The 286,957-nt window shown below is 53.6% G+C and overlaps 1 protein-coding gene and 1 pseudogene across 11 annotated transcripts; one reads left to right on the top strand and one right to left on the bottom strand.

Moving 5' to 3' along the window:
* Positions 1–23,326: 23,326 nt before the first annotated feature.
* On the top strand, positions 23,327–25,981 carry LOC109449341 (small ribosomal subunit protein eS6 pseudogene; annotated as a pseudogene).
* An 89,117-nt stretch (positions 25,982–115,098) lies between these two features.
* SEPTIN9 (septin 9) lies at positions 115,099–271,747 on the bottom strand. 11 transcript variants are annotated; one of them, XM_019735492.3, is made up of 12 exons: positions 271,687–271,747; positions 251,383–251,439; positions 187,884–188,525; positions 127,275–127,466; positions 124,727–124,858; positions 124,227–124,308; positions 123,676–123,813; positions 123,243–123,360; positions 122,210–122,305; positions 121,871–121,967; positions 118,087–118,138; positions 115,099–117,069 (listed from the first exon to the last, which is right to left on the bottom strand). In XM_019735492.3, exons 1-12 carry the CDS (start codon positions 271,730–271,732, stop codon positions 116,934–116,936), a joined length of 1,788 nt encoding a protein of 595 aa, XP_019591051.3. In that variant the 5' UTR covers positions 271,733–271,747; the 3' UTR covers positions 115,099–116,933. The 11 variants fall into 11 exon arrangements, with proteins under 11 accessions (XP_019591051.3, XP_019591052.3, XP_019591056.3 ...); XM_019735493.3 differs by lacking the exon at positions 271,687–271,747 and adding an exon at positions 266,919–267,236; XM_019735497.3 differs by lacking the exon at positions 271,687–271,747 and adding an exon at positions 261,616–261,771.
* Between the last annotated feature and the right edge of the window lie 15,210 nt (positions 271,748–286,957).

The raw sequence follows: 286,957 nt of genomic DNA, 5'->3' as shown, positions 1-286,957 counted from the left end.
CTACTGTGTACAGCGGTCTGCAAAGACAATTTCCCTGGCTCACTGCGCCAGCGTTTTTCTCACAAGAAGGTGGCGGCAGTATCGTGAATCACCTGTGGGCATCTGCATTTCAGAATGTAGGTCTGGCTGGATATGGGATCAAGCCAGGAAACAGCTGCACTAAACGGTTGCAGAATCGCTCCTAACACCTCCACCTCCGGTCGTGGCTTCAGAATCTGAAACCATTTTTCTCTTTGCTTCCCTGCAGTGGGGCCACTGAGAGCAACAAATAAGGGGCCTGGACAGGCTTGGGAGATGGGGAGGCTGGAGTCAAGTGACCCGCAATCCATTTCAAGCAGTTGGTAAAGGCCCAGTTGGGGAAAGGCTGGGAGGACAGACAGGCAGGCGGGAGGCTCCACCCTTCTCTGCAGCCGCTGAGCCCCTGGCCCAGGGCAGTGGGCAGAGCGTTTGACCAAGGTAGCCCCTGGCACCAATGCTGGGCTGCAGAGCTAGGTTCCTGGGCTTGAAATCAGAGACTAGGGCCCTGTGCTGTGGGTCCACGTGGCCACTCTGGTTCTAGGGCGTCTGTAAAGCCAGAGTGAGCGTCTCCTGGCTCATCAGAGCCCATGGGTGTGGGCAGCTGCACAGACTCAGGTCAGTTAGACCTGGGATTCCTCTTCCTGGAGTGGGGCTTGGCAAGTTTATATAACCTGGCTGAGCCTCAGCTTCCTCATCTGTGAAATGGGACAGCAGCACTTCCTTGCTTGTGAGGTTAAAATATATACACTCTCAACAAAGAGTGACAAATACCGCAACAGTCAGTCATGCACTGAAAGTTCTCAAGGCCTTTTCCCGACAGGTGTGTGTAGCCAAGTGCCCTCTGGGGAAGGACATCGGCCACCGGTGGCAGAGGCAAGATGGGAGTGACCTACAAGACCACATGGCACATACTTGCTTGCATGCTGGGATCCCAGCACACACACCAACACACCCGCTATGCTCGCCTGGCCTGAGCTCCCTCCCTTCCCCTGGCCCTCTCTGCCTGGCAGGTACTGAGCCCCCTCCAACTCCTCCCCAGGCCTCCAGCTTCCCCAGCAGACCCTGGCTCCTGCGCACCCTGCATGCCTGCCGCCCTGTGCCATCTGGGTTTATTTCCACGGTTGCTCCCAGCTGCCCACAGCTTGTTCTGTGCAGCGGCTCCTTCTAATCCATCCCTGGCTTGGTGTTGAGCCCGGTACCTGCCTGGCCCCCAGCAGATGCTCAGCCAGTATTTAGGGAAATGAGCACACACGCATTTCTGGAAGCCACTAACCAGGAGTAAACAGAGACAGGCACAGAAGCATGGAGACCCGAGAGGCCTGGCTGACAGTGTCAGGAAATGTGACGGAGGTGCTGTGTGCAGCAGGATCTGTCAGTGCTCTCGGCCACAATTAGCCACTGCTCCCCTCTCCCAAGGAGGCCTCTGAGGACTGGCCCAGCTTTGCTGCCAAGCGCCCGCCACCCCTGCCCTGCTCCCATGACGACCCACAGCCTGGCCACCTGGACTCGGCAGCAGAGACGAGCCTTTGGAGCAGGGCTGTTTGTGGTTTATCTTGTGGATCACCAATTATTGCCACTTCTGAAGCCCAGGGACCCTCAGTTCTGGGGAAGGCAAGGCCCCTGAGACGTCCCAGAAGTGTCCTGTGACGGAGTGGCACGAGGGGCAGTTCCTTAGGGCGGGAGTGGGGACATTGTGCCCTCCTTGGGGCTGCTCTGCCACACTGTGACTGGCTTTTTCCCAGGTGGCAGCAGCCTCTGAGTTCTGTGTGTTACCTGAGAGCCGGGTCTCTAAGATGGGGCATGGTTACCTCAGAGAGGCCGCTCCGAGGTTCCATTTCTCTCTCTCTCTCTCTCTCTCTCTCTCTCTCTCTCTCTCTCTCTCTCTCTCTCACACACACACACACACACAAATGCACACCTGGGGTGGACAGAGAGGCAGGCTGACCCTGGGGGGACAATGGCAGCCAGCCACCTTCCCTTGGTGACAGAATGCTCTGCCCTATTCCGTGAGCTGCGGGGCTGCAGATGTGGCCACTTCAATTACATGGAAGGGGGCCCGGGCTCGCCATCTCCTCGGCCCCCAGGGAGCCCAGCGGTGTTTGCAGTGAGGTGTGGAGAATGGAGAGGGCTCGGCAGTGTTAATGACAGCAGCCCGCACCCCCACTCCAGCAGCAGCGTGAGCGAACTCGATCGCTCTTTAATTATCTGGAATTAGAGTGCCTTCCTCACCCTCCATGTCCTGGTGGAGGAAATCGGGCCATCCATTAATTACCTGATCCATATGCAAAGTGTCACGCATAATTTTTCCAAAGCCAAAGGGTTATTGCTCCTAGACCTGCATCGTCTCTTAATAATGACGTGGAGTGAAGGAAAAGAGGACCCTGGGCTCGGGAAAGACCCCTGAGCCTGGATCCTGCCAAGGCCAGGTGACGGCCGAGCTGAGGGCCTCACCAGGCTCCCTGAGCTGCAACCCCGATGAGTTGGGGTCCCTCTGTCTGCAGCAGAAAAGGAGAAAAAGGGTTCAGACAGAATTAAGAGATTAATACAATCGGACCACTTTCTGTTGATCAGAGTCTGTTAAGTAGAGAAATGAATGAGAATTAAAAGCAGGATAAGAAATAAGTTTAAACTACAGCATGAAGGACGTAAGTTAGATGAGAAGGATTTTCCAATAGGAGGGAAAACTGTAGACATGCTTAACTCTCCCTACAGCAGGGTGTTTCACAACTGGGCTGGGGAGGGAATGTCTGTCCCAGGGAACAGAAAATCGCCAAGACAGCAGCTAAAGGACCAAATAATAGTGAGATCACAGCCTCACCAATAGCTTTAGAAACATGTCCTGGGGGCATTGGGGGCGGGGAGAGGGTGAGAAGGACAGAGAGAGAGAGAGAGAGAGAGAGAGAGAGAGAGAGAGAGAGAGAGAGAGAGAGAGAGAGAAATCAGGGGCTTATTTTAGGCTACACTGTCAGTTTTGTCAACTGAAAACTAGGCAGTCTTCCCTCTGGTTAAGCCCCTCCCCCCAACTCCAGCCAGCTTTCCTTCTGGCAGACAGAGGGGGCTGTTCCTGTGAGGATTCTGGAGATGACATAGGTGATGGAGGCAGTCACAGGGTGGTGACAAGACTGCTGTAGCCTGCAGGGCCCTCTCCCACACATCACCTCATGCCATTCTGACAGTTACCCCGGGGGTAGGTCCCCTTACCCCCATTTTACAGATGAGAAGACTGAGGCCTATGGCTATGCCTCAAGTAGGTGGCAGGGCTGGCCCAGGTGACCTGACTCCAGCCTGGTCCTTCTGACACGGCCCTGTGGCCACCCCCTAAAGCCCTGGCATCCTTCGTGACATGGAGGGGCACCCTGCTGGATCATCTACGTTGCCCTCATGTCCCCATTTGCCTGTGTCCTGGTCTCCTGGTCTCCTGGAGGCTTTCAGTGTCCCACAGTTGGAGTGCCAGCCCACTTAAAGACAAATTTCCTGCACTGTGGGGGCCCACATGTTCCCCTCCTGTCTGCTGACCTGGGGTTCAGTCCCTGGTGAGTGGAGGAGAAAGGCAAACAGCTGTGTCTTCCCTCCTGAGTCTTGCCAGCCCCTCCTGCTGCTGGGAGATGAGACCAGAGCAGGGGCAGTGGCCTGGGGCCCCGGCCCCCAGAGCCCACACTCTGGAGTGGAGCAAAGTGCCTGCCAGTACAGGGCCCCCAGGGTCCAACCTTGGCCTGGTGCTGGGCTGGGGACATCAGTCTCCCAGACACCTGTTAAAAGACACACATCCCCCCCCCCCCCCCATCCAGGGTTTATCTCCGCAGGTCCAGGGTGGGCCCAGTATCTGCCCACAGGCTTCCCGAGTGCAGCCACGTTTGGGGCTCTCTGTCTGTTTCCTTCTCCTCTCATTTCTAGATCTCAGGGTGTGAGTCGGCCTGTGGCCTGAGCAGCTAGTGTGAAATGAGGAAAATCTTTCTAGTGAAACATGCTCTGGATGGCTGCACCCCGAGGCAGGAAATGGGGGTCCTTGTCTGGCCTGCTGCCAGGACAGAGCTGCTGCTGCTGCCCTGTCCTCACACCCCCACCTGGCTCTGAAGCTCCCCTGAGCCCCTCAGCTGCCAAGCTTCTGGCACATTCCAGGAAGAACCAGTCATTTTGCCTCACTCGGGTCCTGGCAACCACCCAGTTGACACCGTCTCAGTTGGACCTGAAACCTAGACAATTGGGAGAGGGGCACTTTAAGAAAAAGAGTGCAAAATTACAAGTGGCAATAAGGGGATGAGTCTTGAGAAAGTGAAGGGCCTGGGCTTCTGGGTCATCAGCAGGGGTGCCCGGCTGTGGCTCCGGGAAGCCATGGACACCTGGTACAGGCCTGGCACACAGATGAGACTGACCTCAGACCGACTCTGCTCTCAGCTGCGTGGGCAGCGAGGTGGCCCACCTTCACCTGTGCCTGCAGTCCCCTAGTGCCAAAGCTCAGGGCTGGCACTTCCAGGGCTCAGAAACCTGTATGAGGGGACACCGTCCACTTCTCAGGATTCTAATGAAAGAACCCCACAGCTGTTTGCCTCCCACCAGCCTGTTTCCCAGAGCCTGGCCCTCACTGACCCCAAGGTTCGCGCGCGCGCGCGCGCGCGCGCGCGCACACACACACACACACACACACCCTTCCCCTGTGCCAAGCTTCCTTGAGTGGGATGCCCAGGTATTCTGGCAGCCTTGGACCCCAGCCTGGAAAAACTGATAGCCCTGCCATCCCCTGACTCCCCAGGCACCGACAGTTCAGTGTCCCCTCCCCTGATCACTTTCCCCAAAGCCCCTGCCCCTTTCAGCCCAGCCCCTGTCTGACACCCACCTACTCTTTAAGGCTGAGGCTGAACCTTCAGGGAGGGGCGGGGGAGGGAGCGAGGGGAGGCGGAGGGATGCGTTTGTTGTTTATCGCCCGCGGCCTCTCACTGACTCACTCACTCACTCTCCTGCCATCCCCTTCATCTCAGAAATCGCTCCAGCCTCTCGCTCTGCCTCCCCCCTGAGTTTTCCCCTCCATTACATCTTCCTTACATCTTCTGGAATAAAAACAATTCTCTTGTGCCACCTAATTCCCCCTCCCAACAGTTTAAGACCATTATATTAAATAATGATAATCACAAGCGGCCGCCTGTTCCATCTTCAACAGCCGCCTGTTCTCTTGAAAGCGCTCAAGCCCAAGGTCACAGGCCCCTCCACTTGGCTTAGATAAATCTCTCCCATCGCTGAATTCTGACAAATCCCTGCATCCGCAGGCCCTTTGTTGTATATTCTTTGTTTGAAACACGGCATGCCGCAGCAGACGCCTGCCTGGTGCCAGCCTCTCCACCTTTGCATATTAAATCATGGCCGTGGCCATGATTCCCAGGAAGGGAAGGAAGAGGAAAGCCCAGCCTCCTTCCAGCATGGCTGTGGCAGGAGAAGCCCCCAGCCCCCCCATGACACCCCCAGCTCAGCCAACCCTGGCAGCTCCCACGGTGGCGCATAGTCCTTTGTTCTCTGCTGCCTGGTGGCACTGAGCACCTTCCCGAAGAGCATTTGTCTCTGCTCCCGAATCATCTATTCTTAATAACTCGATTACATTCCAAGGTGTCACCATGATCTCCCCAAGCAGGGGTGAATGGGTAAATGGGGATGGCAGAAGGCTCCAGAAGGGGGCACTCAGCCAGCTGTGCTAGGGGAGAGGGGGTGGCACTCAGACAGCTGTGCTAGGGGAGTGTGTCCTTGTATGAGACAGAGAAGGAGAAAACACAGAGACACAGAGAAGAGGTGGACAGTGGACAACGCGGCCACAAGCCAAGGAATGCCAGGGGTTGCCTGCTACCAGCAGAGACTAGGAGACCTGCAACAGACTCTCCCTCAGGGCCTCCATGAGGAACCAACCTCTCAGGCACCTTGATTCCGGCTTCACCTTACAGAACTGGGAGAGCATACATTTGTGTGGTTTGAAGCTGGACAATGCATAGTACTCTGTTTTGGCAGCCCCAGGACACTAGCACAGCCCCCTCCCTTGCTCCAGGCAGGCTGCCTACATGTGTCTGCAGACCAGACCAGGAGGGGGCAACTCAGGTGTGAGCTGTGGGGTTGTCAGCACAAAAGGGCTCAGGTCCAGGCTCTGTGGCCTCCCACCCCCCATATTACGAGGCAGAGAAAAAACACAGGCTGCTAGAGCAGGAGCAGCCTTCTTTCCCCTCCCCTCCTCAGTGGGCGAGGGGCCAGGACCAAGGTGGCTGCCTCTCCTGGGGTGCCTGCCTGCTATGCTCTCTGCCCGTCCCCGATCTGGGACATGCCCTGACCTGGGTCATCACTGGCCATCCCTGCTCTGTGATGCTCTGGTCGCCCCCATGTGTCCCTGTGTGCGGCTGTGCACGGCCCCTTCCTGTTTCCTGGCCACCTTGCATTGCAGCCCTGAGCCTAGGCCCAACCTTCTACTGTGGAAGCAGCTCAGAGGCCCTGCCCCTCCCCCAGGCCGAAGGGCAACAATCCCATAGACCTGCTGCTTCACCCCGTCACCCCCTGCATCCCCGGCCCCTCTCCTGAGCTCCTGCTGGGCACTTCCACAGGGTTGTTCCACCAACATTTGCTAAGGGCTGGCTCCTGGGCAGTCACTGGTACTACTCACGTCCCAGGCCCCTGTACTCAAACCCTGCAGTCTTAGGGACTCTTCCCTTACGCTCCCCAGGATTCGCCCCCAGTCAGCCCCAGGCACCACTTCCATTGCCACCGTCCCCTCGCACTGGGGCATCCCTCTGTTCCACGTCTCCTGGTGTCACTCTGATCAACGTCCTCCTCTCTCACACTGAGACTTCCAACTGACCTATCCCCCCTTCTCTGCTCTCTCCAGCCCAAAGAGGGACAATAGGCATAAATATAGGTACAAATGTGCACATATAATACATATAATTCGTAATAAGCCTTAGTAATATTAATCTCCAAATGTTTCTCTGGAATATGAATGCACGGCCAACCCTGATTATAAATACATAGCAGGAGAATGGGTGCCAAGACCTCTGGGATTCAGCCCTGGGCCAATCCAACTGTGTGCCCTTGGGCAGGTCATAGCCCCTCTGGGTCTCAATTTCCCCCGAGACGATAGATAGAAGGGGAGACTGGGGGCTTTGGCGGCTCCTTCCAGTTTGAATTCCCCACCTCTATGCCTGAGGTGTCTGATGATCCTGGTTCCACATAGGGGCGTCTCCTGCCTGCTTCTGAGGGCGGATCTGGAACAGGAAGAAAGAAGAAGGGGGGCTGCCCCCTCCTCACTCCTCATAAGCTGCAACAGGCAACATTAGCCTTCAGGGAGAGGGGACACCTGCCCAGCAGGGACGTGGGTCCCAGGAAAGCCGTGTGAACCATGCATTCCAGAAGTCTCTGACTCCCTCCCAGGGAGAAAAAGCCCCTCAACCACCCCGCCCCCCCCCCATGGCCACCCTTGAACCCTTGGCTCATGAGCAGGGGCTTTCCTGGCTGTGTTCTCCCCTTTGGGGATGAATTCTGTCCCTTCCTTTGAGCACACAGACAGGATTTGTGTGGTCATCAGGGAGGGGCCACCAACGAGGCTCAGGGTCTCTAAGCAGTAACTCCTAATTCAGAGATTCATGCTCAGGAGCAAAGACAAGGGCACCCCCCACCGCACCCCCCAGACCTGCTGCCCACAGAGCAGCCCAGGGCCACTTTGCACACACCTAATGATAGCTTGGGTTCCCCACACGGAAATGGACTAAACCCATTAAATCTATTTTTTCCCCGTGGTGGGAGTGAGTATGGATTTCTTAAAGATAGAGATTTTAAATTAAGCTTTCAAACTGTGACTGAACAAGATTTAATACTGACAATTAGCCTGGTCAGTTCATCGCACTGGTGGGGTAATTTACACAAGCTCCATGCAACCAGGAGGTGGGGGGCACTTTGCACTGCAAAGCAGTGCAATGGAAGAGGCTGTACCCATCTCCAAATCTGCCGCCTGGTGAGTCTGGGCCACCTTGGGCTTCCCCTTGCAGTGCCCTGATATGGTGGGAGCAGGGGTGGGGCTGTCTCATGTCATGGCAGACAGCCACCCAGCCACCCGGACCCCTGGGCATGGCTGGGTGGAGCTATGGTGACAGACACAGCAGTCAGTTCTCAGAAAAGAAAAGTCTTGCTTCCTCCCTCTGAGGGGACATGATATAGTAAATAGAGCCCAGTGTTTCTAGAGGGTTTAAAGGCTGCATTGTCCCTGGGGAACTGTGTGGCCTTGGCTATGACTCATCTACTGTGCCTCAGTTTCCTCACCTGTAGAATGGGGGTACATGCCTTGGGTGGTGCGGGGGGATGCGGAGGGGTACAGGGCAAGCATGTCTCTCGGTTCCTGGCCCGTGTCAGGGCCCGAGGGATGGCCACTGCTCATCACCCTGCCCCTACTAAACTGAGCACGCCTTGTGCGCTCAGCACCCCTGTGCCTGACACTTGACAGTGCCACAAGTGGGGGTGAGCTGACCGACTCCGGTTTTCACACCCGCCCATTTTCTCCCAGACTGTAGCAGCCTTCCCTACCTGAAACAGATGTGCTCACCTGTGGTGACGCAGCACTGACTTTTGAAAATACCACATCAGCAAGATTTTCCAAGACAAGATCTCTGGCTCCTTGTCATGGGCCAGGGTCCCAGTCACAACCATTTTTGTCTCACGCCACCCGACACTGAGAACCAGAGTAACTGCTCTCCCCCTCCTGAGAACACACGCATTTTTGTCCTTGTCACATAGTTTCCTGGAGCCCTTCTTTCCCTACGCACGTGGCCACTTTCCCCAGGAGTCCAGCGCAATGATTTCTTCACTGGTAAAGTGGAGGGACTTGGTCTATGTCCCCCAGGGCTGAGGAGGGCGAATGGGTAGGCACCTGCCCTATTCCTGCCTCCATTTGTTGGTGCCAGGTTCCCAGGTAGGGAGCAGAGGGGACGGCTGGGGAGGCCATTATTTCCTTCGCCAGGGGCTGCTGGAGAATTGATGAGCTGAGTGGCAATGTGGGTGCTGGGCAGGCTGGATCGCCTCTGCAGTGGGGGGGGGCCCGCTCCTTCCTCCCTGTCTCCTTCCTCCTGGATTCCCTGTAAGCTCTCCGGTACAACCTGTGAGCCTGACGGATGCACTAGCGATAACACCAAACCCACACCTGCCCTCAAGAAGCCTTCATTCCAACAGAGAGATCAGACAAGAAAACAAAGACTCAGTCCCGTTAAAAAAAGATGACAGGTATTCACAGTAGCCCAAAGCAGAAACCACCCAAATGGTGAGTGGAAAAACAAGATGCGGTGGGGCCACGCAACGGCTATGACTCGGCCCCAAAAAGGAGCGAAGCGCTGACACCTGCTACAACGTGGATGAACCCTGAAAACATGCTGAACGGAGCCAGACGCAAAAGGACAAGTATTGCATGATTCCGTTTATCTGAAATGTCCAGAATAGGCAAGTCCACAGAAACAGAAAGTCAGTTAGTGGTTTCTGGGAGCTGGAGGGAGGAAGTAGGGGGGAGTGACTGCTCACAGGGATGGGGTTTCTTTTTAGGGTGATGACAGTGTTTTGGAAGTTGATGGTGACGATGGTTACACAACATTGAGAATTATTAAATGCCCCTGAATCGTTCACTTTAAAATGGCTGACGGTATATGAATTTTACCTCAATGTAAAAAAACAATTCCCAATTGTCAGGATTCCGTGAGAGAAGAGAAGCAGGGCTGACAGCGAGGACCCCTCTCCCACCCACCGCAGGTCCTCTGATCGCAGAGCTTGGGGCAGTGAGTGGAGGGACCTCCTGCCCTCCACACCCAGAGGAGCAGTGAGAGCCACCGGCCTGAGCTGCATGTGCCAACAGGGCAGATACAGGGGCCCCGGAGACAGCCTCTGTCCTGCTGGGCCGGCACTACCGGGGTTCCACTAACTTTCTTTCAGGGGCTTCTGAGATGGGCAACCTGAAGTTCCACCACCAAACACCACCCAAGAGGTGGGTCAAGGGTGGGAAAGGGTGCCTGGGAGGGTCTAGGGGTCCAGAGAAGAAGCTTAAAGTGGATTCAGCCAGCACAAGCGCCCCCACATGGAATTAGCCCCACCTGCATCCTGCCCACGTGACCACCCCACATGGGTTCTGCCCACATGACCACCAGCTGCGCCCCACCTGGATTCTGCCCACGTGACCACCCCACATGGGTTCTGCCCACATGACCACCAGCTGCGCCCCACCTGGATTCTGCCCACGTGACCACCAGCTACACCCCATGTGGGTTCTGCCCAAGTGACTGCCCGAAGTGCTCCCGCCTACCCATGGGAACCATTGCTGGGTCATGACAACACCTCAGTGGGCTGCAGGCAGAGTTTTGAAACATGAAATAGAAAATATCAGTGTCTGATAAGCCTCCGAGTTGTAACTTCCAGGAACAGGCTGCCTTACAGTCTGAGACCTTTACACAGAGAAATACTTTGCATGTGTGAGAGAGGAAGGTGGTTTTTAGGTACCTTACAGGCGTGCTTTAAACCATTTAATTTACACTCCAAAGTAACAGTAATTTAATGTTGGCAGTACAGCAAATTATGATGAATAACTTTAATTGTATATTTAAAAGTCATGTTCACAAGCTTAAATCTGGGTATCAGAATTTAAGGAATTCTTGAAATGTATGAATGTCTCCTTAATATACTGCTTACAAAGCCAAAAAACGGAAGAAAGAAAATAGTAATGTGTGTCTCACATAGGAAGGGTCATATTTCATGGAATGACGGTTTCAGCTTCATAGACATTTTTATGGAGCCTGGATCACTTTGTAAAACCTACTTCTTACTATGAGTCAAAGTTTCAGAAGTTTGAAAAGCGCGGCTCTGAGTTATCGCCTCTCCCATTATAACTTCTTTCACACCCACCTCACCTTCTAAATGTCTCTGCTGCAGGGCTGGAGTTCTTTTCTGTTTTCTCTTTTTAATTCAGGAAGGCCTGGGACAGCAGGAAGGGATTTGGGGGAAAGGTGAAAGGTTCCTGTGGGTGACACTGGTGAGGGGAGGGCAGACTCTCTTTCTGCTCCAGTCTTTCTCTTTTTCTGTCCCATGACACACTAAAGCATCCTCAGATTTGGTTGTAGTGACAAGAGGAGGACACAGAATGAGGTCGGGATGGGACGGGCTCCATGAACGCTGGGCAGCTCTGTGCCTCAGGTCCAAACCAGCTGTCCTCCAGGCCACTCAGCACCATGCCCAGGAAGCCTTCACTTCCTGATTCCGCCCCCCCACCACCCCCCAGAAGCAGCACTGCCACCTGACTGTCCCGTGTGGGGCACAGCCCTGAGACATCACCATCACCTGGGGCACCTTCCCCGTTTTGGAAGGGGCTGGTCGTCTCCACCTGTCAGTCATCGCCATCAGCAACACTGTGCCCTTCACCCACAGGGTGGCCAACAAATCTCTCTGGATGGGCTGCAAAGTGCCAAGCGTGCAGCCCCCTTGGTCCCAGGGCCAAGATGAGCTAAGGCGGGGGAGTCACGCACCGTGACAGGCCTCACAAGAGACTAATGTTGCTTGTTTCACTCCCTCAACACACAGCTCTCCCAGGAAAGGACAGAGGGGACCAGGAGAGCCACTGTCCCAGTGAAAAATCTCACAAGCTCCTTGTGGACAATGTTTGGGAAGAGCCACAAACATGCAGACATGATGGATGCAGCCCGTAGGCCTGCAGAGGCCCTTCCAGGCTGCAGGGTGAACCCTGCCACCAACCCACACACTCACACACACACTGACACACTCACGCTCAGGTGGTTCTTCACACCTGGGCTTTCTAAGGACGAGGCGCTTGATGGCTTTGTGGTTAAACGACCAGATGTTAGGACGTCATCTGTGCCATACCAAGCACTGTGCTTTGCCCCACTTGATCCTGCCAACAACGATTGTCATCTCTAGTTTGCTGACGAGAAATGTGAAGCTGAGAGAGGCTAAGGAGTGTGCCCAAGGTCATCCAGGTGGCAGATGGCACAGCCACTCTCGCCCCAGAGTCCAGAGCCCACCTTCTCGTCCATGGCATGACCCTGACTCCCGGAAAGACAGACAGATGGATGCACGCATGAGTGGCAGATGGGTGGGCCTTCATCTCTTCCCATGGCCAAGCTCATGGCCACCTGGGCTGTCATCACCCCATAAATCTGTAGTAGGAAACAGGCCCCCACTTAAAGCAGAGACAGACTTCCACGAGAGGCAGTCTGTTTGTCCAAAATAATTGCCTTCTATCAGGATGTGTTAAAACTGAGACGTAACAAAGGCTCCGGTTACCTTAAGATTTATGGTACATGACACGCTATTCTTTCCACCACAACACATTTGCATAAAATGCTTACATTACTGCAGCTTCATCGGACCTGAAAATGCAATATGATGCCAGTAACATTTCTCTGGAGGTACACGATGGGCTGAAACAAAAACACTGTGTTGCCTCAGCTCTGTGTCTTTATTAACAAACATGCCAGGATGCATTGCTAAAATTGCACAATTGAAATGGCATGAAAAGCCCCACCTCGCACAGGGTGGCTCTCTGGCACCCTCCATCCATCTTACTCTTTCCTGAGTGTCAAAGCTTTGCTTTGCATGTGGAATAAAGCCCATGGTTGAGATGCTAGCGTTGCTGTGATTCAACTTACTTGCCTCCCTGGTGTCGCTTTGCATTTTCAGTGAGGATACTGTGGCTTGACATACTAGGTTTTCTTGATTCAAATTCTTTGCTCTTCCCACTGAGAAGATGGTTCTGTGTTGGAAAATGCTCCTATGGTGGGCGGTGACCACAGCGAGGAGTGGCCTGCAGCGCTTCTTACCTCCCTTCTCGCCACAGAGGGGCAGGCATAGCTGGACGCATGGGCAGGACTCAACGGGAGATGGCACTGCCATCTGCTGATGTGAACACTTACGTCACCCCATGAAAATGAAGGCCAAGGCCAAATGTGTGGGAAGATGCTCAGCCTCATTCATAATTAAAGACACACAAATTGAAACAATAAAGTAAGATGTGCACCCATCCCATTGGCAACATAACAAAGGCTTTGATAATGTCCAGTCTTGGTAAAAGAAGTGGGGAGGGGGCTGCTCCCTCACACACGACTGGGGGCAGTGGGAATGGAACAATGTCATTAGGTCCTCGTCACTCAGAGCAGGGTCCACAGGCCGGTGGGGGCACCACCTGGAGTTTTTCAAAATGCAGATTCCCAGGCACTGCCCAGACCTGCTGAATTGGAAACTGGGGGCGGGGCCCAGCAATCTGTGTCTTAAGTCCTGCAGTTGATGCTGAAGAAATCTGAAGTTTGAGAAACACTGCTATACAGGACATTTTGGCCCAGAAATCCCACTCTTTTTTTCTTATTTTATTTCCTAATTGGTTCTTGGTTCCTGCTGGACGATAGGAAAACAATCGATATTTTTTCATGGTCACGTTGCTGAATTTTCCTATGAGCTCTGATAATTGGTCAGCTGATTCTGTGCGATGTTCTAAGTGGGAGATTCCATGGTCTGCAGATAATGACATAGCTGTCTTGTCCTTTCTAATTTGTGTGCCTCTTATTTCTAGTTCTTCTGTTCTGTTCGCTAGGACCTCCAGAGCAATAACAAACTCTGTTCTGCTTTTAGGAATTATTTGGACATGAAGATGTGGGAACGTTCATTACAGCAGCATCTGCAAGAGCAAAATGCTGTAAAATTCCCAAAACCTGTCAGTGTGAAGCTGGTGGGATAAACCAGAACCTATCCAGGCGGTGGAATACTATGCAGCCAGCAAAAAGGTTGGGTGGCTCCAAATGTGCTGATACCCACAGACATCAGACATATGTTATTTGAAAAGGCAGGATGCGTCTGTTAGACACACAGACACATATAATTACATGGACACAGAGTTTCTGGAAGGAGATGAGCAATTCTACATAGGTGCTTCTGAGAAGGAGGATTTGGGGGCCAAGGGCAAGAGGGGAGGGATCCTCGGGCAAATGCCTCTTTTCACTATTTTAATGTTTATATTCTGCAAGTGTTACTTTCTCAGTAAGAGAGTTAGTATTTCTAAAGCACGTTTGTTTTTCAATAGATACACTCAGGCTGGTCAGAGGTGTGTGCCTCACTGTCCAGTCTGGGGCTTCTCAGCCCAGGCTGCATGCTGTCCTCCCACGTGCCTGATGTTTAAGGATGGAGCAGAGCCCAATATGTCATCCTGGATGACGTCTTGTTGGCACTGGATCCTGTTTCCAGGTGGGCCCGACGTCAAGCCAGAGAGAAGTCAACCTTAGGATTCATTTAGCAGATTCTCTCTCCCAATTTAACTTGAGTAGTTTCACTGCAAATGAAAGTTCTGTTCTCCGTGACACCCTGGGCACCCTGCCCACCACACCACATGGAGGTGTCGGGAAGTTCATCTCCTACCGCTGAATGGGTAAGAGCGTGGCCTTGGGCCAGGTGGATCCAGGTGTGAGCCCCCCACCACTCCGGGGCTATGGGTCTTAGGACAGGTGTCCTGACCTCTCCGAGGCAGCTTCCTCCTAAGATGATAAGCAGAGTCCTGCCACCTTTGAGGGGATGTGATAAGGATTAAAGAAGAAAATGTAAGGGGAGGCCTCAACAAATGTGTTCTTGGAGGAGCGTCACTCTAACCCATCCCTGGGTTCTTGGGTCTGGAGTAAACTCTGCATGTTCATGCGGGGCAAGTCGCAAGGCAGGCGGCCTTCCTCCCTGATGGCTCCCGCAGCCCCCCTCTGCTCACTGGTGTTTATTCCAGGCTGAAGCTCCAGGGACGACTTCCGACTCCCTTTGGCACACGGGAACCTGGTCTTAGGGATTACGTGATGTGGCAAAGTCACTTGGTGGCAGAGGGTTCTGAGGCTGCGTCCTGGATTTTACAAGATGTTCACTTCTCCTGCCACCTGAATCCAACCACCTCCCAGCTTTAAAACGTTATCATGAAAAAGCCAGATGCAAGACTGAACTACTCTATGGATAGCGTCTTTCCACTTTTATGGGAAGGAAAAAATGGGGAGCATATAGACCAAAGTCTTAAATCGAAGGATTATAAATTATTTTCATTTTTTTCCTTATCATGGTCTTCTAGAATTTGTACAATAACATGCACTTTCTTTGCAAAGGTGGGGAAATGTCATATAGTTATGTACCCATTTTAAAAATTCTTATTCTATAGTGATACACAGGAAATAGAAAAACATAAATATAGCTACAAAGTAATGTAGTGTAATGTTATATTTTAAAAAACATGATACAATTCTGCGTATTTAAACATGAAGACAAAAGATGAGGTGTGAGGCGGTGTGCCTTCTGAATGATGGTTATAGAAAAACATTATGTTACTCTGGACTTTCTGCAATGTTAACAAAGATATATATTACTTTAACTGTGCTCAAGTGTCACCTTTTCAGAGAGGACTTTCCTAAATATAGTGTAGGAAACATCCCCTGCCCTGGGGGAAGGAACTCATTGCCAGTCCTTAGTCTCCTTTATTCTTGCCCAGAGCCTGACTCACTACCTGGGCTTGCGTTTGCAGGCAGGTCTTTGTCTGTCTTCCCACTGGACCGTCAGCTCTCAGAATTCAGGGACTTTTGCCTAGAACACCACAGGTGTTCAATGTGCTGGATGAATGAATAGATGGATGGAAAGATGGGGGAATGGAGGAAGAGCTAATATTACTGGAACTAGGTGGACACCATCAGGAACGTGAATTTCATCTTTCTCCCCTGTATTGAGTCCGCACTATGTGCCAGTCCCTCTGCTGGGTGCTGGAGTATAGACATGATCATTGTCCCCAAGGAACACGGCCCCTAAGGAATCTGGCTCGTGCAGGGTGTGTGTGTGGGGGGGGAGGGGGGGAAGGAACTAACAGTTATTAAGTAATTGACTATATGTCAAGCTTTACATACATTATCTCATTTAATCTCCTCAAGGAGCCTACGAGACTGATGGTATAAGACACATTTCTCTACACGGCAGGTGATTATGTATAAGAAAGAGATGCAATGAGAGCTAATGTGCGTGGAGGGCTTCCTGTGTCCTCAGCGCTCGGCAGGGATTACTTAGTACGACCCTCACACATCCTGTGCAGTAGGCATCACACCCCCTGAACCAGAGACACACCTAAGGCTGAGAACTTGTGTAATCTGACTGAGGTTTATGACACGAAAACCTGAGTAGGACTCCTATGCAGCTGGCATCTGTAAATGTCATGTGTTGTCACATAGGGTTGTGGTGAAGAGCAAATGGGAAGATGAATTTAAAATGCTTGGCACATAGTAGGTGCTCAATAAAAATAGGCTGAGTGAATAATTGTGGTGCACAGATGAGGAAACTGAACCTCAGAGCTGTTACGTGCCTCACCTGAAGTCAGGAAATGTAACCGGGCAGCTAAGGATTAAGCCCCAGCCTGCCTTGCACCGAGGCCCCCATATTTCCACATTCCCAGAGCCTGTCAACAGACGATTAGCACACAGTGGGCCAAAGACCTACGGTCTGATACAATCTGCTATGCGAACCTAAAGGATGAAGGAAGACTGGGACCTGAAAGCGATCAAGAAAGTGTCAGCCGGGGGTGAAGGGAGGCTGAGAGGGCTGGAGGAAGTTCCTAGAATGTGAGCAGAGGTTCTTTCCTGCAGGAGCTACTGCAGGTGCAAAGGCACTGGGCTGTGCTTGGTGAGGGAAGTGCAGGGGTGGGGGGACATGGGGGCAAGGAGCCTGGAAGGAGAGACCCAGGCCAGGTCACACAAGTACTGGGTGACCGTGAACGTCAGCCTGGAGCTCCTGGGTCTCAAGCCTGGCTGCACAGCAGACCCACCTGGGGAGCTTACACATGTACCAGAGTCCAGAGCCCCCCACCCCAGACACATGGAGCTAGAACAGCAGGCGGCCAGTGTGGCTGGAGCAGAATGAGGGGGAAGCTGAAGGCATGGAGGAGATGGGGGTCAGTGAGGGGCTGTAGGGCCTTCGAAAGGACTTGGGCTGTTTCTCTGAGACTGTAACCTGAGCCTGCCCGCCCCTCACCTGTGTCCTGCGTGGCAGCGGGAGAGGCTTAGAGGGGCCAGGCCAGGCCAAAGAAAGAGTCTTCGTGGGGACGCTGCAGTGGTCCCGTGAAGAGACCCACCAAGTCACCCAGACTGTTTGCAGCGATGGGAATTGGGAGGAAAGCAGAGATTCCAGAGGTACTAGGCAGACAGGAAGGCAGGGCTGTGGGCTCTGTAACACTGCACGCTTGCCTGCAGCGTCCTGAGCATTTAACACCCCACATTCAATAACCAAGCACAGTCCCCACAAAGCACCCAGACACCTTGGTTAGCTCGCAGCGGGACGTGGTGTCTGAGCCATCACTGGGGGGAGGGACAGGCAGGAAAGAGAGAGACAGAACCAAGGGCAATAGTCGGGCAAGGGGTGAATGGGAGGCTTGCAGAAGCAGGGGTTTCGGGAGAAGACCCCACCTGGGGGGGTGGGGAACCACCAGCCCATTGGAGAAGGCTCGGAGGAGGCTTTGGTCGGGGGTCTGCCATCTTTTGACTGTTGTGATATGCATCATGAAATGTGGCTTCTAATCCCGTTTCTCCACGACACAGACCTTGACCTGGACACAGGACCCCTCAGTGTTGGAGCCACGGCCCTGGGGTGAGGGGGAGACATGGGTGCTGGGCAGAAACAAAGGGAGACAGCAGCTCACAGCCTGAGGGCGCGGGGAATCTTTCCCTCAGTCTTTCCATTTCCGTTTCATATTTCAGTTAAAAAATAATGCCAGAGATTACAGCACAGCCTCCCCTTCCTCAGTAATTACCGAATTAACACATTCTCGCTAACAGGCAGCCCCCAGCAGCACGCTGTGATTTATGCATGGGACAATTAGCTGCAGGCCTTCCCCTCTGCCTTAACCTCCTTAAATAGCCTGAGACAGTGTGCGGGGGTCCCTCCTCCTCCATTTAATGGGGTCTGAGGCCAGGCTTAATGTGCCAGGCGGTGCCGGTCCCACCCTGGGGGCCGACCCCACAGGTCAGGGGGGCGGCTTCCCCACCCAAGCAGGGAACACGAGCCCCAAATTAATTAATTCAGCCAATTCATCAGGGAGGCGTGGATGGAGTGCTGACTACCTGCCCAGTCGGGCGTTTGCTGCCCGGTGAGCAGAATGAGTGGCCAGCAGAGAACCGACAGGCTGCTGTGGAACCCCGGGAGGAGGGCAGGCTGGGTTGTCACGGGTGGTCCTGGAACTGGGATGGTGGGAGACGAGATACACGCTGAGTGGATGGAGGAACTGAGCTGAGAGCTAAAGGGTGGCCCAGCTCAAACAGCGGGAGCGGATGTTCACTAGGAAATCACAGGGACAACAGCAGGAGTGTGGCCTGGGTGTGGCACGGTCCAGTGAGTGACCGCGTGGCATTGGCCTGAGTGTAAGCTGCTGATGTGGAGGGTGAGAAAGCAGGTGTGGTTGTGTGGGGACCCCCCTCAACGAGGATGCAGGACCCAGCTGGGCTGCTGGTCCCAGAGGCGGCTTGGAGACCAGGAGGCAGCTGATGTTGAGTCCAGGCAAGAGAGTACCTCCACTGTGTCAGGAATGGACAATGAAAAGGTGGCCTAGACGTACAAGGGAATATTATTTGGCCTTAAAAAAAGAAGGAAATCCTGCCATAAATGACAACAGGATGAACCTTGAGGACATTACGCTAAGTGAAATAAACCACTCACAAAAGGACAAACACTGCAGGATTCCATTTAGATGACAACGAAAAGAGTCAAATTCACAGAAGCAGAAAATAGAATGGGGGTTGTCAGAGGGGAAGGAGAAAAGGGGGAGTTGATGTTCAAGGGGTGAAAAGTTTCAGTTATGCAAGATGGAAAAGTTCTGGAGATTTGCACAACATTGAGCCTCCATGTAACAATACTGTTTGTACACTACAGTTAGTTAAGAGGGCAGATCTCTTGCTAAATGCTCTCACCTCAAGACAAGAAGATAAGATAAGATAAGATACGGGAGCATTGATGGCACCTGGCCACCAAGAGTCTGAGCTGCCGACCCAAAGACAATTGATGCGATATTGCCAACATTTGACATCTATTCAAAGAAAGATTCCTAACCCCCACACAAAACCAGCCCTGGGGTGCTTTGGTTTTTTACCACATTCAGAACACTGGCTGTGGCAACACTCAAAGGGGTAAAATAAAAAGTTAGTACAGTGTCTCTCCATATTCTCATCTTCAGGAGATGAGAAGGCTTACGTCTGTCATTCCAGTCTCGCGTGGAAGGAAGCAGAGAGAACTGCTGTTTGTTAAGCTGCTGCCTTTATATAATCTCAGTCCTCAAACATATAATGAAGTGAGAACCATTATACTTATTCTGCAGATGAGAAAACCAAAGGGAAGGGAAGCAGGGCACGTGCAGGTGTGGCTTCCTCCAAGGGCCCCTGTGAGGCAGAGGCTGTGGGCCACCCGACCGAGGCGCAGGATGGGGTTCAAGGCTCCCCAGAGGGGAGGTCCAGCTGGGCCTCAGCACCTACGGCCATGAATGCAGATTATTAACCTGTCCACCCTTAGTCTTCTCCAGTAGAAGGAGGCGAGTGTCACATTTACCTTAAAGATCTGTTAACAGGATGAATTGAAGTCATTTGTAGCACATGCTGAGCCATCAATAAGTCTCACTGTCATTATTATCGTTACCACCACCGTCATCACCACTGTATCCAACCCAGGAAGACGCAGAAGGCCACAGCCCCTCACCCTGCATCTCTTCACCCCACGGGTGAATGTCACGTCTTCCTAAATCGGTTATTTCTTTTGAAGACATCTTAACCAAAGCCTCATGCCTCCAGAGTCCACACCGTGACAAACGTCAGTAACCACGACGACTCCCTGAGGCTGAATTTTAAAGGGCATTAAAGATTAAAGGACGCACAGGTCAATTAGTGGTACAAGTAAATGACTTTAGGAGTAATTACATATAATTCTGTCTTGTTTATTTGGCATTAGTTGTAAGTGTCCCTAATCCTGCGTCCCGGGGGTCCTTCACTTCGGGTTTGCTTTTGGCAGATGAAGGGGCTCAGTTCCAAGGGCAGAGGCTGGAGTGAGGGAAGGGCCCCGGGGCACAGGCATTCTTGGCCTGTCTGCATTTGACCTGGTTGACTGACTGCGGATCCATAGACAAATTCACCATGCAGCCTCCCCAAACCGCCCCGATGGGCCCCCACCCATCACGCCCTGTGGGAGGCACCAGCTTACCCATCACCCTCCCCTCCCTGGGGCCTGACAGACGCTGGTGCTGGGGGAGACCAAGCAGATGTCCTTCGGGATTTGCAGCAGGCCCAGAGAGGTCATGTGACAAGGTGAAGGGCAAAAGTAGGTCACAGGTGAGAGAGAAGGAGGACTGGTGAGGGCACTGGGTGTGCACGAACTTGCGGGTCAGGAGAAACTGGGAATTCCAAAAACATGTGAAGGAGAAAGGGAAGCGTTATGGTTAAGACTTTTCCTTCGATTGAAAGGGACAGAAATCTACCCAAAGCAGCTCAATGAAATGGTGTATTATTGGAAGATGTGTTTGTTACAATCTGGGTTTAAAACAACAGAAGTGTATTTGCTCCTAGTTCTAGAGGTCAGAAGTCTGAGCTTAAGGTGTCAGCAGGGCTGGATCCTTCTGGAGACTCTGAGGGAGAATCTGTCCCAGGCCCCTCTGTGGTGGCCGCCGGCAAGCCATGCCTTATAGATGCATCATCACTCCAGTCTCTGCCTCTGGCTTCACATGGCTACCTTTCTGTGTCCCATGTGCTCTTGTTTACGTGCATGTCTCTGTGCACAAGTCTCTCTCTGCTTAGAAGGAGCAGTCACTGGATTAGGGCCACCCTAATCCAATATGACCTCATCTTAACCTGATTACACCTGCAAAGACCCTTTTCCCAAATCTGATCACATTCACAGGTTCTGGGTGGATGTGAATTTGGGGGTACATTATTCAATCTAGTGCAGAAGATTGCAAACAAGATACAAACACTCAAGGACTGACACTAGAAGAGAGCTGGACTTCCCTGAGACTAAAGCTAGGAATTGGAAAGTTGGGAGCTACAGGTAGCGACACTGCTGGGCCACTCCACACCCATTGTTTCCTTGTCCCTGGCTAACAGACCCTGATTCTGCCTAGTATTGCTCATGCACGTGCTTAGGGAGGTGGGACCTCACCAAGCCAAGATGCAGTTTCATCGAGAGAGAGAGAGAGAGAGAGAGAGAGAGAGAGACAGGCAAATAAGCTAATAGTAGAGATCAAATTAAATGATAACAAGATACCCAAGCAAAACTGGTCAGGAAAAAAGAGGGAGAGATAAAAAACCAGATGGAATGAACAGAAAACCAACAACAAGATAGTAGGTTTGAATCCATATCAAAAACCACATTAAACATATAGGATCTAAATATTCCAATTAAAAAGCAAAGATTGTCAGATTGGATCAAAAAAGAAAGACAAAATTATTATGATATCGATAATAAATTCATTTAAATAGAGGATGCATATTAGAAAGAAGAATAATGTTTAGGAAGAACTGTCTCAAACTAATGATCTAAGCTCCCATCTTAAGAAGTGAGAAAAGAGGGCAAATTAAACCTAACATGAGCACAAGGAAGGAAATAATAAAGAGCAGAATTAAATGAAATAGAAAAATAAAAGAAACCAAAAGTAGGATCTTCGAAAAAGATCATTAAAATTGTTAAAGCAAAACAAAACTAGGCTGACTGATCAGGATAAAACACAGAGAAAACACAGATTAACAATATCAGGAGTGAAAGCGGGGACACCACTACATCTCTTACAGAGATTAGAAGGATAATACGGAACTATTATGAACGACTTTTATGCCAATAAATTTGACAACTTAGATGAAATTGACAAATTCCCTGAAAAACACAAACTATGAAAGTTCACTTGAGAAGAAGTAAATAATCTGCATGACCCTATATGTACCTGAAAAACTGAATTTTTAGTAGAAACCTTCCCACAAAAATAAATCCAAGCCCAGGTGGATTCACCAAGCTTCACTGGTGAATTCTGACAAACATTTAAGGAATAAATAATACCCATTCTGCAAAACCTCTTCCCAAAAATTTAAGAGAGAATACTTCTCAACTAATTTTATAAAGCCAGCTTTACCCTAATACAAAAAACCAGATAATTATATTACAATAAAAGAAACATATACACCAATAACCCTCATCATCACAGATGCAAACATTCTTTAAAATTGTAGCAAAATAAATCCATCCATATATAAAATGGATTATGCATCCTCAACAAATGAGGTTTTCCCAGGAATACAAGGTTGGCTTAACACCCTAAAATTAATCAATGTAATTTACCATATTAACAGACTAAAAAAGAAAGCCATATGGTCATGTCAATAGTTGTAGAAAAAGCATCTGACAAAATTCAACATCAATTTATAATCAGAACTCTAAGTAAAATAGTAACAGAAGTGAATTTCACCCATCCGATAGAGGGCGTCTAAAAAAAAACTTCAGCTAACATTATACCTAACAGTGAAAGTCTGATCAGAAACAAGACAAGATGTCCTTTTTCACTACTTCAAGTCAACATTGAAGATTCCAGCCAGTGCAATAAGTCAAGAAAAAGAAACGAAAGGCATCTGATTAAAGAGGAATAAATAAAACTTCTTTCATCAATAGATGACATAATTGTTTACATAGAACATCCTAAAGAATATATATTTTTTAAAAACTACCAGATGTAATAAATGAACCTACAAAGGTGTTAGGATATAAAGTCAATATATAAAAATCAATTGAATATTTATATATTAGTAGAAACAGAAAAATGAAAATTTTAGAACAATTTCATGTACAATAGAATCAACATTATAAAGTACTTAGGGATAAATTTAACAAAAGAGATATAAGAAAGAACTCTACACAGAAAATACAAAAAAAATTGTTGAGGGAAAATTGGAGAAAAAAAAAGACAACTAACTGAAGAGATATACCATAACCTTGAATTGGAAGAGTTAATATCTTGTGATGCCAATTCTCTCTAAATGGCTCCACAGATAAAATTCAATCCTGATTAAAATCCCAGTAGGATTTTTTTTTTTTTGGTAGAAATTGATAAACTGATTCTCAATTTATATCGAAAACCAAAGGACCTAGAGTAACCCAAACGATCTTAAAAAAGAACAAATGCGAAGGACTTACATTATCTGATTACAGGAGTTTTTGAGAATTACAAAGAGGGAGAGTGCTTGAGTTCAATTTGTTACTCCAAAGGAGTCTCTGTGAATTGGTCTGGGGGAGATAAAGAGCTGCCTGCATGGCCAGTGACTGCAAGTGGCTCTGGCCACAGGACAAGAACACAATTCAGGCAGAGGAGGAAGGGGGCACAGAGAACAATGGACCCACCAAGGTGCTCACTGAGGGCGTGACTTTCGCTTTGATCTTGATCTTCTCTGCATTATCTGTGCCGGGTATACAGCAGCTCAATAAATGTCAGCTGCAACAGTGAGTAAAGAGAATCCCGGATAAGCAATGCATAAGAGAAATGAAAAATGACTTGAAAGAATGGATGAACCAATGAATGCCTGGGTCAGCCCGTGAAGGATCTACTGACTGAACAAAGAAATGGATCGATGGACCCAGAAGGGATGTGGTGAGGGCAGGACGCAGTAGCCCCTGCTTCTCTTCTGATTCTCTCTATCTCCCAGATTTCAGGTACTTCCCTCTTGGTGGCTCCATCCACTGTGGCTTCCAAGGAAACAGGAACACTTTGTCACTTAATTAGAAAGTGAACATTTTTAAAACAGGGCTTTCTGATGGCTGAATATATAAAACAATGAACTTTGTTCCCTACAACTGTCCCCACCCTGAGTTAAAACAGCCATGTGGGCTGCCCATGACTTTGTTCCTGACCATACATCAAGGATGTGTGTCACTGGCCGACCTTCACTTCTTGTCTTTCATCAGCCCATCTGCCAAGAACCTGAAACAGGAGGCCACGCCGGCTTACCCTTTCAGTGCCCTTTGCTGTCTTGGCTCCGCCTCTCAGAAGCGGCCACTGTGACTGTGGTTTGCACATCAATCTCCAATGAGAGACAGAGCATCTGAGGTGGGAGCAGCATTTATGCAGCTTTTTAGGAAAAGGGGCTAAGCACACACAGTAGATGTTCAATGGATGCTTATTGAATGCAAGGGAAGGAAAAATAATAACAACCTAAGCTTTATGCCTTAAAGGGCATTTAGCAGCATCCCAGGCCATTACCCACCAGATGCCAGGAGCACCCCTTACTCCCACTCCCATTGTGACCACCAAAATGTCTCCGGACACTGTCCAGTGTTTCCTGGGAGCAAAATCGTCCCCAGTTGAGAACCAGTGGCCTAAAGTAACTGGCAGGCTACACATTATAAAATATACACACAAAACTGAAAACATTTAAAACATGATACTAAAAAAATAAATACAGTGAGAAGTGGTGACATTCTCTTCCCGCAGCCCAGTGGGTGTCCTGAGTGGCCCTGGGAGGATGTCACAGAATACTTGTGAGTGAGGCTGCCCACTGCCCTTTCTACTGAGATGCCCTTGATGCAGAGAGAGGTCATCTTACTGTAAGACCACTGTCCTGGGGACACACTGGGGTGTATGGTCCTTCTCTGCCCTCAGAGCTTAAAATCCACGGCGACAAGACACACATGCAGGAAAGGCGCTCGTTTAAGACAGCAGATTCACAAAGCAGAACAACCGACTGACCGTGATGTTTCACAAACAGTGACCAGGGCCTATCTGCTGGCTGGGCCATCATTGGACAAACAGTACTTGTCCAGAGCCTGCTCTGTGCCACGTGTGGTTCCCAGAGTGGGGACATTGCTGTTCTCGGGGCTCACATTCCAGCATCCCAGGGTCCACCCCTCCTGCCAGCTCCCTGACCCCAAGCTGGGTGGCTGAGTCCCACATCATCTTACCCCAGCACTCGTCACAGTTCCCTCCAAGTTAGAAACCAAGACCAACGCGGAGCCGCTGGAGCTGCTTGGCCTGGGTTTCTGTCCCTCAGGCCAAGAGCGAGGACCTCTGGGGACCTGCAGTCTGTGCTGCTGCCCCTTCCCCCCACCATGGGGAGTGCAGAAGATCCAGGGGAATCTCACTCAGGCCTCCCTTTTGCAGTGTTTTTTGGCACCGGGAGCCTCATGGATCAAAAAAAAACAGCCAGGCTCTTTGTCATGGCGCCTCGGAGGCCGTCGGTGGCTTCAGGAGGAAGCCAAGCATCTCTTTCCCAGCCACTGGCTGCCAGAAACTCAGTGAAGGGGACGATGAACGCTAACTTCGTATGTTTTCGGAGAAACGTGTGGCCACGGAAGTTGCTGCTGACGCTCTGGGTGAAGAATGGAAGGGTTGTGTGCTTCGAATCAGTGGTGGGAACGACAAACAAGGTTTCCCCATGAAGCGGGGTGTCGTGACCCATAGCCGTGTCCGCCTGCTTCTGAGTAAGGGGCATTCCTGTTACAGACCAAGGAGGCCTGCAGGAAGAAAGCGCAGATCTGTTCGGGGTTGCATTGTGGATGCCAGTCTGAGTGTTCTCAACTTGGTCGTTGTACAAATGGGAGAGAAACATATTCCTGGTCTCACTGATACCACTGTGCCTTGTTGCCTGGGGCCCAAAAGAGCTAACAGAACCCGCAAACTTTTCAATTTCTCTAAAGAAGATGACGTCTGCCAGTATGTTGTGAGACAGCCCCTAAACAAAGAAGGTAAGACACCTAGGACCAAAGCACCCAAGATTCAGTGTCCTGTTACTCCGCGAGTCCTGCAACACAAACGTCAGCATATTGCTCTGGAGAAACAGCGTGCTAAGAACAATAAGAGGCCGCAGAATATGCTAAGCTTTCGACCAAGAGAATGAAGAAGGCCAAAGAAAAATGCCAGGAACAGATTGCCGGGAGACACAGGCTGTCCTCTCTGAGAGCTTCTACCTCTTAGTCTGAGCCAATCAAAAATGAGATTTTCTAAGAGTAACACATAAATAAGATCAGACATCGAAAAACAAATATCAAAACAAAACAAAACAAAAAAAACAGGCAGACTTTCCCTCTAACATTGTTTTATGGTGCTCTGCTAACACTGCTATGAAAATAAACTTTTTAAAGTTACTTTCACTGGAACTCTGGACAGGCAGCAGGCCGCAGGCCAGGCCTGGGGCAAAGCAGGGGGCGTCATCTTCCTGGACCAGCCAATCCCGTCCCAGCCCTCGCCACCTTCAGTACAAGCCCAGACCTTTCAAGTGAAGTTGAGAGGTTGATGGATGCAGTTCCTGTATTTCTCATATGTGTGCATTTGTAAGAGCCTGTCGGCTCGCTGCCACGGGCTGCTGGCTAATAAAAGACCTATAATGTACTGCTGTCCACCACCAGGGCGTCACTTCACTTTCCCAGGCCATTTACTCCTTTGTAGAATTTAATCTGCCCCTGAAATGCCCTGCGTTATGAATGGGAAGGCAGTGCACTGTGCTGGGACAATGAAACCGCTCACTCCACAAACACATGCACACCCTCTGGCCGGGTCTTGGGCTGGATGTGTCCACCTCACACCCCAGGCCTAGCCCCTAGAAGCACTCCTGGCGTCAGACCCTTAGTGACCTATTTAGAGCAGAACCCAAACTCCTCGCCAGGGCCTGGGGTCCTACAGGAAACGCTGCCACCCACCTCGCAGGCCTCGTCTCATACGGATGCGTCTGCCCTGAGCGCCCCATGCAAAGGAGCCCCCTGCCCTGGCTGCTCAGCCCCCTGCCCTGGCTGCTCTCCATCACTTTCTCTAGTTTGATTTTTCTCATGCACGCATCACTATTTAAAATCGTCTTGTTTATTGATTTATTTGTTTCTTGTCTGCTTTCTCCTGCTGGAATTTCAACACAGGGAATTCAGGGAGTTCACCTGAATCTCCAGGCTTAGAACAGCCCCTGGTGTGTAATGGGGGCTCAGAAAACATGTCTTGGATGGATGGATGGGTGGATAGATGGATGGATTGATGGATGGACGGATGGATAGACGGACGGATGGACGGATGGACGGACGGACGGATGGACGGATGGCCTCCTGACCCGCTGAGAACTCAGGCCCAGGGAACCACCCCACAAGCTGACTTGCTTCTGCACCTCAGGACGTGCTTCCACTCTCCACTGTGCGGGCAGCTTGGGGTGTGGAGAGGCGGAGGGAGAAAGAAGTCAATCCAGGCTCCTTAGAGCAGAGTGTGCAATCTAAAACTCTCTCCCGGAGCTGGTGACGTTGGGAGAGTGCCTGTGACTCACCGGGACTGCCAGCGTGTGGCAGCAGTGACAGTGCATGGCTTCTGAGGCTGGGTCAGAAAGGCCACCCAGCTTCTGTCTTGGTCCTGGGATGCTTGCCTCTGAAGCCCTGAGCAGCCACGTAAACAGGCCGAGAACCCTGAGGCTGCCATGGTGTGAGGAAGCACAGACGACACGAGGAGGCCACACATGGGGACACTGAAGTCCCAGCCCACAGCCAGCACCAACCAGCGTACGTGTGAGTGAAGACACCCCCAGGTGGACCCCAGCCCCTAGCTGCTGAGCCAGCCCAGCCAGCAAACCTTGCCAGCCGATTCCCAGACACCATGGAGAGAGGAAAGCCAGGCCTGCTGTGTCCTATCTGCATTTGCGAGCACAATATGTATTGTTTTGTGCCACTTAGCTAGCTTCTTACAGAGCAATAGTAACTGGACATTCCCTGTCACCCTCTGTTATGGGCTAAATTATGTTCCCCCCAAATTCATATGTTGGCGTCAACCCCCAGTACCTCAGAATATGAGCCTACTTGGAGAGAGGGTCTTTACAGAGGTCATCCAGTTGACACGAGGTCGTTCCAGTGGGTCCTAATCCAATACGGTTTGTGTCCCTATACAAAGGGGACATTTGGACACAGAGACACCACGCAGGGAGAGGGACAGTGAAGATGAAGACAGAGACGGGGATGAGTCTGCAAGTCAAAGAACGCCAAGGACGGCCACCAGGAAGTAGGCAGGAGGCTTGGGACAGACTGTCCCTCAGAGCCTCCAGAAGGAACCGCCCTGCTGACACCTCGGTCTCGGATTTCCGACCTCCACACTGTGAAAGAAGCAATTTCTGTTGTTTAAGCCACTCGGTGTGTGGGACTTGATCATAGCAGCCCCAGGAACGCCATCTGGCCTGCAGTGCACCAACGCCCGGGGACCGATACGAACAGCAGTAAGCTGATGACACCCTGACGCTGGTGTCATTGGATTCAGGGACCCCACTACATCCAGGGCGATCACATCTCAAATCCTTAATCAGCTACATCTGCAATGACCTTTTTCTGAAACGAGGTCCCACTCTGAGGTTCCAGGTGGACATGAAGTGTGGGACACGGTGCCAACCCAGTGCGGAGGGAGGCCCATGATTGTGCTTGGGGAGATGCTCCACCCCTGCAATCCTGAGCGCGTGCAGAGGAGACCTGACCACCCTGAGCGGAACCTCAGGCTGGGACTGGGGTGAGCGGGTACATGGCAAGGAGGGATGGCAGGGAGACGCAGCAGGACGGAGGGTCCGGGCGTCCGTGCAGGGCTCTGGCCCAGACCACAGTCTGGACGTTCTGCCCTGCCCAGTGGCACGGAGCTGAGTGAGCGGAGGGGAGGAGCCCAGCTCCAGGCCCAGGGAACCCTCCATTCCTCTGTCCCCACCCTGTTGGGGTCCAGTAGCTTTCAATACTCCCCAGGTCCAATCCCTGCAAGACCCCTCAAGATTAAATGGGTTCCAAGGGGTGACTGGGGGCATGCTATTCTGGGAAGAATTCAAACCTGAGGAACGGGAGTAAACAATGGATCTGCCTGTGGGTTGAGAAGGTTCTCTGGCCATCCGGCCATGTTGGCCAGGTCCCAATCCTCCTCTAAACCACAAGGAAATGGAAACTGGACTACTTGTCATTTCAAATCCAGAATTCCCAAAGTGATCGGAGATAAAAGACTTAGCTTTGGGTGTCATATGGTGTCATCAAAACAATGGGTCAACTCAGTCAAAACAGTTCACCCGAGGAGGGTAAAATATGTCCTGGGAGTGACAGTGACCATCTTCTCAGCCCAACGGACACAGTGGCCCAGAGGCCTCCCCCAACCGGGCATCATCAGGAAGTGAGGTGCTGGCTTCTGGAGGACATCTGGTTTTCTGGAGGAATCTGCAGCAAGCACCTACTTACTTCTTCCCACTGACAGAGACTTTTCCCACCTCTGGGAAAGTTCTATCCGTGGTATTTGTGAAGGATGATTGACAAGAAGGAATCTTTGTTGTGCTATCAGCTGTAATTATTTTAATTCAAACATCCCCCCTTATAGGCCTGACATCATAAATGCTGTTTTCTGGAACAAGTAGCTGTCAGAGCTGTCAAGGAGGGTTGCTTACTGTTTTATATCATTACAATATTTAATTTCAACTCTGCTACTTTTTTTTCCCACAGAATACTTTCCAGACAGTTTCTCCTACTTCTCTCTTGAAAAAAAACTGGAGCCAAGCAAGGTGAGAAGGAAGAAGCTGTTCTCTCATATCACAGTAACTGTTGACTTGGAAGCCAAGCAGGGGGGAGAGAGAGAGAGAGAGAGGAGCTCAGCCCACGGCTGGGGCAGGGTTTGGGCTGGCCAGGTACAAGCACCTAACAATTGTTTCTCTAGCTATCTGAGCGCTTTCCAGGGGAAGGGCGAAGGGGTCAAGTGATGGTGGTGACCTGGTTACTTGCTCATTTGGAAAACGACTTTTTAACAGTTGCATCAAAAGGTCATGAACACACAGCTCAACTTTCAAAGACCAGGGAACTCAGTCCAGTTCGATCCCAAAGCAAGGTAGGCTTTAATTCAACACCAATAACTTACATTTCACAGTTTATTGAGCCACTTTGATTTTGATTTTTTGGTAAATTTTTATTTTGAAATAGTTTCAGATTTAAAAAAAGCTGCAAGAATACCACCAGGAACTCCCAATACCCTTTACCAGGTCCACTGCTTAACTACATTTTCTGCGTTTTCTCTGAACACATTTTTTTCTGCACCTTTTCAAAGTACGTTGGAGACACGGTGCCCTCCCGCTCCCAACCTCTAAACACCTCCAGGTGCTTCAGTGGGCATTTTCCTAAGAAAAAGAACATTTTCTTACATACCCAAGTGAGGAAATCCACCATTGATGAAATATTACCTGATCCACAGTCATATTTGTTGTGGAACGAATGTTGGTGTTCCCCCCCCCCACGTTCATGTGTTGAAGCGCTAGCCCCCGGTGTGATGGCATTAGAGGTGGGCCTTGGGGAGGTGACTGCGTTTAGAGGAGGTTGTGAGGGTGGGGCCTGCCTGACAGGATGAGAGACCTCATAAGAAGAGACAGCAGGGAGCTGGCTCTCAATCTGTCTGTCTCCCTCCGAGTGTGAGGACCGGGGAGAGGTGGGTGTCTCCCAGCCAGGACAAGTGCTCTCACCAGAACCCAGCCACGCCGGCCCCTTGACCTCAGACATCCAGCCTCCAGAGCTGTGAGAAAATAACATTTCTGTTGTTTAAGCCCTCCAGTCTATGGTATTTGGCGGTGGCAGCCCAAGCAAGCGAATATACTATTCAAAGTTTAAATCAATTATCCAAATAATGTCCTTTGTTGCCGTTTGCTGCCTGGTCCGGGACCTAACCCGGGATCACAGGTTGCATTTGGCAGTCACACCCCTTTGGCCTCCTTGAATCTGAAACAGTGTTTCAGTCTTTGTTGGTCTTTCTTTCCCCAGAATGTTTTGAAGACCACCGGCTAGTTTATTTTCCAGACTGTCTTTCAATTTGGGCTTTTCTGATGTTTCCTCATGAGCATATTCAGACTGAAGGGAGTGCCACAGATGTGTGCGCGTGCCAGGTGGCACACAATAATGATTTGGTCCCACGTTGGTGATGTCAGCTTTGATGCCCGAGTTCAGGAAGTTTCTGCCAGCTCTTCCCACTGTGCAGTCACCTTCTCTTTGTATGTGACACGTAATTTATGGGGAGATACCTGGAGACTGTATGCATATCCGGACCCTAATTGTATACTTTCACCGCCGGTTTTAGCATTCGTGGATGATTGTCTTCTAACTACGTACCTCCATCATTCCTTTGATATTTGCGAGCTGACATCTGCTATAAAGAAAAGCTTTCCCTTCACCCTATTTATTTCTTTTCATGGACTTTTGACAATTTTGTCCTCTCCCCACTGCTCTCCATGCCAACCCTACACGTAGGAACATCAGCACAGACTCAACCAAAAAGGAGGTTTCAGCCCGGGTGCCTGCTTCCTGGTTAGAGTTAGAAAAACCCCGGATCACGAAAGATCAGTTAAAGCAAGAACGTGCCCTTATGGATTGCGCGGCTGAGGCGACAAAGGTAGATGGGAAATGCCCAGAGTCCCATGGCCGAGAGGAAAGGTCCAGCCAGGGCAGAGCCCAGGCACACGGCGGGGGGCAGAGCTGTGAGCTGCTGCAGGATACATGTCCTGCGTCCTGGCGACATGGCTCCAGCACCTTAGGAGATGGACACTCCCAGGCCGGGCCAGGCTTTCTTACATTCTCATCTGCAGCCTCAGAGCCATGCCACAGACCCTACCGCAGGGAGGTGTGGAGCCAGCGCACTAATAAACACATGACCAAGTTCAAGAGGATTGGGACCAGTGCCTGCACTGAAGAAACCTACAACCCAGCGAGGCAGAAACGTGTGAGGCGACACACAGCGTGCAGCTACCTGGCTCAGAACAAAAGGCACAGGGTGACTGACGAGTGCGCCCCTCTGGAGATGGAGCCCAACTCAGTTCCCTCTGACGCCCGGAGCCAACATGCAGCATTGTTCCCCCCAGTAATTCTGATGACGCGCGAGCTCATTCGAGCTCATTCAACAACAGGTCTTCAGGCTTTGGCTTCCTCAACTGAAAATGACAACAACATTTTACTGACTCGAAGGGCCCTGCTCCCGGGCCGAGATTCTACAATCTAGAACTCTCATCTACTCAGGACCTCACTGGCTTTAATTAATGCAGAATCTCTTATGCCAAACCAAGAAATAATTAGCCCTGACAGTAGAAGCAGAAACAGAATCGTGATTCATGATTCTTCTAATTGTTCTCCCCTTCTGCACATCTTCCCCTCCCCTCCCCAGTCTTAGAGTAACATATGTTCTACACGCACACGGACAAATAGCATCACGCTGGCATAAATGAGCGTGATTGGGGGGCTGACTCGCAGCCAGCTGCTCCCTTTTTCCCTCTTTGGGAGTCGGAGTCTCTCTGCACTGGGTCCAGAGGCCCAGAATCCTGCCGTCTTGCTTGCCGGCACAAATGTGCTATAAAACACCCATAAATCCTCCTGACATTCCAGTGACCTTCGTGGGATCTGGAAAAGCCACATTTCACACCAAAGATGGAGCTGTAAATATTCTCTGTGTGCAGTAAACACCGAGCTGACGCGGTACCTCACTCATGTCCTCTGCGTGCCTGCCACCTCTCAGAGGAGATGTATTTACTGCCATGGAAATTTCCGGCTCCAGGCAGCAAGGCCGGCAGCTTGCCACGTTCAGCCCAGCGTCTCCACATCTCGCCGCTGCCTGTTCTGTCTGTCTCTCTCTCTCTCCTACACACACACACCCACGATTATAAAGCTGGGAGCATGAAAGCCCCTGAGAAAATTCCACTAAAACAGACACCACAGTTGTACCAGCCTTTTCTGGGAGGCGAGTTTTAGATTCACTTACATTGGATTTACTTTTTGTTTTTTGCTCATCTAAATTTTATTTTGTCTGCAATCGTCAAACAGGTCTTATATACTTTTCAATTTTGCAAAAGAAAATATGTTTAAAGGCAATGACCCTCTGAGGCAAAGTTAGTCTGGGAGAGCCAGGATGTCCCCCATCCGGGGACTCCGCAGCGGGCCACTTGGCCAGCTGACCTCTCTGGACTCATCCTTGTCTCTTGGATGGGTAGACGCCAGACCTCAGAGGTACGGACGAGCCCAGGGGAGACCTGGTGGTTCTTGGCTGAGGGGACAGTTGATGCAGTCACCAGCTCGTACAGCTGGCAGCCACTTTATGGGTTTCAAAATAATTTCATGGGGCAGCCACCCAGGGACCAGGTCTTGCCCAGCTGGGAAAAGCGTCTGTGCTCTTAGCTCAGTGTGGGTACAGAGCCAGCCAGATAACTAGACAAACTCCTGTCTCTTATTGCTTCCCAGAAATCAAATCCTGGCCCCTTAAACCACAATCCTCCCTCCCCGGAGGGGAGAACTTCACATTGCCCTCCCACCCCACCCAAGAAATCAGGGGTTAACAGAGGACCCCTACCTGCCTCCCAGCTACTGCTCCCCCCACCCCGGTTTATTTCTGCAACTGTAATTAAGGTCCTAACAGAGAGGGTCTGCTGCCCGAGTTGTTTGTTCAATCTATTGATTAGCTATTTCTCAGAAGTTCATTGCCATCTGAAGGCAGGGGACACGGAATTGGGTCTCTGTGGTTTCTTAAAGCCTGGGCTGCTCCAGCTGATTAAACGCAGCCACGACACATCCATCCTGCTGGGAGCAGCTCTACCCAAGGTCAGACATTCATGCAAAGCAGGAAGCAGGATCTGCATGTGTGAATAACGATGGCAGGGAGGCCTGAACGAATTTGGAAAGCCAGGAGAGAGGAAGGAAGAAACAGGGAGGAAAGAAGGGAAAGAAATAGCTTATGGAGGGAATGGAGGCTCGGAGGAAAAACAGAAGGTGGGGTTATAGCGATTCTTATGGGAACACACAGTGGAAAAGCCAGGGATGCCCCAAACAAAGGCTATGAAGCAGGCTTTCCACGCAGAAGCCTGAGCATCCAAATGGGTAAAAAGCCAAGGCAGAGAATCAAAATTTGGTGTCTTAGCTTGGGTGACACAGAATGAGACAGGCTTACATGAGAGGACGGGATCGAGAAGTATGGCCCCAGGGAACAGGCGTGAGGGACGAGTGACGTGGGAAGTGAATTGTGGCCACTGTCAGGGATGACCTGAAGTCAGCGCACGGGCCTGAGACGAGCACCAGGGTGGAAGATGGGACCTGACGGCCTCCTCTCCCCAGTGCAGCGGCACCATTTTGCATTCCCACCAGCAACGTACGGGAGTGCCGGTTGCTCCGCACCTCGTCAACATTTGTTATTGTCTGTCTTTTCATTTTAGTCATTCTAGCGGCTGTGTGGTAGGATCTCACTATGGTCTTAGTTTCCTCTCTCTGATTATTAATGATGGCGAGCACGTTTTCATGTGTTTATTGGCCTTTTTAAAAGTATTTAAAAAGTTAAATTATTATGTATGAGCAACGCCTGAACGAAATGTTTGAGAAGTTTATAGCATAAGAGTAGTAGTCCTTTCTGTCTCCCATGCCCCAGAAGTGACCGTTAACGCTTCCAAAAAGGCATCCAGCTTTTAGACCTCAGTGTACATGTTCCGTGTCCAGTGCGTTCATTAAGGTTTCATTACATAGACGTGACTGAATGAATCAATCGCCATGGAGTTGAACTTCATCACCAGCCCCCCTCCCTTTCCTAGAGGTCCATCTGGTATCACATGGCTCAAAACCCCAACCCTCTAGTCACGCGGTTGGTCTTTCCAGCATGACCAGCCCCCATCCGAAGTCATCTCATTAGCACTAACTATCTAGGGCTCACCATGAGTCACCTCAGTAGCAAAAACTCATGATGGGTCCCAGGGGCCCATCAGGAATGACAAAGACACTCCAAGCCCACTGGAAATTCAAGGGTTCAGATGCTTCCTCCCAGGAACCAGGGGCAAATACTAGCCAAAATACACAACCTTCGCATACAACAGTTTTACACTGTTGCAAAGGGAAGTTACAGACAAGCCAGGGGAGGAGGTTACACTGATCCAGGCAGTTATGGGTTAGAGGCGGAAGCATCAGTGTGGACTCAGATTTACATAGTATAGATACACAGTCACCTCTAGAAATGTATGTAGATGTGTATAGGCGTGAGTTAGTATGAACACGTCTAAGTTCAGTTCTCTCAGACCCAAACCTGAACATAATCCAGAGAAGACGCACATAAACATACATCAAAATGCGACCATGGTCACCTCCAGGTTAGTGAATGACAGCTCTTTTAAAACATATTTGTGCGCATTCTCTTTTACGTTTACCAAAATTTCAGCATTGAGGATATGCTTCTTCTAAAATCAGACCAAAAACGTTTTCTGTTGTCCGTTTTTATAAATAAAACTACATATATAGTAAAGGAAAAGCCCTTTTTCCTGCTCATGTCTTTGGGAAAGGACTTCACTGGGAAAAGACTGAACGGGCAGCTCAAATCTCTCTCTGATGATGTTTCATGATGTTGGTGCAAAAGTAATTGTGGTTTAAAAGGTTAAAAACAAGTGCAAAAATTGCAATGACTTTTGCACCAACCTACCAGTTACAAGTCTCTGTCTGTCTGCCTGACTCCCACGCACGGCCCCATATACACACCCTGCCCCGCCCAGCCCGCAATGCCTGTGAAACGTGAAGTTGAGGTCGCTGCCCTGCTAAAACCCTTTCTCAAAGGAGATGAATGCCGGTTTTCAATACTTTTTGTAAACCATAAGGACTTCCTTTCACCAGCCTTTGAACACAAATTCAGATACATTTCCACACCGAATAAAAACCTGTCACCAAAGGCCCCACCGTTCCCTCGCTCATCCTGAGACCCCGTGTCCCAGTGTCTCGCTTTCCCCAGTGGACTTGCTGTCCCTGCCCACTCAGCAGTTGCATCTGTGGGTGGAGCCAGCAGGAAAGTTCCCACAGCAGGTGGCATATGGAGCTGTAAGGGCACTAGAGGGGGCGCCACCAGTTTTGAGGACCCCTCAAAGGGAAAGTCTCCGAATCCTCAGAAAATGTGTATTCCTACCAACGCTCTCCCACTACCAAGGCTGTGCTGCCCTGGGCCATTCTTGGTGTCTCTGATGCTAATGTTTTCACACTCTTATCAGCACCTCCTGGCTCCAGCAGCCCCTTCCCACGCCTGGCTCATCCCTCTGGTATTCCTGATGACCCCCTTCCCTTCCCAGGGCCCAAAGCGCCGCTGAACTTCAGCCTCTGAAAAGGGGCATATTTGAGGCCAGGGTTACTTCCCACAGCTACAAAAAAACCAAACGAACAAAAAAAAATCCCAAAGAAAACTGTAAACCGGCTGCAAAGTTACAATGTCCTCAGATAGCACCTTAGATGGGCAGGGGTTTGGGATGGAGGGGAGGCCAGAGAGAAATAAGCGCCAATGGTTTTGGTGGAGGAGGAGAGGAGAGGAAGGCAAGAAGCCGCTCCTGGTCCATTTTACACCTTTTTAAGCATGAAAGCTCAGGCTCAAAGAGCATGCCATGGGCTGAGCTGCTGACAGGGGACAGGGCTGCCTGGGAGGGGCTTCCACTGCCCCAAACCCTCCCCCTGTCCTGCCCAACTCCCAGGTGTGGGAGCGTCAAGGCGAGGCCTCCACCATCATCACCACAAAGGACGTGTAGGAGATGTGATTGTTTGTCACCGAGATGGAGTATATGACGTGAACCAGGCCAAACACCGTAATGACTAATTTCAAACATTTATTACAATTCTTGAGAGACTTGAAAGCTGTCCCTGCTCTTGATTTTAATAAATGCAGTCTTGAAGCAGCCGCTTATCAAAGTGACACAAATTGTGTGGTAAATAGATTATGGCACAACTGAAATACTGGAAAATGAGATCAGAAATGCTCCTTGTCTCTCATTTAAAACTGCCCGCAGTCCCTCAGCCTGAGTCACAGCAGCCCAGCAACCACTGGGAGCGCTGAGGTGGGAGAGTTAACACCCAGCGGGGCAGCTTTTAATCAGCTTCTCCCCTACCAACCCTCCAGGCAGCAGGACACCAGCCTGTGGGGTGGGGGTTCCTGGGAAGGAGTGTGGGGCACCTGCATCTGGATTGGAAGGAGATGCTGGTGAGGGGGCTATAGGCATAGACTCTCCTGGGGAAGCTGTGATAAAAACTGCCGTCCCTCCCCCCGCACCCCCTCCCCCATCTTTTATGTCTCACTACTAGTGAATTCTCACTCTTCAAGAGATTGGAGGCTCTGGGCTCTTGCCTCTCAATTCTGACTCTCTCTCTTCCACCACTCAGCCTCTCCTTCCATCCACACACTGAGCACCTACTATATGCCAGGCATTGTGCTAAGGGCGGGGCATGCACAGGTGGGCAAGGCAGGTGTCCTCAAAGGGCTTCCAGTCCAGAGCAGGAGGCCAACATGCATATAGTAAAATGAGACGACCGTGTGACCTGCACCAGGCTGGGCCTCCTGATGACAGGTGAGCTTGGGGCAGCTCTCCCTGGCTTGGCTGCAGTTGACCCAGCATCTCAGGATGGATGGTACCTGGCCTCAGGTGCCCTGAGTGCTTGGCCTGTGACCCTGCCATGCCCAGGATTCCAGGCACCCATATCCAGGCAGCCTCACTTTTCCCTCTGAGGACAAAATGACCAGGGAAAGAAAGCCCTGTGCATCCTTAAAGGGCAAGGAAATGGAAGGAACTTTTCCATTTGCCTTAAACCCCTGACCCAAATAAAGGTCCAGAGCCCCCCAGGGACCCACAGGACTCATCCACCCCAAATGTTTCCCTCTAAGTGTTACTCGATTAGAACCAGTCCTGTGAGTTGTCGCATAGCACATGGTCAAATGTAAGTATATTACTATTGGGGAGACACAGAAGCCCCCCTGACCTGAGAACAACATGGGCATGGCCACTTCAGGTGGGGCTCCAGCGTGCTTTTCAGAAACTTCTGTATCAGAATTACAGGGGCAGCATGGCCTTCCAGAACCTCGTTGGTAGCTAATTGCTAGTATAACTAGACACGTGCCGTATATCAGTGCCAACTAATAGTCAAACAAAAGCACCGGGCAGAGAGATCCAAGATGGCAGAGCAGATAAACTCTGTGCCTGCGTCCTTCCATGAACACATTAGAATTACAACCGAATTATAAAACAATCAACCTGGAGAACCACCTGAAGTCTAGCTAAACAGAAGCTTTATAACTAAGGATATAAAGGAGCAGCCACGTAGAGACTGGTAGGAGGGGTAGAGATGCAGAACCGGCCCCAAACCTCTGTGTGGCTGCAGAGAGTCAGGAGGGACAGCTCAGTCATGGAGGTCCCCTCCCCGAAGGAGCGAGGGATCCCCAAGCACCACAACCCAGAGTACTGGTGCCAGGAAGAGGAGCCCCAACATCTGACTGTGAAAAACAGTGGGGATTCCGACCAGTCAGGTAGAACAGAAGGCTGTGGGAAACCCAGGCGTCCTCTTAAACAGCTCGAGCACAGACTCACTCGCTCGCAGGCACTCACCTTGGGCTCCAGCGGAGGGATGGTGACTCAGGGGGCATTGGAGGCACACAGGGGTCAGACTGAGGTTGGAGCAAGGGCTGGAGGACAGTAGCCAGTTTCGCTGTGAGGGATTCTGCTCCTGTACAGCCAGCAGGCAGACGCCATCTTTCCTATGTTGAGCCCGCCCCCACAGGGCCAAACCTCATCTGATTGGCCTGGTGAGCTCCAATGGGACCCCACCCCATCCAATTCTCTCAACTCTAGAGGCCCTTGCTCATGAGCAGCCAGCCCAGCCCACATTGCATTCTTTCTTGGAAAACTACTGGAGTCCGAGGGCCCCAGGTGGGCAGCGACTAGTCTCAGTGAGCTCTGAGACTTTTGCTGAGTAGCTCCAGGCTCAGCACTCACACCAAACAAGCATCTACATTAACCTGGTGGCCACAACTCTTCCCACTCTAGTGACTCCCTGAGACTCTGCCTCACCCATCTTGCAACCGCATGAGGTTTTATCAGTGGCTGAACTTTACGGGAGCCAGTAGGTGGCAGCTGGTTTCAGGGTGTCCTAGCTTTTTGTGGAGCTACCCCAGGCCTGGTACTGGTGGCAGACATCCTCGGTTTGCAGTGTGGCCTCTCCCACAGGCCTTCAGATCCAGCACAGGCAGCAATCAACCACAGGTCACTTTGTAGCTCCTGCCAGGTAGTCTTCAGCCAGTCACAGGCAGTGAGTGACCTGGGCCTGCATCAGAGCCCCTCCCAACAGGCTCCAGAACCAACATACTTGGAGGTTGGCTTCAGACTGCAGCAGAGCACCACCCTATTAGCCCCACAAATGGCCCACACAAAGGACAGTCTCAACAGGCACCAGAGCCACCGGGATGAATCTCCCTCTGTGGGGTAAGCCCCCTGCACAGCAACCCATACGCTGTGGATGTGGTCAAACCCCTTAGCCAATCAGCCTGAGGGTCAATCCCACCCACTGATGTGCCAATAGCAATCAAGGCTCAACTATAACAGTAGGGTACACACAACCCACACAAGGGACACTCCTGGAGCACACAAAGCAGGTGACCAGAGAGACTGTGCCAGGGCCCCACAGGGCACCTACTACATAACGCCACCCAACGAAGACTGGAAGACATGGCAGATCTACCTAATACATAGAAACAAACACAGAGAGGCAGCCAAAATGAGGAAACAAAGAAATACATCTCAAATGAAAGAACAGGAGAAAACTCCAGAGAAAAGAACTAAACAAAATGGAGGCAAGCAACCTACCAGTGACAGAGTTCAAAACAATGGTTATAAGAATGCTCAAGGAACCTAGTGAGACCTTCTATAGCGATAGCCAAGCATAAAAAAGGACATAGAAATGATAAAAAAAAAGAACCATTCAGAAGTAAAGAATACAATAACTGAAATGAAGAATGCACTAGAAGAAATAACCAGCAGACTAGATGAAGCAGAGGATCAAATCAGCAATTTTGGGAAGACAAGATAGAAGAAAACACCTAATCAGAACAGGGGAAAAAAAATCCGAAGAAAGATGAGGTGAGTTTAAGAGACCTCTGGGACATCAAGCATAGCAACATTCACATCATAATGGTACCAGAAGGAGAGGAGAGAAAGCAAGGGGTTGAGAACCTATTTGAAGAAATAATGACTGAAAACTTTCCTAACCTGGTGAAGGAAATAGATACAGAAGCCCAGGAAGAACAGAGTCCCAAACAAGATGAACCCAAATGGGCTCATGCCAAGACATATTATAATTAGAACGGCAAAGGTTAAAGACAAAGAGAGAATCCTAAAAGCAGCAAGAGAAAGGCAACTAGTAACTTATAAGGGAGCCCCCATAAGACTGTCGGCTGATTTCTCAACAGAAACGCTTACCTATGCTGCCTACAAGAGACTCACTTCAGACTGAAAGACACAGACAGAAAGTAAAGGGATGGAAAAAGTTATTTCATGAAAATGGAAACAAAACAAAAAAGCGGAGGTAGCAATACTTGTACCAGACAAAATAGACTTTAAAACAAAGGCTATAACAAGAGACAAAGAAGGACCAGTAATCCCATTTCTGGGTATTTATCTAAAGAAACCCAAAACACTACTTTGAGGGGACATATGCATCCGTATGTTCGTATATGATACATAGATACAATAGAATATTGCTCGGCCATGGAAGGGAACGAGTTCTTGCCATCTGCGGTGGCGTGGATGGACCTGGAAGGTATTGTACTGAGTGGAGTGTCAGACAGAGAAAGACAGATGCAATGTGATTTCGCTTATATATCATACAGTCAATAATATTGTAATAGCTATGTATGGTGAAGATGCGTATTAGATTTGTTGGGGTGATAGATGGGAGGGGGCTTGGGGACAGGGTGAAAAAGGTGAAGGGATTAAGAAGTACACATTGGTAGTTACAAAATGGTCATGGAGATGTAAAGTACAGCATAGGGAATATAGTCAATAATATGATAACAACTATGCCTAGTGCCAGGTGGGTGCTAACCAGGGGGGTCACTTCATAAATTATATAAATGTCTAACCACTACGCTGTACACCTGAAACTAATACAAAATAATATTGAATGTCAATTGTAATTGAAAAATTAAAAAGGGGGGAAAGGAGAAGGGGAATAAGAGGTTCAAATGTCCAGGTATAAAACAAACAAGTCATGAGGATGTAATGTACAGCGTGGGGAATATAGTCAATAATATTGTGACTGATGCGTGAGATGGTGTCTGATGGTTGCTGGACTTACCATCACTTCTTTAGGTACATAAACGTTGAATAACTATGGTATACCCGTGAAACTAATATAATATTGTATGTCAACCATATTTTTAATAAAAATCTTTGAAAATAAAAGCTACTTGCATGAGGCTCCCTCTGAGCCTCGTTCTTGAAACAGCCTCCTTCCTCGGCTGGCCTGAAACGAGGTCGCCCACTTGTAGCAGCCACGCCAAGAGGGAAGCCCACTGGGCGATGGGACCCCTGGGGATGTATTAGTTGGTGATGCTTCATAGCTAAACAGAAATTGTCGCTGAGCCACAGCTCCTTCTGGGACTCGGGGAGGCGAGGGGGTGACCCAACGTCCTCCTGGTTCTTCCTTCTGGACATTCCGCCAGCCTGGGCCCACACGGATGCCCACTCATGCCCTAGTCACTGCCGGAGACCAGGGGGCCTGATGGCTCCACGGAGTAATTCCTGTTTTATTTTTTTTAATAGGCATTGAATTAAGAAATTAAGTAGTTTATATATTTAAACCCAAGTTAATAGATATTAAATTTTATTATTTATTAAATATTAATAATTCATTAGGATTTTCAAATTAAACATCAACCCTCTAACAAATTAAATTTAAATAATTAAGTCTATTATTAGAGACAAAGAGAGAGTGCCAGGATGGGGATGGAAAGAAATGCGTTCCAGAAACAATTTTTTTAGTCAAAAGGGCACAGGGTCTTATGTCCATGATACCAGGGAAGTGAAAGGACTTGACCTCGCACACACTGCTGACACATTTCTGACCTGGGGTTCAACCCCACACTGTTCATTTCCCAGACCCATGGCTTGGTCATGGTTAGTCTAATTATAAGATAATTCTTTGCTTTACAACCAGCATCTTCTAAATAGAAAACCCCTCTGTCCATTTCGGGTATCAGTTGATTTGCATATCTTGCTCCCGTGGCAGAGTTCACCTCTGTGGGAGTGACCCCCCGTTTTATTTCTCCCCCTGGGTCCCCTTGGCTGAACAGCTTGACCTGCCCCCGTCTGAAGCCATGTCTCCCGTCTGCCCTGCTCCGCCTCCAATGTCCTGGACACAGCTGCCCACCCACCCCCACCAAGGCTGTCTCCTGATTCTGTGGTACCCAGGACGCCACTCACATGCCCCCAACCCTCACCTTCCCCACTGCTCAGCCCCCTGAACTGTAGGTCTGTCCAGATGTGGCCCAAGCAACCCTTCTGGTCTTTTCTTGGGCTGCCCCCACCCCACTGGCCCCCCTCCGAGGTTCATGCCCAGTGTGACCCCCTCCTCTAAGCCTTTCCAGTCTCCCTCAGAAGGACGTCGCCCCGTGTCCTTGCTGCCCCACCCCGCACACCGTGAACTTTGCTTTTCTAGTTCTCACTGTACTCAGCATATGCTGCCTCCATTGCTGGGTTGGGCAGAGGCATAGGGCAGGTGTGGCAGAAAGAGCAGAGACTGCAGGGCAGACCATCCCGGTCTGCACTGACCCACTGCCAGGCCTCCCTCAAGTCACGTGTCTCCCTCAGCCTCGGGCATCAGCCCAGGCTGAGGATCAGCCAATACCAGCACATTCCATTTCTACGTGGCTGCAGAATCCAATCTCCAAGTAAAACCTTCTGTGAGGGAGCATAGATGCATTGCCCCCAGCACGCCCCACCTTCCCCGGCCCACGCAGCCACAGAAACAGAGCTTTCTCTCAGCTTCTAACCCCACCCTGCCTCCAGGAGAGCTCCCCAGCCTGGCTCCTGGCCCCCCAGGGGCAGGTCAGAAGGAGGAGGAGAGAGAAGCTGAACCGAGGGGGGTGGGGGGAGGAAATGGATTTTTATTTGTGAGGTCAGTTCCTGGGCTTGGTTGTATTGGTTGTGGAGAATCCAGGTGGTGGTGAGGGGAAAGGAAAGAGCAGAAGAAGCTGAATGGAAGAGAGACAGAGGGAGGGAGAGAAGGGGGTGGAGGGGAGAGAGGGGGTCGGAGGGGTGAGAGGGTGGTGGGGAGGGGGAAGAGCCGACTGCTGCTTGGACAGGACTGGAGTGTCAGCCAGGGTTCTCCAGAGAGAGATTTATTTTAAGAAGTTGGCTCAGGTGGTGGTGGGGCTGGCAAATCTGAAATCTGCAGGGCAGGCCTGCCAGGCCGCAGACAGGAGTTGCTGCTGCAGTCTTGAGAGAGAATTTCTTCCCCAGGAAAACTGGTTTCTTGCTCTTATGGCCTTCAACTGATCGGGTGCGGCCCACCTCCTTTTTGAGGGCGGTCTCACAGGCATCGGATTGTACATGTTAGTCACGTCAACAAAATACCTTCACAGCCGCATCTAGATCAATGTCTGACTAAATAACTGGGGACTCCAGCCGGGCCAAGCTGACACATGAGACTAACCACTGCATCGATGCATGCGAGAGAACTGAGGAGAAGGGGAAGGAGGCGCCGAAAACATTGCTAGGGGTTAGGAAATGGGTCCCCTTTCATCCCTCTTGGCTGTCAGACCCAGCTCCTTTGAGTGTCTGGCTGCAGGGCCCTGGCTTCTTTTCAGGGATCTGCCCTGCTTGGGCAGGCCCTCGCTTCCCCCCTCTTGTCCCCTCAACCCTCTGTGACTCACCACACCCCCTCATCTCAAGGATGGTCCAGGTGGACTGGCTCGTGCCTGGAAGAATCAGGAGAGTCGGGGGAAAGCCTTATTCTGCTGCCAGGGCAGTGTCGGAATCCGACTTGCCAAGACGCAGGCCTGTGATGCGACCGTGTTTCCCCGAAAATAAGGCCCCGTCTTAGATTAATGTTTGCTCCAAAAGACGCATTAGGGCTTATGTCAGGGGCTGTCATCCTGAAAAATCATGCTGGGGCTTATTTTCCGGTTAGGTCTTATTTTGGGGGAAACGTGGTATCATCTCCGACCCTTTCTGTTCCTTGACCATTCCCAGCTCCTGTCCTTGCTATTTAATTGCCTCAGCATGGGGACCAGAGGGTTTCTTTCCTACCCAGGGCCGTGTTAGGGGCCAGGCTGGGCAGAACTCGGGAAGACGCTGACATTATGATGGAGATGTTCACGTGGGCTCGTCACCATGGCAACGTGCTGGCTGAGCAGAGAGGCAGAGCGGCCAGGGCTGGGGGTCTGTGTTCTTGGTGCTTTTGGGGGGGGTGTCGCTGATGGTGATTACCTGATTACTGGGGAACTTCTCCTTGGGGGGGTGGGGGGTGCCCAGAGGAGGGGCTCTGCCTTACCAGCCTGGTTCAGCTTGGGTCTGGTCCTACTCCCAGGCAGGATAGGAATTGCATGACCTCCCAAGGTTGGGACCAAAAAGCAGGAGGAAACTCACATTCTAAGATGATTTGAGCCCCTCAAGAGGAATGGGGGTTCCCATGCCAGACTCTGGAACAGCTTTGGCCCCCAAGGAGGCAAGAGGGGCAGAGAGAGGCCAGAGACAGGCTGCCCTATCCCACATCTGGAAAGAAAGTCTGAAATTTCATGACCACTCTGGCCCTCCTCCCCACTCAGAGAGGAAGCAAACAGACGGCAATGCTTTCTGCCTCCTGTAGCTGAGGCTGAGCCCACACACCTCTACTTCCTTACCTGACCATCACGGGTGTGGCGGGGGCCTGCTCTGTGTCAGGGCGGGTGTCACGGTCCTTTCCAGGCATCAGCGCCTGCCCCTGCACTTCTGCACTGCCCTGTCGTCTTCCCTCTCTTGGCCCCCATTCCTGCGGGAGGTCTCAGAAGGAGTGTGGGTGACCAGGACTTGTCACAGCTGGGGGCCTGGGCGCTGTGGGTGGGAGTGTGCGAGGAGCAAGTGGGAGGTGAAAGGTGGGATTCAGCATTCCCTGGAGGGAGGCCGGGCAGGCACGTGGGGACAGACTCTGTGGACCCCCACCCCCTCAGAAGGAGGCCATCTCCTCTCACCCTGGTTTAGGGCCCTTCCATGGCCGGGGAGCCCGTCCCAACACCTTCATCCCATGGATGTTGACTGCCCTTCTTTCTGCTATATTACCAGGTCACATGTGGATAGCACACATTGCATTCCAAAAAACCTGATGCCACCCATCATGAAATGTTCCATTACTTTATGTGCCATGAAGGAAGAAAAAACCCCGGGGGAAGGGCCTGGGACTGACGTGCATGGCTTGTTGGGTCCCGTGGCCTGGCTCACTCCACATCTGGCTTCTGGCCTCCAGACCTGTGAGAGAATCCATTTCTGTGCGTTTAAGCCTCGCCGTGTGTGTTAATTAGTTACAGCAGCCCCAGGTAACAATGACGCCACCTCACAAGGCAATTGAGTAGAGGTCACTCACCACCTTCCAAGAGACATTTCACAGTTTCTGTCACTGATTTAGATCTTGTCCTTTGGCCTCCGGGCCTTGGCACTGGCGTGCCCTTCCCTACTCTCCTTTCACGTCTTTGCCTTCACACCTCAGCCTGGCACCGCCATGGTGAAGACGCCGCGCAGACTCTCTCACACAGGAGCAGATAGCACAGTTCATCAATGCTAAGGTGCACATTTGTTTGCTTTTTTCTTTTTCTTTTTATTTCTTTTTGTTGTTTGCTTTTTAACATCTCTGAAATGTATGCGTCTTGCAACAAATAGCATTTTTTTTTCTTCCTTCGTGGCACCTGAAGTAATGGAACATTTCATGATGGGTGGCATCAGGTTTTTTGGAAGATTCAGTGTAGTAAAGATGTCAATTCTTCCCAAATAGATACACAGGCTTAGTGCAATTCCTATTAGAATCCCAGCAAGATTTTTCGTAGCTATAGGCAAGATTGTTCTAAAATTTAAATGAAAAGATAAAGGAACTAGAATAGTCAAAACAATTTTGAAAAAGAATAAAACGAGAGGAATCTACTTTATCTTGAGACTTTTTATCTGTCTGCGGTAGTCAAGGTTGTGTGGCATTGGCAGAAAATTAGACACATAGATCAATGGAACAGAACAGAGTCCCCAGAAATAGACCCAAACAAATGTGCCCAACTGATTATTGACAAACATGCCAAAACAAACCGATGAAGGAAAGACCGCCTTTTCAACCAATGTCCAGAGCAACTGGACATCCAAAGACAAAAAAAGAAAAAAGAAAAAAAAGTGAACCCTTACCCATCTCACACTTTATACAAAAATGAACTCAAAATGAATCATGGACTTTGTAAAATGTAAAACTACATTTTTAGAAAAAACACAGGCGAAAACCTTAGCGATAAAGAGGTCTTCGACTGAACACTGAAACACAATCCATAAAGGAAAAAGCAACTTCCAGATCAAGGTGAACAAGGACCCCCAAGGTCCTCCCTTAAGAAGAGAGGAAAAGCAGAAAAGCTCAGTTCTCATCTTGTTTCTGCCTCTTGCAGGAAAGAGGACTATCTTCAAATCAGGCATTCTTGCAGGAGCTCAGGAACTTTCCATTGCATGAAATACAAAGAAGGGCTTGCCACCAGATAGAAGCCAGGAGAAAAAATGGCTACCTGAGCTGCTACAAACAAGCTCTTCCCCAGCCCCTGATGAATTGCATTTCATGCAACAGAAAGTTCCTGTTTAAAGAGCCAGCAGCCATCATCTCAGAGCTCCTACTGGTAATTCCTGAGAAATGACAGTGGGCAAGGGAGGTGTTGACAAATTAGCCACGAACCACCCCTGACCTGATTTTCACCAAGAAAGGAATAAAAGAAAATCTAGAAATGATGGCTAGTAAATGTGATATAAATCTTTAGAAAAGGATAAAACGATTATAGAGTTGGTTCCTGAATGCATAAGGGGAGGCAACGCAAAACTGGAAACTCTCTAAGACTAAAACACACCACATGAATCTGATTTGCATTTTCAATGTGTTATCAGATTGATGGACCCAAATAGTGTTCCAACTGATTTGCATAAACATTTGTGAATGACGCTAGGACCATGAGGGAAATTCATAGCTTGCTGGACACTGAGGCAGGCTGCAGGGAGGGCCACAGTGGAGGTCCACTGCTCTGTGCTGTCAGTATTTCTATAGCACTTTGGAATGAAGCAGGGGTGCGCTTTAAAAATCTGCAAATGGCCTAAGCCTGGGAGGGGTGTTTCAAAGGAGTGATGATGGAGTCAAGATTCAAAAGTAATTCAACGAGAAGCCACTCTGGGCCATGGCTCATTCATATTTCTTACGGCACTATTACAAGCTGGGGAGGCCTGACGGGACAGAAGGATGTTCATGTGGAAAGTTGCGGATAATGTATAGAAGCAGCAAACTTCACGGGAGCCAATGGGGACAGCAATAGGAAGAGAAGTCATCCCAGCCTGGATGGCAGTGAGAAAGCTGTGAGACTGGCTCCTAGGAACTCCACGCGACCAGGCAGATGCCACCTAGCACTTGTACCAGTTGTGGCCTCCCAGCTGAAGGAGGACACAAGCAAACACAAGAGCATTCAGGGTGGAACACCCACAGGTGAAGGGTCTGGGGACAGAAGGGATGATGGAGAGACAGTGTCAGCTGGAGCTGGAGGAGAGATGGCAGAGGGGGGACCTCATCACAGGCTGTGAGTATATCAAGGGCTGCAGACAGGAAACAAACGGTAATTGAAAACCCCAAGTGACTGTGGCTCACCCTGCCTCCTAGGGAGGGTGGTATAAATCCTGTCAGCGGGAAAATACATGCTACCTGCCCCCATCCTCCCTGAGGGACGCGGAAGGCAAAGATGGGCCTTAACAGACCCTGCCAGAGTCCTGTCCTGCTGAAGTGGAGGTTCACGGGTGTCAGAGTCGGGAAGGGGACCGGTGCCTTTTAATCCTGAAGCAGAGAACAACACAATGGGGGAGGTCTTGGGGAATCCTGTGTTTAAAAATAAATATATACATTTTGAAAGATTTCATTATGGTCGTGAACTTGGGCTCTCACTTCTTTCAGAATACAGCACTTGGCCATTGGAGTGGCCTCCAGCAAGTTTGCTACTATTATCTCTGAACAGCACTTGGGCACTGCTTCAGCCAGTGAGGTCAGGAGACCCATTTGTTAAGAGTCGGGACACACAATGACAAGCGGTGGTAAGAGCTTATCAGCTGCACATACACGTGTACTGTTGTGTAATAAAGAGCTTGGTGGCCTCTGTTCCTGGGATGCTACCTCTAAATCCGTGGAATTTCCGGAGTGGTGGGTGCGCTTTGTTATTCGTGGTGAGGGAGGCCAGGCCAGAAAGACCACGTGCTAATAGGAGGCTGAGCCATCGGCCGACGCGATGAAACCCCAGTAGAAACTCTGAACATCAAAGCTCAGGGAGCTTCCTGGTTGGCAATCATGTCAATGTGCCAGAAGGGTGACACATCTGAGGACACAGAAGCTGCATTTGGGACCCTCCCAGACCTCTCTCCTTATGGCGCGTTCTGACTTGCATCCTTTACAATAAACTTGTAATCGTAAGTGTAGTGCTTTCCTGAGTTCTGTGAGTTGTTCTAGTGAATTATTGAACCTGGGAGGGTAGAGCTCAAATTTGTAGCCAATTGGATTCCAGGTAGTCAGCGTCAGAATTGCACCGCAGACGTCATCACCAATAACCTGGTGCTCACGCCACTGGTGTAAAGTTGCACAGAAGCAGGGTCCAGGGTGGGGCGGGACTCTTGCTTTCTTCCTGTTGGCCCCCCAGAAAACCTTCCTTAATAAAGCCAAGTCCTGGTCCTGTTGCTGAGGGGAAAATTGAGACGATGCGGGACACTGAAGCCTATAAACAAACTTGGACCAAGTCTCCAGGAGGAATTAGTCACAAACATTTATCTTCCCAGGGTCAGAATTGCTGAACCCTAGGGCAAATTAACGTTCCCATCACACCCCACTTCGATCTACCTCCAGGCAGTTTATCCAGACTGTCCTGGCCCTCTCTTGAGTGTGTGTGGGGCGAGGGTGTTGAAGAGAGTCGGGGGTGGGTCCTCCTGCTGGAAAGACAACAGGGCATGCAGGAAGGTGATAGGAAACACGTAGGTGCTAAGCTTTGCGGGTTACAGTGATAGCTAGGGAAAGGAAGGCTGGTCTCAGTGCAGTCATAGGGGAAGGTGTGGGGGTGGGGCTGGATGAATGATGGAATAAATGAGGTCAGCAGAAGGAGGGGTTACAGATGCCCCGGAAGGGAGGGCGGAGGGGGGCATGGCTTGAACAAGGCACCACTGGGAAGGTACAGACCCCTGTCACCAGCAAGAATGGAGGTCCTTACACAGGCTGTCAGAAGAATGCTGGGGTTAGGGGTTAGTCCCATTAAACAGACGGGGACTGAAGCCTGGGATGGTAGAGAGAGGGGTTCCTAGGCTGGGGGGTAACCCCCCAGCCTCCTGATGGACTTGACTACTCAGGAAACCGAGTCCTTCCTCTTCCACCTGCCATAGGGGCCATCCCATCAGTTGCAAGCCTGAACCCAGGAGCAATTCTGAGAGCAGAAGGCGTGACTTCTCGTAGCAGCACCTCCTAGGTTCACGCTTCAGGATCCTGAAATCTCTTCCTCTGCAATTGAACTCCCCGCCGCAGCAGCTGAGTTCTGGGAATCAGACCAGGGAGAAAGGGAAACCTCAAATTAAACACGACACCACAGAAGGTGTCTGCACTCTCCCGGGCCCAGAAACCCAGCAGGACCCCAGAAGCTTCCTATACTGCAGGGTGGGGATAGTGAGCCCACTTTATTTGGGGGTGAATGGACCCCGCCAGGGGCTGCTAATTCCTCCTTAGCCTGATCCAGCTGTGAGCACAGCACTGGCCCAGGAAAGCTTGCTCAGATCTCCAGTCGGGGCCATGTGCAAAGGGTGGAAAGCAACTTAAAAGCTTTTTGGACCTCAAATTGCTCTTACAAAACAACATTTTTAGGAGTTAAGCAATTAATCCAAACACACATGGATTCAATTTCCTTGAAACAGAAATGGTTTAAAAACCAAGGGAGAAAAATGCCCAGGGACAAATCCCCTCTGAGTGTTGTGAACACATGGGAAGAACTGACAGGGCGGAGGCACTGCCCCCCACGGCACCAGGGCCCCCTTGTTGCCTGAGGGAGAGGGACTCTTGGGGTAACCCACTGCACTGTGCCTGGGTGTGAGAAAGGAAGAGCTAATTTTTAAGTGGGGTACAGGCACAGACCAAGGCTTCTGCTTTTGTGTGGACTGTTTGGGCCAAAAGGATTCAAACAAGGAAATGAACACAACCCCACAAGGTCACAGTGCCCTTGTGTCTGCAGAATCTTTCTTCCTTCTGATTTTCCTTGAGGCGAAGGAAGGGGTTTCCAGGCAAATGTCAGCTTCCCCTTGCAAAGTTTTATAACTTGGCCTCAACTATTCACTCGGGAGACAAAGTTTTAATAGAATTATGTTGAGACCTTTAATTGACCTCCACAAACAAAGGAAATTAAACACAAGATGATGTTTATATAAAACTTCTCAGGTCAAATGGGAAAGAAGCCATCAGCTCCAAGGGCAGGAAATGAGTTCTGCCCTCCGTAGGCTCCCCCCACTTCTGGTGAGAGGAAGGAGGGTGGGGTGGAGAGCATGCCAGGCTTGGCCCCTTGCTGGCCTGTATTCTCCCGCAAACATGGCACTCAGTTCCCATCTGGAAGGTTGGGGAAGACAGGGTGAAATAATATTGACTTTAGAAAGCTCAACGTATAGGAAAGAATTCTATTTGTAAAACGTTGTTAAGTGCCGTCCATCCACTATGGTTACCTGCTGAGGCCGTGACTGTCCCCATGATTTAATTTTCATCTCTACAACTCAGCCCCTCTTCGTATTTCATCCCACTCCATCTTTCCTTCCGGTTGAGAAAAGAAGCTCAGAGGCTTCACAGCTGGGAAGGACAGGCCCCTGGGTCCAGGCGAGTCCGAATCCAGACCACAGCCCCCTTTTCACAGAGTTAAACCCATCAGGAGCAACTCTCTAATTGTATCTCTGCAGCTTGTTCTCTGCCCTAAGTCCAGACTCACGTATCCAACTGCGTCCTTGACATTGTCACTCAGATGCCTGGTGGCTATTTTAGACTCAACACCCAAACTCCTACCTGGCCTCCATCCATGCCCGCCCTCCCACCTGCTCTACCTGAGACTGTCCTATCTCCGCGAATAGCAGCTCCAGCCCTCCACAGGCTCCCACCCAAAAGCTTGGGCTTCTCCTTGACCTCACACCCCACATCCAATCTCTCAGCAAATCCTGCCAGTTCCTCCTTTCCGGCTCACCCAAAATCCAGCCCTCTCACCCCCAGAACCTCCACCACCCTGGGAGTCACTGTCATCTCCCACCAGGATTCTTCCAGAAACCTCCTGCGTGTCTCCTTGCTCTCACCTGTGACCCCACAGACTGTTCTCCAACGTAGCAGCTGGAGTTTTAACAGGCAATCAGACTGTGTCTGCCCATCCACTCAGAGGGCAGCCACAGGCCTCACAGCAGCCCAAGGCCTCACCCAGTCCTGCCCATTTACCAAGCCCTCACCCCGCACCCCCTCACTGCAGCTACAGCAGGTCTCTCTGTCTCCCACCTGCCAGGCCTGTTCCCACCTCTGAGCCTTTGCACTTACTGTTTCCATTGCCTTGAATGCCCTTCTACAAAACACAATGTGGCAACTCTCTCCTCTCCGCCGGGGCTCTGCTCAGACCTCCTTGGCCAGGCTCCCTAAGACACTTCTGCATTGCATCCCAGCCCTGCCCTCTGCTTCCTCCCTGCTTTATTTTCCTTTATTTTACCTTCTAAGATACACAGTTGCCTAGCTCTGCCTCTAGAATGCCAGCTCTGTGAGAGCCGGGTTTCCTGATCCGGGTTCACTGTTGTTTGTACCTGTGCCTAGAACAGTCCCTGGCTAGCACGGGCGTTTGCTAAATAAAGGCTGAATGAGTGAATGAATGAGTGAGTGAATGAATGAATGAATACGCTAGCAAAGATGGCCACCTCTGCCTGTTATGCTTAGGTGAGGGCTTCTTTGGCCTGAGGAGTCCTGCGCTGCCCCTCGGCTTTCCCTGGGAATGTGGCACGGTGCACAGAGCACACCCCATGTCTTCAGGTACCCAAGGCTCCTAGGGTGCGGGTTCCCATCTGACCCAACCATCTCCTTTCCTAGTCAGGGGTCTGTATCCATTCACATCCACCAAGTGACCTGGAGCAACTGGCCCGACCTCCTGGGCAGTGGCTGTCCGCCTCTGCCCATGTCGCCTTAGGTCCCTTCACACACTCAACAGACGGCACCTGGTCTCTCACTGGGAGGGTTGTCCTCTGACTGCTGGAGGCCGGTTGGCAGAAGGACCCAAAGCGCCTGGGAGTTTCCGCCTCCCTTACCTCACCACTGATGGGGTGAGCTATACAGTCCCAGCTCCTGCAGCCCTGATGGCACCTCTCTTGGGTATGATCATTGTCTCTAAAACGTGGGCCTGGCCGAATACCGACGCCTTGCGTCCCCTCCTCCCCTGTTGGTCTCATTTCCCACCCTGCTGTTCCGCTTTCTGGAAAATGCCTCCTAAAAACCCTTTTTATGCAGACCATCGTCTCAGGACCTACTCTTGGGGACCCCAGCCGAAGACACACCTTCCAGTGTCATGACAATTAAAGTTAGATTTGGGGCACACATGTGTCAGGCACTGTGTTGTGTGTCTTTATCCACTGAACCCTACGCACATCCTCTCATTTACTTTAAATCATCTCTAGATTACTTATAATACTTAATACAATGTAAATGCTGTGTAAATAGTTGTTATAATGCATTGTCTAGGGAATAGTGACAAGAAAAAAGAAGTCTGTACATGTCTGGTACAGTCACAACCATGCAACCATGGTAGAGCTAACTGCCCAGTACACATCAGTCACAATGTAACATTTCTTTAAAATATTTTTAATCTGTTGGTTGAATTCGCAGACGTGGAACCCATGGTTACGGAGAGCCAAGTATACATTGTTTTCCCAACATGAATGTCAGTGTTTGTCACGACTCTGTGCTATGCTCCCTATAGAACGAAATGCCACCAGGGCGCATTATTTCACATTATAAACACAGTGTTTATTCCTGTCCAACTAGCACATTTTTTAAAACTTGAAGGTATGTCCCCCTTTTCACAATGAAAGAGGCTTAATTGTGCCCCATCCCATCCCTGAAGAATTTGCTACTTGAGAAGAAAAAAAAATGATCTCATTGTATTTTAACTAATTGCTTGCTTGTGCCTGTTTGGTGAGATTTAGTCTCTCATTAATCACTGCCCTTCATTCACGTTAAATATAAAATTGATTAGGAAAGATCCCCATCATGGTTTAAAAAAATAATTAGCTGCTACATCATGTAGCCCGCTGTGCGACAGGAAGGAGTGATTAAATTAGGAATATTAAAACCCCATTAATCTGCGCTCAACTTAAGCTCTGCTTGTTCATCTCTTGGAGGCGTTTATTATTTCTGACACTGAAAGATATTTGAATTACCAGCTGCAACAAGGTCACTCGCTGAAAGACGTCGGGTCAGCCATTAGTCAAAGGCAGGAGAGGCGACCAGAAGTGCGGGCTGCCCGTGTGTCAAGTGGGCCCTTCTTCACGGATGTGTCGAAATGTCTTGGGTGTCATTCTGAAAATTGGGCAACACCCCACCTCCAGGCTGGCCTGGGGTCCAGACGCGCCCAGGGCTTTGATACACACCCTTTCTCCATCATTCTCTATAGGTCACCTGTGACTTTAGGGGCCTCGGAGCTGTCCTCTGGGCTGGCATCCCCCGCCCCAGCCCCACCAGGACCTCCACCTCTTGTCTGTGGGTGCTCAGGAGCCATGCTAGAATGGCAATTGTCACCTGCTGGATGCTGGTACACACCCAGCCAGTGCTGAGCGAATTCTGTCTTTTACCTCATTTAGTCTGTCAATGGCCCTGTGACATGGCCAGCTCTGTTGTCATTAATCGGGTGAGGGGCTAAGGCCTCAATTCAGAAACTCACTAAGGCCACACAACTGGCAAATGGCAGAGCTGGCATTTACCGCCCTGTCTGTTGGGCTCACAGGGGACACTCCCAGCCACTCTCTAGATGCTTCTGCACCGTCACAGAGACCGGAGTCCCCAGGGTCCCTCCAAGAGGCTGCTGTGGTGCAAAGGTGGACCGGTGTGGTCTGGGGAAGCGTCCGTGTCTTCAAGGATGTAACCTTCAGGTCAACAGTAATCACAAATGGCCTCCCCTGCAAAGCATCCCTCCAGGTGAGAGCGGCTTCTCCCGTGAGCCTGGCTGAGGCCCTGCCGTGCTGTCACCTGGAGAACTGGGGACGAGTCACCAACAAGGCAGGAAGGGCTTCTCACTCCCTGCTTTCTTTAGAGTAAAAATTGAGCTAATCTCTGCCTCTAGCTGCCTGTGTCTGAATTTATTTTTCCTACTGCTTTCATACCACTTGCTGCTCTGTTAAAGAGCCCAGAACACCCCAAATCCATTCATTCCTCTGGCCATGGAGGGAGAAACAGGGAAGGTGGCACTCGTGTCACCCTTCTCATTTGGGCTGCCCGTGCTCGTGTCCCGACTGCTGGGCCTGTGCTGTCTAGCGGTCTGCACCCGGGGTGCTCCTGGGGGACTGGGCCAGACCCAAAAGGCGTTTCCGCACAACAGCGCAAGTGGCTACCTCTAAAGGGCAAAGGCGAGGGTGCTGGGGGAGAGGTGCCAGGGTCCTCACAGGGGTCGGGCGTGTCGGGTCTGAACGGGAGAGCATCAGCGTCATCACATCACTGAGGCACTCGCTAGAATGAATGAGTGAAGCAAGCCAGCCAGGGAACAGGCACTGAGGGATAGGGCTAGTTCAGGAAGGAGAGTGAGAGGTAGTCAAGGCCAAGGGTTCAAAGTGAGGGGGTTGCCGGGTTGGGGGAGGGTTGGCCTTTTTCATCACGCCATGGCCACGGGGCTGCAAGGTGTAGGCCCGTCAGTCTTTGTCTGACCTTCACATGCCTCTCGATGCACAACTGTGCTGCAGTGACCCTCTGCTCAAACTGGACAGAATCTCCTCGTCCCCATCCCGTGGGCCATGTCACTTCCCTGGACCTGCCTCTCCAGTCCAGCTTGCTCTCTTCTCACCAGTGAGCAGACGTCCTGCTCCTCTGAGCAGGCACAGGCCTGCCGTGACCTCTGTGGCCACGCCCCAGCCCTGACCACCCACCACAGGCCAGAGGACCCCACTCCTGGTCCCCGCTCCCCAGTGGCACACCCCCTCTTGGCTCCCCCGATACCTGGAGCTCCCGCACCCAATCAAGGTGTGGATTGATTGGGGACCCCTTGGGGTGCACCTCTGTTTCACTGATGAGGAAAGGAAACATGTAGGTGACCGACAGGCCTGCTCGAGCAGCTGGCTGTTAGCTTTTTGCCCTAAAGAAATGCACACGGTTCACTTAGGAGCATAGCATTTGGACTTAATAGAAAGGGTTTTCTCCACAAGGCATGCCTAGAATGGCCCTCATTGATTCCTATTACGCAGTGTTCTCGGTCTCATTTTGATGCTTCCCAGATGTGTCAGTGAGGGACAGGCCCAGGGAAAGATGCACTTGGACCTGGTGCCATTGTTCTCCCAAACACCCCCAGTCACATGCCAACCACAGTGCCAAAGGCAGTCCAGGACTCCTGAGTCAAGTGGGCTGGCAGCCCGGCCCCCCGCCGTCCTCTTCTAAATGGCAGCGAAAGAGCTGCCCTCCCCTTCCAAGTTCTCTGCCTGTGGCAGATGTGGGCTGTCCCTCCCCTGGCTGTGGCCTTGGCCCAGCAGCACACATCTGGGTTACTGGAAAAGCGAAGAGGCAAACCTGTAAATGCAGTCCATCCTCCTCATTCATTCCTGAAGCTGGTTATTTATAGAAGCGGTTTGGAACAGCCTGGGGCCCTCCCCAAAGGTCTTGGAATCACCATGGCGTCTACACAGAGGGAGCATGTGACAGACCAGACAAAAAGTTTATTTGGAGAGCCAGCTCCAAAATCCAAAGCACAGGCTGCCGACGCCAGCCTTAATTTCTAAGGGCACAGAGCGCATTTGTGTCGGCACCTCGCTCCAAGATGAGGTTCAGAGCAGGGCCAGACCTCAGACACCTCGGACAGCTGGCATTGTCCAGGCTGGGGATGAGGTGCGGCCACATTTCAGAAAGGCGAGTTTAGGGCTGGCACAAGTAGCAGGGGGAGAATTTTGCATGATCTGGGGACAGTTTGATGGGTCTGTTAACAGCATAAAACATCAGAAACAGAGAAAAAGTATTTCATCAGTGACTCCTGGAGAAAGGACATTACAAGACGCAGAGAACCGTCCTAGGCTTTTGACAATCATACCCGGAAGGTCCAATGAAGAGGAGAGGGAGGACGAGCCAGCTCGGCTGCCCCTCTCTCCTCACCCCGCCTCCTGCCCTGGGTCTGCTGCATGGGGCAGTCAAACTGCAAGAATCACAGGGCAGCCAGAGGAAAGGGCATGGGGGCCGGGAAGAGACTCAGAAAAATCACCCGCCCTCCTGACGGGGTGTGAGGTCCCTGTGTTTAGCCAGAACCAGAAGAAGAAAAAGAGAATCGATTTGTAGCTTGCTCTTGGCTAATGGTCTTTGAAAAGGATGGAGAATTTAATGCTTCCATGTTCTCTGCAGGGAAGGTGACCTGGGTGGGCAAGGGTAGCCCCGGAAGGGGATGGTTCAGACTTGAGAGGTGAAGGGGGGGCGGGTTAACACTGTCATTTAGAGTGTGACATGGGGACAGTGCTGTGGGAGGGCTGAAGGCTTTAAGAGGGTCCTTCACAGAGGGTCCTCAGGGCAGCAGTGAAGGAGGGCGTGGCCTACGCACCCCACCCCAGACGATCAAGCCTCATACCAGCAGAAGACTTTGGGACAGGGAACATCTGTGCCCACACAGGAAGGTGTCTGCTGCTCAGGACCTCGTATGAAAGAGATGAGCCCAGATGACTCTGAAAAGCACAGGGTAAGGGGTCTGGAGCAAGGGCAGTGACCAGGTGCTGGACAGAAATTCCAGTCTGGAATGGAGGACTCCAGGGCATGCTTCCAGCGGGTCCAGCATAGTGAGTGATTTCAGACAAGCCCAGCAGAGCCAGAAAGTGCACCTGCACTTGAACTTAGACCTGGACCCCCATCCCTGCCAGACTGGTGACTGGCGGTATGACCTTCTCACAATCTTGGGCCTCAGTTTCTACATCTGTAAAATGGGGTGGTTGTCAGGAATGAGCGAGCTGGGCACATAGTAGGTGCTCAGTAAATGCTTGATGAGTCTGGATGACCCTGCTTTGAATATTCATATACTGGAAGGGTCCATGTGCTCTCCCTAGGGTTTCACATTCTATTACATTTAAAATTATATCTGAAAGTTTCAGAAAGGTTAAGGTCCCTTTAAAAACAAGATTCCCAAAGAAAATGGGAGAAAGAGACAGACTAGAAATTTGGCCTCAAAGTTATAAAAAGTTCTGGGAAGTATGATCAGGAAGGGTGTGGTAAGCTGAAAACTGTATCCCCGTCTAGTCCCCAGAACCTGTGATATTACCTTATTTACAGTATTTTGCCTTGTATAATGTGCACATTTTTGCCCAAATTTGTGAGGGAAAAATGAGGATGTGAGTTATACATGGGTGGTACTAATTCTGTATCTATATAAATGTTTTTAATTATTTTATTCATGCTTATGAGTTAAAAGTGTAATTCTAGAAATCAGTAATAATATCCGTATGCAAAATAACACCCTGTAAATTTGTTACTGGTACATAGAATTTATTGTACCTTGTATCTGTTCTTGTGTTTTGTAATTATTTGTTACATAAAATTCTTGTACCTTCATATGTTAAAAAATAAACGCTAAAATTCCTTTATAATACAAAAGCCAAGTACCTAAATATAAACAAATAAAAAATTTGAATTAAAAAATTAAAATGAAACATTTTTTTTTCCCCCTGAAAATTTGGGCCAGAAATGTGGGTGTGCATTATACACAGGAGTGCATTATACCCGGCCAAATACGGTATTTAGAAAAAGGGTCTTTGCTGATGTGATAAAATTAGGATCTTGAGATAAGAAGACCATCCTAGATTATATGGGCAGACCCTCCCTAAATGCCACTGCAAGTATCCTTATAAGAGAAGTGCACAGGGAGACTTCAAACAGCCACACCGAGGAGAAGACCATATGACGGCAGAGGCAGAGACGATTTACGGTCATTTGCTACAGCAGTGATGGAGAACTAATGCAAAGGGGAAAACAATTTCATCTCAAGGAGCCATTTACTAAAGGACAAAGCAGGAGCTGGAACCCCCCTCCCCCCCACTGAGAGAACCGAGGGAAGGAAGAGCTTAGCAGGTGGAGTCAGTCTCCGCCCCCCTCACCTCCCAGATTCACTCAGCCCCGCCCACATGCCTGCTGATCACCCCAAAGCCTGCAGTGCTGTACTCATCTGATCACCCGGTGAGCCAGAGGGGACCACGAAAGACACCCAAACATGAGGACAGGCCCACCGGGCCCCCATTCACTCTCAGTGTTTGCTTATGGATTGGAGCTCCTGGCTGTGCTCACCACGTTCATGAACCCCCAAAACAGAGACCACGTAGCAAAGGAGGCAAAAGGTAATGACACCTCCTCTGTCCACACTGCACAGTGAGTGGCGGCCGCCTGCAAAGGACAGAGTGAGTGATGGGTCTCTAGGCGTGGAGGGAGGCCAGAGGAAGACAGCCTGGCCCGCTCCCCGGGCCGTCCGACCGTCTTAGCTCTTCTCTGGTAAGTGACTGCAGGTGACGACTGTCTAGTCCACAGCTCTTTTATTTTAATGAAACACAACTCAGGTCGGGGTGTGCCAGACGGCAAACTCCCTGTGCTGGCCCCCAGGGCAGCGGCCAGGTCGTCTGTTTACTCCTCGCTGGGAAGGAGCCCATAGGAGTTAATTAACACTTGTTGACTGGCTGAGCTCTCAGGGGTGGCTGCAGGTTGAGGATCAGAACTGCAGCACCCTCCCACGGGTGTAGCGATGCCTCCTCCAACTCCAGGACACAAGGACAGACAGCCAGGGGGCCGCAGAGCGCCTGGGGGGAGCATGCTGACCGAGCAGTGGTCCTGCCACTGAGAGAACCGTTCTCTGCCGAGGAATAAGGGCCACACGGTACTGCCCGGAACTGAGACCCAGATGGCCCACAAGACGGCAGAGCAGAGCACGGCAGAGCTGGGGGAAGGGAGGAAGAACACATGCAGACAGATGGACACCTGGTTCTGACCGTGTGATTCACGCACCAGGATCCAGCCGTACCTGAAGATATTGGAGCCAGTGAATTGTCCTTTTCCTTATCTGAGTTTGGGATTTGGGTCACTTGCACCCAAAGACAACCGATGACCAAAGCCCTGCCATGTGCCGGAAGCTTCACATGCGTCATCTCACTCAGCCCCTCCACAAGAAGGGGACAGAGCCTGGGCCAGAACTCAGGCTTGGTCTGATGCAAAAGCTCATGGTTGTTTTTCTCACCTCCGGTCTGAGCTAAGCTGGGAAAAGAGCTGATAAGAGAGCAGCCCCAGCCTGTGCCTACTGGTCAGGTGTGATGGCTGCAGGCCTCTCCCAGCTCAGGGAGGAGCAGGCAGGGCAGTGCCCAGGGAGGGACGGAGGGCTTCTCTGCCTCCCTCAGTGCCGGGACCTGGGGACGTGACCTGGCCAGACGAGGCAGAGAGGACCATGTGCCTCAGGCCTGAACCAGCCACAGGGTAGACCATTGTACAGTTGGTTTTTTTTTTGGAGGAATAGGAGGAGAAACAAATTTAAGTCTTATGCCATTTCTGTATTTCAAAAACAAAAGATGCAAAACAAAAATACCTATGCCTTTGCTTTCTCTTGTCCCAGCTAATCTAGATCCAGCTAGTTTACCCGGCATGAGACCAACGCCACCAGAACCACCTCAGAGAACGTTAAAGGGATGACCACAGCCCCGGCACCCCTGCAGTGGTTGGGGGCAGAGGTCCCACGTTGCTGCAGCTGCATTCACAGGGCTGCCCCTCCCTCCTCCTGCACCAACGGTCACCTGCTTGGCCCTTGGGAAATGTCTGATTTGCACGTCCCCGGCTCCCAGCCCCACGCGTGCCGGCTGCAGGAGAGTGTGGTTCCTACACCCGGGCTGCAGGCTGAGGCCTTGAGGGGACTGAGGTGGGTCCACACCTTCTCCAGCTACAGACGAAGGTACAGGCTGCCCAGGGTGAGAATATTCTTGGAGGGAATGAGTCTCCCTAGGCGGGTAACAATCATCATCTTTACTCAGACAGAGCCAAGGCAAGGTCACCGAGGGAGCTGTGTGGCACATAAACATTCGGACAGCAGGGAAAGCTGGACGCAATGTGCCAGGTTGTTCACTTCGGGGAAAAGCACTACACCCCAAACTGCCAACAATAGACAGGGTGGCGCCATTGTCAACTCCAGTCCCTCCCCCACCTGGCACCTGGTGAAACCTCAGCCCAGCGGGGTCAGAGGAATGGTTTGGGGTTCGTCTCGAAGCAGCTGGGGTGGCCCTCTCTGCTGGTTCCCCTCTGGGATCAGAGCTGTGCTGGGTTCACTCTGAAATGATAACCAATTCCTTGGACTGGGACATAGAGGTTAAGGACGCCCAAACTCTTCACCTCTAAGTGCTCAAAGCGCCGGCTTTCAGTGTCTTTATCAATGAGAATTCTGCAGCTTTAGCTCTTGCTGTGCCTAATTTCCCACCATAGTAACTTGTGCGATGCCAGGGAGAGTGGATTCAGGCTCAGAACCCTTCTTAACACAGGGCTCTGAACGGCGTCCATCAGTGACAGCCAGCAGGCAGGTGAACTCTACCAGCCACCTCAGTATGAGATCCTGTAGCAACAAGTCTAACCGTCAAGGTCAGGATGGAAAAGAAAGCTAAATGACGTCCCATAGCCCAAATCAGAGAAGGTCAAGTGAAGGTGAGTGCAGGGTTTTGACAGCCCATCAGGGACCACCAGAATTATTTCCTAAGATGAGGTGAGAAAATTCAATACATTTTCTGTTGCTTTGTTTGGAATTGTAGGAGCCGAAAGTCGTACTCTTGAGACAAATTGAAAAGGTTTTGGGTTTTCTTTGTTGCCGCATTCCCATAGGGGGCAGAGTGTCCTGAGAGGTGTGGCCAGTTCTGAATGCCAGGGTCACAGAGCTGAATGGAGGGTGCAGCGTCTTTGCTTCGCTGTTTGAGAACTGACAGACTTTGGGGGTGAGGGAAGTCCTTTCAATGTAGCCTTGCCCCAGCTCTCCAGTCACCGCATGATCAAACATCACTGATAACTCGGGGTGCTGCCAAGGGTCTCTGGGATGGCAGATGGAGGACCAGGGGTCCCGCTGGGCATCCTGAGGAGGCTGGGGAGAGCGATTTGCCTTGTCCTTCCCCCTGGAGGACCAATGCTTCCAGGACCAGGAGATTAAGAGGCTGAGCCATGGAAATTTAGGGACCACTCAGGGGCAGGGGAAGCAATCCTGCTGCCTAGTGACACCTGGGCCCCACCACCCGCACTGAGATGAAGGACTAACTTCTCCTCGTGGCCGTGTGTCCCTGCCCACCACAGACACTCTCCACTGCCCTTGTGAGACTGATCCAAGGACTGAGTTTTCTAGATTAGGCCCTTTATTAACCCTAGTAGGTTGGGATGGGGGAAATGGGCAGAGATGAGAGTCTTGGCATCTTCATTTCCTCTCCCCACCCCACGTCCCATTAATGCATTCCAAGTCGATGACATTTGCAGAGTGTATTTCCACTGGTCCCCATAATCCCTTCAGAATATTAAGGCTGCATTACTTTATCTTTGGTTACATTAACTTCAATTTTCCTTATGAGTTAGTATTTGGCTAAAAATTAATATAGTGAAGTTGAAAAGAATCTTATGATAGGAAAAGAGACTAATTTCATCTCTGGCTGCACAGATGCCGGAGTACACTGGGGCTAATGTCATTAACTTACGATCTGAGCCCGGGCTGTGTACATACACTGAATCTCCCCGCTGGAAACGAGATTAGACTTTATTACTCTATATATCCTGGTTATCAACGCCGGGCCGGCTCAGTGCCGCAGTGAAAATGCAGAACCATCTGGTACTGAGCCCGAGCAGTTTATTTAAGGATTTAATTAAATGCCCTAAATGGAGAGGGTCTCTGAATTAACATTTTAAATGTGACTTATTGCAGGTTTAATATCGTCTTAATGCCAACCTGGGAAACTCCACCGCCAAGTTGTTGACGTTCAAATTGAATTCATTTGGGTGGCTCTGGGGGGACCCATTAATTAATCTAAACAACTAATGGGGATTGGTTCTGACTTTTGATGAAGATTATTTACTGAGACAATTTGCAATGAATAAAGAGTCACAGTAGGCAAATGCTTAATTGAATTCGAAAAAGTCTCATTGTGTTTAATATCAGGGATGCATCGTGTGAATAAGCTTTGAAATACCATGAAAGGGGCGATTGCTTCAATCTTCTTAGCACCGCACTAATAACAAAGCGAATGGGTAATTACATTTTCCTGGGTAATTTGCTGCTCGCAAAAGGACAACAGGTCTGGCTGGCTAATCGCTTCCGTGGAGAGAAATTTCTATAAGCACAAACTTTGCCCTTGGATGGCTTGTAGCCCCACTGGTGGCCCAGAGGCAAAGACATCCGAGGACGAGGACAAGACTGGCTGCACACAGCTGGATCCTCACCGTCCAGCTGTCAACCTGGAAAAGCCCTCCCCTCCCCCCACGATGTCCCTAAGGAGCCGCCACCTTCCCGCTGCTTTGCCACCAGACTCATAGGTGTCTCAGTGAATCTGGCTGAATTAAATGAGGATGAGCCTGTCCTTCCTTTGCTTTGCACCTTCTGGGTCACCACAAGTCAGACCTCTACTTCGAGGAAAACGGAAGGTCTAGAGAATGAAAACCTCTTCGTTGCAGACAAGGGCAGCTGAGGGTCTCCCCTTCTGCTTCCCAGCCCTCCCCCAGCCCTGGGACATCCTGGCCCCAGCACCAGCCACCTCCATCCTGCCCATCCTTCAAGGCCCAGGACAGCCCCTGCTTTGTGCAGCACCTCAAGGTCACGGCTGGTCATTGGCTTTCCTCGGCTTCTCAAATTGTGGCTCAGGACCAGCAGCGTGGGCATCATGGGGCATGTTGGAAATGCAGGCCGTCAGGGCCACCGGACCCGCTGACTGAGAATGTGCCTTTAAGAAGATACCCAGGGCACTGTGTCATGGTCAGGCTGACACCACTGATCCAGGGCACCTTTTTGGTGGGGTGATGAATGAATGAGCTTCTACTCTCTCTGGCACACCTGGTGTCAGCTCCCTGGGAGCAGAGAGCAGAGCTTTGCTCTCTGGGATCTGCAATGGCACTTGGGACCAGGGAGAGCCCGTGAAAATGATGGCAGCGGCTCGTGGTTGCTCCCCAGCCTCTCTTCAATCTGGCCGGATGGGGAGTCCCAGGAGCTGACTGTTGCACGGGGTACCACAGAGACCTAACTCTGCCACAGTCAGGGAGCTACTGCCTCCCTCTGTGATCCCCCCACCTCAGAACCCAGGACCTGGGGGACTCGGTAAATATCTGATGGATTGAATGAGCAGTCATTACTCTGAAATGGTCCTTCACATCCACATGGTGACAGATGCAGCAGCTCCCTTGGGAGCCAGTTCCAGATGATGGCCTGTGCTCAGGATAGGGGACCTGGTGTCGTCCAGAAAGATCCCCCTACTCGGTGTTGTGCCACCCAGACCTCTTACCTCCCACTGGAGATTTGTTCATGTGTTCACAGAAAGTACACCTGGGTCCTGATTTTGGAAAACCTGGCCAAATATGAATTTTACCAAACACATCGATGATACAAAGGTGACCGGGTGACGTAGGTTTTATTTTATGACATGGTGTCACCCCATGAAGGAAGCCTCTTTTGTGCACTTAAATTTTGTTTCATGCCGCCAGTGACTTAAACAAGAGCAGAAGGAGTTGAGGTATAAAGAAATAAAACAAAAGTGTTAAAAAGCCAACTGCTCACAGCAAAAGAAATGATCAACAGAGAGAGAAGACAACCTACAGGACAGGAGAAGATATCTGCAAACCATATGTCTGATAGGGGTTAATATCCACACTGTATAAGTAACTCCTATGACTCAATAGCAAAAACCCAAACAACCCAGTCAAAAAGTGGGCAAAGAACTTGAATAGATCTCTCTCCAAGGAAGACACAAAAATGACCAACAGGTACATGAGAAGACACTCAACATCACCTATCCTCAGGGAAATGCAAATCAAAACCACAGTGAGACACCACCTCACACCTGATAAGATGGCCATTCTACAAATAAAATGAATAAGACGTGTTGGTCAGGATGTGGAGAAACCAGAACTCTGCACGATTGGTGAGAATGTGAAATAATGCAGCAACTATGGAAAACAGTACGGCAGCGCCTCAAAAAATTAAAAATAAAAGTAGCAACAATCCTACTTGTGAGACTTTACCCAAAAGAACTGAAATCAGGACCTCCAAGAGACAGGGGCACTCCCATGTTCATTACAGCGTCATTCACAATAGGCAAGTTATGGAAACAACCTAAGTTGTCCACTGACAGATGAATGGATAGAGATGTGGTCTTTCCATACAATGGACTATTACTCAGCCTTAAAAAGGAAGGAAATTCTGACGCGTGCTATAACGTGGGATGAACCATGAGGACGTGATGCTGAATGAAACAAGCCAGTCACAAAAGGACAAATCCTGCATGACTCCACTTACATGAGGCCCGGAAAGTAGTCGAACGCATAGAAGCAGAAAGTAGAATGGTGGTTGCCAGGGGCTGGGAGCAGGGGAAATGGGGAGTTGCCGTTCAAATTATATCACGGTTTCAAGATGAAAAGATTCTGGATATCTGCTGTATGACATTGCACTTATAGTTAACAGTAATATACTGTACACTTCAAAAATGTTAAGAGGGTTAAAAAAAAAAAAGCCAACTGATAATAGTATCATAACCAACATTGATTTCTCAGTCTTAGCAAATGTGCCCCGGTTATTGTAAGATGACATTCAGGACGCTGAAGGGCACGTGGCAGGGCTTCTCATCTCAGCACTCCTGACATTTTGAACGAGATAATTCTTTGTTGTGAGAGCTTTCCTGTGCATTGCACAGTGTTTAGCGGCCTCCCTGGCTTCTACCCTCTGGATGCTAAAAGCACCCTCCCCCTCCCTGGTGTGACAACCAAGCACGTCTGCTTACACTGCCAGCCTTCCCTGGGGGCCTCCCAGGGAAGAATCACTTGTAAACAGAAACACCGCACTATCTGTGCACTGTTTTATCAACTAAGTGATTTCAAACTAAAAAGTGTACAATGTAACACCAACGGCATGATCCATGAAAGCAACAGTTAATCGGTTGTACTTCATTCAATGAAAAACTTCTGCTCTGCAAAAGTCAATGTCAAGAGACTAAGAAGCCAAGCCACAGACTGGGAGAAAATAATTGCAAAAGACAAACCTGATAAAGGGCTGTTATACAAAATATACAAAGAACTTTTAAAATTCAACAATAAGAAAACAATCAACTCAATTGAAAAAACTGTACAAGGACCTTAACAGACATCAAAGAAGATATACAGATGGCAATAAATATATAAACAGGGTTCAATGTCCTGTGTCATGAGGGAAATGCAAATTAAAACCACAGTGAGAGACCACGACACGCCTCTTCGAATGGCCAAAATCCAGAGCACTGACAAAGCCCAGTCTGGCCAGGAGGGGAGCCAGGAAGTCTCATTCACGGCTGGTGGGGATGCCAACTGATCCGGCCACTTCAGAGGACAGTTTGGCGGTTCCTTACCCACTAACGTACTCTTACCACGGGACCCAGCAATCATGCTCCTCGGTATTTAACCCAAATTAGTTGAGGACCGACTTCCACACAAAAACCTGCACACGGATGTTTACAGCAGCTTTACCCATAATCCCTAAAACTTGAAAGGACCAAGACGTCCTTCAGTAGGTGATGGATAAACAAACTGTGGTCCATCCAGACAAGGGAACATTATTCAGCGCTAAAAAGAAATGAGCATGAAAAGACAGAGAAAACTTAAATGCATGTGACGAAGTGGGAGATGCCAGCCTGAAAGGCTATACACTGTGCAATTCCAACTCTGTGACATTCTGGAAAAGGCAGAACTAAGGAGACAGTGAACTATCAGTGGTTCACAGGGGGAGGGGGAAGGAGGATGAATAGACAGAGCACAGAGGATTTTTAGGGCAGTAAAACTAGTGTCTGTGTGACACTATAAGGGTGGACGCATGTCATTACTCATTTCTCCAAACGCATAGATTGTACAGCACCAAGAGTGAGCCCTGATGCAAACTCTGGACTTTGGTGATTATGAGGTGTCCATGCATGTTCATCCATCGCAACAAATGCACCATTTGGTGGGGGCTGTAGATAGTGGGGTAGTCTGTGCAGGTGGGGGGCAGGGAGTCTGTGGGAAATCTCTATACCTTCCTCTCAATTTTGCTGTGAAGCTAAATCTGCTCTAAGAGAATAGTCCTTATTTTTTGAAAAAAGAAGAACGGAAAATGACAGCACAGATGAGGACGTCATCGGGATGGGCTGGGCTGGGCAAAGGCTTTGGGGATGACGCTAAAAGCCATTTTGAGGGGAGAAAATGACAAATCATGGTGACAGATAATATCGAGGGTGTGGAGTGGGGAGAACTAAAGATGACACGTTCCATAACCTAAAAGTTGAATGGCTACTCATAAAAACGTGGGTGTGTGCCAGCTGGACGCAGCAGCCGGTCCTTCCTCACTGAGCCTGGAGAACAGAACCAGAGGTGGGTGGGCCCATCTGAGTGAGGTCTGAGGTCGGAAGGACCCCAAGGCCACTTGCCAGGACCATAGGTGAGCCCAGGCAGATGGGCTCCTGGAAGAAGACACCTCTAATCCGAGACCTCAAGGGTGTATTGGACGTTGCCAAGCAAAGAGAGAGGAGGGTGCTCCACGCAGAGGAAAGCACTGTGGTAGGTGTACACCTGGATCACAGGTGTGTGAGGGGGTGTGAGGTTCCCCATGAGGTTGGGGGGTGGGGTGCTGCCTGCAGAGGGCCTCAGGGCTCTTGTAGGGAGCGTGGACCCGGGCCTGAGGGCAGTGGGGAGTTATGGAGGGATTTAGGCAGATGGGGAAGAGCATGAAGCAGTAGGTGCCAAACCGAGCCTGTGCCTACCACCTGCTCCGGGCAGCAGGTCACCAGCAGCCACGCAGCAGGCCACATAGTGTTCACCATATAGCGGCAAAAGTGGTGTCACTGAACAGACGAAAAATGCAGCCAAACTCTTCACCCAAAATAAAAGCAATGACCTTGATGGCACAAACAAACAAGTCAGAGATCCTGGAGCTCGGGAGAGACTGTGACATGGCGTAACCCAGAAAAGAAGTGAAGGGAAAACAATCCAAAGAAACCCATTTCTGCAAATGCAGGTGACCCAGGAAGCATCGCCAGGGAGCAGATACCTGCTGAAAGCACGGTGAGAAAGGAGACAAGTGACCCACGGGAAGGGGAAGCAGAGCCCACGCTGTTGAAGTTGGTCCAGACCAGTTTCTCCAATTAGCTCAGAAAATACCTATCCGCAGCCCATTAAACTCAGGTGCCACAGAACCCGTTTTGGGAAATGCTATTCTAGATCTGTATTCTCAATGATTTTGTCCCCCAGGGGATGACGGCATTGTTGGTTGTCGTGATGTGGGGGTGCTGTTGGCACGAAGTGGGTGGGGACCAGCGTACAGGACAGTGCCCCCAACACAGAACTCGCCAGCCCGACGTCAATATTGCCACAGTGGACAATTCCTGCCCTTGAGAATCACAAGGGTGTTTGCATTTATGCTGCCGTAAATTCTACTGAAATAACTTTACCAAGAAATGTCCCCGTGGTTCGAGGGTGACCCACACCCACGGTCTTTGGGAATTCCCTTTTGGCTATGGTGGCTGCGATGGGAGTGACGGGAAGAAAAGGAATGGGCCTGACAGGGCTTTGGGAGCCGACGGCGAGTCCAAATGCTTGTAAAACAAGAGCTGGAAGGGACAGGAAAAGTTAGAGGCGTTATTGGAGAGCCGAGGGAGCGTCCACAGGCAGGAGACCACTCCGTACAGGCTGGCGCCCCCTGTTCTGTCTCTGTAAGAGATTTTCGTTTCACCCACTCTCATTCATGGGTGTGTGGACCCAAAATGTGATAACAGAGGGGGAAGTGGAGCAGAAATAGCACCACACGACACTCTGAGCTGACCTCAGCCTCTCCCCACAGGGGTGGGGAGGGTCCTGCTTGCAGGTCCTCGAGAGCTTTGTTTACCCAGAAAGCATAAGACCCCAGCTCAGGGCCTCCGGTCCCCAAGGGAATAGCAGTCCATCAGCCTGGATCCATGCAGGGCTCCCCTTTTCCTCCTGCGACAACCCTGTTTCAGGGCACTAAACGGAAGCTTTGCACGAACTTCTGTTTCACTGTATTTATCTCATTGCCAACCTTCAAAACGCCAGACGTGGCCACCTGCCCTGGGGGGAGGAATTTCTCCTCTTCCCCCAAATGTCACACAGAAACTCACTTCAAACCCCACTGACGGATTGGCCTCTCTCCTCAGCACTGACTCCAGGTGTCAGAGACAAAGGGACTCACCTCTGCCTCTTGGCTCCTCGGCTTTCTTTGGTATTAAAATCACAAGCTGCCACTTCCATATCCTGAAAGAGACGTGGAAAATAATTTATTCGCAGATAAAGCTGCACTATGATACATCCACATTATAAAATTGCATGCACCCACTAAAAGAAAAAAAGAAAAAAGCATGTATGGAAGACTATTTTTAAAAATGGGGGAAATGCTCACATTATGATGTTAGCTGAAAAAAAGGGGAATATGATCTCAAGTTTGTAAAAATAAAGGCGAGGGAGACAGAGAGCGAGGAGTCGAATACAAAAAGGAGGAAAATGTTATCTTTTCTCTCCAGACAGAAAAAGTATAATTTGTTTACTTCTTTGTGCTATTCTATAGTTTCCAATTTTTCTACACGAGCGTGTATTACTTGGATAATACGTAATTAAAGATTCATTTTTAAAAGGAAGCTTAAATCCTCTCTCTCTCTCTTCAATCTCCGGGCAATGATGTTAGAATACCCCCACCCCACCAGAAGAGCCCACATCTGAAGCCAGCAGCACCTCCGCCCCTGATTTATCACAAAGAACTCCTGAACATTGGCCCACAGAGGACATCTGCAAGGGGCTTCTTTTTGGTGGTGGGAGTGGATGGGAGAACACAGCACAGCTCTTTGTCACAGAGCCAGAGGCACAAAAGAAGTATTTTAATGGCACAAACACATGCAACCACGGAATAAGAGCCCTCCCCAATCCCACCAATGTTGATACCTATAGAAGCTTCCAGAACCCAGCTTGCCATGTAATAAGATGCTTCCCGCGCCCAGAGCGTGTCTTAGATCTAATACCAGAGCTCAGTGGGCAGGGGGAACATATCTGGGTGTCCTAGTTCATGGGGTGCTCCTGGGAGGTTAGCCCCCTGCCCCGGGGCCGAGTGGGGAGGGGTACTTGGCCACGGAAAGCCGGACAGGTGAGACTGCCCAGGTCTGAAAGAAAAGGTCCGCCATGAGCCACCTCTCTCCAGTCCCAGATCTTGGCCTGTGAGCCCGGGAAATCCATCTGCTGTTTGCCCACCGGCCTCGTCGCTTTGCACACCCCAGAGCGTGCTCAGGAGCAGGGAGGCGGGTGGGTGACAGCTGAGGCCGGCAGGCGGGAGAGCAGAAGGCTGGATCGCAAGACCGCTCCCAGCGCCGTTCAGTCAATACCTATGTACTAGGCACCTATAACTGTGTGACGGGGTTCATGCCAGCTGCTGGGCAAGATGAAAAATACCTGGTGTTGCCTTTTTTTTTTTTTTTTTTTAAACACAGCATTTCTTACACTGGACCCACCTCATCACCGCAGGGGGGCTCGTTAAAGCACAGCTTGCTGAACCCACCCCCAATTCTTGATTCAGCAAGTGTGGAGCGCGTCCCCCCAAATTTGCACTTGGAGCCAGTCCCCAGGCAGTGTGCTGCTAATGCTGCTGGTCAGGGGACCCACTCTGAGAACCACTGATGAAACAACAGACAGGTAGTGAGGCTGATACCCATGAGCTCCTGGTCCTGTGAAAACGGACACAGCATGGGCATAGATGGGGAGGGCACCAGCCTGGTGGTCCTTGGGGTTATGAAACCGGCTCAGCGCCCTCAGGGGGCAAACCCCTCCTCTGGGAAATCTGTGTCTCAGATGGAGGGACAGGAGCAGGGCTGGCCCCAGGGCCTTTGTGAGATGGAGTCTGCTTGCTCCCCCTGCCATCTCCCTGGCAGCCAAGTTGCCCGACACTCGTTGGAATTCACGCTGCTCACACGTACACACCTGCAGGTTTTGCGATTTTGCTGAAGTCCAGAGCTCGGGGATTTTGCTCAGGGAGTTTATCAGAGTTAAGCCGGTGTAGGTAGAAAGAGGTGGGTGCATGCGGTGGGGGAGGAGCGGGGATCAGTGAAGATTAGTAAATTATTCACACATCTCTTTCTACTAGAACGAAAGCTCGCCTTCCACTCAACAATGCTTATCAACATGCTTAGATTCTGCATCCATTTTTAAAGGTGGCAGAAGGTGAAATACAGTAATTAAGAAATTAAGCCATCCCTTCCTAAATGTTCAGTTCTGCGTGTAACACCTCCAGCAGTGGGGGAGGGGAGAGTCCAACCATCGGAGGAGAATGATTTTCATCATCCACAAAATCCAATGCCCAAAATAGCCCATTGTTGCCCTGGCAACTAGCATTTGCTCCCCCCACCTCCCCCGCCCTCGAAGCCTTTGCATATTGCTGCATATTTCTATCATCTCTTTCCAGGCACAGTTCATAAACAGGACGGCGTAATAAAGAATGTTATCACCAGTGACTTACAGCCCAGCTGCGCCCAGCGAGATAGGAAGTGGCAAGCAAATACAATTTCATGCAGCGAGGGGAACAGATTGATTGGGTGCCCTTCAAATGTGATGCCACTTCTTTAAGTCAGGCCAAATTCAGAAATAAAGTTGGTCTTGCCCTTTTCCTGGCTTCGATGACAATATACGGAGATAATGCCCAGGGGTCTCATTAGGACTGGAACAATCTTGCCCCAAGACGGGATTATGCCAACAGACTTCTCAGCTCCCCTCCCTCCCCTCCCCTCCTCTCTCGTCAAAGGGCCGAGGCCCGAGGCCGGGGGCTGGGGGCCTTTTTGAATTAATTATCTTCTCTTGCGTGGATTACTAAGGATCCAGCGCTAGGGGCAGTGGGGGTGGGGCAGGGCTCTGCAGATAAAGATCAAGGAAGATTTTTCATATCCATTCCTCCCGTGTGGGGGGTGGCGCATTCATGGTGGGGCGTCTCTCTCCGCTGGTTAAAGCAAGGAGAGCGAGTTCTTAGCATGACTTCCATTCCTATAGGTGTCTTTGAGGCCTGGGAGTTGGGGACCTGCCTCTCCCTGCCCCCCAGGCAGGGATTTCATGGAAGAAGGAGGGGGCCCCAGGGCAGCAGGAGACACTGGAGAAAACCTAATCGAGGTCGGGCAGTGGAGATGGGGGAGAGGAGTGGGGGTGAATGAGGACCTGGGGGTACCAGTAGTTCAGTTCACTGCCGCCCCCTGTGCAGAAGGGCCCTTTGGAGGGGGAGAGGCCCCGCTGAGGACCTGACGTGGTCCGGCTCCAGGGGGGGAACCAGATAAAGCGTAACCCATCTGGAGCCCAGGGATGGGAGACGGGGGCACCGCAGCCCCCTGGGGGCCGTGCACGAGTCCCACGTGCTCACCTTCCTGGAGTTGTTCTCACTGCTGGCTGCCAACACCCTCACCTGTGCGGTTCTCGCGAGGAGGTGGTCCAGCCATAAGGCCTGGTGGCTTGAGCAGGCAGCTGTGGGTAGGGGGATTTTTGTGCAGGAGATATGTAGGGTTGATGGGGTTGCCAGTTTGTGTACCCCTGGGTTCTTAGCTCTGTGCAGGCTGGTTCCCAAGATTCTCCCAAGAGGGAGTTTATCTACTACCTGAGGCCCTCCCCGAACCTTCATTATGGAATTGGAGGAAGCAAGAAATTCTGGACCAAAAAAGCAGCCACTCTCCACTCCTGCACAGTAACACCCCTTGAGTCAGCCTGTCTCTCAGACAGCCTGCTTCTCAGGGCTCTGCCTGAAACCGTTTTAGATATATTTTTAATTGAGAAGAAATTCACCTAACATGTTCACCATTTTAAACTGAGCAAACAATTCAATGGCTTTAGTGCATTTACAACGTTGTGCAGCTACCACCTCTGTGTAGTTCCAGCACATTTTTATCGCCCCAAAAGGAAACCCTGTACCCGTTAAGTTACTCCCCCCACCCCTCCCAGTCTCCTGCGACCACCAATCTGCTTTCTGTCTCTGCAGATTTCCCTGTTCCGGATGTTTCTTGTAAATGGAATTATACAATGTATGCCTGGTTTACTTCTCTTAGCAAAATGTTTTTGAGCTTTGTCCACGTTGTATCGTGTATCAGAACTTCATTCTTTTTTTATGGCTGAATATATTCCATTATACGGAGAGACCGCAGTTTGTTGAGCTGTTGAACCGCTGAGAGCCACGTGGGTTGTTTTCACCCTTTGGCCGTTGTGAATAGCGCTGCTGTGACCAGGCTTGTATGTATGTGGGTTTGAATACACGCTTTCAATTCTTTGGGGTCTATTTCTAGGAGTGGAATTGCTGGGTCACATGGTAATTGTATGTTGCGCTTTTTGAGAAACCACAAAACCGGTTTCCAAAGTAGCCGCACCATTTTACATTCCCACCAGCCATGTGCAAGGGTTCTGGTTTCTCCACATCCTGGTCAGCGCTTGTTGCGATCGGTCTTGATTTCAGCCATCCTAGTGGATGAGAAGTGGCCCCTCACTGTGGTTTTGATTTGTATTTTCCGATGACTAATGACATTGAGCATCTTTCCTGTGCTCCGGGGCCCAAGACAACTGTGACCATGGTTTCTTTTCTTTTCCTCTTCGCAAAGGAGAAGTGTGGTTTTTTTCAGTAACGATTTTACTTGCAGGGACAAGAACTGCAAACTGACTCCTGGGACACACGTGGTCTGGGACAGGGTCCCTCTGAGAGAGAGAGCTTTCCTCAGACCCTCCTGATCACAGAGACAAGACAAGAGAACTGTACCAAAGACCCAAAGGTTTCGAAAACTATTTAGCGTCAACTTCTCGGCTGTCCCAGGAACCTCTTCAATCCCCCACAGAGAGGAGTGAGAAGGCACATCCCGGGGTCTTCCATGTCAAAAGGAAGGTTCGAGAGGGGAGGTTTCTTTTCATTTTCTTTACATGCACAAGGAGGTTAGAGATTTCTATCTACCTTTCTCACTTTGAACCATTTCCAAGAAAAGCAAAACAAAATCAACTTTGCATTCTACAGACATGAGGGTTTTGTAGGACAGGCAGTTCACAACTAACTTTTCTCTCTCCTAAAACCTTACACCCGACAGCATAAAACATCTCTGCAGGACGTCAGATTATCGTTCCCATAACCTACGGGAACATTAAATGGAGGAAAACTGTGCTGAAAAATGACACCGTATCGCTGCCCTCTGCCGTTCCCTGCCCCCCCCCCCGGGGGGGCTTTCTACGCTCTGTGTTTCTGTCATCTCAGGTCAGACACCTGCTTCCTCTTTGTCATTCTCCAGCATGACAAATGCCCCAGCACACGGACTCCCAGTGCCTAGTCAGTCTGCCAGGGACACAGCCTCACAGCCAGCCTTTGTCCTGGAGACGAGCCCTGATGGGGACACTCTGTCCCCTCCATCCTGTCACTCATGAAGGCACATCAGTCAGGCGAGATTTCACTCTGGCCCAGGGTCAGACGGGGGACCAGGGGCTGTGACCCCTGAGAGAAGGCCGGGGTGTCGGATGGGGTGGAAGTGCTATGAGTTGAGTAGACAGGCCACCCTGCTGCCTCCTGACCTTGAGCCGGTGATTAAAACATTAAAACGGGGGTGGGGGTGGGGGGAGCTGGGGGCCGGGCAATTCAAGACACAGTCACATCTCCTTGTTTCTGCTAAAATCAAGCCCTTTCACACCAGGGTCTGAGAGCATGTTTCTCCTGATGCCTCACTTCCCTGCCACAGACCCTCCCATGTGACAAAGAACCTTCTCCTGCAGCTCATTTGTGCTGCCTGATGAGGGGTGAGGGACAGTGTACCAAGGAGGGAACGCCAGAAGGAAGAGAGGGTGCCCAGACTGACCCCTCGGCTCCATTTCGAAGGACCTACTAGGCGCCCAGCACTATGCCAGGTACGTGGGGATGCTGCACCCAGACCCTTGAAGGCAACGACGGTTTACAAGATGCCTACTATGTGCTGGGCATGGTGAGGCCCTCGCCCTGTGTGACTACATTCCAGCACATGGTAATAAGACCAACACACGAGAGCAGGAACACGCCAGACGAGCCTGCGATCCCCGAGGTGGGGCTTCCTGACACTAACAGGTATGATGAGGACAGAATTGCAGAGTGTGCACCGCACACGTGCCAGGAGCCAGGCAGGCTCCAAGTACTTCGTCTGCACTATGTCACCTAAGGCCCACGGACACCGACATGCCACAGTGTTGTGCCCACTGCACAGATGCACCACTGAGCACAGACCATTCAGTAATTTGCCCAGAGCCACAACGATTGGAAATGGGTAAGCTGAGGTTGGAATTCTGGGGCCTGAGTATTTAACCATTAAATATTCTTCCTTCTGATGTTGTGTGATGAGGCTGTGGGGAGGGAAGAAGGAAAGAAGGAGGTCACTGCCCAAGGAGGTCACTGTGCAAGGACTGCCCAAGGCAGGCACAGCCCTCTCCACTGTGACCTCCAACCCACATGGCATCAACAGGTGTTACCAATCACAGGGTCCCATCCAGGAGCCAGGGACGGGAGGGACGTGCCTGGTCTGTGAGGAGCGGCTCTGGCTGGTGACAGGGGCCATGCGCCATCTCTATGTGGCCGTAGCTGGTCCCAAACCACATTCCAACAGGTCATCTCTCCAAGGCAGGGAGCAGTGACCCACCCTCGGCCTGACGTTGGCAGCTGGATTTGAACCTGCCCTGGAGAGAATCTCAGGAAAGGAGAGCTGGAGATTGCAGGTTCCGACTGTCATCGCTGTGACTCTCAGCCACTAGTCCCCAGGACAGGGTGACCTAGATTAGCTGCACATGCGGTGCTGTGAGGGTTAAAATAGGACACGCCCGGCCCAACCAGCATCCCAGCGCGCTAGCAGTCACTGCTACTGGTGACAACTTGTTTTTGGTCTTTCAAAGTAAAATAAGACCTTAGCAAGGTCCCAGGCTGCAGGGCCAAGTGCTGTGGCGGCCACACAGATGGGTGAGCTGCCTAGCCTGGAATCTTAAAGCCCAATAAACAGCCACTGTGGAGGGAAACATCGTCAATGTCCCTGGAAAGGCCACTTGACCACGCTGGGCAGATGTCATCAATGCTGTTGGAAAGACAAACTGTGTCTTGGGGTCAAGAAGGGAGGGGCGCTCCCTGGTGGAGGGGAGCCGGGAAGGTCCTCACCAAGTGGTGGTATTTGCAGAGGCCCGTTAGGAAAGTCTAGGATTTCCACAATCCAAAAAGCAGGAGGAGGAGAGAATATTGCGAGTGGAAGGCACAGCTCAAGCGAGATCCAGGAGGTAGAAAGACACTGGTCTCACGGGGTCCGGTCCCTTCACCAGAGTGTGGGGCAGAAGAGGGAGGCCGGTGGTGGAAAGGGAGGTCTCACATGCAAGGCTGAGGGTTCGAACTTCGTTTTGACCTCTGCCCCAGGCTGAGTGGGAGGCATAAGCCCTGATCACAAAGGAAATCCCTGGCCTCTCCCTGCCTCTAGGGGCCCCAAGCACAAGAGGTCCCTGGCTGTCATCTGGTGACACCCAGCAGCATGGCTGAGGTTAGGTGGCAGGGCTCAGTCACCCTCCTGTGCCCCGGGGCGGGGGACAGGCAGCATAAACCATGAGCTCCAGTGCCATTTGCCCGTCCTCGGTTCTCCTTCCTCCCTGGGTGTATGGGGAGCCCCCTGGCTGGCCTCCTGGACATGACCCTTCGTCTGCCCAGCCCTCCAGTATCTTCCAGACCCTCTTCTCTGAGCCTACATCCAGGTTGTTTCCTGGGACACGGACACATGCTGTACTGAAGCTACCTCAGACTGGCTTGTGAGAGCCAAACCTGCACACCTGTTCCCAACTCCACAATCGGCGCCGTCCTGTTCGTGAGCTCGAAACTGACCATGATAGGAGTGTTTGCACCAGAGGGACTGGCAAACATCGGGTCTTTTCCCCCCCAAGAGCCAGCTGTTGGACTCTTGACTGTACATCATCACAAAGAAGATGCTAGCAAGGGTCCCCATTGTGCCACACCTGGGGTGGGCAGAGCTGCAACGCACAGGAAACCCTCGGGCTGAGTCACGGAGCGCCTTCCAGGGGAAATGACACGTCCCAGTCAGCCTGCATGCTGGCAGCTTCCACGAAGAAGCTCTTCATGTCGGCTTCGCAGGTCCTGGGCCTTCTCTCCTCCGTAATATTCTCAGTCCCTAGAAGGCGGAGGAGACTTCCTGCACCTTCACCCCCGATCCACGAAAAGGAAGGCGAAATGCTACACGGGTCACTCTCAAACCTTAGCATACAAATGAAACACCTGAGCCCCTCGCTCAAGACGCAGGTTCCCGGATCCCACCTCAACTAGTCAAGTTCAGCTTTCTGGGGCGGAGACTGAGAATCGGCACTGGGTCTAACCCAGGTGGTCTGGACCCCCCCCTCCCCCCGAGAAATGCGAAGCAGCCAGGCCCATGTGTCCCGCCCCCAGCGCTCAGACCAGCTGGTGGGGGTCAGCCGTCCCCCAAGTGCTGCGTTTTCTCTATCAGCAGCTGTGTGGAGGGATTTGAGCATTTCAGCACTCAGAAGGAGCCAGTTTCTCAGATCTCCAGCCTGCTGTTCAAAGATGCCACAGTGGATTGTTGCTGTGCCCTCAGAATGCCACCAGCCCCTCGTGGGGGCTTCGTGGAGACTTGTCGGCTCATGAGCCGTATGTAAAACACTTGGAAAGAACAAATAATTCCCACACAGATGGCAAAAGGAGAGGCAATTTTCATCAGCCAAGACACCATAAATCTTTATATATTTTATGAATCTCACTTACATTTCTTGTCCGACTTGTGCATAAAACTTCTCCAGATTTATACAAGCCAACTACATAAGTCATTCCCTTCCCAAACGGGCTCTCTATCTTGATGACCTTTTAGAAACCAATGACTGCTTTTCTGTTGTTATCCATAATTGGAAAAGCACTGAAGATAACAAAATTTATGGCAAGGAATGATCTACCTGAGCAAGGCCATAAAGAACGCCGGGTATCTGAAAAAGGAGCAGAGAGGGGAAAGGCACTCGCTCCCTGTTTGTCAAATGTCATCTCCGTCAGCCAGGATCTTCGGCAGCCGTGGCACCCATGGCAGGCCCCTGAAACCCAAGACTGGGCTCACGCACGGCTGGTCCAGGAGCAACTTTATTTTCTGTACATGAAGTTCTAGAGACACAATCTGCCACCGCCCAAGTTCACTCTCATTTCCAGTTGATAGGGATTGTGTTTCAATGGAATTAAGAGATGAGCCAGGATAGAGGGGTCTGAGAGAGAAAGAGGGATCACGGAAGCATCCCTGTCGGTTCCCTGCTAGTTTACCGAGGACCTACTATGTACCATGTACATGGGCTGGAGGCACCCAGGGAATGAAATATACAAGAATCCTGGCTGCATGGTGTTTACATCCTCTTGGACCTGAGATAGACTCTGATGGGTCCAGCCAGAGAGGGGAGCAGGAAATGCCCTGTCCATGGCTACCCCCCCCACCTACTCATCACTGGCCTCCTGACCGCTTATTCTACCGCCAATTCACCTTCCCCAGAGAGCTCTGTCTGAAACACAAATACACCCCATCACTGCCCCTCTCAGAACAGTGTACCCATGTTCATCTCAGGCTTATTCACAACAGCCCGGAAGTGGACCCAACCCAAACGTCTATCAATGTATAAACGGATAAACAAAACGTGGCCCATCCAGACAATGGAAAATAGTTCAGCCCTCAAGAGGAAGGAATTCTGACACCTGCTACAACATGGATGGACCCCGAGGACATGAGGCTGTGTGAAGAAGCCAGACACAAAAGGACAACTACTATAGGATCCCACTTACATGAGGGACCCAGACTGGGCAAATCCACAGGGAGAGAAAGTAGGATCACATGGAGTCACTGAGCCCCATCCTGCCTCCCTATGGCAATTGGGAGGAAACCCAAGAAGCCGTCCTGCAAGACCTGGTCCCACCTCCTCTCCTTCTGGCTCCTCTCCGGCCACTCTCCCCTCCCCCACCTGCTCCACCCCAGAGTCCCCTTTTTGTCCTTTGAACGCACCAAGCTTCTCCCCACCTCAAGGGTCTTGGCATTGGCTGCTCCCTCTGCCTGCAAAGTCCTTCACAGGCTGGCTCCTTCTTGTTACTCAAATTTCAGTTTAAATGTCACCTCTTCCGAGAGGCCCTCCTTGACCTCCTGTTGCCCTTGCCAGTTTCTAGCGTGTCATCCTATTTTAACTCTGCACAGAGCGTGTCTCTGTGTCGGGTACTTTTCTTACTGTTGATTTCTTTCCTGTCTCCGCCAACCAACACAGCTTCTCCACCAGAACAGGTGATAGCGCTTGGCGCATAGTAGGTGTTCAAAGTATTTTGGAAGAAGTGATGAAGGAAGAAGGCACTCAAAAGTCACCTGCCTACACACTTTCACCACGGAGGTCACCGCTGGAGTCACCTCTGGGGTCGCTGCTGGGGTCCTTGGGCAGTGGCGCTTTGTGGGCAGGGGGTCGTAGAGATCTGCAGCTGCTGGGACTGCAGCCAGCCCTGCTGGGAGCTCTGGAGCACGCTGGCCCCTCAGCGTTGCCCCAGTTGAGGCAAGCTGGCCTGCACCCCGCCCCTGGGCAGGTGGGGACACAGGCTGTGCCGGGAAGGCCAGGCTGAGGGATTATGGGGGCAGATGCCCTCCAGCTGAAGGCAAGTCCAGGAGAAAGACTCAGCTGAGAGCAGGGGAGGGGAATCTGGGGGCCACACACAGCCCCCATGTTCCATGTGGTTCTCACTCCCCACCAGGGTGAGGACAGGCTCTCCTCAAGTATTTCCTGCTACCAACAAGCTTTCTGCCTGAAACATGAAATGCAGAGGGGCTTGGGGAAAGGAGAAAGGGGGTGGGCAGGTGGTGGGAGAGCTGTGGGGCCCCTCCCATGCAGGTCTCCCTGCCCCCCACAGGATGAGGCTCTGGACCAAACCCCCCCAGAGAAGCTGGGGTGCTTCCAGACCCAGCCCATTCCGTGAGCTGCCTGCTCTCCTCAGCGTCAGGAGCCATTTTCCCCTCCAAGTGCTCGTAAACATCCTGCTCAATCTGCTACCTCAGCAGACGCCGCGCTTCTAGGAGGAGACCGCTCATCTCCCTTCCCAAGGGTGGGCATTTCCAACCACCCCTTTGTGGGGTCTGAGCCTGGGGGGGTCACGAGTGGGGGCTGTGGGGAAGGGGTGGAGGGAGCGCGATGACAGCTCCCTGTGGCACTTGTTTCTGGCGGGGCGTGTGTGTGTGTGTGTGTGTGTGTGTGTGTGTGTGTGTGTCCCTGCAGTATGCTGCCAGAGCAATTTGGTTTCCAAGGAAACGGTGTGAAGGTGCGTAGGCTACTGCCCGTGCTCAGAGAGTGAGAAATGCATGTCATCAGAAGCCCAGGCTCCCTGCTGCAGCCCAGCCAATTACTGCCCACTTGGTGGAGCCCAGCAACCAGAGGCCCGCCTGCAACGCAGCTGGAGAGGGGCCGGGCTGGGGAGCGCCCACCGTGCTGGGAGAGGGCCTGGCTGGGCCAGTGGGGCTGAGGAAGGCTGGGTCACAGGACAAGGACGGTTCCCCTGTGAAAGCCAGCAGCTCACCCTCTGAGCCCACCCTGTCCCCACCCCTCAGCTGCAGTGTGGAGGAGCCAGCAAGGCAGGCAGCAGGCCGTCCCAGGCCCCACTCACCGCTAATTATTTTCCATGATGAACATCTTATTATGTCTTACACTCGAAATAATCAATTTGGAATCACCACTTTGATGAGTTAATGGGCACTTGGTGGGTGTCATTTGAGACTCTCTTTGCAAAGTACAGTTCTATTTTTAACAGCGGCTGCATCAGACACACAGGAGGACATGCTAAGTGTGCAGGGCTCCCTCTTTCTCTCTCTCTCCCCCAACAATCCACAACACCACCTCAGCTCCATGGTCTGGCTGGAGCAGCTCCATTCCCTGCGCCCAAATCATGGGTCCCCACCTGGCTAAGCCCTCTATGTGAGCTATAGACTGAATATGTGTCTCCCAAAATTCACAGGTTGAATCCTACCCCCCAGTGAGATGGCATTAGGAGGTGGGGCCTTGGGGAGGAGAGTGGGTCACAAGGGCACAGCCATCAGGAATGGGATTAGCGCCCTTATATCGTAGAAGGGAACCCCGAGAGCTCCCTTGTTTCTTCCACCTGCGAGGACAGTGAGAAGAAGCCGCCTAGGACCTGGGAAGGCCCTCACCACACCCCGAATCTGCCTGCAGCTTGATCGGGGACTTCCGGCCTCCAGCACTGTGAGAATCAATGTCTGTTGTGTCAGCCGCCCGGTCTGCGGTGTTAGAGCAGCCCCAACACACTGAGACATGTGCGTCAACCCACTGAGGTCGTTTTGATTACTGGTTCCTTTCACATAGGAAAGTACTGAGGCCCTGATTTCAGAACGGAGCGTCTGACCTCACGCCCACGGATGTCTATATTATCGATTCCAGTGTTGATGATATAAGAAGCAGAAGAATTTCAATAGACAGAATATTTTCACTGCGAAGACAGACAATAGGAGAGTGAGAGGATAACTGTCAAACATCACAGAGAGGCTGAGAGGCTGCCTTCTCCAAAGCAAGTCCTAGCTCCAAAATGGATCCAGAAATGGGGGACAGGGTTCTCTTCATTTCCTGCTTAATCCCACTCAGGAGAGAGGAGCGGGGAAATCCTTGCCGAGCGCCTCTCTCCAGGGCGCCTGAGACGTTCAGCCTGGAGAGCTCTTAAAAGTCCCCACTCAAGTGCTTGATGGGTTCACAGAACTCATGAAAGCCAAAGAACAGGGAGATTTCCGGGGCACCTTTCTGAGAACTAAGGTGCTGTACGGGGGTGGGCGGTTGGGAGGAACAACAGAGAAAAGCAAGTTTGCACTTACTGCTGTTGTGAATCCTAGGGGCTTCCACACAAACTCAGACAATAAAGGGCTGTGAGAAGATGTCTGCAAAAGCATGGGAACCCCAAATTCAGGTGGCCCATAGGAAACCCGAGAGGGTGTGCAGACCAAACACTCTGACCCCCACAGGTAGTCTCACTGAGGAGCCCCATCTCCACATCCCGGACACCCAGGACAAGAGGGCATGGCTCTCAGTGCAGCTGTCCACAGGGACCCCCAGGCTGGTGTCCTCAGCGCCACCCCAGGAGTGCCGAAAGCTCTCGGGTGCTTGCCAGATGAGAGAACAGCACTGTGCCTTTGGTTCTGTCTGATTCATTCAGATCCATGGTCAAATGCAGCCTTGCTCATGCTCATAGAGAGCTCTGGGACAGAGGAACAGAGCAGGATTCAAAGAAGGAAGAGTCCCAGGAACACACAATCTCTCCGACGAAGGAATGCCAGGAATGTGCCAACCATGGCAGGACGCAGTAGGGAACCTGGTGGACACCACTGGAGAACCTCAGACCCCCAACCTCCAAATGCAGAGTCATAACATGCCACCTGCCCTCAACATTTTTTAACAGATTAGAAGGAGAAAAGAATTGAATTGAAAATTCAAACACTGCAGGTGTGGGGTAAGTCACATTGTACAAAGCACATCGGTGTCACTGGTATTTCCTAGTGCCCTGGCGTTAGCACTGAACCTTACCCATGTGCCACGTTCTTGTACCATGTTCTGTGTCCTGAGAGAAAGGTGGAAAATCCTCAGTGGAGTCAGGCTGGCATCATTATTACCCAAAACAATACATCACCTGTTTAAAAAATATCTCAAACTTGCGTATATGACCTGGAAGCAATTTCCTAACAAGTTTTTACAAAATATCTCATGTGAAGAGTTTTGTGGGTGTTGAACTCATTTATTAAAGATATGAAATGTACAGCACTTCCCAAGATTGCAAAAACAACTGACATAAGGAAAGGTGAAAATGAAATCACCAAATTTCAATTCAAAAGAAAAAAAACCCTTTACTCAATTGTCAGATGGGATTGAAAAAGAAGTATCTTGGTTCAGTAGCTGCAGCCACAACTCGCTTCTTCTGGTTGCAACTACATGTCACTGTGAGGTGTCAGTTCCACCTGTGATCACCATGAAAAAGTTTTGGAATAAACAATATAGACGTTGATCTTCAAATCACATTAAGCATTAAGCCAAAATGTTCAAAACTAATGAAGAGTGCTCAATTTCTTTTCCATAAAGGCATTTCAGTGGGAAAGGACAGTCTTTTCAAGAAATGGTGCTGAATATCTGCGTGCAAAAAGGATGACTCTCAACCTATATCTTACACAGTATTTAAAAATCAACTCACAATGGAACAGAGACCTACATGTAAAACCTAAAACTTCTAGAAGAAGACATAGGATCCTGGGATTAGGGGAAGAGTTCTTAGATACAAAACAAAACCCACAATCCATAAAAGAAAAAAATGATAGACTGGACTTCTTCAGAACTAAAAACTTCCATTCTTTGAAAGACATTGTTCAGAAAACAAACGGACAAGCCCCAGCCCAGGAACAAATATCTGCAAAACCCACATCTGTTCAAGGACTCAAGTCCAGGATATTTAAAGAACTTTCAAAACATAAAAATCTGAAAACATACAACTCAATTTTTAAAGGGGGCAAAAGATTTGAAAAGACATGTCACACGTCACTAGAGAAGATACACAAATGGCTAATCAACACACATAAAGATGTTCAACATCACTAGTTATTAGGGAGACGCAAGCGAAAACCTCAATGAGACACCACAACACAGATAGAATGGCTACAATTTTTTAAATCTGACAATAGCAAGTGTTGACGAGGATGTGGACCTCTCACGCACTGCTGGTGGGAATGCAAAACCATGCAGCTACGTTGGAAGACAGTTTTGGAAGTTTCTTATAAAGATAAGCATACATTTACTGTATGATGCAGCAATCCATACTGGAAACATGTTTTTGTTCCCACAAAACCCTACATGTGAGTGTTTATAGCAATCTTACTCAGCATCATCAAAAACTGGAAACATCCCCAAAAGTCCTTCAACTGATAAAGGATAGAAGAGACAGTGGTGCATGTGTACAGCCGAACGCTATTCAGCAATAAGAAGTACCAACTCGCGGATACACACCACACAGACAATGCTCAAATGCCCATGTTATGAAAGAAGCCAGACTCAAACGGCCATGCACCTGTGATTCCTATATACTGTATGTAGGACATTCTGGAAAAGGCAAAACTACAGGGAAACAGATAACTAGTTTCCAGGGACCAAGGGCAGGGGGAGTTTTAACTACAAAGAAACCCGAGGGAATGTTCTGGTGGGAGGGAACCGTGACACACCTTGATGGTGGTGCTGGCTGCAGACTGTGTGCATTCATCAAAACTCACAGGGCTGTCCACGAACAAGGGCAAATTTTACTGTAAGTAGATGATGCCCCAATAACCCCGAGTGAAAAAAAAAAGTCGATCAGATTGACCTCATGAAAATACCTGTTTGTAACAGCAGTATGACGTTAATTGTTGTCAACAAATGTGGCCGATGGTCTAGTCGGGGCGCATGCAAAGTCGAATAATGACTATTGGTTGTACTCGGGTTATTTTCAAAATGACTTATTCACAGTTGTTCTGTTTGGACTTTCTCTACAACCCCACAGCCTTTTTTTCCTGACGTAAACAAAGGTTGACGGCAAGTTCAAGCCCTTTGTTTGGACACGAGGCCTGACGTCCTCCAGCATCGCCTCCCACCTTCCCTGGCGTTTCCTGCCATGGAGGTTTGCGCCATCCCCTGGGCGCCGAGCAGGAGAGGAGGGGCACCTCCTTGTGCCAGCACCCTTGTGGGTCACCCACTGGGCTGAGCAGTACTCACTGAGGGCCCAGGACAGGTAACAGCTTAGGTGAAAAGATGGGGGTGGGGTTGTCAAGCAGAGGCGAGGGGGTGGGACTTAAAAGAGAGACGTAAGCTGAGCGGTGTGTTGGGAGGGAACAGGTGGAGGCCACCTTAGTGGCGCCAGGTGCCACTTAGCAGCTGGTCACGGGCTGTCTACTCCATCTCGATGACGTGAGCAGAACCGGCAGAGCTGACTGAGGTCTACCATGAGCCAGTCGCCCCGCTGCCCGATTATCCAGCTCAAGAGCAAATAACCCCGTGACCCCTTCACTCCAAACTAAAAGGGGTCACCAGCCCTTTGGCCTCCGTGTAGTTTGACCGACAAATAAATTCTCCTGTTTGTTTAAAGAAAGGTCTGCAAAGCCCCGAGCCTTGGGAAGAGACCTTCTTGCTTCCAATCAGAGCAGCAGATGCCCCGCCCTGGGGTGCAGTGTGTGCAGGCACCAGGAGAGAGGGCAGAGGGGAGGCCCAACCCTCTCCCATCCTGTCTGTTCTGCAAACACAGGCATCTGCTTTTTATGAAACCAGGAAGATGTGGTCCTACTCCTAGTGTGTCTCCGACATTCAGGAGAGTGGCATGGCCCTTGCAACCCTGGGTACAGGTGAGGCCCTGGGCGCCGACAGACAGAATGCTAAATGGCCAGACAGGGCCCCAACCTGGGAACTGAGACTTGACACCACAGAGGTCCATGCATTTACCTCAAAAGGCAGAGGACGGTCACCTGCAGAGAGACGAGGAGACCAGAGGTCAGTGATCTGCTGAACTGGGGTGCTGCCCGAGGCTCCAGGGCGCCTCCCATTCTCACAAGCAACACCCTACTACGCTTCATCGAGCTGGCTCAGGCGGGCTCTGGTACTTGACGAATTATTTCCATTTTACTGATAAAACTCTGAGGCCCTGGAGGTGAAGTCACTAGTCTGAAGTGACATCACCAGTTAGGGGAGAGCCAACACTCAAGCCCAGATCCATTTGAGTCTGAAATCTGTGTTCCCCAAACTACTCCTGCAGGGCGGGGTCCAGAGAAATCTCCCCGTTTGTGAACTAGCCAACTCTTTCCAGAGCATTCCCGGGGTTCTCAGCCCTGCCCCCTCCATCACAGAATCAACTGCGGATCTTTAAAAATGGCAGGTGCTTGGGCCCCCTCTCTAGAAGCACACCCCGGGGAGCGGGTGGAGGACCCACAGCTGATTCTCCCTGACAGCTGAGCCCTGGTCAGTCCTGGGAGCTTCTGGACACACACTGGACCCAGCCAACCTCCTCCGCCTTGAAACTGGTTGGCTGTCTCCATTTCATCAGGGACTCCAGAACCACAAGCCAGGCTGAGCAAAAGGCAGGAAGGGAACAGGACTGCCAGAGGAGGAGCTGGCATCACACAGGCCTGGGAAGGCTAGGGCTGCATTCCTGGTGGGCAGTCAGCTCAGGAAGGAGGGTGCTAATGCCATCAGAGAGCGTGGACATGGGCTTGTTGGAGGCCTCATTGCGCCCCAGAGCTGGTGGGCGGGGCCTGCTTCAGATGGCCCCCCTGGGGAGGGTGGGGAGGGGCCCGGCTCACAGGTGTTGGTGGCAGCCAGACAGAAGGTGTAGAGGCTACATGTGAATCCTGCTAGGCAAGGCAGGGCAAGAAAGATCCAGATTGCTCTCTCCTGATCTCCCTCCTCCCCAATATCCCGCCCTAGGTTTCAGCCTTGCAAGCCGACGCCTGGCAGTTACCAGCCACCGGTTTCTTCTCCGCGGCCAGTACTGGGCTTGCATTCCCATCCCGGGAATGATCGCCAGTGGACTCATCTGGGCCACTTCTTCTTTGAGCCACGATGGGGTCTGCAAGTCACTGGCGAGGAGGCTGAAGATCCAGCCCCGCCAGGCGCAAAGGGGCACCGCTCCCCGGGCCACCACCCCTGCAGGGTCCTCCCTGTGCCCCTTTCCTCCAGCACAAGGCAGCTCGTGTGGCTCCCCTCCTGCTCCCAGCGTTGACCACTCCGCAGTTGCACATGCACCCCTACACCTCAACACTTGTTACAGGAAAACTTATGGAAACAGAAACGGGAAGGAACTACCGTGTTTCCCCGAAAATAAGACCTAGCTGGACCATCAGTTCTAATGCATCTTTTGCAGCAAAAATTAATATAAGTGTCTTCTGAAAACCCAGGCGGATTCCTAGATGCCAAAGTCAGCCCCACACCCCAGGCCTCCTACCAGGAGGACTGACGGAGGACAGATGGAGAGAGCCCACAGAAGCATTCTCAGCTGTAGCAGCTGAGAGCCTCTCCCACCCTCGGCCTCCACTAGCAGATTCACACCCCGCCCCATAGGGGGGAAACTGTCCAGAATGTTAGTCCCCCTCTTCCTGGCAAGCCCCCCAGCGACTGCCTGGGAGTCCTCACCACTTCTCTCCCAGGGAGGCGGGCAGAGGCTGGGGCTCCTCCAGCTTCCATGCCCCCGACACCTTTTCTCTGCCCGTCCCTGAGATCTCCACTAGCGCCCCTCCCACTGCACAAGCTCAGGCCCCTCCCCGCGTCTCCTCCAATCCCGGTTATCCTCCAAGGCTTCGAGGCCCAACCTCCTTCCTCCAGGAAGCCACCCAGATCACTCTAGGTGGGTGAGATCTGGTCCCTCCTTAGCTGCCCTTCTCAGCAGGCTTTAGACATGTTGCTGCATCCCTTCTACACACGTGCGCCCTGATCATTTAAGTGAAATACAAAGTGTGTCTCGTAGAATGTGGTTTGGTGCACAGTGCCCTCTACCCAGGTGGTGATCAACTAAGCACACTTAATTGCTTAAGTGGATTACTGGCCAAGCATCATTGCCAGAAAGAGGTCACAGGTAAGAACAGCGTGACAGGTGTGCATATCTATGTGAGGCCAAGAGCCTGGAAACTGCTTTCTGGGGCTCTGTCCCCACCCTCCACCCCTACAGGCTCTCGCCTCACAATCTACGCGACAAGCATCTTCCGCAAGGGGCCCTGTGCGAGGAGCCTGGAGGTGAATGCAATATCCTGGACACAGCCAGGCTCTCTGGGCACAGCCAGGGTTTCTCAGGGCACCACCAGTCCTTCTGGGCACAGCCAGACTTACTGGGCTTCTTAGGGTACCACCAGTCTTCCCGGACACAGCCAGGGTTTCTCAAGGCACCACCAGTACTTCTGGGCTCAGCCACACTTCCTGGACTCAGCCAGGGCTCCCAGGGCACTGCCACTCTCTCTGGGCACAGCCACACTTCCTGGACACAGCCAGGGTTCTCAGGGCACTGCCACTCTCTCTGGGCACCATGCTGGAACAATAGCGACTCACAATCAAGGTGCTTATTCTCAGTGGTGGCTGGTCAAGACACAAAAGCAAATATCCCCCAGTTCCACTACATGGTGGTATGTTCCCAAACAAACAGTCAAGCGGTCCATTAAATTAGGGATGGAAGGCAATTCCCCATAGTCATTCGCCAGGGTTGTCCTGGGGGTGAGGGATGACCTTGACCTCACCCGCATCTCCCACGGAGGACTCAGCAAGCCTTTCCTCCTGGGACAAGTCCCACATCCGGCTGCCTCAGTAAGCACTTCCCAGTCCACAGAGCCGCAACGACCTTTGCTTTCTCTGGCCTGTACTGGTTGGGGAACCGTCCACATCTTTCCACCCCTCCACGGGGGTCCAGCTCTCCGGCAGCTGCTCCTCCTGGTCTTCCTGAGACTGAGTGTTCACACACACAAACTGCTCCGCCATTCTTCGGAGAGCTTCGGCCGGCACCGTACCCTGCTCGCTGCACCATTTGTCGTGCAGGGTGTCATGCAGAGTCTCTGGTCCCGCTCCCCACATAAGAACGCAGGACATGGTGAGGCCAAAAAGGAACACCCACAAAGCCATAGGTAGCAGAGTCATACCACTATATTCTCACTGGCAGCTGGGTTGGAGAAACAGGAAGCAGGAGCCACACAATTCGCAACCCTCACTGCGCCGTTTGCAGGCTCAGCCACCATCTTCTTGCTAGGCCCCCATTTTCCTGCTAGCGTAGCCACAGCAGTTATATTAGTGGCCAATGGCTCACTGGTTACAGCTGACGGCCAACTAGCCACAGCTGATGGCCATGCAATCACAGTTCATAGCCATTTACTACCTGAGCCAGCACCTGTCTATGTGAGGCTGAGAGCCTGGAAACTGCTTTCTAGGGCTCTGCCCCCACACCACCCCTACAGGCTCTCGCCTCACAATCTACGCGACAAATGTCTTCCGCGAGGGGCCCTGTGCGAGGAGCCTGGAGGTGAATGCAATATCCTGGACACAGCCAGGCTCTCTGGGCACAGGCAGGGTTTCTCAGGGCACCACCAGTACTTCTGGGCACAGCCAGACTTCCTGGACTTCTTAGGGTACCACCTGTCTTCCCGGACACAGCCAGGGTTTCTCAGGGCACCACCAGTACTTCTGGGCACAGCCAGACTTCCTGGACACAGCCAGAGCTCTCGGCACTGCCACTCTCTCTGGGCACAGCCAGACTTCCCGGACACAGCCAGGGTTTCTCAGGGCACTGCCACTCTCTCTGGGCACAGCCAGAATTCCTGGACACAGCCAGGGCTCTCGGCACTGCCACTCTCTCTGGGCCTCTCAGGGTACCATGCTAGAACAATAGCGGCTCACAGTCAAGGTGCTTAAATATTCTCGATGGCGACCAGTCAAAACACAAAAGCAAATATCCCCCAGTTCCACTACATGGTGGTATGTTCCCAAACAAACAGTCAAGCGGTCCATTAAATTAGGGATGGAAGGCAATTCCCCATAGTCCATAGTCATTCGGCAGGGCTGTCCTGGGGGTGAGGGACAACCTTGACCTCACCCACATCTCCCACGGAGGACTCAGCCAGTGTTACCTCCTGGGACTATAAGTCCTGCATCCGGGCTGCCTGAGCAGGAACTTCCCCGGCCCACAGGGCTGCAACGACCTTCGCTTTCTCCAGCCTATGCTGGTCAGGGAACCATCCACGTCCTCCCACCCCTCCACGGGGGTCCAGCTCTCCGGCAGCTGCTCCTCCTGGTCTTCCAGAGACTGAGTGTTCATACGCACAAACTGCTCCACCGCCCTTCGGAGAGCTTTGGCCGGCACCGTACCCTGCTCGCTGCGCCATTTGTCATGCGGGGTGTCATGCGGGGTCTCAGCTCCTGCTCCCCACATAAGAACGCAGGATATGGTGAGGCCAAAAAGGAACACCCACGGAGCCATAAGTAGCGGAGTCATATCACTATATTCTCGCTGACGGCATCCGCCTCTCTGCAATCCGCTCTTGCTAGCTCAGCCACCATCTTCTTGCTAGGCCCCCATTTTCCTGCTAGCGTAGCCACGGCAGTTATATTAGTGGCCAATGGCTCACTGGTTACAGCTGACGGCCAACTAGCCACAGCTGATGGCCATCCAATCACAGTTGATGGCCATTTACTACCTGAGCCAGCACCTTTCTATGTGAGGCTGAGAGCCTGGAAACTGCTTTCTGGGGCTCTGTCCCTGAGGGGACAGACACACAGTTCTGTCACCCAGCCTTCCACAGCAGCATCTTTCCACTCCACATACTTCTCCATCCTCTGTGGTTTACATTTCACAACTGCAGGGAGGGGAGGCAGCCGGGTTCGGGGTTAGGCTGCACCCTGACTCTGGCCCAGGAAGCCCGTGACCTTGGCAAATCCTCAGACCTCCCTGAGCCTCTGGTTCCTCTTCTGACAGGGGCGCAGGATCAGGCTCGATGGTTTGTGGGGCTCTCCCAGCTCCGAGGTCTGTGACGTCCCTCTAACACCTCTATGTACATTCTCCCCGAGTTACAGCTGGAGAGTAATCCACTGCTTATAAAAATGCCCGTGTTTTCCAAAGGGACTCTTGTTCTCTGGCATCCTGGACACTGCTACTTTCTACCTGGATCTCATGGCTCCTGGGGAAACATTGTTTACTCTCATTGTCCAGTGGTGTAATTATTAGCTGCACTTGGCCATTGAAGAAATTCCAGCCATAAGTAATAATGATGATTAGAGAAATAGTAACAGGCACCATCCCCTCCCCATGTCATAGCACTGGCTGCTGCTGTTTCTTTCCTTTTCTTTCTTTCTTTCTTTTTTTTTTTTTTTTAATGCCACTTAGTGCCAAAGGCCTTCAGAAAAGGAGTTAATTAATACCCCTTGCTGTGGACTAATTCTTGTTTCAACATGTGGCTGTCATTTCGCTGTCATCAGAGCTGATTTACAACAGGGTTTAATTAAATTCTCCGTACATTATTCAGCATTCTCCAAAGACACCACCAGAGAGGCCCAGGGTATTTAAAATGTCACCTGCTGAGGCATCTCACCTCTTCTTAAATAAATATGACAGTGATCAAACTTTGGCTAATTACAGTGACTCAGTTATTTGTTTGTATGTTTTAATATTTAATTGCTTTCATGTTCATCCAATTACTGAGCAACAGCAAATAGAAATTAACTTTTTATCAGCGTGTTCCCAGCCCAGCAAATAAGCACCCTGAAGCCTCCACACACAGCGAGCTGCCCAATCTGTAGAGAAATGCAGACACGTGCTCAGCTCAGCACATGGGTCGAATAAATTACAGCAGAACCCTCCTGGCTCTTGCCCCAACTCTCAGCCTGAGTGGGGCTGCCCCCCAGCTTCCAGAAGCATCTAAGTTAGGGCAGTTGAGCTACTGAACACGCTCAGGCATATAAGTCCACACTGCCACCCTGTGGCTACTTGGCTCAACTGCCTTCGGGTGTTTAGGATTCTCGGGAAGGAGATGAAAGAAAACTCCTGGGGATACATGAGCTGCGTCTTTAAATTCCCACACGGACCGCCCATGTTCTGCTCCTCAGTGGAGGCGCTGTGTTCACGTTCCTCCAGCTTTGGGGGCGGGGTGGAGGGGCCGCTGCTGCTCATTACATGTTCTAGTTCCTTCCGCCAAGCTCCCTGGGACAAAGGCAGCATCTGAGACCATGTTACCTGTATGCCATTTATATTACGAATTCCAGCAGCTGGAAGCACCATCAGCTAAGACACAGGAGCCAGGATGTGCACACAGCACACGGCTTATCATGAACGGTGTTCTGAACAAATGCATTAGCCAGACCCCAAGACGGCCCATGGAGCCCCCGAAAGCCAGTCCCTCTGGCGTAATATTGCAAGTTCCCACTCACTCTCTTTCCCCTCCCCTTGCTCCAGCACACACTTCATTTCGACATTTGCGTTTCTCCCAAGTCTCACCTCAACATCTCAGAATCTCTGCAGAATATTAAAAATAAGAATAATAAAAAGGATGAAGAATTAAGCCCTTTCTGGAACTTGTCAGCGATTCCAAATTGGGTAAGAATGTTCTACCTCCAGCCTAACCCCACAGCCTCATGGGAATGCTGGCTTACAACGCTTAACTTTCCAAAAATAAAACTAATCTTTTCATGTACTTACATCTTATCTCCCCAGCTCAGCTGTAAGCTCCTTAAGGGGCAGGCCCAGAAACTAGCAGAGATTTAACCAGGCTAAGAGCTAAAGAAAATACCAACAGGGCGGCCGGATGGCTCAGTTGGTTAGAGCGGGAGCTCTTAACAACAGGGTTGCCGGTTCAATTCCCACATGGGATGGTGGCCTGCACCCCCCGCAACTGAAGATTGAAAACAGCGACTGGACTTGGAACTGAGCTGTGCCCTCCACAACTAGATTGAAGGACAATTACTCGGAGCTGATGGGCCCGTGGGCCCTGGAGAAATACACTGTCCTTCAATATTCCCCAATAAATTTTTTTTAAATGTTTAAAAAAAAAAAAGGAAAATGCCAACGGGTTGGCCTTTTGCTAAATGGCCTAGGAATGGCCATTCTATAACATCTGACTCACAAGGGGACAGCCGGGTGTCGTGTAAAGAAACCCGTTCATTCACTGAGTCAAAAACACCTACTATGCACAGGCATTGGCTGTACAATGTGATAAAACAACAGTGTAAGTCCCTGTCCTTGGTGCTGGAGTCTGGGAGGAAACACAATACTTACCAGTGAGAAGAGGTGTGTGAAGCAGAGGGTGGAGTCCCCAAGAGTTCAGTCAAAGGAGGGGACCTGGTCTGAGGACCCAGCAGAAGCTTTCTTGGGAAGCCCTGTAAGCTGACAGCTGAAGAAAGAAGAGGCACCTTTTTCATTTAGCAAAAGATGAGGAGGCCTGCTGGAAAATTTTTCCTGGGAGCCCAGTTTATGCAAATGAACCCAACCCAGAAAGACAGACTCTAATTGGTCCCAGCAGGTGCTTCCCTGTTCCAAGGTCAGCACATAGGTCAGCACCTGTGTGAATATCTCCATGGGGTCCCTGAGGCCCTCACTGGCTGTCACACCCACTGTCTTCAGATCCCAGAGATTTTTACTTTAGATTCACACTGAGTCCTTATTCCCCTTCCCTCTCAAACTAATTCTCCTTGACAGGTAAGTCCTTAGAGAAAGCAACATGGCTTCAAATCCTGTGGCTTGGCCAAGAACTACTGTGAAGCCAGGACAGCGAGGTGGCAGAGAGGACAGCACAAGGGCTCCCTTGGTGCTGCAGCCACTTAACCAGGGTGACCTCACCCCTGGTAAGGCACGTAGATCCTGAGCTGTTTCACTCAGTGAGAAGCGGCTCATCAACGCCCCCACAGACCTGCACACCGGCACTGCATTGTGGGAAACGGTTAGCACGTTTGTGAACACCTAGTTGGAGCTCAAGGTCAAATACTATAGTAAATACCACTGTGGTGCGTTGGTTCCAGTCACCATCGGGGAAATACTAAATTTCAGTAGAAGGTTCCTGAAACTAAAGATGTGAATTTGCCTCATCCAGGCTCCTGGACTTCCGTGAATGCCAGGTTAGGGTTCTCAGCCAGTCTGGTCTATATCGCTTCTCAATAAATATTAGCTACTGGGGCGGTCAGTTGGCTCAGCCGGTTAGAGTACAGTGCTCATGACACCAAGGTCGCTGGTTCGATTCCCACATGGGCCTGTGAGCTGCGCCCTCCACAACTAGATTGAAAACAATGACTTGACTTGGAGCTGATGGGTCCTGGGAAAACATACTGTTCCCCAATAAAAATTTTAAAAATAAATCAATATTAGCTACTATTGTTTGGGGCATGGATTCCCTTTGAGCATCTAGGAAAATCTACCGACTCGTTTCCTCAGGGGAAAACAAATGTCCATCCACATACATAGACACGATGTTTTCCAGACAATTGCAGGCGGTCGTGAGACCCTCACCTCCTTCCTGGGCAGATGTCAGAGTCCTCATCCACTCGGCAGTTTCCTTCCAGGGGAAAATTATCTCGCGATCCCCAAGAGTACATAGCACTTGGGACGAAAAAGAAAACACAGTGACTAAAATGGGCCATTCAGGAATAGAAAGAAAGCATCTTTCTTAGCCACCACCATCCGCAGGCAGTTTCCACCTGTCACGTCCCATTTACAAGTCTGATTATTTCATGGAACCCAGTTCTCCCCCAGACACAGGGGTGAGGCCGGTGGAGGGAGGGCTGAGGGAAGGAGGAAAACACTACCGATGCTGTCTGATTACACTAATTACTAATAATGACCTAAGCCAGGAACCCAACCACAAGCCAATTCATTTTAAATGCTACATAATAATGTTTAGAATAAGGAATTAATTTTTATAGCCATTGGCGCAGTCGAATTTCCCCTGTAATACAGATTTATTACAAATTAAATTTTCCCCTCAAGTGGTTAATGCAAAGACACCATATACAGCAGAAAGGACCTCTGTGGTCAGATAGCTTCATATTATGCTGGAAACCAAGGGTGGGTGGGTGTTTGAGGGACTGCCACCCCCCCCCCCACATGACACATGGCTCCCACTCTGCATGGCCTCCATTCCATGGGAGAAGGGAGAAGCATCTTCAGGCAAGGACATCTCCTGGCTTCCCAGGTGACCAAGGGCACCTCGCCGGCCTCAGCCCCTGGGTCCCGCTGCTTGTCTTGGCTGCCTGGTTCAGGCCCTGAAGAGAAGCAGTGGGGCGGGGACGGAGTGATGCTGGAGCCCTGGGCCTCCCAGGGAGGTCAGGCTTCCCTACACCTCCTTCCAAAACAGCCAAGCCAAAAGGGCATCTGTGGGGTGGGTCCCAGGCGAGACTGGTATGGGTGCCCTCTTCCCCCCTTGGCTCCCCCTCCACCCTCCCTATTCACCACAGCTGCCTGTCAGTCCCCAGAGCAGTGGTTAGAAGCAGCAGCAACCTGGCCCCACCTCCGCAGTCCTGTTTAGCAGTCTGGGGGCGTGGGCGTGGGGGGGGGCAGTGCCTGGGAATCTGCATGGCTCTGATGGTCAGCCTGTGGGTCAGCCTCTGCATGAAACCCTTCTCTCTGATGGTCTCAGTACCACCAGGGCAAGAAGGGCAGGTGGGCGACTTGAGTGGCAGGAACTCCTGTGCTTCCACACCTCAAGGTCACTTCCTTCCAAAAGCCTGAAAGCCACAGGTTTTAGGGGCAGAGCTGCGGACTTCCACTGGGGTGGTGGCGGGGGTCAAAGGGGTGGGGCTGGCTCTTGTCCAGACCCCCACAGGGCAGCAGTGAGGTATGGTAAGCCCTGAACCCAAGCATAGAGGGACTGGAAGCTGGAGAAGAAGAGCCTGAAAGCATTCCCCCAGGAATAAAATTACGTTAAACAACGCAATGCAGGTGTTTGCACTCGGGACCCACAAGTTGGATTCTTTGGCTGTGGCCTTTCCTCCTAGGACCTCAGATCACCAGCCGGCATTTTGGGCCCCTCGGTCCCTCTATCTTTTACTGGAACAACGTCATCCCCATTAGTAGCTAAAAATGAGAGTGATGTGACATTATCATAAAGGTAAATACGTAATTATTGTCAGGGGGAGGTTTAAAAAAACCCACGCAAGCGGATTATTTATTCAACCAACTGGAAACACGAGCGAAACCATCCCACTCTGACAGGCGAACAGAGTCATAATTTCATTTTAAACGTATGTTTAAATGTTGATCTGTTGTGTAAATACCTTTGTAGAGGAGCACGCTTTCAGAAAACACTGTGGAGGGGGTGTGTCTTGGGCAGGGGGCTTGGTTGGAGTATGAAGACTAATCATGAAAATATCTGGTGTGTTCCCGTGAGAACATCCCCATGAAGGTTGCCCCTCCTATCACAGGGTTTTAGGGACATACGTTTTGGATTCTTTCCCAACAGATTCTGTATTAGTCAGCTCCAGCCGTCCTAACAAAGCACCACACACTGGGCGGCGTAAACAATAGAAATGTGTTTCCCACAGTTCTGGAGGCTGGGAGTCCAAGATCAAGGTGTCAGCTGGGATGGTTTCTTCTGAGGCCTCTCTCCCCAGCTGTGGATGGCCGTCTCCTCCCTGTGTCTTTCCAAGGTCATCCCGCTTTGTGTGTCTGTGTTCTAATCAACTCTTCTTATGAGGATGCCAGTCAGATGGGATTAGGGCCCACCCATATGGTCCCGTTTAACCTAATTGCCTCTTTAAAGACCCTGTCTTCAAATACAGTCACATCCTGAGGTCCTGGGGGTTAGGGTTTGAACGTATGAATTTTGTGGGGACACAGCTCAGCCCATAATAGATTCCTCCACGCTGTCCCGAGAGGGAAGGGTTTCCTGAGAACCCGTGTCAGGGAAAGACACCTGGTTCTGGCCACCGGCTTTATTTATTGTGGGGGCAGAGCCCCAGAAAGTAGTTTCCAGGCTCTCGGCCTCACATAGACAGGTGCTGGCTCAGGTAGTAAATGGCCAACTGTGATTGCATGGCCATCAGCTGTGGCTAGTTGGCCGTCAGCTGTAACCAGTGAGCCATTGGCCACAATATAACTGCTGTGGCTACGCTAGGAGAGAGAGGAGGAGAGGAGAGGAAGAACGGGGGCTAGCAAGAAGATGGCGGCTGGGCTGGCAAGTGTGGATGGCAGTTTGCGGACGGTGTGAATCCAGCCTCCAGTGAGAGTATAGTGCCGCCAGAGATAATATAGTGGTATGACTCCCCTACCTATGGCTCCGTGGGTGTTCCTTTTTGGCCTCACCATATCCTGCGTTCTTGTATGGGGAGCGGGAGCAGAGACCCTGCAGGCCTCCCCGCATGACAAATGGCGCAGCGAGCAGGGTCTCCCGCATGACATTTATCTTTAAGGACAAATATGCCAGAGGATGATTTAAAAATAATAATAATAAATAACACAAATGCCTCAAAGCCAGAGAGAACATTCCAGAAAGTTCCAGACTTGAAGAACTGTCCTGACAAGACAAGGAAGCAGGTGGTTTTCAGGGTCAACCTTAGGCACCCTGTGAGGTGGCTGGGAGCTTTGGGGGCGAGGGCAGCCCCACCCAGGGCCTGGCAGGCGGAAGATGGCAGCCAGGCGCCTGCACGCTCCCCAGCTCATTAGCAGCCATCCTCAGCTCTCTTCTCCAAGGGGCAATTCTCCTCCCTCAGTGGCGCTTCCCCAGGGGGCATGCAGGCAGGAGGCCAGTGCCGACTGACAGGTGTCAGGTCAAATCACCAGCTCTCCTGAAAACATCATCCTGGTCTGTCGTCTGCCTGCAGCCACGCCATGCCAGCGGTGGACAGAGAGATGTACAGTCCTAATCATGCCAGGCAGGTGCCCCCACAGCTCTGCACTCCCGGCTCCCCAACGGCCAGAAGAACAGTCACCGCCAAGGGCACGGTCCCTGGGGCCTCCAACGGACTTTAGAACAAAGCACGGCTGAACGTAAGTGCACGGAGTGGTGGCCAGACATAGCTGGCAGGGTGGATGCTGGCTTTCCTGCCCCGCCCATCCCTTCCAGGCAGCAAAGAGAAAAGGAGGAACCAGTTTCCAGGGGACTGCATCGCCCCCGTGTCTCCGAACAGGTGGTGCCAGTGGCCCCCCCGCATGTGTGTGCAGCCCATGCCCACCCCCCCCTTTACGTATTATTGTCATATGTTTATCTCCTTTGTTATCATCATCGCTGCCTCGGGCATTTCGAGCTCTGCACCAAGACAGGACACGCACATCCCAGCCCCTGTGTGCCCCTCTGCCCACGCCCGGGACCCCCTCTGCTATTGTGCGACACAGACACAAGGTGCCTGGCCCTCACTCAGGCAGCCTGGAGGCAGGGAGGGGCTTCCTCCCAACAATGGTCACTCTGCTCCCTGTCCCCTCCCTCCCTTCCACTCCACCCTGGGAATCTGTGGAAGGAGGGAGTAATTTGGGGGTGGTGAGGAGAAGGGGCTGAGGAAGAGCTAGCAGCTCTCAGCCATTGGGTGTGGCTGTGGGCACAGCACACAGAGGAAGGGGACGTGCCAGCCGGAGCAGCCAGCGGGTTTCAGATTCCTCCCACCCTGCCTGGGAGAACGCACAAGACCACATCTCCCAGCCACGGCTGGACTGAGTGCCTTCATGGACAGGCGACTCGGAGGCCAGGGAGCTGACACAGAAAGCTTTGCAGAAGGAAGATGTTAAAAAGCAGCAGGGAGGTGGGAGAAGTCCTCTCCGGCCATATTGGAGCCCAGGGAGGAGCAAACAGGCAAACAAAGGCAGGGTTGCCTCCCTCTCTGCCCACCCTCTGCCCTCCGCATCCCCTGGGCTCTTTGCATCTTTCTGGCCCACCTGTCTCAGGTGACCAATGGGCCCGCTGCCTGGCCACTGCCACACTGGACGCTTCCTTCCCCTTGATTTTTTTTTTCTAAAATAGCCGAGCTGTGCTCTAACGCGGGGACAAGAGGGGCTTCTGCGTGGAGCACATCAAAGAACAGCCCTGATGGGCCCCCTGGCTTCCCCCTAAGACCGTGTTCACACCCCATGGGCACCGTCTGGGCTCTGAGCAAAGTGAGGAGGGCAATGCTCAGTGCCCAGGTGCTGCCCCCAGGCGCACAGATGCCGTTTGCTGTCCAGAAACGCCCTCAACAGCCCAGCCCCCACCACGCCGGTGTTCAGGCTGCATTTGTCTCCCTCTCTCTTCTCCCTCCCATCAAAGAGTGACATCTACACCCTGAAGGTGCCACCTCCCCTTTCCCATTATCTTCGGGGTGATTGGCAAGGAGGAATGTAGACGGGGGTTAAAAATAAATGGTGGACGGGAGGGAAGGAGCCACCATCAAGGCCGGCTGTGGCTCTGGCGTTCTGCAGGGCAGCCTGACCCCCCATCGTTCCACCTGAAAACGCTGCGCCTCTGCCACGCCCAGCACAGCAGTGTCCCGGGGACAGTGGCCTGCTGCCAGCTGCTGCATACGTCCCCAGGAAGGGCACTAGCGTGGCTTCAACATCGCCACTGTCTCCATGAGGGAGGCCATGGAGTTTCTGCATGGGGGGTGGGGGTGGGAGCTCCCCATCGTAGGCAGTCCTGTGCCCTAATGTGGGACGATGACGGAGAAGTGAGAAAATATTGTCCTAGGGACTCGTTACTCATTCCCAGACCAGACAGCAGGCCGGAGCCTGTTATTGCTGTCTTGGTAGGATTTTAAAAATCCTTCTATGTCACAAAAACACAAATTAAGCTCTGATGAATGTGATATTAATTAAGTACATGAAGATCCACGTGGGAGATGGGAGAGGTCGTGCTGTCAAATGGCAGGAGGAGGGGACGTTGTGTGAACCCACGTCTCCTTGTTTCTCCCTCCAGGACGTGGAAGTGCGGTGGGCTCACCCAGGCAGGCTTCCCTGCAGGCAGCAGATGTGGGTGGCCGTGCAGGATTTAAAGCCTCTGGCACCATCACAGATAGAAGTCGGGGTGCTGAGGTGGGAGGAGAGCCCTGTCACTGCGCCATCTTCTCTCACCGAAAGCATGGATTTGAAATCCATTTCACACATTCCAAAGGGCGCGCTCAGCCCTGAGCCAGACGAGGCTGCCTGGTGGGGCTCAGGGCGCCTCCTGGGTTCATTCTGTCTGTAAACCCGAGCCTGAGCACTGCAAGAAGAGTCCTCGTTGTCGCTAAAGGCAGATCGTCCTCCAAAATAGTACGCAGGAGCCAGAGTTTGGAGCTGAAGCAGAGCCACAGAAACCTGGCAAAACAAAAATGACGCTTCTGAGGAGAAATGTAAGACTGAACTTGAAAATCAGGAGGGGAAGCTGTCGCCTGAGCTTTCAAGTGCTTGGATGTCACAGCCTCCTCCCAGGTGGCTCTTGGACACTCTCAAGCTCCTCAGTGCTTCCAGCTTGAAGTGGGAGCATCCTGGGGGGGACACACAGCACCTTCATCTTCAGGAGATTTGCTCTCAGGGAGCTGAGCAGGTCCTCAGGGGTCCCACCGGGCAGGATCTAGGCCAAATGGGGACAGAACCAGCGGGGGCAGTGAAATAAGCCAGGAGTCAGGTCCAGAGGTCGCCCAAGGGATGGCTGTAGGTGCAGGTGGCAGGGATCCGGTCCACGTGAATGAAGCCCACCTGGATGGTGAGGGAACAAGGAGGCAGCAAGACATGAGTTCAGGGAGGGGACAGAGCATCTGGACAGGAAAACCAGCGAGAAAAGCTTTGGACGTGGCCAAGAGGCTCAGAGTTAGAAGGCACGCTTGCTCCAGTGCTATAGCTGTCACTCACTAGGATAGGCCTTCGGCTGCAGGGGGAGCCACGGAGCCACCAGACTGGGGCAGGAAAGTGGGGTGGGGGTGAGGGTGGGCAGAGCTTGCAGGTCCCCAGGAACCCTCCCACCTCCTCCATCAGGAAGCACCCATGGCCTGCTCTCTCCTCGACGGTCACGTTGCTTGGAACTCCAGAGTCTAACTAACATAGTGCTGAGCTACGCAGTCTCCCATTTATTAATTAGGGACCCTGCTATCGACCAAATGTTTGTGGGCTCCCCCCAAATTCATGTGTTAAATCCTAATGCCCCAGGTGATGGTATTTGGAGGTGAGGCCTCTGGAAGCAATTAGGTCCTAAGGGCAGAGCACTCAGGAATGGGATCAGTGCCCTTAGAAAGACCCCGAGAGCTTCCGGTCCCTGCCATTGTGTGAGGTTATGTTGAAAGGACAGCCACCTAGGAAGAGGGTCTTCGCCAGACACCAAATCTGCCGGCACCTTGATCTTGGACTTCCAGCTTCCAGAACCACAAGAAATAAATGTCTGTGGTTTATAAGCCTCCCAGCCTGTGGTATTTTGTTACAGCCGCCCAAACGCATTCAGACACATTCTTTCCGCCAGATCTGGCCAACACTTAAAAGTTTTGAAGCACCGTCCATAAATGTCAGACACTTCGTGATTGTTCCCCAGCCATTTTCCTTGCTTCCCCTGGGCTGGGGACCCGGAGAAATTCAAGACAGGTTTGGAGCTGAAGCAGAGCGTGTTACTCACGCCAAAGACCCGAGGAGGAAGTTTCTATAGGCTCGCACTGGACTTTCTCCGTGGCATTCAGCATCCATTTCCACTGCTCTGTGTCAGGGGACCTAGACGGCCAAAGCCTCGTTTCCCAGAATGCCTTGCTTTTATAGGGTACCAGATGTGGCTTAGGTCTGCCAATGACGCACTTCTGTGATATTTGGACAGCGAAGGGACAAGTCCGACTCTTTCTCTGCAGTGGTGTGGTTCATGAGTGGGTTTCCAGTCTCCTGGCTGCACTGTCCAGCCCCAGCTCCGTAGGTGTGAAGCAGTAAAATGTTCACAAGTCACTTTAGGCTTTTAGGATCACAGCTCTGATGTCATGACTTTGAAGCTGGTTATACACTCTGGTTTCTACTGTTTCAGCCTGCCGTTAATCCTATAAGCACCTACTTTCTTATATTAAGTCCCTTTGAACTTGAAGCACCCAGACTGGTTTCTGGCTTTAAAGAGACAGCTTCTAACAATTTATTGGTAAGTACAAGGCTTGCTGTCGTCACTGTGGGGTAGACAATCAATACTAGTAGATTCGTTTTTTTATTACTATTATTATTCCTAAGTGGCCATTGAATGTTGTCATATACCTTTTCTACAGCTGTTGAGAAGGAGTGGTCATACAGTTTTTAAACCTCAATCGGTTGGAGGTACATGTGGGCTATGGTGGTATGAAGAGGTCGGTGAATTCTCGCTACGAAAAGTAACCAAACTGTAGAAAGTTGTCAAAAACCCACCTTCGGGGGTACTGGAAATTGACCAAAGGCAGACAATAAGCTGAGGGGCCAGTGCTTCAGGGAAGACGTGGAGGGTCTCTGATCAAGGGTCTCATCTGGGGACGCTTCGACCCTCCCAAAGCAAGGTTGGTACGGATGGGTGCAGCCAGAGCAGGGCCAGGGAAGGGCTTGATCGGGGACAGGGAGGAAAGCCCAACTTTGTAAGCTCAAGGTTGCATGCATCCTGAGCTGGGCCAGCAGCAAACCAGTCAGAAAAGTACTGGGGAGCCCCTGTACTGGGGAACTACGAGGTCTGACAATTAAGTCCGTGAACTCCTCCTAGAAAAATCATTGGCTGACCACTAAGCAATGCAGACTCAGGGGTGACCCGAGGAAGGCAGGCTGAAAGTCAAAAGTCAGAGCAAAGTCATCACCAGCCACAGACTGTGGGAGGCACAGATCCCACAAGCAAGTGAAAAATAAAAATTAAAAAAAATAAGAAAAATGAACAGAATCCAGAGTTACTTTATTAGACTGGTGCAAAAGAAATTGCAGTTTTTGCAATTATTTATAACCTTTTAAACCACAATTACTTTCGCACCAACCTAATATTACTTAAAATGTCTAGTTTTGATCAAAAATTATGAGGAATACAAATAAATGGGCAAGTGCAAGCCACACTCTGGGAAATAAAGCAGTCAGTAGAGATTGGCTCTGTGCCCTGAGGTTGGATTTAGCAAAGACTTCAAGGCAGCTACGATAAATCTGTTCAAAGAACTAGAGGCCCCAGAAACTGTTAAAATGACAAACTGTATGTTATGTATATTTTACCACTATTTTAAAAATGAGGACAGGAAAAACAAAACTGAATTAAATTATGTTCAAAGAATTAAAGAAAACATGATGAGAACAACTCACCAGATAGGGGAGCTCAAGAGAGAAACAGGCACGGTTATTCTAGCGCTTAAAGGCAAGAGAATCAAATTGAAAATTCGTGAGACGGGCTCAACAGCAGCTCTGAGACAGTAGAAGGAAGGCTCTGATAACTCAACAGTAGATCAATCTGAAGAACAGAAAGAAAAAAAATGTGAAGAAAAATGAACAGAGCTTCAGAAACGTGTAAGATGACCTCAAGGAAATCGACTCATATAATGGGAGACCCAGGAAAAGAAAAGAGAAATAAAGGTGCAGAAAAAATATTTGAAGAAATTATAACTGAAAACTTCTCCAATTTGATTTCTTAAACATATGCTAACCGACACATTCAAGAAGCTCAACAGACTACAAGTAAGATAGATACAAAGTGACCCACATAGTTGAGCTGCTGAGAGCCAAAGGCAAAGACAGAAATCTTGAAAGTAGCCAAAGAAAAATGACTCATGACATATACGGGAGTAACAGGAGGGTCACAACTGACTTCTCATCAGAAACAACGGAAGCCAGAGGCAGTGGGATGACGTAGTCCAAAGAACCTGTCAACCAACAATTATCCATCCATTGAAACTGTACTTCAAAAAAGAAGGCAAAATAAACCCATTCCCAAATAAACAAAATGGCAAATATTCATTGATAGCAGATCTTTCCTATAAGAAATACTAAAGGAAGCCATTCAGACTAAAGTATCTCACCCTCAGCACTATTGCCATTTGGGGCCAGATAATTCTTTATTGGGGGCTGACTTGCAGACTGTAGGATGTTTAGCAGCGTCTCTGGCCTCCAGCCACTAGATGCCAGTAGCATCTCAGCGTGTCTACTCTCCTTTGCCCATTCCCTCCCAGGAGAAACCCCCCGCCCCTGCCCTCTGAACAGCTCTGGTCCTTCCTCCTGTGGCCCTATGTGGCCCTGCATGGTGAGCCATGCCGCCTGTTCCTGGGGGATCTATGAGTACATTATCCTTAACTCCAAGATATGTATTAACTCTAAGAACAGCCAAGTTACACGAGAAAGGAACTGGTGTCATAATAATACTTACCCCAGTGGTGAGAATTAAGTGCTTGTTTTTTTTAAGTCCCTATCACATAATCCTGACAACATAAATGCTAAAAAAAAATGACTTTTAACTTAAGATTGTGATGTCATTATATTAGAAGGATGGAGACAGGGGTGGAGAAAAGGGGCACAGTGATCAATCCTCATCCTCCAAAATGGCAAGTCAATCATAATGTGAAGAAGGAAACTATGGAGGTGCATACAAAACCAGAAACAACCAAGTGAAATATGTCTGAGACAGGCATCGCAGAGGTAGGGTGGGAAGGCGTGTTAGTCTGTTCGGGCTGCTACAACAAAATACCACAGGCTGGGCAGCACACATACAACAGACATTTATTTCTCACAGTTCTGGAAGCTAGAAGTTCAAGATGAAGGCACCAGCAGACTCAGTGTCTGGTGACAGCCCACTTCCTAGGTGACCATTTTTCACTGTAACCTCACATGGCAGAGGGGGCATCTTCTATCAGGACACTAATCCCCTTTGTGGCCCCCACCCTCATGACCCCCCCTCTCCTTCCAAAGGCCCCACCTTTTACTACCATCACCTTGGGGTTTAGGTTTCAACATGTGAATTTGGTGGGAAGAGAAACACAGCCATTTAGTTTATTGTAGAAGGGAAGGAGCTTGAAACTTATTTTTTTGTTCCTTTCCTTTTATTTGACATTTAAAACGATGTACACGCATTAATGTAATTGAAAAAATAATTAAAAAAATATAGAGATTTTAATGTTCTTAAATTTCCAGTTAAATTCAGAAAGAAGCTAAAGCAGGTCTATACCTTAAAAATATGTAGAGGGGCCGGCCTGGTGGCTCAGGCGGTAAGAGCTCCAAGCTCCTAACTCTGAAGGCTGCCGGTTCGATTCCCACATGGGCCAGTGGGCTCTCAACCACAAGGTTGCCAGTTCAATTCCTCGACTCCCGCAAAGGATGGTGGGCTCTGCCCTCTGCAACTAAGATTGAACACGGCACCTTGAGCTGAGCTGCTGCTGAGCTCCCGGATGGCTCAATTGGTTGGAGCGCGTCCTCTCAACCACAAGGTTGCCGGTTCGACTCCCACAAGGGATGGTGGGCTGTGCCCCCTGCAACTAGCAACGGCAACTGGACCTGGAGCTGAGCTGCGCCCTCCACAACTAAGACTGAAAGAACAACAATTTGACCATTGTTCTCCAATAAAGTCCTGTTCCCCTTCCCCAATAAAATCTTTAAAAAAAAGAAATATGTAGAGACTATCAGAGGAGGGTAAAAATATAATCTATAGAACAAAATCCAGAAAATGGGAAGAACAGGCAAAAAAAGAGAGCAGCAGTGAAACCAAATATACTTGTTATAACAATAAAAGTCAATGGTTAAAATTCCCTTATTAAAAAATAAACATAATGAGTATCTTTATGTGCTTTACAAGAGGCACATCTGAAACAAGAGAAATTAAATATTAAAGAGAGATTAAAAATTAAAACAGCAAGCAAAGGTTATCAGGTAAATGCAAACAAACCCAAACCAGAGAAGGAAATGTTACCAGGCATCATAGAATCAAAAGCAAAAGATATCAAAACGAATGGGATTATTTTATCTTGCTAAAAGGCAGACTCCACAATGAAAATAAAGTATAATTTGCCACACCGCAAATTAACATGGGATCAAAATATATACATGAAAAATGGTCCAATGCAAAGAAAGTTAACAGCATTATACTTGTAGCAGTAGACACTGTCATCGATATCAAGTAGACCAAAAAATAAAGTATTTTAATAATATAATTCATAAACGTCAATACATTTCTACCTATAACTAGATAGAGAGATAGAGTGTGACAGCCAGCCTCAGAGGTGACCCTGTGCGTAGGCCCACTTGCTACTGAGCATCCTGTGTGACCAACAGAGTCCCAAGAAATACTAGGTAGGTTACCTCTACGATTAGCTTATAAAAGGCATCCCAGCTTCTGTCTGGGTTATAGTCTTCCTCTTCCCTTTGAATCACTCATTCTTGGGAAGCCAGTTGTAAAGAGAGGGCCACAGGGCAAGGAGCCCAAATGGCTTCGGCCAACAGCCACACAGATAAGCCACATTGGGAGCAAATTCTCTGGCCTCAGTGAAACTTTTAGATGCCAGTGGCCCTGGCCAACACCTTATCCCCTCATGACACGCCGAGCCAGAACCTTCCAGCTGAGCTGCTCTTGAATTCCTGACCCACAGAAACTGTGAGATAGTCAATGTCTTTTGTTTTAAGCTACTATGTTTTGTAGTAATTCATTGAGCAGCCATAGATAACTAATATATATAGATAGATACATGGGTAGAAACATAGATTTTAAACGTGTGTCCTACAAACATAATGTGTTCTCTTTTCACACACCAATGGAACAGTTGCAAAATTGGTTATACATTGTTTCAGAGTAGACCTTTCAAACTGCTTTCTTTCCTATCCACATACAGGTAAAATCTGATAAGGAATGTCTTACCGGATACAAAATAAAAAATAACAAGATAGCAAAAAGAAGCCCAAACATATCAATATCAGTCCTCACAAATAAAGCGAATGGACTAAAATCCCCTATAAAAAAAATAGAGACATTAATTTGTTTTTTCTTGGCTAGTTTTCACCGAGGCAAAATTTACCTGTAGTGAAATGTACAAACCTTAAGCTAAAAAATGATGGGCAGAACCTGAACTACAGGCCATAAGGTCTTCTTAAAAGTCAAAAACATAACATCTGGCTCGAATATCTGGTGGTGGGTATATGGATTTCTTCCCTCATTAAAGATACTTATTTTAAAAAAGACATGGGGCTTGACTGCACGTTACTGCTGACATAGCCTAAATATTCTTTCATTCTTTCATTCTTGCTGCATTCAGGTTTTCCACCCAAGGACACAACTGAGAGATGATTCTTTTTACCTTAGTGTGACAGTATCAATGGGCTAGGTGCTGCGTTTGCTAGCTGAAGCAAGCAATAAATATTTCAGGATACATGTGGTCCGGACACAAAACGCCTTCCGGCAAACAGGGAGCCCTGCTCTGTGCACGCGGAGATGGATACAGCTAGATCCAGGAACATAGCACACAGCCAGGCTCATAGTAAAATTCAGCACATATTGTCTGGCTGTTTGAATTTTGAACCATTAAATATCTACAGCACTTAGGTTGCTGGCCTCAATATTAAGAATTCTCTCACCTTTAGAGGACATTTTAAGGCCATCGGAATAAAAAATGACACATCTGCAAATCTGACTACAGTCTCTTTTCTGCTTCATTCCATAGGGCAGAGAGGGTACAGACTACATTTTAACCACAACTGTTTAAAAACAAAAACCAGAAATTAATAGCCAAGTTTAAACAAAAGCCTAAAAGAAACAGCCAGTGATTTGGAAATATAAAAACTATCTCTTAAATAATGATTGTGTCAAAAAGGAAATCACAACCTATTACAGACTATTCAGGAAATAATGGGATACAGCCAAAGTTGAATATAGAAGTGAATTCCAAGCTTTAAGTCTTATTAAGGAAAATAAGAAATAACAAGAAAGAATGTTAACTATATTTTTAAAGTAAAACAAGACAGCAGAAATAAGTCCAAATATAGCAATATCAATACTCACAAATAATATGGACTAAAATCCCCTATGAAAAAAAACAAAACAGAGAGACATTCAGATTTTTGGCTTTTTTTCTTGGTTAGTTTTTATTGGGGCAAAATTAACGTGTGGTGAAATGTATAGACCTTAAGTATGAAACTCGATGAGTTTTGATAAATGCATAAACCCATGCAAACGAGGATCCAACAAACCATTTCCTTCTCTCCAGAAAGTTCTCACGCCCCTTTCCCGAAATCCCCGTCTCCCTGCAGACAATCAGCTCTGATTTTCCTCACCATAGATAAGCCTCTTCGTGAATCTCATTTGAATGGAGTCAAACAGTATGTGCCCATGGTGATAGCTTTTCTTATTCAGCATAAAATTTTTAAGAATTACACTTGTTTTTACATGTATTGGTAACTCATTTTTAATTGTTGAGTAGTATTCCATTGTGTAATATATTAAAATTCTCCTACTGGTCAACGTTTGGGTTGTTTTCAGTTTATCTCTATTTCAAATACAGCTTCTATAAACATTCTAGCACAAGTCTTAGGGTAGACATGCGTTTCTCATCTTAGAGTCTTTTTCTTTTGACGGGTGTATTCCATTTACATTTATTGATATAAGTGAAATGTGCAGTCCTACCGTGTTTCCCCAAAAATAAGACCTAACCAGACAATCAGTTCTAATGTGTCTTTTGGAGCAAAAATCAATGTAAGACCCGGTCTATTCTATTCTATTCTATTCTATTCTATTCTATTCTATTCTATTCTATTCTATTCTATTCTATTCTATTCTATTCTAAAGACCCAGTTTTATATTATAGTAAACTGACTCAGCTCATGGCTACTGTACTGGACAGCTCAGCCATAGACCGTCTACATCATCACGAAAAGTTCCTTTGGACACTGCTCTACATGCAGATCTAATCATGGTATTTCCCTTCAGAAAGGTCTCTAGCAGCAGCTCCCCATTGTTTGCAAAACACAGCTCCTCGTCGTAGCCCTTGAGGGTCACAGCATGGTCCTTGCTGGGATTCCCGCCTCCTCGCCTGCCCACGTCTAGATGCCGCTTCCATCTCCACCGAATCCCTTATTTGTCCGAACTGCTCCCTGCCTTCATGTCCGAACTCTCAATGTGTCCCCGGGGGGTGCTGTCCCTTCCTGTGCTTTGTCTCTCCAAGCCCTCTCCACCCTTCATTACCTGCTTCCACATCGCTTCTTTGCACAGCTCAGCCTGACTTTGGTGCCACACCCGTGGCTCCCACAGCCTCTGTGCCAACTCTACCCTGAACTGTAGTTGTAAAACGCTCGTATGTCTTTCCCACTAGACTACCCAGTCCTGAAAGAGGAAGTCCTGTCTTTTCTGACTTCGATTCCCTATGGGGAGCACAGTGCATGGCACGGGGAGGCTCTCAAAACAAATTGTCTTTAAGTAAACACCCAGGTAATGCATGAATGAAGCCAGAGGAGAGAATGTGGCCGTCACGCATTCAGGCAGCAGTGAAGACTGGCTTCTCAATAGGACCTGGGGCGTGGGGAGAGCACAGCTTCCAGCAGGCTTCGGTCCACACCAGGATCAAGCGGGAGGAAGGCAGAGCTTGGAAGGCATGCACAATTGCAAAGAGCAAGTTCCGTTTCCTTTGGGAGCTGCCGAACATTAAATTAACCTTTTTAATCCCCAAAAAGCAGCACAAACAGAATCTGCACACTTTTGTGAGCTCTGCAGCTGACTGGTGGGGATGGGGGGTGGCAAATACCAGACTTTGGAGCATTAAAGACAAAGCTATTAAAGCTGCATATTTTTTAAAAGAGAAAGAGAGTACAAAGAATGGTGAGAAACCCCCTAAATTACAAGTGTGGGTTACAGTAATTGCTAAATTACAGAGCTCTAACTTTATTAGATACACACCCCCTCGGCTTTCACGGTTTTCAAGGGCTGCCTTGAGCTGACAAAAGCCAAACAGCTCTGTGGGAAGTCTGGCAGGGAGCTGAGTGGGGCTAATGGGAGACCCCCCTATGGGTGAGGCTGGGAGGCAGAGATCTGGAGAATTCCCCTGGGGGAACAAAGCAGCATGTGCTGGGGTTTGGAGGTAGAGCTGGGATGGTAGCACATTTCAAATATGTGGAAGCAGCAGTGGCCAATGGATTTGGAGTCCTGAGAATTTTTCCAGAGTATTGGAAGGCCCTGGATTCAGCAGAGAAGGCCCTTTATCAGCCACCATACATTGTAATTTTCACCATTGGCAGCCACAATATCTAAAGCTTCAAGGATAAGTTCTCTTGTTGGGAGAATTATCACCCACTTCTGCACTCTGACCCTCCACACACCATTCTCACAGCCTCAGTGCCTCCCAACATGCCAGCTACATTCAGGCATGTACCACCTACCTTTTTCATATAGACACACATTAGGTTTTTCATGCTGTCCTCTTTGCTGCCAGGTTCTCACAGGGAAGACCTGACCCCACCTGCAAAACATCTGAAGTGAGTGGTGCAGTGAATCAAAGCGCAGACCCAACTCACCTGCGTATTAGACTGACTCAGCCCCTCACACTAAGGGCCTGATAAAGGAGGGCGCATGTTCTTTTTCCAGGAGATATTTACACACTACTGTTTTTTTGTACATGACATGTGAGGGAAATAAAAAAAATTATAAGACATACAAAGAAGCAGGAAAATATGACCACCAATCAGGAGAAAAATCACCAATAGAAGTAGACCCACAGGTGACTGAGATGTCAGAATTATTGGGCAAGGACTTTAAATTAACTGTAATCAAGACATTAGAAGGTCTAGTGGGAAAGGGAGGCAGCATGTGTGAGTAGGAAGGGCAGCAGGAGGGGCTGGAAACTGCTCAGCTTCCTCTTTACTGCCAGCTTGGCCCTCCACCTTCTGGCTGGTTTTTGTTCCTTTCGACTCCAGGGCAGAGGAGCAAGACGAGGGTAAACAGGGCCTTTTTCTTTATTTCAGCTTCAGGATGTTGATGATGATGGTGGTGATGGTGGTGATGGTGGTGATGATGATGATGGTGGTGATGATGGTGATGGTGGTGATGATGGTGATGGTGATGGTGGTGATAGTGATGGAGATGATGGTGGAGATGGTGGTGGTGATGATGGTGATGGAGATGATGGTGGTGATGGTGATGGTGGTGATAGTGATGGAGATGATGGTGGAGATGGTGGTGGTGATGATGGTGATGGAGATGATGGTGGTGATGGTGATGGTGGTGATAGTGATGGAGATGATGGTGGTGATGGTTATGACAGTAATGATAATTATGATGGTGACTGTCTTAGTCTGCTTGGGCTGATATAACAAAATATCACAGACTATGTGGCTTAAACAACAGAAATTTATTTCTTACAGTTCTGAGGCTGGGGAGTCTCAGATCAAGGTGCTGTCATATTCAGTTCCTGGTGAGAGCCAGCTTCTTAGCTCGTAGACAGCCACTTTCTCACTCTGTGGCCTTTCTTCAGTGCATGCTCATGGAAAGAGAGCTCGTCTCTTCCTTCTCTCATAAGGCCTCTGCTCCCATCCTGAGAGCACCACCCTCATGATTTCATCTAAGCTGAACTCCTTCCTAAAGCCCCACCTCCAAATACCATCACGTTAGGGGTTATGGTTTCAACATATGACTTTAGTGGGGACACAAACAGTGATGATGATGATGGTTAACATCTACGGAACTTTCATTATTGACCAGACACTATTCTTAGTGCTTCATATGAACCAACTCACTGAATCACAACCTACGAGCTAAGGACTGTTTACTATCATTTTACATATGAGGAAACTGAGGCATGGACCTCAGTTAAGTCGCCCAGCCAAAGTCACCCAGCTGGTAAGAGGAAGAACTAGGATTCAAAGCCAGCTCCTGAGAACACTGCCCTTTCATGAACTTGGCTAATGAATGCAGTCCACGGGCCTGCAAAAATTAAGGGGGCGAGGGGAGGGTACACATAACCGAAAGAACTCAGCCTTCAGGAAAATAAAATGTAGATAAGAAAATTCAGTGAACCTCAAGCTGAAATTCTCTTCCCTCCACAAGCCTCCTTGAGAGATTGACTCGCTGAGGCCATCACTGCAGGAAGTTTGCAGATGGTCAAGGGTTCTTTTTTCTTTGACCATGTTGATGTGCAGTGATGGACACCTCTGGTTTTCATTACTGGTTTTGCAATGTTGGGTGTTGTAACACTGGGTGTGTAATTACAGCTGGCGTGTCAACAGAGGGCTTATCTCAGGGCTGGCCGCAGTACAGTTGCAATGTCAGCGTCCCTCAGCCCTACTCCAAAGTGCAGCTGACTCCAGCCCTTACCGTCCAGGGGTCAACCCCAAACCCAAGCCCCAGCCCGGTGGGCTATTAGGACCCTGTGTATTCCCCATATTGCATGCTGTGGGGGGCCTGTGTGTGTACTGGAATCTCACATGCCTGCACAGACACAGACACACCCCTCTCTGAGACCACGCACGGCCCAGCACAGTGCCATTTCAGATGGCTTCCTCCCCAAAGAGGGCGGGTGGCACAAAAGAGCTGCCCACAGCAGGGTTCACAGCTCGAGGAGTCTGGAGGAGAAAGCCCAGAGTCCAGGCCTCCTCCACCACTCTGCCGCATGGCCTAGAGCCTCAGTTTCCCCTCTGTGAAGTGGACCCTGCAGCCCTTGCTGTGCCCTCTTCAGAGGGACCATGTGGGTGAGAATCTTTGTAACCCTAAAGTGCCTGACGGGAGTCAGGGCTCATTGTCATAGGAAAGGAGCTTTCTCTCCCCGAGGCTGCTGTGGGGTGAGAGGTGCTGGACACAGCCAGCCAGGAGGGCAGCCAGGAAGAGGCTGAGAAGGAAGCCACTTGGTGGGCGCCTCCCAAACCCCCTGGTGGGATCCAGAGGCTGGGCAGAACTCCGATTCTGAGTGGTGTCCACCCTGGCCGGGCCATGGGTCCCCTGAGCGCCCAGACCCAGACTGAGCTCTGCCCAGGCAATGCCCTCTATACCTATCCCACAGTCCTTCCTCATGGCCCATTCCTTCAGGGGCCTTACATTTCTTCCTGGTATGGGCTCTGATGGTTATTCATCAGGGAGATGGAGAGGCTATGGCGTTTCTCTACGTGTCAGGACTGGCTGATCAGCCTGGTGCTGGTGCCCCTGGTAGTGAGGCGGGACAGGAGAAGAGGGACAGGAGGGGAGGGGAGGGGAGGGGGGAGGGGAGGGGTGCGGAGGGGAGGGGAGGGAGGGGTTGGGAGGGGAGGGGAGGGAGGGCATGGTGGGGAATGTGAGCCGCTCCCTGGCACGACAACTCTCCAAGTAATTAGTTTTTCAATCAGGCAGACGGTTCAAGACTCACTCACTCTGGGCAGCTTTAATTATTTATACTCCTGTTTTATTCTCGTGTTTATAGCTGTCCTGTCTGAACTGGAAGGAAGATATTTCCTCCACTGGCATTTATTCAGTGGCAACTTCTCTAAGGCCCAGGGGATTCTGTAGCTTGCAGGGAAACTGCAGCTGAGTGTCTGGAGACGGGGCTCTCCATGGGACCAGGGAGGGCTGGGGGGGGGTGTGGGGAGGCTCCCAAACCATCAAGGACTTTCTGCATGGTGTCCCCCTGAAGCCAGCCTGCCCTGCTAACAAGGCTTGGCGTGGCCCTGCTGGCCTCACAGGTGGAGGGGACGCTGGCTGGAGGGGCCTGTGAAGGGGGGAGGCCAAGGCCCACCTCTGGGCTGCAGGGGCAGCGAGTGCAGTAACAGGGCCTGGCGCAGGCAGGCGCTTGGCTTAGGGTAGACCAGCCCCATCAAGGCCTCCTCCAGTGCCCCCTCCCCAAGGTCCAGCCTTTCTGGCCTCCCCGTTCTCCAGCTGTGTGCCCTCCTGGCTCTCAGGCCTTCTCAAAGGAAGCCCTTCCAGCCGCCCACCCCAGAATGGGTCGGGTCCCCCATTCTATGATCCCATGGCCCCCAGACGTTTCCATTTGACACTTACATAACCGTCATGCTGTTGGTGACTTCTGGTCTCTCCCTGTGTCAAGTGACGAATAAATCATCTCCTTGTCCCCACTGGTCAGAGCTCCCAATGGACCCCAGGCCCAGGGATCCCTAGCAGACAGCAGGCCTGGGGCTCCAGGGTTCTCTCCTGCTCTGTCGCCTTGGCCCTCGAGACCATGGGCAGTGTCCAGGGCCATTGGCATCCACTCTCAGCCCCTGCATCCCCGGCTTACCTTCACTCTGGCCTCTGAGGAGGTCATCAGTATGTGATCTGAGCAGTGACCTCCTGGGGTCTTTCATGTGGACCCAAGTTCCAGTTACATACTTGAATCCACGTGGGAAAAGAGCCCAGAAAGTAACATTTCAGTAACAGTCAAGCAATGACCTTGTGCCTTGACCCCTGAGCTCTGAGGGTCTGCAAGACCTCATTAGGATGCTTTCCCATCCATAAGCCAAAACGCAGAGACTGACGCCTGGAAGGAAAGGGGGGGGCAGCAGTCCTGGGGCGCACAGACCCTCCCAATGTGGGTTTCTGCAGTTCCCAGGTGCTTCCTGCAACCAGGCACTTCTCTCCTCTGGGGGGAAGATGGGGGACTCAGAGACCCCGTGGGCCTCCGGGTGCGGCCCACTGACAAGGGCAAACAGTTAGAAATCATCACTTAGTAAGACAAGTGTATATGATGGAGGGTCGTACAGCAATCAAAGTCCTGTTTTCCAAAAACACCTAACAGCGTGGAAAATTGACTGGCAGACGCGAAAATGCAGGTTACAAAAGGATACGCACAATCCAAGCTTAATTTTGGAAAAACAAAAATAAGTGTGCAGATGCGTTTGCAAACGTTCCTCTCACTGCAGACATTAGCAGCTGGGCTGGCAGCCCGGGGTTCCCGTTGGTTGCTGCTGTTAGCGGTGTTGTTTTTGCCTTTCTCTGTTTTTCAACCTTTCTGCAGTGAGCAGGGATAGCTAATATCATCAGAAGAAAAACTGCATCACTTTACTTTCAGGAAAAGGTCCCTCCCAGCAGTAGGAGTGGGGTGGGGTCTGCATGGACGGCAGCCTCCCTGGGGCCTTTTGGGCTCCTCACAAGTGACATTTTCATTAGTGACTGACCCAACTCAAACATCGGGCCAGCACCCCCACACAGCTGGTTCTGGTTCCCAGAACAGCCCCCTGGGGCCACGCACACATCTGGAACGTGTTCTTGTTCCCGCGCAGGAAATGCGCCTGGTCCTGCCTGGCAGGCAATCCGGGATCCCACGGCCCAGGACACCTCTCCCCACTCCCCTTCCATGGAGGTGGGAGGAGGGGGGAGAGAAGGGAGGGGGGAGGGAAGGGAGGTGCGTGTAGGGTGGGGCCTGAGACACGGGGTGCCTTGCCTCCAAATCCCTCAGCTGCACACACTGGGGTCCCGTCCAGGACTCTGCATCGATCCCACCCTCCCTTCCACACTCCATCCTCCTCCCACCAGCACCCTCAAACCCTGTGTCCCAAAACCAAATCAAGAGGAACAGAAGCAACACATAGGGGCCATCGTGAGACTGATAATGAGCCCCTGCCCCATTGGTTTTGGGTGAGGAGGCGCGGGGGTTTTCATCTCTTTGTGAATTTTTTTCCTGGCATTTTCCACATTGTCCGAACTACTTCTGTCGTTAAAAACTCATGTTTTAAAATGAGAGAGGGGACATCCGTTAAGATTCAAAAGGCACCCCGATTTCCCTCTTCCGCCCCAGGTGGAGTGCGCCTGCTGGCCGGCTGTGGGTCCTCGCCCCACACAAGGCAGAGTCTGAAAAAGCCAAAGGCTGCCTGTCAGGTTTTATTTTTCTGGCTTGTTTAAACCCTGCAGCCTGCAGCCCAGAGCAGGGATGGCAAACACTGGACACTGGCCTCTGCAGCCCCTTGGTAAGTCCTGAAGCCCACGCCAGTGCTCAGAGCCACCAAGCTCTGGGTGCACAGAAAAGCTCACAGGGCTGCCTCTGGAATTCCAGTCTACTTGGGGCCAAGTTCTCTTGGAATACGTTGAATTGGCATGCAATTATCCAACACTGACCAGTTCATAGGGTTCAACCCAATGGATTTAAATTGTAAGAAGAAAAACTCATTTGCAAGCATACACTAACAGAAACAGCGCCCAGCTTCTCCCTGTGGAAGCCTTTCAAAGCCTCCTTTACTGAATAAATTAAGATTTGCTATTCACTTTTCAATCATCCGCACAGATACTTACATTCTTCTGAAGTCCCTGAAACCTCTTTTCCCCCATGAAGATCGAACAACTCCCAGCATCACTGTGACCCTGTATTTACTCTTATCTCTGCCTCTGGGGTCAGAAGAGGAAGAACCCCCACTCCCGAGCCTTCCAGGTTTGCATTTGGAACATTTATTTCAGGAAATACATTTTCAACACTTTGTTATTTATACAAAAAGAGACGAATTTCTCAGGAGGCACATAGCAAAAGGCCACTGCGGAAAAGATCCCAGTGAAACTAACAATTTTTCAAAATCTGGCTACAGAGAAGGAAAGCGAAGGCGTCCTGGGGCCGGACGCTGCAGAGCCCCCAAGGGCACGGAGGCTGGCGGGGTGCACCCCACCCAGAAGGCTGCCCCACGTCCTGGCCTGACGCTGGAGGGGGACAGGTCCTTCAAAATCATGGTTTTGGCAAAACCATGGCAAGTCGGCAAGTAAACTGTTTTGCTAAGGGGTCCTTCCTCTCATAGATGGGGAGGGAGCACACACGCCACGTGATGACACACACCAGCACACATCTACAGCCCCAAGTCTGTTTGTACCCCATTTCTCCCACTGCTCTTCTCATTGGCTACAAGAAAGAAGCACACCTGGGATCTACAGACCACCTCACCTCTGTGCAACCTCGTTGACCTGATCCAGACCCCCCCCTCCCCGGAGGAAGGGGGAAGCACCTGCGGTCTGCTGTGCCCAGCTCGGATGGTCCCTGCTGGTCTCCTAGCAGAGGCAGAGGGCGAAGGAGCAGACCAGCTGGGCTGTGGTGCTGATATGAAATCCCGCTCAGTAGCCAGCTGTGGGCCATGCAACCCGACTCCTGACCCCTCCATCTTTAGGCATCTTTACAATGGGCCCTGGGGTGCAGGGACCCAGGCACATTTAGGGCAACAGAAAGTCAGGCTCACCAGGCCTCCCACCTCCCCAGGTTACAGAGCCGGCAAGGGCGGAGCCAGGAGGGCTGAGTGTGCATCTGGGGTGGCTGGCTGGGTGTCTAAACAGACACAGACACACACACACACACACACACACACACACACACACACACACACACACACGCTTCCCCAGTCACACGGGGCGGGGGCAGGCAGACACCAAGACCACTCAGAACACCCCGGCACAGTCCACACGGCCACCCCTCCCCCCTTCAGGCACCTGCCATCACATCTCCCTCAGCTCCTCCAGACTCACTTGCTCAGACTTTCCCGAAAACCAGAAAGTGGGGTGGGGGTGCATCTTTTCCTTTGAATCCTCAATCAAATCACAGTGAGATGGGGACGATGGAGAGACGAAGACACCCCTCCTTTTCCAACCTGTCCTCATTTCCCATCTGAGGGGACAGCTGGGGAGTCTGTGGGCTCGCGTGCATGGCTGAGATAAAGGCACTTTCTGCTCCAGGACAGGCTCGCAGGCGGGTGGGCGGCAGCAGCCAATGGGCCTTGGCATCTAAGCAACTGGCGTCTCCTGGAATTAACTATTCTCCCCTTGGGGGACTCAAGGGGGGGCTCTCTGAGTTACGGCCCACACCACGTGGGGCGGTGGGGGCAGGAAGGGGCTCCAGGTCTGCCAGGCTGGCTCCATGCTCCCCCGGGCATAACCCACCAGGCTCCAGGGACTGAGACAGCGGCGGGGGAACCAGGAGCAGGAGCCGCTCCTCTGGCCCCGGGCTGGGCGTGGAGTCGGTCAGCACTGACTCAGTGGGTCTGCTCCCACCCCTCCCAGCCGTGGTCCAGCTTCTCCAGGACCTCGGGGACGGCCGGAGAGCAGCCTCCCCTCCAGGCCCTGCTGTCTGCGGCCACTAATGGGGGGTGGGGCAGTCGTTATCTTTGTTACTCGGCAGCACGGAAAGGGGCGGAGAACAACGACAGACGGAGAGAATTATATAAAATAAAATGGGGCGAGTGGGTGGGCTGGGGGGACGGAAAGTCGGGGGCCGGGTCCTGGTGGCGTCTACATCTCCTGGGCGGCCGGCTCCTTGTCGTCCACGCCGTTGGGCACGGCGCTGTTGCTTTCGTGCAGGCGCTTCACCCGGTAGGCTTCGAAGTGGATGGTGCTGGTAATGTCCTTGATGTTCTGCATGTGCGTCCTAGGGGGGCACAGGCGTGTCGAGGGGTGGCCGCGGCAGGACGGGCGCGGCAGGCGGGCGCGGAAGCTCCGCCAGGCCCAGGACTCCCACCACCACCCTCCCCACTCCCAGGCCTGGGCACAGGGTGGGGTGGTCTCCACGGCAACCCCAGGCCCTCCCAGACACGGGTTCTAACGTGCCCCTTTCTCTGCGTCAAGCCTGTGGCCAGTCCAGGGACGGGGGCTGGGTGCACACTCAGAAGGGGCAGGCGTGTCCTTGCTCCAGTCTACAAGTGCCAGGCTGGTGGCCAGGAGTGCTGGCATGCAAGGGGCAGTGGGTGACCACAGCCTCGGGCAGCGCACTGGTCACCCTGCCAGTCCTGGCTCAGGCTCGCCAGTGGAAAAGGGGGGCAGAAGGGTCTGGAGGGGGAGCCCTTCCTCAGCCAGGCTCTCGAACGCATCCCCCCAAGCTGTCCCTCCTCTTCCCTTCATCTCTAACTTCCACCCGCCAGCTGGCTGAGGAGCTGGGAGCTCGGGTACCAGGGCGGGAGTCACCCCCCCCCCCCCCCCCCGGTCCATTCACCTGCCCAGGACCAGGCAAACCCTCCCTGGCTCCCTCTTTAATAGGCTGAGGAAGGGCTACTCCTTGGCTGGGCTCAAGGAAAACAGGAAGCCTCAGCCAGGTCCGAGGGTGAGGGCAGAGGATGCTGGAACTGGAGCTGGGGACCCCCCCCACACAATGTCTAGCACGTGCGACCCCCTGGGGCCCTGAATCTAACAGGCTCAGGCCAGTGACCAGAACTCCGCCCTCCCCATCCAGGTGACCTCACACATCTAAGAAGAATTTTCACGTCCTGCTTTATTCCCAAGAAGGTGTTTTAGAAAATGGACTTGTGAGGTCCTCCCAGAGGAGGGTAGGACATGCCAGCTGCTGCCCAGGACCTCTGCCCACTCACCCACCACCCACACGCCTGATTTAGGCTCCTCTGGGGGGGGGACCTATGCTGTCAGCCCCACCCCAAGCATCAACCCATCTCACCTGATGAGGAGGTCCCGCAGGTAAGCAAACTCACAGTGTGTGGTGTTCTCAACTGAGAAGAGACAGAAGGGGCTTTAGTGTCACTCGAAGCCTCTCCCCCCAGTAGTTCTGGTGCCAAGAGGAGCCCCAGGTGGGTGGGCAGGGGAGAGAGGGGAAGTCACAGCTCCCAGGGAACATGGCACCTCGAAGGCACCGGTGCTGTGGACACTGTAGTGACAGGTCTGGCTCAATTCCTGTTCTCCAGAAGGTTCTAAGAACATTCTGGAAGAGTGGGGAGATGGCACAGTAACTCGGCCGAGACAACAGCAGGGGAGAGCTGTGGTAAGGAAGACGGGGGTGGTGGGGCCCGGGGGACCAGGGAGGTCTCCTGGGAAGAGGAGAATGTCCCGAGGGAGACCTGAGGAAGGGAGCGAGTCAGGAGTGGAACGAGGCAGGAATTGAAGTGAGAGGGTTCAAGAGAACCTGTGTCCTAATGTGCTCAGGGCACACACAGGGCCACACGGACCAGACTGTGGGTTACTGTTTACATCAAGTTAAAGAACCGGCAACATGGAACCCTGCGCTGCCTGGGGATAGCTACACATCACACAACACCCCAAAGAAGCAATGGGCACTGCCTACAGGACAGCAGTTAGTTCTGGGGACGCAGATAGAGCAGAGAGGGAGCCCAGGACCCACAGGCACCCTCGAACACGCCAGTCATGGCTTGGGGCTGAAGCTGGTGGCAGTCTCAGGGTTCATTTAATTGCTGTGCTTCATAACTTACAAGTGAACACACTGCCAAGCGGGTGTGTATATAATTATTATGTAACAGCCGGTCTCTGAATGGGTTGGAGAGCTGTATCGCCAAGCCGGAGGGAGGGAGGCGGGCAAAGTCGAATGACAAAGTAGCGGGTGCCCCTCTGCACCATAATTTGACCCGTCTGTCCAGGTTCCACAGCCGTGAGGCCGGAGCAGGGCCGGACCCCACATACATGCCTGGCCCCACAGCCCAGGCTGCCCTATCATGTAACAGCGCGGCCTTTCCCAAGTTAAGGGTCTGGTTTTCACTGCACGGGCTGGCAGGCAGGGCTGGCAGGCAGGGCTGTGGCTGGAAAAAGCCCAGGAGCCTCCACCATGCCGGGCCCTCGGGCGCTCCTGGTGGTGTTTCAGTTGCCTCTTGCCTGGGCTCTGCCTCCTCTCGCACCCCCCACCCCCACAGGGCAGTGCCCACTCTAGAACCTTCTGCTACTGACTCTCATGCTTTTTATCCAATTAGGAGAAGCAGTAAGAGCTGGTGGAAAGACCAGAGCTCTGAAGAAGAGTGCGACTTCTGCTTCCTGGCCTCTCTGACCCTCAGTTTCTTCATCTGGAACATGGGGAGAATATTGGCGCCCACCTCTCAGGGAAAGGAGAGGATTAAATGAGTTAACTGTGTGCCTTATCACACCCACCTTCCTCTTGAAAACACTTCTGGCAGTTTCCAAGGATGGATAAAATACCTCAGGATGGTGGGAGGAAAACAAAGAAATGGGATGGGGAGGGGGACATGCAAGGACGTAGCGTGAGGCAAAAGCACCCAACACGCTTGCCAAGGACAAGCACACAGCCCACTGTTTCTAGGATGGGGCAGACATTTCCTCCAGGGTTCTCATAAAAGACGGCTGCTGTGTTTCCCCGAAAATAAGACCTCGCCGGACAACCAGCTCTAATGCGTCTTTTGGAGCAAAAATTAATGTTAAGACCTGGTCTTATTTTACTATGATATAAGACCAGGTATAATATAATACAACATAATATAATATAATACTGGGTCTTATATTAATTTTTGCTCCAAAAGACGCAAGGTCTTATTGCGACAATAAGACGAAGGTCTTATTTTCAGGGAAACACAGTAGCACGTGGGAATTGCCACCTCGCCACTGTCTTTCCAGTTCTATGGCGCTGCTTCGTTTAATGACCCTCAACAGGACGTTGGTGGTGCCACAACATCGCACAGGTCACTTAAAGCGACAGGATCAGGGACATAATAACGTGGAAGCAAAACAGAAAAGCAGTTTGCTGTCTTCCAACAATTTCCATTACCGACTGCCTGCAGGGCCGGAGGTGGCCACTAGGGGACAGCAGAGGTGTGTCAATCACCGGGCTGTCCTCCACGTTCTCAGGTCTCAGTTTATCCGAAACTTCTCTCCAAAACATTCCTTCATAAAAAGGTTCTTAAACAGAGGAAGGTCTCAGGAAGAGGCTAGGGGCCAAGGCGCGAGCCCAGGGTAAAGCCTGATTTAGACTGCCTAGGTGGGGCACGGAGGTGAGGGGGGATGGGTCCAAGGACACCTCCCTTGATGGGGGTGGGGGAAGTGAGGGGGTGAGGGGGGGGGTGGTGTAGAGGGCAACCCAGCCTGCAGTGCAGACACGGAAAACACCCAGACAGTGGCTAGTTTAGAAAAACACCCACCCTGCACCCAATCGCTAGCACCCATGTGGGCACCCGAGAAAGGCTGGCATTCCCGCCACCCTCCTCTAGGTTTGAATCCAGTGCAGGGTGGGCTCATGGATTCCAGAGCCTGGGCAGGTTTTCTGCCTCTGCAAGGAGGGTACAGACACAGCCACAGGAAGCTCCTAGGACTGAATGATAATCCACGTAAATTGAGCTGGCCTGGGGCATGATCAAATTCCTGGAAGTTTTCATTAGAGCATTCTGCCCCAAAAGCTCCCATGGTCTTTGGACATTCATCTTACTGACATCTTGACCCATAGTACCCACTTCATGGATGGTGAAAACTGAGGCCCTGCAGGATTAAGGCACTTGCCCAATTTCACAGACCTGGGGGGTGGGGGGACGCAGCTGGACTCAAATGTGTTTACTCTGCTTCCTTCTCTACTGGGCCTTTCAGCCAAGTGAACAGGGAACAAAGTGGCCCGTTTTAATCTGTCGTTTTCCTCTCCTCTGTTTTAAAGAGGGAGGAAGGAACAGAGAGGGGAAGAGTAATGAAATGCCCAGGTCCATCCCACTTAGGTTGTTACCTGTAGTGGGTAGAATTGTGTCCCTAAAACCATGTCCAATGCCCAACCCTTGGTACTTGTGACTGGGGTCTTACTTGGAAAAAGTTTTTGAAGATGTAATTTAGGTAAGTCGTCCTGGATTTAGGATGTGGCCTAAAGAAATGCCAAGTGTCCTTATAAGAGGAAATGACAGACACACACAGAGAAGGCCGACAGCAAAGCAGTGGGGGGATGCGTCTACAAGCCAAGGAGACCAAGCCCTGCTGGCAGCCACCAAGGAGACAGGCCTAGAACAGCTCCTCCCTCAGCCTCCAGAAGGAACCGACCCTGCTCACACCTTGATTTTGGACTTCCTGCCTCCAAGAGAATAAATTTCGGTTTTGTTAAGGTAGCCTCAGGACACTGAGATATGTGGGTCTTGGGAATTTCTGCAGGGTGAGGGCCATCTGGTTCTCAGACTGGACAGAGCTATTGCTTAGCCCTTTCCTCGGCCCACAGAGGTGGGGCGATCTGACCAGGGTCACACAGCATGCCTGTGAAACTCCAGCCCCCAGACCCAGAGCTTGGCAGAGCCCGTGGTAGCTCCCTCCTCGCTGGGCATTTCCACCCGTGAGAGACCAGGTGCCATCTGCTCATGGCTGTGGGCCCTGGATGGTTCCCCAACACGACCCTGCTGGCTGGGTGGGGCGGCGCAACGAGGTCTAAGAACAGCCAGCTCAGGCCCTGGCACCCAGCTCTGTCAGCAGCGGCAGCTTTACTCGGCTGCTCTGCCCGCAGCCCCGGACGTCAGCGCCATCATTACCTTCGATGGTGCCCCACTTGGTTTTCCTGCCAAGGATCCTCTTCCCGTTCACTTGGTACTCATGGTCACTGCCCACCACGGCGAACGGGATCATCTCCTGGGGGCGGGGCAGGCGGCATGGGTCACACGTTGCGTGACCTGGGCTCCCTGGGAGGAGCTGCCCTGAGCCCGGGGCCCCAGAACCAAGACCCTTGGCCCGAGAGCCATGTGGACACGGGCTCCCACCCCGCCCAGCCCAGACAGCATGTTCTCACGGCGCCAGGCCATCCCACCGGTTTCCCTTAGCCCCCAGCAGGAACTGAGGGGCCCCCAGAACAGTGTCCTTGCCGATTGACTCACCCGGAACTTCTCGTTCACCAGCCGGTCCTCTGCGTCCTCGTCAAATTCCTTCTGTGGGTAAACGTCGATGCCGTTGGACAGCAGGTCTGCAGTGATCTGGGGGTGAGGGCGGGAGATGTGGGCACCGTCCGCACGGCATGCTGCAACAGCCCAGCGGGATCTGCCTCACCGTGACCAGCACAATGTCAGCAGCCCCAGGCTCGGGGTCAAGGGCAGGCTCTGAGGGGCTGCTGACCTTGATCTCTGCAGTTCTTGTAGTCCTGAGTGGAGGGGCGCTGCAGACCCGTCTGCCAGGAGACCTGCAGCGGCCTGAGGGACTCGGGTCACTGTCCCAAGCATCTCCCTGTCTTTCCTCGAGGTCCAGCTCATCGCACCCCCAAGGAAGTAAACTCAGGGTTGCCGAGTCCTCACCCCCAGAGCTCTACCTAGGAACCCTCTCACTATGGCTCCAAATGCCTGTAAAGTGCACCCACTCGCGTTAAACCGTCACCACCCTTTGCAGTGATACCTGCCTCACACACATGTTCAATCGATCATGTCCCTGTGAACAGCCGTCATGGCTGCCCTGAGCACAGACCCACGCCCGTGGGCAGCATGGGGGCTGCTTCCTTTTCCCTCAGGCAGACACACCCACTGTAAGGGGACTGTCCTCCCCGTGGCATGCCAGGCAGTCCCAGGCCCCAGGGCGCAGGCTGTGGGCATGAGGTGTGGGGCCTCCTAGCTCCCGCTCACTGGGGCAGAGCTCTGCTGGGGCCCAGCACCTCGGGTTTTCAAGTTCTCAGGTGGTTCTGGCCTGTGGCCTGGATAGGAAGAAGCAGCCTAAGGTCGCCCAAGTGTTCAGTCACGCCTCCCACACAGCCATCAGTGGGACCACAGCAGGGAAGGAAGCAGCAGCCACCTGTCCCCTCTGCAGAGATCACCCCTTTCCAACTTTCTCTTCTAATAAAAACCTGGCATGTTGTGTCCGAGAGTCCCTCACTGGTCTCTCTCCCCCCAGGGGTGGGGGTCGGGGCAGGCGGAGGTGGGGCCCTACCCGCTGTTTGAAGTAGACCCTCTCCTCCAGAGTCAGCGTGTCGGCCTTGGCGATGACGGGGACGATGTTGACCACTTTGCTTAGGCGCTTCATGAACTCGATGTCCAGGGGCCTGAGCCTGGAACGGAACAATGTGGATAAGAGTGTGGCTGGGGAGACAGGAGTAAGGGAGGGTCGCCGCCCCCACCCGGATGGAGCAGAGGGAGGGCCCAAAACACAGGCCCCAGGTTCTGGGGCATCCCAGCCCGCCTGGCCTCCACTACCACACAGGCTGAAGGTGGGTGTGGGGGGGGCGGCGGGGGGGGACGACGGACGATTAGCGGTGTGACGCCAGGGTGAGACCAGACGGACGCGCACAAGTGGTGGCAGCCGACCGCGCCCCCCACCCGGCCTCTGTGCCCAGCCCCAGGGCGTGGCCGTGCGCTGGACGTACGAGTGGCCGGTGGCCGGGATGAAGTACAGGCAGCAGTGCACGCGTGTGTCGGGGATACGCTTCTTCCGGTTGATGTTGACCTCCTCCTGCAGGTACTTCTCGTACTGGTCGTTGATGAACTTCATGATGGGCTGCCAGCTGTGCAGAGAGGCCGGTTAGACTGCACGTGGGACGCCCTCCGGTCCAAGCTCAGGGTCAGCTCGGAGATAATTCCCAAGTTCCGGCCCGACACCCAGGCTTCCAGGACACATACTGGGGTGTGTGACTGTTTGAGCCGGCACCATAGCCTTATCTCAGGCCTTTGACCTCAGGGGTGGGTGGGGGCAGGTAAGGCTCCCAGGGTTACACTGCTGTGGTCCAGAATTTGGGACCCCCTCTGGGTTTAGCAGCAGATCAGGCTAGGAGACAGACCCCAGCACCCCCAGGGGCCATGGAACCCGCACAGCTCTGACTCTGGGTGGGGCCCAGGGAGCCCCAGCACCCTTTTAGTGCTCTTCCATCTGGAGGGTGGCCCCCATGCCCGCCCGGACCCCAGAGTCCCTAACCCTCACCAGTTCTCATTGTTGATGTGGTCCCCGAAGCCCGGCGTGTCGATGACAGTCAGCTTCATACGGACACCCTTCTCCTCGATATCTGCAGGGTCACAGCACCCACCGAGCTCAGGGGAAGGCCCAGGTCCCCGACACACTGGGAGAGGGCCCTGCCTGCTACAAGGAGCCCGCAGGCTGCCTGGCCAAACCTGCCCCAGCAAGACCCACTCGAGGCACCCAGGGTGACCGGCGATGGCATCCCAGGTTACGCCAGGGAGATGAGGGCCTCGAGCAGCAAAAGTCCAGCCAGGGCTGGTAACATGCATCATGGGTGGACCCCACCTGTGATTTCTGGTGGAAAACGTTGTCTCCAGGGGTTCAGCCTGACTGGGCCCACAGGGGTCCAGGAGAGCACCCCGGACCTAGACTTAAGGTGCCCAGAGGTGCCACCTCGAGTCCCCAGCTCAGGGGACCTGGGGCCCTGACTTGGCAACCCTACCCCGGCCCCGGCCAGCGCTCACCGTGTGTGATGGACTTGATCTCAATGGTCTTGGGGATACGCTCCTCCGAGGTGGGCTGCTGCACCGACTTCCGGCTGATTTTGGATTTGAAGAGGGTGTTGATCAGGGTGGATTTCCCTAGGCCACTCTGCCCTGGGGAGAGAACGGGCTGTCGGCAGGGGTCGGGGGGCTCCCGTCGGGCGGCTCGCGGGCCTGCGACTCAGTGGTGCCTGGGATCACCCCCACCCAGCACCCCTCCGTGGGCGGCTCTGGGTCAGGGGAGCTGGGTAGGGGTCGAGCTCCCACAGCAGGACCTGAACCGCATGCCTCCCAACCACAGGGGTTGTCAAACCGCCCAGAGGAGCTGAGACGCAGAGCAGGGTGGGGGAGGCAGGGTGAGGGGGTGGCTCCTCCTGTACAGGTCCAGTCTTAGCTGTTGGAGGTACCAGGATCCACATGAGTTTCGAAGGAAAAGCTCTGCCTGGACCCTCCACCCCAGGATCCTGGAGGGTCGGTCTGCATCCCCCATGGAGGGAGGTCTTCGAACCAGCTATGGTCTCACCACAGCCAAACTGCTCACACTGCAGGCTTCTGGTCCAAAGACCCAGGGGTCAGGCTCACGACCTTCAGGGCTCATCTAGGTTGGGTCATCTAAGCTGAAGTGCTGGCACACTCAGCATACGCAGCATGTGGCTGAGTGACCGCCAAACAGTGGAAGGTCACTGGGTCAGTTTTTCCTTGCGCAGGAGGCCTGATCAGAGCCCCCAGATGGTGGGCAGCTGTGCCTTGCTGCCAGGGGCAGCGACAGCCACTGGCTGGTGCCCACATCAACAGACCCTGCAGCTGAGGGGCAGACTAGCCAGTGAATGCGCCCCGGGTATGAAGCCGTGCCCCCTGCGTGGCTCCCAGGCACCCTGTGAGCCTCAAGCACTCCTGGCCTTGCTGTGTGCCCAACTCTCACCTCACCCCAAGTCCCGTCCTACAGCAGGAGGAAAGAGGGCACAACATGGGAGGGGACCTAGACCCAGCTGTGACCGGAAGGTCCCCTCCTGCTCTAAATCGTCGTGAATGTAGGCTGTGCCTCTCAGCTGCTAACCAGTAGGTCCCGCCCACACAGCACTCACTGTGCGCCAGTCACCATCCTAATGCGGCAGTTTCACCTCGCAACCAGGTGCCCTCATTATCCCACTTGACAGATGGGGAAACTGAGGCACTGAGCCCAGAATGGGGTTCAAAGCCCAGCAGCCCTGCTCCAGAACCCTAGCCATGACCTTTCACCTTGGGGTTAACAGTGGGAATGGCTGTGGACACTTATAAGGTGCCTACTATGCGCTAGGCACGCCTCAGCACTGTGCACACAACGGCAGACTCGGAGCCCCTTCCCTGCGCTGAGCTGCCCTAGGCCAGACTAACCAACACATTTCTAAAAATTCAGTTAGACTGATTTTCCAACTTTGATAACCTGTCAAGGAAAGCATGGGCTCCCAGGAGGCTGGTCTCAGGAATCCCTGGCCCCTGTTTAACAGCCAGGGACTGGCCTCCCACCCCCACCCTGCCTACCTGTCTTGTGTCCAACCAGGCTCAGGCCAGAAACTATGTCAAATGTTCCAGCCACAGCCCCTTCCATCTAGATGTCACTGGGATATTTTAAAGTTTATCCCATTATTACTATTATTTTTATCACCATCACCACCGTCACATCACTACTGCTTCTGTAACTTCTCAAGCACGCGTGACCATGCCAAGGACAGAACATGCCATCACATTTGCCCCACAGGCTCTTTGGAGTCTGGATTATCCCATTTTATGGATGAGCAAACCGAGGCTGGGAGAAGCCCTGGGAAAGTCAGCAGGCAGCTCAGAGGGGGCAAAGCTGGGATTGCACCCTGGGCCTGTGGACCCCCCACAGGCGCCCTTCCACCCCAGCTGCGTCTCTCTGGTGGGGGCACTGCAATGGGAGGGTGGGAGGAGGAACCAGGCTCCCATCTCTCTGGCCTCGTGAACCACGACCTGAGCACACCCTCTCTGGGTCTCACTTCCACCTGTAAAGCAGGGCGCCCCCATCACAGGGTTACTGAGTACTGAATGGGACCTGAGGGGTTTCTGGGACAAGAGGCTGCTCCCCCAACCCTGCCTGGGCTGGGCTAATCAATAACCTCCCCGGTGACCATCCAGCTCTCCTGGGGCTGCCAGGAGGTCTCCAGCTAGGCCTGCTGGGCCTGGGGCCCAGCCCCACGCAGGGCTAGAGGGCCAGATCTCGAGCAGTAGCGAGGGGAACATTTCAGCAGAAGCTAAAAGCAGAGGGTAGAGGCCACTGGTCAGAGAGCTGCGGTTTTCTGAGCACCTGCCCTTCCCGAGCTCTCAGGGGTCCTGAATGGAGGGGCAGCAGCCCCTCTGAGGTGCTAGCTGGAGCTGGGACCCTCCAGGCAGGCCCACAGATGCACACGCAATGCCACTCACAACCCATCCTGCAGGCCAGGTCTGCCACCCCCACCTTACAGGAGAGAAGACTGAGCCCAGAGCTCGGCGTGGACCGAGGGGTCTGTCTCGGGGTGGGGGCGGGACTCACCGACCACCATGATGTTGAACTCAAAGCCCTGCTTCATGGCCTTCCTCCGCATCTGCTCCAGGATGGAGTCGATGCCCACGTAGCCCAAGTCCGCGGGGGCCTTCTCGTTCCGCGGTGCGGGCACCTGCTTGAGCCCAGCGTCTCTGGGGGTGTCGGCCATATCGCCAACGCAGCCGGGAGCTGCCTCAGTGGCTGCGGAAAGAAGAGCAGAGGCGTTAGCAGGGACAGGGGTCATATGCAGACATCCACCAAGCATCACCATCCTTAGGTGGCTCTGGCCATCAGCCCCATTTCTTGGATGGGGAAACTGAGGCTCGGTTGCCCAAGAGATCCCTGAAGAACACCCCAGAGCTGACGCCCCTTGCCACAGTGCCCTATGAAAGGCATTGACTGTCCGGCAGCCACTCGGCCTGGCCCACTGAGCCCCACCCCAGACTCTCAGACCTGTCTCCTCTGCTTTTGAATCTCCCTCTCCACCAGCTTGCCCCTCTGTGGACTCCGCGGCAGGGTTGACCCGTGGACACCCCGTTTCACCCCCCGACATGTGAGCTTCGCCCTAGAGAGCTGCTCAGAGGAGGGCAGTGTCCAGGTATCCAGGTGGGCCCTCTCCGTCTCCTTCACTGCTTCAAGGTCCCAACACCAGCTGTGGCGCGAAGGCCTCAGGGCCCCTCAGGGTCAAACAGCCTGGGCCAGGACAGAGGAAGGTCCGCACTAATTCCATCCTGCCGCTCCTGGGTGAGGTGTGCTCAATCCCAGGGGCCTGCCGACAGCCCTGGGCAGGGGGAGTGCCCGGCAGGCTCTTTGGAGGCCGGAGTGCCTGAGTGAGTGCAGAGCCATGCTCCTCCCAGCTCAGCTGTCCTGGGGGGCAGGTAGGAGAGGGTTCCGGACTGGACCCAGGCAGCCGTCTTCTCTGACTGCCTGGCACCTGCGTGCCCCATGCCCACAGGCCAGGATGAGGTTCTGCTCTCAGGTCAGCAGGCAGTCAGGTAGGTGGGGCCGAGGCTCTCTGAAATAACTCAAGCTTCTGCGGTCTCCTCCTTTCTCCAGCCCCTCCCCTGCCTGCCCTTGAGCCTATATGCCCAGGTCAGAGGCTTGGGGGGTGGGGGGGCACGTGCCCAGAAGGCACCCACGGGGGCCCATCCAGTGGGCTGGTCAGGTGTCCAGACAGTGCGGGTTCTCCCCTCCTCACCCCTGGTCTGGGTGGAGCACACCGGTGGCCGCATTGCGTCCCCAGACACACCACACATTTCCTCAGCCAGCCTCCCAGCTGCCCCGTGGGGACGGACTCTGCTGCTTCTCTGGTCCACCTTCCTGTGTCCCAGTGGGTCTAGGGTCTTCCCAGCCCCTGCCCACTGAGAACGTTCAGCTCCATCCTACCTCCCAGGAGGGTCACAGGTCTGTCCTGCTGTGCCCGGAGCACGCAGGGTGACCACACAGTGTGTCCTGACGCGCCCCTCGGGCCCGTCCTGTCGACCCTCATGGAGGGGCTCGTTGGTTCCCTGGGCATCATCCCCAGTGCCCCATTGCCAGTGTGAGCAAGCAGCCCCCCAAGCACACACCCCCAACCACCCACTCCTGCCCCACCCCCAGGAAGCCCAGGACATGGCTGCCAAGGCAGAGGTCCCTGCTGAGTTTTCAGTAAACTGCATTTCCACTTCCTGGGGGAATCCCCGGCCCCAGTGGGCCCAGCGGCTCCCATGCCGGTGTCCTGTCATCCTGTTTTACAGGATCACCAAGCGAGCTGAGATCAGCCAGCACCCTCCCCCCCACACCCAGGCCTGAAGGTGACCAGGACTGTGGGCTGACAAATTCAAGAAATCAGAATGTGGGTGGTTTATCCTCCCGAGTCAGTCACTCACTTCCCTGTTTCCCAAGAATTCTGACCACAGCGAGTTGAGAGAACAAGAAAATCATAAAACGCATAAAAATGCCAGGGAGTGCCAAGGGGTCCCCCGTTCTTCCTAATAGTAACAGGCCGCTACTAGAGGCCACGGTCTGCACTGCCCACCCCCACCCAGGGAAAGGCGAAGGACCCAGGGGGACCCAGCTGCCATGCGGGACGAGGAGACCGCCACTCATCACTCCTGGCCCCCTCCCTGTATCCCCCCCTCAGAAATCCTCTCCCTGGGCCCCGAGCATCTTTAAATAAACAAAGACAAGAGCTGCATCTGGGCCCACATGTGGCTTTGGGGCTGCTTCCTGGAGACAGACACGGCCGGGCCGTGCCTTATGGGGCAGCAGTTCAGCCCTGCCCCACGTGACTGAAAATTGCTTCCATCTGTCTGTGGGTCTGGGAGCCATTCTCTACCCCACCCCCTCACCCCCTCCATCCCACACCCCCTCCCAAGCAGTGGGTGGGGAGACGGATGGTCGGACCCTGAACCCCTCTCACTTCCTCTGCACGGGCCCGGAGCAGCCGCTCCAGCTAGCGTCTTCTACAACCACCAACATCCATTATAGAAACTGGAACCAAAGCAAACATCCTGCCCACCAGGGCCCTGATTGAGAAATAATAAAAACATCAAGTCCGTCCTCCCCTCTCCCTCCCCTCCTCGCCTGAGGGAAGGGCCTTTTGTACAGGTGAGAGTCGGGTCCTGCCTCCCCTCCTCTGGCAACCTCCACTCTGCCTACCCCAATCACCACGGTGGCTGCAGGCCGTGACACAAGAGCTCTTCCCTCTACCAGGCCAGGGCAAGCTTTAGGGTCTGCCTTCAGGACCCACATGTGGAAAAGCAGAAGCCCCGCAGGCAAATTTGTCCAGATACACTTTTGGTGAACCCTTCTTTCCATGAAAAGTCACCAGCGCCTGGTTGCAGGACCCCCGGGTTCTCCAGCTGTAAGGGACATCTACTTAGCACCATCCAACAGGGTTTCTTTTATGATGGAAAACTGCCTGCACTGTGCAATATGGCAGCCACGTGGGACTTCTTAAAAATTGTGGTAAAATGCCCGTCACATAAACGTTACCATCCTAACCATTTTGAAGTGTACAGTTCGGTGGCATTAAGTACATTCACATTGTTGTGCAACACGTCTCCAGAACTCTTCATGTTGCAAAACTGAAACTGCCCCCATTAAACAATTCTCTACTCCCCTCCCCGCAACCGCTGGTAACCACCATCCTACTTCCTGTCTGTAAGAATTTGACTATCGAGATGCCTCACACAAGTGGAATCCTACAGCACGTCTTTCTATGTCCGGCTTATTTCACGTAGCATCAAACCCCCAAGGATTGTCCACGCTGTAGCAGGTGTCAGTTTCCTTCCTCCCTGAGGCTGATGGTCACTCCACTGATGGACAGTGCGTACTTGGTCTGTCCATTCATCCGTCGATGGACGCTCGGGTTAACTTGGTGTCTTGGCTCTTGTGAATAATGCTGCGTGAACGTGGGTGTGCAGATATTTCCGTGAGACCCAGCAATTCCACTGGTCGTAGTAGTTGTCATTGTTTGAGGACCCACCAACTGTTTTCATATGTGACTTTTGGCTCTTGGAGTGCAGCTAGTCCAACTGAGCAACTGAATTTTTTAATTTAATTTTAATTAAGTTAAATTTAAATAGCCACATGTGGCAAATGGCAACTCTACCGGACGGCACAGAAATCTAGTCCAACCTACTCCTTTTACAAATCGGGAAAATGAGTCCCCAGAGTGACTTTCTCTGAAATGCCTTTGGAAGCGGTCAGGCCAACAGGAGCGCTTCACTGAATTTAATCAACCCTGTAACTTCACATTCACGTCTGTGACATTTGATTAATATCTGTGTCCCCTGCACAGATCGTGAGCTCCAGTGACGATGGCAATGACGTGTGTGGATCCCCCACTGGATCTCCAGAGTCCCATAAAGTAGGGAACTTGATTCTAATGTTCACGGAATGAATGGGGTCCTGGAGTCTCCCCGTGGGGGTGGCAGAAAGGGCGCTGAAGCCCTGGGCTGGCCCACGGTCCCTCCGCGATACTGGTCAGACCCTGTCCACTACCTCCTCCTGACCTGTGTCCAATCCACCTCCCCACTGACCTCCCTGCCTGCGGCTGGGGCCACAGTCTTCCCATGGCCCCATCACCTGACCTGTTTCACACCCAAACTTCATCAAATGCTATTAATAGGAAAGAGAAGTTCTTAACAGGAAAATAAGAGGTTTCACATTTACATGCATGGTCACTACACCCCGGTCAATAAACAGCAAAGAGAGGCGCCATTTTGAGAGTGGAAACTCACGCTCAGAGAAGTCAGAGGTTCTCATGCTCCAGAACCTCTGAGAAAAGGTGACTCATCCAAGGTCACACAGCAATGCCTGCCTTTTCACTGTTCCTGGCTGCTATGAATCCCGCTTTGGGAAGCCCTTGGGACAGGACAAGGGGATCTGGAGAGGAGCAACCTGCCACACCACTCCTTCATTCTCCTCCACTGAGGGTGCCAGGGTGGCTCTGGGGCTGGGCCCCTGGGGCAGCCTCACCCCTGTCCCCCAGAGTCAGCCATTCTCTCCCCAGGCTCCGGAGGCCCAGCGTGACATCACCGCCTCGTGGAAGGCTGGCCCAAGTGACCGTCCAGGCGGGGGTGACCTTACACACTGGCTATGCCCTTCCTTCCAAATTATTTTCTTTATTGTGGTAACAGATACATAAGATAAAATTGTGACTATTTTACCCATGTTTAAGTGTTGGATTCGGTGTTATTAAGTACATTCACAGTGGTGTGTGACCATCGCCCTGATCTAGTTCCAGAACGTTTTCATCACCCTAGACAACTCTGCACCATCAAACACTAAGACCCCTACCCTTCCCTCCACACAGATTATTCTACTTCCTGTCTCTGAATACGGCTCCTCTAAGACCTCACGTAAGTGGAATCCCACAGTAGTGGTCCGTTTGTGCCTGGTTTATTTCACTTAGCACAATAGCTTCACGGTTCATCCACGTTGCAGAGAATGTCAGGATTTCCTTCCTTCTGAAGGCAGAGCCACAGTCCACTGCATGTACAGACCACACTGTGTATCCATGCGCGTGTCCATGGATACCTGAGCTGTCCCCACCTTCTGGCGACGGTGCACAGATGTGCACGTACCGTGAAACAGTGCCACCGAATTAACTGGACACGCTAAATGGGTGAATTGCGAGGTATGGGAATTGTACCTCAAAAAGCTGTGAAGAAAGAAAGGAGGGCATGGCTAGTGGAGTTGGACTGAAAAGAACCCGACTGTGCCCACGAGAGCCGTGAACCCGGAGAACAGCCGAGGCCCAGATGCCACCCTTGGGCCTGAGGTCCTTGAGCCCCAGTGCTGATGGGCAGCACCCGCGTAAGCCGTCCCGCCATCTCCCAGCAAGGGCGGTTCTGGGTGGCAGACCAGCCAATTTCTCTCTGCGGGTCTCCATTTTGAGCCCTGGCCCATTTGCCACTCCCTGGTGGGACAGCCCTCACCATCCACAGGCTGGTGGCAGCTGGCCCTGGCCAAGTGACAAATTAAATTCTCCCCCCTCCCCAGGGCCTGCCAAGGACGACGGGATCAGATCTCCCTCGTGGCGGGCTGGGACCAGGTCTGTGGGATGCTTATCTGGCTGGGAGGAGGCCCCAGAAAGGAGCCAGCTATTGGGGGGACACCTCTTGGGGAGCTCACACTTCATCACAGCTCCAGAGTGGCCATGGAGAGGGCTGGCACAGGAGGCTTCCAAGGCCTGACTCGGAAACCCACACCCAGGGTCATTCTTCTCTGCCCACCCTGTCCGTGTTTGTGTGTATCCCGGAACGTCCCCAGAAGTCCCATCCTTGCAAACATCAGCCTCACCTGCCAAGTACAGAGGTGGCTCTGCTGTGGCAATGGCCCCTGGGCCACTGCCTGACTCTGCTCTAAGCCAGGGAGGGGTGTCAGGTGACACTGAATCACAGCCATACCCACACTCCCAGGTCAAGCTCTCGGGGTAAAACCAATGCCATTCCCCTTATCTTACCCCAATCCTCCCCATGCCCGGCCCTTAAAGCCTGGGGACACTGATGCCGCCATCCACACATGTCTGCTCAATCACTGCTCACAGTGGCCAGGCAGAAAGCAGGGCCAACCTGTCTGTGGACACTTACAAGGCCACCCGACAGGTTCACACTGGGAGCTAGAGTGACCAAGCAGATCTAGGAGGACCCAATCAGTGGCCAGGTATGGGGGCTCCTGGAGCACCTGACCGCCAGGTACTCTTCCAGCCCCACGGCCTCCAGGCCTCTCTCCTGGAGAAAAGGCATCTCCAGACAGCCCTCGGCAAGCCCTTCCTTCTCTTCATCCCCCCTGGCCCAGGTAGTTCCAGCAACAGTCTGACTTCCCAGAGCAACAACGCACCCAGGAGAGGTCCGGGGCTGCTCTCCATCCCCACGTGCGCGGGCGCCCACCATCTGGGACCATGGGGAAGACTGCAATGCAGGCTGCAGGGACATCTGCAGCCCCACCAGAGTGTCTGAGCTGGCCAGGACATGAGCTCCCAAAGACAGCCAAGGCTCCCTGCTCCTTGCAAAAGTGGGCGAGCCCCTGACAGAGGTAGTGCCAGGGGCACAGAGTGACCAGAGCTGCTGCTTCCTTCTCTCCTGCCTCCCGGCGTGTCCTGCAGGCCCAGCCTGCTAGCCGGGCCGGCTTGCCCTCACTGCTCTCTCACTGAGCCTGGACCCCACTTCCGGGCATGCCCACAGTGACAGCTGAGTAATGGTGCGTGTGGTTTCCTTTTACCGCGTCCGATTCACAAAGCCAGATGCCTCGTCCATCACACTCACTCCTGAACTGCCATGTTAACAGCAGTGCCTGGCACATGGCTCGTCCACGCCTAACTGCTGAATGAACGCGTGAACAAAGGAAGGAATGCTGCTAACCACAAGCCAGTGTTTACCGGGGGCTCACTGTGTGCCAGGCGCCACTCCAGTCACTTGTTATGGTCGCAGCACTAGCGACGGGCAGAGCTGGGATGTGAGGCCAGGCAGGGTGGCTCCACAGGCCCTACGGCACCATGGGGAGCCTGAAGTACAGGTTCCCTCCAGCCAAAGCCCAGAAGGTACTGGACTCTGGGGCCGGGCCCAGCCACTCCCTCCCTCGGTTGCTCTCCCCAGCAGCTGCCAGGTGGGGACCCGGCCCAGGCAGCTGAAAAACGATTCCTATCCAGTGAACCCCGGGCCTAACAAGGGGCACTGGCATTTTAATCTCCAGAACCTCTGAGAAAAGGCTGTTGAAGAGCCAAGCTCTTCAACACCAGGGACCAAGCCCAGTGTGGGGTCTGGGATTCCAGGGACCCCACTCAGGGTTGCCCTCCACTCTCCCAGGCAACGCCGGGCACACCAGAGGCCCAGCACACCAGCTGCCCCAGCCAAACTCCCAATGGACCATGCAGAGCAGACATCAGCCTGCCCATACTCATCCTAGAACTCCACCTCCAGGAGGCCGGCTGGTTCAGGGAACAAAATCCACAGTCCCTACTTCTGGTATAAGTGGCTGCGTGGAGGGAGAAGCTGTTGTTAACCAATTTGGGAAATGCAGGTGAAGGAAAGAGAACAGGAAGGCATCGGGGCTGGAAACCAGACACACCAAGACAGAGGTAGGTAGACCTTGGAGAGGGAACTGCCTTGTAAAAAGATGTTAAAGAAACGGCTATAAACAGCAATGGTGGGAAAAGATCCTGGGGTCCTAGTGGACCAGGACCACAACATTGGTTCATTCAATGATTATTTATTGAGCGCTTACTACATAGTAAAAAAGAGAGAGAGAGAGAGAGAGAGAGAGAGAGAGAGAGAAAAGACACTACAGAACTGAGCTAAGTCTGAATGAAAACAGTGGTGGCACATAGGATCATGAAGTTCATTTCTTCAAATGTTTATTATCCAAAACTTCCAGACAGTAAGTAGGCCCGTCCACGTAAGGAACCCAGTCTGGTATGACGGTTTGAGATTTGTGTGTGTGTCTTAGCAATCTCTTTTAGAAGCTGTTGAAAGAGAAGGATTCTCTCCCTTAAAAAATACACATGAAGAGACACCCACAAACAAATTTGGACAATGTAGTGGAACGGGAGTGTTCATCAAAGAACCCCTACGTCCGCGGATCTCAATGTAAAAAAATAATTTAGTCTAATGGGAACTCAGAAGTTCAGAGTTCCATGGCCAGAGAGGGTGAGAGAACGTTTAAAAATTACCAAAGGTGGGAAATGTGTTGGCGAAGCCAGGGGAAAGAGGAAAAGAGCTGACTGAGGCTGTGAACAGCTGGTCTCCATCACTGAGCACGGAGGCTGTGCCCAGCGAGCTGCCGGGGGCTGGCAGGGGAGGCAGGCAGCACCTCTGCAGAGCTCCGAGTGCAGGATTTTCCCCCTGGTGTTCCCGTTAACCTACCCGAGCCGCCAGCCACGACCAACTCCTCATAAATGTCACCGGGGAACTTCCTGTTTCCTTCTAAAGATGAAACACTGAATATAAACGGCCGAATTTTGCAAATTCGTGCGGGTGGGATCAAGAGCTGCGTTTTCAAAGCGGCACTGGGCTCATCTAATTTGATAAGTAACTCCCAAATCAAATTACACTTCACACTTTGTCGGGGCAGGAAGCTTCTCGGCAGAGCCGGGATGCCAGAAATCCGAGACTTCGCCCTCTGGCCTGAAACTCTGCTAGAAATCTTAGAAACCCAGCACAAAACAATGGGCCTCTCTGGAGAAAAGCGGGATTTGCAAATGCAAAGGGCTGCATTTCTCTGCATTTCTCTCTGCCTTGAAGCGCCTTCCCTACCCCACCCCCACCCTCCAGACCCCAAATCAAACTGCCATTTTATAGTCTCTGTGCCTGGGAGACTGGGAGCAAAGGCATACGAATCAAGACGTCCCACGACCCCGTGCCCTTTGCAGGACCAGGGAGGGGACACAGCAGTACCAGCGATCCAACTCCATTCACTGCCCGCCCAGGCTCCCCCAGTCTTTCTCTCACCAAACCCTTTCAAACAAGCCTCCCTCTTCCATTGTCCGGGAAGGAATCTCAAGAAGGCCTTCGTTTCTGCCAGCTCGGTTTCAATTGGCCCGGGTTGGGAAGGTCAGATTTGGACACGGTCCAACTCCCCCGCCCCTCCGCTGCCCCCCTTTGGAAGAGGCCCTCTTCTGTTCTTTCATTTGCAGGCTGCCTCCTCCTCCAGCAAGTTCTTCATCGGCTCAGGGCCCATTGAGACTTCAATCTCTGGGCAGAGCAGGCTCCAACCTGCAAGTATCCCCCTTCACTTCCAAAAAGGCTGCTCACAGAATTTACATCTCAGAGAAGGCCCGGGAGGAGCCCTCTACTTCCCATGTCAGGGGACTGACTTTTGTATTTCCTTTTCCACCATCCTCTCGCCTCTGTGTCCCCGGAGGCTCCTCCCACCCCAGGGAACCTTCCAGCACATAGAGCCCTACCCCAAAGCAAACCCAGAACCCAGCCCAGGCCGCCCACTGCATCCGAAGCGGCTGGCCAACCACAGAGATTCCGTTAGTTCTTGGCAAATGCTCATCAAGTTAAAAAGACAAAGATCCTCCCCCACTGATGGGTGGGAACTGGCCATCTGTCACAGGGTGGAATTTCCTCTTATCAGGGATGTCCCCCTAAGGGGGGGGGGCAGCAGAGTCTCCCCATCCCCAGCCCCCTCTCCTATCAGTAGGCTGTCAGTAGATGCACACCAGAGCTCAGTGGATGGAGGCTGGGGGCAACCAGGGGCTCTGCTCCCCCCACTGATGAAATCATCTGAAATAACAAAAAGTAGAGATCTGGGGGGGGGGGGAGAGGGCGCCCCGCTGCCAGGGGCTGAGTAGAAGAAGAGCTTTAACCCAAAGATAGGAAGCAATTCCCTTCTCTTATGCAGATCGACTCAGGCCCTGGGGCACTTCAGAAAGGCAGAGTTGGGGGTTGAAGGCAGGGCCAGTTCTGGGCCAGGAGCTGAAGGCTGAGCAGAGGACCCTTCAAGGAGGGAGGCTAGCTCACATCATGGGGCTCAAGGGTCGGGAAGGTTGAGGGAGAATTGGGGAGCAGTCAGCAGCACCATTCTGACTCCTGTCACCCACCCATCTGCAGCTACATGTCTGAGCTGGTGGGAGCTGGAACAGCTGGACTCATTTCCTCTCCCCACCTCAGGGCCTTGCCACTGGTCATTCCTGCTCAGGAGGGCAGGGGGTCTGGAGGCAGCGGGCTCGTGGCCTGGGGACCTGCAAGGCCCCTTACATGGTTCCCTTGGTGCCAACTTTGCAGGCAGCCCACATGGATTGTGCCCACCAGCCTGCCGGCCTGCTTAGATCCTATCCTGCATGTCTGAAAGACCCTACTGCTCACCGCCCCATGTCACCTCCAGCCCCTACTCTCCCACAGGAGCCACCCAACTGAGGGTATGTCAAAGCAAGTCCCTGTGAAACCCTACGAGACACCCTGAGGCACTTTGCAAGTACAAGTGCACACCTATGACTTCAAAGGCACTCTGAAGTATGGGTGGATGGATGGGTGATGGGTGGATGGATGGATGGATGGATGGGTGATGGATGGATGGATGGATGATGGATGGATGGATGGATGGATGGATGGATGGATGATGGATGGATGGATGGATGGATGGATGATAGATGGACATGTGGATGGGTGGATGGATAGATGAATGGATGGGTGGGTGGCCTATCCAAGGAGTCTCAGAAACACACAGGCGCCCCGCTATCCCAGGCCCTCCCTAGTATAATGCAGTGTGTATAGACAGCTCCCTGGCCACCCATCGGGACAGACACTTCCATCACCCCTGGACACTGCCTTGGGGAGACACTGGCCATGGGCAAGCGGCAGACACCCCTCAGCCTCGTGCTGCATCAGACTCCAGAGAGAAGCATGCAGGGTCCATCTTCCCACCTGCACTGTGGCACGAAGTCTGAGTACTCCTCTGGACTTGGGGTTCTGCTCAAACTGAGTGCCAGTCCTCTAAAAAGCAGAGCGCATAAAGGTCACTCCTTACCCCAAGTCCCAGGGAATGAGCCTCTTTCCTGAAGTGCTGTCTTCTCTCAGCTTCTGTGAGGCCTCTGCCCTGGTCGCTGGCTGGACACTCTCCCCAGGAACTTCACCCATCCCCTGGGCATTAAATGCCAACCAGTGCCAACCTCACAGTTCCCTTGAGTCCATCACGACTCAGCAGACACGTCCCACTTGTGCCAGGCCCTCGGCTTGGTACTGGGTATCAGCGGCTTCTGCCTTAGTGAAGTCTGGACTGAACATGACCCAAACGGCGCTCTGACCTCCCGACACCTGAGTAAATGGTATCCCATGATCCAGTTATGACAGCTAGAAATCCAGGGGCCAGCCTTGGTCCCACCCTTTCCATCACCCCAAACCCAGCCACCCACCCAAAGTCCGATCAATTCTAATCCACCATATCTGCAGGTGGTCGCCCTGCCTCCCACCCCCACAGCCACACAATCCCAGCCACCGCCATTAACTGCCCACCTCCCCAATCCAGCCTCCTTGAAGCACCAGGATGGACTGTTTGAAACTTAAAATCACATCATTCCCCTGCTGGAAACCTGGAATGGTTCCCACTACACCTGGGATAACAGTCTGGAGGCCCCAGAATCCTGTCCCATCAGACTCACTGAGTGACCCTGAGCAAGTAACTTAACCTCTGTGGGCCTCACTTTTCTTACGTGTAAAATGGGACAATAAGCTTTGCCTCATAAGAGTGCTGAGGACCAGACGAGATATCTGCAAACACACACAGAACACTGCCTGGCAGTGATGCTGAGCTTCTGTTAATGAAATACAAGCCCATGCCAGCTCTCCAGTTTCAATATGTGCACCGTCTCCCTGGCTCCTGAAAGCTCTTCCAACAAGGCTCCCCACAGAGGTTCTCCCAGCCCAGAACATTCCCTACCCATGCTGCTCCCGGGCGCGCCCCACTGTCTTCCCAGGGTGCTCTGCACGAGTCCCTCTGTTCTTTTCTCACGTGGCCCTGGTCACAACTTGTAATTCCATCTTTCATCCTGTTCTGTCCAGTGCCCGCCCGCCTGCCTCCGCCATCTGGTGGGACCTCCCAGGGTCTCTGATTTGCTGCTCTCAAAACCTTACACATCAAAGCACCCAGTAAGATGCTGTCGGTCGTATGAATGAATCAGTCAATGAGTGGTGATCTCGGTGCCCTTTCCTCCACCCTCCTCTCTTCCCACAGTCACGGGGAGACTCCACTGCTCCCTTGCAACCCAGGTGGCGCCTCTCCAGCCCCGGCCCCTCTCGAGGTTCCCGGAAGTGTTGGCCTGCATCCTTTCCCACAGGCTTCCCCGCGGTTTCGGTGTGTGGCAGCCTGTGAATGAGATGTTAACAATTTCCGGTTTCCATCGTCCTTCTGGAGCCACAAAGAATGGGGGAAAGATGGATGGGCTTCCTGGGCCAGCTCCTGCCCATTCAGGAAATTTTGCTCAGGAAATGGCCAGCGACGGGTTAGGGGTGCCCACTGGAGAAGGGAGGTGGGTGGAGGCTGGCTGGCCTGTGGCAGGGTCTTAACCCCACCCACCTACCCCCAGCCAGGGCCCAGCGATGCTGAGACTCTCCCAGGAGCCTAGCAGATGTAAAAATGGGGCCGGCAAGGCTGGAGGGCAGGCAACTCTGATCAGACCAGCAGGGCCCATCTCTGTCCTGACTCTGAAACCTCAGCTGGCTTGGCCTGTGCTACAGGGAGGACTGGGACCCCTACGTGGAGAGACCAGGCCACCGGTCACCAGGTGTCCCTGGAAGAAATGCTGCTGAGACCCAGTATCTGATTCAAGAGTTTCATGGTCCAAGGATGACTTTTCCTGGCATCTATTAATTTGCTGTCCGGCAGCTCCACATGACAGATGACCAGCCCAAACTTGGAGTGATTTGGGCAACTGGCAAAGAGAATTGACTGAGACACAACCAGGGGCTCCACATTGTACAAGACCCAGTCCGGGCCCCCAGGAGCTCAGCCAAGAACGAAGACACAAAGGACCATCAGAGAAGCCCCGACCGCTGGGCTGGCCGCACACAGAACTTCACAGTTTACAAAAGGACTCAACTTTGCTTTGTCGCCTCTAATCCTCACCTTCAAGGCCTTTCTTAGATTCCACATTTCCTGCGGTAATTAGCTGCGACTTTTGAAATCGGACCAAAAGAACAAAAAACGACAGCAACAATGTGTTGTTACACAAGCGGCGGCGAAAGAAAGTTCAATTTGGGAATTGCGCCAGTCCCTGGGGGTCTCCCACACTTGCTGGGACCCAGGATGCCCTCCCTGGCCCACAGGCAGACCTGAACCCACCCTGGCACCCTCCGCACCCTGGGCGTGACCTACTGTGGGGCAGAAAATGCCCGCTGTCTTCCAGTCGCTCTCCGCAGCCGGCGGAACCTGGGAGCCCGAGGGTGGGAGCCTGTCCCCTCCAGGTCCCTCCAGCTAACGGCTCAGGGAAGGAGGCGCATTCATATGATAATTTCTGCCTGCGAACAGCAGAGGCCCCTTCAGCTGCCCGGCCGGCCGGGAAGAGGAGGGAGGGGGCCTGGCCCTGCCTGACCGCTCGGCCGCCTTCCCAAGATTGCGCCAAATGGGCTCTTCCCAGTGCGCTCAAGGGCTGCACGCTGAGTAGACAGACAGGGACAGCTCATGAGGCCAAACTTGGGGTGGGGGAGCAGGCGCCTAAATGTGTGTGTGTGTGTGTGTGTGTGTGTGTGTGTGTGTGTGTGTGGCGGGGACGGGGGCCTTCGCTTATGCACTTGTGTGGTGGTTTAAAATGACAGTGGACAGGCATTTGCTTCAGTTTAACTTTTGTGTGCCAGGCATAGAAGGGTCCAGAAATGCTGTAGTATGTTGTTCCCCAAGACCTGGGCCCTGGGAAACCTGTGGCAGCCCACACCCCCTCGCGGGATCCCAGGGGCAGCACCCTGCACGTCCACCTTCCCAGGAAGGAAATGGTATCATTCCCTCCCCGCCCCGCCCACACACAAGGCACATTATCTCAGAAAGAGCAGCCGCCTCCCACACCCCCAGAACTCGCCCCTACCTTCCTAATGGAAGTGGGGTACACCAAGCCCACCCACCCCTCTCACACTGCAACTGCTCACTGCTCCACACCCCCGGGGCTTCCCAAGAAAGGACACGCAAACCTTCCATTTCCCCTTTCTGCCTAATCCTGGGCCCTGTGCAGCCAAAGGAACCTGGAAATCATGCCAGGACCCAGTAGCAGACCCAACTGGCTACCTGCGCCCCACCCCCACCACGTCCAGGCTGAACCAATATGAATTCATCTTATTCCACTGAGCTCGCCCTGGACTCACCAGGAAACAAAAGGACCCCGGGCAAACTGCACAGACACAGATTCAAGACCTGCTATGGGGGGGATGTATGAGATGGTCACAGCCCTGGGGGCCAGGCCCAAGGGGCCAACAGTGCACCCCACTCGCAGGTGAGCCAGACATGACCTGGCCAGTTCCCCCAAAGAAATTAAAACACACGTCCAGCCCAACCTGTACACCAGTGCTCACGGGTGCAGGAGTGACAACAGCGAAAAAGTGCAAACAGCCCAAATGCCCATCACCTGAAGAACGGAGAAACAAAATGTGACGCCGCCATAAAGCGGAACAGGACTCAGCCAGGAAAAGGAAAAGTGTGGGCGTTACCCACCATGGACCTTAAAAACCATTATGTGAAATGAGAAGCCAGACACAAAGCAGATTAGTGGTTGCTGGGGGCTGGAGGGAGGGGGACGCGGAGTGACTGCTGACGGGGACAGGTCTATTTGGGGACACGATAAAAATGTTCTCAATGAGTGGTGATGGTTGCATAACTTTGTGAACAGCCTATAAACCACTGAATTGTACACTTTAAAAGAGTGAATTATGTCAATACAGCTATTATTAACGACAACCAAGCAGGTGACCTGTGCCGGTTCCCCAACAAATGACAGTAAGGACTGTGTGTCCTTTGTGTGCACGGACGGCCCCCAGCACCGGCCCAGCATCCAACCTTCACGTCCCCCCATCGACTCTGCAGACCAACGGTGGTGGTGGGGTGGGTCCTCGTGCCACCAACGCTCATTAGGACTCACCATTAATCTTAAAACAGGGCCCTCAGTAGGTCACAGAACGACCCAGGAGCAGGCCCCTTTTAAATACAGACGGAAGCCATAAACCTCAACTTGAAAGCAGAGGAAGTGGCAATAGCAGTCACAGCGCAGCCAATCAGCACCCAGAAAGGCCGACCTCAGCTCCTCCCAGGTCTTAGGGCAGGAGGAGAGAAGGGAAAACCTCTGCTTCCCAAGACACCCGCTTGGCTTGCAGTCCCCTGCCTTGTACCTGAACCAGCCACCACCTGGCCGCAGTAGCAACAGGACCCAGGCCTGGCAGGGGGGCCAGGTGCTGAGTCTGGTCAGCATCCACCATCCACCGCAGGCCAGAGGAAACCACTGCGGGCGGGGGAGGCAGCCAGCAGATTTCCTGGGCCGTCTCTTGCAGGACCCACCCCAAATCTGTTAGAGGCCCATCCTCCCCCTGCTCCCATCCCAAACCCTAAGGATGCAGGGCAGGCAGAGCCTCAGTAGGCAGAGCCTCTGTGAAAACAAGACAGAAAATTCATTAAGACCCACTTTTACCAGTAGCACAGGCCCCAGAGGGAGAGGGGCCTTGGGGTTGCTCAGGTTTAATTATTTGCGTCTCCAAGTGCCCACACTGTTAATTACTCTTTACTCCCAGATGTCCTTGGAGAACCCCACGGTGAGCTGGGAATAGCCTGGTTAGCGGCCAGCTCAGGGGGCACACAGAGGGGGCTTCCCTCACCCCTGCCCCACCCTCAAACACCTGGACCCTCAGGGGACCAGCCTCCCATCCCTGCCTCATGAATCTCCCTGACATCCCTATGAGCTGGCAGCAGACAGGAGTTTCTGCTGCTGAGCCGGATGGAGAAACTGAGGCACGTGCAGGGTGGGGATGTCAGTGGTTCGTTCATCCTTCCGCATCCTAACATGGACGTGGCCCCGGAATTCGCTCCGGAGAGACAGCGGCGTCAGGCCCCTCCCTGCAGCCGGGTAAGGGTCTCAAACACTGAGGGAGGTCCAGAAAGCATTGTTGGATGAACACATGAGGGACTGAATAAGACTGGGTGGCCCGGGCAGGGTCCCACGGGCCTTGGGAAGATGGGACCAGGGCATCCAGCTCCTGGAGGAGGCTGGAGAGGCAGCCAAGACAGATGGGAAAGGACAGCTGAAGAACTTCTTATTGAAACTTCGTGCCAGGCAAGCAGGAAGCAGGAATCTTCTGAGGGGGTGTGGTATGGAGGTGGCACTCACGGAAGTGAGAGGCTCGAGGAGCAGCCAGCCACCAGACCTTGGAGCTGGACACACGGGCACCACACCTCCCAAGCCTCTTGAGGATGCCCTTTGGCCTGACCCTGCCTTCCAGCCCCACCTCCATGGGCACCCCCACACCTACCTCTGAGCTTTCTCCCCTCGTCCCTACATCCCAGCTGCTCTCCTCCCGTATCTCGGGCGAGAGCCCAGAGCCCAGAGATGCTTCTCAACACTTCTCGGTCCTGAAGCCTTTGCTGACTCCCAGCTGCAAATGAACCGCCTTCCTGGGTACACCCCTGGGTCCTAGGGCACCTTATCTTAGAGCCGATGTGTACTTACCACCTACCCGGGTTGGAAACTTCTGGAAGGGCTACCACGGGGCTGGGACTTAACAACCAGGGTAACATACACATAGCATTTCTACCTGTCCAGTTGTGGGCTAAACGTTTTGTTTGATCTCCATCGTCCCCATGACGACCCCATGAAGTGAAACTACTATGTTTTTCACACAGAAGACTGTGGCTCAGCGAGAGCAGGTCATGTGTCTTGGGTCACACAGTCACTGAGAGGTGCAGAGGGACCCAGGTAGTTCATCTGCCCCTGTGTGAAGCTGCTGGAACACCTACCAACCTCACGGAATTTGGGGAGCCTGCAGTCTGGCTCTCCGGGAAGAATGCCGGAGCAGGGAACCAGGACGCTGCGGTGGGGACCCTCACGGTGTGCAGCCCTGCCTACGGCGGAGGTGGCACGGGGGCTCTGGGGAGCCGGGGCTGGAACCAGGCTGCGAGCAGGTGGCACTTGGATTTATAAGCAACCAGGTCTTAGGGTAGGGTGGCCTGGGATAGAATGGCTAAATGGGTCGGCTTAAAACCCATTTCTTCTCTAAGAACCAATTCACTTATAACAAATAAACCTTACTTGTTCTCTAGGTGTAGAAAATTACAGGAGGCACTTTCTCACCAACCTAAACACCTCTGTGGTGACTTCACTGCTTACCCTCAGTTTTCATGTCTGTTGAATGGGGCAAGAGCCCGGCCCATGTGTTTTAAAATGAAGTTCTGGGGCCGAGAGGATGGATCGTGGTGTGTGGGTGGGTGTGGATGGGTGGGCGGCCAGGGCTGCAGAATCAGAAACACCTTTCCCACCTGTCCTCAGCTTCTCACCGGCAGAGTGGGTGACACCCTGGGATCTTTCTGTTTTCCTAGTTTTTAAACTACATGTGAACCACTACACGTGAACCACTACATGTGAAACAACTACACGGGAAAAAGCCTTTTAAAACTTGTTCTTCTTCCCCTGAGGAAGTTGGGAAGGATGACGTTTTGCCACGGAAACCTTCTGACCCATCATTTCACTGCTCTGCCTCAGCTTCCGCCGCTGTCACATGAGAAGGGAGCAGCCCCACCCACCCGCTAGTGACAAAGGTCACTTACATGAAATTCCCTGAGATGAAGACCAAGGGACCCCGGCACCAGCCCACTGTAAACCGGGCCAGGACGGCGCCGGTTGTGGGGCTGCGGCCCTGGCAGGCGACAGCTAAGCCACTAATGCATGACAGCACATTAGCAGAATGTGGTGTGTGAGCCACTTGGTGCCCTGTCACGACGGGGCCGGGGACAGGTGAGGGAGGCCACGAGGCAGAGAAGTTGTGGGGGTGGATAGCCTGCTGCCTGCTCCTCTGGATGGAGACCCCCCTCCACTACCCTCTGAGTTGATCTCCTGCCCTTGGCCCCCACCCGCCCTGTCCCCCAGCTACAATCCACAGTGATTCTTCCTCCTCTGACTCAATGGGGCCGCTGTCCAACTTGTCATTAGTCTTCGGGGCCCACAACTGTCACCCGCACCGGGCAGCTTTTTCTCCGGCCTCGGCAGACAAGGAACAAAGACGCGGATCCCGTCCTCACTCCTCCAATGCTCCCTCAGCACCCGGGCATGTGGGCAGGGACGCCGTCATTTGGTCCAGTCGCCTGCCCCAGGGAGAATGTATTTAAGTCACCAAAGACATGCTGCTCCTTGTCCCTTTTTCTTAAAAAAGGCTTCGAGGAGACACGTATGAAGAGAGCCAGACGAATACCTACTCTTACAAGGCTGTCGAGCTAGTCTTACAGAAACCACGCGGTGTTTGGATAAAGATAAAATGCTGCGGTCACATGGGGCTGACCACGCATTCATTCAAATATTAACTGAGCCAGCCCCTGTGACCCAAGGACAGAGATCAATAAAACACAATCCCTGTCTCAAGTCCACAGTCTAGTGAGAGACAGACAGACAGACAGACAGACACAAACATCCCCAACTGGCGGGGGGCATCCTTCACCAACAGGGGAAATTCACTTCCCTGCTCTGGCCAGGAAAAGCTTATCTGCTGTCCCATGTCAGAGGCCTGGTGACAGGTACCTGGAACTCGGCCTGGGAGATAAGCGATAAGGATCTGGGACGCAGGAGGTGGTCCATGCACATTCCACGGACCGATGACCATTTGGAGAAACATCCAAACTGGAGGACCATCACTGGGGTACCTGGCACCCCGCAGAGCAGGCCGTCTGGGGGCACGGACCCGGGAAGGGGGAGCCACATGCCAGCCAGGTGCGAGGGGCAGAGCAGGGGCGCCCCAGCGGCTGTGAACCTTCTTCCTGAAGCCACGTGGGGATCAGTGTTGGCGACTTAACCCCAACCCGGAGCTGGGGTTGCAAGTGTAGCCCTGGGCGTTCAGGAGCCGACATCTTATAGTGTCCCCCACCCCCAGCTTCAGGGGAGTGACAAAAAATCTGGGGGTGCTTCTGCCATGATCCAGCTACTGGACCCCAATTAAAGTGTTTAAAAATCACATTTAGGCTGGAACAGAGAGGAAGGGGGAGTGGGCAGGGGGGTTATCTTCCCCTTTCAGGGCCTTTGGGCTGAGCTGACCCCCAGCCCCCCAAGCCAAGGACCAGCTGCTCCCCCCAGGACACCAGCTGCGGTGAGCATTAACTCTGCTCTGGAGGCAGGAACGGCAAGTGGCAACTCAGGCTGATGTAGAAAGTCTGATTCAAAACACAATCCCTGGGCCTGGCAGGATTAAGCCCTCTCTCCACCTGCGCTCAGAGCCTGGCACGAGTGGTGACAGGAGAAAACTGGTGACAGGAGAAAACGATGAACCCAGCCACACCCCAGGGAGGAGCCAAGCCCCAGAACAGGGCTCCTAAGGGGCCCCTCGGGGAGGCGGGCAGGCTGGAGGGCTACCAGGTGGGGCAAGACACCCTGCAGAGCCTGTCATTAGATCTTTGCCTTCACCGGGTTCCCAGGCCACTCCTCATAGGACAGGCTCCCCGTAGAGCTGGCTCCATGGCTGACCACCCTCAAAGGCGTTCCCGTTCCCGGGAAGGCCTCCTAAGGCTCCACCGAGCTCCTGAGAACAGGTCCCTACCTGTCCAAGGAACCAGGTTGGCGCTCAGTAAACAAATCAAAGCTTGAGGCTGGAAGGCAGGAGTCTGGGAATGGATCCCACCCAGCCGAGGGCTGCGGTTTTTGCTGGAAGCGTCTTCCCTGAGACCAGTGCTGTGTGGAGCTGGGGCCTCCCTGCCCACATCCAACCCCACGGGCGGGAGCAACAGGGTGTGCAGAAGGCTGACCGTCGCTGCAGATAACCCCAGTCCAGGACGTGGGGTGCACAACAGCGTGTGTCCTCACCCTCATACATAAGTCATTCTTCCTGCACATGGCCAATGAGAGAGGGAGGCAGCACAGCATTCTCGGGTGGTATGCGAAAGCCAACCCAAGATTTGAAAATGCAGCTGGGGGGTGGGGGGGACTGGTTAACGGAAGCTCAGCCATGATGACAGCCTTCCTAAAAAAGCCTGGAGACCTTTGACACCGGAAGCTGGGCCCGGCTCCAGGCTGGTGGGGGGCTCCCCTATGGACAGGGTCTTCCCTTCTGTAGAATGCCTCTCAGCCCCGCAAAACCACCCTATCTGACAGAGCAGCTCAGGCCTGTGGTGACACAACAGGAAGTGGGGAGGGGGTGGTGGCCTGGGGAAGTGCAGAGGGGGTGGGGTGGGGAGGTAAGTCAGCCCAGAGACTGGTTGCCCAGTGGGTACAGGGTGAAAGCTGTGAGTCCCATTGAGGCCAAGGGCAGTGGACCTGGCCCTCAGGGAGGGACCCCACAGGCCGTCTTTGGCTTGGGCCAGTGGGGCCCATGACAGCATTGGAGACTATATGCCTTGTGACTGTCCCCTCCCAACAGAACAGGGCAGTGTCACCTCCATCTCAGAATGCTCTGAGCCCCGGTGCACAGTACGTCCTCGCCAGGCAAGCACCCGCTGAACTAACCGTCCTCCCTGTCCCAGCGCCCGCCCCAAGGAGCAGAGTCTGGCAGGAACACAGACACAAACCAGCAGATGCAATCGTGTTGCAGGTGCCACAACATGGAAACCATCAGGAGGCAGTGGAGACCCCAGAGGGGTGGGCGAGGGCTCAGTGACAACGCAGCTTCCTGAAGACCGGCTTAAAAGAGGTCAGACACAGGACGGGGCCTCCTTCCCCAGACACAGCTAAACCCAAAAGAGACGGGAGAGGAGCGAAGGAAGCAACAGAGGCCTCACGTGGACGCTCGCGGTCTCCTCACCATAAACGGTTAAACAAACTTACTCTTCTTCCTAGTTCCTGAAAAGGCGCCCCCTGGGCTGCTGGGGGAGCCGGCCAAAGAGAAATGTCAGTTCTGTAAACACCCAGGGAGACCCAGGAAGTTTCAAGGTAAAGCAACAGCAAATGAAGGGGGAGAACCACAGGTACCAAGGGGACAGGGCTTCTACCTCCTCCCCTGACAGGCTTTTCCACGCGGGATCCAGGCGGAATTCCAGGCAGGGTACTGTCCCCGCCAGAAACCTGCTGCCAGACAGCACATTTTTCTCTGGGAGAGGAATTTCAAACTTGTCTTTGGTGAGCAGAGATGCTCCCCCAAACCTCTGACAAAAATGCCAGCAGATTTCACGGCAGGGAGGAAAGGGAGAGGGAGGACGAAGGCAGTAGCCTGGAATCTGAGCCAATCCCTGGGGGACACTCAGGATGCAGTTTCAGAGCAGATGGCACTGCCTCTGAGCACCTCAGCTTTACTGCATGGGGTGACATGCTGTGTTGGCTGTGGGATTTGATCTGGGGTTTCTTCCAGCATCTCAGCTCAGCTGGCATGCCCCCTTGGAAGCCATGTCCCCAAGAAGTTGCTTCCTCCCCCTGCTCCTTGCCAGGAAGTGGGACACCATCCCACCAGGTCTTCCAGCAAAGCACATGCATTGCAGGCCCCCACCGCCTCCCTCCCCTGCCCCCATCGCACATCCCAAACCTCCCAGGAACCTACAAGCTGAAGCAGAAACTGCCTCTTAACAATGCCGCCAGCTGGGACCTGATTCCTGCACTGCTAGTGTCTGTTGAAACTGATGGCCAGCCCAGTCCTCGGAGCCGCCTGCCCCAAGGCTGACAATCTGTGCGGAAGGAGTGGCCAACCCGCAGTCTTGGGCCCTCCTGAAAGTCAGGGAAGCCCCTTGATTGCGGAAGGGAAACTGACTGCTCCAAGCAACTCCCGCCGGAGGAGAATCTAACCACTCGGCTTAGCTGGCCAAATATTTACAAAGAGATGGCTGGGGCCGCACAATGCCCTTTTCTTTGAGTACAATTACTCAGAAGCTGAAAATCTGGGCCCCGTGTGGAGACCGAGCTCCCGCTGCCCCTCTCCTGGGGACCGGGAGCTGTCCCTCCGGCTGGAGGTCCCCGCCGGTGGGCCCTGGGGGGGCGCTGCTCCCGGCCCCACCGCCCGGCCATCAGGGGGCTGCCCAAGAGCCTGCACACCTGAGGACCCCCCTGCCACCGGTGCAAGGCTGGAAGGAACAAAGGGAGCGGAGGACTCACCCCAGCAGCGGAGTCGGGCTGCGCCGGCCGCCTGAGAGCGCGGCCCGCCCACCGGGTCACATGGCTCCGAGCCGAGCAGAGGATCAAAGGGGCTTTGTGGCTGCGGAACAAGGAGCCTCCCAGAGCGCGGGCAGAGGTAGGAGGGCCTGCGACTGCCTTCGAAGGGAGGCTCCTGGGGACGCACTGGCTCCGAGGGGCAGGGTGAGGGGAGCCGAGGAGGAGGGGCAGGTGGGGAAGGGCCGCCAGCTGCACAGGGGGTGGTAACTGTGCTAAGAAGCGCCAAGGAGCCGAGTTATCCAGCCAGCCTCAGTCACCCCAGAAGGAAAGTGACGGTTCCTGGGGAAGCTCCGGGAAGGAGAGAGGGGACGCGGCTCACCTGCACGTCCCGCCAGGCTGCCCCTGCCAGGAGTCGGTGAGCCCGCAGTCACCGCCCCTCCTCCATTGCGTCCCCTTGCCCCCTGCCTGAGGGTGGCACACCCAGGTGCAGCGTGGTGCCAAGAATCTGACAGTGCCCACGGGTGCTCTTTCCCTGCTGCCTCTCCCTGTGCACCACGCCTGCCAGGTGCACCCCAGGTCCAGACACCTACCAGCCCAGATGACACACCTAAGCTATCCAGGGGGCCTCCCCCAGGGCTGCAGGTCTCCCTCAAAGCCCTGAGTTGTTCCAGGCTCCCAGGCGGCCGCGGCCGGGGGTGAGAGCACAGCCAGCCCTGTTGGCCCCCAACTCTGAGGTGTTCCCTGGTGGAGATGACATCGGGAAGGGAGAGGCAGCAGGAGAGGAATGGGGCAGGGGCTGGGGGTGGGGTGGGGCCGGCTCACCCTGGGCTCCTTCTTCTTCCTGGAGCCTCAGAATACAGTCCAGTCCAGCTCCAGCTTTGCCAGCCCCTAAGGGCCCGGGCAATGAGTCACAGTCTCCTTTCCCCCCTCCCTGCAGACCCTGTGTTCAGCTGGGACCCCTGGGGGGATGGGCTAGGTGGTCCCTGAGGAGGGAGCCTGGGAGCAACCCTGTAGAGGCTGGGATGGGTCAGACCCATCCCCTGCCAAGACCTTTGACCCCCAATGCGTGAGTCATTCCCAGGCATGGGTGTGGCCAACGCTGGCCCCAGGCTGCCTCCCACACTAGGAGAGAGCTCCTGGGGCTGACTGGGGGGATTTGCCCTGGGCAGGGAGCCATTGGCTCTGGTGCAAAGGCGCCCCGAGTGAAGGCCGGTTTAGGGCCAGTGGCTGGTTTCTTGAAGGGACAACGCCAGTGGTCCTCTTGCTTGCTGGAGGAACAACTCTGGCCCTGCCCCCATGGGCCATGACCACTCCCACGTCGCCACTCCCAAGATGTTTGCTGTCTCAATTTTCCCATTCCCGGATCCCCCCAACCCCCAACATGCGGCTGGTGGGTGAGGCTCCAGGGCACCCACCCTATGGCCACATAGGCAGGCTATGTCCAGTTGGTTCACCCTCGGAGTTGCTCAGAAGCCAGCTTGTCCCCAGCAGCAGCCACTGCCCACTCCAGGGGGCTACTTACCCCCCAAAGGCCTCCGGGGTCTGCAGGTGTGCCACAAAGGCTTTAGGGGCTTGCTGTCCCACGGCCCTCCCTACCCCCACGCAGAGGAGCCATCGGAGCTGCTACCATTGGTCTCTGGGCACCCGGCCAAAGACGGGGAGCATCCAGGGGAGGGACTGCTTACCCCGAGTCCTCGTTCCCGTCTCAGGGAAACGGAGGCCAGTGCTGGGCCTGAGACGTGGGCTTAGGGTCAAAGCGCAGAACAAGGCCCCTTCGCTCGGGATCATTGTGGGCCCTTAATTCAACATCCAGGAGACATGACCTTCCCCATCTGTTAAATGGGCACCATCAACTCTAGTTGCAAAAATCAAAGCAAGATGAACCAAGAAGGCGGCCACTGAAAACATACACTCCCCTTTTCTCCAAGGTGATTTCCTGGGACAGGGAGTGGGGAGGGTCCAGCCCCGTGGCACCCCCTGCCCACCTGGCCAGGCCCTCGTCACTGGGCCCTGAAGGGCAGCTACAGGAACCAGCAACCAAGAATGCCAGGACGGACGCCTGTCATACCAGGTGTCAGGGTTAACACGGAGCCTCAGCGCTGTCACCTCCGCCCCACACCTGCCCTGGTGGCCTCTGGCCCCATTGTGGGCAAAGGCCTTCCCTCCCCTCGGAACTGCCCTCTCTGCCTCTGGCCTCGCTTTGTTCCCCAGCTTTCTGGTCCTGAAGGCCATGCCCAGGGCCCACCACCCTTTCCTGGGTCTAGCAGCATTCCCTCACTCATAACCCGATTGCTGGGGGTCTTTAGGGCACCAGAGAGGGAATCCCCGTGCCTGACAAGCCCCCCAGTCCAGGCCATTTTTCCAACACAGAACCACCTGCTCCCCGGGACTGCTCAGCGTTCCCTGTACTCAGCACACCCTCGGCATCTAGAGAAAGCGTGAGCCTCCGCAGCTGCCCGTCAATCCTGCAGCAAAAACAGGGCGAGCCACGTCCATCACTTTAAAGTTCCTAGCAGCCACATGAAAACTGTAAGAAACATTAATTTTAATACATCTTACTTAACCTATTAGAGCCAAACATTATCAACTCAACATGCAAACAGAAAAACTGAGGTATTTTACATTCTTTCTTCTTCCCGTACTTTGAAATCCAGCGTGTACTTTATACTTTCGGCACCTCCCGGTTTGGACTGGCCACATTTCAAGCGGTCAATAGCCACACGTGGCCAGTGGCTACTGTACTGGACAGTATAGCTCTCGACATTCTCAGTGCTGTCCTGGCGTCACACCAGACCCTTGGAGAGCCCTTTATTTGGACCATCTTATCTTAGCCCCACACGACATTTTTAGCACCAGTGTGCAGCCACACTTAGGGCCGCTATAGGACACAGCTCGAGGGAACACATAGTGGTGTCCACTGGAAGACGCTGTTGAGGCCACTGATCCCTACATCACAGTGTTATCTTTCGGGGGGACATTTCTCTCAGATTCCACTGTCAGAAAGAGCAGAGCTTCTCCTAAGAAATTAATTTGCTAGATGCATGCAAAGCATCAATCAGACTGTTCGGAAGAGGTCAGTTCCTGCCGCTGCCAGCCCATCCCTTTCTGGGGTTTCCTAGCCCACTTGGCCCACGAGTGTTCGAGCCGAGATGAACCCCTGACTCAAAGGCAACTGGCCACAGGCTGACCTGTGTGATCTGACTTGGAAGGCCTCGCTCAAGAGGGATGAGCTGGGCTGTTGGAACTTCCCCTGGCAGCACAGAGCCAGGGACCTTTCCAGTGGAGGGCCCAGAAAGTTGGAGGCCATGCAAACTTGGGGGCTGGGAAGCTGTTAGGTGCCATTTGCAAGGAGGGAGAGAGAGAGAAGGGAATGGCGAAAAATACAAGCAGAGACCAAAGAAAGGCGGGTGGCCGAGATCCAGGCTGCTACAACTCGGGCCCTTCCCCAGCAGCCACTGGCTCCCCGTGCACGTACCCCTTCCAATAACCAACTCATCACGCTTTTGTTCATTTACTTCAAAGTCATAAAGAATTGCACCAATTTAAAAAGACTCTAGAGAGACAGAAAGTGGGTTGGTGGTTGTCAATGGGGAGAGGAATGGGGAGTGACTGCTAATGGATATGGGGTTTCCTTTTGGGGTGATGGAAATGTTCTGGAACTAGACAGTGGTGATGGCGGCACAGCACTGTGGGTGTACTAAATGCCACTAACGGTAAATTCTGCGTTCTGTGTATTTGACCACCATAAATCTGTATTTAAAGAAAAAAAAGAACTTCACGTATCCTTTTTTTCCCCATGAGCCAGTTTTTGTTTTACTGTTTCATACCTTAAAACTAGAAGGGCCCTAAGACAAATCTTGAGTCCTTGGGAGACTGAACAACAGCCTGTCTCCGGGAACCTACGAAAGGTTATCTTATAGGGCACCAGGGGCTCTGCAGATGTCACTGAGGACGGGGAGATGCAGAGATCACCCTGGATTCTCTAGCTGGCCCCCAAATGTAATCCTAAGTGTCCTGATGAGAGGGACACGGGGAAATTTGAAGAACATGGAGAAGATAACCACGTGATGGTGGAGAGAGACTGGAGTGATGGGGCCACAAGCCACGGACTGCCAGCCACCACTAGAAGCTGGAAAAGGCCAGCATGCCTTGTCCCCTGGAGCCTTCTGAAAGAACCGCCCTGCGACGCCTTGATTTAGCCTAGTGACCCTGATGTCAGACTTCTGGCCGCCAAAGCTGTCAGAAAACACATTTCTGTTTTAGGCCACTGAAGTCTGTGGTAATTTGCGACAGCAGCCACAGGAAGCTCGTGCATCCCGCCATCCTGACCTTGACCCATGTAACTTAGGAGCTCTGTTGTGCAGGTGGAAAAACCCACGCTCCAGGCTGGGTGTCCAAGCAGAACGGGATCCCTCCCAGCAACGACAGGGTCTAAGCGGGATTTTCTAGGGCTGGCCCTCCAAGCTCGACCCACGCCCACAAAGCTAAGGAAGCCCCCCCCCCCCGCTGGGCATGAGGCTGACGTGCAGTGAAAAGGGGGTCCCACAGCACAAGCCTGCGGGCAGACCCACTGGTCAGCTGTCCTGCAGCAGGGTCCTACTCTGGATGCCACAGGGGGGCAGTCAGGGTTTCTCCCTCCAGCTGGGCCAACGGGAGAAGAGCACCAGTCCACAGCGCCAGCACTGGCACACGCGCAGGATGCGGGACACACCTTCGCTCTAGCACTCAGCAGCGTCAGCAGAAGAGAGGGGAAGTGGTCGCATGGCATCTTCCCTCCCTCCCTCCCTCCCTCGCACACATGCACACACACGCCTGCGCCCGTCCCTCCCTTTTCTCCTGCCAAGCCCAAAGCACTAAACTCAGCCCCCCTGCCAACTCTTCCAACCCACCCTGGGCAAACCTCACGGAATGCAGCAGGTGCTTTCTGCCAAATACCAAGAAAAATATCCTTCCGTCTGGTGTGTGGGCCCATCGCTGGGCTGCCCACATGGGGCACAGGAAAAGGGCTGGGCGGGTTACAGGTGTGGGTCTGCCAGCTGATGTGGGCAGCGAGCATATGCAGACACACACCCCAGGGGAGGGGCCCGTAGGCCTGGTGCCCACACGAGCCCCTGCAGTCCCCTGGGGTGGGCAGGTTAGGGGCCCCTGGCATTAATGGCAGAGAGGAGGGCCCTGCCTTCCAAGCTCCTGTTGGCAGGGCAGAGCTTGCAGTACCTGGGTGTTATGTCACATTTGGTTGACAACTTTCTCTTTCTTCTGGTTCCTTTGCAACTAGACTTGGGAGAAGGGCTGCCCCTAATCTCAAAAACAAACACCCTCCTCCAGTTCTCGCTCCTAGCCATCTCTGCCAACTGTCGACTTCCTCCATCTCTGAACAACCCAAGCTCCGAACAGTTGGTCTACACTGCACTGGGGCTTCTATCTTCCCACCACCCACTCACTTCTTAACCTCTGCTGTCTGGCTTCTGTCTCTCTCACTATTAACACCGAGTTCTTAAAAAAAATCCTCATCACCAACATTTGGTCCCACCCACGGACCCGGGTGGCAGCATGTGGCATGCGTTAACCACCCTCCTTCTGGAAAAGCACTTCTCCCAATGCTCTCCTCTCCTCATCCCCCAAGCAGGGGTTTAGACAGCACACAGGGGTCTCCTCTTTCCCTATCTCAGTCTCCTAGGGGAGAGGAGAAGATGGCTTCGCCTCCATCGCCAACTTCAGCCATCACCTCCCGACTAACATCTCTAGTCCTGACCTCCTTCCCAGCTCAGCCCCATGTCTACAGTGTGCCGTTTTCTGAGGACACTACATCCTTCATTCAGACCCTGTAGTCTCTCAAACCCCATCTAAAATCCCCTCTGTTAAAAGTCACCACCTCCAGGAAGACCTCCAGATGTTCTCCATCAGATATGGCCCCCACCCCCTTTCATATTTCCTGAGTCATACCCTGACCTGGAGCCCTGGCCAGGGCTGATTTACTCACCTCCTCCTGAGTCTCCTAGGAAGCGGCCTCAATAACTGTTTGTGGAACTCAGTGGCAAGAAGGCCCCATTTCCTCCCTTCTAAGAAGCACTCCCCTCACCCCCACTGTCAGGTTGTATTGTTCCCTCCCAGGCACCTTTAGTATACTTTTTTTTTCCTCTTGAAAAGCTATCATTATAGCAACAATGTCTCTTAGAAATTATTTGATGATAACTTTAGAACATCGTGACATTACTCAGTTTCCAACCAGCTCTACTGTTCAGTGTGGTAGCCGCTTTGTATATCAAGGTAGCCCCAGGAACACTTCCACCCTCCCTCGGCAACCCTTGGGCTGCAAACTCTTGGCTGAACAAAACCAGAATCCTGAACACCAGGCAACAAAACAATCAGACCCTGCATGGATTTCAAGGACGAATAGAAACCAGTGTCTATTGCACAGGGTGTCTGGCTGGCCCTGTGAGCTCACTCTGGGGTGTCAGGAGGGAGGCCCACCAGGTGGGGGCGCTCCAGATTGGTGTTAGGTGAGCCGCTGAGAACCTTTACCCTGCACTGAATCGAGGACCAGAACAAAAGCTCAGGAGCTAAAAATGCTAGGATTTTGAGTCAAACAATAAATTTTGGTATTTAGAGGCTGAGTAAGTCTGAGACTGGGCGAGAGGGAGGCAGAAAGGGTAGGATAGATTCTCCATCCTGGGGCATATTACCCTCTTAAGGGGAACTTCCAAGAAATACAGATGCCTGGGCCCACCCCAGCAATTCTGATTGAACTTATCTAAGAGTTGAAATTTTAAAAGTTTTCTCAGGGAATCTAACGTGTCGTTGGGGTTGAGAACCTCCGGTTAAGACAAAATAGATAGACACACCCCTGAGATTTGCCAAGATCTTGATAACATTTTAGAGCTGAATGTCCCCAAGAGACACACATGGGGTGAATTGGTGGCTGAGGGTCAATAGTCCTTCAACTGTCTGAAGAAGCTCCTGTCCTCCAGAGGTTTCATCCTGCCTTAGGACCAAAATGAAGCCAGCACCAAATCAATCCTGAGCCTGAACAAGAACTGGATTTACATGCAGAAGGGCCACCCAGTTCTCACTGCCTGAACAGCAGCAGTGAGGGGCCCAGACAGGAGGGGCCCAGGCCAACTCAGTGGGCAAGGCGTGGGCTTTTTATTAAGGGTCTCCACGCTGCCCACCGCGTGGCTGAGACTTGGAAGAGAACAGGAGAAGGACGCCTATGAAGGGGTCCAGAATACGCCTCTGTGGCATAATACTTATTTTGAGCAAAAGGCATTTGAGTTGCTGAAATCTCTTACCTGCCTAAAAGCAGAGCCTCCTAGAACTCAACTGTCACCAATCCCCTCCTCTGAGCAACCTGGGAAGACTGACTCTTATCACAGAAGATAAATCTCCACACCACCCCTACACAGACACTGTCACAAAACCATTGTTCCTCCCATCTTTCTCTTAAGGGCCCAATTATCTTTCCAAGAAGTCATTTGTTTGCTAAGTGCTCTTCTCCTCCTCCTCCCCTGCCCCTACTGAGATGGCACATAAGCCCCAAATTCTAACTTCCTCTTTGAGTCACATTTTTCTGTGAACCCCACATGTGATTAAATCTCTTTGCTCTTGCTAATGTGGCTCTTGTCCGATTAATTTGCAGACCCTCAACTCCAGAACCTAAGAGGGTAGAGAAAAGGTTTTTCCTCTCTGACACCAACCCCCCCAAAATCACTCTATGGCACATTTGCACCTTCCCCACCCACAACCAGCATTTTAGAGTCCTGTTTCGCGAAGTCTGTTAAAGCAGACATGCCCTGTAGGATGTTCCCGTCCCAAAAGGTTTCTTCACTCAAATAAATTTGGCAATTACTACCCTTACAGTCCTTCTTTTGGATATTTACAGATACATGTCAGTATATTAAATGTATTAAATTCTGCAATGTGAGTGGTTTTTTAAAAAGTGTAACTTCTGTAACTATTTCCCAAACTTGGTCCCACAGACAATACAGTTTGGGAAACACTGGTTTACACTTAGCAACCCATCAGCTCTGCTCCTGCTTTAGGCCAGACATCAGATCAATCCAGCCTCTCTGGACACAGGTTCAGGTGGGAGTGGAGAAAACGAGCTCCACAGGGACGATGGCTTACCTGGGGCAGCCACAGGTGTTGGAATCATAGTTTTAAATCCAAATTCCTAAGTTACCAGGGGCCTCAAGAATGATCATGGCAGCACTGTTTATCAAGGCAAAAAAAACCCCACAAAAAACCACCTGAAAACCACCCAAATGTCCATCAAAGAAAGAAGAGAAAGCTATGGGATACCTGCCTACTGAACACCACTTGGCAGTGAAAATGCACAGACCATCACTACAGGCTTTGGAGCCGATGCTCCACTTGCAGACAGAAAAAGGAAGCTGCAAAAGCATGCTTACACCTAACATGCTCCTAGTTCTATAGTTTTGCAAAACAACACCTATTACTGAGAGAAACATGGCTACGTGGCGCAAGTTCTAAGGTACACCTGGGAACGGCCAGTGACAGGAAGGAAATGGGACCAGCTGATGTTTGCTTCTCAGGCTAGACAGAGGTACCCAGGTGTGTACCATCTGAGACAGTGCACGTTTTTTAAAAACAGAAGAAATCTTCGGAGGCCCTGGGGAGTCATAAGGAACAAGCTGTCAGCTTTCTGTGGCTAACTGGCGAGGTGACCTGGGAGACAAGTCATACCCACCCTGAACCTGTTCCCTCACCTGTAAGCTGAGGGCAATGAACCCACTGCTCACGAGGAGGTTACTCAAACTTCCTGCCCTTCCTCATGGGGTTTTGGGGGAGGACGATATGAACTAACAACGTCAAAGGGCTGTGAAACCCACGTGGAGCACCTGACCAATGGGCGTGGACTCCAGGTCTGTTTTCCTGACCTGGCAGCAAACACCCGGCCAAAGGAAGCTTGTTTTGTTTTTTTCCTCCAGGGTGGAGACCTCGATCTCAGGCCTGAGGCCTGAGGATATGTGACAGGAGGCTTTTATCAGCCCCAGACCCACTTATACTGGGGGAGGGGGTGCCAGAAACCCCTCATCTCTTCACAAAGGCCCGGGCCCGGTAAAACTGCCTGCGCACATGGGAAACGGAGAAGCTTGTTTACACTGGGCCCAAACCAGCCCGGCCCAGTTCTTCTCCCAGACCGGAAACTCGAGGTTGTGAAGTGGCAGGAACATCACCGCTGACTGTTTATTCAGAGGGGACACTGACCCACCTTCACTTCCTGGCTCAATCCACAAACCTAGGATCAACCAGGGCCAGAGCCTCCCTGCCCAGGGGCCAGTGACTCCATTTATGAGCCACCCCCGAGCCTTGGGGGTCTCAGCCACACCACCCAACTCTCCATTTCCTCCACAAAACGCAGGCTTTGAGGTCAGAGGACGGAAGTTCAAATCAATCTCCACTTACGAGCTGAGTGACTTCGGGCAAATTTCTTAATCTCTGGGAAGCGGTTTTCCCATCTGTCAAAAGGGGAAAGGACTTCTTCCCTCACCGGAATTCCAGAATGGAAAGGAGAGGGATGGCATATGTGCAGGCTGGCGCTGTGCCCAGTACCGGAGCAGACGCTCTGAATCGCTGCCTTCCTGCTTCCCTCCCACACTCACATGGGCGTGTGGGCGGGAAGCCGGCTTTTTGGGGGGGGGGGGGTGCAGCATCTGCCAGGTTCGAGATCCCCGAGGCTCCCTCTGATTTGGAAGTGAAAAAAGGAACAAACAGAAACTGCTGACTGACAAGAAGAGTTCTGATTACCGACGATTTTCATGCACCTGTGCTTTAAAACCCTTATGGTAGACCTAAAGGGTCTTCTGGGAAATTTGTTTTAAAAGTACATTTTTTAAAAAGAATAAATCCTACAAATATAGTACTGAGTGAAAGAAGCCAAAAATAAAAGTACACTGTATGGTACCGTTTAAAGTCCACAGCCAGGCAGAACTCTTTGCAGGGATGGAACATTTCTCTCTTCCCACTGTGGTGGTAATTACATGAAACCATACTCACGACAACGCTTCACAGAAGCGCCTGTAAAACGGTAAAAGCAGAATAAGGCCTGTAGCTAAGTTACTGTACCTCCGTCAGGTACCTGGTTTTGATGTGAACTGAGGTTCTGTTCTGTAACATGTCGCTGGGGGAAGAAGCAAGGGCAGGAGCACACAGGACTCTATGACTTTTGCAACTTCTAGTGAGTCAAAGATTATTTCAAAATAAAGTTTTTGTGTTTTTTTAAAAAAGTTCATTAAAAATATAAAATACCAAAATATTTTCATCAGAACGTACAAGTTAGAAATGGAAGCTGGGTGAGTCAAAGTTGTCTGTTCATTCCTTCGTTCGGCCATTCGGTGCATACGTACCGTGTCCCCTGAATGTGGGTACTGTGTTAGGTACCCAGGTTGAATGGCACAGCTGTAGGCCCTGCCGGCTCAGGTCTTACAGTCAGGGAGGAGACAAAGTCAAAACAGGTGGCAGGTGGAACCTACATCTATTTGGCAAGGGCCTGGGCACCTGAGGAACAGTCCATTGAGGCCTCTTGTAATGAGCCCTAAAGCCATAAAAGAGGCCCTCCCCTTGGGAAAGCAGGCACCCAGGAGCAAAGGGACCTGCAGGCAAAGGTCTCCAGACAGGTAAGCGATGAGGCTGCAGGTCTGAACTGTCATCAAGTGTCATTCCAGGCTGTTTTTCCAGACCCCAGGACAGGCTGATCAGAGCAGTAAGGGGGCGGGAATTTGCTCACCTGGCCCCCACTCAGCTCAGACAATCATGGCCACAAGCAAGAGCTTAACTCTTGCAAGCTGCTAGCCACTGGGAGCTGATGGGGGAAGGCAGGGGTTGCAAACCCTCCCACCAAGGTCTCCAGGGTCCCCAGGCAGCCTGGAGGCACCTGCAAGAGCCCCCACGCCCATGCAGGGCACCTGGCACTTCCCCACCTCCTTTCTCAGGCCCCAGCCCTCAAGGGCTGCAAGGCAGAGGCCAGCGTGGCCTCTAGGCCTCGTGTCACCTGTGAGCTGTGAGGAAGGGACCTGAGGCTCCCTTTGCAGCAGATGCTCTTCCAGCTTCCCGGGGGCAAACAGGTTTGCTCTCCTAAAGTCCACTCCCACTATCCCAAGTCCACTCCCCACTACCGGAAATCCACTCCCACTACCGAACGTCCACTCCCACTACCGAACGTCCACTCCCGCTACCCATCCTCCGCCAACAGGAGGAAAGCACTTTCCATGAGGAACTAGCAATCTGGCTTGAATTCTCCCAGCATGCCCCTGGGCCGGTCACTTAACTTTCAGTTTCCCCTGGATTCTTTCCTGCCCTGCCTGTGGGGGAGCCTTCCTGTGCACTGGAGCCAGGAGAGTCTAGGGGAGCCCAGAATCTTCCAGGGCTCAGGACACAGAGGGGACTCCTCCTGAATTCTTCCAGAAGAGCACCACCACTTTCTAACTGTATTAGCTTCCTGTTGCTGCTATAACAAATCACCACAAACTTGGTGACTTAAAACAACACACATTTGTCATCTTACTGTTTTAGAGGTCAGAAATCCAACACCAGTTCACCGGGTTAAACATCGAGGTGTTGACAGAGCTGGTTCCTTCTGGAGGCTCTAGGGGAACAAGCCTCTTCCAGCTTCTAGAGGCCACCACACTCCGTGGCACCTGGCTCTTCCTGCACCTTTGAAACCAGCAGTGGCCAGGAGTCATTGTCACGACATCACTGTGACACACTCTCCTGCCACCTCTTCTGATTTTAAGGACCCTTGTTAATGACACTGGGCCTGTGTGCATGACCCAGACCGAGCACCCTTAGTTCCATCTGCAACCTTCCTTCCCCTTTGCCACTCAATCTAACACAGTCACATGTTCTGGGGACAGGGTGTGACAGCTTTGGCAGTCATCATTCTGCCGACCCCACTAACTCAGGTCCTGCAGGGAGATGAAGAGTAGGAGTGTGGGCCCAGGAGACTGCCTGCTTGGCTTCAGATCCCGACTCCACCACTTGGTAGCTGAAGGACCCAGTTGTCTGCATCTGTAAAATGGGACTATGTACCTGAAGGGGCTGGGAGAACAGCGGAAGGTGCTCGCCAGAAACTCCATACTCGCCTCACTGACCAGTGATTCTCCTAGGATAATACCAGGGTTCACCTGGGCTTTTCCAACATGGCACTTGGCCACCCCAGAAGGACAGCTGGGCAGGCCAAGGCCACTGATGATGGCAGCTGGCCTTTCTGCTTCACCAGAACCATAGGAGGCCAACAATCCCTCACCTGCTCCCTGGACACTGAGCTCCGCCCACCTCACTGAGGGACCCTCTTCCTGCACGAGACAGAACTGGTCACGTTAAGGCAGCCACGTTCCACAGAGCCCAGGTCATTCCAACTTCCGCACAGAGAGGTCACAGGGGTCATGGGGTAGAGGATGTGGGGGAGGGGTCAGTGCTCTGCTCCTGGGAACTGGGCCACTGGTGCCAGACTCAAACCAAACCACAGGCCTCCCTTCTCTCCTAGGCGTCTTGCTTTTTCTCCTGATGGCCAGGCTGGTGTTGAGCTACCAAACCCCAGAGAGGCCAAACTGCCCCACATCACAGTATTACAGTAGCTGCCACATGGGAGGCATCGGAGGAAGGGGTGCCCAGGGTCTGGCTGGGCTGTGTGGCCTTGGGGAAATCACTCTGCCTCTCTGAGCCTCTCTCTTCCTCTTCTGTAAACTGAGAGTGCAGGCCAGGGGATTCCATGAATCAGACCAGAGCACACTGCCTCCTGCACCCACAGAAAACGGATGGTGCGGCCCGGACAAAGCTTCCAGAACTCAGCAGCAGCCCCCTGCCTCAGAAACGCTTGGGGACATCCTTTATGCTCTGTCCCAAGTAGTGGCACCCTGGCCTTCTCCCTAGCGTCCCTTGCACCCCCCAAAACTAGGGCAGTCAGCCCACCCCGCAGTGGCAGAGATGGCTTTCAGTCACTCCCAGGGCAGGGGTAGGCTGCCGGGAAGCGGCCTTTGCCCACACCCACCCAGTCTCCATCGAGAGAGGCCAAGGCAGCAAAACAGGAGGCCGTAGGTGGCGGGGGCCAAAAGGCCAGGCCATTCTCTCCAGCAGGGCCGTGGGGGAGCGCGGAAAGCCGGCACGTGATTCCAGCCTGTGGTTCTCAGGGGAAGGGCGAGCTCAGGCAAAGGAAGCAGGGGCCCAAGCTCAGCTGTGGGGGAGCGAAGGGGCTCTGCCCGACACCCCCACCCCACGGCTCCAGCCCAGGGCCTCCAGGAGGACCCCGCCCCCAGCCCATCTCTGGGGAGAGAGTGAGGCTCTGCGTTGCCAGATTCCAGTAATGAATCCCACATTCATTCCGTCCTCTTAGCTTATTGCAAACCCTCCCTCTGCCTCTGGGTTTGCTCGGAACAGCTGGTCTGCAGAAGTCAGTGGATGGTTCTGAGACCCCCACCCACCCCTTCCTCTGAAGAGGAGGCCGCTCATTCCTGCCCTTTCCCTGGGAAAGCTGGAGGAGGAGTCATGACCGGATCTGCCATTAACTCTTTCCTGCCCGCCGGTTCCTGCAGGCACCGCCCCCTGCAGGGTGGGAAGCCAGGTGACCCTCACGCCCACCAAGCTGGGGAAGATGCAAGCATGGACAGGCAGGGGCCGGCGGCACAGACACCCAGTCAGGCTGTGCGGACACATTCTGCTGGTAAAACGCTGTTCTACAGCCACGTTGCCAAGCCCTACTCCTACGTGACCTGTGTGAGTAACCATGTGCGGGGTTTGGCAGGTGGAAGGCTGGAAGCTCCGGAGAGGTCCTGCCTCACTGACCAACAACGACACACAGGCAGGACTCAGGGCCAACGTGTTGCTCTGGCCCACGTGTGCAGCCCACAGTAACACCTGCAATGAAGGCAACACTCTGACCACATCCTCAGATGAATGCAAGACAGCCATGTGAGGCGTGAGAGAGAGCTGTGAGACCCACAGGCGCCCACAAAATTGCAAAGGTTCTGGTGAAGCTGGTCATTAGCCCAAAGGGTGTCCATCTCCCCCAGCTGCCCCATCTCCTGTTAACATCCTTCTGGAATGATGCATGGAGAGCTGGACTGCGCTGGCCAGCGACCACTGGCACCTCCTGTCCCACCCCAAGGATGGGCCATTCTGCCTCCAGACAAGTACAGGCAGGCAGCCCCACTCCCTGCCTGCACACGGGCTGGAGGCTATTTAGTGTCCGTGCCACACCAAGGGACACCCACTTCTTGAAATGCCACAGAACCAGGGCCTGGGAGACATGACTCCAGCTTTGCCACTAAGCAGCTGTATGACCCTGGCCAAGTGACTGCTCTTCTCTGGGCCTCAGAGACGAGAGAGCTACGTCACAGTTCTACAGAGGTTTAGGAACCAGGTTCTGGAGTCAAGCTTCCTGGATTCACTAGCTGTGTGGCCGTGGGCAGGTTACTTAAACTCTCGGTGTCCCTCATCTGTGAGATGGGAACAGTAACAGAACCGACATCACAGCGTTGTTGGGAGAATTCCAGGAAGCCCTTACTCCAGGTAAAGAGCCCTAAGACCATTCGGGGTCCACAGGAAACCCTGGTTACCATGAGCAGATACCAACGCTGCTGTTGTCATCGTCGGGGGGCCCCATCCGGCCCTGGCAGCCTGAGGTCCTGGCCAACAGAGGGTGCTGCCCTCCTTTCCTCTCTCCCCTCCGGTGACAGCAGCCACAGCTGGAGCCCAGCCTTAGTCCCCAGGAACCAACCACCCTAGTGAATTAGCCATCTTAGAGGCCCCAGGACACCGCCCTCAGTCCACATGTGGGAAGGGTGGACCATCTCCCCATCTTTCCTCAGCTTCATCAAACCCACGCTTTTCACTCCCTCCTTTTTGCTTCACGTGCCAGAGCAAATACCAACTCTCAAGTCTGCCGAGGAAGTGGAGGGGGGGGACGTGGGGGGTGTGGCGTGGTGAATCCAGCGAACACTCAAGACTCCAGGGTTGATGGAACGGGGGGTCATGTTTCAGGAAGTGCCAGGCACCCCGAGACTGTGTGGGTCCCCCTGCAGGCGGATGGAGCCCGCCACCCCTGCCTGCCACACGCTCCGTTCACCGTCTGTGCCCCCTTCCCTCTTCTGCCCTCTCCCTCCAGCAACCAGAAGGGCAGGGGGACCATGGCCAGGCGGGGCGGCCACACAGCTAACAGGCGCTGGAGTGGGGCCAGGAGCTCAAAACCTCAGCCGGCCTTGCTACCTCACTGCATGGCCCTGTTCAGGGGAACCTTCTGTAGAAAGCAGGCCAAGCAGAGCTGCCTGGGTGGGGTGGAAGGGGCCCTTCCTCTCAGCAAGTGCTGGGAGCACGACCCGCAGACAGCAAGCCAAGCGACCTTCACCAAGTGGGAAAGTGAGAAACGCAGGCGGCTGCAGCGTAGGGTTTCTCCTGCACCAAGCCTCACACGCACACGCAAAATGTCTGGTTTGGAAAGGCCAGAAGATGAGGGCTCTGTGCTGGGGAAGCCCCCCACCCCCGGCCGGGGAGGCCCCACACAAGCTCCCCTCTGGCTGAGGGGCTGAGCACGGGGTAGCGAGCAGCGAGCGGAAGGCCTTAATTAGTACCAGACTGCGTTGTGCCGAAGGGAGGGAGGGGACAGGAAAGGAAACCATCGGCGGGAACGTGAAGGGCCCCAGGAAGGGGGTGAGAGCCGAGGAAGAGCGGGGTGCATACCAGGCCAAACCTGCATGGAAGGGGGTGCAGAGATGCAGCCTGGCCTACACCCCTCTTCCTCTGCAAATTTATCCCCGCTTCGTTATCTACATACATCCTGTCCCTGGGAAGCCTGGATTTCGCTCCAAAGTCAGAAGTCAGGCTCCAGCTCCAGCCAACACTCTCCTGCCCCTAGAAAGCCAGCCAGTCAGTGCCAAGGGACGCAGCTGCTGCTTCCAGTGTGGACGGGCTGGCCCCAGCCTAGGATGGCAGACCGGGTCCTGTCTCAGACTCTCAGAGGCTGCCCAGCATAGCTGGGCCCCGTGTCGGCCCCCTCTCTACTTGGACACCAGGCGGCCACCAGTCTGGGGGGCTCCCTCATGCAGCACCCCCTTTCCCAGCCCATCCTAATTTGGTTCGAGTGTTTACTCTCCTCCCTGCTCTCTGAGGGGCCACCAGATTGGGTCTCAGCCAATGGCCAGGGGCCTCAACAGGTCCATGAATGAATGAACAAATGAATGCCGGGTGACTGGTCCATGAGAGGGGACTTCTGGGGAGCCCACCTCCCTTTTGAGAACTGTGACTATGCTCTGGGCAGCGGCTCACAAGTCAGTAACTGTTCCCGCAGCCACTGCAGTCCCCTCTTGATGGCTTCCAGGAAAAGCATTCCATCTGTGGTCGTCAGTGTCCCAAGATCCAAGAATATTCTCAGAACGGCAACGACAACAAAAGCTGACACTGAGAAAGTGCTTACGAAGTACAGGCACTGTTCCCAGAGCTTCACATGCACCCTCTTAGGTCCTCACAACAGAGCATGAGAGCTTTCCCATCACTCTGCTCCTTTAACAGATTAAGAAATGGACACAGAGAGGTTAAACAACTGGCCCCAGGCCACACAGCAAGAAGGGATAGGAGCTGGCTCCCTCCTCAATAGCCTTCCCGTGCCCCTCTCCCCCAGAGGGACAGTCCAGCGGTCCAGTCTCCAAGAACCTCCTATTCTAGTCAGAAATCTGGGGTCAGGGAGCAGGGCCTCGTCATCTGTCCCCAGTTCTCAGCTCCAGGCTTGTCACGGAGGAGGCCTCAACAGGTACATGAATGAATGAACAAATGAAGGAGAGCCTGACAATGGAGGAGGGCAACAGGGAGGAGGAAAAAGCACAACAAAAGTATTATTTACCACTCACGCTGCCTCACAGATAACCCCACAGAACAAAAAACGAAAGCACCCCGGGCCCACTGTCTGCCCCCACCCCTAGCCAGGGTCCACCATCTGCTGGAAACTCCCCAAGTTTCCGTGGGCCCGAGAGTGTTAATCGGGTTAACTTCCCGTACCCTCTTAGGGCAATATGGCCCATCCCTCAGGCAAGACTCAGGAAGAGGAAATGAAAGACCCCAATGACAGGGCACCTTTGCATGTAGCAGGGAGAAGCAGCTGATCGAATCATTTGTATTAAGTGTACGTGTGAAAAACAACAGACTGGAAAGAAACACCACAATGTTAACAGTGCTTGTTTCTGTAGGATGTAATTACTACCGATCATTTTCTTGATAGTTTTCTAACAAAAAAAACATTTTGTCCTGAGTCGGCATAACTTTCAAAATCACAAAAAATAAAGGCTGTTTTTCAGGAAGACAGACAGACACTTCTTAGCATCTCAGCAGCCCTCACATCAGCTCGCTGGCATCGCCTGGCCAAGCAGATGGAATGTTCTAAGGAATGGTCAGCGGGCACTAAGCTGGGTCTTTCTCCTCCATGTGCAGAGCTGGTCTGGGACCCACCCAGGGGACTGCCACCAGGCCACTTCCCGCTGGGCTGCAGGGAGGATGTGGGGTCAGCCCAAGTTTGTGTCAACACAGCTCTGCTTCATCCCAGCCTGGTGGCGGCCCTGCACCCCTGGCCTGGACCCCCACCCAGCCCAGCATGACAACCCCAGGAAAAATGTTAGCAGGAGACAGGAGCTGCTGGGGGCAGGAGAGACCTTCCAGGGACACAGTTGTAAAAAGTCGCTCAGTTCAGTCCTCCCCAAGGACTGGAGACCTCCACTGCCCCCTACTGACCGGTTGGCTCGAAAGGGACAGAGTGCCCAGTCAGGCCATGGCTGGGAGGGAGGCGGGCACCACTGAGGCAGGGAGTGGAGCCGGGGGCACGAGGGACAGGGAAGGCAGCCTCTTACCCGGGCCAGCCCCTGTCTCCAAAAAAATCACTGTCCCCTTTCCTCTGGCCATGAAATGAGTCTGCCCGGGTGAGGAAGCTGGGCTGTGCCTGGCAGTGGGCCTCACGGCTGATCCCACCAGAGCCAGCTCCCAGGGTCTGCTGTGGCCACGCAGGAGAGAATGTGGGGTGCCAATGCATTTATGTCACGGGGTGAAGCCGTGCTCCCAGGTAACAGCAGCCAGCACTACCGGGACCACCCACAATCTGGAAGCAAACCCCTATACAGCAGGAGAGGGGGTTGGATCACAGAGGAGTAACTGTTCCCGCAGCCACTGCAGTCCCCTCTCGATGGGGACCACCTCACACTGCCTTTGAGGGGCATCTTGAAGGTCAAGCAGAAGCCTGGGCTCGCCCCTCCCCATTCTGGACCCGAGTCCCATCAGCTCTCAGGGTCTCTACGATCGCTTATGCCCGGGCTGCCTAGGATTCCAACTCGTAAACCCCACCTCACCAGCTCCCTTCCCCGCCAGCTCATCTCTGACACAGTTCAGCCCTTTATTCCGGCTTCCTTCTCTGTACCGCTGTCCGCAAACCCTTTCTTCTCCAGGAAGGAGTCTGTCCCTAACCATGTCCTCGGAGTGGCCACCCCTTTCGGATCAAAGAAAATTGAACTACAGCTCGCCAGCCTCTCCATGAGGACAGACATCACCTGGGAGTCCGGCTCCCAGAGCAGCCCATCGGCATCGTGAAGTCCGCTCTGATTATCTGCCACCACTCCCACAATGCAATCAGCCCCCAGCCCCTCCATCGATGGAGCAATCACAGCCCGGGCGTCCGGTTAACTGCCACATGGCTCGGCCCATGCTGGTACCAGCACAGCACTCCAGCAGGCGGGCGGTAGGAGCCAGCTGGCAGCCAGTGCAGGAGGCCTGTGAGAACTGATGGCATCGGCGTGCTGCCGGCCTCCCCTCCTGCACAAGCACAGACTCGCCTGGCCTGGCCCAGCCTGGCCCCGGGGGCTCTGAGGCACACGAGAGCTGGAGGTGACACCACCAGCCAGCATGCTCAAACTCTGTAACCAGGCGCTTGGAGGCGGAGGCCAGCCAGGACACCCCTTCCCGCCCCCCCCGCCCCCCCGCCAGCTGCCTCCTCCATGAAGCTGACGCTGTCATCAGTAACAGCACTTATTATGTATTATACAGTCTGTGCCCAGGGCTGTGCCCTGTCCGTTTCTTACATTATCCCACTAAATCCCCACATTTGTCCCTAACGGACAAATAAAGAGACAAATTCAGAGTAGTTAACCTGCCTAGAAAAGTGGCAGGATCAGAATTTCAACCCAGGTTCGGCTCCAACCTCCCTCCATCGTCCCTGAGCCCATGAGCTACCGGCACAAAGTAGGTATTTATCGAATACTTGTGATCCAGGGAAAGATGTCCCAGGAAGGGAACAGGAGGGTGAAGGCCCGCGGTGGGGACAGGAGCGGCCAGGCCACGGGGCTGGGTGCCAGTGAGCAGGAGGTGGGTGTCCCAAGTACAGGGGACACCACTGGAAGGTTTAAGAGGCAAAGTTACTTGAACAGACTCTCCATTCAGGAAATCATTGGGCTAACCAGACTCATGGTGTCCAAAGACCGCACACCTCCAGGGGCCGCCCCTCACACACATTACACAAGTGGGCGTTCCTGGGGGGGGCCTGCAGGCCACTGTGGGGATTGACTGCAGGGAACACCATGGGGCAGGCCGTTGGTTCGAAAAGGTGCAAGGCCTGGGGTGGGGGCAGGGGGACAGAGAGCTCAGATTCAGGAAACTGCTGGGAGCAGCTGTGTGTGGCAGGATGAGTCTCAAATTTCTTAGGGCCTGTCGACTCCGTGGGCGGACAGGGTGCTGTTTTCTGAGCCGGAGGCCTGGGGTGCAGACTCAGGAGGAAACAGCCTGCTGGGCTGGGCCTAAGAAGCCCACAGGGAGACACCCCGTCCCACCCTGCCCAGACCCCTCTGCTCATCCTGATTTCAGTGTCCCATGTCACACCCACCTGTGTGGACAGACGAATTCCTCCCAGTTAAACACTTGCCCAGCTCGTCACACAGGCCCCATGTAACCCCCACATCGGGGCCAGTCGTGGGATAGAGCGAGCCAACCTGCGCCTTGGCACCACGCACAGACCCTGAGCACACGTGTACATGATGGATGGGTGGTGGACAGATGGGGTGGGATTCTGCTTTTCAGCCTCCCGATATGTGCGTGCTGGGGGTCCCTGGAGGTCCCTCAGTTCTGCTGGGGGTCCCTCAGTTCCTGAAAGGAGACATGGGGGGCTGGAAGTCAGGCTGGCCTCGGGGTGTGCAGGGCCAGCCAGCTGGGCAGGGGCTCCTTCCACCTATGGGCAGCCCCAGGGCGGCGTCCCCACAGCTAAAACGGGGCCAGCAGAGGAAGGGGCTGCAGTTAAAGTCACACACAGGGTGGGCAGCCACCCTGGGGACACAGCCACATCCCCTGGGCCTCTGGAGCTGGCAGATGGGGGTCAAGGGCTCTAGGCTACAGGCAAGAGAAGGCCCCCTAGCAGCTGATGCTGGAGGTCTGGCCTGCAAAGCCCTGAGGCTTCCAGAGGCCGCTGGCCCGGCTTCCTGTGCAGCTGGGCTCCCCTGGACACTCAGTCCCCCGTCAGCACGACCTGCCACAGCTGGGCGCATCTTCCCAGGCCCGGTCACATGGTGTGGGTCAGTGCTGCTCTGGGGGAGGGCAGGGTACCAGGAAGAGCCTGGGGGAAGGGGTCCTGGAAACAGAGGAGAACTCACGGAGGCCAAGCGCCCTCTCTGCAAAGGGGCTTCCACGCACGGTCATTGGCCCAACGCTGCACAGGCCCTGCTGCTACCCCACTCTCCAAGCGGGAAGCTAAGCCAGCGGGGAGGAGGCGCCTGAGCCCCACAGCAGCTCTGGGCAGCCCCAGCTCCCTCCTTCTGAGTGCTGAGTCTGCTCCTGGGCTCAGAAGGGAGGATGTGCCCATTCACTCAGGGGTCCAGCCCACACGGTGCAACACTGCAGTACAAAGGACTTCTGGGCAACACTCCTCACTGATTCTTCCAGAGACCCTTTCAGGAGGAGGCAGTTCAACCCACTTTACAGACAAAGAAACTGAGTCCTAAAGTGACCTGCCAAGGGCAGAAAGAGATCAGGAATCCCTTTCATTAACATACAGTCAACCACAAAGGCGCACATTCCAGGCAGAGTGTCTCTGTGGGCCAGCTGGGGCCACCTCACACTGCCACTGAGGGGCCGGACTCGGCTTGTTGTTGTGCGTTCCAACGCCTGAGGCCCCTTCCCTACCAGAGAGATTGGCCATGGAGGGGGTCAATACCCAGACGGAACAACCAGTGGGTCAGGGACCCTCCCGCTGCGTGCAGGAACCCAATCAGAGGCTGTCACAGTGACACAGAAACCCTGTGCCTAGGGACCAATCAGCCGGGGCTCTGGAGGCAAAACAGCACTGGGCTCAAATACTAAGCCGAGTCAGCCACTCGTAGCTGTGTAGCCTGGGGCAAGTCACTCAATCTCTCTGGACCTCAGTTCTGGCTTCCCTACAACAGCACAGGTAACTGTTTTCTCAGGTGTGGGTGCGGTTGCACCCCATACACGAAGCACATAAGGCACGGAGCCCAGCGCTTGGAGTGTGTGAGGACGCAGTAAGTGGTCACTGTGATTAATGAAATATTAATGAAGGCTAGGAGGGAAATGACAGCCTCCCCGCAGTGTCCCAAAAATGGAAACAAATCTGCTCAGCACTCACAGAAGCAGAGAGCCAGACAAGGGCAGGCTCCCAGGCCTGGCTCCCAGCACAACGAGCCACCCCCTTACAGAACATTCCCTCGGGTCGCAGGCAGGGCCCAGGGCAGCCACCGCCCTCATTACCTCAGAGCTGGCACCTGCTTCGAAAGCACATGCTTGGACTTTCCAGATCTTTCCTCTCCTCTCTCTGACCTTCCCCTACTCACTTATTTCCCCCCGCCACCCCCCAACACACACTCTTTTCTTACTCACTCTCCCCTTTCATTTCTGTTCAAAAACAAATAATCCAGGCCAAATGTGTCAGCTGGCTTCTGGAAAAGGTTCTCTGCAGCATGAACTGTGTGGTGGTTACACTGCGCGTGGTGGGGGGGCGGGGGGGGTGATGGGAAGGATTACTCACCGCAGAGCTGAGCTCTCTGGGTCCAGTGCAGGGGGGTTGCCAAGACAGGGTCACTGGGCAATGACTGGGACCAGCCTGGCCCCACTCCCCAATCAGGACCTAGCCTGGGACCACATCTCGAAAGTCTCCTTAGCAAGACTTTACACACCTGGTCACATGATCAAAAACACTGCATCAAATCCGCCATTTTTTGGGGGGGTCAGATGGTGGGTTCTTGAGCATTCTGGGAACACAGCACTCAGGGGGCTGAGTTTCTCACCCTCACACACAGCCTGGTCAGATGCTGGTGTAACCTCAGAGCCTATAGTTCTCACCTGGTGACACTGGAGTTGAGTCCTGAGCAAGACCCCAGAGGAAAAGGGAGGAATCGGAGGGCAGGGGGAAGGTGCTTAGAGCAGTGTGTAGTAAACCGTAAACCTTCTTTTGCAGAGTTGGGCCCCCACAGAGACCCTGGTTCCAAAGGGTGGTTTCGGGCCCAGGAAGCTGCATTTCAAATTCAGAGCTCTCCAGGGGGGGTGCCTTGGAAACACGAGCCTAGCAGGTAGAAGCAGGACCCCAGAGGTAAGGGCAGCCTCTGCCATGGGGTCTCACCCCCCAGGTATCAGTTTCCCCATCTTCCCATGTGGCCAGGAGCCGCGCTCCCTGGGACCAGCTCCGGGGCACTCCCTGGGGAAGGGAGGGCCATGGGGGGTGAGGGCAGATGGTTTTGCAGGTGCCCGGGGCCCCCCAGCCCCTGTTCTCACTCCAGCTTCCCCCACCTCCATCCCCCAGGCAGAACTCTGGGGGCCTGTTCCTGGGGCCCAGAGATCAGAAATAAGGGGACTCTGGGAAGCGCCTCTCCATCCCCCAGGCCGTGCTGAAGGGCTGACCTCCCAGAAAGCCACGTGGTGGCTGCTACTGTCCTGGCCACCCGGCCTGGCCCAAAACGGGGCGTTGACAAGTGGAGATGCTGCATTTCCACTGGCTTCTCCACCTGATTTTCCCTCTGATGTCCGGAGGGCCCCAGCCACAGCATCCATGCTGGACGGGGCCTCGTGCTGTTCAAGGTAACAGCTGTCAAGAGCTGAGAGTGGCGGCTGGCACAGAAGGGCCAGAAGAAAAACCCATGGGGATGGGCAGGACCGCTGGCCAGGGAAAAGTGAGGGAGCAACCAATCCCTGAGGGTAAGGCTCGTCCACTTCCAACCTGCACTGCACCCTGGTGGGGTTAGAGGAAACCCCAAGGAGAGAAGCCCATCTCAGCACGTAGCCGAATAAGGCAGGTGAAGAACCACTCCAGGCTCCAGAGAGAGCCCAGAGAAGCCATCCCCACACACAGGACAACGTGCTCGGGGACATTCCAGAAGCAAACCCAGAAGGAAGGGTGCCAACACGACAGCCCAGCATCTTCCCCCCTTCCCAGGGCCAGCCTGGAGATCCTGACACAGGGAGGTTCTAACTCAGCCCCCTCCCCAACAAAGAAGGCCCCAAACATCCCACCCCCAGCCCAAACATCTCCTGTTGCTTCCTCCAGCCCCGCGTGGTCTTGTGAGCAGGGATGGGAGAGAGACAGCAGGCTGGGGCGGGGCTGGCTGGGGCTGGGGCGGGGCTGGCTGGGGCGGGGCTGGCTGGGGCGGGGGCGGGGCTGGCTGGGGCGGGGGCGGGGCTGGCCGAGGGTGGCAGCCAGTAGCTACAGCAGGCTATCTGCAGTGATGATCAGCGGAGAGAAATGGGACTTCTAATCTATTGCCTCTCACCCCCTGACAAATGGTATTTTCTTTCAAAATCCAGGGTGGCTGAGGGCCTGGAGGAAGCGGGGGGAATACCAGTCTCCCCTCTGTAACTGGAGCTTTCTTTCATTTGATCATTGCTGGTGTCTTGTGAAAGCTGAAGGAGGGTGTGGGCCTGGGCTCCCCTGCATCTCAGCCAATGCTCAGGCAAGGACCCAGCTTCTGGCATTGGTCCGATCCCCAGCCCTAGCTGGCCATCGAGAGCTCCACCCCACCAATGCTGCTACCTCCTAGGGCCTCTCAGCAGGCAGGCTCCCCCAGGGTTCAAATCCAGACTGTTAACAGCCCTGGGGCCTTAGGCGAGTGGCTGGAGCTCTCTGTGCCTTGATTTTCTAATCTGGAAAATGGGATCATGTGAGTAACTATTGTGCCTGGAAGCCAGCCTTATCCTGGTATGGTAGTCATTAGGCTGCTCACCCTCGCTGCCTGGCTGAGGTAAGGATTTCACTAAGTGTTGCCACAGGAATCTGGACCTGGAAGGACCAGGGAAGTCTTCCACAAGCGAATCCCATCCAGAAGGAGGGTGCTTGTGCCAGCTGGCCTGCAGCAGGGGAGAGGGAAGGAGAAAGCAGGGAGGGGCAGGAATGAGCAGGAGGAGAAGGAACAGCCCCTCCAATCCACACAACCATGCAATAGACAGACACTCGAATGCTCCCCCAGCCCCCCAAAGACACACCAGGATGCTGAGGCTGAACAGTCCCGGACCTTCTGGGTCCAAACAGAATCACCCACCATTGGAGTCAAATGTCTCACGGGCTTGAAGGCACAAGTGGGGCTGCCCAGGTGATCATTTAATACAGGGGGAGGGACCAAGCCAGGGTGACCAGGGTCCCATGCCACCCTTAGGGAGCAGGGTGCAAACACCTGCCAAGAATGAGCATGCATGATAAACAAGCAAGGACTCGGCACAGGCAAACTTCCTGCTCAATTAAACAATTAAACATCAGGGAACTCGGCTTCTAGTTTGCTGACCTGGGCTCTCTCACCTGAACAGAACGTCCATTTACATAAACCTCCGGCAAAACTGGGGTTTGGATTCAAGATCTGACGCTGGTCGTGCACCTGGCCAGTCCACACACAGCCCTGCAGCCTGACTGCCCATCGCCCTCCCTAGAGACACAGGCATGGCCAGGCACCCTCACCCCAGCTGCTGCAGGAAGACGTGAGCTTGTGAGGCTCATCCGTGGCCTGGGTACCAGTCCAGGTACGGGGCTAGGCTCCTGCCCAAGGAACAGTAGGGGCCAGACAGGGACAGAGGGTCCATCGTCCTCCCCAACCATCGGCCAGCCCCTCCTTCATCGCAGCCTCCCCAGCCACGCCCCAACCGTACCCACAAGCCACAACACCCAGCCTGAACTCACTTGGTGGGGGCGTGGGGGCCGGGGCACCTGAAATCCAGGCGGGCAATGGAGGGTTGGTGTCTGCAGGCCCTTGTTTTGGGAGGTGCCTCAATGCTCTGTAACCCGAGCCGAGTATGACAAGGGCCAACTGCCTCACCATGCCAGCTCTTCCTATCAGGTACCACATACACATTAGTCAGCAGACGGGCGGGCGGGTGGGCGGGGAGCCACCAAAGGATGTGAGACCAGAACTTGGCGCGGAGGTCATCCTGAGCGTGAAAATGGGACCCCCCTTCTCCCTCCTGGATAGGACTACGGGCCTGGGCAGGGGACTAGATACTGCCAGGGGCGTGGGCAGGGCTCCTGCCATGATTCAGGCGTGCTCTGGGGTCACCAGTGACTCATGGTGACCGTGGGTGTTACTGCCCCTTTAGCTTGGCTCCCAGTTTGTAATGTGCCCCCCCCACCACAGCCCGAGCGCCTCTGTTCCAATAGCAACCTCTTCCCACTCCTTGGGGGTCCCCTCAGGTCTCCTGCTTCTGCCTGTAAGAGGTGAGGCATGAAGTCTTGGTGTGGAGGTACGGATGGGTGAGGAGAAATGCGCCTGGGACAGTGACCAAGGCTTTCAGGCTGACTTGTGAAGCCCAGGAAACAGACGACTGGGGGGCACAGAGGCAGGGAGGGGCCACCCTGCCCAGACATGACAGCCAGCCCTCCCCCGCTGTTAACTGTGTGTCCCGCACGACAAGGGCCTCGTCTCCAATGAGATACCCCAGGAGCGGGGTCCCACAGTCCAGCCCAGGAAGCAGGACTCCCAGGTCTCTCCTATAAGGGCCTGGCTGAGCGGAGGTTGCCGGGAAGGCACAAACGTGCCACTTTGCCAGCTCAGGGAGGCCCCAGAGGGAGGACGCCTTTGGCGGGGCATCTGGACACTCGCTGGGTCAGTGAGGAAAGGAGGAGGCCTGACAGGACAGAGCAAGGCAGAGCTGGAGGCCAGCCTGCGAGGAAGCCGGGTCAGGAGGCGTGGACGGGTGGGCGGCGCTGCCTTGCCGCATCAGCAGGAGGGGCCAGCTCAGGCCACGCTCTGGACCCGGGAGAGACAGACCTGCAGCAGACTCCTAGGGGCCACTGCTACTTGTCACTGCCTGGGTCCACGCCGGCGCAGGCCATTCTCTCCGGGAATTCAGTTTGGCCCATCTGTCTGGCCAACCAAGAGGCCACGGAGGTTCTATGGGCAGCCCAATCCACCTCAGTGGCCTCTTGGGGGACTCCAATGTGTGTGATCTCGGGACACCCCCTCCACCAGCAGGGAACAGGAGTAAGGAGCAAACAGCAGCCCCCACTTGTGGGGTCTGAAAGGTGGGAGGGAGTCACCCCTTGCAGTCACCACTGCAAGTGTGCCTCAGGTGCTCCCAGCCCAAGTGCCTACCTCAGGGCTCTGACACAGGAAAACAAACCCATCGGCTAAACCACAGTGGTCAGGCTGCTCTGACCTGCACCTCAACCCCTGTATACCAGGAACACTGGCTTCCTGGAGCCCCAGGAGAGGAGATTTGGGACTGAGGAACTTTAGACATTTGAGGGGAGGGAACAAAGCTTGAGGGCATACCTCAGAAAGCCCCAAATGCACATGAAAATACGTGTTTCCCTCAAAATAAGACCTAGCCGGACAATCAGCTCTAATGTGTCTTTTGGAGCAAAAATTAATATAGGACCCAGTATTATATTATATTATATTATATTATATTATATTATATTATATTATATTATATTATATTAAATAAGACCAGGTTTTATATTAATTTTTGCTCCAAAAGACTCATTAGAAGTGATTGTCCTGCTAGGTCTTTTTTCCGGGGGAACAGAGTAAACCTATATAAACGTTTGTGAATAAAAAGAATAGGTTCTGTATATTTAATTTTCATTTACCATCCCATGGCTGGTCGAAAAGTTTGTAGGCTCTCCCTGACAGCTTCAGTTAGAAACATGCACATTTGTTTGGAAAGTTCATACACGCTGAGACATGTTATGTTTCTGTTTCTGGCCCTCCACACCAGTGTTCAATGCCTTTCCAATTCCATGACGTGGAATTTGCAGATCTCTGCCTGCTCTGGCCCAGAGATAACAAGAACCTGGAGGAAACTGACTTGTCAAGGGCCCCCTGCCCCCTATTCCGGGAGACCAGTTCTGAGAGCTGACCTAAGGCTTCCTGCCTCCATCCTCGGTCCTGAAGCATCGTCCACAGTGCCCCACGCCCACCTCCTCTTCCTCCCTCCTCTGTTCTCAAGCTCCGGTCCCCTTTCCTGAATCACCTTGCACAATTGTCACAGGCTTTCCCACCTGGAGGAGCATGACTGCTGGGGCTACACGGGGTACGTCAGTGATACCAACACCTAGACTTTATTAAGCACTTCCTGCACATGTCCAAGCATCGCTCAGTACACTTCCTTACATTCATTTTCCCAACTTGATGAGACCGTCCTACAAATGAGGAAACCGAGGCACAGAGCGGCGAGACTGGCCCCAGGCCGTAGACAAGGAGTGTGGTAGGGCCAGAACTGGAATCCAGGCAGCCTGGCTCTAAATCCCACTAAATCCCAGCTCTTAACAGGACAGTTCCCTGGAACACCTCGACAAGATGCGGACGGTTACTACCCTTCTTTCACAGGTGGGGAAACAGGCACCAAGGAGCCAATCGGCCAGGACGTGGACCCAGTGGTTCTTAGAGCACGTGGAATATATAGCACATGGAAGCTGAAAGTCTTACAGATGACGTGACTGGGGCTGTCGGAGGGACCGACAGAAGTGGCTTCTGGACTCAGAATCTGGGTGCTCCACATATAGTTCCCACATGGAGCATGAGTACCCCAGAAGCCCGGGGGGAGGGCTAGCCGCCCAGCTAGCAGATGGCGTCATCGGGGCTGCAGTCAGCTCTTCCAAGCCTCGTCTGGGGCCCAGCCACAACTGCATTCACTTGTGCTCCGAGGGACCCAGGACTGGAGGGGCGTCCCCGGTCCCCCCACGGCCTAGGAGATCCTGCACTTGCTCAGCTCCTGGGAAGGGGAGCTGGCTCCAGCTGTACCCCGTGGCACACACAACCATCCTTCACCCTGCCCCCCGTTGGCACGTCCGTGTCACTCACTGTCACAGCTTCTTGTGGGGGCCCGAGAGCTCCTGCCTTTTATTAACCCTCCAGCTCCCTTTAAGTCTCTAGGTGTGCATGGGACCCCTGTCTTCCCATCACACTCCACTTAGGGGGACAGCGCCTCGACACAGATGCCAAATGTCCAGCAGCAAAATCACAGGTGGAGGGTGAGCCATGCTGCTGCAGCCTGTCCCCACCCCACCAAGCTTTCTGGGGGATACTGTTCTGGCCAGCGCCCTCTTGCCCCCAGGCCTCCCACCCGCTGCAGCTGCATTCTGCCCCCACCTCCCCACTGACCCACCCTGGCAGGTACTGCCCCCTCTGCAGGTTCAACAATAAACTCATTAGCCCCTCAAACCTCAGCCCTGGAGACTAGGGTGAGGCAAGGAGGCATGATCCAGGTGCAAAATTTAAGGGGCTGCCAGAAAACTCAAGAATCAAGATAAACAGCATCTTAATGCAATCTTTGCTTAAAAAAAATAAAAAACGTGCAAAAATTCCTCAAATAGCAAAAACCCGACAGGGCGGGGATCGGGGTGAGGAGAGTGAGAGGCACGGCCGCCCATGGGCAGGGCAGGGGCCCATCGTTATTTAAAATGTGGATGTTTGTTCATCGTGGGTTTTTGTTTTTGTTTTTTTGCATAATTTTGATCTTTAAAAAGATGCTGCATTAAAATACTATTCATCTTGAGTCCTGAACTTTTTGGTGCCCCCTTAAATTCTGTGTCCCCGGTGAGTGCCTCACTTGCCTAGCCCTCATCTTGACCCTGTTCTTGCATCTGCCCTCCAACCACTAGGCGCCCACGCTGGCGACCTGGAACCCACGCCCTTACAAAGGGACTTTCCTGACCACCCTCCTGATGCCACCGGCGATTCCCGAGCTGCCTCCCTTGCTTTATTTTTTCTGTAACCCTCAACCACGTCTAACACGTCTTGTTTATCTCTCATCTCCTCCCACCAGCACGTAAGCTTCAGGAGAGGATTTTTGTCTGTCTATCTGCACGTCACCACTGAATTCCTCGGTGCCTGGCACATAGCAGCTCTCAATGTTTCTTGAACAGACAGATATTCCTGGCATGGCACTCTTCCAGGAAATCTGGTCAGGCCCAGCTGAAACAGCTCCAGGGGGTCTGCTCTCGTCCAGCACCCTCAGCCTCCCCCCACCTCCACTGGCCTGGCCCACTTCTATCCCATCGTCCAGGCCACCACATGCCAAACTGTGGGTCGTCGCCCATTAATGGGTCCTCAAAACTATTTAGTGGGTCATGACCAGAATTTTTTTCTTTTTTTTCACTCAAGAATACATTCAATCTGCAAAAGGTGGAAAGAACTCAAATACCCATCAGCGGATGAACAGATAAACAAAATGTGGTCCATCCATAATGGAATCTTACTCAGCTATAAAAAGGAGAAGCACCGACACGTGCTACAACATGAATAAATCCTGAAAACACCACTCTCAGTGCAAGAAGCCAGGCGCAAAGACCATATATTGCATGGTTCCATTTCTAAGAAATGTCCAGAATAGGAAAACCTGTAGACAGAAAGCCCAGTGGGTGCTTAAGGCTGGGGGAGATCCAGGGACTAGGGAGACACAGCTAAAGGGCACGAGGATTCTCTCGGAGGCAATGACAACAGTCTCAAACTGGATGTGGTGAGAGCTGCACAACTATTTCATGAATATACTAAAAACCATGGGACTGTTTACCATGCTTCCCGAAAATAAGACCTAGCCGAACCATCAACTTTAATGCGTCTTTTGGAGGAAAATTAATGTAAGACCCGGCCTTATTTGCCTAAAAGGTAAGATCGAGTCTTATATAAGACCCAGTCTTATGTAATATATAATATAAGACCGGGTCTTATATTAATTTTTGCTCCAAAAGACGCATTAGAGCTGATTGTCCAGCTAGGTCTTATTTTCGGGGAAACAGGGTATCACTTTAAATGAGCGAATTGTATGGTATGTGAACTGCATCTCAATAAAGATGTTTTTTAAAAATAAGAAAGGCTCGCCCCTTCAAAAAAAAGAAAAGAATAGTGAATCCTGGAGGGCAGTGGGCACACAGCAGAGGTGACAACTACTCCATGGAAATTTGGTTTCATTTGTGCGCACGCGCACACACACACACACACACACGCACGCACGCACGCACACAGACACCTATTTACACATACAGGTGCCCTGGTTTGTGGCACGACCTGTACTTCTCACTGGAAAATATGGTCCCAATAAGTTTGAAAGTTGCTCTCTGGGCAACATCAAAATTATGATTCCTGAAACCCAATAGCCCTTCACCTGCCTGAACCACTCTGTCCCCTTCAACACCTGGGTCTCCCATCACCGCCTCCAAGAGGGCTCCACTTATGGTGTTGTGGGCTCTGGACTCAAGCCTTCCAGGACACTTGTCACGCTGCACTGCATGTGAGTGTTTCCAAGGCAGCATCCCCAGGACATCGCCTCGTTGAGTCCATCTCTGCACGTTCCCCTCCGGGGACAGCAACAGACCCAGGGCTGAGGCCAAGGGGCATGGATGGACGGTGCCATCATGGGCCATTCATTTCCCTGCACGCCACCACCTCTGAACAAGCTGAGGGACCTGAAATACTTTACAGCATGCTTTTCCAAAAAAAAAAAAATAATACAAAATATAAAAAGGAAAAAACAAAAACTCAAGCAGAACCATGGAAAATTTTTTAAGTTTTTAAAGTATCAAGCTCCCACAAAAGTATCAGGCTCAGATGGTTTCACTAGTGAATTCTTTAAAAGTTTCAACAGAGATGACTGTGCTGCTCTGTAAAATGTTCCAGAACACAGGGGGGAAAAGAAACGCATCCAAATTACTTTTGCTCAGCCAGCACAACACGGACACCAAAATAGATAAAAATAGCGCATGCACACCAACCCCCCCCCCACGCAAGAGACCAAGCCCACTTGTCTACATCCGTGCAAAACCTCATACCCCTACCTCGCTGTTGAAACCCAAATAAATTCCAATGGGTTGATGATTTCAGTACATAGAAATGAAACCATAAAAGTATTAGATGCAAACCCGAGAGAAATTCTTTTCTATAACTTTGGGCAACAGAGACCTCTAAAGAGGACAAGATCCTAAGAGAAAAAAGAATAAAAGAATAAACTTAACAATGTAAGGGTTAAAAAAGAATCTCTTTTTGAAAGAGCACACTATAAATAAAAATAGAAGTCAACAACTGGGTAAAAGCACGTGTACCAGCTACAACAAGGGCGTACAAAGAACTCTTTAAAAAAAATAAATAAATAAAACAACAAAAGGATTAACAACCTAACTGGAAAAATAATGAGCCAAGGATAAGAATAAGCAGTTCACAGGAAACCGAGGGCCCTGGGCCTGTGAATAGGAAAAGGTTCCCCCTCCGCTGAAGATGCACAAAGTAAAACACTAATCTGACAGCTTCCTACCCTCTCAGCCTGAGGCCAGGGGTACGGGACCTCTGTGCTATTTGGGCTAAAAACTGGTGGAACTGCTTTGGAGGCCAACTTGGCAACACGGATCAAATTTTACACACACACACACACACACACACACACACACACACATCCTTGATGCAGAAAGGCCACTCCTAAAGGTCTATCCTACAGTCACATGTGCACACATAAAAAGGAGAGGGTGCCCTTGAAGCCTCGTTTACCACAGTGGAAAGCTGGACAAGAGCGGGAGGTAGGAGCACAGAGCTGCTGAGGAGGACACAGCTGTCAGAAGAACGTGCGGGCACCAAAGACACCCACGGATGGGAAGAATGGGAAGCCAGCTGCAGGAGTCCGGTTCCATTTGTGTTCTCAACAAGCCTCTAGGATACTTACACAGACCTCCCCACACGTGCCCTGAAGGACCGCTTCCCTTCCCACATGCAAAATCCCGGACAAGGCGCTGGCCGCCCTGGGGAAAGGGCGGAGGTAGGGAGACAGACTTCCTTCCGAATTTCAAGGGATCTTTGTTTTTTCTCTTTGTTGCTGTTTAGAATCAGAGGAGGAAAAGATAATGGGGACATGGGAGCTGGGGGCGCAGAGCACAGCATTTAAATACCCGCCATGCCCTTTCTACATAGGGGCTGTGTTTAGTTTTTGTTCATGTGCTTGTTTCACAAAAAACTCCCGGGAGCTGGAGCCTACACTGTCAGTCTTCCCGTGTCATCACTTTCCTAATACCCACACTGCCAACGAGAAGACTGACTCAGACGTGTCAGTCTGAGGCCCCTGCAGGGCGGAAACGGAAATGGGGCCCAGGAGGTCTAGGGGCGAAGCCACGCCCCTCAGTCATCCCCCCACAAGTGGGCAAAGCCTCCTGGCTCTGACACTCTCCAATTCCAAGTTGTAAGGTCATTTTGGAAGGAGGGAGGAGGACTATGTGGCCTTCAGGGCCACTTCTGGTTCCAAGTCCTGGTCTCAGAATAGCACTGGACCAGACCAGGGATTTCCAAACAGGGTTCCCTGGAGTGCTGAGATGCCACAGAGGTTGCCCAGTGGCAGCAGTGGGAAAGGGGAGGGGACCGAGTGTGGGAGGTCCGTGCAGCGGCTGCATCAGAGCCTGTTCACTTTTTTTTTTTTTTAAGATTTTTTTTTTTTTTTTTTTATTTTTATTGGGGAAGGGGAACAGGACTTTATTGGGGAACAATGGTCAAATTGTTGTCCTTTCAATCTTAGTTGTGGAGGGTTCTGTTCAGCTTCAAGTTGTTGTTCTTTCAGTCTTAGTTGTGGAGGGCGCAGCTCAGCTCCAGGTCCAGTTGCCGTTGCTAGTTGCAGGGGGCACAGCCCACCATCCCTTGCGGGAGTCGAACCGGCAACCTTGTGGTTGAGAGGACGCACTCCAACCAACTGAGCCATCCAGGAGCTCAGCGGCAGCTCAGCTCAAGGTGCCGTGTTCAATCTTAGTTGCAGGGGGCAGAGCCCACCATCCCTTGCGGGACTCGAGGAATTGAACTGGCAACCTTGTGGTTGAGAGCCCACTGGCCCATGTGGGAATCGAACCGGCAGCCTTCGGAGTTAGGAGCACGGAGCTCTAACCGCCTGAGCCACCGGGCCGGCCCGCCTGTTCACTTTTATGCCCCGCCCCTGCTCAGAGAATGCACGCTCAGTCCTAGGCACGAGCTGCTTCTGCACCCCAGCTACAACCTGTAGCTGCTGGGATCCCAGGGGGCTCCTGTGCCACCCACAGAAAGCCACAGGTCAGGGAAAGCCAACTCAGCGAAGACACAGAAGAGGAAGTCGTGCCACGTCAGGCCAGTATGAACCACGTGGCACCCTCCAGGCCCACTGTGGGAAGCCGGGGTCTGGGCGGGGCTGTCCACACTTCAGGGCACCGGGTGGGGGTCTGAGCTCGCTCTTCAGTGCTGAATGTGCCCTCTGGCCACACCACACAGAGTGTGGCTGTCTGGCCCAAGCGCATCCCCACACAGCGGCCCCATTGTGCCGACCCTGGCTCCCAGCAGCTGTCCTGGGCCCGGGAGGCTGTGGGTGCAGACAGCTCTCTTTCTGGCAGCTGCTCTGGCTTCCTAGGATGAGCCCCTGGGAGGCCTCGCCCAACGCCATGTGTCTGGGGGCCGGGTTCCGTTCCCGGACTGGGTGGTCAGGGCCACAGCACCCAAAGCTGCAGGGGGGGCAGAGCGCAGACCCGCCTCCAGTGCTTGCCTCCTTACCCAGCCCTCTCCCGCAGCTGTGCCTGCCCCTATGTCAGGCATTCTGCAGCTGCCGGGGCTGCATTCCCAGATGGGCCCTCGTCCCTCCTCGCCACTCCTCGCCACTGGGCTGGGCCTGGCAGGCAGCTGGGCGGGCCAGCGAGAGGTAGTGGGTTCTTCCTCCTGAGCCCTGGAGCCCAGCTGCCCTCGCTGCCCCCTACTCTGCCCCACCTTGAAGAAGACACCTGGGCCTGGCCACACCTCCCGCAGGGCCCCCTGGTCCCCCTATAAATGGCGGCCTTCCTGCTTCCTACACAGGAGTGAGTGGGCCTCAGGGGCAGCTCAGAGGAGGGCGCTTTTCTCAAGGCTCCAGCCACAACCAAGAACATTTCTAGATGATTTGAGTCAGAGAGAAACCCCATAGAGACACGTGCTCAGTCTACCCCACCCCACTCTCATGCCACTGTCACAAGTGGCCCTGGTGCCACTGTGGAACGGGCACCTGGGGAGCTCGGGCCACCGTGGGCCAGCAGGCCCAACCCCCTCCCTCATTTGACAGATAAGAGAAACTGAGGCAGGGGGGCACAGTAAAATCCCATTGGGTACAACCAGGACACGCCCAAAAACTCAGCAGGGCACTGGTCAGGGACGCCCCACTTGCCACCCTGGCCTCCCCCCTGGCCTCCTGTGAGCATCCAGAAACAGCGAAGAACCAGACCCACGAGTGAGCAACCAGTGCCCGCCTTATAAGGCAGCCTCGGGAAACTTGGCTGGTGTCAGCAGTGGAGCCAAAGGAGGGGGGTCCTAGGGCGAGGCAGAGCTGGCGGCCTGCACCACAGACATGCTTCTGGGTCCTGCAGCCCAGCCCCACCCATAGCCACCCATGCAGAGGTGGGGGGGGGGAGAGCAAGGACCTGGGAGCCGAAGCACGGCCATTCCCACCCAGAGGTCGGACCAAGAGAGGGGCAGGGATGACCTGAGGGACAATAAGGAGGGTGCCAGATCCAGGGATGGCAGGAGCCTCATAAACCAAGAACCCAGCGTGCCACAGTGCAATGGGTCAGATCTGTCAGTTCTTAGCAGTCCCCAAAAGATCTGCCTGGGCCCTGGAGGGTCCTCTGGGGCCCCTGCGTCTGCTTGCTAGAGCCACAAAAATGCCATCTCATCTTACTCCTCCAACATTATTTTACTGAGCACCTATTGTGTCTAAGTCACTTACGTGGTATCTTATGGGATTCTTAAAAAAAACAAAAACAAAAAGACAACAGCCCTACCCTCAAGGCACCTAGAATCCAGTGCAGGGCATGGAGCAAGTTCTGAAGAATATGTAGCAAACATTAAGAGTGGATATCTCTGGACTACAGATGAATTTTAGTTTCATTTCTATATTTTCTGAGTTTTAAAGAAAAGGTACTATGAACAGCTATTTTACATTAAAAATTCTAGCAGAGGAAAGAAGGCTCATACACAAATAATTTACATTGCAAGCCAAACACAAGGTATTATACATGAGAAAGACGCACGAAGGCATGGGAGTCAGAGGAAGTGACGCAACTTCCAGCCAGGGGACGGGCTTTATGGAAGAAGTGCCATGTGAGCGGGGCTTTGAAGGATGCATAGGAATTTGAAGAGCAGTGATGTGATGAGGAGCAAGGCCACGGGTCAGACGGTCAGAGCAGAACCGCTGTGAGGAAAGGTGGCCTGTGAGAGACCATGAAAAGACCAGAGCAGGAGGAGCTGGGGAGCAGGGAGATGGGCAAGAGGGTAAATGGATTGTGGAGGCCCCCAGGTGAGTGAGTCAGTGAAGCATTTCAACAGTGCCGTGTTTAGGGAGGTCAATCTGGGAGCAGCTCAGCTGGGGTCACAGAAGACCCTGTCCTGCACCTGAAGCCAGGATCCTGAAGCGGAAGCAGAGGCAGAGGGCACAGAGCTCCCTCCCCCCCAATCCTTTGCCCCTGTGGTGCCAGCTGGCCCTCAGGTGCAAGGGGCAGCGTGCCCACAAAGGGCTCAGAGCAGGGTCCCCAACTGGAAGGGTGGAAGGGGATGGGAGAGCCAGGGCTGCAGGCGAGATGGACAGGAAGCGGGGCCCAGGGAGAACAGGACCTGCGTCTGGAGGGACTGGACCAGAGGAGGGGGACAGAGGAAGAAGCAGACGGAGCAGGGGCTGGGTGGGAACTTAGACCTGGGCCTCCAGAACCCACTGCAGGGGATTGCGGGAACACTCCTCCATCAGGAAGGTCCAGGACCTGGGGCGTGGACGTCCGAGGCCAAGCCGGGCCAGCCACATTCCCCAGCCCACAGTGACGGCGGAGCACTGCTGGAAGAGGAAGATCCTCCTAAACTGTCATCCAAGTCCCACCCCCAAGTCCCCTCCCCCCACCGAGCATCCTTCCTCTTTGCGTGTCTGTCTAATCCCACTGCGTCTGTGCAGCCTAAAGGTTCTCAACCTGTGAGCACTGGTCTCGGAGCCCCTCCCCACCCAGCCAATAAGATGTGGGAGTCGGGGCACACGTGAGTTCACACACGTGTACACACGACTGGCACGTACCCTGATCCCCAGCTCATGCTCAGGGACTCAGGATAGTCACTGGCCCCTCCAGGTGGAGCTGACCCTCTGTGTGGGCCGCTGTCTCCCCTCTTTTGTGGAAAGCTTTTCTCTCCCGGCCTTTGCCTGGTTCAATCCTACCGGCTCCATACCTTAGGGGGAGAGGCCTCGGCACCGAGAAGCCTCCCTGCACTGCTGCTCTGCAGGTCACCACCGGTCACCACTGTCCTGCTCCTGAGGTCCCGCTCGCTGAGCCAGGGCCGACCAGGCCATTTCTGCATACCCGAGGCTGTGCCCCGCCTGCCCGATGACCCAGGGTGATGCCACCCTGAGCAGACACGCCCTGCCCATCCCCCAGAGCCAGAACCACCTCCTCGCGCATCCAGCACCAGCTGTCATCAAGATCTGGACAGCCCGGTGATGACCATCTGCCCAACCACATCCTGTTTGACTAGGCTGAGTGTGGACACCTCGCCCCAGGAGGGGGACAAATCCGGTGCCAAAGGCCCTGGACCAACAGAAGACTGAGGAAATGGCCTCCCGGCCACTCCCCAAACACTGGCAGTGCCTCCGTCCCGTCTAGGAGGGCGGCAGTGACTCCGCACGGTCAGGTTTAGGGAGATGGGACAGAGAACAGAGGTCACACACACCCAGGGCTGGAAGGGCCCCCAAGGTCCCGCTGTGGCTCAGCCTGCAGGACATTCATCTCGGCCCTCCCCCCACCCTGACCGTTCAATCAAACATTCCCTGGAATAGAACACAGCTGCACATCAGACACCCCCAACCCATCGCAAGCCGAGTGCCCCTCGGGTCCCCAAGTCCACCGACCCCTGGAAAATCCTCATTCAAAAAAGAAATCCAGAAAGAACTGAAAGCAGGGACCTGAAGAGATGTGTGCAGGCCCATGCTCACCGCAGCATTAGAAGGGTGGAAACAGCCAAGTGGCCATGCACAGATGAGCAGATGCGCAAATGTGGTCCTCCAGACAATGGAGTGCTATTCAGCCTTAAAAAGGAAGGAATCCTGACACCTGCTGCAACACAGATGGACCCTGAGGACATTATGCTACATGAAGTGAGCCACTCACAAAAGGACAAATCCTGCAGGATTCCACTTATATGAGGGACCCAGAGTGGTCAGATTCATAGAGACAGAAAGAAGAACGGACGTTGCCGGGGCTGGGGGTGGGGGTGGGCAGTTTGTGCTAAATGGGGACAGAGTTTCAGTTTCAAATAAGGAAAAGTTTTGGAGATGGGGAGATGATTGCACAACTATGTGAATGTACCTAATGCCACTAAAGTGTACACTTAAACATGGTTCAAATGGTTAATTTTATGTTATATGTATTTTACTGCAATTAAAAATAGTAATTTTGAAAAGGTAACTCAAAACACCCCAGAATATTCTGTCTGTCCAACCCAAAGAACTTGGTGCGCCTGGGGGAGGAGGGGGAAGATCATTCAGTGCAAAACCCCAAGAGGGCAAGGACCCCTCCTCCCAACGGAGGCCTGGGCCTCTGCCAGCCACTCGGGGCCGTCTGCCATTCCTCTTGAGCAGGAGCCAGCCCCACCCGGCCGCGCCCAGCTACCACTGGAGTGTGAGAGCCGGAGCTTGCGTGCGTCTCAAGCCCATCCTCCTCCGGCCCCTACACCCCCACAGGAGCCTGCTCCGTCCTCACTTTCCAGGCTGCCAGTCCCCCACCGTCCTGGGCTCACACAGCAGAGGTTCTATAGCACAGCCCACGCTGACCAATAAAGAGGGCCCCTCGAAATCCAGAGGTCCCTTTCAAAGTATGACTCAAGTCCAACTGCTGCACCTTGGTCTGTCCCCCGGGGACAGAAAGATCTTCCAGTTCCCTCCCCGTGCCTTCAGACACTCCTCCCGTGCTCTCAGGTCTCCATGGAAGCATATGCCCCCCACCCCCAATTCAGCCAAGACTCCATGGCAAAGCTAGCTCCCGCCCCCATCACCACACCCAGCACTTTGGTACTCACCCTCCTGGCTCCTGGGTGGGGCCTCGGCCGAGGGGGGCTGGGGCTTGGACTCCAGCCTGCTCTGCAGCTGAGACATCGGGGAGGGTTCTGAATTCTCCAGGGTCTGGGCTGCAATGGGGGAGGCGGGCGCCTCGGCTGGCTTGGGCACCTGGATCTCAACCCTCTTGGGGACAGTGTCGGCGGTGGGGGCAGCGGGCACCTCGGGGGCCTTGGAGGTGGGGGTCTCCATCCTCCGGTGGGCTGGCTCCGGGGGCTTCACTATGGTGAGCTCCGTCCTCCGAGGGGTGGGCTCTGGCGTCTTGTGGCCCAGCGCCTCGGCCCGCTTGAGCCCAAACCGCGACGGCCCGGGGGCGCCAGCGTTCTCCACCTGCTTGGACGAGATGTCAATGGAGAGCTCGGTGCGCCGGGACACGGGCTCGCCCTTGGGCCCCGAGAGCTCAACCCTTCGCAGGGCGGCCTTGGGGGAGCGCTGGCTCAGGGAGTCTACATGGCGGGCGCTGGGTTCTGAGTTCTTCACACCCAGGTCCTGGAACTTCTGGGTGGAGCTGGCAACAGTGGCCCGGAGCAGCGGCGTCTGCACCCTCCGGGGTGGGGTGGAGTTGGGCGTCTCGACCTCCTCGACCTCAAAAGATCTCTTCAAGGCTGCAAGACAAAGAAAGGAGTATGTGAGGAGTGGACATCCTGCTTATGGCGAATGCCGGAAGGTAGCTGGCAGTGAGGGCCCCATGGAAGGCCCTTCACGACTCAGAAAGGAAAGGGGACAGCCCCACTCTACTGGGGGACGCAGAAGCTCCAGCAATCATGCGTTCTGGGCGAGAAAGAGAAAAGGCTGGAGCCTGGAGGACGCCGGCCTCTCTGCCCTGCCACGGCCACGGCGTCGACCCGCCAGGTACATTTTCTATCAGATGTTGAGGCTCAGGGGTGCCTTTGTCTTGTCGTGGCTTCTTGTACCCCTCCCTCACCTGCACCCAACGCAGACACCATCAGCAAACACACCAGTGTGGGGACGCATCGCCAGTACCAATAGCCACGACTGTGACCAAGCAGAATCACGATGGGGACGACATCATCGTATCAGTGACAACATGACAGCCGTGCACAATCACACGGAATCCTCACAGGAACCCGATGCTGCAAATAATGCTCTTCTCCCTTGGTACAGACGGGGAAACTGAGGCCCAGGTGCTTAAGCCATGTGCCCGACAGCAGGGAGAGTGAGCGGCAGAGCCAGAAGACGCGTCTGTTCGACTCCAAGGCCAAATGTTCTCATCAAGTGGTTGTCCAGTTTCCGCTGGGATAACGTGGAGCCCCAGCGTGCTCCATGCCCCCGAATTTCTCACCCCTCACCTCACCCTTGGCTCCCATCTGCCTCCATCCTGTACTACTTACAGCAGCCAGACCTGGGCGCCTGCGGGGCACTGACCATCTGACTCCTACGCCACAGGCTAGTGTTTCCCCCCGGCCCCCCGCTGTCTCCACCAGGATCTGCTCCCTCCCAGGTGGTGGGGACAGTGCCTGGGGAGCCACCATCCCACAGTCCCTGCAGCCTGGCTCCAAACGAGAACCAGCTGCTCCAGTTATAAAGACCAGAGGAGGAAGGGGCCCACGTGGCAGGAACACTCACCGGCTCCTTCCCGGCGGGGCCCACAGCAGACCCAGTGTCACCCCACCCCACTCCCCACCTCGCTTCACTGGGCCCTGGAGCCAAGGATTTCATGGAACCCCACGATTTCCGCCCCTGGCCTGCAGCTGGTCCCCAACCCCCAACAACAGCTCACCGGGGTCATTCTTAGCGGCCCCTCCCTCCCGTCTTCTTTCCTCCAAATTCCAACCCCGCTCTCATCTCTTCTCAGACAACACTTCTTCCGAAGACCAGGGCCTGGTGGGGGCTGAGTGGGTGGGTGGCCAGGGGAGGGCGTGATCTTAAGGCGGGAGTGGAAGGTAGCACGGGAGACCCTGTCCCTGATACCTGCTGCCTGAACTACTGTTCCCCAGACGTGGCACTCCTGCGGGACCTTCTCTAAGCCCCAGGCACACCTCCCTTTTGGTGGACAGGGCACAAAATCCTGGGTTGCAAAGCTCACCCATCCCAGAGACCCAGCAGGGATGTGCTCAGGGATAGGGCTGTACGGATTGGGGGGCTGGCATGCCATCTTGCACCCCATCTCAGGGACACGCCTGCTCTCAGCTCTGCTGCTGCCACACAGGCTTGTGGGCCAAGTGTGGTCAGAGCTTTGGACTTCAAGAGAACCTGGAAATCTGGATTGTTTTATACGCTGTCTCCTGGTTTTTAGATGCTGGCACAAACAAAGCAAAACGAGCCTTTACAAACACCGTACAGTCACACAAAATCACATCCACAGGCTGCATTCGGCCTGGGGGCCCCACCTGTGCCCTCTGTTTGATAATGTGGCCGAGGGTGGCAGGGTCCTGAGCCAGTGCTGGGACCCCAACTCGATGCAGGCCCACCTCTCCACGGGCAGCTGTCCACCAAGACAACCGCAGAGAACGAACCGCCCGTTGCTAAGCCCAGATGTCCTCAGGGGAGGCCGGTGCCTGTCCAATGGGCCAGAAAGTCCAGACTGGTGTCCATGTGGTTCCCAGGTCTAACCCTGCTTCAAGAGCACTATCCAAACTGTCCCCAAACGGTGGCTCCTCTGTCTGTGAGCGCCCTGGAGGAGGGGTCAGCACCCCGCCCCCTCGGCACAGGCATTTCCAGGTCTCCTTATTGGTTCCTGGGGGCCATGCTGGAGAACAGGAACTAGGTGGGGGACAGCCCTTCCCAGGTTTGCCTGGGAGAATAAGACCCCGACTCACAATTTAAGACCCTGCACCAAAGCAAAGCCCTCCTGGCTGGACTCGGGCATCTCAGTCCAGAGACGGCGCTGAGCTGGAACCAGACCCACGCACAGATGCCCTCTGAATGACGTGGCCTCGCCCAGAGCCACTCCTTCCACTGGACATCGCCCTCCCAGCTCACCGCTCGCCACCCGGACCCTGTCACCTGTGCGGACCGTCCAGCTGTATCATCTACCTAGGCAGGTACTGTCCAGCATCACGCATCCCATTAGCTCTATGCTCCAAGAGAACAGGGGCTGTTCCCACCATCAGGCCAGTGACCGCTCAGCAAACATCACTTGTCCAGGTTGTCCTTGATGGTCTATGCCATCCCCCACATCAGCACACCTCCTCCTGAGTCCCCCAAAGCCAGGCTCACACTGGCTCCTCCCGAAGCCTGCCTTGGGCCCCGAAGTTCACACCACTCCCGCCCCATGTCATCCAGGCCATGTCAGGACTTCAGGGGCTGTGTTTGCGTCCCCAGGGACAGAACCTGATGTCCTCTCCTGCATTACACCACGAGCCAGCTCTCTATTCCGTCATGGGCCTCAGGACCTGCTTCTTTACACAACTTAAAGGTTGGTTTAAATTGTGGGCGCAGAGCCCTGGGGAGCCCCGAGGGAAGGGGCCTCCGGAGCAGGGGGTCACCAGGTCTTCACCCCCATTTCAGCCCGAGAAGCTCCACTTCCCCTGAGTCTGCAGTGGGTTGAATAGTGTTCCTCAACAGAGATGTCCCAGTCCTAACGCCCAGAACCTGCGATGCGACCTTACTGGGAAATAGGGTCTATACGGATGTGGTTACGGTCAGGCTTCGCGATGAGATCATCCTGGATTTCGGATGGGGTCTAAATCCTATAAGCGCCCGATAAGAGATGGGGGGCGGGGGGAGAATGTGAGACGCAGACACACAGAGAGGCCATGTGAAGACGGGCAGAGGCTGGAGTGACGTGGCCCCAAGCCACGAAACACCTGGGGCCACCAGAAGCTACAAGGGACAACGAACGAGTCTTCCCTTGATCTTTAGGAGAGACTGTGACCCTACCGACACCTTGCTTTTGGACTTTTGGCCTCCAGACAGTGAGAGAATCGATGTCTATTGCATAAGCCACACCGTGTGTGGTGATCGGTTACAGCGCCCCAGGAAGTCAGCACAAGCACCATCAGAAGGAGGAGACCTCTGGGCTGCAAGACCGTCAGGGGCCCTTCCCCTGGTGGTCACCTGGCTCCACACACCAGTCCCTATCCAGTCCCAACCACACTCAACAAACGTCCAACCAACGGACCAACAGAAAGAAGCACGGCCGAGCGACTCCAGACCTACTGCGCCCAGAAACCCAGAGGAGGAAAAGCTGCCTCCTTTACCCTTTTCTGGACTCACACAAAACCTCAGCTGGCGGGAGAAGTCGGATTTGGACGAAACAGATCATTTTTAAGGCAGGCTTTGCAAGGGACGCCCTGTACACACCCCACGGAGGATGTCGTGACACGACCAGAACCCAGCTGGGAAGAATTAGAAGCCGGCTTGTCACAAAGCTGGCAGGACAGGGTCCTCCAGCTTCTCCTCCTCCGTCAGGGTCCTGCGCACACACACGCACAGCCACCCTCCTTGGGAACACCCCCTCCAATCCCCCCACGGGCGATGGTGTAATCTACTCACTTTACTCAAACCCCCCACCCCATGGAGGCAGAGGCGGCCAAGGGGTGTCCACATGCAGCCACAGAAGCCAGCGAGAGTGCTCGTGAGCTTGTGGTTTTGCAGATTTGAGACTCCTCTGTGACATCGGATCTGATGACCGCCGGGGCAGCACAGTGGGGCGCGGGACCAGATGCCTCCCCTTTTGTCTGCAGGAAGTTAATGCAGCCATAGGCATGCTGAGATCCTGGGTGGACAAACTGGGTTCCCACGGAGCACCAGACAAACCATGGCCCCATGGTACTGGGAGGGCCCAATACCACCCCCATTAGGCAGGAGGTACCCACCTCTCCTTACACCGCTTCTGAAACAAGGTGGCCCCCTCAAAGCCAGGTGCAAACCTCGACTGCTCCCCAACATGCACCGAGAGCCTGACGGCCGTCTGTGCGCTGTGGGCCACACCTGGGACTTTATCCCAAGGAGATAATCAGAAGAACAGAAAGATTTATTGTATGAGGGTATTTGCATCAGCCATTAAAACAGCAAACGCCGGAAACAACTCGGGTTTCTGTAGATTTTCTACACCCATGTGCCGAAGTTCTACGGTCATCAAGTTCTGAAGATGAGAAATGCTGAGAATATGAAGTAAAACTAGCAGAATACAAGATGTACGTATGTAAAGATTTTATCTCACACATACATGCAGCATGCACGCACGCACGCACAAAACGGCTGTCTCTGGATGGAATTACCGTGGGTGTTTTTCTCCAGGAGACGCTCCTGCCTTTTCCAAATAGGCTACACGAAATGTAGGTCACTTAGTATTTTCAGGGGATAAAACCACCAGCACTGTTTTTAAAAAACAAACCTGGCTGAGAAGAGGTGGAGGCTGTGTGGCTACTTGTGCATGCAGGCCGGCCCAGGCCTTTCCCCAACGCCCAGCCCCCCAAAGTCCAGTCCATCGAACACTGGAACACCTACAGTCACAGCTGCAAACCTTCCTGTCTGCCCCGCCCATGGGGGGTGGGGGGTTGAAGCAGGAGCAGCTGGGATCTGGGGCTGTTTAAGGAGGAATGTGCCTGCGTACAAGGGGCCATTGTGAAGGCCTCAGCTCTGACCGCAGGCCGCCAGCAAACCTCTCCCCACTCCCCAAACACTTCCTGGTGCACACAGCGGGCCTGGGCAGGGGATACTGGGCGAGTCACAAAAGCCCTGCTCCAGCCTGAGACAAATGTCAAGCAAGGAAATGCTAGAGACAAGGTCAGGGCAAACCCACGTGCAGCCCCATAGGAGGCGGCGATGTGGCCGCTGCCCAACACGGGTCCAGTTCCGGCTCAGGCTCCAGGAATGCCAGCCCTGGTCACACTGAGTCTCTTCCAGGCAGCAGTAAAGCAGGTTCTGTCCCTGAAGAAACAGTGGCCACCGAGGAGCCAGGGTCAGGGGCCCAGGCAACCCAGAGGGATGGGGCCAGGCTCCGTGCACTGAGCCTACAGCGACCCCACTCCACAGGTGACTGCAGGCCACTGGAGCGAGGCCAGGAGTGTGTGTGACCGCTGGGGTGAGTGGGACAGACGCAGGCCGGTTCTCGCTCTCCTGTGAGCCCGGCTCTTGGTTTAGCCTCTGGCTCTGAGTGGTGGGGGTTGGCAGGGCCTCAGGGGTGGCAGAGCAGGTCTGGCTGAGGGACAGGGAGCAGGCGGCACGGAAGACAAACGAGGAACCAGGTGGTGCCCGTGTAGCAATTACTACAGTCGTTGGTGTAGTTACCATCTGCGCGTGGGCACCCGATGGGTCCGTGGTCACCCCCCACAGATGGCCAAGGCTGCAGGTGCCCTATCCCTGCCCATCACATCCACGGCCAGTTTCTGCCGCTCTGCTGGAGGGCCTCTCCTGGTGGCCATCTGGTGCCCCAGAAGGGAAGACGGGGAGGGGTAGCACTGCTCCCCACACCAGCAGCTCAGGCGGGACAACTCTGGGGACCGTGGTGCAGAGCCCCCAGCGCCCCCAGCGGGGCTGAGCTCCAGCCACCCATGGACCCACCGTACTTGGTCATGTACCTTACAGGCCACCTGCCCCTCCATCTCACTCCCACTCGGGGAGGACAGCGATCCCCTTGCACCTGAATCCTTGTCTCAGGAGCTGCCTCTGGGGGCTCAGTGGCAGGCAGGGAACAGAGAGGAGGATGCAGATGGGAAAGTGGAGGAAGGGTGTCCTCAGGAAGCAAAACAGTCCAAAAGGAAGTCGGAAAGCAGCAGTGTCAGCATCAGTCAGCTGGCCCTGGGCGTCCCACAGAGCAGCACGTTTGTTTATCAACAAAAGGCCAAGTCCAAATAAAGGAAGAGAAGACGGAGGCGCTGCCACCCCCCTGCCCTCTCCCTCTGTTCCCCAAGGCCAGCCAGGCTGGGCCACAGGGCCAGACGCAGCCTAAGAACCTCAGCACGGTGTCCAGTGCCAGCCCCACTCTACCAGGCTCCAGCTCAGGGTCTGGGACCAGTGTCGTGACCAAGGGCTGCTGGCTGCCCTGGGCTTACCTGCCCATGCGGCTGGCTGAAGGTGGCCTGGGGGTGGGGGCAGTGGGCACACAGCCCCTGCTCCCTGGCCCTCCCACCAGACACAGGCCAGCATTTCAGCACCTGGTACAGTCTCACCAAGGGTCTGGCCTGTGCCCCCCAGAAAAGGGCGAATCTGGTGACCCATTTCCACTCAGCCCCAGGGGAGTGTGCAGGGGGACCCAATAGTATCCCTGAGACTCACCAGGGGGTCTCTATGCCCAGAGAAGCCACCCCACACACACGTTTATTTTGATGACTCTTTCTTTGTGTGTTAGGAGGCACGGCCTTGTCTCTGATGCCCCGGGCCTGGGAGACTTGGGCCCTCCCGGGTCCTCCCTGCTCGTCACAGCCCCCACCCAGGAGGCCTGGTCCCGGCCTGCGGGCCCTGGATCAGCGATGTGAGAATGAGCAGGTCTGACGTGCCTGCTGGTTGGGGTTGGGTTTCCCAGCCGGGGCCAAGACAAACAAACAAGCCCCGTCCCTCCTTCCCCAGGCTGCAGAAGTAGCTGTGCCACTGTGGTAGGGGGACCTGCCACGCAGCCCATGGGCACAGCAGCCCGTTCCTGCCAGCAGCATTTTCAGGCACAAACAGAGTGCAAAGGCCGGAAGTGGAGAGCCAGTGATCTCGGCCCTCAGCTCAGGACAAGACCTCCAGCCACGGGCAGGGAGCCCAGCGCAGCTGCGGTCAACAGCTGGCCCCTGGGATCCCAGAGCTTCTCTTCTTCCCCAAGTTCATTATGTTACTTTCTCTCTGGAAAAAGCTCTCTAGCAACCTGGCAAGTGAGGACCCAGGCAGAACCAGCTCCGGCTCCCAACTCCCAACCGGCCCTCCCCAGTCGCACCAGCCATGCCGTCCAGTCCTCTCAGAATGAGACCACAGGTCCTACCCAATGCTTTTACAATGGTTTCCAGATTCTGCTCTGCTGTCTGCCGGGCAATGGTGGGACAGTCCACCTGGCACATCCCAGCTCATACCTGCTGTCCCACTGTCATTGTCCCAATGGGGCCAGTATCTGGTCACCCTACCTACAGAAGGTTAATTACTGGTGTTCGCCCCTCCCCCCACCAGCGAAGGGTCTTAGAGTGATGGCTCCAGGGATGGGGGAGCTGGCTCAGAGCTGAGACTCTGGCCGCATCACAGGTCGTAGCGACTTCTGCTTCAAGAAATCCCTCTGCACAGCGTACAAACGGGGCCCCGATAAACGCTCTGAGGGAGCCACTTCCCGGGTCTGGGGACTCCTTCAAAAGCTCCCGAGGGCAACCTCACCCAGATGACGGCCTCTCTGGGCTTGCTCCCACCACCTGCCCGGCGCCCTGGGTTCTGGCGTCCAGGCAGACTTCAAAAGCCGCCCTAAGAGGCTGGACTTCCTTTTTTCTTGACTAAATTAAAGTGATGGGAACATGAGCACGTGTGGAACGATCTGTTGTAAATGGCCTGGTCTTGTTGTCCCTGTCCCTGTCCCCCGCCACCCCGTCCCTTAACCCAGCTGTTGGCTCTCTCCACTGAGAAGAGACAGAGCAGGGAAATGGGCTGGAGGCTCAGGCAGGCGCCAGCTCAGAGATGCAGGTTGGGTGGGGGAAGGGTTTCCTGAGCCAGAGTGAGAAGGAGACCTGGACCTCTACCTGAAAGGCCCGAGGCGGCCTAGGCACAGCCCGCCTGGAGAAGAGGAGGGACAGCTGACCTTTCAGGCCTCCACAGGTGAAAGGTTCCCTGAGAAATGGCAGTCCCTGGGAGGTGACTGACTGCAAAATCGGAGATCACAGGCCCAGCTCAAAGGTTCTGGCCCCTCCCCCCAGACGGTCCCCACTGCCTTCTCCACTCAGTCCAGCTCCTCCAAACATACCTTTTCCCAAATCGGGGGGGCCCTGTGAGTGCTACTCCTTGAGAGCCCCCCGCCCCCTGGGCCCCGGAGCAAGGCTCATGCAGCTGCTGTGGGCTCTGAGCCGGTGCAGAGCAGGACCCAGGGACCCTCAGCAACGCACCGGCCAGGCCTGTGGTTCGGTTCCAGCTTCCTGGTGCAGCTACTCTTCCCTTCTCTGTTCTGTTCTCAGCCCAGCGACACGGGTGGTGGCCACTCCCATCAGCCCGGCCATCCCACTGACCACTGGGGGAAACGGTAAAAGCACTTAAAATATCCAGAAAGCACCTAACACCAGGGGCCACTTGGCCCAGGTGGAGCCCCTCATTCTGCACACCATCTGCAGAGGGAGGTCAGAGGGCCAGACGGGGCTCTGCGCTGTGGCCTGGGGGCAGGCAGCAGGCAGGCGCTGCCCAGGCCAATTTGATCTTCAGCCTAATTACAGGGGACAGTGACCCCGGGGGAGCAGAGTTCAGGCCCCGGTCAGAGCAGCACCCAAGAGTCCAGCTCCGCCCCAGGCTTCCTGAGGAATGGAGTGGCAGGGGGCGAGGCATAAGGGGGGGGGTCACAACGGCGGGACCCAAAACTGGCCACGCTGGGCTGGACGGGGGGTGGAGCCTCAGTGACCACTAAACGCTGCATGCATCAGGACGGACTTGGGGGTTTGGGTTCTGTGGACCCTGAAGGTGCAGTGGACCTGGTCTCTGTCCTCAAGGACACGAGAGGTTTGGCAAAGAAGGGGGGACACAGAAAACCAAATAGGGGGAGCTGGGTTTGTTGTGTGGGAGAGGCTGCAGAGGACACTGAAAAGATTCCAGAAGGGGTCCCAGAGAACAGTAACACCTCCGCCAGAGGGGCCACCCGGCTGTTCCAAAGAGCCTGGTGTGGGAGCTGAGAGAGGGCTCCCCCTGCTCGAGGCCTTCCGGGTTCTCTCTCGCCAGGGACGGCAAGCTCTCAGCAAACTCCACACGCCCATCTAGAACTTGAAAAGGCCCTGGGAACCTAAATCAAGCCAGGCGTGGCCTCACGTGGCTTCCACCCTGAGAGCCACACAGAGTCTGGGGTCTCCACACTCCAGGCGGATGAGCTGCCCAGAGCTATACGTGGCTGAGACCAGGAGGGACAGGGGAGCTGCTTTGAAGTGCAGAGCAGGCCTCTGCCTCTGAGGGCAGGTGAAGCTCTGGGAATAGGGCCCCAGTGGTGCCACCCTTCCCGAGTCCCAGGGGTCAGGCAGACTCGGGAGGTGGCTGCAATCTGTCCACAGCAATGACGGGTGTTCAGCTGTGAGCCCTGCTCACACACTCACCCAGAGAAGGCTGCAGGGACAGCGCCCCTGGCCTGCCCACATCGGGACCTGAATCCTGGTGGGGGATGCGCGAGGGGGCAGGCACAGGGGACGCGGTCTTGGCACACAGAGTGGCCCACCTGGTCCACCCCATGCACAGGTCTCCTCCAGGGCTGCAGCGCTCAGGGGACCAGGGATGGGACGTACCACACTGTCGTTACACACAGCCCAGGGCCAACGGTCACTCAAAGTCACTCCATTAGGGACGTCCAAGCCTGGTCGCCCCACCCCACCCAGTGCCCATTCACTCACCCCAAGCCTTGAACACTCTGCTCTGCAGTGAGCTGAAGAGTGGCCCCCAAAAGATATGTCCCTGTCCTATCCCCAGAAGCTATGAATACGACGTTATGGAGAAACAGGGTCTTTGCAAATATGAATAAGAATCTGGCCATCGTCCTGGATTTAGGATGAGTCCTAAATCCAATGTGTCCTTAGAAGAGAGAGAGAAGACGTGGACACACAGGGAGAAGGCCACGCGGACACAGGGGCAGAGATTGGAGCGACGTGTCACAGCCAAGGAACACCAAGGGCTGCCAGAGCCCCCAGACGCCCAGAGGGGGGCACAGAATAGACCTCCCCTCAGAGCAGCCAGAAGGAACAACTCTGCCCACACCTTCATTTTGGACTTCTGGCATCTAGACCTATGTTGTAAGCGCCCCAGTTGGTGACACTTGGTCGCCGCAGCCGGGGAAACCCTGCGCTCTTTCTGACTCCCTGCCGGCCAAGCCCCCACTCCCACCCCTAACCCATCTCTGCCCAGGCCCTCTGGCTGGTCACACACACGGGTTCCGGCTGGTCACACACACGGGTTCCGGGCTGGTCACACGCATGGGTTCCGGGCTGGTCACACACACGCTTCTGTTCCTCTGCTCTGCCTTCCAGCACCCCACCCCCACCACCACTCCCATCAAGGCTTCCAGGCAGTGACTAACTTTCACGTTCTCCTTTCTAGGGTTGTCCTTTGAGCCCCAGTGTTCATCTGCCCCAGACCACAGTTTTAGGGGGGACCTGCTGCAGGACAGAACAGACCCTGCCTTGGGCAGGGCGGGCATGTGACCCAGCACCCTCAGCGGCTGACTGGCCTTCACCGTGACCCTCTGCCTGCTGTTCTCCTCAGGAGAAGGGCCTCTGGGGCAGGCAGTGTGTCTCCCTCAGACACCTGCCTGCTAGGCTGCAGGTGGACAGAGAAACTATACCCGCCAGGGCCACACCCCATAAACAGACAACCCCTCAATTCTATTTATGGCCTAGGGGAGAAGAAAAAATGGAAGTGGTTTACGGGGAGCTCCAAACCACGTGCCAGAGCTCCTGGGAGACCCACCCCACCCGCACTGCCCAGTGCAGACAACTCAGCCCCATAACCTCTGACCTGTCAGCTGTGGGCCACGCGGGCCCAGGCTACCAACCTCCCCCTCCAGGTTCCCACCTGTGAGGCTCCGGCAGCCCCTCTTCTCGACCACCAGTTGCAAGGAACAGGGGGCAGGAAAGGACCAACCCACCCAGAAACCATCCAGCATCCACTGCACCAGCAGGGACCCCACCCACCCACCTAGCGTGAAACCCCCTCTGCCCACTTCTTGGGCAGGAGAGAAAAAGAGCCCGCAGGGAATGGAGCTGCAGGCAGGAGTCATTCTTTTCATGACTAAAAATGGAGAATTTTCTCCAAGTTGTCCTCAGCATAACTGCTCAATGTGGGAGGGTTGGGAAAGCTCTGCCGACGGCCCAGGGCCCAGGGGGCGGCTGGGGCGAGGCACAGAGTTGTCACAAGTGCCGTCTGCACCCCACCCGAGCCAGGCCGATGACCCCTCTGGCCTCTGTTTCCTGGTGAAGTACAGGAAGGGCTGGACCAAAAGGGCTCTTCCAGCTCAGACGCGTATGACCCCGAGGGCCATGCTGAGATCAGCCACCAGCTCCAAGGGACTCAAATGGCTCCTGAACCAACAAGGTCCAGCAATTGCAACACTCGGAGCTGGAGGGGTCTGGCCAGGGGGGACAGGGAGGGACAGCCCACCTCCTGTCGTGGTCAGCAGAGGTCAAGAACCTCAGCTCTGGCCACATTCCTCTGTGGCCAAAAATGCAGCTGCAGGGAAAGCCTGCAGAGCCGGCTCCCTGGGGCCTGCACCTTAAATGGGAGGCAGCTTCCCTACACTCGACACTGTACTGCACCGCGTCCCCACCCTGCAAACGCTGGGAGCCCTGGCTCTGCCACCACCAGCCAGCGGACTTTCCAGGTTTCTTGAACCAGGGTGGGAGACTGGGTTGGGTGAGTTGTTTTCCTTTTTGAAAATGAACTTTTACAAACAATATCATTTGCTCTTTTCTTGACTATAAAAAAACGTGTGGGCAACGCAGAAAATTTGCAAAACACAGAGAAAGCTAAGGGGAAAAAAACATCTATAAGCCAGGACCCAGGTACCACGTCAGTACTTCGGCAAACGTCCTTCCAATCTGCTTGCTGGGTACATGCACCCATGTTTTTACAAGCAGGCTCAGGCTGTGCGCTACGTTCCGTGCAGCATTAGCAGCTCCAATCTCGATGTACCCTTGCACTCATCCTCTAAATTCCTTGTGGTTCTAAAGTTCTGCTTCCAGATCATTCTCAGCACTGACTGTTGATCAGAATCGTTTCAGGAGCTTATTAAAAAGTAGAGAGCGAGTCCCGCCTGCTGGACAGGCGGGTGAGGATTTCTGCCTTCTGTGGGCTCACAAGCTTCCTCCCCACCACCTCCCCCTCCCAAGAATCCTACAAGAAGAAAACCCTGAGCACCAATCCTCCCAGGGGCAGCCCTCGCCAGGCACCTTGGAGCCGCCAGCTCAGGAGCCCCACCTGTCCGAGAGTCACCCAAGGTTGATGTCCAGCCTCAGCTACCATCGCTCAGCTCCCGGGTCGGTCACACACCCGAAGGACACACTGGACACTGCTGCGGGTGGAGGCCCATGTGCCGAGGGGGGCGTGTGGGTCACAAGGACCCAAAACCTGCCCAAGGCCCACACCTTAGACAGAGCAGGTCCCGGCAGCCCAGGCTTCCACGGCAAGACACGGTTTCACGCATCTGCCACAAGAAACATGGGCAGGACAGCCTCACGTTGGCATCCAGGACCCAAGCTAGGAGCCCCGCCAGCCTCCTGCCTCCACTGGAACCTCCCGTTCCTCCGTGGGGCAGGGCCTGTCCCTGCTAGAGACTGAAGGTTTGGGGTCCCCCAAATTCCTATGCTGAACTCTAACCCCTACATGACAGTACTCGGAGGCAGGCCTTTGGGAGCTGATGAGGGTGGGGTCCTCACGTGTGGGATCAGCGCCCCCATACGAGCGAGCCCTTCTGCCCTGCGAGGACAGAGCGAGAGAGAAGATGCCGTGTATGAGCCAGGAAGCGGCCCTCACCAGACACCAAAACTGCCTGGGCCTTGACCTTGGACTCCCAGCCTCCAGAACTGTGAGAATAAATGTCTGTAGTTTAATCCCCCGCCGTCTGTGGTATCTTGTTGTAGCAGCGCAGACACACTGAGACAGTCCCCTCTCCACTACAGCCTCGGGCACTGCCTGGCATCTCCTATCAGTGTTTGTTGCTTTGAATTGTTAATAATCAACGTTTACTGAAGGCTTATCATAGGCCAGATACTATTCTAAGGGCTTCCTTATGTTAGCTCATTCAAGTCTCAGGACCACCTAAAGACAGTGATTGTCCCCATTTCACAGATGGGAAACCGAGACAGAGAAGCTCGGAACGCACAGCATGGGCGAGGGGAAGCCAGATTTGAGCCAGCATACTAAACCGTCGCCCCACTCTGCCTCCAACTCCCACCCCGGCCCCCGAGAGTCAGACTCCAAAAGCACAGAGCACCCCAGACTACCAGCACTGTGCTAAGCCCTGTACACACACAGCACCCCCCCCAAAAGCCTCCAGCCACCCTGCAAGGTGGGCACTGTTATCTGTTTCGCAAACATGGTCACTGAGCTCAAGAGCAGCGAGGCTGGATTGGAGCAGAAGCAGCCCCACCAGACCCTGAGTTTGGACCCCAGCTGTCCCCACCTACCTCTGACAAATAGATTTCCATCATAGTCTGCAGGGCCATCCCACGTGACGTGGCCAAGAGGGCCAGCGGGCAGGTTTCAGCAGCAGGGAGTGGTGGATGGATGGATGCAGGCACGGGGTCAGCCTTCCGGTGTGGCCTCGGAACAGCTGTGACCTGAGGGAGCCTCAGTGGCCTATCCACCTGGCTGGGCCCGAGGGCTAAATGCCCAGCCCAGTGCCTGGCACATAGTAAGTGCTCAATAAAGGAGATGGCTATGAAAAGTAACAAGAACCAGCTCTCCTGGTCATAGGAAGTGCCTGTGAGCAAAGGGGGAACAGCTGGAAGGGCCTGGACTTGGGTCAGAGAAGAAGAATGTGGAAGGGAGGGCACGAGGGAGGCCAGAGCCTGACAGCTGGCTCCAGGCAGCTGTTTGCAGGAGGCTGGCTTCATCATTTAAATATTAGGAAAGATGTAAATATCTGAGTTTCCCCCATCCCAGCCTCACTGTGGCTGCAGCCAGAGCAGGGGAGGGTTTCCTCCCTCACCAGGGTCCCCACATCCCCCCATCTGCCCCAACAATTGGTGTCTGGGGTGGAGGGGGAAGGGCAACCCAGGAGGGAGGGGCATAGCTCAGCCTCACCCCCATGTTTGCTGCACTGAGCCTGCAGAGGTGCTAACAAACGACCACCTTCCCCATCTCACCCCCAAGGGGCCCCGTGCCTGCCAAGGGTTTCTTTTGTAGTTTAGCAAAAACGCAAAGCAGCCCTTTCTGAGGTTTGCTGATGGAGGCCGGGGTTCCTGCAGCCACTCCAAGTCTGCTCCACCCTCCGTAAGTTAACAAACCGGGCGTCTCTCACCCACCTGGGTTATTCACCACCCAAGCTTCCTGGCCAGGAGGAAAGAGGGAGCCTGCACCCGCTTCACACCCCTACCTACACATGCAAGCAAGCACAGCCCTCTTCCCCCACCTTCCGTCTCAGTGCCCAGGGTACCTGTGCCAGGTGCCACCCGCAGCACAACAGAGCTCCCAAACAAACTACAAGTCGGCAGAAACGGCAAGAGAAGCCTGACAGCGTCATCTGCCTGGTGAACTCCTGCCCGGGATTCTGGTTAGGTGCTCCCTCCTCCAGGAAGACCTCCTCAACCTACCCCTCTCCTGGGCTCATGCCTGGACCCCCAGAACCTAAAACAGAGCTGGCTCTCAGCTGGCACCCACCGAAAGCTGCTGAATAAACAAATGAGCAAGACGACTGCCTCTCCCACCCAGCGACCCTCCTCCTGGCCCACCAGAGGACAGCCGGGTTCAAGCACTTCATTTTGAACTGAAGGAGAAAACTGAAACCCGGCTACTTTACAGAGCGTGCCTTCCCTGACTTTAGCTGCTTCCCTGACAGGAGGCAGGCGACAGCAGGGAAGGCCGGTCTGCTTTGGAACCAGGAGACCATGTATGCTTTTACTGTAGATAATATCGATCTCCAGAGGACACAGGGCAGGGGCCTGGCCTCTCAGGGAAACTGCCCACCCACGTGGACAGGAGGGCCAACTGTGCCTGCTCCCAACTTCCTGTACCCAGGGAGGGGGCCGTGGGGTACAGAATGAGCTCCTGCCTGGGAGAGAATGGAAATCCACCAGACTGCTGGCCGCTGGTGGTCACACCAGAAACACCTCTGTCTTCTAGTCGGTGCCTGGGGGGAGGGGAGGGGAGGCCTGGACCCAGGCCAGACTCACTGCAGGGGACTTCTCTCTCTTCCCGCCAAAAAGAAAGATGACACTGGTCCATCAGTGAACCTCCTCCAGGCAGAGAAGGGGCTGTCTGTGGCTGGGGCTCCCTTCCACACTCCCGGGGGACCCTCAGCGGTATCCTCCCAAAAGGAGGTGCCCAGGCCCCCCAAGCTCTGCCCCAGGGGACAGCCATGATAGCCAGCACTCCTGGAAGGGCAGGAAAAGGCTGTGGGTTTGGAAGGTAGGAAACTAGACAGAATCATCAGAAGAGACCTGACAGCGGTTGCCAAGAGCTCAGAGGATTCCAGCCTCTCCTGTACAGAAACTGGGCACAGAGGGCAAGCGGCTTGTTGAAGGGGAGGAGGGGAAACCCAGCCCCCAGGAACTCCCCACTGAGTCTAAGTAAGACCCAGATTGCAAGACTGACCCAGCTCCCTGCCCGGACCCAATCTGAGGCCCTGGGGGTTCCCTTGCCCCATCTGTATCCATGGAACAACCTTCGAACCCCCAGTGAAATGGTCCCTTGGATGCTACAGCCAGAGCAGGAGTGGAATGCACTGGGTGGGGCAAGGGTCACCTCACCTGCCTCCTCCCCCATCTCACCTGGCTCTCCCAGGATGCTATTCCATGTGTTTGAAGGCAGGGGCTCCTGGCCTTGGGGAGAGGGACACAGGAGGCTCTCAGCCATGTGTGGGGAGGTCACATCAATGAGTTTAAGGCCACGCCCCTTAGTTTTCTGGATTTTGCAACTCAGGCTGAGATGGGCGCCCCCAATGAACTGGGGGGGGGGGAAGCGGAGGAGGCCAGAGACTGCAGGGGGCCAGGCTCCTGGGAGGGGCCGTTAGAGACTCGGGACATGGGAAACAGGGTGGACAGGGACAAACACAAGAGAGAAAGAGGCAGGTCAGAGCCTGATCCTGCGGGCCTGGTTCTTGACAGAGGGGGAGGGGGGTGGGGGGCGGGGCTCTGCTCTCTGAATACCCTCCACTGAAAACAGGCCCTTCTCTTGTAGGCCCTCCATCTACATTTCTGGACATTGGCAGCACTTTAAAAAATGACAACAAACTTGAACTTTCTAGAATGTCTCCTGGTCCAGGCTGAACAGAGCCTCTGGGTTCTGTCGAGACCAAATTAAACAGCCTGAGCCCAGAAATGTCCCAGGCGCCAGGGGTGTCTAGGGGCCAACTGGGTCTGTTTGGCCAGAAAGATTACAAATCCTCAGGCTTCTAGGACGGTGTTCCAGAGAGTTCCGGACCATTCGGTCTCATAAGCAACTCAGAGAGCCTCCAAATTTGGGAAAAACTGAGAAGGCGTCACAAGGAAAGTCACTGTTCGACCACTTTTCCTCAGTGGCTTTGACAGCACAGGAACTCAGTTTCTGGTTTGGTTTCTGGGATGAATCGAAAACCTGCCATCTCCTGGGGCCTTGACGTCTGATGCGTCTCCCCCCAGAGCCCCCACCCCCACCCCACCATTCTACACACACCGCCAGGCTTTGAGGGACTACTTCTCCAGCCACAAGACGCTGAGCAAAGACACATAGTCCTGCCCTTGGGGGGTCCCCAAACCCAGAGGGGAGCTCCTGGTCTGGCCTGGTAGCAAGGATGGACTTCGTCCTGGGCTTGGGGGCCAATGTGAACCCCTTGAGCCTTGCCCCCCCCTGTCCTCACTGCCAGTCCTGTGCTCCTGGCTGTACCCCAAGGACACTCTTCCAGCAGCAGGCAAGCCCACCCCCAGGGGCATTCAGTTGGTGAAGGGGGGAGGGCTTGATCTCTAAATGTGACCTCCCCTGACCTGTGGGCATGCGAGGAGAAGGAGGGGTCCCCATTCTGCTCAGCCAGCCCAGGATATGAGGGCGACGGTATTCAGAGGGGTGGGCTGAGGCTACACACGCCCCGTGGAGAGGCCCCTGGCTCCTACAGGGCAAGTGCGCCACCCTTGGTGACACCACGGCGAATGGGCCACCATGCCACTGCTCCCCACCAGCCTCCTCCAGATGTGGCCTAAGCTAGTGCCCACCATGCCCAGCATGAAGCCTGCTGACCCAGGGGCGCACACTCTGGTGGGTCTGTTTTTCCAGGCAGGCCCCAGAGGCCCCCACCCTATGCCCAGGCTCCCTGTGCCCTCAAGGGGCAGGGAGTGCAGAGCTAACTGGCCCCCATGGCAAGAGAGAAACACATGGCTGTCCCCACTGGTCAGACATGGGACTGCTCTCCCAGCTGGGAGCCCAGCTCAGCACCACCAGGCACAATCGGGCCTCACCAAGGGCTGCTGGACGAGGAGGCCGCCCTCCGCTGTGCAGCCTCCTGGACACCGGCTCCCTGTCCCCACCGCCTTTCAGACCTTGGGCAGGTGGCCTGACCCATCGCCTGTCTTTGCAGTCAAGTCGTCCAGCATGTGCCCGTGTCACTCTCTGACCCTGGCCCTTCCGGCAGGCCTACAGCCCACCCACCTGTGACGCTCTGGGGTGGAGGGGATGGCGGAGGGGACAGTCAGCCTCCCCAGTGCAGGAACCCTGCAGCCCACACAACCACAGCCTCCGCTGTGGCACCCCCAGACAGAACGTCCGTCGGGAGAGAGCAGGGGCTCCCGTGGCTTAGCCAGGACCCCCAGGCAGGCTTCGTGGCCACTCCAACTCTGCAGTGCTGTCCACCGTCATCCCCCAGAGGGTCAGACAGGCCCTTGCCTGGGCCTTTGAACAATTTCCATCACCCTATCCTGACATAAGGCACCCATACCCATCTGTCCCTTTCAAACACCAGCCCCCACCCCAGCTCCAGCAGCACCCACCATACTCCCGCAAGCAGGACCCGGGCTCAGCACTGGACAACCCTCAGACAGAGGGGTTTATAACCCACTCAACAGAGGGGAAAACGGGGGCTCAGGGGCTACGACACCCTGTGCCACACAGCTTTCAAGTGGCAGTGTAAGCTCGCCCTCTGAGTCTTTCCAGACCGAGACTCCACAGTGTGGGTGTCCTGTGCTTGTCCCCACCTGCTCAGCCAGGTCTGACCCGCAGCCCAGCTGTGAAGCTGATCACAGAGGTGCTTCTGCCACCAGGGGCATGTGTGTTTGCCCTCCTCAGAACTGGGATGGTGGGTGGGCCTGCTCCCGCACTCTGGACAGTAAGAGCACCAGGCAATGTTTTGCGTGGCCTCTGGACCCCTAAGAGAGCCTCTTGGCTGCAGGGCCCCTGTCCCAGAGGGATCTGGGCTCCCAGACCAGCAGGTACATCTGCACGGTCCCATCCCCTTCGGGAGACCCTCTCCCTGCCCCCACCCCCTATCGCCTGTCCCGGCCCACAGCCTGCTCAGAGGGTCCTCCGAGGAAAGAAAGTGGAGGGTTCAGAAGGGTAGACATGCCCCAGGTGAGAGAGCATGGCTCTGGGACCAGAGCGCCTGGTCTGGTTTCAACAAACATCAAGGACTTTTAGGATTCTTCCTCTGCATGCAAATCTGGTTACAGCAAACACTCTTGGCCGTGGAAAGTGGGCCGACAGCTGGCACTTGGAAGGTCTCTTGTTACACAAAAACCCAAGTTGTAGCAGCATTTGCGATAACAGATTTGGCCGGCATTCACTAAAGAACACGCTGCCCAACGGCCCATGCCCCCAGCAACCCGGAGCGAGATAGGGGAAGGGATCAGCCCTCCAGCCACCCCAGCACGGGGCACTGCAGGGTGCCAAGGTCACCTCGAGGCCCATTGTGCTGGGAAAAGTGGGAAAGGAAGCTCTAAAAAATCACATCAGCAAAATACAAAATATTCTTCTTGGCCCTCCATGGGGACGGGGTCTCCACAGAGCCCCTTGAAGGGAGGGCAAAGGCAGGCGTCAGACATTCATGCTCATGGAAGACGCCAGCACCCTCTCAGTCCCGGTGGGGGTGGAGGGGCATCTGATCCAGATACACAAGTCCAAAATAGGGGACAGGCTGACCCCCGGAGCTACCCTGGTGCTTTGACTAAGGCTCTCACCCTCAGGAACTGTGAGTTCTCAAGGGTGGGGGACAAGACAGGTGGGGAATAAAATGAGGAGAGATGGGTGCTCCCCAGGGCAGGAGGAGATGTGCCCAGAACACAGGCACCAGGAGATTTTTAACTTGGGGCGCCCCCCCCCCCCACACACACACACACACACACTCATGGGCAGCTTCCTGTCTGCCCCGCAGGGCACACTACTCTGGCCTGAGTACCTCCACTGCCTCCCAACGTCCCAGAAACACCCTGATCAGGGCCCTTTGGCCTGTGCGGGAGTCCAGTCTGCTCGGATTGAAAATCACCCCCAGTGGCACCGTGGTTCAGGACCTGCCCTGCTTAGGTGGTGGCCCCTGGGGCCTCAACATGAGGGCACTAGGTCCTCCGGCCTCAGGAACTACTCAGTCACAGAGGAGCTGACCATGTCCTCCCTGCCCCTTTCGCCCTTGAGGAAACCTAGAAACACATGGGCAGCCCCGGCCAAAGCCCCCCCACTGACCCCCAAAACAGACCAGCGCTCCTCCGGCTTGATCTCGGCCACTCCGGCTGCCTCCCCAGGATGGTCCAGGCTCCGGGCAGGCATGCCCGGCCTTCCACAGCTGCAAGCTGGCCGTTCCTCATGCCCCGGCCCTCTCACGGACCAGCTCATTCCGGCCTCCCCCACTTGTGCTGGCTGCCCCTGGCCCCAATGCCCCCCCACACACACACACAGACAATCACATTCCGACTTTCACTCAAGGTCCGCCTCCTCCATAAGGACTTCTCTGGTTAGCCAGCAGTGACCTTCCCCTGCCCTGACTCTGCCAGCTCGTGCCACCCACTGTTGTGCTGGGTCATACCCTCTCCTTCCTCACGTCCCTCCGTCCAAGGCTGTCAGTTCCCAACACCCACCCAGCTCCACTCCAAGTTCCTGCGGCCCTTGGGGAGGCTGCCTTTCTGGTCCCCGCGCTGGCACTCTCACACGCAGGCACACCTCCTCGGGAAGCAAAGCGGAACGCTAATGCTTGAATCCCCAACCTCAGAGCACTTTGAAATTTTCAGGGCACACACAGGGAGACCGACGCACACAGGGAACCAGAGTCGGAGGCCCCGCTCCCTAACAGTGAGAAATCTCTCCCTGGAGTCACAGGGCTGCCAACTGTTGCCCCAAGATGGTCTCAATCAGGCCACTGCCTCAGACTAAATTAGAGAGTCAAGAAGCCGCCTGGGAGGTGGCTGCAGAGGCCGCCAGCATCCTCAGATGGGGCACGTTGGGGTGAGGATGAACAATGAGGCCGAGGCACTAACAACCTACATGACATGAACAGTGACAGCCGTAGGACCCTGCGACCCCCCAAAACTCCACCTCCCCATCCAACCTCAGGGTGCCCATCGCCCTGCCCATGGCATCCCATGCTTCCCCAGAAGTCCCACTGCCAGCGCGTCTTTGGGTCAGGGACTGAGAGCTGACCTACCCCCACCTGCCACACGGAGAATTTGCAGGCTGTGGGGGCCTGAAGCGGGGCAGCTGTGGGGAGGGCCATGCTGGGACAGGCGCAAGGGACAACAGAACGCAGCAGACATGGAGAGCCCCCAGGATGAGCACGTGCCCCAAGGTGTCCAGATGGCCCACACGAGCCACCACAGCTCTGCAGACCCTGGACTCCCTTGTTCAGTGCTCAGTGCCAGAGTGTGAAGAAAATTCCCTCTGCTGAGCCAGCGCACAGCACACTTGTCCTCTGCACAGGGCGTGCCAGCCACAGGACCACAACCCCTCCTGCCTCTCCACCTCCCTGATCAGGCCAGTCCAGGCCTAGCCCAGAATCACCCAAGCTGGGCTCTGCTTGGGTCCAGCCAGGCGCTGGTTCCCAGGCGTGTCCCTGCAGATGGGGCTGAGCCCAGGGGGGGCCACGTGAGCAGCTATGTTCTGGACACCGCGGTACCAGCCCTGGTTCTGCCCATGCGGGTGGAAGACCTCCCAGCTTGGCCTGGCACCTAGACGTCTGTAACTCCTTTCAGCCCAGCCTCCCCCAGCCCAGCCCACCAGAGGGCTCTGCCTCAGGCTGCCTGGGGGCCCCTCTGAGGGGCAGGGGCTCCAGGTCCCAGCAGAGGCAGGACCGCCCCCTCAGAAATCTAGCCAAAGTGCTGGAGACTATTGTGTGCGTTTCCCTTCCTACCGCTTTATTTACTCCCCAGGACGCAGGACGCAGAGCCACAGGCAGTCACGAGAAGGCATGAAAGCGCGCGCGCACACAGGCCCAGGGCAGGGATGCAGGACTGCACTCGCAGGGAGAAGCCCCCCAAAGTCTCTCCACACTTTATAAACCCCCAAGGGGGGAGGGGACCAAAATGCGCTTCCTATCCACACGCAGACCCCTCCTTCCCGGTACAGCCTGACTCTGGAAGGCGTCTGAGGATGTTCCCAGGCCTGGATGGGGGCCAATGGGAGCCCCCCACCCGCCCAAGACCCCACCGTGGGCCTGGCCGTTTTCACTCGGCAGCCCACCCTAGCCCGGATTCGACTCAGTCCCAGCCCGAAACTGGTGTGGGGGAGGGGGCTGTCCTCCCAGGCAGGACGCAGGGGTGAGTAACCAACTCCCTGACTCGCCGCAGGGCTGAGGGGCCCGAAGGCCGACCCGAAGCGCGGGAGGGAGGGGGCTGAGCGACGGCTGAGAGGGAAACTGCGCTCCGGTGGTTTCGCGGAAGCCCCAGGAGCCCTCGAAGAGGCTGTCCTCGTTCGGCACACACAAACAACAATAAAAGGAAGGAAACTCGCGGCAGCGGTCCTCCACGTAGGCGACGCGGGGCGCGCAGCGGGAGGGCGCCCCATCGGGGGTCCCGCCTCCCCCTTCCCGCACCCTTCCTGCCCCAGGGGCCTCCAAGCAGTACCGCAGCCCGCCCGGCACCCACCTTCAAAGTCCGAAATGATCCCGTCCAGCTGCGCGTTGACCGCAGGGTCGGACATGGTGGCTCGAGGGCAGCGCGACGCGCGCGCGGTGAGCGGTGGAGAGGTAGCGCCCTGGCCGGCCGGGCCCTGCGCGCTGGCTGGGGCGCCGCGCCCGCGCTCCCGCCGTGCAGAGCTGGCCGCGGAGCCCCTCGGCCCCCGGGCTCGGCTGAATGAATGGGGGAGGCGGGCGGGCGCCGGCCTCCAGCTCCCCGTGCCCCCACCCCCGCCCCGCCCCCGCCTCCTGGGCGGATCAGGTTCCTGCACCCGCAGCCCAGCCTCCCAGCTCGCACTGGCTGCTCCGCCCGCCTGTCAAGGCTGGGGCTTGGTGGGGCTGGGACCGAGCCGACGCCGCGGGACACGCAGAGTCCTGGGCGCCCGACCCGAGCACCCCCCTTCTCCCAGCGTGGCCCGCGCCCAGGGGACGGCGACGGACGCGGCCGGCCCCTTCCCCCCACACCGGGACGCCCCGCTGCGGCCAGATGTGGGCGGATATGGAGTCCGGGCGGCGGCACGGGGGCGGTGCCAAGGGGGGAAGGATTCCTCCCCTTCCCTGGGGCACAGGGTTCCTTCTGCGGAGGTTTTTATTTACGGAGCCAAGCAAAGTTGGCCACCGTCGCGCCTTCCTGTGCTCAGCGCCCGCAAGGGTTAAGCGCTGGGGCTGGCAGCCCGCAGAATCCCGGCCTGTTGGCAAAGAGCCGAGAATCCCAGCTTGTTGGCAAAGAGCCGAGGGCCGAGCACAAGAGTCACGTGGCCGGGGGTGTGGGGACCCCTCCAGCTACACCCCACCCCTACCCTTCCACCCCGGATCGCTGCTGCATCCTCTGGGGCGGGTGGCTGAGAAGGCACTGGCCCACCGGGGGCGTGAGAGAGATGGAACGCCCCTGTCAGAACAGCTAGGGACATGGACCCCCCCCCTCCCCGCCCCTCACAATAAGGGGCTTCTCCAAGGCAGAGTGTAGACCTGGTCTTCCCCTAGAAGGAAGATATTTCACAGTATCTGAAGGAAAGAGTTAGGGAATGGGGAGACAGGGGCCTGCAGCTCCTGCTCCCCATCTGGGCTCATACCTCAGGGGGGGCCTTGCCCTCCAGGGCGGTAACTTTTACCTGCTCCATCTCATCAACAAACCTTGATTAAACCTTATTGCCTACCAGGCAGGTCCTAAGGGCTGGGGACAAAAGGATGGGTTGGAACTTGAAAAGCAAAAGGATCAAATCCCCAGGAAGGGCCCTCCAGCCTCCAGGTCTGGCACTGACAACTGGGGGGGGGGGGGGGGGTCCTCTTCTACTCCCCTTGGCTGAGCCTGTTAAGCACGCCTGCCCGTTTCCCCTCATTACCTTAGGCCCAGGGTTTATGCCCCAAATCAGGGGGCCCTGGGAGAATTCATAGCAGGGCATAAAACCCTCTGAGCTGGTGGGCAACTCTGCAATACCGTCCCCTCAGTGTGGCCCCACAGCTTGTCCTGGGTCTCAGACTGGTCGCTGCCACTCTCCTCCTGACCCCCTACCCCTAGTTCTGATGTGCAAGGGATGCTGAAGCCTGCCTGTCACCCCGGTTATTTAGGCCACTTGCAGAGAATGCACTAGGTTTGGTGGGCTTTTTTGAGTAGATAAAATCAAGGCCTTCCTTTTTAAGGAAAGCAGTCACTCCCTCCCTCATGCTTTGGATATTCTGAACTATTTTCAACCAAGTGAGTTTGTGGACATGGAACTGCAAAACCACAGACATTTCAGATGCGCGCACACCCTCGTCTGCCTGGGAGCCCGGGTTTCAGAAAAGGAGTTGCCACTGTCATTAATGCCCCCCCACCCCCATGGCTTCTAACCAGCCAGGGTATTCCTGTCTGAACACCAGCGCATGGCGCTGCCTGACCACCTGTCCAGCCAGTGTTTGGGAGTTTGGTGGTCCCCTGCCCCTAAGAAATAGCCTAACAACACAGCCGTCGGGAAGATGCGGGGTGTCCTGGCCGGCATCCAACCTGGGCCACAGCATTATTCTCCTGTGTGTTTATAAAAGGCACCTGGTGAGTGGTGACACACCCATGGGATTGTTCTCCCAGAGGGCTGGCCTGGGCTCTGCCAGATTAGCATAGGGTCAGCTTATTGTGCATTATTCACTGCCATTAAGCTTATCTCTTCGGGGAGCCCAGCCAGGGTGCACGCCTCACCAAAATGCTCCCCTGTGGGAACCCAAAGGACAATGGCAGGAGGAGTTGACCTATGAGGTCAGAAAGCACCCCATGTTAGCATGACTGCTCCAGAACCAGTCCGGTCCATCCCCCTGCCTCCAGCCCCCCTTCACTTTAACCACTGCGGTGCTGTTACCAGGCCTAGACACTGCCAGGTAAGGAGATTCCCCACACTCGCCCAGGAAACCCAGCCCAGCTTAGCCACACTCCCAGCCAGGAAGTTCACCCTTGTATCTAACCAACCGCTCTAATTGTACATCATTTATTTTCTCTTTTTTTCCTGTCCTCGGAGGAGATGGGAAACAGCTGGGCACCACCCTTCAAGCAATAATTGCCTTCTCGAAACTGGAAGACAATCCAGTCGCTCCTTGGCCTTCCCTTTCTCAGCTTAAATCATCCACCCCGGCCCTTTAATCATCCCCAGCCTTTGATCACTTCCCATGGCTGTGTCCAATCTGGGGCTCCAGGACCTTAATAAGGCCTGATCCCTGGAGGGTAGTGAGGGTCCCCCCACCCCCCTTTCCCAGGGCATGAGCAGTCAGGGCTAGGGGAGCTGCACAAACGATCCTGGTGGAGACCCTAGGCAGACAAAATGAGCAGCAGCACAGAGAGAAAAGAGCTTAAATTTGGCAAGAAAAATAGAACTGTCAGGCCCCCGCCTTCTGTAATGGTGCACTCTCCCAGGGCCACGGAGACGGCAAGACCGGGCGTAGGCCTAGCCCCATGGGGAGGTGTGCTGAGAGGGACACCAAGGGGCCACCTCCCTCACAGGTGCACCATGACACCTGTTGTGGGGGGAATGGTGGCCCCCCAAAAGACAGGCCCATCTGAACCTCAGAATGTGACCTGATTTGGTGAACGGATCTTTGCAGATGTAATTAAGGTCATGATGTCCAGATACGGTCATGCTGGGCTAGAGTGGTCCCTAGACCCAGTGACGAGTGCCCTTATAAGAGGCAGAGAAGGAGACACGGAGACACAGACAAGAGGCCGTGTGGAGTCGGAAGCAGAGACTGGAGTCACCTAGACACCTCCAGGTAAGGAGACAAGCCAGGGAACACTGGGGGCCCCGGAAGCTGGAAAAGGAGAGGAAGGAGTCTTCCTGGAGCCATCAGAGGGAGCGCCGCTGCTCACACTTGACTTCTGGCTTCCGGCCTCCAGAACTGGGAAAGAGCCCATTTCTGTTGTTTTAAGCCCCCACGGTGTGTGGTACTTGGTTACAGCAGCCGCAGGACGCTAATCTGAAGGTCCCATCTGCATCACTTCAGGTCAAAGCTGCATCCCCCAAAGACGTCTATAAGCCTCAAACCTGTCCTAGGAAATGAACACTGTCTGGCAGTGGCAGTGCTGAGGGAATCTAGGAGCAGGACGCTCAGACAGCACGTTTTAATAAGAAAAGCGGGAGGCCACAGATGGGTAAGAAAGGTGTAGTACGAACTCTAGTTCAAGCCTTTCTGAAAACGGGAAGGAGCCTGAAGAGACAGCCGGTATGTCAAGCCCCGCGGAGTGAACCTTTGCAAAGCATGGGAGAAAGAGGGCGGGAGGACGTTGGGCGGAAGCAGCCGGATGGCTCACACGTCAGGGTCCACGACCCCAGCTCCAGGTGGGGCTTGGGGAGCAGAGGGAGGACGGTGGCTGTTTGCCCAGCGACTCTGGGCCTTTGGACAGGAAACCCCATTAAGTGGCTCATCTGTCCCCTCAGACCAGGGCTCCTCCAGGGCCGGTGCCATATGGCGTCAGCTCTGCCTGGGCCTGGCGCACAGTAGGGCCTCCCTGAGCGCCAGGCCCTTGCATTCATCTGTTAGTTGCTGGACCCTTTCCAATCCCCGAGATCCTGTGGCCGGCCATCCCCGCAAGTGGCGACGCCATCCACCCAGGTGTCTAGGTAGCAACCTGAGTCCTGCTCCCCTCACTGCCACATCGGAGCCATCGGTGAGTTTCCACCTCCCAGCGCATCTGTGGGTCAGTCCACTTGTGACCTCCTGCAGTGCCCCCACTCCAAAGGTCTGCTGCCTCCCGTGGACCCACCAGCACTCTGGGGGTTACACACAAACAACACCTGATTTGTAGCACGTGCCTTTTCTGTGGGGTAAATTCCCCCAACCTGGGCCCACTTCGAGCTACCGGTGTGACACCCTGCAGATGAAGCTGGGCAGAGCTGTGCAGGAGCCAACATTACACGGTTTCCTATTGTCCAGATGCAGCAGAGGTAGGGGACTCAAGGACGCAGGTAACAGATGCAGTGAAATGCCTAGGACGCGTGAGTGTCGTGTGATTATTCCCTTTGTTTTTCATATAATTACTTGTCATTTATACTGTATAAATCCAATATACTATTTGATTTTTTTCTAATAGGGCAGTGCATTGTTTACTGTGGTAAAAATTACCATTTTCAGCCACTTTTAAGGGTGCAGTTCAGCGGCATGAGGCCCATTCACACGGTTGTGCAGCCGTCACCACCACCCATCTCCAGAACGGTCTCATCTCCCCCAACTCCGCTCCTATTAAACAATAGCCCCGTAGCTTCCCCTCCCCAACCTTCCGCGGCCACAATTCTACTTCCTGTCTCTATGATTTGACTACTCCAGGAACTTTAATAGAATATCTGTCCTTTTGTGTTGGGCTTATTTCATTTAGCATAATGTCTTCAAGGGTCTCTAGTCAGAGTTCATTCATGTCGTAGCATCTGTCAGAATTTCTGTCCCTTTTAATGCTGAGTAATATTCCATCGTGTGGATGGACCTACTGTGTGTGTCCATTCATCCGTCCACGGACACCTGGGTCGTTTTCACCTTTTGGCTCCTGTGAACAGGTCTCTTTTGAATCTCTACTTCTAATTCTTTTGGGTATTTACTCAGAAGTGGAATCACACGGTAATTCTGTCATTTCATTTAAAACAACAAATTATATGTAATTTATTTTTAAGTTTCTGTATTTTATAAAATGTAGGGCTGGCCCGGTGGCTCAGGCAGTTGGAGCTCCGTGCTCCTAACTCCGAAGGCTGCCGGTTCGATTCCCACATGGGCCAGTGGGCTCTCAAACACAAGGTTGCCAGTTCAACTCCTGGAGTCCCACAAGGGATGGCGGGCTCTGCCCCCTGCAACTAGCAACTGGCAACTGGACCTGGAGCTGAGCTGTGCCCTCTACAACTAAGGTTGAAAGGACAACAACTTGACTTGGAAAAAAGTCCTGGAAGTACACATTGTTCCCCAATAAAGTCCTGTTCCCCTCCCCCAATAAAAAATCTTTAAAAAAAAAATGTAAATGATATATTTTACAGTATCTATCATTGAATCTTTAAGAATGGCTGTTTCACAACTGGCACACAAAAATGCCTCCGAGTGTAAGTCTTGCTACTCTGCCATCCTCTCTCCTGCGTGCCTGCAAAGCCTCGCGGACCTGCTGGCACTACGCTCGCTTCCCTCCACCCAGAACTCAGTGAGGCTCTAACAGTTAAGTCAGACTGCGTCACCTCCCAGGGCCTCCTTCACACTAAGAACCACGTGCAAACTCCTTACCTTGGTGGCCCAGGTTCCACATGCCCTGGCCACGGCCCCCCACCCCCACCCCCACCTCCATCCCTCTGTCCACACTGCCTCCAGCCTCAGGACATTTCCACTTAGCTGTTCTCTGTCTGGACAGCTCCCCCAGGTTTTCCCCCTGCTGGCTTCCTGTCTGTCATTTCTGTCTTAAATGTCAGAACGACCATCCCAGGGTCCCCCAGGAGACCCCTTGAGACAGTTGCTTCCTTGCCTCCAGTAATGCAATGGGAACTACCGAGAACCTGTTAAATCCTATGGAATGACAAAGTTCAGTTTCCCTTGCAGGATGGCAGGGTCACCGACGGCAAATCAGCTCAAAGCGGCAGAGCAGACATTCAGAACTCACAGGGACTCCCTGCAGGCCTGCCAATCACCACACAGACCCGCCCTGAACCCAGCATTCAGGGTGACAGGCAGGGTGCTGTCTGCACCTGGGCCAAGCCTCCAGGACCCCATGTCCCTTTGCAGCGCCCCTGTGACATCGGCACCAACTGTACTTCAGACTCCTCAGCCCCCCAGGCTGCCTGCTTTTCAGCCTTCTCGTGAAGTCCGTCTGTGGGTACAGCTGATATTTAACCAGTGTGTAGGCTGCGAAACACCCTTACGCCATCTGCCTGGCCGCCTAAACGCAACCATAAGGTTTCACTTCAAAGGAGAATGCCATTTTCTTAGCACATGATTAATCGGTTCCCCACACTTCCCAGTTATCGCCCTAGCTTGCTTTGTTCAGACAATTTACAGCAAACTCTGGCCACAGCAGCTAGGGCCTTATCTGCCAGGCGGGGAACTTTTTAAACAAAGTAGTACTCTGCTAAATCCGAGCTTTCAAGCCACAGAAGGAAGCTCCTGGCCTGCAGGCCCCGGGCAAGCTCTCTGCTTCTGGCTACAGGCCTCCCCACCCCAACCCCCATTCTCACCCCTCCCCCAACTCTCCCAGGGCCCTCTCCCATTGACAGATGCTCAGGCCTGAGTCAGCTTGGACGTTCCCTGTGTCCAAGCTCTGGCAACAGACCGAGGAATGAATGCAGCACTGCCTGCAGCTCCCATTTTTCAGTGTTACTTGTAGCTGTTACTGCAATGATGTTAAAACCGATGGGAGCCAGGGAGCCAGGGCAGGGGCGTGCTGCTCACAGAGGGCAGAAGGCCTAGATGGAAACTATGACCCCTCGGCGATGACTCCTCAGCAGCTGAGCTGGGCCTGTGACTCTGGCAGTAGTGGTTTGTTTATCGGCACGTCCAATGGGCTTTTGATCAGCAAATTCAGAAGTCTGCCCCGCCCCCCGCCACAGGCTTCATGAGTTATCACCCAGATACACTTCTTTTGATGACTCATGTTTTATTCCTGGTTATTCCATCTTTCTACAGTGCCATGACCCTCTGTTCCTACTCCGGCCCCCCAAACAGGGCTTTGGAATAGGCTCCAGTCCCCAACTTCCTAGCAGCCATCTGAGGCTGGAGGCACAGAGATGGGTGGGAGCACCGCCCCCCTACACTGTGGCTGATGGAAGACTCCCTCTGGACCTTCCAGTGGCCCTGCAAAGTCACCCAAGGGGCCTCGCAGGAGCGGCCAGCCTGGCATCAGCCCAGCCTGGAAGCAGTGAGCGACTATGCCAGCCTGCAGACTCCTCACCCTGGGCTGCCAGGAGACCTGGCTAAGCCACTACCTAGAGAGACAAGGTGTCCTCTCCATGTCCTGGCTGCCTCACCACTTTTCTCCAGCCGGTACCTTGCTCCAAGGGCTTGGAGGCTGGAGGCAAGTCACCACTGCTGCAGTGTGGGGACAGGGCTGAGTCACCAGCCTGCCCCAGTTCCACGTCAGCGGGAACAACGGGGTCTGAGCAGAGAAGAAAGGGCAGCAGGCCCTCTGTGGCCGCACTTATTTTTAAAGTCACCGCAGTGACCGAAGTGACGTCGTCTCTGGGGAGCTGCCCGCCCGCCTGCCCCCTTGGACTGTGGCCACATGCCCTAACAATGCCCCTGCCCACCATTCAGGAGACACCCAGCAAGTGGGAGGAGGGAGAGCTAAAATTCGGAGTGGCGCTCATTAACATGGGAAGGGCGAGGTCACAGGAACCCCCCCACCCCCCACTCTCGTCTGCACCCTCTCAGAAGGGGCTTCAAGGCTTAGCCTGAATCCACACCCCCTGCTGGAATCCACCTCCGGTGCCTGCCCCCTAAATGCCCATCCGCCCTACTCTTGAACACCTCCAGTGACAGGGAGCTCAGCACCTATCATTGCTGCTCACTCTGTCTTTGGCCTATTTGGGTCATTTAAAACAGAGAAAGAGAGACAGAGAGAGAAAGAGAGAGAGTGAAGATCAGCTTGACCGTAGCTTTTGCCCATGGGAAAGCGTATCTGCTTTACTCTTTTGCAGAACAGAAAGGCAGGAAGAAGGTGCAGAGTTATGGATTGCTGGCAGCTCTTTCTGGGGCCTGGAATTTGGAGCATCTGCCCCCTCCATTCTGAGAAGGGGACTGAGACACTGGCCCCTAGGGAGTATTAGGGGTGGGGCTCCCAGGGGGCCTGATCTCCCATTTGTCCCCAACAAAAACGGAAATCTGACTATGGACACTTGCAAGGGGCCCTGGAAGAGAACTGATTTTCAATCGCAGGGTGACTATGAGGAAATCTCCTGGAAACCAGCCTGCAAAGCCAGGGACTGTTCTAGAAGCATGAGATCAAGGAGGCGACAAGTGTCTATGCAACCTGGGCTCTGTCCCCTCCAACAGCCCCAGGCCTCTGCGGGGTGCTCCAGAGCACCCCCCGAGGGCAAAGCCAGGGTCAGAGGGAAAGGGAATGAGGCTGGGGTCTCCACCACCCTCCACACCAGGCCTTCACGGCCTCAGCAGGGAAGCCGCAGGTGCTTGGGGAGGGAATCTGGAGTTGGCAGGTCCCCTGCCCGTCCTGTCCCTGTCCCCTCCTCCTCCTTCCACTGAGCACCTCGGGCCTTCTCTGTATTCCACGGGACGAGGGAGGACGAGGAGGGCTTACTCAGAAGACACAGTGTCCAATGGATGAAGGCACAGAGGGCAGTAGCCAAAATGCGTGTGGGGTTCCCTGTGGGCTGGACTTTTCTACCCCATTCCCAACCCACCACGAAGTGAGAGGAGGTTCTGTGCCACCAGATGTACCCCTTGGCCTGCTGTGGCCCCCACGGGAGCGGGTGGCTGCGGTACCTGGGATCCTGCCTCTGGGCCGCTCTTGGCCCGAAGCCTTGGGAACAGAATGCTTTGCGTGGGAGGAGACAGGAAGAGCGGGTGTGCTGCCCCCCCTCCCCACAAATCTGGTGTTGCTTTCCTGGATAATGAAATCTCCCCCACCCTGAGTGTGACCCGAGCCAGCCGGCACCCAAATCAGCCTCAATGAACCATTTGTCCCTCTGTGAAGTGGCCTGGGGATGTAATGGGTTTGCTATTAATGCACTTGGCTTGTGCGCTGTCCCCTCTCCCCCAGCGTGAGTCACTCGAGTGACTCGGCCCAGCCACGGGCCCTTGCCAGGGGGTTGCCAGCTCTGGCTGGGCTGTGAGGAGAGGGACCAGGACAAAGGACAAAGGCTGCCAGGCTCAGGGGCCCAGGGGCCCACACAGCTTCCCATGGACTGTCTATAGTCGGGGGCCCCTGAAGCAAAGGGAGGGGCCCCCGTGTCTCTTTGGTTCCTGGGGACCTGGGCAGCCATGCTACCCATCTGGGGACAGGCAGTCTCCCAGGAGACTCCTGCAAGCAGGGAGCTGAAAGGGTGAGCCAAGGAGGAAACCAGCCAGAAAGAACAGGAACAAGATGGCCCGAGGCCTTTGGGGCCAATTATCACCCTTCCCACCTCTGGGACTCAAGAGTCAGACACAGCTTGAGGGGGGAGGGGTGTTGGTGGTTTGTTTTTCATTAACACTAAACAGTCAGGTTCTTTCACCCAGGCTGGCAGGTGGCCTCCTTGCCCAAGGTCTTGGCTCTTCCCAACCTAACTCACAACTACTGGTGGGAGATCTTTCTAAAATGCAAAAGTCACCCATCACCTACCGAATAAGGTGAGAGCCTAGCAGGGCTGACAATGGCACCCAGCCAGCCACCCCTGCCTCCTCTCCTGAGCTTCTCCATGCCCTCTGCGTAGGCCCAGCTTTCGCAGCTCCCAGACAAGCCAGGTGTCACACCTCTACTCTGTCTTAGTCCAGGCGCTCTGCTTGGCAGGCCCTTCCCACGCTCCTTGGCCTGGCTCAATCCTTCAAGTCTCAGCTCAGGTGCCCCTTCTTCCAGGAAGCCTCCCTGGAGCCCCCGGGGAGAGGGAATCTCTTTGGGACCCTTCCTTGGGCTTCCCGGTGCCCATGGCAGCCTCTAACCCAGACCATTCCCAGAGGGGGAAGCCAGGCAGTGGGGACCAGGGATCAGGAGGTGGGCTTTGTGCAGCAGAGAATCAACAGAGCAGAGTGACAGGATTCTCCTGCTGCAGGGAACACCCAGCCAGGAGGAAGGAAGCGATGAGCATCACCCCTCCTGTCCCCGGCAGTCCTGCCAGCCAGATGGGCCACCTTCTCAGCACAGCTGTTGTCTAGCAGAGAGAAATTTCTCACCTCCAGGGACAGGGTGGGGACATTCCAGATGGGGCCACGGAGTCTAAGTCTCCATGCTTGTCCCATCCCCACAACCACACGCCTGGCCCTGGGCCTGCCATCTCTGCCCAAGTGAGCGCGCATCTGCAGCTGCCCAACCCGGGGGGCAGGAGGGGGCCAGGAATCTGTCTGCCTGGCTGGGGCGGCTGCGCAGGAGGAAACAGACCCGCACACGAGCTCAAGTGCAGCGTGGTGCTGGGAGCATTACTTTCAAGGGCAATGTGGACATTCTCGGCCACTGACTCACCAACGCAGCACATCTGGACAGGCCCCTGGCTCAGGCGCTGCCACTGGACAGAAGGCAACGGATGGAGCCCACACGATACACGTGCTCCAGCAGCGTGTACAAGGCCCGGCAACTGAGAGGTTTCCACTTCATTACGAATAACCTAGAACATTTACCTGGGAAAACATCCCGTCGGGGACCTAAAACCTCAGCACATATGTCCTCGTCCTGCAGAACCACGTCACTTTCCTTGTGCCATCTGCCAGCAAAGCTTCCATTGTCCAGGACACAACACAACACAACCGCTGTTAATGCTGCATTTCTCCGAACCTTCCCCATTCATCGCTCCATCTTTAGTTCTGAACTGGAGGAAGTGACATTCAGAATGGTGAGACAGAGCAAGATCTTCAGATGAAGGGGGAGCTCCATTCAAGAGGCGCCACCCACTAAAACAGAGATCAGTACTCAAAGCTTTCAGGAAGAGTTCTGTTAGGAAAGGAAGAAAGACAAGGCTGAAATAGTGGCGTCCTGGTCAATCTTTAACAACCTGCTCTGGTGGGCGGGGGAAAGCCCGATGTTTGCCCATCGCCCTGGTGTAAATACGCTCACAAAGGCTGACTGCCAGCCAAGCTACCAACATGACATCACTCAACACAGAGTTGGAAGGGATGTGCACATCGCTTCTGGAGCAAAGCACAGCCCTGGGACACTGGTCTGTGCTGAGGCCTGAGCTCCGGGCAGACGGCTGGGTGCAGACCCACTGCAGCCTTTCATCGGCGATGGGGAGGCAAGTTACCTCACCTTCCCGAGCTCTACTGTTAGGAAACTAGATTGAAAGGGTTAGAGATGGTGAGTGGAAAGTGTCTGGCCTAAAACAGCAGCTTGGTAACCAGTAGCTCTTATCACCTATAACATTTAGTTTAAAGCCCTCCCATTTTACAGGTGTGAAAACTGGACATAGAGAGGCAAAATGGTTTGCTGAGGGTTGCACAGCTGTTCATGACGGAGCCAGGATGAAAAGCCAGGACCCCAACGCCTCCTGCAGTGCTCGTGCATAAGAAATAGTTCCGGCGGAGTATAAGGAGTGGGGAGTTGGGGAGAAGTTTTGAAAGTGAGACTGGAATATATTCTGTGACTCCATAGGGAATCAGGATAATCGCAGCTGACTTTGAAACGCACCGAAAATAAAACTAAGGTGGACGTGTGGCTGAATGGAAGGATGGGCAGGTGGACAGAGGTCATAAAGCAAGCTGTTAATGGTAGACTCTACCGTGTTTCCCTGAAAATAAGATCGGGTCTTATATTAAGTTTTGCTCCAAAAGACGCATTAGGGCTTATGTTCAGTGGATGTCATCCTGAAAAATCATGCTAGGGCGTATTTTCCAGTCAGGTCTTATGTTCGGGAAAACACGGTAAGTGATAAGCATACCGCTGTGCACTGTAAAATGTTCCCAACTTTGCGGCATGTTTGACAGTTTCACACGAAAAATGTAGGGAGGAGCTAGGTAATACGGAGCCACTGTAGGTGCTGGAGCAGGGGCAGACCCCAAAACACCGCATCCGCCGGAATTACAGCCCTGGGAGTGGGCACTAGCAAATGTCTCAACAGCTTCCTCTCCCATGGCACCATCCCCTGTCCCACCAGTGTTCCAGCCACACCGCCACTTGGTCCCCGAGCCCCTTCCTGGAGTGTGTCTCCTGAGGCTGCCCCCAGTCCACCAGGCAGGGCAGGCGCCATCCTGTGCAGGAGTCCCCATCTAGAGAACCAGGAATGGAGGGGCCACTGGGGGCACCTATTACAGAGCTAGGGGTAGTGCAGGGAGGAGGGGTAGGGGGGGAGGGGAGGAGGGGGAAGGATGGGGGGAGAAATAACAACAAGGGAAGGAGGAGCAGTAGCTTTCCTGAAGGCTGACTGTGTGCCCACCCTCTACGACATGCACTACCTATATCACCACCTCCTTTAACCCTCAAGAACCCCCATGGTAGCGTCTCCATTCCCCCCATTTCCCCATGGGAAGCAGAGGTGCAGGGAGGACAGGAGTCGGCCAAGTCCCCTAGGTATCAGTGGAGTTGCTGGGACGTGAACTTGTCCAAACCCCACATCTGTCCACGTGGACGTAAACAAGTGCAAGGGCAGCAGGTGCTTTGGCTTTGAGCCCCTGCAGAAGGTTCTAGAGGCCAAGGGGACCAGACTGGAGGCCATGCCAGGTGTGAGATACCTGCGATGCTCGGGAGAGGCTGCGTGGTGCCTGGTGGGCGATCGCTAGTGTCTGCAGAGTGAAGGAAAAAGTGAGGGCAGGATGCACAATGGCCTCCCTCAGAGGAACCTTGGTGGGTGGTCTTTGTTCGGTCAACTCAGACCGGGGTCCTTGTTTTGTGGCATCACATCCAGGTCTAGGAACGCCCTCCCAGCAGGGAGGACACCACCGTGAGTTACTCAAAGATTCAGATACTGGTTTTCTTTTGAGGGTGGAAACTCAGAGCCTCGCCACAGGAGGAAGAGGCCACAGCACGTCTAAACCCCCCACAGTGGTTTTGCACAGGTCACATGTAAGCCCTTCACTGTGGAGGCCTTTCAGATGTGACAGCCACTGTGCGTGGGGTGTGGGTCTCCAGCCACCAGGTAGAAGGACCCACGATCCACGTGCAGGCTCTTTGCACACAGCCATGTGACCCAAACGAACAGCCACAGCGGCCAGGACATAAGGCAAGACCCCCCAGGGGCCAACGTCCCACAGCAGAATTTTGGCAGCCACCAGCGGGGCTGGTGGTGGAGGCCGGGGAGGGGGTGCATTTGCACAAGTCCCACACGGGCAGCTCTTTGCACACATGTGGCTGACAATCACCCACACATCCACGCCGGGAATCTGGCACACAGCCCGCTAGCAATAGGGCGCTGGTAATCCCCAGCTGCTCTCCTGACGCCACTTGGAGATGCCGTCCAAGGCAGGATGGAGAGGGTCATTGTTTTCAGGGTCACACACCCCAAAGGGAGACACTGGGCCAGGGGATAGAGACAGGCATTTGGGCCAAAGCCATCAGCTTCCAGTCATTCGTGTCAACAGGGAGCATGGACCCTTTCAGTCAACATTTCAATTAAACAACTACAGTGAGACCGGCCGCACAGACACCGTATAGTCCAGTTCAGGAAGAAGATCTTGGTCCCTTCATGGGCCTGATGGAATAGGAAGAAGTGGGCTTCTGGAGTCACACACCTGGACAGAAATCTGGCTTGGCTACAGTCACTAGCTGGTAGCGTCCAGGCAAGTTGCTTGATGTCTCTGAGCTTTGGTTTCCTTGGAATGCAGTGCTTGTGCCCGCCGCCCCAGGCCTCCGTGGGATCACGGCTGTGGGCACCCAGCACTGGCCTGGGTGGGCTGGTCCAGCACACAGGACTGGATCAATTCCTCATTGACAATGTGTGACAAGAAGGTGGCAGGTCTCATCCTGCCCTCTGCTCCCTGTGGGAGATGCTCAGGCCGTGATTTATCCATGCCCATCCTTAGGGGCAGGGACATGGCAGCAGGGGGCCAGCAGGTCCCCTCAGCTGCTCCTCCCAAAGCTTCCCTGGGAGCAGAATTCTCGGCTCAAGTGTCACTTCCTTCCCAAACAGCTGCCAGGTGCCTCAATCCACGAGCAAGCGGCCTGGCCCTGGCAGCCAACAGCGTGGTGGCAGGAGAGGCTGGTGGGAGTGGATTTGAACGTGACCAGTGACCTCCAGGGAGTAAGGGGACATTCAGCCCCCACTCAAGCTGGAAAAAAGGCTCCGGGCTGGGCAGGAGCATGTGGGTGGCCGGGAGATGGGCCAGAGGGACCAGGCTGCACAAATGTCCCTCAGTGGCCACAGCAAGACACGACTACGGCGAGACCCTGACCAAGGTCTTCACATCAGAAGAGAAAGAAGCGTCGAGTGAGTGTGTGAGCGTGTGTACGAATGGGAGAGTGAGCGTAAAGGAGAGAGACGGACCTTGGGCAAGTTCCTGCATGCCTCAGTGTGCTCATCTATAAAATGGGGCTAACACTACCGACTTTACAGGGTTGTTAGGAATGGAAAACATGGTAACTGTTGCAAGTGCTGAGAACAGTGCCTGGCACAAAGCAAGTGCTACGGGTTTGCTAAGTACATAAAAATGAGACACATGTGATGTGCTTAAAACAGCATGGCATGCCACGTGCTTCCATAGCTGCTGCTCTTGGAGCCCGTCCTTAGAACCAGGAGGGGCAGGTGCTGCCAGGGCGTCTTCTAGGGACCTCTGGGAGGCGGTCTCTGCTTGCGGTGGCCTTAAGTCCCCCTCACGCACACACAGCAGCCATGTGTTCGTATCTGCACGTGCTTACCCAGACCCGTCTGGCACTTCTTAATCATGACATGTGGGCCCCAGAACTGAGAGAGAATAGAGTTCTCTTGCTTGAGCCCCCGATTTGTGGTCATTTGTTTCAGCAGCCACAGGACCAATCCAGAGCCTGAGCAAGGGTGGCCCAGTGGCACGGTGTCCCCTCCCTGCTGCAACCAAAGTCCACATCCATTCTTTTGTCTCGTCTGCAAGGTCACGCGGCTATTCACCCTGAGCTCCGGCCTCTGGTCAGCAAGCGTCCCCGGATATTCCCGCGTCCCCGGATATTCCCGCGTCCCGTCTTAGTAGACGTCCCGCTCACTGAGTATCTGCTCTCAGGGGACTCCCGCCATCCTGGTAGCCCCCAATCCACTCACTTTGGGCAGCTCAGGGCCCTCATCTGATCCCGGTGTACCAGGGTTGGCCCAGAACCTGTATTTTAACAGGATTCCCAGGCGACTTAACCAGCCGCCTGCACTCAGGCAGCTTGGGGGCCACAGGGCCAGGTAACTGCAGAGGCTCCTTCACGTAACTAAACCCTGATATTGGCCCAGGACTCCAGGAGAAGGGCCAGCGTGGAATGTGGCTGTTCCCAACCTTGGGAGACACCCTGGGGCACAGAGATGTCTGTCCTGAGACCTCCAGAGCTTGGGACATAAGCCGCCAGCACAGGCCCTCAACTGCACTAGACAAAATCTGCTCTTCTGACAGTAAACTATCCCCACCCCACCTCTACTTTCTGTTCCCTTGAATGAACAGCAACGAAAAACATGGTTTTGTGCCAAAGGCGGGGCCTGAAGTTTCCCAGAGTCCAGTTTCCTGCCAGGCCGAGGTACAATCCAAGGGGGGGCTCGCCCCAACTCTGTGTGTGTGTGTGTGCGTATGTGCACGTGTGCCCCTCCTCGTGCAGCGTGGGGAAGGGTGGAGAGGCTCACGGACATTCTTGGTGGTGGTCAGAAAGACAGAAAAATGGAAAACGAGAGCTGTGTGCACATGTGTGTGTACACACACACACACACACACACACACACACACACACACAGAGGAGTCTTTCCTTTTACCTCGAGGGATCCCCAGGCTTCATGAAATATGACTGGACTTCAGGATTTGACTGCAGTTCTGTCTGGAGCTTCCCGGTAACCTGGTAACCTCCACCATCCCTTCTAGGTGTGGCAGGCAGTTCCGGCTCCATTGCATCTCCTGTTCCCACCCCACCCCATTTCCTCTTCTGGGCTCCTTTAACCCTTGGGCTGCCTGCTCTGACCCCTACCTTTGCACACTGGGGTGAATCATTTCCTCTACACACACACACACACACTTCGGATATAGCAGAGGTTCTGTGTGCCCCCTTCCTCCTGCAGCACAGCTGACTTTCTGTAGCACCCCAGATGGTCCTTCCTGTGGACCAGCTCAAACTCCCACCCACCCCACCAGCCAACTTCTCAGACACCTGGCGGGCAGTTCCTGTGGACCAGCTTTAACCTGCCCACACCCTCCAGAAATTTCCCTGCCACTCAATAAGCTGCCCCCGCAGACCAACTCCATCCACGCCTTCTGGCAGGAGCTTTTTGCCACCAGCAGGCCACAGGTTTCTGTGGCAACTACACGCTCTTCAACAGGACCCAAACCCCAGACTCAGCAAGGCGGGGTGATGCTCCAGGTTCTTCCTTCTCATGCACTGTCCCTCAGCCCCAGAAGTAGTAGCTGCTGCTTTTGCATGTGTGTGGAAAACATCCATTACATAAAATTTACCATTTTAATAATTTTTAGGTGGTTAAGCACATTCACATTGTTGTGCAGCCATCACCACCATCCTCCCATCTCCTAGAATGTTTTCATCTTCCCAGACTGAAACCGTCCCCATCAAACACGTACCTCCCCATCCCCCTGCCCCTGGTAACCACTTCTATGAATGTGGACCCATACCTGTGCTTTCAATTCCTTGGGGCATATAACTAGAAGGGGAATTGCTGGATCATATGGTATTTCTTTCCCTTACCTCCTTCCACCTCTCCCCACCCCCACTCCGGTTCAAGCCGTTGTTTCTCAGTCTAGTTGTGTAGGACACAGCTCCCTGGCCCAGGCTGGTGTTATGAGCCTTGCGCTCCCCCCTGGCTGAGGCAGTCGGTCACCAGTCGTTGGTCGGCTGCTCACAGCAGCTCACGGCCATTCACACTGGCTGCCGGCCACTCACGCTGGCCACCGGCCACTCCTGGTAACACACGGTAGCCCAGCTCCAGGGAGAGCTGTTGTTCACAGTCTTAGCTGTGGAGGGTGCAGCTCACTGGCCCATGTGGGAATCAAACTGGTGACCTTGGTGTTAGGAGCACGGTGCTCCAACCACCTGAGCCACCAGGCCAGCCCATATGGTATTTCTACGTTTAATTTTTTTGAGGAACCACCAAACTATTTCCTTAGAGGCTACACCATTTTACATTCCCACCAGCAGCGCAAAGGGACCCCAATGTCCCCACATCCTCACCAACACGCACTATTTCTTGTTTGTTTGTTTGTTTATTTGTTTGTTTATAATCACCATTCTAACGAGTGAGAGGTGGTACCTCACTTGGTTTTGATTTGCATCCCTCTAATGATTAGTGATGTTGAGCATCCTTCATGGGCTTACTGGCATCTGCATGTCTTCTTTGGAGAAATGTCTGTTCAAGTCCTTTGCCAATTTTTTAATTGGGTTTTTTTGTTACTGAGTTTTCTATGTAGTCTAGATATTAATCAGATATATGATTTGGAAATATTTTCTCCCATTATATGGATTTCCTTTGTACTCTGTCGATAGCGTCTTTTGATGCACAAAAGTTTTTAATTTTGATAAAGCCCAATTTATCTTTCTTTTAATTTTTTTGCCTGTGCTTTTGGTGTCATGTCCAAGAAATCATGGCCAAACACAATGTCACAAAGTTTTCCCCTGTGATTTCTTCTAAAGTAGCTGCTTCTCATATTTACTGTTTCTGTTCTTCTGGGTCCCCTCTCTCCCTTTTAGTAGTTAACCACCTTTATCAGTTAATAATTCTTTATGTTATACTTTGTTGTTCAAATTACTGGTGTGGTTTCTATTTCCTGCCTGGGCCCTGACTGATACACCAAAGTAAGTAGAAGGAAGGAAGTAATGAAGATAAGGGCAGAAATCAAGAAAATGTAAAGTAGAAAGAAAATGAAGCCAAAAGTTGGTTCTTCATGAAGATCTACAGGTCAATAAGCTGATAGCTAGACTGATGAGAGAAAGAGAGAAAGAATGGAGAACATAAATTACCAATATTAGGAGTGAAGGGTTATCTCTAAGATCCTATAGACATTAAAATAATAATAAGGGGCCGGCCTCGTGGCTCAGGTGGTTAGAGCTCCATGCTCCTAACTACGAAGGCTGCCGGTTCGATTCCCACATGGGACAGTGGGCTCTCAACCACAAGGTTGCCAGTTCAACTCCTCGAGTCCCACAAGAGATGGTGGGCTGCGCCCCCTGCAACTAAGATTGAACACGGCACCTTGAGCTGAGCTGCCTCCCAGATGGCTCAGTTGGTTAGAGCATGGGCTCTCAACCACAAGGTTGCCAGTTCGATTCCTTGAGTCCCACAAGGGATGGTGGGCTGCACCCCCTGCAACTAGAAAACGGCAACTGGACCTGGAGCTGAGCTGCGCCCTCCACAACTAAGATTGAAAGGACAACAACTTGACTTGGAAAAAAGTCCTGGAAGTACACACTGTTCCCCAATCCTGTTCCCCTTCCCCAATAAAATCTTAAAATAATAATAATAATAAAGAAATATTATGAACAACCTTATATGAATACATTCAACAACTTACATGAAATGGACAAATTCCTTCAAAATACAACTTACCAAAACTGACAAAAGAGGAAGTAAAAAAACTTGAATAGCTCTCTTTATCTGTTAAATAAATTTAATACAATTAAATATTAAATTTCTGTTAAATAAATTTAATATAATTAAATATTAAATTTATTTAATATATTTAACACAAATACTTAATTTGTAATTTGAAAAAACAAACAAACCCAAAATGCGAGGGACATACGGTTTCCTTGGTGAAGTCTAGCAAACATTTAAGGAAGAAATAATAACAACCTTATGTAAACTTTTACAGAAAACTGAGAAAGAGGAAACGCTTCTGAACTCATTTTATGAAGCCAAAATAACCCTGACAAAGATGTTAACAAAACTAAGAAAATACCACACCAATATCCTTCATGAATCAACACAAAATATCTTTAACAAAAAAATAGACAAAACCCAGCAATGTATATAAAAAGAATTACAAAAAAAATAAATAAATTTTTAAACAGTTAAAAAAAAAAGAATTACAAATCATAACCATATTAGAGTTATTCCAGGAATACAAGCTTGGTTTCATATTCAAACATCAGTCATTGTAATTCGCCCTATTAATAGAATAAAGGAGAAAAAAATAATCACTTCCAGAGATACAGTCCTCCCCCTTTATCCACGGTTTCATTTTCCCCAGTTTCAGTTACCAACAGGCAACTCCGGTCCAAAAGCATTAAGTGGAAAATTTCAGAAACAAACAATTCATAAGTTTTAAATTGCGAGCCTTTCTGAGTAGCCTGATGAAATCTTGTGCCATCTCGCTCCCTCTCGCCCGGGATGGGAATCATCCCTTTGTCGCCAACACTGTATACACTCCGCACCTGTCAGTCACTGAGTAGCTGTCTCCGCTATCAGACTGACTGTCATGGATCACAGTGCCTGTGTTCACATAACCCTTATTTGATTTAATAATGGCCCCAAAGCCATTCACGTAACATTCATTACAGCAGATTGTGGTAACCGTTCTATTTTATTGTTATTGTTCATTTCCTACTGTGCCTAATTTATAAGTTAAACTTTATCCTAGGTATGTATATATAGGAAAAAACATAGGATATGTAGGGTTTGATAGTATCCACAGTTTTAGGCATCCACTGGGGGTCTTGGAACATATCCCTGGAGGATAAGGGGGGACTTCTGTACAGAAGAAGCATTTACCAAAGTCAAAACCCATTCATGTTAAAAATTCCAGCAAATTAGGGATAGAAAGGATTTCCTCAATCTGTCAAAGGACACATATGGAAAACCTATAGTTAACATTATAAGTCCTGGCACAAAGCAAGGGTGTCCACTCACCATGTCTATTCAGTATTATATTGGTAGTTCTAGCTAGTGCAATAAGGCAAGAAAAAGAAATTAAACGTACAAGGTCAGAAACAAAGAAGTAAAACTACCTATGGTTGTTTACTTAGTAAATCATAAAATATCTACAAAACTAGTACTAGAATAAAAAAAGACTTTGAGAGGTCACAGGATATAAGGTTCATATACAAAAGTCAACTGTATTTTTATATACTAACTGCAAACAATTGAAAATGAAATTTAAAATACTCAATTTACAATAGCACCAAAAAATATAAGAGGAATAGATTTAACAACTGACATGAAGAACTTTTCATTGAAAATTACAGAAAAATAAGGGAAATATGAAAGACCTTAAAAAATGGAGACATACCGGGTTTATGAGGTTAGAAGACTCAATGCTGTTAAAATATTGATTCTCCTTAAACTGACCTACAGATTGAATGCAATCTCAATCAAAAGTCACACAGCATTTTTGTAGAAGTTGACACACTACTTCTAAAATTTACAAGGAAATTAAAAGGATTTAGAATATCCAAAGCAATGTTTTGGATATACTGAGAAACCTCATTTCAAGACTTATTATAAAGCCACGTTAGTTAAGACAATGTGGTACTGATGAGAGAACAGACAAAATATCAGTAGAACACGATAGAGTCCCCAAATAGCACTACATATAGAGTCAATTGATGTTCAACAAAGGTGCCAAGGTAACTGAATAAAGAATGTCTTTTCAACAAATGGTGCTAGAACTGAAAATCCATACAAAAAAAGGGAAAAAAGAAGAAAATGCACCTTAACCTCACACTATATACAAAAATTAATTCACAGTGATTTCTAAACCTAAAATAAAATCTATAACTATAAAACTTCTAGAAGAAAACATTGAAAACATCTTTGCAACCTGGAGCTAGGCAAAGTTTTCTTATAAAGAACACAGACAGTGGTAACCAAAAGAAAGAAATTTGTTCAATTAAACTTCACCAAAATTAAAATTACAAACTTTTGCTCATCAAAAGATACCATTAGGAAATGAACAGGCAAGCCACGAACTGGGAAAAAATATTTGCAATCCATCTCTCTGACAAAAGACCAGTATCCAGAAAGAATAGTCAAGCAACCCAATTTTCACATGGGCAACAGATTTAAAAAGACATTTCCCAAAGGAACAGTTATGAATAGCCAACAAGTACATGAAAATGTGCTCAACAGCATTAGTCATTGGGCAAATGCAAATTAGAGCCATAATGAGACACCAGTGCACACACACCCCACAGAACCCACCAGAACGTCTGCACTGTGAGTGACAGCACCAAACGCTGGCGAGGACGTGGAGCGACCGGAACTCTTCTGTATTGCTGGTGGGTGTGTAAAACAGTTCAGCCACTTGGGGAAAAGATCTGGTAGTTTCTTATAAAACCAAACACATACCCTCTGGCCAAACAGCCCTACTTCTCGATATTTATGGGAAGCACATGCCCGTAAAGAAACTGGTACAAGAAGCTCACAGCAGCTTAATTCCCAAGAGTCCCAAATAAGCACAGCCCGGGGCCCGTGAGCAAAACGGCTACGAAACCACAGCATGTTCCCAGGATGGACAATCAGCAATAAGGGTGCAAACAACTGGTACCAGTAGCAACACGGGCACATGGAAAACACATTCAAACTGGCAAAATTCATCGACAGTGGAAAAACCAGCGGTGCGGGCAGAGTGACTGGCAAGGGCACCAGGCGATGGTGGCATTCTATATTCTAGCGGAGTTTTGACACATCGCGTACACGTATGTCCTGATTCAGAGAATGGTACACTTAAGATCGGGGCCTTCTCATGCATCCATTTTACTTCAAAGAGAAAAAGAACCATAAACAAACACAGACGGACGGTTTTTCAACTTCACGGTGGTGCAAAAGCCATAGGCACACATTCAGCAGAAAGTGGGCAGGCGAAGCTATGGTGCTCGGTAGGTGAGGCATAGTCACAGCATTTCCAGCTGCTGATATTTCCCACTGACAGTGGGTTTATTGGGACGTAACCCCATCGTAAGTCAAGGATTCTCCTTGATGAAACGCAAGCCGAAGCGTTACAGGGTAATGTGTGCTGACATCAGTCACTTACTTTGAAATGCATCCAAATTGCACGTGGACTGTTGGTGGAAGGGGGGATGGACTGTGGGGAAGCGAACAAAGCGTGCATTGCAGAATCGAGGCGGCGGGCATACGGGTGTCCGTGCTAGCATTCTTTCATCTTTCCTATGTTTGAAATTTTTCATAGTGAAAAGCTGGAAAATTTTTAAATAGACTGAGACATGTCAACCAAAAATAGGGAAGAAAAAAGAGGAGGCAGGAGACCCTTGGCCCGAAGCCCTAACTCACACCTGCCGGGCCTTGCCCAGTTTAAGGCCGGCGTCCTAGGGCGTCACCTCCAGCGTTCCCACCCCATTGTCAGGAGAGGTGCCTTCCTGTCCTCATGGTATTTCCCATTTTCCCTGCCTCCCACTTTCTCTGCCTGCCAGAGCTGCCAGAGTGAGTGGAAATAACACCGAAGCAGCGTCTTCCCAGAGACTCAAGGCAAGTGAAAACCCAAGAGGAGCAGGGCTCTTGAGAGCTTGTACCGCCACCTCCTGGACGAAACGCTTTCTGCATCGAATTCCTCCAGCGGGAGTTACCAACTCCGCAGCTGTCGCCTTCCTCCTGCCCAAGGCTCCATCCACAGGGCCCCTCACTGCAGAAAACCCGGGGTGCCTCGGTATGGAAGGTGCATGTCTCCAGAACCAGGCCTTCGCCGTCCACTCCTCCCCAGAGAGACGTATGTTCCCCTTTCTTCTGGCTGCTCTCTGCAAGCTGGGGGGAGGTGGGGGCTGCAGGGCCTTGCCCAGTGTACGCACCCCACCCTGAAACACACATCACAGAGGGACAGCCCAACACGTCTCTCTCCCTCGGACACAGCGACATCAGGATCAGGACGCGCTAAAGTCCCTTGAACTTGGAAACACGTGGAGGTCAAACAATTCTAAAGCTGTAGTTCTTTAGTTATTATCGGGGACCACTATCCTGTGTGGTGTCCCACACAGCGGGCATGGCTGTGTGACCTGCGTCCTTGGATTGTACATGCTACCTGGAGAGGGCACCTGGACCTCAGCCAGGCTGGAGGGACAAGCCAGCCAGGGCTGAACTGGGTGGATGGTGGGGAGCAGAGTCCCGGCTGAGGGCCGCCCAGGGTGAACACCAGGGGCTGCAGGGGCAGAGGGGGACATGGGCCTGGCGCAAAGCCATGAAAAGGAGAAACCACAGGCTCAGGGGTGAGCCTTCTGTACACGACACTTACACCTGTGCAGCCCCCACCACGTACCGCGATGGTCGAAGACACGCTCTGAGGAGCAAGTAGGGCTTTGACCAAAGCGTCCCCTCTGGGACAAGGTGCACAGACACCCACTGTCCTATTAGAGAGGCTCTTGTATCTCCTTTGTCCCCGAGTGCCATCTAGTCCTCTCCAGGTGAGCAGACAGTGCCAGGAAAGCAGAGGAAGAAGCCAGGAGGGTCTGCCCAACGGCCAACTCCAACAATGCCCAGGAACGCAGTTGCTGGAGAAGCAGCAGCTCAGGCCACTCCCGCAGGAGGTGGCGTCACACAGAGGCTCGCGCTATCCCAGCCTGGAGACTTGGGAGCCCAGGAGACAAGTTACAAGATGCCCAGAGGAGTGATTCCCGCTCCAAGGCCTGCGTCCCTTCCTTGAGGCTGACAGCTCCTGGAGTCACCTTCCCGGGACTCAGGCCGTCCCACACTCAGCCAGGCACACGCCAAACCCCAGCCCGCAACCTGTGGGCTCAGACATCACAAGTGCTCCGTCCTAAAAACAGTAGCTCCAGGGCAGAGCAGGGCAGGGCAGGGCAGGGCAGGCCACCATGTCCAGTGGCCTTTTCAACCACTGGGTCCACCCAGCAATCACAGGCCCTTCCTACCCAACTGCAAAGAGCAATGACAAGAGCCTCTTCCCCTCCCGGCCTCCCTGCTTCTCCTCCCTGCCGGCCACGGGCCATTCTCAGCAGCCACGGGGCATGCAGCTCCTGCCATGCCCTCCACATGGGCCCATGGTGCCAAACAAACAAACCTTCACCAGGCCCTCCCAGGCTGGGCTCAACCTGCCCCCACCTGTGTCACTGGTCTCATACTTGCCCTCTCCTCTGATGACACAGTCTAGCCACTCACATCTTCATGATAAAACCACCTCAGGACCTTTGCACTTGCTGTTCCCATTACCTGAACACTCTTCCTCTGGATTTGCCCTGGTCAGGTCCTTCTGGGCATGCAAAAGTCAGCTCAAAGTCACCTCCTCAGGAAGGGCCTCCATTGATTCCCCTTCCTCCCACTACACACACACACACACACACACGCACACACACCCCTAGTCATAATTACTCCACCTGTTCTTGGCTTCGTCATAGCCTTTATCTAAAATCATCTACTGATGTGTTTATTCCTTAGCTGCCCGACATCCAGTTGAGACTGTAAGTCCCAAGGGAGCAATGGCCGTATCTTCCTCACTCCTCGCTGTAGGCCAAGAACCCAGGAAAGTGCCGGCACATAGCAGGACCTCAACAAGTATTTGCCACATGAATTGGAATGACCCGTGCTAGTGGTCCTGTGAACAGGAACCCGGGGACCTAATGACATGAGGTGAATTCAAGGCAGAGGACACAAACAGCGGTTACTAATTATTCCCACTCGCTTGCTGCAGGGAGGGAAGATAGGACAGTGAGGAGAAACGGAGGCTGGGATAGCGGGTTCCTACTGCCCAATCCCAGTGGCTCAGTCACACCCCTCTGCTCCAGAGCTCAGCCCAGCACAAAAGCATTTTAAAGTTCTCACAGCAAAGTTTCAGAGCCTCTTTGCTAATTTACAAGGGGTGTGTTGCTTTGTTTATTCAGCTTTGCTCAAGTCAGAGTTTCCTGGTTTGAAAAAAAAAGAGAGAGAGAGAGAGAGAGAGAGAGAGAGAGAGAGAGAGAGGATCAGAAGGTCCGAGGGCAGGTCTGAAGCCCACATGCAGAGAGAGGTCTTCATGAGCTGAGATTTCTGGTGCTATAGGTCTTGAGTTCAAGGTGGGACAGGAGGCTTAAAACAATTCCCCAAACTTGGGCCACTTGTTAAAAGGAAATACCTGATTTCTCCTTTAGGTCCCATGGCCACACCACGCCCAGCCCCCCGGGTAGCCATGGGGAGCCGAATGCACCTCTGAGCCCATCTGCAGTCTTCATGTCGGTGGTCAAGGAGGGACCAGTGGCAGAGGGATTTGGGGCGAAGGGGTTTCAATGGTGGCTTTACGAGAGAGGCTTGTGCCCAGATTGGAAGGGAGACAGGGACGGCCACCTCTGAACAGGAGGCAGACTGGCAGATGGAGACCAGACGGCAGAAGCAAAGAGGGGGCAGGGGAGGCTTTCTGGGAAGGCGCGAGGGCACCGACTGACAGACACGAAGCCCCACACGCTGACATACAGCCAGACGGTCTCACATGTAGGCCAGGCAGTGACACCACTGAGAACAAAAGACACATCGGCAGTGAACCCCAGGAGACCCCAGGCTGACCTCCATAATCGGCCCAGAAGGACCCAGGCCTGGCTACTGTGGGCAGAGCACACGTCCAGCCATGTGCGGGGGCACAGCTGGGGCTCCCTGGCCCAACCCAGGATTTCCCACTGCTCCCTGGAGTCAGGCTGGATGTGAGGGAAAAAAAGGGGTGAACCAAGAGCCCAGGACAGGAAGTCAGAGCCTTACCTCACACCATGTAAAATTAACTCAAAACAGATCAAAGGCCCAATCACAAGAGCTAAAACTACAAAATTCTTAGAAAAAAATAGGAAAAAGCTTTCTGACATTGGGTATGACACCAAAAGCGCAGGCAACAAAAGAAAAAAATAGATAAATTGGACTTCATCAAAATTAAAAACTTTGGTGCATCAAAGGACACCATCAACAGAGTGAAAAGGCAACCCACAGAACGAGAGAAAACATTTGCAAATCGTATCTCAGATAAGGGACTAATATCCAGAATATATAAAGAACTCCTACAACCCAACAACAAGAAAAACCAAACAAACAACTCAATTAAAAAACTGGCAAAAGTCTTGAATAGACATTTCTCCAATGAAGACATGCAGAGGCCAACAAGTACATGAAAAGATGCTCAACATCACGGATCATCAGAGAAATGAAATCAAAACCACAATGAGATACCAGCTCACACCCATTAGAATGGTTATTATAAAAGAGAGAGAGAAAGGAAGGAAGGAGGGAGGAAGGGAGGGAGGGAGGGAGGGAGGGAGGGAGGGAGGGAGAAAATAACACGTGTTGGGAGGATGCAGAGAAATTCGGAGGCCTTGGGCACTGCTGGTGGGAATGTAAACTGCTGCAGCTGCTGTGGGAACCGGTATGGCAGTGCCCCCGCCCCCAATTAAACACAGAATTACCACAGGACCCAGCAATTCTACTTCTGAGTATGGACCCCAAAGATCTGAAAGCAAGGACTCAAGCAGATATCTGTACACCCCTGTTCACGGCGGCCTTATTCACAGTGGCTAAAACGTGGAAGAACGCAAGCATCTATCCAGACCTAGATGAACGGATGAACAAAACGTGGTCTCTCCAGAAAATGGACTATTAGTCAGCCTGAAACAGGAGGGAACTCGGACACCTGCTGTAAGGTGGATGAACCTTGCCGTCATTATGCTAAGTGACATAAGCCAATCATAAAAGAGACAAATGTTATATGATTCCACTTGTATAAGGAACCTGGAATAGTCAGATCCATCGAAAGTGGAAGGGAGGTTGCCAGGGGCTGGGGAGAGGGAGGGAGTGTTTCATGGGGACAGTTTCACTGTGGGAACATGAAGACGTTCCGGAGATGAATGGATGGTGGCACAACTGTGTGAATGAATGTAGTTAATGCCACTGAACTGTATACCTAAGAATCGTTAAAACGGTAAATTTTACGTTACGTAATTTTACCACGGTTTTAAAAACAGTCCAGCGTCCAGGATGGAGTGCTGGGCACCCCAGGCCCTTGCGGTACAAATGGCTGCAGTGACCGTTGGTAAATGGCTCAGGATAGTCCCAATGTCACGCTGTGTCATTATTTAGGGCAGTTCTTTAATGCATAACAATGTGACTTTCAAGTCATTCCTTAGTAGGGCTTTACATAGAAACAAATCCTCCGATCAGAAAAAATTTGGACAGACCATTTTGGGCCTCAAAGAAATTACAAGGCACCAGGCAATGGTTACCCTCATCAGGCAGGCTGACGCAGGCACCACACTTCTCCATCCTGGGTCCACTCTGCCCCAGGGCCTGTTCCCTGCCCTCACCCTCACCCCCAACTGGTAGCTGGGGGCTGGGAGGGGCGGGGGGGGGGGGGGGCGGCGCACAAGAGAGCTCCCTGCAGGAATCTGCATGAAAGGGGAGCTGGGCAGACTCCTGGCCAGCTCCTGGAATCCCACAAGGGGCTGTGCTCCCCACACCTCACCAGGGGCAGGTGGAAAAGGCTTGCAGCCACCCCAAAAGGTCCAGAACGGGACAGCGAGGGATCTGAGACATAGAATCGTCCTGTGCATCCAGGACACATGGGGACTGTGATGGGTCGAATGGTGCCTCCACCCCCCAAAAAAATTCACATCTACCTGGAACCTATGAATGTGGCCCTATTTGGAAAAAGGGTCTTTACTGATGTAATAAGTTAAAGAACTTGAGATCCAATCATCCTGGATTATGCAGGTGGGTCCTAAATCCAGTAATGAGTGTCCTTATAAGATAGAAGCAGAGGGAGATTTGGGACACGGAAGGAGGCTATGTAATGACAGAAGCAGAGATTGGGGTGGTACGTCTACAAGCCAAGGCTTACTGGCAGGAGCCAGGGGCCAGGAGCCAGGAGAAAGGCCTGGAACAGAGCCTGCCTCAAGGCCTCCAGAAGAAACCAAGCCTGCCCACACCTTGATTCTGGCCTTCTGGATTCTCACACGGGGTGAGACTCAATGGCTGTGGCGAGACTCAATGGCTGTGGCTGTAAACCGCCCCGTCTCTGGTACTTGGTTACAACGGTCCCAGGAAACTACAACAGGGACCAGAACTCTCAGCGGTCAGAGCTGGAAGGGGAGGCCAAGCCTCTCATCTCAGAGACAGGAAAGTGAAGCCAGAGAGGGCGACAGCAGGTCCAGGAAGCGTGACCACAGAGTCAGTCCAGGCCAGGGACTCAGAGGCAAGTGGGGACAGCTGAGAAAGGGACAGGTGAGGATGGAGGCACTACCTCCTGGTGACATAGCACCCGAGAAGAGGGAAGTGCCAGCTCCCTCCTGCTGGGTGACCACTCTGTGCCTCACTGCTTCAGGCAGACTCCCAGCCAGGGACAGACGTCCAGTGACAGTGTGGCCCGGCCCTTCAGGACCCCACACCAACATTCACGACCCAGCAGAGACTCCCACATTCCCTGCCTGCAACTCACCCTCGCAGCCCAGCTGAGCTAAGCAACAGTTCCCCAGTGGAAAGTTCCCTTCTTGGAGATTCTCTCCCTGATGAAATACAAGCACTTGGAACAAGATAAAACTGCTTAGTTTTTGCAAAAGCCACAAAGCGAGTCCAGAACAAGAAAAAAATGCAGACCCTTGGCTCGAAGGAGCGGTCTTCTGTCTCAGCGGTGGCCAGGCGGCCAGTCACTGCTCTGTGACTCATCTCCATCCTGCTGACTGATGAGCCCTCAGGCATCTTCCCAGGGGTGCCTGACCACTGACGAGGCCCCCAGGCTCACACACCAGGCAGGAGCTGGGTGCTGCCCAGAGAGGGGGCAGGGAGCAGAACTAAGGTCTCCTGAAGCCGTCTACACCTGCCCCAAGCCCCTTCCCCAAGGGTGGACAGACGTCACCCCCGCCCCACCAGCCCTTCCTGGACAGCAGCTGGGCAGTGGCGGAGAGCTGGCCGGACACGCCTTGAACGCCAGCCCAGTGGGGCATGAACAGTGACAGCCATGTCTGGAAATCTGGCCAGGAGGACCCCCATCCCCCCCACACACAGCATCTGGGCTCTCAACCCCCCTCCTTGGCCCTGTGCTCACTAGGGATGGAGGTGTCACAACCGCCTTATGGTGAAACAAAGGGGCACGGTTGGCAAGAAGGAAGGAGCCCCACAGCAGGCAGGGCCCAGAACAGGCTCCAGAGCCCTGGGGTGGGGGACCCTGCCTCAGCCCATGTCAGTCCAACTCCCTCCCTCTACAGATTAAGAAACTGAGGCCCTGGCCACAAAGGGACTTGTTCAAGGTCCCAGCAGGGACAGGGTGGAACTTGCTTCCCCAGGGACAGGTCAAGTGCCAAGTTACCATTAAAGGCCAAAGCCAAGGTCTGACCAGGCCTGCGGAACGTGGGGAACAAGCTCAGGGATTTTCATCTCCATTCATGTCTGTAACCAGTTGCTAACTGAGCTTTGAAAGAAATGAGTATTTTTTCATTAAAATGCATCCAAATGAGGATTTCATAGAAAGTACCAATTTTCCCTCCAGCACATCCAGAGACAACGTCCCCACGTCATCCCTCGCTGTGCTGTCCTCAGCGGCGGGCAGTGGCACTCCACACAGTTGTAAAGACACAGAGCTGACCGCTTCCAACAGCGCTTTTGTTCAGTTCAGGAAAAGCTCCTGGAGTTTGGCTAGCCCGGAAGGTTCCAAGACATGGCCATCACCCCTGACTCCCCAGGGAACTCCTCCTGGCCTTGGTATGCCAGCTCTCTGGTCCCCTGGTGATCACCCATCTAGGCCTTGGCATGGTCATCCAAAATGAAGGCTGCACCCGAGGCCCCCCAGGCCTCTGCCAGCCAGGACAGAGGAGCGGCCGTCCTGCCAGGTTGGGTCCCTCTTAGTGCCCCCTGCTCTCCAGCCCCTGCCAGGCTGAGAACAGGGAACCCTGGCTCTCCACTTCCGCCTACCCCACAGGGTCCATGTCAGCGAGCTCAAACACAGATGAGGTGAGGTTTTGCCAGCCATGCCTTCCGCTGCTGTGCAGGGCCGCCCCCCCTCCTGTGGTCAGTGTGCTGTGCCCATCTGTGCATGCCCAGCAACACAGGCAGGCACACACACGCGCGCACATACACACATGCACACACGTGCACACGTACACACATGCATACACACATGTACTGTCAGCAGCTCTCCTTCCAAGAGCTGCTCCACTCAGACCAGGCTTTCTTATCTCTGGCCTCTTGGGGATTCCCCCCGCAAAAAACCACAGAGTGGCACACAACAGACCAGGGCCAGTGGCACTGTGGGGTGACAGTCTCAGCCTCACTGCAACCCAGGGTCAGCTCAGAACATCTAAAGCCCAGAGCGAGGCGGATGCCCGAGGATGGACCCCAGCTCCTGGTTCGAGGGGTGCACAGACACTACAATGCACGGGAATGACTCATGATGCTGTCAGATGCTGACAGTCACAGCATACAAAGCCTGGCTGAAGGAGCTGACGAGGCCTGACCTGGAGAAGAAGGTCATCTAGCTGGGCAGCCTCTTCCTCTTCAGTTTGTGGCCCTCACCTTGCCCCACGGGTCTGTGCCCGCTCAGCGGGGCTGCCCACTTGGCCTGTCTCTGAGAAGCTCACAGCCCAGGGGGCTGGACCCTACGTAGGGTGTGGGGGCGGGTCCAGGCACCAGTAGGCCCCTCCAGCCCAGCCAGCTGCCTGCCCTCCCTCCTTGCCCTGACCTGACGTGACATCCAGATGTTTTAAGCTGTAATTCTGCTCCAGGATCTGAGCAGGGCCCACATCGTTAATCTTTCTGTTCTGAACTGTCCCTCTGTAACCATGGATGATTGTCACTGCCTCCCCGCCCCCCCACCCGGCCTTACTGGTGAGTACAAGACCCAAATGACACTGTGACCCCCAAGCAGGCTTCATCTTAATTCCCCCAAGCCCGGAGCAGAACAAGACAAGTTCTCTCTGATGTGCACATACGCACGCGTGCACACATCTGCACGTCTAGTCAGGGCACTGGGAGCTTCCACCTCTGTAATCAAGTGGCAGGGAGGCACCAAAATGCTATTTCAGGGAGGAGACCACGGCGGCCTCGAAGACAGACTGTGGCTGGCAGAGAAAACAGAAACCACACGGTGGACAAACAAACCACCAACCAGCATCCCTAATGCCACCGCCCAGACTCAGCGCCAGAGGCCGAGGCCAAGGTCCCCCCACCCCGTCCCGGAGTCCAGCGCCAACAGTCTCGGCGTTCACAGCCGTCGGAAGATGCAGAAGTGGCACATTGGGACATGAAAGAGAAGCAGCGAGGGGAAGGGAGCCGAGTTTCAATAAAAGCCAGACTTGAGAGAAGCTCAGCTTTTGGAACTTTACACCCCGCGACCTCAGAACAGTCCAGAGGAAGAGAAATATGTCCACAAAAATGAGCACCACTGAGCCCTGGGCGCCGACTGCCCGCAGCATAAGCGCAGCGCTGGGCCAGGGGTGGGGGAGGGCCGCGCTTACCTGAGATCCGGTCTCTCTCCATCACTACGATATATTTAGCAGCAGGCGGAGTCCGCGTCCCCCTTTCCAGAGGCGTCCTCCCCTTTCTCACCCCGTCGCCCTCCCCTTTCTGCCTCCTCCTCCTCCTCCTCCAGAAACACTCTTTGTCTGGTCTAATTTCTTCAATCTGCGGCAATCTCCAATGCAGCCAAATTACCACATTTCCATGTGCTCATCGTATGTTTGCGCTCCAAACTGAAGTAGCATTGTCTCTGGATCCAGCGGACCGGGAGCGCAGGGGAGAAGGCGAGGAGGGGAGGCGGGGCGAGGGCAGACGTGGGCCGTGCAGGGCGCCCGCGGCCCGGTGCTCCGCGTCCCCGGCGTCCCCGGCGGGCGGGCGAGCAGGCGCCGGTGCCGGGCTGGGCTCTGCGCAGAGGTGCGGCGCGGCTTCCGGCCGGACCTTCTCTCCACCCCTCGGGCCCCTCCGCCGAGTCGCGCTGCGCTTTTTTAATATCCACTTGGAGAAGCTTAACTTAGCCTCTTGGAAACCAGCGCACAGAGTCAGATTCCTGGCGACGTCCAGAGTCTTTCATTTTCCCGCTCCCGCGATGCTACGGTTTCCTCCGGTTTAAGCGGCTGAAAAGCCTGACTCCGGGGCCTGCCTCACCTTCCTCCCAACGCACCGGCCCCTGTACCTCGACCCCACGTGGCGCGAAGGGGGGGCCGTCTCGCCCCAGGCAGGCGGCCCAGGGAAGGCTCACGAGCACCTGCCCGGGTTGAACCCCGCGAAGTCACCCCTGCCGTCGCCCTGGTGTCCCGTCAGCCTGCGGTGACAGAGGCAGCTGGCCGTCCCCGCCCAAGCTGAGAGGGAGAGAGGGATGGAGACTTCCTGGAAGATTCCTACCACACACTCATGAGTCAGTGAGTCTCCAGCTGTCCCCTGGGAGGGAGCGTGGCTCCTTACCACCGACTTCCCCGGAAAAGGCCTCTCCTCCAGGGGCCAGCAGGGCTGGGGGCTCAGTGCTCTTTGCTGCTCTTCACCTGGGGGGAGGGCTGCTTACCTGGCAACCTCAGGGGGCCCCACCAGCACCTGGTCAGAGTCAGGGCTGGGGGGCTGGGGGACATCCCCTCTGTTCTGTACACTTCACCGCCTCAAGCTGGCAGCCCTGGGCCCCAGACAGAGATAGGTTTTGTTTGCCTGAACCTGAAAATGTGTATTCTGTGCCAACGTGGAACACTCAGGCGATTTCGCTGAGAACTCCAGATTTTCCGCTTCTCTTGGAAAAGAGAGGGCATGTGGCCACACTGGACGAGTCTTCCTGCCTGGCCACATGGGCTGGTTTGAAGAGTGCTACCCCTTTAGATGAAAGCACATTTTCCCGTTTGCTCTGGTCCACACGGCTCCTTCACTCCTTTTCATTCTTTGCCTCCCCCCATCCCCACAGCCTCTGAGTTTGCAGTCCCTGCCCCACGCGGCCACGTGCTCTCCCCACAAACAGCCCTGAGAGGTGGTCAGGCCTCTGGTGTCCCCCCTCATGCCACCCTTTCTCCCCACAGGAGGCTCCACGATGATGGCCATGATGGTCCACACACAACTCACTGCCAGATGGTATGGACAAAGTCCCCGACCCCTACTGCCCGGGACAGGACCCCAAGTGCAGTCTGCTGGGTAACAAAGGAATCTTCCTGGCGCAGGGGGATATAATTTCCAGCTTTCTGGGAGACCCCACATAGCAACCACCTTCCCCCACCCAGCCCCAGCAGAGCCTGGAGGACAGCCCCAAAGGTGGCCTGCAAGGTGAGGAAAGGTAGCACCAGTGCCTCAGCCAAGGAGCACCCGGGGGTTCAGGCACTATGGTGAGCTGAATGGCCCCCGAAGATATTGCATCCAAATTCCTGGAACCTGTAAAGGGGACCTTATTTGGAGAGAGTCGTTGTAGGTGGGGTTAAGTGAAGGATCTTGAGATAGGGAGATGAGTCTGGATTACTGGGGCTGAGCCCTAGAAGCCATCACATGTACTCATATAAGAGGGAGGCAGAGAGAGATCTGACACCCATTCACAGAGCAGGGGACGTGAAGACGGAGACATGAAGTGAAGACCTGGAAGGCGGGAGCGATGCAGCCACAAGCCAAGGAACGCCAGCGGCCCTGGAAACAGGACGAGGCCAGGAACAGATTCTGCCTCAGCCTGGGGAGGGCAGACGGCCCTGCAGACACCTTGATTTCACACTTCCGGCCTCCAATGAGGGAATACATTTCTGTGGTTTTAAAGGCCCCAGCTTGTGGTGATTTGTTACAGCAGCGAGAGGACACTCACACAGGCACCACAAACCAACTAAAGAGCCAGTGTTCCCTGGATCCCACTGTCTGCTGTTTACACTCCATTCTAAAACATTACGTTAAACCAACCACTAACAATCGTTGAGTTAGAACAACAGGAATCATGGAAATTTTTTGGTTTATTTAAACTCTTCTCCAATCTTGAAAAAAATACTCCTTATTGGTTTTTCTGATTATAAATGTAACATATGTTCATCGTATTAAATTTAGAAACTTCAGAAAAACCTGTAAAGAAACCCCTTTAATGCCAACTGGACTCTCCAGCACCAATTCCAGCTGCGGCCGCAGACCCAGGCCAGCTGGTGTGCCAGGACGAGGGGCCGGGCTGGGCGAGGACAAGATGCGGGCCAGGCCAGGCCTCGTCCACCCGGCTGCCTCCTGCAGGCTCCCGCTGCACACTGTGGATTTGACTGGTATGGTTGGTACAGCCACTGAGCACAACTTTGGCCCTCGGTTTTCCCCGGCATAGTTTGGCTCAAGGTCCATTCCCCGACTATGCCTAAAAATCCAAGCATTCTGGCCCAAGTGGGGGATAATTTGAAACCGAAAACTTGGCAGCACCAATTGGCTCAGAAGAGGCTCAAGTTAGTTATGAGCCAGCTCAGAGGCTGGGCGAAGAGGTGGGGTGAGGCCAGCCAGTCGGGGACGGGGACAGCCAACCCCACTGCTCACTGAGTCCCGGCCTCCTCTCCAGCACCCACCACGCAAGGACACCTCACCAGGCCAGGCTAGACCCCTGTCCCCAAAGTGGGTACCCCACATGGTGCCATCCTCTAGAACACTGACGGGGTTCTAGGTTCTGTAAAGCTTTATCCTGTCTTAGATTCACCAGGCATATAAGCATAATAAATGCCATGAGCAGTCCCAGGGAGGGGGGTGCTTTAACCCAGCACCTCCCCAACTGAACCAATGCTTGCTGTCCCAGCAAGGCAGGACCCCCCAGGCCACAGCTTCGGGAAACCACATGTGCCAGCCAGCAAGCCCCAGGTCCCCGCCAGCCCAGCCTGCCCACATCCTGGGGGGGATACTGTTGCCTTACAGCCCCTTCCAGACAGTTCCCAAGGGTGCAGTCTGTCCATCACCCCCACAGACCTGCACCTGTGACCGGCACTCTCCCTGTCCCCTCCTTTTCATTGTCACCATCACCTTCAAGGGGCCCGGTGCAGGGTGAGGAGGAAGCCTGAGGACTGCTTTATCCGGAGAAACACTGCTCTGCACCCTTCCAGGAAGCACCTCTACCTCTCCCGCACCAGGCTGGGAGGGTACACAGAAGTAAGAGGCGTCCGGGGGTGCCTGAGCTCCCACTGCCAGGCCAAGAGGAACGGCACGAGCTCCAGGTGACCCTGCCGTGGACAGCAGGGACACAGGGACGTCAGGGACGGGTGACGGGCCTTGGTGTGCATTGTGGGGAAGGGCGCGGAGGAGGTGAGGGCCGCGGGGGTCAGCTGGAAGGACGCTTCCTGAGGCTCTGGCCTGGCTTTTCCAGCCACCTCTCACCTCCCCCTCCCCCCTGATGTAGGTAGTTGTGGTTCCTCCAAGATGAGCTCCAAACTCTAGGGCCTGTACAACCTCTCACTTTACAAGATGACTTTCCTGTTCATTTCCTGCTCACGACTAGACTTGACCACTAAAGTTTGCTTCCCTGAGTTAAAAATAAAGGAGCTCCGTCCCGACCCCTGACCCCTCCTCCTGTGGCCACGGCTACTATACCTGCCAGCAGAGCGGGCAGCCGGCCGAGACCCTCCAGGGCCGGCCCCAGTCTGGCCGCCTGCAGCCTCCCAGAGCAGGATGGATTCCGGGCCTGGGGCCGGCTGCATTCCTCTCTGGAATCTTCTCTCCACTTTTTATTGTGCCTCAAGTTTCGGCTGTTCCTAAATAAATACAACCCAGCGACTCTCTGCCCCTGGGACGGCTGCAGGGTTTACTGGTGCAAAGAGCCTGGGCCGGCCTGTTGCTTTGGGAGTTCTTCCAGGTCACTGTGGAAGAGAACCAAGACGATGGAGAGAAGCAGCCCAGGCGGGGCCGACTCCTCCTCGCACGGCCCTCACGCTCAGCCATCATTCCTGAAGGAGGCCCCCAGCTGCCTGCGCAGAGCGTGGGGGGGGTCTAGTGGTGTGGAGACCAGGAGGAGTCGGCCCTAGAGCCCGGGGTGTAAGCCCCCCCAGAATACTGAGAGCTCCACCGAGAGCTGGTGTCTTTCTCTTCCACCAGGAGCCCAACATCCTGCCTGCTCAGCGACATGCTCACTACGTGTACAGTGAATTTAAGGATCTGACATGTCAATCACCCAGTTCTGCCCAACAGAACTTCCCGTGATGATGTCGACGTCCCATGTGTGTCTGCCATGTCCAATATGGCCGGCACATGTGGCTGCTGAGCGCTTGCAATGTGGCCAGGGCTACTGAGGAATTGAGTTTCAGTTTTGAGTTAAGTAACTACATTTAGTAATTTAAACCTAAGTGGCCACGTGTGCCTACCGGCTGCCCCACTGGGCAGGGTTTGCCGTCTTCTCCTCCTCCCTGGAGACATCATGTTCTCCGTCAGTTTCTCCCCCAGAAGGCAAACAAAGAGAAAAGCTCCTCTTCAACCAAGCTTCTCCTATCAAGTCCAATTCAACAATACGTCCTGCTTGGCTGCTGTGTGCCGTGAGTGCCTGGGTCTGTGGGCTGGACCACAGGGGACTGACAGGTTGGGTCCACGTTACCCCGGAAGGACAATCAATGCCTTGGGCGGTGACACCACACAGGGCCGATTCCCAAGCTGTGACCCATGGGGCGGCTGGAGCCCTGGGATCGGGGAGGGAGGAAGCAGTACTCTGGGGCTGGACCGGGGAGTCTGGGCCAGGCTGGGAGTGACACGAACACGTTCCTTGGGGTTGAGGTTATCCTGTGGGGAGAAAGGAGCCCAGGGTTCTGAGTCAGAGGACCATGAGCGGGTCTGCTGTAAGTAATCACGTGGATGGAGTCTATTGTCCAGTTCCCGGCACACAGGTGGCACTTAGCAAATGGCCAGTGCCTGGGGAGGAGCCTCTTGTGGGGAGAAAGGGTGGGCATGAGGAGGGACAGCAGAGGCCTGACCACCTCCCAGGGCTGTTTGGGGGGAGAGCAAGTGGACAAGACCTTGGCAATCTGTTGACCAGGGCATAGAGGTCAAGGACGACATTGAGACTTCCTGCCTGAGTTCCTGGGTGGACGGCAAGGCTGAGACGCGAGGGCAATGAAGGAGCAGGTGTCAGTGGGTGGGAGAGGAAGTAAGGAGCTAGGCGTGCCTGTGGGAGCCCAGGCGCAAGCACCACAGGCAAGCAAGACAGGCTCACAGTGACTGTTCTAAATGCAGTCTCTTATTTGGCCTGCTCCCCGCCCCAAAGGCACATCCCCTCCCTTTTGCCCTCATGGCCTGACACAGAGCACCTGGCCATTCCACACGTTTCCTGAGCAGCTACTCTGTGCCAGGCTGTGTTCCTGGTGCCCTGGAGAAATGGAGAACCAGCTTGACAGCCCCGCCCTTGCAGCACTTCCTGGCCATGGAGCCATGACCATCCTACTAGACAATGAGAACAGCTGAGTGTGTGAATGTTCGGCTGAGGCTCACTGGGTGGGGCTGTTAATGGGGGGGGGGGGGGCAGCCTCCCTGAACAAAGGGATGTGTGAGCAGGGACAGGAAGGTGGGGGTGGGGAGGGAGCCAACCCAGACAAGCGGCCTTAGGGAGACCTTTCTGTAGTGTCCCCCACACAATCACCAGGTGGGAAGGTAGTTTCCTAGGGCTACTGTAACAAATCCCCATTAACTGCGTGGCTTAAAACAACAGAAATTGATTCTCTCAGTTCTAGAGAAAGAAGTCCCAAGTCAGGGTGTCAGAGATTCTGGGAAAAATCCTTCCTTGACTCTTCCAGCTTCTGGTGGCCCCAGGCGTTCCTTGGCTTGTGGCTGCATTACTTCCATCTCTGCTTCCTTCTTCACACAGCCGTCTCCCCTGGTGTCTGTGTCTCTCCTCTTCTTATAAGGACCCAGGCGATGGATTCAGGGCCTACCCTAACTCCAATATGATTTCATCTCCAGATCCTTAACTAATCACACCTGTAAAAGACCTATTTCCAAATCAGGTCACTTTCTGTGGTTCTGGGTGAACATGAGTTTGGTGGGGACAGTATTCAACCCACTACAGAAGGAACGAGAGTGGGGCTGGGGGGGTGGCCACGAACCCCAGGGGAATGTGGAGGAAAAGCAGGTCCCGGCAACACACTGGGTGTCAGAAGAGAAGGAGAAGGTTCCAGGGACCGGCTGGCTGGCTGGGCTAGGCCGCAAAGACGTGAGGAAGCAGCGAGTGCCTGGGAACCAGAGCAAAGGTCGGCCAGACACTGTGGGCTGGGAGGGAGGCAGCTGCCCAGATGGGCTGCTTGGGGCCCAGAAAGTGGGTGAGTGTGCAGAAGAAACTGGACGCGCACTTGGGAGGGTTGAGGGAGGGCGTCCTCATAACCCAGCAGATCTACCCAAGAAAACACGAGAATGCTTTCGGCCGAGTTGGTGACCGAGGACACCTTGCGTGGACGTGGACCTCCCGCAGCAGCCCAATGGGAAGACAACCCCGCCTGCCCACAGAGGAGCCCTCGCGTGTGGTCACAGAGAATGCACTGAGGTACAGGGATCTACGTGCATAAATCTCAGCGTCATCCCTCTGTATGAAAAAGCAAAGAGCAGCAGCTGACTGCCGCACCCCATCCCACCCCCATGCACAGGCTGAGACGTTCTGCAGACACAACACAGACAGGCTCACAGTGACGTGTTCTAAATGCAGACCAGTGGTGCCTTGGCAGGAACGGAGGCGGGGGCGTGGAAAGGGTCACCCAGGGGCTTGGGCTACACCTGTAACACCTATTTCTTAAGCAAGATGAGGGGATGCACATGTGTCTTATTTTATTCTTTATATTTTTATACATCTAACAAAAAATGAGTAAGCTTGTCCATAAGGTTGACTGTGGGTGTGGTTTGAGCTGAGGGAATGTGGCTCAGGCCAGAAATATCCATCTCTGGCCTGGTCCCACATGCGGCCTTGGGAAACCTAAAATAAAGAGGGCACCTCATGTGATGCGGCCCCTCTGTAAGGGTCAGAGGGATTAGGACGCTGAGGGGTTGGGGGTCTGAGAAAGAACCCCACTTGGATGAAGGTTATAGCTGCCAGGAGGCAGGGCTTCGAGGCGGGAGCCAGGAAGACGGAAAGGGTGCCTCAGAGGAGCCTGCAGGGTCCCCAGAGAGATTTCGTGTGTCAGCAGGCGATTCCATGCAAAACCCAGATCACTATTTGCAGCTTTGGGCTTCGGCAAATTATGCCTTAGGCTTCCAAGTGGAGCCTGGTCCTGGCTGCCAAGTGCTGACGGCACGGAACTGGCCGGTCTAAGCACAGGGAGGCCAGAGGAGGCTGCGTCCACGCAGCCCAGGACGCCAGTCTCCTGAAGCCTCCCTCCCAAAGCACAGGGCGTCTCCCTAGCCCATCACACGGAGGCAGCCCCTAGACCCAGACCTGCAGGTGAGAGGGAGGGAGATGGAAAGGCAGCCGGCTTCAGAGGCAACAGCCCAGAGGACGGTTCCCTAGAAATGCAGCAGTGGCCAGGCAGTCCAGTGGTTAGCGGCCCAACATGGCTGAGGGGGCAGGATCCTGTTTAACCACAGTGTGAATCACCGAGCTGCCCTGAAGTCCAACAACCAGGCGTCACCCTTCCCTTCCCACACCTGGTCCTGTCCTGCACCGCAACGGGCCTCATACACACTCGCAGCCACATCACACGCCACCTCATGTTACCCCACTTCTAACCCCACGCCCTGCAAAGAGCCACCCTCGGCCACCCCCTGGGTCTGGGGGTGCCTAGCCCACTGGTGACTGTCACTTCTGAAGGCTGGACTTGGGGAGAGGTTTGCACAGGCCTGGAAGTAGGCTCAGGAATATCTGAGGATGGAATTCCGGGGTCCCAGGTAGCTAGCATGGTCTGGAACTGTCAAATTTCACAGCCGCTAGCCACATGCAGATATGAAGTGGAAATTAATTTAAAATAAATTAGTTAAATCTACGCAAATGAGTGAATAAAATAAACTTAACGACGTATACTTCAGGTGCTAATAGCCACATGTGGCTAGTGGTTACCACACTGGACAGCACAGACGTGGAACGTCTCCACCGGACAGAGCTGGTCCAGCAGGTGGGAGGTGGGCACATCCCTGCTCTAGAACGGCTGTTCCATGAGGGCACACACCCTGCCTGTTATGTCACCACGACGTCCCCTCCACTGGTCCCACTGCTGCTCCATGAGGGCACACACCCTGCCTGTTATGTCACCACGACGTCCCCTCCACTGGTCCCACCGGGGATCTGGCATCCAGTAGGCCCTCACCACATTTCTGCTCCTCTCAAGGAGTTTGCTGTGTCCTTATGGGGGGCAAGTCCCTTCATCTCTGGGCCCCAACATCTTCTGAGAAGAGGCCACCAGAACAAGCACAGGCCTCCGGCCTGGCAGCTGCACGTGACAGCAGAGAACAAGGTAGGCTCCTGTGATGGTCGCACTGAGGTCAGGTCAGGGAGGCCAGAGATGCCCGATGGGGAGAAGCTGTACAGACCCAACCCCGAGCACTGAGGTTGGGAGTGGAGCCCCCAGGTCCCTCAACCCCTGCCCTGTGCTGCCCAGGCTGGGGCCCGTGTTCGTCGAGTCCCTTCCAAGCCTATAAACAGTGATTCATTCCTGCCCCACATGAACAAGGAAAACCAAGGCTGAACAAGCCACTTACCTGGGCCAGTGGGGTCACCAAGCTTCCGGAGACGGCCGCTGGAGGTCCGCGTGACTCCTAAAGACAGGGGCAGAAGGCAAAGGTCACATGAGGCCGCTGGGAGCTCAGAATACTGGGCATATTCTCACCTCTGCTCCCGCCAGGGGCTCCAGAGCCAGAAATTGGTCCCTTGTGAGGCCAGAGGCCCTAGTCCTACTGGTTAACACCTGGACCCAGCAGCCACCTGCGGCGACAGCCACCTCTGCCTGGATGCTGGCCACAGGCCCGGCATGGGGCCAAACCCTTCACACACATTTTCCCACCTAACCCTCACCACACCTTCTTTTGCAGATAAGGAAGCCAAGTCTCCATGGGGTTGAGTAACTTCTCCGAGGCCATACAGCTACGAGCAATTGAGGCTAGAATAAACCAAGTCCATCAAACTCCAAACTCTGGGGTTGGCTTAAGTGTGCCAGGCCGCCGGGACTATCTGTGGGTCGGGGACAGGAGCTGGCACACGGTCTGGCCCGGGCAGCCTCCAATATAACCCACGGCTGCCTGACTTGAGACGGGGTTGCCCTGCACCGGGGTTTGTGACAAGGGCAGCCGGGCTGGAGTTGGGAGGGTGGAGGACAGACTGTTCCCGCCTCCACCCCCCAGGAGGGACAAGAGCAGAGCCTCAGATTTACATGGCCTCACGCTGCACGCACTCCCTCCTTGCATACACCCCTCAGCCCAGCGCTTCATCCTTGGAGAGGCTTATGGCCAGCAATTCCCAACTCAAGATTTGCTGAGGTGCTAAGCCAAGCACACCCGAGAGGTGCCAGGGTGGGCAGCCACGGGCAGCGGGGTCCCATGCTTTCAGAGAGCGGCAGGGACACCCAGGTGGGCCCAGCAGAGGCCCTCCCCATAGAGGGCAAGACCAGCTGGAGTAGAGCCTGCTGCTGAGGAGGGGCCCAGGGTAGACCCAGACCCCACGCAGAACGCAGGCTCCTCCCCTGCAGTCCTCCAGAGACGCTCTCGTAACATTCATTCATTCATTCATTCATTCATTCATTCGTTCATTCTTGCATTCCATAAACGCACTCCTAAACTGTGACCGACTGAAAATGAATGCAGCCGGCAGGCAATGTGTCTGAAGGTTCCAGAGCCCCAGCCAAGATGACCTGAAGACCTGGTCTTCATGTCCAGCTCCCTGGGGACACACACACACACACACACACACACACACACACACACTCTCCATGTCTGCAGGATGACTCAGCAGCTGACAACAGGATGGGCATAGTCTGTCCCTCCCAAGGCCATGAATTGATAGATACCTGCCGTTAAGCCTCTTTCGGTGCTGAACCCACCCAGCATGTGAACAGCATTGCAGAGAGGCAGATGGCACACGGTTCTGAGGGAGAGTTAGCACGGGTCCTCGAGTGGCCAGGAAGACCAGCTGAGCGTTGCAGGGCCGGGCGGACGCCGTGCAGTCACCACTCCCACTTGCCAAGGCTCTACGACCGCCACGAGCTGCATGTCCACTCTCCCACTCACTCAACCCCACAACCCCATGGGGCAGGTGCCACCACCCCATTTCACAGATGAGGGAAGCGAGGCTCGGAAGCCCCACAGCTGTCGCATTCTCCCACAGCGCCCCCAGCCCCACGTCAGCCACCTCGGTGACCGTGAAGGTTGACTGCAAGTGTCCACATGACCGGACCAACAGGGGACCCAGGTATTTGGTGACATTATCTGTGGGCGTGTCTGTGAGGGTGTTTCCAGGGGACTGAGGAAAGCAGGCCATCCCCCCCCAGGGTGGGTGGGCACCTCCCAGCCCACTGAGCCTGAACAGAATGACAGGCCGAGAAAGGGAGCACGCTCTCTCTGCCGGACTGAAACATGGTCTCCCGCCCGCGGATGGAGACTTCCACCATCGGCTACCCTGGCTGTGGAGCCTTCGGACTTGGACTGTCCAGCCTGCAGACGGCAGGTGGTGGGACTCCTCAGCCTCCATAATTGCACGAGCCAATCGCTTATAATAAACCCCTTTCTGTATTTCTCTGTCTTGCCCACTGGTCCTGTTTCTCTGGAGAACCCTGGCTAATCACAGTAACCTCCCGCGGCAGAGATGCACGCTGCCTTCCCTCGGAGCCCACCTGACGGATGCCCTGTCTGCTCACTGCTGAGCGATGGAAACTCCGTCCCTCTCAGAGGTCCATCCAGAGGCAGGGCTCCCAGGTCAGCCCTGCCGGACCGAGGTCGGACCACGCCACAGACCTTCGGGGGGCAGGAGGGGCCGCATCTGGCTCCCACAACGGACAGCCCCCTTAAGACCAGCAGAGGGCTGGCCCAGAGCGGCGCTGGTGGGCTGAGAGGGGCGGGGGAGGACGGTGCTGCTCCCTCCCAAGGCTGCTAAGAGCACAGAGGAGGGAACCTGGGCAGGCCGAGCCCAGCTTGCCTCGCGTCCACGAGGGCTGTGCCTCCCTCCACACGACTAACTGGGAGCCGCATTGCATATCATGAGAAGTAGTATCCTCTGGCCCCACCCCAGTCACAGCATGAGCTACTTAGAGGTCAGCTGTCTGGGCTGAGAGTGGCACCAGTGAGCAACAGCTGTGCTGGTAACTGCGGAGTCCCCAGTATGGAAACAGTCCCGGACGAGGAGTCGAGAAGGAACGGGCCCAGCATGCCTGTGGACTGACTCACTTCCGGCTGCGCGCCCCTGGGCCGCTGGACACCCACCCGTGCCCCTTGCCTCTGGCTTCTGGAGACAGCAGAAAAATGAAGAGGACACGGTCAGGTTGACCCCCACCTCCCACCAGGCATCTGATCCCCAAGAACCGTTCTGGACTGCTGGTTCCCCAAAACCAACAGTGGTGGGGAATGGTAATGAGGCAGACAGCATCTGTCTCAGATTTCTCGGGTGGAGTTTTTATTTTATTTACAGTTTATTTTTCAGATTTCCCAAAACATGCGGCTGGAGCCAGGCGGACCCTGGCACAGCAGACACAAGGCACGTTCCCTGCTCATAAAGAGAGGGAGGTGGGGTCCCCGACGGGGAGGAGAGATGCCAGGCCAACAGCCGCTGAAATCCCGGCCGGGACCTAGATACTCAGGCCTAAGTCTGAGTCCCGGGAGAGGCAGCAGGAAGAGCCTCTAAAGCATCTGACGGCTCCGTTGGTCCAGCTGAGGGTTGAGTTATTTTTATGTGATTTTTAAAATAAAACATATTCAGAAAGAGAGGAGATGATTTGAAATTCAGCTGCCTGGCGTCATGCCAGACCAAACTGAGTTCCCAGGGGCTGGGAAGAAGGGGGGGAGGGGGGCAGGAAAGTCTGGAGTCAGATGAACAGGGTTCGAATCCAGACCTCACCAGGTCCTCACTGTGGGGCTGTGACATGACCTCTCCTTCCTAAGTCTCAGCTTCCCGTCTGCAGAATGGAGGCGGAGATGGTATTTACTCATAGGTGACTAAGATGAAATGAGGTCAGACATTGTAGGCACTTAGCATAATGCCTGGCACAAGACAAACAATAGATGATTTTATTAGTAGTCATGTATTAATTTATTATTCTTACTATTACTATTATTATTCACCAGCCATCTATAGCAGCTTGGACCAGGGAGCTGTAATTAGGAAGTAACAGAGCTCGGCTCCCTGCGCTGATGCATTTTAACCAAATCTGAGTTGTCATCAAGGCAGGGCATTGCGACCCCATGAAAGACTGCCAGCTGTGCTACCCGACTCCCTCCCAATTGAGGGACGGCACATGAGAGGGAGGGGGGCAGGTTCCCAGAACAGACAACACAGTCAGGACTTGGGGAGCTCAGAATATTGGTGCCCTCCCAGACCTGGCCACCCCAGAAACGCCGTGTTGGGTGTGTGTATTCACCGAGGCCAGGGCAGAGGCCATCTCCAGGCTGGTGACAAACACCAATAAACTTTAATGTGTTGAGGCCAGGAGACGGAGCAAAGGGCAACAGAAGGCATTAACGTGGGGGCTCACCGCTGGCCGGTGTCCCAATCAGAAAGAAGACGCAGCATTCCAAAGAAAGGTGCCCAGATAAGGAGATGGACTCCTTGGTCCCCAAGGGGAAAGAGGGCCATCCTGGGAGGTCCTGCAGAGCCAGCCTTTGGAGCACGCAGCCACCGCCGCAGCCTGACGCAGGGGGCCTCTTCCAGGTACACTGCCCGGTGCCCTCCCCACCCCTTTGTCATGGTTCCCCAGGTACAGCCCCACTTGGCACCGTAACCCAGCAGAGGGAGCTGGCCCACGTGTCTTGGCGCCTGGATGCCTATCTCATGGGTTTTCCCCTGTGCATATAATTTGGGCAGCCAGGATGGGAGAGAGAAGGATATAGTAGGAGTAAAGGGCTTTTTCCCCCTTTCTATGGAAGTTTTTATGATGGAACCTGGTAAACTACAAGGTTGAAATAGTTAAGCAGACACTGAGAATCTAAACAGACTCTCGAGTTAACGTATTATCACTATTGTATTATTATTGGAATGACTGGGACGCCATACACTGCACCTGTTCTGGGGTTGCAGCCACTGTGAACACCCACGACCAGGGTGGCTGTCCTCAACCCCCCTGGTCTCATACAGTCCAGACATCTTAACCTGAGGAGGGGGACAGAGGAGGAATGAGGCTGTCCCTAGGGGAGGGTGACACACACACACACACACACACACACACACATACACACGCCATTCTGCTCTTGTGCCAACAACGAGTGGGGCTGTACAGTCCTTCCTGTCATCAAAGTCACCATTTTCTCCAAAGGGAGCTTTGCAGCAAGAGGCACTGGGAAAACTCATGCACAAATATCCATTCTCAATAATGACAAGAGCCTGTGCACAGAAAAGAATCAAGTCTCAGTTTTTTTTCTCAAAACTCACGCGAGTCCCTCAGGGAAGGCTGGGAGGTCACAGCGACCTTGGCTGGGAGCCACCTGCCTCTCCGGCTGCCCCTTCCCCTCTGAGCCCAGGATGGAGGCCCCAGCACACACATCTTCACTTCCCTTCCACAACAGCCAGTTTTCTCACAGAGGCCGTGAAGGGCTGGATCAAAGTCAAGGGTTTCAGGTGGGGAGTGAAGAGTCAAATTCCAGGCTTATCTTCAGAGGAACCTGAGATAAGGAGATAAGCCTCCTCCCTCTTCCACCCTCTGCCCTTGTCCTTTGCTCCCCACTGAGGTGTGCACTGAATGGGCTTCTGGGGGGCAGGAGTGGAGACCCTCCTGGTGATGCCCCCGCCCCTAACGCAGGGTCCCCTTTCCCCACCCCAAGGCCGGCAGCTGGGCTGTGGACTAAAGCGAACCTCCACTTGTCCATCTACAAGGCGAGGACGACCTCGGCCTTGGGGATACGCTCCTGCAGAGACTGACCACTGCACAGAGTTTGTTTTCAGCCAAGCCTTGGGCCTCGAAGCCAGGGGTTCTAGTCCCTTCTTTGACTCTCGCCCTGAAGTACCACGCCTTCTGTCAAATGGACGGGGTGCTTCCAGCTCACCACCTCTGTGAGAAGCAGTTGCCCCAATACAAAATGCCAAACAGAAGGGGGCCGCTGATTCTGAGGCCGCACCCTGGGCCTTGGTTTAGGCTTAGGTGAGGGTTGGGGTTAGGGTTGGGGTTGGGGTTGGGGTTGGGGTCCAGCTGCAGGGCCAGAAGCCGAAGAAGGCACTGAGGCAGTGCCATGTCCTGGGCGAGAGGTCAGTGTGTGGGGGAAGGGAGGTCAGGTGCAAATCCACCTCCAGCTCTTCCTGCGTCGTCGGGCAAGTTTATACTCTTCCTGAGATTGCATCTCTGCATCTGCAGCGTCATGAAAATCCTTCCTGACCAGCTAACTCTGTGCCAGGCCCTGTTCCGGGAGCTGGGCTACAATGGTGACCAAAAGGGACCTGGCCGCTCTCTTGGTGGTGCTCACAGCCTAGTGGGGAGCCAACACTGGTTTCCCACTCACAGGTGGGGGAAGGTGCCAGCAGCCCATGCACCTGGAGGGCTCTGCCCACCCACAGTACACAGCAGGGGCGGCCTCACCGATGGCCACGTCCGTCACGAGACATCAGTGCTCTCACCAAGCGCTCAGAGCCTTTCCCTTGAACGGTCACCATTTGGGCATCTGGACTCTGGGTCCCACCCATATAAAGTACAAGACACTCAGTTAAATCTGAATTTCAGATAAACCACAAATACTTTCTAAGTATGAGTCTATTCCTCCATTCCTTGCCCCTCCCAGGCTCTCCTTTGAGTGGCAGATGAGCTGACCTCTGCAGGCTGAGGTTTCCAGGTCCCCAAGTCTGCTGGTTTGGGGTTGGGTTCAACCAATGGGAGGCTTCGGAGAAGACTGGAGGGTGGGAGCAAGGGGGAACCGGGGTCCATCTCTCCCTGTCTCCACCTTAGAAGGTTTCATCAGCAGCGGGTACTGTCTTTTCTGTAGCTGCAGCTCCTGCAGGGTGGCCCAGGAGCCCATCAGGTGACCCCATCCCTAGACTCCAGAAGTAAATTTCCTCCCGCTGATCCTCTGATCTGGTGGGAGTGGCTTCCCACATTGTCCCCTGGACGCTAAGGAGCCTTAAGCTCCAGGGCCCTTGGCTCAAATCCGTCCTTTTCAAGGCACTGAGAAGGTCCCTAGCAACACGTTCACGTGATCAAACATTTTTGTAAAAATTGCCAAATGGAAAATATTTGAACCACAATCAGTTAAGATCACTATTTCCACTCTGAGCTCCTGCCCATCACACTCTCCTGCGTAAGGTGCCAGTAGAGGGATTGCTGGCATTTGGGGCTTCCTGCTAAGGAGAAGCTGAATTGGAAAGGTGTTTAGTTGGGTCGTACTTATGTAGTTCACAGTTATTTCCATGTGTAGTTAATGATTGCTGGCTCCCTCGGTGCAGAAGTCCAGGAACAGTCCTTCCACTCACTATTCCGAATCTATCTACTGGGTAGCATCAGAAGGGACAAGACATAAACTGGTCCTGCAGTTTATGGTGCCCGGAAAACGTGGGCAGTGGGAGGCAAGCAAGATTTGAAATGTTTGGAGCCAGAAGCTAGTCTACGGGAAATTCTTCCCCAGATAATAAAGTTGCGAGCAGAGAATTCAATGTCGACAACAAAAAAAGTACCTTGGTCAGAAATACATGCAATAATTGCATCACGTACAGTTGTAAGTGCCCCCTGCTTTTCTATTTCTTTCTTGATGGGAGTCATATAAAATAGAATTGATCAGAATGCTTCTGTTTGTAGAGCAAAAACTGTAGCAGGACCCCAAAGTCTGTCTGAAGTCACTTTGCTATGCATTCCAACCACCCAAAGGAGAAAATAAATGTTTCTCAACCAGGAAGGTAAATTAACTTTCTGTTGTCTTAAAAGAAAAGGATATTACAAAGTCATCACAGAAAGAAGTGAGCAAAGTGTATGAGGCCAAAAGTGTAGGGAAATTTTTACTTTGGAGATAGGACAGGTGGTTGATTGATAAAAACATTGTTCTTCTCCTGGATTTTGTGATGCTTATGACATTGGCCTGCTGTTTACAATGTATAATTTGCTGTACCCTGTCTCATTCTAAATAAGTAACCACACTCAGACCTTTAAAGAGTTGCGTGTACCCCACACAACCTGGATTGGCCCTAACGGCCTCCTTGTTCCCTCGGCTTTTCTGCTCTTCCATCAGCTGTATAACAAATCCCTCCCACTTAGATCCTGAGTTCTAAATCCTCAAGTGGTTTTTGTTTGCTGGTTACACCCCTATACACATGCCATGAACAAACTGCACACGGGAGAAAGATGAGCAGATTAGCAGAGAACAGGCCCATGAACCAAGGGGAAAATCGTGGATGACATGGCGGACGGTTAGCAAAACCATCTACAGCAAAAAGGGGCAGTATGGGGTGCCCCTGCATCCTGGGGGAAGGCCGTGTCAGCCTAACAGCCCCAGAGTCAAAGAGGTAGACGTGTTTCACTCAGCCTTTGGGTGGTCATCAGCTTATAGAGAGAGGTGGGGATCAGGGACTGATGGGCAGAGAGGCCCTGAAGCGACTGACTAGGAAGGTGGCAAGAGAAACAAGACGGCGACCACGGAGAGTAGGCCAGACAAGCAGCACTGTTGACTGGCCTGTGGAGCCTGCAGGTTCCAGAAGAAATCGCCGCACAAGTAACCAGGCAGTGGAACGAGTGGTCATCAGGAGAGGTGGCCAGTTACCTGGGGCGACTGGCCCGTCTCCAAGACTAGGGCATTCAGGCTGGCCCAAGGAAGCAAAGAGACACCTGCTAAGGTACAGACGCATCCTACAGGGGTCAAGGAAGAGATGGACAGAAGGAGAGGTGAGGGTGGAGCCCCGGCATTGCTGACAAGGACGTCCTGGGTCATCCATAGGCAGGTTGATAATCAGGGCAAATGGCATTTTCTATTTATTAAACCTCTTCATAAAATGCTGTGGTAAGAACTCCTGTCTGGGTTTTGGGGTAATCCCAGGGATGCTGGAAAAGGGGGTCATCATGGGCAATATTTTATTAAATTAATTACCTGGAGAAACGTCCAGTCTCCAATGAGCCCATGTCCCACAACTAAGAGCACGGCTGTTGTAACAGCAGCAGCACACCACAGCTGCCTCCACTCAGGGTCACAGGCCCACACCATCAAGGAAGAAAGCCAAGGTCAGCAGGCTTTTTATTAGCCCTGGCAGAGGATGGTTGAGTAAATTAAGGAACATCCACTCTGAACAGCCATTCGAGTTATAATTCTGGAATCCACACGAGATCCGATTTCGAGCAAAAAGAGAGGAATTAAAAATGGTTTCTGTAGGGAACTGCAATTCTGTGAAAATACATTATATACCTTTGATAATCAAACCAAATATGCCCTGTACTTGTGGAGACAAGTACGGAGGAAACACGAGAAGCAAAGTTATAACCAATGAGGTTGGAGAATTTGTCCTTTAGATTTCCTCTTCACATTGTTTGGCAGTAAGTAATGAACAAAATGAACAACAACCAGAAAAGAGAGAGAGAGAGAGAGAGAGAGAGAGAGAGAGAGAGAGAGAGAGGAGAAAGATTTTAGAAAGCTTTCCTTAAAAAAATTTTTTTTTAAAGTAGTGCAAAGATCTGGCAGCTACAGTGTCAACCCCCAGCTACCGGGAAGGCGCTGCCATCCAGAATGACTCACTCCTATAGCTGGGGCTTTGCCACACCTTGGGCCCCTAATGCCGGAGGCAGCGTGATGCCAACATTGACGAGAAATCCACCACGTCTTCTCCAGCCCCAGGCTGTCACTGCTGCGTGCACTCGGTGGTTATTCCACCGCCTGGAGGTCCCACTGTGTCTACACTGGGTCATGTCTGTGCAACAAGCCAACCCCCAGCCCTCAACACACACGTCTGACCCTCTGGCTACACAGCCAAAGGTACACATGTGTCAGTGAGTTTTGCAAACCACCCCCCACAGCCCTACGGGTTGATCAGCCCCGTTCTGAACAGGTTGGAAGACAACAGGGCTTGGATTTAACCCACTTCCAAGTGGCTCGGGTTGCAGGAACGTTATTCTCCTGCCGGGATCCGATCCTGGTAGAAACAGGAGGCACAGTTTACGAGAGCTGTGAAAGCCCCGGATGAGGGTCAGATCTACCCGTAGGACAAGCCCCGGGGGCGGTGTGCCAGCTCGCCCCTGCCCAGCCCTTCCTGGCAACCCCACTCACTGTGAGCCATCTCCGACCTGGGCAGACAGTCGCCGCTGCTCGCGTTTCAGCCGCTGCCCCAACATGCCTGGCCTGGTCAGGACAAGGGGCCCAGGCACAGCTCTCAGGGAAGTCCACAGCTGCCGCGGCTGGACCCCCTGGCTCCCAGGTGCAGCCTTGGGGCTCCCAAAGGGTCCCAGCCACAGCCGAGGCTTTACCGCACACCTCTTAAAATGCCCGGGAGGAACAAGAAAGACGGAATGACCCCCCCCACCACCATCCATCATAGGGCAAGGCTCCGACCTTGACCTTGCCCCTGAAACCCCAGGAGGGGATGCGGGGTGGGGGTGGGTGGGGTGCTACTGCAGGGAGAGGGAGACTGCTGTCTTTCCGGCTCTCCTCACCCCACTCGGCGCTTCGAGGGGGCCTTGGGAAGCTGGGGCCCACACAGCAGGCCGGAGTGGCCCTTCAGGGTTCCTCTCCCCCGACACAAAGGGCTGCTGGAGGCCTCAAGCCAGCATCCCTTGGAGAACGACCAGTGACTTGCATTCCTGCCAGAGAGGGCAGGGAGCCTGGGCCCAACTGCGATCATCTTACCCTCCGAGCCGCTGCCCCTTTTCCTGTCCAGGAGGCTTGCAGGCTGCCAGCAGTCACGCTTCGCAGAACCAGGTCAGATTGGGCCCAGAACAAAGCTCAGTTGTTGCACAGCTTCCAAGAGGCCACTGACAGCAAGGCGCCTGGGAGCCACCACCCCCTGTGTCGGCAGCAGCTCAATGCCCCCCTTCACTCAAGCTGCAAATAGACCTGGGCCCAGGGAGGGGCAGGGAGATAAGGCAGAGAGAAACTGGGCTGGGAGCAGACTGCCACACTCAACCCTGGAGACCCAAGGCCAGGCCGCCCTTCCAGAGCTATGCTGACAGCAGCCAGGTGCAGGAAGGACGCACACAGCCTGGCACTCAGTGGCGCCCGGCAGATGCTTCCGGAATGAAGGACTGAACCTACAGGGAGAGTTGAAACAGGCCAGGAACCTGGGCACCCCCCAACTCAGCAGGGCTGCTGCAGCAAAGGCTGTGAGCCCCAAGCCTCCCGACAGAGCTCTTGGGGTCCAGGCCCAGCTGGCCCAGCAGGAAAGGGGCAGTGGTGACTGGCCCACCAGACTCAGGGACCCTTCAGTGCTCCAAAGAAGGCTCAGAGCCTGCAAAGCCTGGTGCCCCACGGTCTCAGGCCTGGCGGGGGTACCCCCACCCCACCCCACCCCAAGGCCCTGCGCCCACCAGGGCAGACCCCCTTCAGTCAGTACTTCTGGCTCAGCTGCCCTCCGATACTGCCACTGCCACTCTCCGGCCAAGGTCTCTCAAGGGGCCCCGTCCCTCAGCACGGGCGGCGGGGGGGGGGGGGGGGGGGAGCTGTGATCTTGTGGGCTCCATGCAGGTCCCCAGGGGGTTGTTCACCTCACCACTGTACCCACTAATTCCTCATAAATCCCCTGGCAACACCTAGAACCGGGGTGTTGCAAGGTCATTCCAACAAGCAGAGCCATAGGAACCCAGCGTGTCACCTCCCTTCCCACGCAAATGCTCACAGGCCTCACAGGCCTCGGGCCAGGGGCCCGCTCGCTCCAGCCCTCCCCTCCCCCAAGGCCACCAGCTGGCTCAGCCCAGGAACTGGCGCTCATCCACCCCCTCCCCCCAGCTGGGCCCTCACTGCTGTGTGGTGAACCTTCCTTATCAAGTACATCTTAAGCAAACTGCAGAACCCACGCAACGCTGCCCAAGGACTAACAGCAGCGGAAACAAGGTCCCATCCATGGGAGGCCTCCTGTGGTGGGCAGAGAGACTCCGAGGAAAGTGTCTGCCCAAGGAGACAGACAGGTGGGTGAAGCGGAGTGCCTTCTTCCTGCTATTGGGGTCCTTGGGTCCTCAGGTGACATTCACCTGGGAGCTCCAAGCACACGGTTGCCCCACTTCCACCTGGACGTGGCCCTTAGACTGTTGCTCCTGAGCAGCGACCCCATGTCCCATGAGCACCTGTCCTGGCTTGAACACACAGGGGGTTCCAGGAAGAAGGTGGGCTGCCTCAGACTCAGGTGTGTTGCCAGGTGCATGGCACTGAGCTCTCGGAACCACTCTGGGCAGGCTGTGGAGATGCTGATGGGCAGGTGTACAGTCTGAGGGGAGCTGCCAGGGCGGGAGGGCAGGCACGTGACCACGCCTGAGCATGTCTCCCTGTCTGCAACAGGTTGGGGACAGGGCTAGCCAGGATGAGTGGGGGACCACGGGGGTCCACAAGGGTCCATGACCCTGGGCATGAGTCCAACGGAGCCACAGACTAATGGCACGAAGTGGCTCTTTCTGTCCACCCAGGTCCCCTGCAGGAGCCAGAATAAGCAGGCTTGGACGTGAGGAGACAAGAGGTAACAAGAATGAATGGGGGGGGGGGAGGGAGGGAGTGGAGGGGCCGGGGCAGAGAAGAGGAAGAAACTCTGCCTTAGCACAGTTCCACGCTCTCACCCATCACCCCAGGGTTAGCTTACTGGGGAAGTTCCTCTCCCTTCCCATAAGTCAGCTCCTGGAGCACTGGGCGGGGGAAGGTGACTGAGCGCCAGGCATAATCTCCTTTCACGTGCTTCCTCTGGGTAGAGCCTCCAGCCCTGCCCAGCTCTGGAGAAGTCACCACAGCATGGGGCTTTGTAACCTTTGGTGGGCCAGGTTCCCCTTTGGGAATCTCCTGAAAGCCACAGAGAATCTCAGGAAAATCCTCATGTACACACACAGCCCAATCCCCCCAATTTCTGTGACTCCTGGGCCTCAGGTAAGTGACCCCCATGACACTGTGGGGGAGCCCGGGGAGCCAGGGACACTGAAGGGCAAGCTCTGCCTGACCCAGCGTGCAACGAGCAGCCCCCCACTCAGACCACCAGAGAACCTGCACACAGAGGGGCTGGGGGAGAAGCCCAGGCCACACTCCTGGCCTCCAAACCAGCGGAGGTTCGGGGAGGGAGCCAGCAACTTCCGGGGATCCTGGCAAAGCAGCAGTAACACACAGCCTCCTTGTCTTTCCTCCTGACGATAAAGATGATGAAGATGACAGCAGCCACCATGTTACAGAGCAGGCATTTCTAAGCCTGTCATGTACGAAATCATTTAATCGGCACAACATACTAGTGACGTCCCGGGTTAACAAATAAGACACACAAGACTAAGCACTTTGTTCCACAGGGAGGAGGCGCCCAGCTCGGATTTGCTCCCAGGAGCCCACGCGGTGAACCACTGGGCCACACCGCCTGTTCACTGCCCGAAGGGAGCGACAGGAGAGGTGGATCCAGGAAAAGCCTGGAGCCAATGAAAGCGCAGATACAGCCTGCGTCAAGCCCCCACCTGGGCCTTTGCTTTGTCCCCACCTGGAAAGACCCATTTTATTCTCCACCTACTCAAAATTTCTCATTCTTCAAGGCCCAGTTCAACCTTGCCTGCCCCACAACCTCCCATCAGGCCCAGGGTTCCTCCTTCCAGGGAATTCTGTGGCATTTGCGCCCTTACGGCCCAGGTGGAAGGGGTGTGAAGAGCCGGGGCCTCAGCTGCTTCCTCCCTCTCCAGGGAGGACGGACACAAGCCCCTGCGAGCAAGGGCCACGTCTTTGATTCATCTTTGCACCCTGGGGCCCTGCTATACAAGCCCGACACAGTGTGCATTTGGTCGAGTGCATGTACACCCAAGCGACCTGTACCCCACCAAGACATATTTACAATTTCCCCCTTTTCAGAGACTCACGAGTGCTCAAACCAGCTCTATGAGGATGGCGTGACTGTACAACTTCTTTTCAAGCCTGTAAATAGGTCCAGAAGCAATAATCGCACCCAATCTACCTAAGAAACAAAAGCCTCCCTGGTTGCCCTTGGATTTGGGGGATCTTAACACCATTTGCTGCTTTCCTTAATTTCATGGCATTGATGCTACGTAGGGGTCAGTCGGCCATCTGCAAAGTACCCCTACTCGGATGGGGGGCACCAAGAGAACTCGAGCACACTCAGAATGGGGCCGAGAGGCCACCTGCCCTGCGCCAGCCGCCTCCAGCCTGACCCCACACTGCAACAGAGTGACCCAGCACGCCTTGGCCCACTGCCAGGAGGGGGACACACTGGAAGTGGCCCAGGCCGGCCCTGCTCTCATCCTCCAGGGCCCGCCCTTTAGGCAAACACAGGAGCCCTGGCTGCCTTTGTAAGAGTTGGCTCCTACTCACCCATAACCTCCACTTGCACCTACTGCAGAAAACTTCTTTTTTTAACTTTTCACCTGGGGGAGGGGGCAGCATGGAGGAGAGGAGGCCTCAAGTCTGCTTCAGGGGCCCTCTGGCATCTGTGGGGCAGGATCGCAAAGTTCCCCCAGTAAAAGGCCGAGGACCTATGACCTGGGGGGCCCCCGATCGCCCCCACTGCCCAGACCAGCGGGAGGTGAAGTTTGGGGAGCCAAGGGCAGAAGCAACCGCACCCCAGGCTGCACTCACATTGATGCCCGCAACCATTTCAAGTATTTGGAGCATGTTGGGGAGGCCGGGAAGCCGAGCGCCAAACCCCAGCACCTGCCACCTGGAAGCCCCCTCCTCCCACAGTTACACCAACGGACCCACACCTCTGAGATAGAGCTGTGTTCAGGGCATCTGAAGGGGAGCGCTGTTTGCAACAAGGGGTGGAAGTTGAAATTCTGAGCCACTGACCCAGAAGGGTATTTTAGGGGAAGTTCTGAGTAACCCGCTTTGAGACCAGCTATTCTTTATTACCCGTTTTGGTTCCTGGATGTGGAAAACAGGAGACTGAGAAATGGCCCAGAGGCGGGGGGATGGCCCGAATGGCCTCTTCGGTTCTAACTCAGTTCCATGATTCTGTCGTCATATCAATAAAAATTAATTCATGAGTCCTTGGCAGAAAACTTCATATCCAAATAGATTAAGGAGAGGAACATAAAAGTTTGCAGGGTGAGCAGGAGAGGAGAAAACGTTTATTATTTGATGACTGAGGAGGACAAAGGATCCTTAGAGGGAAACTACAAAGAAGAAAGAATACAGATCTGGATTACCTTTAACCTGCCCTTCAAGGCTTGTGGCCTCAGTTTGCTCATCTGTGAAATGGAACTTCCAAGTACCCATGGGCAAAAGGCTTATAAAGGATCCTAAGCACATTAGGAGAATGGGTCAGGCCTCCTCCACCTGTGTGAGGTCAGACCTGCTAGACCTGCAAGCACACCGATAGCATCCTGAGACCCAAAAGGTGAACCCGAGTTGCCAGCTCCGGTGCTGTGGGATCCCCCCATTTGGCGAAATTCCCCTGCTCCATTAGGTAGAGGATAACAGGATTTTATCTGAAGAAAGGATGCTGCGGCCCAGACCGCCAATCTGGAGGGTGAAGCCAAGGAAATCCTCCACTCAGCTTCCCTACACACACGGACCCTAATCACTCCGAACCGTGGCGCCTGGAAAGGCAGCGGTTCCAGCTGAGGGTGCAGGGGTGAGGGAGGCGCGCAGGAGGGACCGCCAGCCCAGCAGCCTCCACAGCGGCCCCACACAGCGAGCAGCAGCTGACAGCCAGTGTCAGGGGACCCTCGGCCAAGGTCAGCAGCGGGGTCCAGCAGAGCAAGGGTCAAAGGACTCGGGTGGCCGGACTCCCCGCGGCCCGGGAGCGCCAAGTCCGTCGAGGGCTGCAATGCCTTGAGGGTCCCTCGATCCCGCTCGGGTGGAGGCTGAGTCAACTGGCCAGGCGCGAACGCCCCACGCGCCAAAGCCTGCCTTGGGAGTTTGGGCACCCGCTCGGCTCCCGGGGCACCTCGACTACCGCGACCACCTCGGCTCAGGTAAGAAGGGTTCGTCCCGGGACACAGACCCCTGCCCGCCCCGCGCGCGGCGCCCACCTGTGTACGACTTCTTCATGGTGCCGCCGTGGCCGCTGCTCCGAGGAAAGTGTGCGGCGAGGCCGCCAGGCGCGGGCTCCCAGGTCGCTAATCCCCGGCGGCAGTGAGAGGGCCGGGCGCGGGGAGCAGGGGGCGGACCCGGCCCCACCCCCTTCCCAGGCCCGCCCCGCGGAGGTGCGCGCCGAGCCCCCGGCCCGGCGCCGAGCTACACCTGGCAGCCCCGCGGGCGGGCGCATCCGACACCCGGCCCGGGAGGGGGCGCACCCCGGCGCCCGGCCGTGCGCTCGCCCCTGCTCAGCCTGGGCGCAGCCCTGCGACCCCTGCACTGCAGCCCCGACGCAGATTGTCCGAGGTTGGGGGTAGCGATGGTGGCCCCGAGCGCCAGCCGCCACACCCACGTCCAGGGCTCGAATGGTTCGTTCCGGGGCGTACGGAGTCCGGGCGGGGCGGGGCCCGCCAGGTGGCGGGAGGAGGCGGAGAGCGCTGGGAGCCGCAGAGCGGCCGCCGGGCAAGGCGGGGGCTCAGCGGGGACCGCCGGGGGGTCGGAGCCGGGCGCCGGCTTAGCGCACCCGGGCAGGACAGGGCAGGCGGAGGACCGTGCCTGCCACCACTTTCCCGGTAGTCAAAAGAGCAGACTGCGTTGACTCCTCTGATGAACCGGGACTTCGGTTCCTTGTCGGTAAAATGGGAGCGTTAGACGAGATGGTAATTTCTGTTCCATCTGAGCAGCAGCGAGCATGTGCTCTGCGCCGGGTACTGCGCGCGGTCAGTGTCTCGGGGTAAAAGAGCAGACACAGGGACTCGCGTCTTTCCAACACAGATTACACAGGCAGTGATGGGAGTGTGCATTCCCGGGCAAAAGTTACCCAGAAGAATTCTCTCTACTTTTGTATCCTTAATTTTCGTAATAAAAGTTTTTTTTTAATGTACAGAGGAGAAAGTGATGAGTTTTGTCTAGAGAGTGGTGTCAGACTTTTATTGAGGTGATGCTAAAACGCTGTTTTAAAGAACAAGTAGGAGATTGTCAGGTAGCCAAGGTGATGGTGGGGAGACAAAAAAAGGCGTGGACGAGCCTCTGAGGCGCGATGTGTCACTGGAGCATGCAGACAGATACACGGGGGTGGGCCCTTCCAGGTTTGCCAACGGAGGCCCCGAGATGAGGAAAGAAGCGGGGGAGGCGATTCAGGAAGCGCACACAAATTCTCCCAAAGGGCGCAGCGCCGCCTTCCCCTGCCTGCCACACATCACCAAAAACCCTCTTCTCTCTTAGTTTTCTTGGGGGTCCAAGAAGCATTTCCATTTCTTGCCAGAGAGTGGGAGCTTCTATAATGAGAACTGAGACACACGTGCTCAGTTGGTCTGTCCCCCTACTTCCCTCCTCAATAAATCTGTCCAGCCAGAGCCAGGGAGGGAGCAGCATGGCCACGTGACCTTCCCCAGCCCCAGGCTAGAGCTGATTGGACCAGAGCGATCACAGACTCCACCTGGCACACCTCCAACTCTTTACCTGGAGATCAGGGGCTGAGAGAGGGAACCGGTGTGAGGGAGGGGAGCAGCCACAGGTCTGGGGGTTATAGATGAATTGTGAACAGCTGTCTTTGGATTCTGGGATCTGCCCACCCCGACTGCCACTTGCACCGGCACGTGCACATTACGCTGTGGCCACGCGAGAGGCTTAGCTGTGTCCCCACTCTGGCTGGTAAGCGGGATACAACACTGACACTGACGCCTGCAGTTCCCAAATCCAACCACCTCTCAAGAATCCGTCTAGTGGGCACATGGTTGGCTTTGTTCATTTCACTCAGCTCAAGTCAGAGGTGCCCTGATGCACACCCATCCTTAGAGTAGGTGGATCCAAGAGTCACGGGGACCTTTGGGTGTCCTCTGTTTGGTCGACTACTCCCTTGGTGCCCACATTATTGCCTGTGGGTCATAATTCACATGTACCTGGGCACCTGTGTCGTAGTGATATTGGACACATACCATTCCCCAAATTAGAAGGATGAGAGAGGGAGGCCGGGAGACGGGAGGGGGAATGAGGTATTCTATACGAGCACATTTTTGAGATGCAGGAAGGTTCATTTTTTAAGCACAACATTTTTATGAACTCACTAAAATATATGATGTAATCACCTGTCTTAATGAGGAGAGTATACCAAACGTTCTCATGGCTCAAGACCATCGTAAACACTGCCTTTAATGGTTACTGACTCATATACTGCCATGTTGCTCTTTCACTAAGTGTCCCCAGGCTACTGTACTTTCCAGTTTTTAAAAATTGTTCTTCAGCACTCAGCTCCCTCACTTACTGTGTGGTTTGTAACAAGTCACATAATTTCTCTGAGTCTCAGGTTCCACTCCTATAAATGGGGATTGCAACACCTAACATAGCTCGCAAGGTGGGTGGAATGATTGCAAAAGGGACGCAGATGAAGTGCTGACTGTGCCACTGTCGCTAAGACCTAAAACCTGAGGCACTGGCTTTAGGAGCAGGCAGTGGGCAGGAGCCCGACAGACTGGCAGGAAGTTGGTGAGAGCTTGAAGGGAAGTAGAGAAAATGCTGCTGGACACTGGAGGAAAGGGGACCTTCATTTAGTGGTGGCACAAAGTTTAGCAAAACTGTTGCCTGCCCTGCCGTAGAACGAACGATGGACATCAAGTACAGAGAGCAAACTTGACAATGCAGTGAAGGGGTTTTCCAGGCAGGACGTCTGAGAAAGGAGACGGAGGAGCTAAGAGCACACTGTCCCATTTTGAAGTGGAATCGGGAGGAAATGGAATAGGCCAGAACAGTCTTCCCAGCCAGCGAAGGATTCTCAGGGTCAAGGACTTCAGAACAAAGTCCAGCTGGACTGTAACACGCATGAGCGCAACCTCAGAAAACAATGACAGGTGACTCATAAAGCTTCAGACAAAGGTGTCCTGAGGCTCTAAGCGTCTGTCTGCAGACCCTCTCTGGTACACTGTGAGGCATCGAAGCCCCCAGCGGCTTCTCCCACCGCTTCCTCACATGGAGCAGAAGACAGACAAGGGCTGATCTCAAACAGTTTTGTGCTGCTAAGTGGAAGAAGCCGACCTGACAAGGCTACATGCAGTGACTCCAGCTACATGACATTCTGGAAGAGGCTGTCAACGCAAGAACATTAAGCCTAAGAAATGGTCTTGTAAGATTTTATTTGAGCCAAACTAATGATAATTGCTGGGAAGCAAAATCTCAATGGACTGAGAAAATGCTCCAGAGAATGGCAGTTTTACAGCTTATTTTATACATTAGAATCAAAGGAGATGTAAGGAGGGTTATGAGAAATCCATTGGTGGTAGATTAAGGGGGTGGGAGAAAGCAAAGCAGGGAAATCTCTGGGATTGGTTAAAAAGTAAAACGCAGAGACACGTACTTCTTTCACATTGGTGGTTACGAGACAGTTAACATTTATAACACAGAGGTGGTATGTGGGCAACCAGATAACAATGTGGTCTTGTACTCTGGGTCTGGAAATGAAGATCACGCTGGCATTTCAAAGGTATGTTATCTTAGATGCACAAAGACAATGGACAATTTCAAAGTTAAAGTTCAAGGAAGCTACAGGCCTAGGACATGACTACTACCTGCCATGACTCGCTTTTAAGTTAGTTTTTATGTCCAGACCATCCCATGTGGTTACTTTGGTCTCGGGATTTGTAAGGCCCACCAGGGGGGACCTCCCCTGAGCTTGTCAGGTTAAGGATTTGGCCCCCTTTTCATCCACAAGGCAAAACTGTGGAGACAGTAGCCAGTGGTTGCCAGGAGCTCGGGGAGGGAGGGATGAACAGATGGGCCCTGAGGATTTTTAGGCAGTGAAGCGACAGTATGACACTGTAAGGGTGGACACAGGACATTACGCATTTGTCCGAACCCAGAGAGCGTACAGCACCAACAGTGAACCCTAATGCAAACTATGGACTTTAGTTAATAATCATGTATTAATATTGGCTCAATTGTCACAAATGTACCACGTGACAATAAAAGGGGAAACAGGAGTAGGTGTTGCATATGGGAACTCTGCTCTCTCCACTCAATTTTTCTGTAAACCTAAAACTGCTAAATATATACACACACACGTAAATTCAAAAAAAAAGGCTTGTAGGTAAGATTTTTATCTCATGGAGTGGATTTTAAATTAACTTAGGCAGCCCCCAAGTTTTCAAAGGAATTAGGTTCTTAGACTAAATGGGGTGAGGACTGGACAACATTTAAAGGGGCTTTTGGACTCTGACCTTTTAGAGGAAGGAAGCAGGCTGAGAAAGCCATTCCGCTGCAGACTCAGTCTTCTTATGAAAAGGGAAGTATGCCTCTGGACAGAGTCAAAGGGCGTGGAGAAGCCAGGCCAGGACCGGAAGACCCCTCCCAGGAGCCTCCTCTGCACCAGACTTGATCCCCGTGACTCGACCCTGCACCTGGAGTCTGAGCCCCAAACTGTGATGGATGGGACTTTAGGGGACTTGGGTCGGGTGAGCATATTTTGCATGTGGGACCTGGTACTCTTCCACAATGCGACCTTGGCATTCTTCCCTGTGTCCCCTCCCTTTGGATCTGAGAGGGTTTGTTGTTTGATTGTAATCCTTGAACTCGGAGACTTGAGCCACTAAGTAAGAGTCTGAGACCTCCGTACTGTTGGGAGTGTTTCGCTCTCTACTGCTGTGGGACAAATGACTACAAACTTAGTGGCTTAAGACCACACAAGCTCATCATTTCACAGCCTCTGTGGTCAGGAGTTCGGGCTTGGCTTACCTGGGTTCTCGGCTTCAGAGTATCTCACAGGCTGCAGCCGACTCATCTGAAGGCTCGACTGGGAAAGAAACTGCGTCCAAGCTCATTCGGTTGTTGGCAGAATTCAGCTGTGTGGAGGCTCTTAGACCAAAGGCCTCAGTTTGTAGCAGCTCAAACTGATTTCCTTGCCACGTGGAAACCCCACCCAGCAACGCATCCATCAAATCCAGCAGGGAAGACAGTCTGCTGACAGAACGGAAATGACTATCTTCAATTTGATGTGGAGGTGGCAGCCCATGAACACCAGGAGGCAGGGATCGCCAGGCCCAATCAGAAGCAACCCAGCACAGGGCGGCCACAGCGGGACGTGGCCGGAGTCTGGGACTTCCCAGCCCAGCCACCAGAAACGTGAGCCAGCTGCCCAGCGGTTGGCAGATTATGGGTGACTTGGTTTCTTCACTGTGTTTCTCTTATGTTTTCCATAAGAAACATATATTGCTTTCATAATCTGAAAAAATAGATACACATGATATATACACACAATGGATAGTATTATTTGTATCCATGGACCCCTTTTTTGAGGTCAACGTTGGTATATTTTAAAGCCTCTTTGCTTTATCTTGACATCTTTTACAATTAAACTTGTTATTAGGGCCAAAAACAAGGTTTTTCCCCCTAGAGTTGGGCAGTTGGGCAGTTTGGCCTGCTAATTTTCAAAGCATCTTTCAACATTCATTTCAGATGGGCAGTTTTCCTGTGAGACCTTATTATATAGAATATATGACACAGAGCCCGAGGCTCCCCAGCACACACATACTAGGGATTCCATCCTCAAGAAGCAAGGTCCTGGGCCGGTCATTAACTGCGGCCCACAGAGCTCTGAGCTTCTCCCAAGATCACAAAGGCCAGAGCTGACCCCCAAATCCTGAGAATCAGAACTGTCTCATTCTCCCAGATCCAGCCTCAAACGTTGGTTGAGTCTCCTCTCGAGAGCCACCGGATTCATGCAAAGTGCTTCCTCAGAGAAGGCGCTTCCCTCCCTCACCTGCAGGCCAAGGAAGGGGTGCCTCTTTCCAAAGATTGACCTGGGCATCGCGGGTCCTCATGACACCCTGACTTCCCACACTTCTTTACAGAATCACTCAGTGGGGCTCCCAGGAGCAACCAGGATCCTTATGAGTCTACTGCCCGTTTCCAGGGTATATTCCGTAATGTTCACTGGTTTCATTGTTATACTGAAAAGACGGCTCTGGGGTCACAAAGTGGCCACACTTACTAGGCTTCTCTTTGTTGCAGGACTTCTCAGAGCCTTTAATATGCTCACAGATCCTGCGAGTCTCCAACGCGGTTACGGTATGCAGCAGTTCGCAAATGTATTTGACTCCAGAACTCTTTCTTCACAAGGCAACCTGCAGTACAAGGGCCCTCAGTCAGATGGGGGCGAGAGGGGCACACACGAGCCAGGACTAGACACACACCTGAGAAGTCTGCGCGGCTCACCTGTCGGCCTGCAGAGGAAGGCCTTGCCTACCCCCCTCTACTCCTCTACCGTCTTCCAGGAGGAGCTTTCTGAGGGGAAAACTGTCACTCCATGAAACCAGGCAGCAGGGACTGGCATCCTCGCTGACCTTTCACCAGTGCCTTTGGCTCAAGGGGAAGCTGGGATTCCCTAGAAGCATCCCCAGGAAAGCCCCATCTTTAATCTTGTTTGTTGTTCCCATCTCTGCGCCTTTGCTCCTGCCTCCCCCGGACCACCTTGGACCACGTGGCAGTTCCTCCAGAGCAGAGTCCATCCCTTGGACTCTCCCAGGGAGCTTTCAGAGGCACCCACTCAGGCCGCACCCAGGCCATTACATCAGAATCTCTGGGGGTGGAGCTTTTCCAGATGCTGGGGGCTGAGACCACTGGTCTGGTGGAGGGAAAGCCGACGTCTGGGCTGGAATCCCAGTGTACCTGGGTGTCAGTCAGCCCCATGCTCTTCTGCAGATGCTAAACTTCAGGCTTCCCCATGGGGATAACAAGGCCTGCCCTGAGCTGTTGTGGGATTGGGGGACAATACACGGCTTGCTTAGTGAGCTGTTGCCTCACGGGGGCTCCTGCATCCCCACAGATGGGGAGTGAGGGCAGGAGCCTGCCTTAGCCAGGGACCCCTGGAGCCTCCTGCAGAGGTGCTGGATAAACTTGAGGTTGGGGTGAAAAGCAACCTGTGGGAGCCCCACGCAGGACAGGCCAAACAGAGAGAAAAGCCAGGTGTCTCCACTTACCTCAAAAGCAATCGTGTTAGTTCTCAGGAGTAAGTGATCTTAATTTGTTTTTCTTAAAAACATAAATAAATACAGGGCCTGCCAGATGGCCCGAGGGAGTGTGGGGAAAGGGCTGGCAGCCTTGGGTGGGAAGGTCACAGAGCTGGGGGTGGGGGGAACACGAGGTCAAGGCTGGCTCCGCCTCTGCCGCCCTCTGGCTCTCCTTAGCTCACTCTGTTCGTTCAGCCCTCCTGTGTTCTACACTCCTTCCACCAGGCTACCAGATAAAACACAGGATGCCAGTTAGATCTGAACTTCAGATAAGCAACAACTGTGTGGTATATGTATGACCCACGTAGTATTTGGGACATACTTACACTAAAACAAAAATTTCTTATTTAACTAGGTACCCTATATTTTTATTTGCTAAATCTGGAACCTTGTGTCCTCAGCCCCCAGCCCTAGACTGGTCATCCTGGAAGGGAGCTTTGACCTCCCCCCATTCAGAGTCACAAACACCAGGCTGGGGACTGAGGCCAGCCTGTGACAAGTCCTCACCTGTAAGGTGAGGCAAGTAAGGACAATGCAGAGTGTTATATATATATATATATTTGGTTTTGTGCTTTAAAAAAATAAATAAAGCTTAGGATATTCAAAGCACTGGTCTTTAGTCTCACATTTTCCCCTTCTTATGTGTGTAAAGGCCCTACATGAAAAAAATGTCCTTAAAAAATAAAACAATGGTAATAGCAAGTAGTTTGTGTCTTTTAAGATGCTATGTCTTTTTGACGAATTTGAAACACAGCCACTCTATCTTAAAATCTCCAATTAAACAAACAAACCAAACTGGACTATGATATCCCGCAGCTTGGTGGAGGAAAACGACTGTCCCCACGTCACAGTCAGGGCGGCTGGTACCAGGCCTGGCTCACAGCCCCTTTCTGCTCCCCACCCTCCTAAGTCCCCTCTCACCTCAGTGTTTCTGTCTCAGCTGCTCATTTCTCTGCTCCCAGCTGGCATTTCCCACCTTTCCAGACCCCCCTACCTGAACATGGGACCAGGACGCCTAGTTATGTCTCTCTTTAGCTGGGAACCCTGGAGAAAGCACCTGTCTGATCTTTCGTTTTCTTAGCCATGGAAGGGAGATAGTGCCCGCCTCCAGGCCGAAGGGTTGCCTCTGATTGGGTGGAGGCCACACGGGTGTGTCCACGTGCTGACGCCCCTCACGTTGAACACTTACAACTTGTGCACTTCCCTGGGTCCATGTTATAATTCAATAAAATAGTTTATCAAAAACGAACAACTAAGGTCAGTTAGCAGAGAAGCTTCCAAGAGAAATGGACACCACTTATCTTACAAGGAAATGTTACTGCTTCCAACTTTTAAATGGGACGGTAATTTATTATTCGTTGCCTGCATGCAGCTGGCAGAGCCCACCACTACGGAACAAATATTTGGCGGAGCTCACATTTGGGTCAGTCCGATGAGGTTTTATTTTTAAAAATTAACCTTCAAACCCATTACATTCCAGGAAACTGAAAATTTACACTGGTTTTCTGTTTTTAATGGACTTACAACAAAAGGAAATATTTTAAGCTTAAAAAATAGATGGCACTTTAAGTTCATTTTTCAAGTCATCTCATATAGCAAAGACAGATAAACTATAAAAAGAGAAACTTAAAAGACATAACCGTAATAAAAAAATAAGATAGCCATCTCCATGTAACAGACACTAAAACGAGGCAGGGGCTGGGCCACACTCTGCACAAGGCCTGGGGCAGGGCTCCCAGCTGTGCACCTGGAGAAGTGAGAAAAAGCAACCACAGCTTCTGAGCCTGGACCCCAGGGACTCAGCAAAAAGAGTCCCCAATAGCCCCCCCAGGAGATGGGTGCTCTGAGCCAACAATAAACGACTTCCTTTTTCTGGTGTGGAGCCATCAGGAAGCCAAGTGGAGGCAGCTGGAAAATGAGACGGGAGAGTGAGGGGAAGAGGAGAGGTTGAAGAGAAAGAGACATCTACTCAAGATGAATCCCCAAAACGTGGGTAAAGCAAATGTTAACAAAGACAACCATGGAAAATCAACCATGGAGACATGAAATCACTCCAGATGAAATGGAAGTAATACAGGAATCTGAAAATGAGTTTCTGTCTTGGATCATCAAAGAAAATGAAAAATTATGAAAGCAAAACTAGCTTAAATGAAACAAAAACAGGTGGTTATGAAAAAGAATCAATTAGAAATCCTGGAAGTGAAAGGTGTGATTATTGAAATTAAAAATTCAACAGGTCACACTGAAGACAGAACTAGTTAGTTGGCAGATATTACTGAGAATGTGGCTCAGAAATAAATAAATAAAACATAAAAATGAGTTATAGGTAAGAAATGTGGAGGGAGGATCAGAAAGCTCCAGCATATGTCTAGCAGGTGCCTCAGAAGAAGAAAATGGGAGGAATAATACAAAAGTGATGTTCTATTAGATAATTGCTAAGGTCTTTCAAAAGAGAGAGATACGAATTTTCAAACACAATATGCTTTGCAGGATAAACATCAATTCTACTTAGATACTTCATAGTGAAACTATATCACATGCAAGGATAATGAGAAAATCTGAAAGGCTATCAGTGATGAAAAGGCAGAGTATCCACAAAGAAATGAATAGAATTCAGCAGATTTCTTATAGTCTGGAGCAATATTTTCAAGGGCTAAAGGGACAGAACCGTCAACCTAGAATTCTATAGCCAGCTAAACTATCATTCAAGAATGAGCATAAAGGGGTGGCCGGTTAGCTCAGTTGATTAGAGTGCGGTGCTCTTAACAATAAGGTTGCTGGTTTGATCCCCACATGGGCCACTGTGAGCTGTGCCCTCCACAACTAGATTGAGACAACTACTTGACTTGGAGCGGATGGGTCCTGGGAAAACACACTTAAAATAAATAAAAGTTGTTTTTTTGTGTGTTTTTTTTTTAAGAAGGGGACTCTAACCCAATAATTTAAATAAAGAAAAAAAAATGAATGGGCATAAAGTACAGACATTTTCAGACACACGAAGTCTAAGAAAGAGTTCCCCTCTGATAAACCACCCCTGAAAGATTTACCAAAGGGTGAACTTTAGTGAGAAGAAAAGTCAGCCCAGGAAGAAAGAGAAGACTGCAAGTAACAAGGGTGAGCACAGAAATATGCTGGTTAATTTAGGTAATACTGATAATGAAAATAATAGCTAATCCTGTGTTACAAAGAGTGGAACTGAAATTCTAAAAACAATAACAAAGAATGTGGGGGCTTATGATCAGTGGGAAGTTAAAGCTTACAAAGGAGGATAGAAATACGGCAAAACTTTCAACTTTGTCATAAAAATTTATAGTTAAATGTCTATATATAAATACCCACCAAAAGGATGCATCCTGCAGCTTTCAACCCAACAGAGAAAGAAAAAGAGGATGTTGAAACCCTTATCAGCCCAACAGGGGGGAGACATAGAGGCATAGTAAATAGCAAACATAAAATTAAATGGCAGAGAAAAGTCCAAATACACCGGTAATACAAAATGATATGAACAGCAAGGTTAACACGCAGTTCTAATATTGTGTATGGATGTTTATACATGTACAAAAAAAAAAGGGTAAAATTACAAATGTAAAGTCATTAGGAAAGCCGTTAACTCAGGGAAGGAAGTGCTGGAACCTAGCTGTAGGGAGCCTACCGTGGAGGGCTGAGGGAAGAAAGGAGTGGTTATCCTCTGCCGTGACTCCTCTTCCCATTTAAAGGCTTATTCACAGGCAAGGCCTCCTGGAAATAACCACAGGGTGCAGGGCTGGTAGCTCCCTTCAGCGTCCTTGCCAGACAGCACGCTGACCCTCTCTAGCCGGCCGGCAGTGACTCAGCCCTCAGAAATTACAGGCTTCCATGGACAGTGGGCGCCTGTCGGAGGTGGTGGCCCACCAGGGGCCTAAGACACATTGGGCAACAATGCCAGAGGTCTGGGGTGGGGGCAGGGCCTCTGCCTAGGGAGACTCAGGTCACACCTTCCAGGAGCCACCAACAGGCTTCAGGTGGTAGGCGGTGGGCGGGACACTGGCCACAGTAGGAGGCAGCAGGGATCCAGATGACGGGCCCCAGCAAAAGAGATGGGGGGCAGGGCATAGGACAGGCCTGGGGGGGGCAGGGCCTGGGGGCTAGGCAGCTGCCCCAGGAGGCGGCTGTGGGCCTCAGTTCCCCTGAGACAGGGCAGTAGCCTCCTCCCCTGCCAGGTGCCACCCGAGAGGGAGGCAGGCCCTGTTCACAGATGCTGGCATCTGAAACCTCACCGCATTCCAATCCTAGGCCCTCCGAGATCTTCCCAGGGATGTGCGGTGGGTCACGAACTTACACTTGGCAAGGGAGGGGGCTAGTCTGATTCATCTGTGTGCCCCCCACTCCCACTTCCCACCTCCCACCTTTCTCCCAGTGGAGCAAGGCACAGAAAAGCATCTTCTATGTTTATGCAAGGATGTGGAATAGGGGTCTCCCTTTCTTCCTGCTTTCATCTCCCAAAAGTCACCAGGCTCCCCAGCCTCCCCTCATGCCCCACCTAAGGAGCGTTTACACACCGACTCAGTGCCTGAGATTCCAGGAGATAGACAGGCAGCTGGGAGGCTGACAGGTTCTGAAAGGCAGTGGCCATTTCCTCTGGGTCAATGGCCTGTGACAGAGCCCTCTCGAGCTTTATGCACCCGCCCCCCACCTCCGTTTGCTGTGAAGTCACCAGGCTCGGCCCCTGGGTGGTAGAAAGTAGATTCAGCCTCAAGCGGACTCTGGCCTCAGCGGGGTCCGTGGGGCCCGCTCCCAAGTCTTGTCCCCCCAACTTTTGTTTCCCTTTCCAAAAGGCTGTCATATCCATCCAAACCCCCACTAAATGCCTTGGTGACCATCTTGGGATGGCAGTGGCCCTCTGTGGGGGTCTGTTTCCTGGGTGTCTCTGCTGAGGCTTCTCCCCTACCCCTGCTTCTCTCTGCCCTGGGCGAGCAGCTGCAGGGAGGGCAGAGGTGTGGTAGGTCCCCCAGGATGCACCGTGACCGGCCCCTGCTCCCTGGGCACCTGGCTCACCAGCCGCAGCATGGTACCCACCAGTGTGAGGAGATGCTGCTGAATGGACTGTGTGACGCTGCCACCTTGGAGTCCCGCCTGGATCTTGTGGCTCCAGCATGAGGCAATTACTCTGCTTTTCACAGAGAAATGTCCTCCCTGGCACGTGGTCCCGTGTCCATCGATTTCCTTCAGACAGACAATCACTGAATCAAATAATTAGACTCCAGTCTGGGTAAGACGGCGTGGCCTGGTCTCTTCCTCGCTCCTCCATGCTAAGTACGGCTATAAACCCTGGGAATCATGCAAGAGGCAGCCAAAAAGGAATTCCGAAGTGTGAACGGAGGCGAGCTGGCTGGGACCCCAAGACTGAGTGGGGAACAATTAGTTGCAGGAGCATCTTACGACGCCCAGAATGGAAGAAGGTGAGGGAGTCATGCATTCCCCAACCCCCGACCTGGCAGCAGAAGGAAACACAAGCAGGGCTGAGCCAGTCTCACCAACAAGGGGCCGGGAGCCACCCACCCCCCTGACAAGAAGTGGCCAGGTGAGCTCGCCTTCCTCACCCGGTGACACTGCCTGGCACAGGGAGAGAGGAGGCACCCACGGCAAAGGGCGTCCAGCACGAGACACACCGGCCAGGGCGCTGCTTTGTGTCCCCATAAGCCAGAGTCCCTTCTGCCACCAGTCTCCTGTGCCCTCAGCAGCCCCGGCAGAGACGGTGGCAGCATCAGTCACACCAAGCAGACACAAGAGCCCACGAAGGCTCTGGAAGTTAGAGTGTCGCTGGAAGGTTGGCCCACAAAAGTGCTGGAAGGAAAGAATGGGCAGCTGTGAATTTTAAATCCGGAGAAATTCTCCTCCAGGAATGGTGTGGAAAGAAAGACATCCTCTGAGGAAGGCAGAGAATTTTTGCTAGCTGCCATATCCTTTTTAAAGAGCAGCCAGGGGCAGTGCTTACAACAGAAAGGAAGCAATAAAAGAAGGAACCTTGGAGCACCAGGAAGGAATAGAGCATAAGGGAAAACGCAGAAATTGGGTGTATATGATAGACTGCCATCCTCGTGATTTTCTAAATCACACGTGATGATTGAAGCAGATTCTAACACCGTCCGATACTCAAGATATTTAAAAGAGAGGAGAGGAAAGGAATGGAAGGGAGTTTTTCACACACCTGACGTGGTAAAACACTGATAGCAGTATATTGTGATATGTGTGCAGTTATACATAATTTTGTCCAGAAAATTACACAAAACTCTCAAAACACCATAGATAAGTCAAAATGGAGTCCTAAACTGTTGCCACAGAAAGAAAGGCAAGAAAAGAAAAACAGATGAACAAATGGAAAACAAAGAAACAAATAATAAAAGGGCAGGGTTAAGCCTTACGTGTAAATGGTCTCAATACACCAACCGAAGACAGAGATTGTCAGAGTGGTTAAAAAACGTGACCCAACTGTACGCTGCTCACAGAACCCACTTCAAATCCCATGACATAGGTAGGTTAAAAGTGAACAGAATGGGAAAACATACACCATGCAAACCTATTTAAAAAAAAAAAAAAAAAAAAAAGCACGAGTGGCTATATTCCTATCAGATGGAATAGACTTGAGAGTAAAGACAATTACTAGAGACAAAGAGGGACATTACAGCATGAAAAAAGGATTAATTTACTGGGGATCTAAAAATCCTAAATCCATGTGGCTGCACCAAGCCACAGAGCCTCGTAATATATGAAGCAAAAACTCATGGGGCTGAAAAGAGAAAGCGACCAATCCACAGTGTGGCTGGGGACGTCGACATGGCACCCTCAGCGACCGCTAGAAGTCCCAGACAGAAACTCAGCACGGACAGGGGCCTGGACCACACAGCCAACCACAGATCTCACACACAGAACGCCCCCCCCCCCAACACTACCATACGCTTTTTTTTTCAAGTGTCCAGGTGACAGTCACAAGATCAGCCATATCCTGGGCCACAAAATAAGCCTCAACAAAATGTTAAAAATTGGAATTATACAGAATAGATTCTTTGACCATAATAGTATTAATATCACACTAGTAATCAATGACACAAAGACAACAGGAAAATCTCTAAACACTTGGTAATTAAATAACATTCTTTTAAATAATCCATGGGTCAAAACGGAAGCCTCGAAGGAAATTAAAGACATGTGGAACTGGATGAAAACATAGACACCACGTAAAAGATGTGGAATGCTGCTAAAGCGGGGCCAAGAGGGAAGGTTATATTACAGCACAAGGAAAAAGAAGTTAAACATTTCTGGAGGCAAGTCCTGACTTGCTGCTGAGGTGACAATGGTGACGGCCTCTCTACCCACGGTGCTTACAACTCAAACAGAAAGAGAAGCAAGGAAATAAAGATCTCACAGGCCGTGCGTTCAGGGTCTTCCACTGAGAGTAGGTCGGATGGGGAGTCAGGACAGCTGGGGAACCAAGGAAGGCTTCTCGGGGGTGACACTGAGTCCTGGTGGATTAGGGCAACCCCCAAGATGGGGAGAAGGCGCTCTGGGCTCAGGGAGCTGGACACAGGAGAGTGCCAAGGGGAAGGAGGACACGGCCCTTTGGGGGTCGGCTGGGGAGACACCTGGGGGTGGGGCGCAGACCATGAGGGGCCACCCAGACCTGTTAAGAAGTTTGGGCTTGAGCCTCAGACAACTGTGGTTTGCAAATATTTCCTCCCTTCCATAGGGTAGGGAGCCCTGTCACTCTGTTGACCGTTTCCTCTGGAGACTGAGATTTAAAGGGCTCATGGGATGAGGTCAGTCCCACCTTGATAATCTGCCCATTTTAAGGTGAACTGACTTGGGACGTGAATGACGCCTGCAAAATGCCCTCACCGCCGTGTCTAGATGGGTGTCTGAGTAACTGGGAGAAGGTGTGAGTACAGCAGGGCCGGGCATACTGGGGCTTCTTGGCCTTCTGCCAACCACAGTTGCTGAGCTGAGGAGGTTACTGTCACTCAGCTGAGGGTGCTGGCCGAGATGTCCACAGACACTGAAGCCATTTATCAAGACGACAGGGTCTGGGTGAAAGGGAGACAGTAGGCTGACAGGGGCCTGGAGCCTGTGACAGTGGCCGTGGAGAGTCAGGTGGGGAGCACTGGCCTCTGCGCGGTGGGGGGACGGGCCCTGAAACAGCATGGGATCCAGGGGCTGACCCCGAGATGCCCAGCACCTAGGGGCATGAGTGGTGACCACCGCTGCAGAGGATGACACAGGCCGGTGGTGCAGGTGGTCCCACCTGGTTAGAAGCTGGGGGACAGTGGGGGGAAACCCCCTAGTGAGGGTGCCCATAAGATGCCCCTGCTGCATCTGAGATGTGACCAGCTTCAGGGGCTGCCCCTGGGCTGACGGACAAGGGTCCTGGCAGCCATCTGTGAGCACGGCAGGCATGGGTCCTGCTTCCATGCTGCTCGGAGCCCAGCTCAGCAGCTTCCTCAGAGGGAGGAAGGTGCCTCCAGAGGTGCCCCCAGCCAAACCCAGGGGAGATGGACTTCTGGTGTGTCCTCTGACCTTGCTCCTCCTTCATAGCTCTCCACCCCCTTGTAATTAATTTAAAATTGTGCCATTAAAGGTTTGGTTCATTACAGAAGGCAGGTGAATAAGACAGACCCAAGCGATACCTTCAAGAACTTACAGACTAGGGGGAAGGTAAACCTGGGAGAGGTGGACAGACAGTGATAGTATGAATTAGGATGGAGAATACAGGCTGCTAGGTGAGCACATCGCAGGAGCTCCCACCCTAATGTGGATGGTCAGGGAAGGCTTCCTGGAGGAGGTAGCATCTAAGTAAAATTTTTCAGGTTAGGCAGACGGAAAGAATATTCTGGGCAGAGAGCCACAGGTGACTCTGGAGCCAACCAGCCTGAGTCTGAATCCCAGGCCGTCTGCCTACCGCTGTGACTTCTCTGGGCCTCAGTTTCCCTTTCTTTTAAGATAGACACCGGTTGCGTGGTTGTGTGAGGGCTGTGGGGCAGCTTGGAATAATACATGCTCAGCGAGGACAGGCCCCTCGAGGGAGGAAGGAGGTCAGGTCACCACTGAAGCCCAAGGAGTGTCCACTGAAGATCCCAAGGCAACACTGGGTGTCGGACCCTTTCCCACGTCACCTGGTCTCCTGGCCTTGGTGCGCAGAGGGCAACAGCAGTCTGTCCCTCCTTCTGGAACTGCCAGAATGTCATCCTTGGGAAGGGCCACAAAAACCCCAGGGTGCAGCCACCCATGCTCCAGCAGGTGGCACTGTCGCTCGTCAGAATGAGGCTGGTGGGCTGGGCAGGCCTTGTCCTCTTCTGAAAAGTGGGGTAAGTGATCATTTGTTGTTCCCCACTCCAGAGAAGAGGTTAGACTGACAGCAGTACTCAACAGTGGTGATGGGGGTGTCACAGGGACCAGATGAAGGCAGTTATCCTGCGTCTCCATGGCTGTGTGTCCCAGAGCCACCTGCTGCCATGTGGACACACACACACACACACACACACGCACGCACGCGCGCGCACACACACACGCGCGCTCGCAGACCACAGGCCTTGTGCTGGGCAGAGGGAAACCCAGCACCCAGGGAGCCATGCCAGCTCCTCGGTCCAGGGTCCACCCTCGCCAGCAGCAGACAGCTCACGACTCAAATGGGCAGAGAAGCTGTGACTCCTGGGGTCTCCATGTCTGCTCCTTTCACGTACCTCGTCTTGTGCCATCCTGAAAACAGCCCTCCAGAGGACAGGGCATGCCGCGACTGGCCGGAGTCCCCGGGTTTACGGGCGCTGGCCTCTCGGAAGTGTCCGTCCCGTGCGCACAACCCAATGTGCTGTTTCTGTGCTTCCTACCTGTACGTCCCCAGCAACCACAAAGACGCGTCACCTCCCAGGCCCCCCCTGACTGGCTCTTCCCTCCACCCCCGTTGTCCTCCAGCTGCTCGACACTTCACACTTGGGTTCAACTTGACTGAGAGCTGCTGGCAGAAGTGCTGGGTTGGAGATACCGGACCCAGGTAAAAATGAAGGGACATCAGCCAGTTCCGGCCCGAGCAGCCGGCATCGGGGTTTATCTCAGCCGACAGTCTAGTTGTCTTGGCCTCTTCTTTTCATTGTCGCCCACGTGGCCCCATCAGGGCTGCCTCTCTTCCTAGCGACAGAGGCTGACCTGTTGCAGGAGCTGAAAACTCAACTCTGTTCTCAAGTGCCCTGTTTCTAATGATCCTGGAACCGCGGCATTTAGAGGTGAGAAGGGCCTCCACGATCTCCCAGCAGAGAGAACAACGCAGTGGCAGTCCTTGCCTCTGCTCGTGCCCTGTGGGTTTTGGTTTCATCTTCAGAGAGCCCTCCCTCTGCTCTTAGGTCTAAGTGGGGCAGGTGAGAAGGCTGGGCCTCAGAGCGGCCAAGAAACTCACTCCAGGCCCCAGGCCAGTGACCAGCAGGCGGGGCTGGGACTCTGACCCCATCCAGCCAAGCCCATCCTCTTGACCACGCAGTCTGCAGCCCCAAGACCCCTCGAGGGCCTGGAGACCAGCTCCCGCCCCCGCAGCCTGCCCACGTGCCTAAGACCTTGACGACCCATCTTCATCTATTCCACCACCCCCACCTCTCAGACGTTCTTCTGGGCTCTGGAGCTACAGCACTGAACATGGCACATGAGGCCCCTGCTCTCTCTCAGGGTATGTGTGACTGCTGGGGAAAAGACCCCCCCCAAGTCACTTCAGAGGAGAGTGCGGACTGCCTGGCAGACGGTGCCATTTAGGCCAGGTGGTCGGAGAAGGGGCTGCCATGCCAAGACCTGGGGGAGAATACTGCAGGTAGAGAGATGACAGGTGCAAAGGCCCTGGGGCAGGCACCGGCCTGACTTGCTCCTGAGGGAAGAGAAGCAGGGGAGAGGGTCTGCAAGAAGGCTGAACCGATGGCCAGGGCTGGTGTGTGTGAGCTGCTCACAAACCAAGTTCCTAGAAGAGAGCGGACGTTAGCAAATGTCACCTCCCACCTCAGTGCAGCGCAGGGAGCACTGTTCTCTCTATTCCACAGGTACCGGGCATGAGCTTTGGAGAAATTCATTTCCCCAAGGCCTCCCAGCTAGAAATCAATGACCTGGGAAGGGCTGACTGGACACCCTGCCTGGGCCGGGCCGTCTCAGAGTCATCGCCTCCTTGCCCAGAGATGAACTGCCCACCCTCCCTTACACAGACTCCCTCCAACCTCCACATTTCCTTCCATATTTCCCCTCTACGTTTCCTTCCCATAGCTCTGAACGCTTCCACTCTCCTTTCCCCCAGACTCCCCACCACAATGTCGATCACATCTGCTCTCCCCTGCCCCCAGCACACTGCCCTGGGACTTGACACTCGGTCCCCAGACTCCAGGCTGATGGTGGGCCCGGCCAGCCCACTGTCCAACCTCGATGGTCTCTGATCATGTCACATCCCCAGTGTTCACATACAAAGTGGATAATAAAGATCTGAAGTGGGCTGTTAAGAAAGCAAGTTCACAGAATAACATAAACAGTTTGGCATGTGGTTTGGAACCCAGACTGCAAATCAGGGGACTGCCTTTCACTGGGTTCAGATCCCAGCTTGATGAGTGAGGGGAGGGCCTGTTGAAGCCATGTTGCCACAGATAGGTCTGGGGGGAGTGGCTCTCCCAGGCGGGAGTTTGTGTGCCCAAGAGAGGGACAAATAAGATGGTGTGAGGAAGCAGAGAGGATAATTTAGGCCTGGGTCTGACTGCCACAGGTCGGGCGCTGCTGGCAAAGGGGGAGGAGCTGGTTTTATCTGGAACTTGTTGAGACTTGGGCACAAGCAGTTCTGCTCCCAGCCTGGGTGAGAGAGTCCCCTGAATAGACATTTCTCCAAAGAGGACACACAGATGGCCAACAGACATATGAAAAGATGCTCAATGTCACTTATCAGAGAAACGCAAATCCAAACCACAGCGAGACATCACCTCACACCTGTCAGAATGGCCATCATCAATAAATCAACAAACAACGTTGATGAGGCCATGGAGAAAAGGAAACCCTCGTGCACTGTTGGTGGGATTGCAGATTGGTGCAGCCACTATGGAAAACAGGATGGAGGTTCTTCAAAAAATTAATAGAACTACCTTATGACCCAGCCGTTCCACTCCTGGGTGTTTAGCCAAAGAAATCCAAAATATTGATTCAAAAAAGATACGTGCAGCTCTATGTTCATTTCAGTGTTATTTGCAATAGCCAAGACATGGAAACAAGCTAAGTGCCCACTTATAGATGATTGGATAGAGGAGACATGATACACATATAGAGTGGAATATTATTTGGCCATAAAAAAGAACGAAATCTTGCCATTTGCAATAACATAGATGGATCTAGAGAGTATTGTGCTCAGTGAAATAAGTCAGACAGAGAAATACAAGTACCATATGATCTCACTTATACATGGAATCTAAAAAACAAAATAAACGAACAAACAAAACAGAGACAGACTCATAGATACAGAGAACAAACTGATGGTTGGTTGCCAGATGAGAGGGGAGTTGGGGGGCAGGGTGAAAAAGGGGAAGGGATTAAGAAGTACAACTTGGCAGCTATAAAATAGTCACAGGGATGTAAAGTAAAACATAGGGAATGTAGGCAATACCATTGTAATAACTAGGTATCGTGTCCGATGGGGACTAGACTTATGGGGATCACTTTGTAAGTTACATAAATGTCTAATCACTGTGTTGAAACTAACATAATATTGCATGTCAATTATAACTGAAAAATTTATAAAAAATAGGGGGACAGGAAGAGAGAGGGAGGGAGGGAGGGAGGGAGGGAGGGAGGGAGGGAGGGAGGGAGGGAGAGAGAGAGAGAGAGAGAGACAGAGACAGAGACAGAGAGAGAGAGAAAGGGAAAAGAAGAAAGGAAGAAAGAATCACCACTTTGTAACCCTGAATGAAATCGATTCCAGCAAGCGTCCTCAGTGGACACTGGTGACAGACTGGCAGGGAACCGGATGTTTA

The sequence above is a fragment of the Rhinolophus sinicus genome, chromosome 12, assembly GCF_057876585.1.
Source record: "Rhinolophus sinicus isolate RSI-liver-muscle chromosome 12, RSI-T2T, whole genome shotgun sequence".
Lineage (NCBI taxonomy): Eukaryota > Metazoa > Chordata > Mammalia > Chiroptera > Rhinolophidae > Rhinolophus > Rhinolophus sinicus.
This window is presented reverse-complemented; position numbering and strand designations above follow the sequence as displayed.

What these genes read in the sequence shown, in the direction of transcription:
- SEPTIN9 (XM_019735491.3), bottom strand. Translation starts at nt 208,436, where the DNA reads ATGAGGAACGGCCAGCTTGCAGCTGTGGAAGGCCGGGCATGCCTGCCC. An exon ending in GATCAAGTCCATCACACACG is followed by an intron (nt 124,309 to 124,726) that starts GTGAGCGCTGGC and finishes GTGACCCTGCAG; the next exon opens with ATATCGAGGAGAAGGGTGTC. An exon ending in CACATCAACAATGAGAACTG is followed by an intron (nt 123,814 to 124,226) that starts GTGAGGGTTAGG and finishes CTCTCTGCACAG; the next exon opens with CTGGCAGCCCATCATGAAGT.